This window comes from Rhinolophus sinicus, linkage group LG09, assembly GCF_036562045.2.
Source record: "Rhinolophus sinicus isolate RSC01 linkage group LG09, ASM3656204v1, whole genome shotgun sequence".
In the NCBI taxonomy this organism is placed as follows: domain Eukaryota; kingdom Metazoa; phylum Chordata; class Mammalia; order Chiroptera; family Rhinolophidae; genus Rhinolophus; species Rhinolophus sinicus.
This window is the reverse complement of record NC_133758.1, coordinates 42,967,995-43,256,352: the sequence shown is the minus strand read 5'-3', so window position 1 is coordinate 43,256,352 and position 288,358 is coordinate 42,967,995. Positions and strand designations below refer to the sequence as shown.

The window sequence follows — 288,358 nt, the reverse complement described above, 5'->3', positions numbered from 1 at the left end:
AAAAACTAAACCCAAACATATGCTGTCTCCCAGAGACAGATCTCAACTACAAGGACAAGCATAGATTCAAAGTGAAAGGGTGGAAAATGACTTTCCAAGCGCAAATGGTACCCAGAGAAAATCAGGAGTAGCCATAATGATATCAGATGAAACAGACTTCAGGGTGAAAAAGATAACAAGAGACAAAGACGGACACTTCATAATGGTAAAGGGGACTATACAACAAGAAGACATAACAGTCATCAATATTTATGCCCCCAATCAGGGAGCACAGAAATACACCAAGCAACTACTAAGAGAACTAAAGGGAGAAATTGACCAAAACACAATTATACTAGGGGACTTAAATAAATCATTGACAGCCATGGATAGATTATCCAAACAGAAAACAAATAATGAAATAGCAGCCCTGAATGACACATTACATGAAATGGACATAATTGACATATATAGAGCACTTCATTCTAAAACATCAGACTATACATTCGTTTTTAGTATGTGGAAACTCAAGGATAGACCATATATTGGGACATAAAATCAGCCTCAGCAAATTTAAGAAGATTGAAATCATTCCAAGCATATTCTCTGATATCAAGGCTTTGAAATTGGATATCAACTGCAAAAGGAAAGCAGGAAAAACACAAATACATGAAGATTAAACAACAGACTTTTAAAGAACAACCAGGTCAAAGAAGAAATTAGAGGAGAGATCAAAAGATACATAGAAACAAATGACAATGAAAATATATCCTACCAAAATTTTGGGATGCAGCGAAAGCAGTTTTAAGAGGGAAATTTATATCATTACAGGCCTCTCTCAAGAAACAAGAAAAATCCCAAATAAATAAACTCATGTTACACGTTAAAGAACTAGAAAAAGAAGAACGAGTGAAACCAAGGTCAGCAGAAGGAAGGAAATAACAGAAATCGGAGCAGAACTAAATGAAATACAGAACAAAAAGACAATAGAAAAAATTAATGAGACAAGAGCTGGTTCTTTGAAAAGATTAACAAAATTGACAAACCCTTGGCTAGACTCACTAAGATAAAAAGAGAGAAGACATTAATTACAAAACCAGAAATGAAAAAGGGGAAGTTATCACGGACACCACAAAAATACAAAGGATCGTCCAAGAATACTATCAAGGACTATACACCACCAAATTCAAAAACCTACAAGAAATGGACAAGTTCTTAGAAACATATAGCCTTCCAAGGCTGAACCATGAAGAACTGGAAAATCTAAACAGATTGATCACGAGTAAGGAAATTGAATCAGTCATCCAAAACCTTCCCAAAAGCAAAAGTCTGGGACCAGATGGCTTCACTAGTGAATTCTACCAAACCTTCAAAGAGGATCTAATACCAATCCTGCTCAAACTCTTCCAAAAAATTGAAGAAGAGACAGTACTCCCTAACGCATTTTATGAAGCCAACATTACCCTGATACCAAAACCTGGTAAGGATAACACAAAAAAAGAAAACTACAGACCAATATCTCTGATGAGTACAGATGCAAAAATCCTAAACAAAATTCTAGCAAATCGAATACAACAATGCATTAAAAAGATTATTCATCACGACCAAGTGGGGTTCATCCCCGGGGCACAAGGATGGTTCAACATTGGCAAATCCATCAATGTGATACACCACATAAACAAAATAAAGGACAAAAATCCTATGATTATATCCATTGATGCATAAAAAGCATTTGACAAGATACAACATCCATTTATGATAAAAACACTTAATAAAAAAGATATAGAAGGAAAACACCCTAGCATAATGAAGGCTGTATATGACAAGCCCTCAGCTAATCTCATAATTAATGGTGAAAAACTGAAGCCCTTTGCTCTACCTTCAGGAACACGACAAGGCTGTCCTCTATCACCTCTGCTTTTCAATAGTGTTGGAAGTCCTTGCCAGAGCAATCAGGCAAGAAAAAGAAATAAAAGGCATCCAAATTGGGAATGAAGACGTTAAATTATCACTCTTTGCAGATGACATGATGCTATATATATATAAAACCCTAAAGATTCCACCAAAAAGCTATTAGAAACAAACAACGAATACAGTAAAGTTGCTGGCTACAAAATCAACGTAAAAAAGTCCATTGCATTCCTATATACAACAATGAAATCTCAGAAAAAGAAATACAAAAAACAATTCCTTTTGCAATAGCAGCAAAAAGAATAAAATACCTAGAAATAAACTTAACCAAGGATGTGAAGGACTTATATGCTGAAATCTATAAGACAATTTTAAAAGAAATTGAAGAAGACACAAAGAAATGGAAAGACATTCCATGCTCATGGATTGGAAGAATCAACATAGTTAAAATGGCCATATTACCCAAAGCAATATACAGATTTAGTGCAATCCCCATCAAAATCCCAATGGCATTTTTTAAAGAAGTAGAACAAAACATCATCAGATTTGTTTGGAGCCACAAAAGACCCCTAATAGCAAAAGCAATCTTAAGAAAAAAGAACAATACTGGAGGTATCACACTCCCTGACTTTAGCTTGTACTACAGGGCTACAATAATCAAAACAGCATGGTATTGGCAGAAAAACAGACACATAGACCAATGGAATAGAATTGAGAACCCAGAAATAAAACCACATAAATATGGACAGATAACTTTTGACAAGAAGCAGAAAACATACCATGGAGAAAAGACAGCCTCTTCAATAAATGGTGCTGGGAGAATTGGATAGCCACGTGCAAAAGAATGAAACTGGACTGCTATCTGTCACCATGTACCAAAATTAATTCAAAATGGATCAAAGACTTAAGCATAAGACCTGACACAATAAACTGCATAGAAGAAAACATAGGTACTAAACTTATGGACCTTGGGTTCAAAGAGCATTTTATGAATTTGACTCCAAAGGCAATGGAAGTAAAAGCTAAAATAAACAAATGGGACTATATGAAACTTAAAAGCTTCTGCACAGCAAAAGAAACCATCAACAAAATAAAGAGGCAACCAACTGAATGGGAGAAGATTTTTGCAAACAGTGCCTCCGATAAGGGGCTAATATCCAAAATATACAAGGAACTCATGAAACTCAACAACAGAAAAACAAACAACCCAATTGAAAAATGGGCAGAGGACCTGAAGAGACATTTCTCCAAAGAGGACATACAAATGGCAAATAGACATATGAAAAATGCTCAACATCACTAATCATCAGAGAAATGCAAATAAAAACCACAATGAGATATCACCTCACCCCAGTCAGAATGGCTATCATCAACAAGACAAATAGTAACAAGTGTTGGAGAGGCTGTGGAGAAAAAGGAACCCTCATACACTGTTGGTGGGAATGCAGACTGGTGCAGCCATTATGGAAGGCAGTGTGGAGGTTCCTCAAACAATTACGAATAGAATTACCATATGATCCAGCAATCCCTCTCTTGGGTATCTACCCAAAAAATCTGAAAACATTTATCCATAAAGACACGTGTGCTCCAATGTTCATTGCAGCTTTGTTTATGGTGGCCAAGACATGGAAACAACCAAAATCTCCTTCGATAGATGAATGGATAAAGAAGTTGTGGATATATACACAATGGAATACTATTCGGCAGTAAGAAAAGATGATATAGGAACATTTGTGACAACATGGATGGATCTTGAGAGTATAATGCTAAGTGAAATAAGTCAGATAGAAAAAGCAGAGAACCATATGATTTCACTGATATGTGGTATATAAACCAAAAACAACAAAAGAACAAGACAAACAAATGAGAGACAAAACCTCATAGACACAGACAATAGTTTAGTGGTTACCAGAAGGTAAGGGGGGTGGGGGATGGGAGATGAGGGTGAGGGGGATCAAATATATAGTGATGGAAGGAGAACTGACTCTGGGTGGTGAACACACAGTGGGATTTATAGATGATGTAATACAGAATTGTACACCTGAAATCTATGTAATTTTACTAACAACTGTCACCCCAATAAATTTAATAAAAAAAATAAATAAAAATAAATAAATAAAAATAAAAAGAGGAAAAAACGGGAGGAAATCTAGAATACCAGCAAACAAATAACAGACAGAAACACAAAGGAGACACCAAGTTACCAGAAAACAAAAGATAAAATGGCTATAGGAAATCCTCATATATCAATGATCACCCTAAATGTAAATGAACTAAACTGACCAATAAAAAGGTATAGTAGCAGATTGGATCAAACAACAAAACCCGATGATATGCTGCTTTCAAGAGAGATATCTCAGCTACAAGGACAAATATAGACTCAAAGTGAAAGGTTGGAAAACAATACTCCAAGTAAATGGCATCCAGAGAAAAGCAGGTATAGGCATACTTATATCTGATGAAACAGACTTCAGGATAAAAAAATGTAACAAGCAACAAAGATAAATATTTCTTAATGATAAAAGGGACAATACAAAAAAAGACAAAACACTTATCAACATATATGCCTCAATCAGATAGCATCAAAATATATAAAGCAACTACTAAAAAAACTAAAAAGAGAAAGTGACAAAAACACAATTATAGTAGGGGACCTAAATAAACAGTTATGGATAGATCATTCAAAAAGAAAATATCGGACTTGGATATTTTCCATAAAATGACACCTTAGACCAAATGGACATACAAGGTCTGACAATTACATACACAAACATGTTGCAATGATGTTGCTAAACTTTTTTGATATCAGAGGGATTATTCATTATGAATTTGTACCAACTGGACAATTAACCAAGTTTACTATTTGGAAGTGCTGAAAAGGTTGCATGAAAAAGTTAAACGACCTGAACTTTTTGCCAACAATTCATGGCTCTTGCATCATGACAATGCACCAGCTCACACGGCACTGTCTGTGAGGGAGTTTCTAGCCAGTCAATAAATAACTGTATTGGAATATCCTGCCTACTCACATGCTCTGATCCACAATGACTTCTTTCTTTACCGAAGAAAAAGGAAATATTGAAAGGAAGACACTTTTCATGACATTCAGGACATCAATATGATGACAGCTCTGATGGCCATTCCAAAAAAAGAGTTCCAAGATTGCTTTGAATGGTGGACTAGGCACTTGCATTGGTGCATAGCTTCCCAATGAGAGTCCTTTGAATGTGACCACAGTGATATTGAGCAATGAGGTATGTAGCACTTTTTCTAGGGTGAGTTCATGAATTTCATTGTTATACTTCATAATTGACATTTACAGAGCCCTTTATCCTAGATCATCAGAGTATACATTATTTTCTAGTGCACATGGAACATTCTCAAGGATAGATCATATGTTGGGACATAAGACTAGCCTCAGCAAATTTAAGAAGATTGAAATAAATGAAGCTTATTCTCCAACCACAATGCTTTGATATTGGAGGTCAACTACAAAAAGAAAGCAGGAAAAAACACAAATACATGGAGATTAAACAACATGCCACTAAAAAACAATTAGATCAAAGAAGAAATAAAAAGAGAGATCAAAATATGCATAGAAACAAATGAGAATGAAAATACATCATATTAAAATAATTGTGATGCAATGAAAGCAGTATTAAGAGGGCAATTTATATCATTACAGGCCTATCTCAAGAAACAAGAAATATCCCAATAAAGAAATCTAACACTACATCTTAAAGAACTAGAAAAAGAAGAGCAAATGAAACCCAAAGTCAGCAGAAGGAAGGAAATAATAAAAATTAGAGCAGAATTAAATGAAATAGAGAATAAAAAGACAATAGAAAACATTATTGCAACAAAGAGCTGGTTCTTTGAAAATACTAATAAAATTGACAACCACCTGGCTAGACTCACTAAGGAAAAAAGAGAAAAAACACAAATAAACAAAATCAGAAATGAAAGACAAGTTACAATGGGTACCACAGGAATAAAAAGAATCACACAAAAACACTATGAAGTCAACTATAACAGAAAAAAAAAAAAAAAAAAAAACCTAGAAAAAATACCCTAGGAAAAAAAAATACCCTAGAAAAAGTGCTACATACCTCATTGCTCATATATATATATATATGGTCACGGTAGGTGGAGTATAGCATAACGAAGATAGTCAATGGTATTATAACAGTTATATAAGATACCAGAGGGGTAGTAGCTTGGGGGAGGTTGGTAATCACTTTGTGAGGGGTGTAAATATCTAACTATTATGTTGCTTTCCACACCTAAAACTAATTTTTAAGAAAACCACTATGAAGGACTATATGCCACTAAATTCAATAATGTAGAAGAAATTAACAAGTTCTTAGATGTATAACCTTCCTAGACTGAAACACGCAGAACTGGAAAATCTAAATAGACTGAATAACAGTAAGGAAATTGAAACAACGGCCCAAAATCTCTCCAAAGCAAAAATCTAGGACTAGATGGCTTCACTAGTGAATTCTACCAAACCTTCAAAGAGAATCTAATACCAATCCTGCTCAAACTCTTCCAAAAAATTGAAGAAGAGGTAATACTTCCTAACTCATTTTATGAGGTCAACATTACCCTGATACCAAAACCTGGTAAGGATAACACACACAAAAAGAAAACTATAGACCAACATCTCTGATGAATACAGAAGCAAAAAAATCATAAAATGCTATCAAATCAAACATAACAATACATTAAAAAGAATACATAATGATCAAGTGGGATTCATTCGAGGGGAACAAGGATGGTTCAACATACGCAAATCAATCAATGCAATAAACCACATTAACATACTAAAGGATAAAAATCATATGATTATATCAATAGATGTAGAAAAAGTATTTGATAAGATACAAGATCCATTTATGATTAAAACACTTAATAAAATTGGTATAGAAGGAAAGTACTTCAACATAATAAAGGCCATATATGACAAACCCTTAGCTAATATCATAACTAATGGTGAAAAACTGAAAGCTTTTCCTCTAAGATCAGGAACAAGACAAACATGTCCCCCCAGCACCCCCCACCCCTATCACCACTGTTATTCAACACAGTATGGAAGTCCTAAACAGAGCAATCAAGCAAGAGAAAGAAATAAAAGTCATCCAAATTGGGCATGAAGAAGTTAAATTGTCACTCTTTACAGATGACATGATTCTTTATATAAAAAACCCTAAAGTCTCCACCAAAAACAATTAGAAACAATAAACAAATACAGTAAAGTTGCCAGCTACAAAACCAATGTACAAGATTCCATTGCATTCCTATACACTAACAATGAAATTTCAGAAAAAGAAATGGAAAAATAAATTCCTTCCTTTTGCAATTGCAAGTTAAAGAGTAAAATACCTAGTAATAAACTTAACAAAGGATGTGAAGGACCTATACACTGAGAACTATAAGACATTAAAAGAAACTGAAGAAGACACAAAGAAATGGAAAGATATTCCGTGTTCATGGATTGGAAGAATCAGTTAGTTAAAATGGCCATATTACCCAAAGCACTACACAGATTTAATGCAATCCCATCAAAATCCCAATAGCATTTTTTAAGAAAATAGAACAAAAAATCATCAGATTAGTATGGAATCACAAAAGACCCTGAATAGCCAAAGGAATTCCTAGAAAAAAGAACGAGGCTGGAGGTATCACACTCCCTGACTTCAATTTACACTACAAAGTGACAATGATTAAAACAGCATGGCATTGGCAGAAAAATAGACACACAGACCAATAGAACAGAATTGAGAACCCAGATATAAACCCGTGTATATATATATGGGCAGATACTATGTGACAAAGGAACCAAAAACATATAATTGAGAAGAGAGCCTCTTCAATAAATGATGCTGGGAAAACTGGAAAGCCATATATGTGCGAAAGAATGAAACTAGGCTGCTATCTGTCTCCTTATACCAAAATTAACTCAAGATGGATCAAAGACCTAAACATAAAACCTGAAACAATAAACTACAGAAAGAAAACATGGATACTAAACTCATGGACCTTGGGTTTAAAGAGGATTTTATGAATTTGACCTACCTCAAAAGCAAGAGAAGTAAAAGCAAAAAGAAATGAATGGGACTATATCAAACTACACAGCTTCTGTACAGCAAAAGAAAACATCAACAAAACAAAGAGGGAGCCAACCAAATGGGAAAAGATATTTGCAAACAACACCTCTGATAAAGAACTAATATCCAAAAAATGTAAATAACTTATACAACTCAACAACAAAAAAATAAACAGTCCAATTTAAAAATGTGCAGAGGACCTATACAGACACTTCTCCCAAGAAGACATACAAATAACCAACAGATATATGAAAAGATGCTCAACTTCACTAGCTATCAGGGAAATGCAAATCAAAACCACAATGAGATACCACCTCACACCTGTTAGAATGGCTATTATCAACATGACAAGTAATAACAAGTGTTGTAGAGGCTGCTGGTGGGAATGTAAATTGGTACTGCCACTATAGAAAACAGTATGGAGGTTCCTCAAAAAATTAAGAATAGAATTACTATACGACCCAGCAACCTCTCCTGGGTATCTACTTAAAAATCTGAAAGCATTTATCCGTAAAGACATATGTACCCCTGTTTATTGAAGCATTATTCACCGTGGCCAAGACATGGAAACAACCAAAGTGTTCTTCGATAGATGATTGGATAAAGATATGGTACTTATATACAATGGAATACTATTCAGCCATAAGAAAAGATGAAATACTGCTATTTGTGACAACATGGATTAATCTTAAGATTATCATGCTAAGCAAAATAAACCAGACAGAAAAAGTTGAGAACTATATGACTTCACTCATATGTGGCATATAAAACTGAAAGCAGCAATTGAACAAGACAAACAAGTAAAGAAACAAAAACTCATAGATACAGACAACAGTTTAGTGGTTACTAGAGGGTAAGGAGCGTGGCAGAAAAGGTTAAAGGGGGTCAAATATATGGTGATGGAAGGAGAACTGATTCTGGATGGTGAACACACAATGCAATATGTAGATGATGTATTATAGAAATGTATACTTGAAACCTATATAATTTTACTAAACAATGTCACCTCAATAAATTTAATAAAAATTAATTTTAAAAAAGAACAAAGATAAGGTCTCGGGTAGGCTCTGGCCAAGCTTGCTATACTCAGCACTCTTAGCTCTAGAACCAGGGCCAGCTTCACGGTTATACAACCTGTATAATCAAATCAAACCCCAAGCTCAGAACAGGCCTGCACTTGGTTTAATACTTCACTGCTATTGTCTAGAAATTCTTAATAATTTTTTAAAAGGCCTTCAATTTTCAATTTGCACTAGGCTCCACAAATTATGTAACTAGTCCTCTTTGTGTCTAGTCACAGACTGGTCATCCTTACATAGTTCATTCTTTCTGACTGCAAAGTGGTGGTGTCCAATTCTTATATAATCTGTGCACAATTGGGCAAAAGTTGTAAAATAAGAAAATATATCAGCATGTTAGACACAGATAGCCTTCTAACAGCACTTATTGTAACCATGTGAAGTAGATAGGTTGGCAGTTGGGGCATTTTAGTTTGAAATAAAAGAGATTTGGAAGTTTCTTAATTTAGTCTTCCCTCTACCCAATAGGACCTACCACTGGGCAGGCAAATTACCATTGCTATCCTCCCAAGTGAATCTACCCCCAGGAACTGGGGAAACCTGGAAAGCTATGATCATCAAACCTCCGTAAGCCTGATATCTTCTGATATAGTTTGCTAAAAAAAATCGTTTGTGCTTATGACAATAATGGAAACTTCTAGAATATGTAGACGTTTCCTTAAACCTGATATCTTCTGATATACTTTGCTAAAAAACATCGTTTGTGTTTATAACAATAATGGAAACTTCTACAATATGTACTTGTCCAAGAGCTCATTTTCCCCAACCCTCCAGCTCGGTTCTCTAAAGGATTTCTTGATGGTCATCTAAAGGAACCAAAAATAAATAAATTAATTAAATTAAATTAAAATTATATATACTCACCCACACACACATATACATACATATATATATATGTAACTTTCAGAGACTTGAGTTGAGTATCCTTTCAGCAGCGACAAGATGATCAACTTGCCTATAGTTTTTAGATAACATAAATGAAAAATGAAATTAAGCCTAATGTCTGAATGACTTTAGTCTACCTAGAGATAATTTATTAAAAATAACTAAAAATTAGTTATTTCAAGATTTAATCAGACAAACACTCCATAAATTTTGTTGATTTTTTTTTTCCCTCCTGTGGTACAATGCCTTTCATAATAATGTCAGGGACATAAGCTACTCATTAAGATAAACTAATTGTTAACTTTAAACTGTTAAAAAAACAAACAGAAGTTCTCCCATACTACATCTCAAACCAATATCCAAATAAGAACAGACAGGATATTCTCTCTATTACTGATAATAATAGAGGGAAGCATGCACTGATTAGATTTATGGGAAATCCAGAGGCCTTGCTTTGGCAGTTTCAATATCCTTTTTCACCAGCCTTTCCACCAGCATGCCTAGCAATCAGCAAATTGAACTGGTTCACATTTTTGTTCCTTCTCTTTCCCTCTTTCTTTGAAGCACAATAAATAATTTTGTGATCAGAAGACAGAATCTGCAAATGGGATCATCAGCTCCTTACATAATTACAAAAGTTATGTTAGCAAGATGTGCCCCCTGTAACATCAGAATCCCAAGATAGCTTCCATCTAATTAATACTAAGATCATCATTTATTTTCACAGTTCACTGTCAAACTGAGCATCTGGTTTCCATGGGTAAAAGAGTATATGACAGTAAGAAGTCAGACTTCCTTTCTCTGATGATCCCCATTTAAGCTCAAAGTGAAATAACCAGAAGAGATCGTAGCAGGGAATCATCCAAGAATACCTGCATCTACAAGTGAGACTGAAAATTCTGAACGACTCAAGAAAGTCTTGTGTCCATTGTTCAAATGCCGTACTTTTTTTCATTTCTCATCAAAGTTTTAAAAACACACAAGTCAATGCACAAGTTCAAATATACCTGGGGCCTTTGAGCAACTCCAAGGAATTTGTGCTCTAAATTGGTGGTCTATGTTTACTTAGAAAACAAATTCAAGAGATGTCATCAATATGGCAGCGTGAGGTGAGCCTCTGTAAATTTCCCATGGAATTTACAACTAATCGAACAACTACAACTCCACAAAGGACTCCCTGTACAGCACACAGGCAAGACGAAGAGGTCCACTACTGAATTCACCTAAAGGTGGGCGAATCGGAGAGTGGAGCAGGAGGGAAAGGAGAAGTCCGTAGACAGAGCCGCGCGAATGCAGGATGCAGACCTAGCTCAGTGCTCCGAGCTCGCTGGATCCTGGAACTACCACAGCTGCAGGAGAGGGAAAAACTCGGACTGGTGGGCCTCTGTTTATGGCCCACAGGACTGAGGGGGCAGCATATAACACGGCTGAACCCAACGCTCACGGCAGAGACCTCAGAGAAAAGACTGAGGGAAAAAGGCTGAAAACGGTAGTTTAAGCCCTCACTGCCGAGCAGAGAACAGAAGCCTTAGGCACTGAGATTAGCCGCCGCCTCTGTACCCTCCCAGAGCTCGCCCCGCCCCCACCTGCCCGGTGCTAGAAGCGAAACAGTAGAAGTGTCAGATCAAAAGAACAGAATATTTGCTGTTCTGAGAACTGCGGACCTCAGACACAGATTCGCAGCCCAACTAGTTCCGGCAAAGGGGAGGGAGCTGTGGAAGCAGGAGCAGCTGTGGTGGTGGTCGCCAGCATTGCTCTGGGCCACCTCTCACAACTCACCCAGCCCCTGGCCCCACCTATGTGGATGGGTCCCTGCAATAGTAAACAGAACTGCTGAAACAAACGGGCTCTGAATCTGGTGGAGGGAGAACTTTGGAACTTCAAAAGCTCTCCAAATACCCACATGGACACTGCGCCCCGTGACCCAGGTGAACTATTAACTGAGGAAAAGCCCGTCTCCCAGGGAATCCCCCCATTGGGTGAGAAGCTGGAATAGTGCAGAGAAAACATGGCACTACCGTGTGAGAAAAACAGGCTGCAGTCGGGGATAAAATAAAACATTCTACCAACAAGTACTGGAAAATGAAAGACTTCTTCCTATCAACCTGTTGCAGAAGCCACTCTTGCAGATGTCTAGGAAGAGAAATAATAAATCAGTAATTGCGATCAATAACCAAGGCAACAAGGCAGCTCAGGAAGAAAGTGAAAAGTCTCCAGAAAAGGAACTTAAAGACATGAAAATATGTGACTTAAATGACAGAGAATTCAAGATTGCAGTTCTGAAAAAACTCAACCAGATGCAAGAAAACAGAGAAAGGCAGTTTAATGAACTCAGAAACACAATGAAAGAACAACATGAGCATTTTACGAAAGAGATTGAAATTTTAAAAAAGAACCAAATAGAATTTCTGGAGATGAAGAACTCAATAGAAGAAATTAAGAATGAAATAACCAGCTTAGGTTGTAGAGTGGGCTGGATGGAGGAAAGAATCAGTGACATCGAAGATAGAAACCTGGAAATGACACAGACAGAAGAACAAAGAGACTTGAGACATAAAAGAAATGAAAGAACTCTACAAGAACTTTCTGACTCCATCAGAAAGAGAAATATAAGAATAATGGGCATGCTAGAAGGAGAAGAAAGAGAGAAGGGAACACAGAATATATTCAAACATATTGTTGATGAGAACTTCCCAACTTGTGGAAGAACTGGATCCTCGAAACCAAGAAGCAAATAGAACACCTAATCACCTCAATCCCAACAGGCCTCCTCGAAGGCACATTGTATTGAAGCTGTCTAAAATCAAAGAAAAAAAAAGAATCCTCAAGACAGCCAGGAAAAAGGGGATGGTAACCTACAAAGGAAAATCCATTAGATTATCATCAGATTTTTCAGCAGAAACTCTACAAGCCAGGAGTGAGTGGAACCAAATATTCAAACTATTGAAAGAGAGAAACTATGAGCCAAGAATAATATATCCAGCAAAGATATCCTTAGATATGAAGGAGGAATAAAGACCTTTCCAGACATACAGAAGCTGAGGGAATTTTCTAATACACGACCTGCACTACAAGAAATACTAAAGGAGGCTATTCGACCAACATCAACAGGGACAATTTGTGGCAACCAAAACATACAAAGGGGCAGAGTAAAGGCCTGAACCGGAATACGGGAATGGAGAAAGTAAGCATGCTGAAGAAAATGGAATACTCTAAATATCAAAATATATCTTTTACATAAATTAAGGGTAACCACTCAAAAAAAATCCAGAACTGAACTATATACTACAATAAAAGAAGAAACAGAGGGAAACATCATAGAATACCACCACACAGAACTAATAGACAACAACAAAAAGGGAAAGAAACAATGGAGACACAGCCTTACCAGAAAACTAAAGATAGAATGACAGGAAATCCTCACATATCAATAATCACCCTAAATGAAAATGGACTGAACTCACCAATAAAAAGGCACAGAGTAGCAGATTGAATCAAAAAACTAAACCCAACCATATGCTTTCTCCAAGAGACACATCTCAGCTACAAGGACAAGCATAGACTCAAAGTGAAAGGGTGGAAATTGACACTCCAAGCAAATGGTACCCAGAGAAAATCGGGTGTAGCCATAATGATATCAGATGAAACAGACTTCAGGGTGAAAAAGATAACAAGAGACAAAGATGGACATTTCATAATAGTAAAGGGGACTATACAACAAGAAGACATAACAGTCATCAATATTTATGCCCCCAAATAGAGAGCACCGAAATATACCAAACCACTACTAACAGAACTAAAGGGAGAAATTGACCAAAACACAATTATACTAGGGGACTTAAACACATCATTGACAGCTATGGATAGATCATCCAAACAGAAAATAAATAATGAGATAGCAACCCTAAATGACACATTAAATGAAAGGACATAATTGACATATATCAAGCACTTCATACTAAAACATCAGACTATACATTTTTTTGTAGAGTACATGGAACATTCTCAAGGATACACCACATATTGGGACATAAAATCAGCCTCAGCAAATTTAAGAAGATTGAAATCATTCCAAGCATATTCTCTGATATGAAGGCTTTGAAATTGGATATCAACTACAAAAAAAAAAGCAGGAAAAAAACACAAATACATGAAGATTAAACAACATACTTTTAAAGAACGACCAAGTCAAAGAAGAAATTAGAGGAGAGATCAAAAGATACATAGAAACAAATGACAATGAAAATACATCTTACCAAAATTTTGGGATGCAGCGAAAGCAGTTTTAAGAGGGAAATTTATATCATTACAGGCCTATCTCAAGAAACAAGAAAAATCCCAAATAAATAACCTCATGTTACACATTAAAGAACTAGAAAAAGAAGAACGAGTGAAACCCAAGGTCAGCAGAAGAAAGGAAATAATCAAAATCAGAGCAGAACTAAATGAAATAGAGAACAAAAAGACAATAGAAAAAATTAATGTGACAAAAAGCTGGTTCTTTGAAAAGATTAACAAAATTGACAAACCCTTGGCTAGACTCACTAAGATAAAAAGAGAGAAGACACTAATTAACAAAACCAGAAATGAAAAAGGGGAAGTTATCACGGACACCACAGAAATACAAAGGATCATCCAAGAATACTATGAAGGACTATATGCCACCAAATTCAATAACCTAGAAGAAATGGACAAGTTCTTAGAAACATATAGCCTTCCAAGGCTGAACCATGAAGAACTGGAAAATCTAAACAGACCAATCACCAGTAACGAAATTGAATCAGTCATCCAAAACCTTCCCAAAAGCAAAAGTCCAGGACCAGATGGCTTCACTAGTGCATTCTACCAAACTTTCAAAGAGGATCTAATACCAATCCTGTTCAAACTCTTCCAAAAAATTGAAGAAGACAGAGTACTCCCTAACTCATTTTATGAGGCCATCATTACTCTGATACCAAAACCTGGTAAGGATAACGCAAAAAAAGAAAACTACAGACCAATATCTCTGATGAGTACAGATGCAAAAATCCTAAACAAAATTCTAGCAAATCGAATACAATGCGTTAAAAAGATTATTCATCACGACCAAGTGGTGTTCATCCCCGGGGCACAAGGATGGTACAACATCTGCAAATACATCAATGTGATACACCACATAAACAAAATAGAGGACAAAAATCATGTGATTATATCAATTGATGCAGAAAAAGCATTTGAAAAGATACAACATCCATTTATGACTAACACACTTAATAAAAAAGATATAGAAGGAAAATACCTTAACATAATAAAGGCCATATATGATAAACCCCCAGTTAATCTCATAATTAATGGTGAAACACTGAAGCCCTTTGCTCTATGTTCAGGAACACGACAGGGCTGTCCCTTATCACCTCTGCTTTTCAGTATAGTGTTGGAAGTCCTTGCCAGAGCAATCAGGCAAGAGAAAGAAATAAAAGGCATCCAAATTGGGAATGAAGACATTAAATTGTCACTTTTGCAGATGGCATGATGCTATACATAGAAAACCCTAAAGACTCAACCAAAAAGCTATTAGAAACAATCAACGAATACAGTAAACTTGCCGGCTACAAAATCAACGTACAAAAGTCCATTGCATTCCTATATACTAACAATGAAATCTCAGAAAAAGAAATACAAAAAACAATTCCTTTTGCAATAGCAGCAAAAAGAATAAAATACCTAGAAATAAACTTAACCAAGGATGTGAAGGACCTATGAAATGGAAAGACATTCCATGCTCATGGATTGGAAGAATCAACATAGTTAAAATGGCCATATTACCCAAAGCAATATACAGATTTAGTGCAATCCCCATCAAAATCCCAATGGCATTTTTTAAAGAAGTAGAACAAAACATCATCAGATTTGTTTGGAGCCACAAAAGACCCCTAATAGCAAAAGCAATCTTAAGAAAAAAGAACAATACTGGAGGTATCACACTCCCTGACTTTAGCTTGTACTACAGGGCTACAATAATCAAAACAGCATGGTATTGGCAGAAAAACAGACACATAGACCAATGGAATAGAATTGAGAACCCAGAAATAAAACCACATAAATATGGACAGATAACTTTTGACAAGAAGCAGAAAACATACCATGGAGAAAAGACAGCCTCTTCAATAAATGGTGCTGGGAGAATTGGATAGCCACGTGCAAAAGAATGAAACTGGACTGCTGTCACCATGTACCAAAATTAATTCAAAATGGATCAAAGAATTAAGCATAAGACCTGACACAATAAACTGCATAGAAGAAAACATAGGTACTAAACTTACGGACCTTGGGTTCAAAGAGCATTTTATGAATTTGACTCCAAAGGCAATGGAAGTAAAAGCTGAAATAAATGAATTGGACTATAAGAAACTTAAAAGCTTCTGCACAGCAAAAGAAACCATCGACAAAATAAAGAGGCAACTAACCGAATGGGAGAAAATCTTTGCAAACAACACCTCTGATAAGGGGCTAATATCCAAATATATAGGGAACTCATACAACTCAACAACAACAACAAAATCCAATTTAAAAATGGGCAGAGGACCTGAATAGACATTTCTCCAAAGAGGGCATACAAATGGCCAACAGACATATGAAAAAATGCTCAACATTACTAATTATCAGAGAAATGCAAATAAAAACCACAATGAGATATCACCTCACCCCAGTTAGAATAGCTATCATCAACAAGACAAACAGTATCAAATGTTGGAGAGGCTGTGGAGAAAAAGGAACTCTCATACACTGTTGGTGGGAATGCAGATTGGTGTAGCCACTATGGAAGGCCGTGTGGAGTTTCCTCAAAAAATTAAGCATAGAATTACCATATGATCCAACAATCCCTCTCCTGGGTATCTACCCAAAAAATCTAAAAACATTTATCCATAAAGACATATGTGCTCCAATGTTCATTGCAGCTTTATTTACAATGGCCAAGAGATGGAAACAACCAAAATGTCCTTTGATAGATGAATGGATAAATAAGTTGTGGTATATATACACAATGGAATAGTATTCGGCGGTGAGGAAAGATGATATAGGAACATTTGTGACAACATGGATGGATCTTGAGATTATAATGCTAAGCGAAATTAAGTCAGACAGAAAAAGTCAAGAACCATATCATTTCATTGACATGTCGTATATAAAACTGAAAACAACAAAAGAACAAGACCAACAAATAAACAAAAACTCACAGATATAGATAATAGTTTAGTGGTTACCAGAGGGGAAGGGGGAAGAGGGGTTCTAGAAGAGGGTAAATGCGGTCAAATATATGGTGATGGAAGGAGAACTGACTCTGGGTGGTGAACACATAATGTGAGATATAGATGATGTATTACAGAATTGTACACCTGAAATATATGTAGCTTTACTAACAATTGTCACCCCAATAATCTTTAATTTTAAAAAAAAATCAAATCCAAGATTTTTCCAATAGTCCTCAGTAACCAGGAGAAAACACATAGTTGGTTTGATACAAGTTTGAGAAGTGTTCAGGTGAGTTTGGCAAAAATAGTCAGGGAATTAAAGCATTTGGGGGCCTGGAGAACACCATTAAACTGAGCCAACATGGGTTAGAAAATAGTGAAGGAAGAAAGTGGCAAGTAGACTGGGAAAATGGAGGACAGGGAATCAGAAGACTGGTATGAGTCTTCATTGAGTTTTATCTTTTTTTAAGACTTTCTTTTTTAGACCAGTTTTAGGTTTACAACACAATTGAGAGAAAGGTACAGAGATTTCCCATATACCTCCTACCCCACACATTCATAGCCTCCCCCATTATCAACATCATTCACCAGAATGGTACAAGGATGAACCTACATTGACACATCATAATCTCCCAAAGTCCATAGTTTACCTTAGGGTTCAGTCTTGGGTACAAGGACACAAGTTGACCCTTGAACACCATGGTGTGGTGGAGGAAGTGGGGGGCAGAGGGAGTGGTGTTAGTGGCATCAGCCAAAAAATCTGAATATAATTTTTGACTCTACAGTCAAACCTTGGCATCTGCAGATTCACCAACCGCAAATCGAAAACAGTACTTTCCATCCTCAGATGGGAATCCACAGTTGTGAAACTGCAGTGGGGAATGCAAAAATATTGTTTGCAGTCCAGGTTGGTTGACTCTGCAAATGCAATTCCTGCCTATGTGAAGGACCAACTGTATTGAAAAAAAAATCCACATATAAGTGGACCCATGCAGTTCAAATCTGTGTTATTCAAGGGTCAACTGTAGATGGGCTTGGACAAAAGTATATTATTATAAAATACAGAGTATTTTCACTGTCCTAAAAATCCCATGCTCTGCTTATTCAGCTCTCTCCTTCTCTCTCTTCCCTTTCTACCCAACAACCACTGATCTTTTCACTATGTCCATAGTTTTGCTTTTTCCACTATATCATATAATTATAATAATATAGTATATAGTGTTTTCAGATTGGCTCCCTTCACTTAGTAATATGCATTTAAGTGTTCTCCATGTCTTTTCGTGGCTTAATAACTCATTTCCTTTTAATGCTAAATAACATTCCATTGTCTGATGTCTCAGTTTATTTACCCATTCACCTATTGAAGGACATCTTGTTTGCTCCCAAGTTTTGGCAGTTGTGAATAAAGCTGCTCTAAATATCGGTGTGCAGGATTTTTGTGTGAACATATGTTTTCAACTCCTTTGGATAAATTCCAAGGAGCCTGATTGCTGGATCGTATGGTAAGAGTATGTTTAGTTGTATAAGCAACCACCAAACTGTCTTCCAGAGTGGCTCTCTATTGAGTTTTACCACAAGTTCCATAGGGGTAGAGAAGGGCAAAATTTCAACAACAACAAAAAATTTCAGAGCAGAGCAGTTCCAGCCACTAGTGGTTCAAACAATAGCATAGTTGATGGCAAAAGATGGTCAGGGCTCCTCAAAGGCTATTTCTTACTACAGTTGAAAGCAGTTACAAGGGTTCACTTCTAGATGTTTTGTAATATTTAAATATTAAAACGTTAAAGTAAAATTTTAGTAGGAAATGTGAAGTCTTTGTAACACTGGGGCACTGGAACTTGTAACACTCCCTGTTCACTGGAACCTCTGCAGATCAGTCTTAATACTGTCTTCTGTGTTCTAAAGAAAAGATACCTACCCTGTTTCCCCAAAAATAAGACCTAGCTGGACAATCAGCTCTAATGCATCTTTTGGAGCAAAAGGTAATATAAGACCCAATATTATATTATATTATATAAGACCCAGTCTTATATTATAGTAAAATAAGACCGGGTCTTATATTAATTTTTGCTCCAAAACATGCATTACAGCTGATTGTCCGGCTAGGTCTTATTTATGGGGAAACACGGTAACCAGTTTGAATTAGGTTTTCCATTACTCACAACACAGGTCTTAACCAATATTACAAACAACAAACACAAAAACTGGCTTAAGCAATGAAGGGAATTTATTGACTTATTTAACAAAAAATTCCAAAAGTTCAGGCTTCAGGATTCCTTTGATTCAGGGTTCAATGATGTTCTTAAGGACATGTTTCTTCCTGTTGATCCTGTCTGCCTTTTATAATATCAGTTCCACCGTGAGGCTGGCTTTTTATATAGTGTGTTACATTATACATCGCCATTCAGAAGGAAAGAAAGAACTTCTTCCCTTCTGACACTTCCAGAAAAAGAAAAAAAATCTTCTCTAATCCCGCTATCTTAAAATGGACCACATGTCAAGCCTAAACTGTGGTCAGGCAGTGCAATTATTATTCTGATTATTATCTAGAAGTGGAGTTAACATCCTATAAAAGCCATGTCCTGCATGAGGGACATGTTGTCAAGAGAGCAAAACTCAGGATATTTAACAAGGGGAAAATGCACAAATTAACATCATACTATTTTCTTTTTGGTTTATAGATAATATCCCTCCTTGAATTAGGTTTCTATAATACATAGCAAAGATACAGCTAAGAAGAAAATAAACTTAGACCAGATGACATCACCTACTATAATGTTCCACTGTTGTTAAAAAATATTTTCATTCTGTCCTTTTTCCTGTCTTATGAACTCGTGTTTCAAATTACATTTCTGTTGATGGGAGAAGTTTCTTTGGCAGCTGCAGATAACTGCTCTGTAAATGATCACTTTGAGGGCAATCCAGCTCCCAGTCTACATATCAAGAAATCCTTTTTCCTTTATTCTAGAAAAAGGTATTAGTGTCTTGAGGCATAAGGTGAATTCTCTTTAGTTTGAAAATACAATCCTTTACCAGAATGAAAAACTAAAGGCCTAGTGGCTTGAATCTGTTGCAGCCTTTTGCCTACATGTGAATTTAAAGTTCATTTTATCTTATGGCAGAAACCCACCTAATTAATTTGGCATTCTTTTCTATGTAGCTTTTCCTGGAGGAAGATCTAGTTTGATTTATGATGCACACCTAATTAATAAGTTAATTTCACTTCCTATATATGCTTTGTAGCTGTCCTGTAAGGGAGAAATGTCATAGTGAATTCTGCAAGTCCTCTGGTTATTTCAATCATTCAAGAGAGATATTCATTATGTTCCCAGAAGTGTGTTGGGCATTAAAGTGCAATGTATCAGCTATGCCCTTCACAAGGTCATATAGCTGGGGAGACAGGCCCTGCACTTTCAAAACAGTTAAGGACAGGGCAGAGCAGAGTGAAATTAAAGATCACACGACACAGTGCTACAGAGAGTAAGGGTCACAGCAAAGGAGTACGAGGACGGTGGTGGGGGAATGAAGATGTGGTTACTCTGAGAGACTGAGGAAAGTGAGCTTGACTTGGACTTTATAGAATATTTCAATTAGGTAGGTAGAGAAAGGATATTCTGGGCATGGAGGGATTGGTGAGAGTCAAAAGATGAAAAGAAGCATTTGAGTTTGAAAGACTGATAAGTACCTCTCCTAAAGAAGGAGGATCCATGTTGGGTAACATTTGGCAGGAAAGACTAGCTACAAAAAGAGTCCAAAGTATGAAGAACTTTGAACCCTGTGACAGTTGAGGCTACCCTGGAACATCTGCTAAGAGGGATATCATAAGGAATTAAAACTACCTGGTTGAAGGAAGAGTGACCAATAGCAGGCTGACCAGTTACACACCAATGTAGGAAGCCAGTGGTGAGGCCAAGGACAACAGCAAGAGGCATCTCCCTTCTTCAAAGAAGGGTTACAGTGAAATGGAAGGACTCAGACTTAACCTTGTTTCCCAATCTTGTAACAGTGTCAACAGTAGGGTCGAGTTTGAAGTCATAGCAGGGCACCAAGAGAAATCATCTTGTAAAAAGTTGGGGGACACGCTCAATCCAAATTTTAATTGGAAGTGGACTTCTGGATCTGCAGAATTACTGCCAACTGTATATTTTATATATATATATATATATATATATATATATATATATATATATATATACACACACACACATATATATGTATATATGTGTGTGTGTGTGTGTGTGTGTGTATATATATATATATATATATATATATATATATATATATATGGTGTGTGGTAAATGGAAAAATTCAAGATAAATTTTTTTGGTTGGGCTAATGACTTATCCAGAAAGTAGAGATAAGCCCCAGACTAGGCTGACTTTACGTGAAATTCATGTATATAGCAACATGCTGTTCTGTTATGAAGGATAACTCAAAAGAGTGCGTGTGTGTGCGTGCGTGCGTGTGTGTGTCCATGGAGATGGTGTTTAAAGATGAAGAAGAAAACTTCATATCTAATAAGATCCAATGTAAATATGAATTATACTGTATTTTTTTTAATTTACTACAAATGGGATCTCTAGATCCAAAGCTCCTCCCTATACAATTCTGGGCCTTAAATACTGAGCTCAGTTCTGAAGTTTTTTACTCTTTGCTAATGTTTTTATCTTTGCTGGTCCTTTAGTACTATTGTGACATATTTATTGATTTATTAATTGACTGCAGTAATTTTAAGATGAAAATCTGGTGATTTAAATTAAATGGTATGTGATTTATTATAAGTGACTTTCAATACATTTTTTTAACCCAGAAATCATCAAGGGTTTCAAAAATAAACACCACTGAAAATTTTATGGAAGTTTCACATGAAGGCTTTGCTTTAAAGTTTGTTAATATGAATTAATAAAACAAATAATTCATAAATAACTTCCCACATTTTGTCTTAGGCTTCAAAGTACATGTTCTTTTAAAGGTATTTAATTAACTCTGTGCTCACTCATGTTCTTTTTTCTTTTACCCAAAGCACTTTAATCAGAAATAGTTGTCTGTTTACCTCTAAACATATTTTAAAACCTCCAAAACTGATTATTTAAATCATTTTTATACAGAATTTTATCAAGACCAGTTTAGTCTGCAGAGTTTCTTGTAAAAAGAAAACAATGTTAGATTGATATTTTAGAAATGTAACTAATACCCAGCTACTGTGTCCCACCTCTGGATAGTAATTCTGAATACTGAGCAATGTATATACACAGTAGGGGATAGAGATTCATCTAAATTGTGCATCCTATAAATGTTCAAACATCAGTGCCTATTTTATGAGCTGAATATCTTCTTAGGCATCTCCGTCTGAGTAGCTACTTTAAATTTTAGTTGACTCCAGTATCCCATCAAGCAGATATTAAAGTACATTTATAAAAATACAAGGATGCTTAGATAGATATATATTCCAGACATAAAAATTATTATGGTTGCTAAAGAAAATATAATAGTTTAAGAGATTTTAAGGTAGTTATTTCCTCATGTCTTTTTTTCTCCAAACATTAGACGAAGGTGCATTGTTTACAAAAATTTATTCATACAAATTTTACACACTTTAATAACAGTTATCAAAGTCCTAGTTATAGATATCATGTGTGTAATAATACTTGGTTAAGATGTTTTTATAATCAGTTGCACACAAAATAAGAGCTTCAAGACTATCATCTACCTAAATTATCACTACATCATAAATCTGCTCCAGGTTAGTAAGGCTCTTGGCATTTCTAAAAAGTATACAAAAGATTAAACTGGGTGATCACTGTAAATGCTTGCAACTAGCCACGGGAACACTAAATTAGACTTCATAAATAAAGGTTAACTAGAGCCCTATTTCACCACTAACAGCTGACACAAATACAGAAAACTCTGCCCATTATCCAAGAAACAAATAATTAAGACTAAAATGCAAGCCGATGTGTTGCAGCATTGTAGGGCCACTAAATAGCCATCTGTGATTCGTGGCGATTTAAAAGGCGAAGAAAGGCACTAAAGCTGCAAACTGTGTCCCATGTCACATTGCCTGAGGAGACTGCAGAATTAAAGAAAGATTGATCCCGTACACAGGACTCAGGCATAGATCGAATGCCTCTGTGCTTTCACTGTTTGCAATGTGATCTCCTGGCAGCATCCATCCCGCCTGGGAATGCAAATCCAATTCTGTTTTCTTTGATTTATGACTTCATACCGATCAAATCCGTAAAGGAAAAGGAAAGGTCGTTTAAACTTACAAGCCAATGTTTAATCTTTTCTTGTTCTTGATCTTCTTCTTCTTCTTCTTCTTTTTTTTTTCAAAATAATTTGTGCCTGAAATTTGGGAGTTTGGCTGGTTTGCCTGTTGTTGCTTGATCTGATTGCTGGGTGAAGGTTCTTTTGTTTATAGAGATTACTCAATATATTCAAGGAATTAATAGGAAACAGACATGCTTTCTGTAGCCAAGAAAGGATACAAAGGGAGGTTCTCAGTGTCGGTTGGAGCTTGCTTACCTTATTCTTGACCACAAATATAAGAATAGTACTCATACATATGAAGACGAGGTTTAAACGATTTATCAGTTAGTAAAACTGAGCAACATGTGAACACTACACATTCTAATATGACAAAGGTTGGTTTTATGAAATAAATTTTACTAAGCAATAAGCCATAATGTAGAAAAATACATTTTACCTACAAACTCAATAAACAAGAAACAAAAGGTTCATATTTACTGCAGAATTACTTAGTGGTAACTACACAGGGTTCCTAAACTTTACAATAAGTGCTTGCATCAAACAACAACAACAAAAGGTAACCGCATTCACAAGTTTAAGAGAGTGAATGAAAAATGGTAAACAGTACTTAAACAGTGCAAGAGGGTTGAAAGGAGGGGTTTTCAGAAAAACCACAAAAGAAAAGGGTGGCTCCTACAGAGCAGGGTTCAAAGGGAAGGATCCTGGCCATTTCACAAAATAAGAAGCATGGACAGCACTGGAGAAAAACACATTGTACTTTGCATCTATTTCCAATACCCAGCGCCCAAAGTCAGTCAGGCTGGGGACCTAAGGTGGGGACTCGGCTTACCCTCAGTGTTCCAGACCTAGGGCAGCCCCAAATTAGTCCCTCTCTAGGGTCCTCCTCCTACTGCCCTATGCTCTGCCTCTTCCAATAAACCTACACTTCTTTCACTTTGTTCCAATAGCCCTAAACCTTGAGATATTGGGTTTCCTGAAAGTACAGAAAAGGGAGCTTCCTAACCTTCCAAACCTCCCTTCTCTGACAATCCCCCAATTCTTCCCCAGGGAGTGGTGTGAATTCTGGGGAGAAGCACAATTTAAATCGAGCTGTTGTTTTATCAGGAGAATGTCCTTCTGGGCTGAGAGTCTGAAGAGACACCAATACACATAAAAGTAGGATTAAAGAAAGCAGAAGTATTAGAATTGTCACCCAGCAAGGGGGACAGTGCCTAGTTGAGTTGGGCTGGGATTGAAGCAGCCTGCCCTAGAGACTCACTGGAAAAGAATGCCATACAGCAATTATCCCAAATCATTACCTCAAAATCTCCCTGGAGCAGGGCATCATTGTTTATGTACAGTAGCAAATGGTCGGTATTAATATCTTCAGGTCTGTCGTGGATAAAAATACTATCCTTTTAATTCTGGTTTACAAAAATAGGAGTAATATTCAAAACAATGATTGTCTATTTTTCTATTTATTTTATATAAAAACATAAACAGCTCAGGCAAATTTTCAATCCTTGTGCACATTTTATATGAACTGCTCTCTATTATACTTATATATATATTCCTAAATATATATATTTATAATATATATCAATAATTGGTCCACAAAGTATATCTGTGCATTCTCTAGTGCTTTGTAAAAAGAAAAACTATTATTATCAAAATATTCATTTAATGGCTTTACTTCATACATAAATACATGTTTGAATGGAACACATGAGCGATGACTGTTCAGTTAGTTGGGAAAATGACTGACTTTTCATTGTGTCAGGGTTGTATACACAGGGTAGCCGGTAACTCATCGCTACAAATACGCTATTCGACGTCCTTTGTTTTTAACCCTTTGTTTATACCTTTTCCCTAGGACGGCCGCCAAGTATTTCTTGACAGCCATTTGTTTCCGATAGCGGCTGTAGCTGTCCGTGAAGATTCCGTCCGAGTGGCGCTTGGAGAGCGGCTCTGAGTCATCCTCCCCGCCGTCGCCTAGGTTCCCACTGCAAGGAAAGGGGTCGGGAAGAGGGTTGCAGGGCGGGAGACACAGATTCAATAGCTGCGGGGAGCAGGCGGGCCCCACCCCACTCGGGAGCCTGCAGAGAGCGCAGGGGCTCTCACTGCGTACCGCGCCGCCTTCCTCTGTGGGTAAGAGCCGGAGGGAGGGCTGCGACGGAAACTCCTCACCCCTCTCCCCACCGAGGATTTCTTGGTCCTTACAGAGGGACCCAGGATGAGGTCCGGGCCAAGGGCACACGATTTAAGCCTAACCTGGCCCCATGGGACATGACCATCCCTTCTGCGCGTTTGCCCTGAATTGTCCTAACTGTTCTTCTCCCCCTCACGTACAGAGAAAATAACTAAAGAGCCCTAAACGCCACTCTGGCTGCTGCTGTGGAGTTTACAACGACCCCGTAATTCCTAGTCAGACGCGAGCACTCCTCTCCTTCCGCACGCTAAGTTGAAAAACGTGATAATAATACAAGTCGACAGGCTGTAGGCAATATTTTTCATCGCATGAATAATTCATGGCAAAAAAATGTAATCTGTTTTCCCGTGGGCTTTATTAAAATGTTGCCTTCTGCTGAGAGATTTTCCACACAAGCTCTGTGCTCTGGGTTCGTCTGGCACGAGCAAAACCTGTTTCCCTAAGGGTCCAAATTTGAGGATTTGTTGGTTTCAATTAGTAAAAGAAACGTTGAAAAAAGATCAAACTTGGAGGAAATTATAGCAAATCGTCATGCGAAGTTTGAAGGTTTAGAATGACTGAGAGATTTGTTTGGTTTCTCTTTTTTCTTATTCAAAACGGATCAAACTCCCCAGTTTTCCTGCGCTCTCCTTTCTGTCCCCGGATCTCCAGCTCTCTTCGCCAAACTGCAGGGGCCGCCTGGGAATCTTCACGCGAGGCCGGGGGCTGGCCTCGCAAACCCCGCAGCGCAGCCGCACCCTCGGCCCCACGTGCACGCAAGGACGTAGAAGCCGCACCACCCGCCCCGCGCGCGCTCCGCAATGACATCCACCCCAGCGGGCGGGCGCCGTCACGCACCAGTTAACTCTTTCGCAAACTCTTACCCCACGCCCTTGGCCACGAGCGTTTGCAGGTATTTCCTGGCGGACAGCTGGTCGAGCACTTTGCGGTAGGCCTTGTTAAGGATCCCGTGGGCGACATCTCTAACGGGGAAGCAAAGCGCACCTAGTGTCACTGACTCTGTCCCCAAGGAGCCACCACAGCCCCCACCCCACCCCACGCTGGGCACTCAGAGAGGCTGATAGGAAAGACCCAGAAGCCCAGGACTCGGGGATAACTCTCTTGAGATGTTCCCGTGAGTGACTGCCAGGAACGGAAGTTCCTCCTGCAACTCTGGTGGTAGGTGTGGAGTCTGGGCGCTCCATCGGCGCGGCGCGCGCCCACTAGTACCACTCCTTGACCGCTGACCTTTAGGTCACCACGCGGCCCTCCTGTCCACACAGACATACCCGCTACTAACTTTCTGTCGCTGTCGTGGGAACCAGCCAAAGGAGAAAATAGCCTTGAGGGCGTTTATGAAAAAGAACCTGCTGGGCGGGCCACTATCCTGCCCCTCCCACCACCTCAGTCCCGGGGCCGCGCAGAAACCGCGCGGTTTGTACCTCGTCTCCGTGGGGTAATATAGCGCGTAGGCGTCGCGCAGCGCGGAGGCGGGGCTCCCTACGCCTGGCGGGTCAGAGTCGTACAAGTCCTGCAGCGGGTTTCCGTCCTCGTCGTAAACTTCGTCCTCTGGCCTGCAATGGTAGCCGGGACAGAAGGAGTGGTCAGTACAAGTCCCTCCCTAGCTCTGCCAGGACCCAAAGAAATGGGCTCGCACTGATTTTCCTCCTTTCTAAAGGTCCCCTACGGAGACCTGCCTCTTCTTCCCGGGCAGGGGTAGGGATAGAGGTAACGAGGAGGAAACTACATCCAAATGAAATCCTACCCCGCGAGGCGGCTCTCCCAGCCCTCCTCTCGCGGGTGACCCAGCAGGGCCGCGGCCTCAACAAGTACTGGGAAGCCGAAGTGTCCCCGCCGAACACACACACCTGGCCACCAAAAAGGCCCGCCCCGCTCCCGGCTTGACGCCCGAGTCTCCCCGCGCAAGAAGCAACGGGCGGGGACGAGAAAGACTGAGTCGAGGCGCTGGCCGACACGAAGACCTGGTGGGGGAGACCAGGAGCGAAACAGAGATGGTGGATGGATGGGGTGTGCGGCGGCCAACTTCGGCAGCCAATCCCCCCACCCCCGCACGGAGCCTCTGAGCCCAGGGGAGCCCTTCCCAGCACAGATGTAGGTCACGGAGAACCACCGGCTTCTATTTTGGGCGGGAGAGGATCTGGCAGGAACATGAATAATAGATGCCCCTAAACTTAGTGGGTTTGGCAGCGGTTCATTCTGTGGCGTGTCCGCGCACTCCGTTGCCTCTCGCCTGGGGAAAAGGCCAGGCACACGGGACTTTAAAAAATAGCTAGGGATGAAATAGGGTTTTTAAGTCTGCTACATAACTCCCGCTAATCTGTTAGCGATGGCGAGGCTAGGAGACTGCATCTCAACCCCGGGGATCAGGAAAAGAGTCAGCGGAGCCAGCAGGAGCGCAGCGGCCTCGCAGTCGCCCTAGCCTACTGCCTCTGTCCTAGATATAAGACGGGGAGAGGAGGGTTAAAACACAAAAACTCCTCGCTTTAGCCCGCCGGAGAGACTCGGAAAGTGGCCAGGACAAGTCGCGCTCTCCAGGAGGGATTAGCGAGACATTTCGTTACTCCGCTCGCCTTTTCTCCATCCCTGGAGAGAGTTAAAGACTAGCACATCCTTTCGCCGGCCCCAAAGGCAGCCTTTCCCAGGCGACGCGCCTCTGCCCGGCTGACCGGCGTCCCCGGGTCTCTCTGGCCACTTCCACACCTGCCCTGTACCCAGATGCTGGCGTCCTAATGCTGAAGCTAGAACCCGTCTCTCGAGCCATATCAATGGTCAGCGGCCCCTAAGGCGCGTTCTTGGGTGCGGCTCGGAGAAGCAGCTTTGCAGGCGGAACTCCCGCTCCTCGTTGTCTGGAGCCGGGTGCGCTGCGGTTGAGGGGGCAGTGCTGCAAAGCTAGCTCCCACTCTGCGTCTGACCCGCCAGGGACTCAGGCTGAGGCAAGAAACCCGACCGATTAGAAACTAGATTAAGAAAAATCCCAGGGTAACTCCGCCTGGGGCGGACAGGGCTGTCCTGGTCCTTCCTGCCTGCTTGCTTTCTCTTTCTCCTTCCTTTCATCCATTTCTCCTCCTCCCTGTCAGACTCATTCTTGTTTTTCTTCTGTCAGATAGCTTTTCCTCAACCGTACCCAACCTACACTCCTCCCCAGGACAGCCTGAGACTCAAAATACAGTTGGAAAACGTTATCACTGGAGAGAAAGGTCTTCCAGGGAAAAGAATTTGAATTGAGGTGAGGGAGACCCCTCCGCGACAATCCAGAACAAGCTGTAACAAAGCAAAGTCCCTGGGAGCATAACGCTCAACCCCCCAACCTGGCTCTGGGAGCCAAAGTTCTAACTCCTGCTGAGAACAGGGAAAAGAAGTCAAGCTCCAGGCCCTGCCCTGCCCCCCTCCTGCGGGCGGGGCTGGAGGAGGGTAGGTTTCTCCAGCCCGCTGAAGCGCACTCGCTCCACCCGGGCCCCTAGGCAGCCGCTGGCTCAGAGAACGACACCGAGGCGAAGTGGAGCCTGCCCGGCCCTCGGACTGAGCCGGGGCCAGGGTCCCGCGGCCCGACCCAAGCTGGTGGCGGCGCTCTGGGGAGCATGGGGAGATTGTCGTAGTCGGAACTGAGGAACTGCAAGAGGACGACCTGGGGAAGGGAAGCCCCAGCCTCAGTTCAGCCCGCGTGGCCAACACCTACCTGATCCCAGGGAACCGGAGCCCAGCCGCGGCAGGTGAGCAGTAGACGCTGCTGTGCATTATTATCCCGTAGACCAACAGGGCTAGCCTTGCTCCGCTACACATGGTCATTCTGCGCAGGACGGGAAAGAGGGCACACAGCCGTCAGAACGCCCCTGGCCTTCCGCGCGCCAACCCCAAGAAACTCCCGGAGCTGGAGGAGGGACAGAACAAAGCTCCTGCTCCCCGTGTTGAATACCGTTTAGTGACAGACCTCGCACACCCAGCCACGTCCCTCTCGCTATACGTAGTTAGAATATATATATATATATATATATATATATATATATATATATATATATATATATATATATATACCGAGTGCCCAATAACTCGCCAGACCTGGTACGAAGGAAAGCTAACTCGTACCCTCATGCTGGCGAAAGAATCAGCAGTCAGGTGAGCCGTTTGCTTTGGTAAGAATTTTCCCCCTTACCATTCAACTCTTACCGCCGCTAGGAGAGGATTTGTTGCCAAGTAGGACGGCGGGCAAAGGGCTCCTCCAAGTTTCTGCGCTGGAGTCAAAACGCAAAAGGCATCACCGTCTGGTATTAGTGCCTGAGGAGAAGCCGCAGGAACGAGCAGGAGCAGCAGGAGGAGCTGGAGGACTTGTTTGCTGAGGCCAGTATTCTGTTCAAAAGTTTGTAGACGCACAGACTAGGAGAGAGCGTGACACCCGAGAGAAGGGGGCGAAGAGAGAGATGTAGAAGGAAGAAAGAGTAGGCAATGTGCTAAAGTGGGGGGTGGAGGACAAAGTGTCCTAAGTCCACCGGGAGAAAGTAGTAAGTGATTAAGGAAAAGAGGAAAAGTCAAAGCAGGAGAGGAAGGAAGGAGAGAGGGCCGAGGTTCAGCTGGCGTCTGTGGGAACCGCCCGGTCAGACAGCTGTGCAAGTCGGCAGCGCCTTCTCTGTGCTGAGGTCCTTCTGGCTGCGTCTGAAGCTTCGGCTTCTTCTGCTGCTGCCTATGGGTACAGAGGTGACCGGCCCTCTGCTCCTATTTATATGTGCAGTTAGCAGAAACCTATCCGAACATGGTTTTAAAAGAGCCTTCTTTGTCAACATCTGTCTGCCTATGGCCTTTAAGTACAGAATATTTTGTTGCACTGTTGCGCTCCGATTTTTATTCATGAAATGACTTCCTTTTTTTTTTTTTCCTCAGTCACGTAATGATCGGGTATCAGAAAAAGACGTCAGCATCCTAGTCCCTCAAGGAACATATTAACTATTCTGTGCTGTCCTCTTGGATGATAAGATCCGGAGTCATCCACTTCTCATAAACACCTTTCACTCATACAATCCAATTTGTAAGAAGTCCAATTATTTTGATGGTTTTCAATTTTACCCATTTCTCAAAGACCGGTAAAGAAGTCAGAGAATTTTGAGCATGGTAAAAGTCATGTTTCTAACTATATCCGTATTATTTCTCTTTACTTTTCACCAACCCCAGCAATGAGAGCTCTAGTCTCTGGAATTACACACCATCAAGCTCTCCTATTAATAAATTTCATTTAGATCACCTAATTTCTTACGTATGTTCTTTCAGATAGACAATTAAATGTGGAAGTCATTTTGTTTTTAAAGGGAAGTCTTGGAGGATTATCAATAAATTGCTAATGAGTCTGGCTGCCATTGACAGTCTGGCTATGAGTAGATTGATTTAGAGTTAAAACGTAAGTCCAGAGCATGGCCTGTGGAGCTCTCCAGACTCTGAGTGCTGAACCTGTTTGGTCGCAGATGCTACAAACATTGAAAATTGCCCGATTCAATTTTTCACCAGAGCCTCTAAATCTCAGGATTTGGCAGTGGTGCCATTAATGGGGCAATTTATTGCACAAGTCACCCCACTGTTCAGATATGTTCCCCCTTGCAGTATTCATGAATGCTCTTAAAGCTGAAAAGCGTCCAGCCCATCTAGATTTCAATAAAGAGCATTCTATGTCTCCTATTAGTCCTGGATTTTGGAACTCTAGATGACCTATTTGGACACCTTCACACTTTCTGTGGATTTTACTGATTTGAAAAATTGAAACAAATTGTGCTTTCCACAAAAATTTAAATTTTAAGAACTTTGGAGTGAGAAATGTGTTTCCCCCTTTATTTCCAATTTGAGCTTTACTTAGGAAAATACAGACAGACTGGGAAAGCATGAGGATTCCCAGTACAAGTTCACTTGCTGAGGGTTTCTAACAGGAATCCCTCTATTGGGAACAGTTAATTTTTTTTTTAACTGAAAATGATGTGGGAAGAGGAAAGCTATAAGGGAAGACCACATCCACCCAGAGGCTTCCAAGTCCCCGGGGGAATTTAAGATTTGTAAATCTCTACTCCGGTAAAAGAACTCACTCGGGTCTATTTCTTTCAAAAAGGAAATAGAGTCATCGATAACCATTAGTGTGTGCATGTTAATTATTTGGATTAGACCTTAAACAAAAATTAGAGGAAATGACAATTTAGTGGGAGTGCTTCCTGTTACTATGATTTGGATCTAACATTTAAGTAAGCTATATTGGTTCTGCATGCTTTTTCTAAGATAAAATTATAATGCTTCTCATTTCAATGCCTTTCCCACGCTCCTATTTGAGATTTAATACGTCCTCCAAGAAGACCAAGTTTCACTTATTCCTGGCCATGAATAGCCAGAAACTCTTTCTCTGATCTTATTCCTGGGGATGCTCCAGGTAGCTTGCCTGCAATAAAGCTTCAGATCACATCTACATGGGGATGTACCTCTTTGTCTCCACTGCATATGTTCGCTGCTTTATATTGGAGTGTTTACATGCGTGTGTTCATGTTCAGCTCTGCCTCTAGAGTAAGCTCGCACACAAAGAGCCCGGGGTGAACACGACCAGATAATCAAGCAGAGACGTCTTTCTAAAGCGCCCAAAGCTATTACCGACTCAGGTTTTCCTGTCTTCCGCCATGCTTCACGTCAAAGGTGAACCCGATTAAAATCCTTACTCTTTCCTCCCACGAGTATTTTGAAATGAGTTCAATCTGTAGAAATACTTGAAAATTTCCACGACTCGTGTACGAATTCCCTATTCAACTTTAGTAAAGGGAGCCACCATGTGGGGAGTTTGTTGACTTCATGGCCTATTAAAGGGGGAAAACCACAAACACCATTAACTTCGTGGGGAAGATGATGGAACCGCTGGCTCTACAGGCCTGCAAGACTGAACTGTGCCTCTGGTTAGTAAGGGTCTTCCACTTCCCCTCTACTCCGCGAAAGCACTTTCAACGCGGAACTCAGGAGCCCGCCCTCCAAAATTATCAGCCTCGAGGCGTGAACCCCTTCAGAGAAGTGAAAGACTAAGCAGATAATTTATTTCGAGATTCTTGGTCACTGAACTCCAGAAAATCTACCTTTGGAGAACCATTCATTGCTCCGCACAATCTAAAGACCGGTCCCGCCCCAGCACACAGCTACTTGGGGGAATCTAACCACTGACAGGATCTTCCTGCAGATCTTTAGTGCCATTGACTGTCTCCGATTAGGCGAGTTCGGTGTCCAGTGGGCAAGGAAGCTTTCCTATTCTCGAAAGTTATAGCCCTGGGCCCTGTGCCCCGGGCTGGGGGGAGTCGGGAACTGCAGGCATCAGGGGCCGCACCCCTGCCTCGCCAAATCTTCAGGCTTGAGCGCAGGCCCTTTCTGCTTTCTATTCAGTGGAGGGGAATATGGGGCAATCGAAGTCTCAGAAACCAAAACGACCCCCAAGTGCCCCTTGAAAGTAAGAATTTGCTTCTACTCTCCCTGAGCGTTCTAACTCGAACATTAACGCTGTTTTCAGTGGGACTTTCATATGGGAGCGGCGGGGAAGAGGATGCATCCGGCCGAAATGCCAGGCTGAAGAGGCCCGGCATGCACTGAAGAGGTGTCCAGAGGCAGGGCCGGTATGCACTTGTTCATTACAAATGCAGGCGCCAACCTGGCTTAATGTGAGGGAGGGGGCCTGGGCCTCGGACCCCAAGGACCTCAACTAATGCACCCTTTGTGGGAGGAGAAGGGAGAAGCAGAGGAAGAGTGAGAGGATAATTGGGAGGGGCAGGACAAGGGGGAAGAACTTTCCAGTTCTATCCTGTTCTTAGCCGGCTTCTTTCCCAAAGGGATTTTTACATCTTCCTGAAGATATGAAAACAGAACTTTTGGTTATGAAATAGTGAATGTTAGCTTAAACTCTGGCATTGTTTTGTTTTATCTGGTCACGGATACATTTGTCTTCCCTGAAGTTTCAAACGTTGAACTTTCAATCAACATTCGATTTTAAAAACTCTTCAGCCCTTGAAAAAGTGGATTTTTGAATTCAAACAAGAAGAACGTGTCTAGTATATTCACTGAGAGTTTAAATTTATGAATGCCTTCCCAGCATTAACAAATAACTGGCATAAACAAGACTCAGCTCCCTAGGGTAAGGAGATTTCCTTCTCACCTTGCTACCCAGCCTACACATAGTTTCCATGTGTTCACTTTTCCTTGTTTGGCTATGTAGCTCTCCCCATTGCCTGTAGCACCACCACTCCAATCACCTACCACCATCAGTTTTTTGTTTTGTTTTTCACCATATGAAAGAACATCCTGTATGAATATGCACTCACATACTCATACATTCCTAGTACAAATAATACTAAATCAGATTGGGAAAGTCTTATATTCTCATTCTATTCATTTCTAGTCAGTGTGTAGCATAAGACCCAGGCTATAGTAAGCTTTTTCAAGCTTGATGCAAAATATCATCCTCTCATATGAGTGACAAAAGTAAATTACAACACTGTTTTCAATTTCACTCTAAACTTTTTCTCTTCTGACTCTTCCAGAAAATGTGATGACTAATGACTCACTTCATACAGATTGCACCTGTAGGGAAACCCAAATGTTCTGCAGCAGAACATCATGACCATCACTTACTGGACTGCATCACACCCTTCTAACTCACTATGAAGTAAGGAGCTGATGAGCTTACACATAATGTGTCATGACTTACTTCTCTGACCTTCAGAATGTAGTGTTTCACACACTCTAAAAACAACCTGCAAAGAAAGCCTTTCTAAACCACATGAGCCAAAGCATCTCTCTAATTCAAGCACAGAATTGTATGTTCACAGGGCCAAGAGATTTTGTCCATTATTTTAAGACAAAGCAGATAACCAAGAAGCAAAAACTAGGATCTAATATTTACTGCAGGTTTGGGTGATTCAAACTATCTTACCTATATGACTCTTCCAAGGCTATGTTTTCTGAAATATTTGGGGTATCAAAAATATATACCCCAGACTTCACTCCACAGCATCTGTAAAATTCTCCTGAGATTTCCAGAACATGTTCTCTGAAAAGCCAAGGAGAAGAAAGTCCTCTCTCTAATTCAGTCTAAATCCTCCGCTCATATAAGGGCTTAAATGCAGGAAGAAAAGTTTGGAGAGGATTCAGGAAATCCAATATACTAAATGAGTTTTTGTGAAGGCTTCTGAAAATATTGGGAGGAAGATCTCTGTGCACAATAAAACAAGGTTTCAATGTGTAAGTCAAAAAAGAATATTGCTCTACATAACATTCCAAACCTCTGTCCTCTGGGTTCAGACCCAGCCTTATTATCTGTGAATATAGGTCTATTAGTAATAATTTTGGAGACTTACCATTTTGTTATACTTATTGCTAGCACTTTTTGGAAATAACAACTCTGCAAATACTTTATAACCTTTCTCTGCACCCAAATATACATAGGTATTATATACATATACATAAAAAAGCTATCGTCTACTTGGAATACAATTATATTTGGCATGAGTTTACTATTTGAAAACTTCAATTATTATTTATTTAAATTCTCTTAAGTACTTCTTTCCAATGGGGCTGCATGACTTTGCTACTCTCTAGTTAATAACACCAACATCAGTAATAACTAGGAATAATATTAATTAGTGAACATTTACTGTGTTAAATACTTGACTAGAGTCATTTCCTTTACCCTCAGACAATCTTCTTTCTAGACACTGTTATTATTCCATTTTCCAGATGAGAAGTTGAGACTCAAAGTCATTAGGCATCTTACCCAAAGTAATATAGCTATTATTAATACATTGTAATGTAGAGATTCAAATTCAAGTCCCAATGACTCCAGGCAGTCTTAACGACCGTAGTATATTATACTGCTTTACAAATTTATTTTCTCTAGAGTTGTTATAAATACAAATTACTAATTTAATATATGCTTTAATCTGTGACTTGACTCAACTGAGAAGAAAATAGGTTTCTTTTTTATTAATTTTCAAATTAAAAATTATGTTTAATAGGAATCAAATGCTATTACTACTGTAAAAATTGGTTAAGTTAGACTACAAACATATCACATATTATGGACTTTGTTTTATAGACTAGATATGCTTCTAAAAATATGTGATTGATAGTGCACATATTCTTATTTACATATATCAAATTGTTGAAAAGGTAAAAAATATTGCCATCCTGTCTTTTTTAAAAAATGATTTTATACCTGAGAATGTAGCAAAAGTTTCAGTGATGTGTTTAGGAAAAAAAGCATTATTTTCTAAGATCACTATTTAATAGCCATTATGTCATCATCATATCTTATTAAATCATCATGTAATTCAATACCACAGAAACCATATGATTGCCAGTGAGTCAAGACTTTTGTGAGTCAAAGAGATGATGTATATAAAAATGTTTTATAAGCAATAGATTCTAGAACAGTGTAAGGAAAGGGAAATTAACATTTACTGAGCTCCTTTTTTAATAGCAGTGACATACTCTGTGTTAGCAAAAAATGTCTCATTTAATCCTCTTATTCTGGAAGGTAGATATGGTACTATTATTCCTATTTTTACTGATGGATAAACTGAGACTCTTAAAAGTGAATTAACTTGCCCAAGACACACAGCTAACAAATGATAAAGTCAGGTTTCAAACCCAGGACTGGATGTTTCCAAAGTTACTGCGCTTTCTCCTACCATTTGGCCTCCTTGTTATTTCTGTATAATGGCAATTATTAAAGGGAAAAGAAAGATGAGCTTTCATAAAAGCTGATTATTTAACAAAACAGTTTTATTGAGACATAGTTGACATATAGCACTATATAAGTTTAAGGTGTACAACATAATGATCTGACTTACATATATTATCAAATGATTACCACAAGTTTAGTTAATACCCATCATCTCAAACATTAAATATATATATGTATATATATATATGAATATATATATATACATATATATATATATATATGTATATATATATATATATATATATATATATATATATGTATGTATGTATATATATATATATATATATATATATATATATTCCCTAGTGATGAGCACTCTTAGGATCTACTCTCTTAACAACTTTCATATATACCATACGGTAGTGTTACTAGTCATCATGTTCTACATTCCATCTCTAGTACTTACTTATCTTATAACTGGAAGTTTGTACCTTTTGACCACCTTCATCCAGTTTCCCCTGTCCCCACCTCACCTAGGGTAACCACAAACCGGATCTATTTTTCTATGAGTTTGAAAACATAAGTTCAAGGCAATAGTATGAACAATTCTTCTTGCTTTTCCTTGACATTTTAAAATAAGTGAGGAGGTTGTGTGTAAGTATCATTTTTAAGAATATTTTAAAAGAGATAAGTAATAAATGAGGTTGCACTTGCAGATTAAAAACATGATAAAGTTGCAGCAATTAAAACAATGTGGTGGTAGTGAAATAATAAATCAGAGGAATAAATATTAAGTATATAAATATAAAGAAATAAACACTATTATGTAACTTCCAATGAAAAGAGTAGAATAATGCAACAACTGACTATCCATTTGGAAAGAAAAAAATTAGATCACTACTTCATATCCTAGACCAACATCAAACATATTCAAGTGGGTTAAAAATTTTAATGTAAAAGAAAATCACAAAAATACTGAAAAATATATATAAATAATTTGAAGGTTGTAAAGGAAAATTTAAGACTCATGATTTTTAAAAAACACAAAAAGAGATTGATAAATTCACTAAAACATTTTTTAAATTTCTCTGTATTAGAAAATCCATAAAGTTAAATGGCATACGAAAACTTGGGGGAAATGTTGACATTGTTAATGAAAAATAAAGAAGTCACATCTACAAAATACAAACACTTACAAATCCATAAAGAACAATCACACCTAAATTCAAAGTTGGTAAAGGACATAAACAGGCAATTCACAAAATTAGAAACATGAATGGCCAATAAATTTGCACAAAACTTTTTTCCCAAATGGATAGTCAGTTGTCCCAGTATCCAATTCTTTCCACTGGAAATTACATAATAGTTTTCATTACCTTATGTTTATGTTTCTTATATTCATTTCTTTGATCTATACTATATAGCATAAATAATCATACAAATGCAAATTAAAATGTTGTAGTTTTTAATTTACCAAATTGGAATTATTTTTATATTCTATGTTGTACTGTCAAGCATGACAGGAAATGTGTACTCTCAAGCACTGCTGGCATGAGTGTAAATTGATCCAACTTTTTGAGAGATCAGTGTGTGTCAATTATGGATTAATTTCACCCACTGATTTTACTTCTATGAATTTATGCTAAGGAAATAAATATGGCTCTATCCAAAGATTAACTACAACCCGTATTCATAGTACCACTGATTATTATAAAGAACATTTGAAAATCAGTATGGGACTAGAGAAATGGCTAAATTTCTTTTAGTGCATCCCTCCAATGAAACATCATTTCTAGTGTAGAATGATGAAATGAAATGATGCTGTAAAAAAATCTTTAATGACACAAAAGATGTGTACAATATGTTGCTAAAAAGTAGAGAACAGATTATAAACACTCGTGTACAATACAATACCAATTTTGTAAAAATAAAACATTTATACATGTGCATCTGGAAAAACATACCAAAACATTGGCAATGTTCATAGCCAGTGTTGGCATTATGGAGGCTATCATAGATTCTATTTAGTGTCTTTTTATGCTTAGCCATTTTACCTTAAAGTTTTTTTTTAATGACTATATATTTTTTTATAATAAGAAAAATAAGTATGAGATTTATTTTTAAATATAATGCATGGCTTTTCTTTATCACATTTCCAATAAATATGTACTTATTCTTTGTTAAAATTTATTTTGTCTTATACTGAGCTAAGCATCTATTTGATTTTTTTCATCATTCTAATCCATGACCTTCACTTGGAAGGAAAGCTAAAGACAAACTGGGACAGAAGAAAGAATAGAACCAAGGCAACACATCCAGGAAGCAAGTTTAGCAAAGGCAGGTGTGAGAATAAACACAGCAGAAGGGAGAGCCAAGCAGTGCAGCCATCAAGAGTGGTCATTTCCTATGTATATGTTGAATCCTCTTGTGTATAAATCATTACTGATAAGATTAATTGAATGTTAAATCAAATCTGTGCTGAATGAGGTTGAGCTATATCTTGGAAGTATACATTATCCTACATTATTCAGGGTGGATCATCTAGCTGTAGTTTATGTAGAATTTTGCTCCTTTATGATCCAAGTCTGTTGTCACATTTTGTGGGACTAAGGAGGTCCAGACATCTGATTAGTCTCCTGACCCCCACCTCTCCTCCATGAAGTATATATTCTTTTCATGCCAGGCTTCAGGGCTAGTAGTTGTTATCAGGGCCAAACAACATCTAGCAAGCAGTCTTGGTTAGATGCCATGTTTAAGGCCATTAGATAGAATTTGCAAGAGGTGGTGTTATGGATTGAATTGTGTCCTCCAAAATACATATGTTAAAGTCTTAACCCCCCAGTAGCTCAGAATGTGACCTTTTTGAAAATAGGGTCTTTACAGGTATAGTCAAGTTAACATGAAGTAATTAGGGTGGACCCTAATCTAGTATAAGTGGTGTCCTTGTAAACTGAGGAAACTGGGGCACAAATATGCATAAAGGAAAGATTATGTGAAGAGACATAGGGAGAATGCCATGTAAAGATTAGAATGATACTGTCACAAGCCAAGAAATGTCTGTGGCTTCCAGAAGCTGGAAGAGGCAAGCAAGGCTCCTTCCCCTACAAGTTTCAGTGAGAAGATGGCCCTGCCAACACCTTGACTTGACCTCCTAACCTCTAGAACTGAGGCAATAAATTTCTGTTTATCTGAGTTACCCAGCTTGTCATATTTTCTTACAGCAGCCCTAGGAAACTCATACAGGTGGTATAATCACCCCCTCCCCCCCCCCAAAAAAAAGTGAAGGTAATTCACAAGGGATGCTTCGAAATACTGAAGAGCCTTCTAATGCACTGCTGTAAAGCTAGTTATAAAGAATTGAGGATCTGCTTCTGCCTGCATGTCCAGGCAAAACCTTTGCCTCTTTTATACATACGTACACCCTTACCCTCAACTTTCATTTTGCCATCATTTTTCGTCTTTAAACAGGGATCAAAATCTTGTCTCCCTCACAGGATTATTGCACAGAATTAATACTTAAAGCATATTGGGAAACATTTTGAAAAGGAAGGGAATACATAAATAAAACAGAAACAGGTAAAGCAACAACCACAATAAACATGCTGAACAGAAGGGGCGTCAGGGCCTAATAGATTAAGGCAATTGTTAACTTCATCCAGTGCTTTTTAAATGGCTTGCAATCTTATGACGCTTCACTGCTCTGTTAAAATAACAAGCTACTGTAACAGCTCATGGCATGGTGTGCAGACAAAGTGATCTGTATAGAGCTGTCTGTATGTTTTACACACACTAGGGCAGCAATGTGTGACAGCCCTAGCGGTTCACACAACAGACACCTTGTAAATAAGGCTGTCCCAGGAAGGCAAATTTTTGCTAAATAAATAAAATCTCTTTAGGAAAATTGCATTATTCAGAGGAATAGGCAGAGAACAAAAGAAGGAAGCCATGGGACCTTTCAAATGGAGCACCAGAGTACCTTGAGATGCATAGGCTCTGGATTCAGTGAAAGACAGTACTCTCTATAAAGTCAGCCTCACTCTTTCATCCCAAATGCCTCTGCTATATGGATAAACACATTTTTAGAGTGGGAAATGTTTTTACCTGTTCTCTTTTACTGTAGACTAAAGCTGAGAAATCTTTACATTTAGGAGTAAGCTTCCCACCCCAAAATATAAAGCAAACATCCCAACTCTTCAGCTAAAGAAACTCAGATATATAAAAATCTAAACACAGTAATACTACATATTGCTGCACATAAAGCAACAGGAGATTTGAAGTCACAGTTTTGCACTATATGACTGATACAGATTTTGGTACCAAGAGTGGTTCTACACCTGAAACTAATATTAAAAAATTTAATTTAATTTTTAAAAAAGAGCAAAATAATTTTTTTTTAAAAAAGAGTGGTTCTAGAGGTTCTAATATATATATTATATATTTTAGGTTGGTGCAAAAGTAATTGCAGTTTTTGCAATTATTTTTAACCTTTTAAACTGCAATTACTTTTGCACCAACCTAATAATATCTATTATAATATATATTATATGTAATAATATAACATGATATATTATTACATATAATATATATTATAAAATATTATATAGAATATAGACTATTATATTATTATGTAATATAATATATTATTGTATAATATATATGACAGAGAGACAGGAAGACAGAAATTTCAAGGAATGGGTTTACAGCACTGTGGGGGCTGGCAATCTGTAGGGAGGCTGGTAGGCTGGAAACTCTCAGGCAGGAACTGATGCTACAGTCTTGAGACAATTTCTTTTTTTCAGGGAAACCTGCTTTATTCTTAAGGCCCACCAACTAATTGAATGAAACCCACCTACATTACCAGCATAATCTCCTTTAAAGTCAACTAATTATAAATGTTAACCACATTTACAAAATGCCTTCACAGCAAGACTTAGTGTTTGATTGAATAACTAGGTAGCATAGCCTAGCCAAGTTGATACATAAAACTGACCATCACAATCTCTAATAGTGATTTCTGCTTGCATTATAATTAACACATAACATAATCCCTTTGGTCATCCGATCACAACAAAACATAACAAGCTTTGTCTAAATTATGTTCTTTGTTCCAAGTCCTTCCAAAATCATAAAGAAATTATCATTTAAATTTAACTTACATTAGTAGTATTTATTCATGGTTAAACACTACTTACAGAGTCAATAATTTTATATATAACAGCCCTACCACTAGGAAAAAAACCCTTCATGTTTTGTGGATTATGTTTTGAAACTACTTAGCCAAGAATTGCCAGAAATAACAGCCAAATTAATAATTAAATAGAAAGCTTTTATTGCAAAATGAACAAAGCTAAAATAAATACAAACTATCTGAAATTTTTCAATATACAAATTCATACAGTTTTTATTTAACTGAACAGTTATTACAATAATAACTAACAACCTGACGTCTTCCAAGTCCCCTGGAGCTCCTGTCCTCTAAATCTGAAAAAGCTGACAGGGATAGCCTAGCAATTCAGCCTATGTGGGAGGAAATAGGAGAGAAATCAATGGAAAAACATGGGGGCAGATGGGAAATATTCTGATTTGTTTTGTATTATTACATAAAGGGGAATGGATTTTTAGTCATAAACTCAAATATGCAAAATTGTATTTTATTTTTCTATAACTGAATTTAATTTCTGCCCTAAGTTTCCATTACTGCATAACAGCAGAAAGTGTAACCTAATAATTTCTAGCTAAACTCAGTCGAATCAATGATTGCTCAATCACTCCATGTTTTTAGTCCATTCAAGAACTTTTTTTACCAGTAAAACCCAGGGACCCCCGTTCCATTTTTACCCAGGGACATAAGTGACAGAGAACTTATGGAAATGCCTGTGCTGGAGTAGGTGAGGTGTCTAGTTCTTGATGATTCTCTGTCTTCCATGGGTAATCCACAAAGATAAAACTCATCTCGCTGGGTCTTTAGTGGTGGGCATCTTTTCCCATCTCTTCAGATAGTCCATGTAGCATCTGCTGATTGTTTCCCTTCATCATGACTTCCCTTCATTCATGACTGGAGGCCATTTATAACCCATCAGACTTCTCTCAGCCAATCCTACCCCTCTTGTCAGAGCATAGAAACTTTCTAATGCCCTCTGCACTCCTCTGGGTCCACAGGTGACTCATAGGCAGCCTCAGCTATCACTGAAAAACTTATTTTCCCACTAGCTCATCCTCTTGGATGGGGGAGTAGTATGTGCACAGCCCTTTGCTTCCGTACTCAGACTTTTCTTGCCTGAGTGAATCTATTTTCACTGTAACAGAAACCCCAAGGATATTTTTTATAAAGATTATTTTTATTTTGGCTATGCCACCCTTTGCCAAAAGTAACAAAATTCCACTGATATGAAAGATTTGAGAATCTTGGCAAAAAATGAAAGTGGAGGGAAACTTGATTTAGGCTTTCATGCTACTATAGTTACAATATTCTAACAGAGAAACCATTATTGCTCCACATTGACCATGGTATATATGGTAGTGAAGATTCTTTGTGTTTTAGGATGTCTGACAGGTTTATATTTGAATCCCAGGTCCATTAAATTTTATCTTATTGGTCTTGGACAAGTTACCTAACCTTTCTGAAACTCATTTCCTCATTCCCCATACCTATCTCATGGAGTTATGTGAGAGCTAAATGGGATAACAAGGGATAATTTTGGTGCCCTAATCCAATTAGGCAAAATTTGAAAGTCCCAGTTGGCACAATCTCAACACAACTTATGGTATAAAAGCTAAATTTCTTTGTAGATTAAATAGTGGTAAGATTGTCATGTTAAAATAATCACCTTTCCAGGGTGTTTTAAAGATACTTCAATATCTAAATATTCAGGACTGATTAACCTCTTAGGCTAATCGCTCACTACTCCCTGCCCTTTCCCACGCAAACACATGTTCATTATATCTGTTCTATAATTCCATTTCAAGTCCAGTAGAGCAAAATTTGCCAAGAATGGTAAGTTTCTACATAGCAACAGTGTTTAAGTGTTGGTTTGACCATGCCCTGGAAAAGGGAAACACTGGATCCCGTTGCATCTAGGATTATATTAGAAGTTTTCTGTAGTTTGGAGGTTCCTTGATCTACAGATATTGTGCTTGCTTCTGACGTGGTACTTGCTTTTCACCTCTAAGATGAGGTTATCACTTGATCTATTCTTAAGCTAAGCCTGACTCACCTCTGCTATTTCAGTCTTGCTTTGAACCTTGTTTCCAGGATCCACTGCTACCACAATCTCCTTCCCATGGGAAATGACCCATGAAAGCTGTATTCCTGAACTTAAAACCAAAAACAAGAGGAATTTGAAAGGTGTAAGAAAAAAAAAGATTATCAAACTAGAAAAAAAAGATGATATATGGTAAGCATAGTGACTCTTGAAGAGGATGTGATTAATAACACAAGCAGAATTATGGGATTTTTTTTTTTAAGAAATGGATTTCACTGGAGGAGGAGTCCTTTGTATTGTATTGTATTGTATTGTATTGTATTGTATTGTATTGTATTGTATTGTATTGTATTGTATTTTTCTTTCTTCTCGCAAAGAAGTGAATCACATTCAATGCATTCAAGATTATCAGAAAGTGGGGTTCTAGATGGGAATATTAGAGCCAGAAGAGCTTTAGAAATCAGTCATCTATTCTGAGCTCCTTTTGTTATCCATAAAGATACCGACCCAGGAGGGTTAAATAACTGGACCAAGTTCATAGAGCTGCCCCATGGCAAAGGTGAGACTAGAACCAGCCCAGGCTTTCCCCACTGTGTCTCATTATCTCCTGAACTGACTTGACCTGCTTTTCCATTTCTAGAACTTTGACTAAGACCATTTTCCTCTAGATGGATGAGGCAGTCAGACAGTTATGTGTATATTTTTCTCCAGCTATTCTTTCACACAGTTATGTCTAAGCCCTAAAATTAGAGTTTTATAAAGTAATTCTATCTGACAAGGCAGCTTTTCACCTCTTCTTCCAGAGCACTTCCAAGACCCTACAGCCAAACACAAACCCACTTTCTGATAATAACCCCACACCCCAACCTCCAGGCTTTACCCCCTACTTGATTTCTACCCCTTCAACTCACTGACTTTGGCTGAGAGATTTTTCTTTTTTAATTTATTGGGGTGACAATTGTTAGTAAAATTACATAGATTTCAGGTGCACAATTCTGTATTACATCATCTATAAATCCCATTGTGTGTTCACCACCCAGAGTCAATTCTCCTACCATCACCATATATTTGATCCCCTTTATCCTCATCTCCCACCCTCCACCCCCCTTACCCTCTGATAACCACTAAACTATTGTCTGTGTCTATGACTTTTTGTTTCTCATTTGTTTGTCTTGTTCTTTTGTTGATTTTGGTTTATATACCACATATCAGTGAAATCATGTGGTTCTCTGCTTTTTCTGTCTGACTTATTTCGCTTAGCGTTATACTCTCAAGATCCATCCATGTTGTCACAAATGTTCCTACATCATCTTTTCTTACCGCCGAATAGTATTCCATTGTGTATATATCCACAACTTCTTTATCCATTCATCTATCGAAGGATATTTTGGTTGTTTCCATGTCTTGGCCACCGTAAACAAAGCTGCAATGAACATTGGAGCACACATGTCTTTACGTATAAATGTTTTCAGATTTTTTGTACCCAGGAGAGGGATTGCTGGGTCATATGGTAATTCTATTCGAATTTTTCAGGAACCTCCACACTGCCTTCCACAACGGCTGCACCAGTCTGCATTCCCACCAACAGTGTATGAGGGTTACCTTTTTCTCCACAGCCTCTCCCACACTTGTTACTATTTGTCTTGCTGCTGACAGCCATTCTAAATGGGGTGAAGTGATATCTCATTGTGGTTTTTATTTGCATTTCTCTGATGATTAGAGTGATGTTGAGCATTTTTTCATATGTCTATTTGCCATTTGTATGTCCTCTTTGGAGAATTGTCTCTTCAAGTCCTCTGCCCATGTTTCAATTGGGTTGTTTGTTTTTCTGTTGTTGAGTTTCATGAGTTCCTTGTATATTTTGGATATTAGCCCCTTATCAGAGGCACTGTTTGCAAAAATCTTCCCCATTCAGTTGGTTGCCTCTTTATTTTGTCGATGGTTTCTTTTGCCGTGCACAAGTTTTTAACTTCCATATAGTCCCATTTGTTTATTTCACCTTTTACTTCCTTTGCCTTTGGAGTCAAATTCATGAAATGCTCTTTGAACCCAAGGTCCATAAGTTTAGTACCTATGTTAACTTCTATGCAGATTATTGTGTCAGGTCTTATGCTTAATTCTTTGATCCATTTTGAATTAATTTTGGTACATGGTGACAGATAGCAGTCCAGTTTCATTCTTTTGTACATGGCTATCCAATTCTCCCAGCACCATTTATTGAAGAGGCTGTCGTTTCCCCCATGGTATATTTTTTTGCTTCTTTGTCAAAAGTCATCTGTCCATATTTATGTGGTTTTATTTCTGGGTTCTCAGTTCTATTTCATTGGTCTATGTGTCTGTTTTTCTGCCGATACCATGCTGTTTTGATTATTGTAGCCCTGTAGTACAAGCTAAAGTCAGGATTGTGATACCTCCAGTATGGTTCTTTTTTCTTAAGATTGCTTTGGCTATTTGGGGTCTTTTGTGGTTCCCAACAAATTTGATGATTTTTTGTTCTATTTCTTTAAAAAATGCCATTGGGATTTTGATGGGGATTGCGTTAAATCTGTATATTGCTTTGGGTAATATGGCCATTTTAACTATGTTGATTCTTCCAATCCATGAGCACGGAATGTCTTTCCACTTCTTTGTGTCTTCTTCAATTTCTTTCAAAAATCTCTTATAGTTTTCAGCAAATAGGTCCTTCACATCCTTGGTTAAGTTCATTACTAGGTATTTTATTCTTTTTGCTGCAATTGCAAAAGGAATTGCTTTCTGTATTTCTTTTTCTGAGATTTCATTGTTAGTATATATGAATGCAATAGACTTTTTTTTTTAATTTTATTTTATTAAATTTATTGGGGTGACAATTGTTAGTAAAATTACATAGATTTCAGGTGTACAATTCTGTATTACATCATCTATAAATCCCATTGTGTGTTCATCACCCAGAATCAGTTCTCCTTCCATCACCATATATTCGATCCCCCTTACCCTCATCTCCCACCCCCCACCCCCCGCCCCCGTTACCCTCTGGCAACCACTAAACTATTGTCTGTGTCTATGAGTTTCTGTTTCTCATTTGTTTGTCTTGTTCTTTTGTTGTTTTTGGTTTATATACCACATATCAGTGAAATCACATGGTTCTCTGCTTTTTCTGTCTGACTTGTTTCGCTCAGCATTACTCTCTCAAGATCCATCCATGTTGTCACAAATGTTCCTATATCATCTTTTCTTACCGCCGAATAGTATTCCGCAATAGACTTTTGTACATTGATTTTGTAGCCAGCAACTTTACTGTATTCGTTGATTGTTTCTAATAGGTTTTTGGTAGATTCGTTGATTGTTTCTAATATCTTTTTGGTTTTTTATATATAGCATCATGTCATCTGCAAAGAGTGATAATTTAACTTCTTCATTCCCTATTTGGATGCCTTTTATTTCTTTCTCTTGCCCTATTGCTCTGGCAAGGACTTCCAACACTATGTTGAAAAGCAGAGGTGATAGGGGACAGCCCTGTTGTGTTCCTGAACGTAGAGCAAAGGGCTTCAGTTTTTCACCATTAATTGTGAGATTAGCTGAGGGCTTGTCATATATGGCCTTTATTATGTTAAGGTACTTTCCTTCTATACCTATTTTCTTAAGTGTTTTAATCATAAGTGGATGTTGTATCTTGTCAAATGCTTTTTCTGCATCAATTGATATAATCATATGATTTTTGTCCTCTATTTTGTTTATGTGATGTATCATATCACATTGATGGATTTGCAGATGCTGAACCATCCTTGTGCCCCAGGGATGAACCCCAGTTGGTCGTGATGAATAATCTTTTTAATGCATTGTTGTATTCGATTTGCTAGAATTTTGTTTAGGATTTTTGCATCTGTATTCATCAGAGATATTGGTCTGTAGTTTTCTTTTTATGTGTTGTCCTTACCAGGTTTTGGTATCAGAGTAATGTTGGTCTCATAAAATGAGTTAGGGAGTACTCTGTCTTCTTCAATTTTTTGGAAGAGTTTGAGCAGGATTGGTATTAGATCCTCTTTGAAGGTTTGGTAGAATCCACGAGTGAAGCCATCTGGTCCCAGAATTTTGCTTTTGGGAAGGATATGGATGACTGATTCAATTTCGTTACTGGAGATTGGTCTGTTTAGATTTTCCAGTTCTTCATGGTTCAGCCTTGGAAGGCTATATGTTTCTAAGAACTTGTCCATTTCTTCTAGGTTATTGAATTCGGTGGCATATAGTCCTTCATAGTATTCTTGGATGATCCTTTGTATTTCTGTGGTGTCCGTGATAACTTCCCCTTTTTCATTTGATTTTGTTAATTAGTGTCTTCTCTCTTTTTATCTTAGTGAGTCTAGCCAAGGGTTTGTCAATTTGTTAATCTTTTCAAAGAATCAGCTCTTTGTCACATTTTTTCTATTGTCTTTTTGTTCTCTATTTCATTTAGTTCTGCTCTAATTTTTATTTCCTTCCTTCTGCTGACCTTGGGTTTCACTCGTTCTTCTTTTTCTAGTTATTTAAGGTGTAACATGAGGTTATTTATTTGGGATTTTTCTTGTTTCTTGAGATAGGCCTGTAGTAATATAAGTTTCCCTCTTAAAACTGCTTTCGCTGCATCCCAAAATTTTGGTAGGATGTATTTTCATTGTCATTTGTTTCTATGTATCTTTTGATCTCTTCTCTAATTTCTTCTTTGACCTGGTCGTTCTTTAAAAGTATGTTGCTTAATCTCCATGTATTTGTGTTTTTTCCTGCTTTCTTTTCCTGTTGATATCCAATTTCAAAGCCTTGATATCAGAGAATATGCTTGGAATGATTTCAATCTTCTTAAATTTGCTGAGGCTGATTTTATGTCCCAATATATGGTCTATCCTTGAGTTTCCACATACTAAAAAAGAATGTATAGTCTGATGTTTTAGAATGAAGTGCTCTATATATGTCAATTATGTCCATTTCATCTAACGTGTCATTTAGGGCTGCTATTTCGTTATTTATTTTCTGTTTGGATGATCTATCCATAGCTGTCAATGATGTATTTAAGTCCCCTAGTATAATTGTGTTTTGGTCAATTTCTCCCTTTAGTTCTGTTAGTAGTTGCTTGGTATATTTCGGTGCTCCCTGATTGGGGGCATAAATATTGATGACTGTTATGTCTTCTTGTTGTATAGTCCCCTTTACCATTATGAAATGTCCATCTTTGTCTCTTGTTATCTTTTTCACCCTGAAGTCTGTTTCATCTGATATCATTATGGCTACACCTGATTTTCTCTGGGTACCATTTGCTTGGAGTGTCAATTTCCACCCTTTCACTTTGAGTCTATGCTTGTCCTTGTAGCTGAGATGTGTCTCTTGGAGACAGCATATGGTTGGGTTTAGTTTTTTGATCCAATCTGCTACTCTGTGCCTTTTTATTGGTGAGTTCAGTCCATTTACATTTAGGGTGATTATTGATATGTGAGGATTTCCTGTCATTCTATCTTTAGTTTTCTGGGAAGGCTGTGTCTCCGTTGTTTTTTGCCTTTTTGTTGTTGTCTATTAGTTCTGTGTGGTGGTATTCTATGACGTTTCCCTCTGTTTCTTCTTTTATTACAGCATATATTTCAGTTCTGGATTTTTTTGAGTGGTTACCCTTAAGTTTATGTAAAAGAAAGTTTGATATTTAGAGTATTCCATTTTCTTCAGCACGCTTACTTTCTTCATTCCATATTCAGGTTCAGGCCTTTACTCTCCCCCTTTTTATGTTTTGGTTGCCACAAATTGTCCCCGTTGATGGTGGTCGAATAGCCTCCTTTAGTATTTCTTGTACTGCAGGTTGTGCACTAGAATATTCCCTCAGCATCTGTGTGTCTGGAAAGGTCTTTGTTCCTCCTTCATATCTAAAGGATATCTTTGTTGGATATATTATTCTTGGCTCATAATTTCTCTCTTTCAATAGTTTGAATATGTGGTTCCACTCCCTCCTGGCTTGTAGAGTTTCTGCTGAAAAGTCTGATGATAATGTAATGGGCTTTCCTTTGTAGGTTACCGTCTTCTTTTTCCTGGCTGCCTTGAGGATTCTTTCTTTGTCTTTGATTTTAGACAGCTTCAATACAATGTGCCTTGGAGAAGGCCTGTTGGGATTGAGGTAATTAGGTGTTCTATTTGCTTTTTGGATTCAAGGATCCAGTTCTGTCCACAAGTTTGGGAAGTTCTCATCGACAATTTGTTTGAATATAGTCTCTGTTCCTTTCTCTCTTTCTTCTCCTTCTGGTATGCCCATTATTCTTATATTGCTCTTTCTGATGGAGTCAGAAAGTTCTTGTAGAGTTCTTTCATTTCTTTTAAGTCTCAAGTCTCTTTCTTCTTCCATCTGTGTCATTTCCAGGTTTCTATCTTCGATGTCACGGATTCTTTCCTCCATCTGGTCAACTCTACTACCTAAACTCGTTATTTCATTCTTAATTTCTTCTATTGAGTTCTTCATCTCCAGAAATTCTATTTGGTTCTTTTTTAAAATTTCAATCTCTTTCGTAAAATGCTCATGTTGTTCTTTGATTGTGTTTCTGAGTTCATTAAACTGCCTTTCTGTGTTTTCTTGCATCTGGTTGAGTTTTTTCAGAACTGCAATCTTGAATTCTCTGTGATTGAAGTCACATATTTCCATATCTTTAAGTTCCTTTTCTGGAGACTTTTCACTTTCTTTTTACCTGTCTTGTTGCCTTGGTTATTCATGACAATTACTGATTTATTATTTCTCTTCCTAGACATCTACAGGAGTGGCTTCTGCAACACGTTGATAGGAAGAGCTCTTTCTTTTGTTTTCCGGTACTTGTTGGTAGAAAGTTTTATTTTCTCTCCGACTGCAGCCTTTTTTTCCCTTCTTACATAGTAGTGCTATGTTTTTCTGCACTATTCCAGCTTCTCACACAATGGGGGGATTCCCTGGGAGACGGGCTTCTCCTCTGTTAACAGTTCGCCTGGGTCACATGGCGCAGTGTCCATGTGGGTATGCAGAGAGCTTTTGAAGTTCCAAAGCTCTTCTGCACCAGATTCAGAGCCGTATGTTTCAGCAGCTCTGTTTACTCCTGCAGGTATCCACCCAGATAGGTGGTGCCAGGGGCGGGGTGAGGTGTGAGAGGTGGCCCAGCGCAATGGTGGTGACCACCACCACAGCTGCTCCTGCTTCCACCGCTCCCTCCCCTTTGCTGGAACTAGTTGGGCTGCGAATCTGTGTCTGAGGTCCACAGTTCTCAGAACAGCAAATATTCTGTTCTTTTGATCTGACACTGCTACTGTTCCGCTTCTAGCACCAGGCAGGTGGCGGCGGGGCAAGCTCTGGGAGGGTAGGGAGGAGGCGGCTATTCTCAGTGCCTAAGGCTTCCATTCTCTATGGCAGTGAGGGCTTAAACCACCGTTTTCAGCCGTCTTTCCTCAGTTTTTTTTTCTCCGAGGTCTCTGCCATGAGCATTGCGTTCAGCCGTGTTATATGCTGCCCCCATCAGCCCTGTGGGCCATAAGCAGAGCCCTAGCACTCGGAATTCTTCCCTCTCCCGCAGCTGCGGTAGTTCTTGGATGCAGCGAGCTCGGAGCACTGAGCTAGGTCTGCGTCCTGCGCCCACGTGGCTCTGTCTCCACACTTCTCCCTTCCCTCCTTCCCCACCTGCGTGATTCGCCCATCTGTAGGTGAATTCAGTAGTGGGCCTCTTCGTGTTGTCAGTCTGCTGTGTAGGGAGTCCTTTGTGGAGTTATTGTTGTTCAACTAGTTGTAAATTCCAGGGGAGCTTTACAGAGGCCCACCTCATGCCGCCATTTTGATGATGTCAATCAAGGGTTTTTTTTAAAGTATATTTTAATAGAGGTCAATTAGAGACCAAAAAACGTCAAAATCCCAGGAAATAGATTAACAGTGGGGTTGAGAAAGTATATCAGGTGGTGAAAAAGGAAACATTTCCTTTCATAGCTCAACTTAACCATACAAGAGACTGGGAAAACACTTTTATGGAGGAATAACATTTTACACTTATCAGTGAGTAACAGCTGAGAAAGTATAACTTTATCAAACCTTCTTGATGTGATAACTAAGAACATACTTAATGGGAGAAGTGGAGAGAGTGTTCTGGAGTTGGGAAGACAGTCTGAGAGGCTGTGTAGGGAAAATAGGGCCAGTCAGGCTTTCCTCCCCTGGTCAGCTACTGACCCTGACTAGCCTGCGGGTCTGATAAGATAGAGTGTTACGCAGGTGCAGTCCATCCTGAAAATGTTATTGTAAACACTCCAATGTCAGCACCTTGGCTGTGAGCTGCTTTTGTCTCTGTATGATATAAAAGGGTCTGGCCATTTTACGGGATGCGGGAAGGCTGCTGCTGCTGTGGGCTGATGAGTTATGAGACTGCTGGTGGCTGCGGGTGGTAACCTGAGAATGTCCAGTTGTGTGCAGCAGTGAGAAACCCCTGGCTGTGTCCCAGGAAGCCTGGAAATAAAACATGCCTACTTTGCCTTCAGCTCCCCGCATCTTCTTCTAGCTCCCTGAGTCACAGACACCTTACCCCTGGGACACCACCCACTCAGACAGGCTGTTTTGTTTTGTGGCAAATTATGCTCAGAGACTGAGACTGTCTTGGCCAATAGTTTATTTAACACAGGTTCTCTGTGGGAATTATAATTTCACAAGCCAATAGCACAAGGATAATGCTTCTTAATAAGCCAATAAAGAAATAACATATTCTAAGGCAATGATAGATTAATTACACTATTGTTCCAGGCAAGGGGAGATGATAGGAATAAAGTCCAAATTTAGTTGAGGTGAAACTTTATATGAGTTGGTGCTCTGGAGAGATAGCTTAGCCAATGAGACCTGATATCCAGCTAACGGAGCAAAAGTCCCTTGTTGCTAGAGCACATTGCCAGGGAATGACAGTGTTGACAGGAAAAATGTTCTTTGCAGGACTGCTGATGGTAAAATAGCCGCCTTTACCACCGCAGGAGTTAATGCCCAAAAGTCTTCAGAGGGGTATTTAGATCAAAGGGTAGCCTTGCCCAGACAAAACACTCTCAGTGAGTCCTCACAAACTTGCTGTATTTATTCTCTAACTGTCCTCTCACCATAGTTACTTCTCCACATGTTTTATTTGATGAGCCCCTTCAGCAGCTGAGCTAAGGAGTGTTTATTATCCACGACAACTGATGAGATGATGACGTCCAGACTCAGCTTACTTCACTCTTACATCAAAAAACCTTACTCTTGAAAACAACTTCATTTTTGTCATAAGCAAATGGATTTGAAATCATTTCAAACCAATACCCAACAGAAGTTCTGGTCTACCTGGATAGTATGATAGTACTGGGAAACTGAAAAGGGGTAGAAAGGTGGTGTGACAGAAGACTGGATCCTGAAATGGCACTGAAGACAAATTTAATTTCATATTTGTCTAGAGCTAGCTTAGCATTCATGGCAATCTCTAGAGATTCTTTTTGCTCCATGACTCCTCAGTTTTTTGGGGGAGGAGGGGATCTAAAATAACTGGATATTTGTTTTCCTGTTTGAATGCCCAAATACTCAAATCCTAAGATTTCTTTAAATTTTTGTTTTTGTTAGAGGATAGATATGTTTAAAGGGTAACTTTTTCATTATAATAACTACTGACAAATACCAAGAAAATGGTATGTAAATAGTAGAAGATCTGTGACAACCTTGTATTTAAGATTAGGAACCCCATCGCTATACCACACAGTATTTTTTAATAAGTGTTTCATCAATCCTGCTGGTCCTTTCAAAATTACTGTAGAGACATTTTTCTATTGTAGAGACCTTCACGGGTTCATTTGACATAATTATATAACTTTATTACCAATTTTAGATACTGAATCTTTATAAAAATCTTTAATTAAAAACAAAAAATGGTACATCCTTAAATATGCTAGCCAAAAAAAAATCTCAGAACCAGTCAGGTAAAATTTCATTATAGTCTAATAGTCCATGTCTCTCAGATCTAACTAAGACACACTTTGAACAAGACAGGTGATCACCTATTTAGTGTATAGCACGTTCCAATGACTTATTACCTAACTAAAGGAAGACTGCTTATATCCACCTGAATTCTTTCTGCAACGCAATTTAGATGTTAACTACCCATAGTTAGCACAGACTTCACAGGTTGAGAGGGCAATCCTCCACAAGCACCCCTTCACTTTACACATTAGCCACAAGCTCTAGAGTTCCAAGGCCATCCACACTTCTGTCCAACTGACTAAAATTCTGGAGGTTCTTACTACTCCCTTCAGGTTTGAAAATGTAATAGAAAGACTTGTAGGACTCAGGAAATTGCTGTATTTATGATTATGGTTTTATTATAAAAGATGCAAAACCAGACCAGAGAAAAGAAGAAACCTGTAGGGTAAGCTCTAGGAAGTTCACAAACATGGAACTTCCACGTCCTCGCCCTTGTGCAATCAGGATATGTTACTAACTGGGAAGATTACCTAAGCTTGGTGTTAGGAGTGTTTATTGGGGGTTCATGGGGTTTCATGACTGATTGAGTCATCGGCCATGTGATTAGATTCAATCTCCAGCACCTCTCCCCTCCTCAGAAGTTGGGCTGATATCATCTGGCTCAAAACTGCAACCGTCTAATCACATGGTTGATCTTTCCAGCATGGCCAGCCCCTATCCTGAAACCATCTAGGAACTGGCCAGGAGTCACCTCACTAGTATAAACTTAGATGTGGTCTGAGGGGCTGTCCATGAATAATAGTCCCTTCTATCACTGTGAAAATACAAAGTGATTAAAATCTCCATCCCAGGAACCTAGGGCAAAGACCAGACAAATTATTTATTACACAACACCTTCTTACTGCAACTTAAAATAGATAAGTAGATAGAGACTCTTGAAATGTATCTTATGAAACTCTTAGAGATAGCCTTGTTTTATTTCCTTTAGGTATCATTTTACCAGTGGAATTACTTCTAATTCGTGGTCCCCAGGCAGGTATTAGCCAGCAGTAAGTTATCAAATTACCTCTCATTAAAATTTTTTTTTTAATGTCATTATTCCATTATGTGATTTTTATTTCTCCTTTGAACTAATCAAAAAACTTTTCAATAATTTAAAGGTAAAAAAATCTCCTTTTTGATAAGAATATTTCTTCACTTCTACTCTGAACCACAAAGAACTAGGTTTTCTGATGTGATCCATATTCTTAGATAGCAACAGGGGTATAAAAAAAGAGTTCTTAACTTGACTGGTTGTAGAGAGAAAACATAGTGTTAGTAATAGGTACTAGAAAACCATCCTCGCATTTATGATAAAAATCCTACCTATAATCATTATAAATAAACCTGATTTTACACCACATTATAAGTAAGGATGCAAACAGTAGAGATGATTAAAGAAAAAGTAGTTCTCTCAATTAACATGTGAGGTTATCAAAGATTCATAATTGGACCAAGTGTGTCATGGCCAATTCAAGGAGAGCACGTAGTGTTCATTTCTTTTACTATGACTTCCAAGGCAGAGATATCTCACCCAAGGTTCATGGACCAGCATCTGTAGATGTGCTCTAGGACTTCTGTTAAGCTTCTGAAGTAATATATAAATTGTACATTTTATGGAGAGAGAATACATAGTTTCATCAGATTCCTAAAATCCGTGACCATAAAACTTAAAAGCCCTAAGAATGCCTTTTGTACAAGAGCCCTTTTCTAGGAACAGACCAGCCCTCAAACCACTCCCTAAAGACTCCAGAATTATAATTCCTACCATTATAATCCAAGGGCCTGCCATTGGGTCCTTCCATCTCCTCCAGCCTTCTTGAAGCATTTATTTTCCAAATAAGATGACTTGAGCCTCTATCCCACATGAGCCTCAGTATTTCTGAGAATTCTTGGTGGGGAGAGCTTATATTTCTCCTGGTCACCTCTCACTCTGATTTCTTACTCTATTCACTTCCTGTACCAACATTCGCAACATGGAAAATAGCCTCGTTTCCTTTATTCCCCAAAGTACTATTAACATAAAACAGCTGCATATAACAGAACTTTACTGAAGGTTTAGAAAAACTGAGAAGGATCATATATTAATAACCATGGTTTAGCTCCTGTAAACTTAATGCTTTATCTGCCTTACATGCATATGCTGGCCTTGCCTTGTTCTGGACAACCCGATAATATGCTTGAGTCACCTTGCCTGGACCTCCTGCCTCCCTCATTGCCCCTGCCCCCTCAAGAGGAATCCTCCTCTTGGGGGAATGCTTTTCAAATACAAACAAGACAATATAAAGTCCACACTCCCAACCACCTCTTTATAGGGCTTTCATACTCTTGGCCATTATCCACCTGCCCTAATCACCACAGACAACTAGGGACAGCCCCTATGTTCCAGAGCCTGCTAAAATTATTCAAACTAGCAATCTAAGCCTGCTTACCCTGCCTTGACTGTTGCTTCCCAGAAACACACACACACACACACACACACACACACACACACACACACACTAAACTCTTGCCCACATTTCCTTCCCTTTCCTCTGCGCCATGACCAACCTGCTTCCTCATGTGGTTCCAGGTGGCATAACATGCCCAATTCTCTTGGGAACTGTAACAATCTTTTCAATGGCAATCAGTTGCTGATCTGTTGGCCTCACTATACCTCACATTTTCTATTAATACAATATATTCTAGAATAAATCATAACAGAGCACACAGAACAGGAAGCGTCTTACAATTTATTATTAAACATCACTGTTTCTTAGCTGTCCCCTTACAAGGAATTTTTTAGCAGCTATATTTTCATAGGACTCCTCTCCCCACTGAGGCCATTACTGCACATGGTTTCTTTTCTTCTCATCCTTGAGTTCCCCCCACATTTCCTATTTAGATGGCAGAGGAATTTAGGAATGCTCCTATTATTTTACCAGGTAGAACAGTTTCATTTTCCTTTTTTCAACCTTTACCAATTTATATCTCCATGATCAAAATATCCACTAAGATTTTTTTCCTAAAGAAAAGATCTGTCTGCCTTTAAGACAAATGCTGCTATTCCCTATAATATGAATGTGCAGCAACAATTTCATCTTTTACAGCAAAATTTCTTCCCGTTAACAATGTAATAGCCCTATTTCTCCGCAAATAAGACCTAGCCGGATAATCAGCTCTAATGCGTCTTTTGGAGCAAAAATTAATATAAAACCTGGTATTGTATTGTATTGTATTGTATTGTATTGTATTGTATTGTATTGTATTGTATTGTATTGTATTGTATTGTATTGTATTGTATTGTATTGTATTGTATTAAAGACCTGGTCTTATATTGTAGTAAAATAAGACCGGGTCTTATATTAATTTTTGCTCCAAAAGACTCATTAGAGCTCATTGTCCAGTTAAGTTTTATTTTTGGGGAAACACGGTAACTACAAAAGCAATAATGGAGACAGGAGTCCAACCACACTATCAATTTAAAATATTAACTAACAGTTTAAAGTTTATCATATACAGATTATTCAAGTTTGCACTTCGTAAGAGACATTAATATAGAAAAAATAATAGCTTTCCTATGTGCCAATAATAAGCAATAGAAAATAAAATGGAAACTATCCTACTAAAAATAACCATAAAGGGCCAGCCCAGTGGCTCAGGTGGTTAGAGCTCCATGCTCGTAACTCTGAAGGCTACCGGTTCGATTCCCACATGGGCCAGTGGGCTCTCAACCACAAGGTTCCGGTTCAACTCCCGCAAGGGATGGTGGGCTGCGCCCCCTGCAACTAGCAATGGCAACTGGACCTGGAGCTGAGCTGCACCCTCCACAACAAAGATTGAAAGGACAACAACTTGACTTGGGGGAAAAAAAAGTCCTGGAAGTACACACTGTTCCCCAATAAAGTCCTGTTCCCCTTCCCCAATAAAATCTTTAAAAAAAAAAAAAAAAACATCATTATCAAAGTCAAAATACAAATAATAAACTCAGAAAATGTTCTTTCTATATAAAGAGACCTTAATAAAAAGTAAAGCTAAATACCTCAATAGAAAATTGGCCAAAGGATATAGACAGGCAATTCACAAAACAAGAAAAACAATTAGTCAATAATATATAAAAAGAAGTTTTCAATGTTAAACAAAATGTTTACTGGTATTGTTTAGTGTTATTAAGGCAGGGAATCAGTGAGAGACACATATCTCATGCTTTGTTGTTGGTATTATACTCGTAAATTGATATACCTTGTGAAATACAACAGTTTGGCAGCATACATGTATAGCAAAATTCTTTAATACAGCAATTCCACTTCTAGAAATCTATCAGAAAGAAATTGATGGACAAGTGCACAAAGGTAAACATGCAAGAATTTTCATTGCAGCAAAGTTGATGAGAATAAAGAAATTCTAAACTGTACCTAACAAAAGATATTAATTAAATAAATTATGGCACATTCTTACAATGGACACCCTACAGCCACTGAAACTATTATTAAGAACTGTATTAATTGAACTTAAAATGCTTGTGATATAGTGTTAAGAGGGAAAAGGGCCACGAAAATGTTTATAGAGTATGATTTCGTTTTCATAAAAAAATAAATAAATAGTTGCATGTATTTGCAAGGAAATGCATCTGGAAAGATGTCACCAAAACAGAAAAAAAACTTAGGTTGCACAATGACAAATTTGCAATGACAATAGTGGAAACAAAGAAAACAGCACTAACTTAGGGTTTCACTATTTTGTCAAAACAAAATTATTCCATTTTCTGTATTCTCTTTGTCTTGTAAGCAAACAAAATTTGCAGAGTCATCATAACCAGTGACAAAACCTTTCTAACAATTCAATTGTGTCCAAAACAGGGCAAAACCACCAAGAGAAATGGATGAAAGGATGGATAGATGGATGGATGAATGGATGGACAGACACACGGACAAACATTCAGTCATAGATAGGCAAGCAGTCTTAACTTTTTAGGATCATAGCTCATAATAGAGAGAAGTCACTGTCAATGTCACAATCAATTTCCATGGAGTTTACCAAGACTCAGAAGTGTGGTTGGGAGAAAGCAAAGCAAGCTGTTCACCCTCTTGAGCACAGTTTCACAAAGCAAATACTTTTCTGCAATTTTTTTCAAGAAAAAAATATGTTGACACAGTTATTGTTAAAACTATGACAGAAAAATCACTAGAGAAAGCCATGTGAAAGCAAGACCATGAGGTTCCAGAAAAATTAGTCAAAGGTGGCACCTTGTCCATCTGTTCTCATCCTACCAACTGGTCCAGCTTCTCCCCCAAACTGGCTCTCCAAGAGGTTGACAATTAGTTAGCTAAGCCTCTGCAAGGACCACATTCCTGGAAAACTGTTCTGCTCTGCTTTTACATCATCATGTGATACACAACCCTCGTCAGTGTAATTTTACATGTTTTGTGTGATTGTTTAATGCCTATCTCTGCAGCTAAACCATAAACAACTTAAGGTTGGAATCCACCTATGTTTGCACACCTTTGTATCCTCAGCACAGTGCCTGACACAGATAGCCTCTCAATAGATATTTTTTAATCAGTAAGTGAGACGAATGAGTAAGAGTGAAAAGCCAGCAAACTGAGATTTGGACTGCTATCCTTTACTTTCCTAGCCTTAAGGACTAAAATTAAGTAAGGCTTAATTCCACGGCTATTACAGTAAATTCTTCATACATATAAATTCCTTCATACTTTCTCCTCTTCTCTGAGTTCTAGTTGGAGCTCCACCACCTATCATATATGTAGTTAAACTCAAGATTTAATCTTCCATCTGTAAAATAAGGGGTTAGATGGTCTTTAAAGTCATGTCCACCCCTAACAGTCTCTGATTCAATATAAACACCCTGAAAATTGTCCCTGGGAGAAAGGGTTATGATACATTCTGGTTGCTAGAATTGTATGTGGAGCCCAAGTTGTGGGAGCAGTACCGAAAACATTAATAAAGAATAATATCAAACTTCAAACATTCTATTTGGGAGGTGGAAAGGGGAATTAGTTGTCAGAATATATGTATCTCAAACAAAGGATCATCCTTAAAATCAGATTACTCATCAACAATGACTAGGGTTTTATACATTTAATGTTTCAATTGCATCAAAACTGGCCTTGTAAAAAAAAAACCTTTCTTCCTCCTCCATTCAGCTATGAGTGTAGCTGTGTCATCCCATGCACTGTGGCATTTGTTCATTGAACCACTGTCCTCCTCAAAAGATAGTTTTTCACCCATACAAAATGACTATGAATCACTGGTTCTATGAGTATTTTCTCTTTGTTTTGTTCACAGCATAAATGACAGATTTCAGAGTATTTATTTCTTGCATAAGCAAAAGTTGCCATTAACCTGAAATATCCCATATTGCGAATGCAGATTGTTGCATCTTAATTTCAAACATTGGGTAACTATGCAGTTCTAATTAGGGGTTCATAATTCTGCTAAAGGCAGGATATGAGCAACAGGAGGGGAAAAAAAAGTTTCACAGAGAATAGAAAAGACTACTGATATTTAAAGTATTTTTTCCCAGATAAAACTGTTTATGTGACTTGAAAACTAAAAGAAAAATATTCCTTTAGTAATTATTTCTATAGCTTTTATATAGTGTCTATAAGCAAAGTATTTAATAATTTTACATGTTTTCATTTTATTTTCATAAATAAATATTTAATACAGACCTACAATGTTTTTTTGTTTCCTCAGTTAAAGGATTAATTTTTCTATAAACATCCCTGTATAATCTACTCTAATATTCATTTTTTTCCTTGTGAAATTGCTACAGACCGTAATTTTCATCTCTGTTGCTATGTTCCCTCAGAAATTCTCTCTCTCCACTCAGATCACTTACCACATGTTCTTATAATTCCTTGTCCAATTAATTGACCAGTAAAATATAATCTCCTTGAACGTAGAGCCTATTGAGATTCCCTCAATAAATGAATAAATTATTTAAAAGAAAATTAGTGAATACATTAATTCAAAGGAAATATATATAACATATGCAAAATATATCATATTCCTAAGAGAAAAATTTATATAATTCTTTAATGTTAGATTTGTGATTCAAAAATAGTAATTTTTGTTTTTCAGCTTTATTGAGATATTAATGACATATAACATATGTAAGTTTAAGGCGTACAAGATGATGATTTGATACATGTATATATTTTGAAATAATTACCTCAATAATGTTAGTTAACACTTCCATCCCATTATATAATTACCTTTATTGTGTGTGTGTGGTGATTTTTTTTTTTTTTTACTTAGACGTTTATCATTTATATCCCTCACACTGTGTGAATCCCCCTCCCCCCATCCACTATCCCTCTGACATCGCACAGAGCCATTACGTTTCCACTGTCTCCCAAACGGGACACATGTCCATCAGCTACCCTACAAAATCTTTACAACATTATTGATTACATTCCCCAAATTAATTTTCAAAACCCCGTGGCCATCTTGTGGTTACCGAATGTTTTCTAATCCCCTCACCTTCCCCCTTATCCCCACCCCCCGGCCCATCTAGCAACCCTCAGTTTTTCTTCTATGTCTCCAAAACTGTTTCTGATTAGTTCATTCACTTATTCTGTTCTTTAGATTCCGCATATAAGTGAGATCATATGGTATTTGTCTTTCTCTGTCTGACTTATTTCACTTAACATAATGTTCTCTAGGTCCATCCATGTTGTTGCAAATGGTAAGATTTCTTTCTTCTTTATGGCTGCGTAATACTCCATTGTATAAACGTACCACAGTTTCTTGATCCAGTCATCTACCGATGGGCATTTCGGTTGTTTCCATGTCTTGCCTATTGTCTATAGTGCTGCAATAAACGTAGGAGTGCATAAAGATTTTTGAATTGGAGTTTTGGATTTCTCCAGATAGATACCTAGGAGTGGAATTGCTGGATCATAAGGAAGTTCCATTTTCAGATTTTTGAGATATCTCCCTACTGTTTTCCATAGTGGCTGCACCAATCTGCAATCCCACCAACAGTGCACAAGCGTTCCCTTTTCTCCACATCCGCGCCAGCACTTGTTGTTTGTTGACTTATTGATGATAGCCATTTTGACTGGGATGAGGTGGTATCTCATTGTGGTTTTTATTTGCATTTCTCTGATGGTTAGTGAGGTTGAACATTTCTTCATATGTCTGTTTGCCATCTGTATGTCCTTTTTAGAAAAATGTCTCTTCATGTCCTCTGCCCATTTTTTAATTGGGTTGTTTGTTTTTTTGGAATTGAGTTGAGTTTTTTATAAATTTGTGATATTAACCCCTTATCAGATATATCATTGGCAAATATCTTTTCCCATTCAGTAGGATCCCTTTTTGTTTTATTGATGGTTTCATTTGCTGTGAATAAACTTTTTAGTTTGATATAATCCCACATGTTTATTTTTTCTCTTACTTCCCTCACATGAGGGGATATATCAGTAAAAATCTTACTCTGGGTAATGTCTGTGAAGTTTCTTCCTATATTTTCTTCTAGGAATTTTATGGTTTCAGATCTTACATTTAAGTCTTTAAGCCATTTTGAATTTCTTTTTTGTATATGGTGTAAGGAGGTGGTCCAGGTTCATTTTTTTGCATGTGTCTGTCCAGGTTTCCCAGCACCATTTATTGAATAGACTGTCTTTACCCCACCGTACATTCTTGCTTCTGTTGTCATAGATTAAATGGCCATATAGGCATGGATTTATTTCTGGACTCTCTATTCTGTTCCATTGATCTATGTGTCTGTTTTTATGCCAGTACCATGCTGTTTTGATTACTGTAGCCTTGTAGTATAATTTGATGTCAGGTATTGTTATACCTCCCACTTTGTTCTTATTTCTCAAGACTGCTGAAGCTATCAGGGGTATTTTATGGTTCCATATAAACTTTAGGATTATATGTTCTATTTCTGTGAAAAACGTCGTTGGTAGTTTGATAGGAATTGTGTTGAATATGTATATTGCCTTAAGCAGTATGGACATTTTAACTATATTAATTCTTCCTATCCATGAACATGGAATGTGTTTCCATCTATTTGTATCTTCTTTCATTTCTTTCTTCAGTGTCTTATAATTTTCTGAGTACAGATCTTTTACTTCTTTGGTTAAATTTATTCCCAGGTATTTTATAGTCTTTGGAGCAATTGTAAATGGGATTGCTTTTTAATTTCTCCTTCTGATGTTTTATTATTGGTATATACAAATGCAACTGATTTCTGAATATTAATTTTGTATCCTGCTACTTTACTAAATTCATCTATCAGCTCTTATAGTTTCTTGGTGGAGTCTTTAGGGTTCTCTATATATAGTATCATGTTATCTGCATATAATGACAATTTTACTTCCTCCTTACCGATTTGGATGCCATTTGTTTCTTTATCTTGTCTGATTGCTGTGGCTAGAACTTCCAGCACTATGTTGACTAGAAGTGGAGAAAGTGGGAAACCTTGCCTTTTTCCTGATCTTAATGGGAATGGTTTTAGCTTTTCCCCATTGAGTACGATGTTAGCTGTGGGTTTATCATGTATGGCCTTTATTATGTTGAGATATGATCCCTCTATTCTCACTTTCTTAAGGGTTTTTATCATAAATGGCTGCTGGATTTTATCTAATGCTTTTTCTGCACCTATTGATATGATCATGTGATTTTTATTTTATTAATGTGGTGTATCACATTAATTGATTTGCGGATGTTGAACCACTCTTGCATACCAGGGATGAATCCCACTTGATCATGGTGTATGATCTTTTTATTGTATTGCTGAATTCTGTTCGCTAATATTTTGTTGAGGATTTTTACATCTATGTTCATTAGCAATATCGGCCTGTAGTTTTCTTTTTTTGTGGTGTCTTTGTCTGATTTTGGGATCAGGGTGATAGTGGCTTCGTAAAAAGTGTTTGGGAGTCTTCCCTCCTTCTGGATTTTTTGGAAGAGCTTGAGGAGAATAGGTGATAATTCTTTTTTGAACGTTTTGTAAAATTCACCCGTAAAGCCATCTGGTCCAGGGCTTTTGTTTGTTGGGAGATTGTTGATTACTGATTCAATTTCCCCGGTGGTAATCAGTCTATTCAAGTTTTCTGTTTCTTCTTGAGTTAGCCTTGGAAGGTTGTACACCTCTAGAAAATTGCCCATTTCTTCCAGATTGTCAAATTTGTTGGCATATAGTTGTTCATAGTAATTTCTTAAAAATTTTTGTATTTCTGCAGTGTCTGTTGTCACTTATCCTCTTTCATTTCTGATTTTATTAATTTGGGTCCTCTCTCTCTTTTTTTTTAATGAGTCTGGCTAAAGGTTTGTCAATTGCGTTTATCTTCTCTAAGAACCAACTCTTGGATTCATTGATCTTTTGTATTGTTTTTCTGGTTCCTATTTCATTTATTTCCGCTCTGATCTTTATTATCTCCTTCCTTGTACTCCCTTTGGGCTTATTTTGCTGTTCTTTCTCCAGATCCCTTAAGTGTGAAGATAAACTGTTGATTAGTGATGTTTCTTGTTTCTTTAGGTAGGCCGGTAATGCTATGAATTTCCCACTTAGGACTGCTTTCGTGGCATCCCATAGATTTTGGGTCGTCATGTTTTCATTTTCGTTTGTCTCGAGATATCTTTTGATTTCTTCCTTGATCTCCTGCTTGACCTATTCATTGTTTAGTAACATGTTATTCAGCCTCCATGAATTTGTGTGTCTTCCAGTTTTTTTTCTGTAGTTCATTTCTAATTTCATAATGGCACTGTGGTCAGAGAAGACAATTGGTATGATTTCAATTTTCTTAAACTTATCAAGACTTGTTAAGTGACCTAACATATGGTCTATCTTGGAAAATGTTCCATGTGCGCTTGAGAAGAATGTGTATTCTGCAGCATTGGAGTGAAATGCTCTGAAAATATCAATTAAATCCAAGTGGTCCAATGTATCATTTAAGGCTGCTGTTTTCATATTGATTTTCTGTCTGGAAGACCTGTCGCTTGTTGTCAGAGGTGTGTTGAAGTCCCCTACTATGATAGTGTCACTGTTGATCTCTGTCTTTATGTCAGTCAATATCTGTTTTATATATTTAGGTGCTCCTATGTTGGGTGCATAGATGTTTACTAGGGTTATGTCCTCTTGTCGGATCGATCCCTTTATTATTATATAGTGCCCATCTTTGTCTTTTAATATGTTCTTCATTTTAAAGTCTATTTTGTCACATGTAAGTATTGCAACTCCAGCTTTTTTCTCATTTCCATTTGCATGAAATATCTTACTCCAACCCTTCACTTTCAGCCTGTGTGTGTCTTTTGATCTGAGGTGAGTCTCTTGTATACAGCATATACAAGGGTCTTGCTTTCTTATCCACTCAGCCACCCTATGTCTCTTGATTGGAGCATTTAATCCATTTACATTTAAAGTGATTATTGATAGGTACATAGTTATTGCCATTTTTAAATTTGTAGTTAGATTGTTTTCATCTTTCTTCTATTTACAGAAGTCCTTTTAGTATTTCTTGCAATGCTGGCTTGGTGGTAATAAATTCCTTTAGCTTATTCTTTTCTGGGAAGCTCTTTATCTCTCCATCAACTTTAAATGATAGCCTTGCTGGATAAAGCAATCTAGGTTGTAGGCCTTTGTTTTCCATCACTTTGAGTATCTCCTGCCACTCCCTCCTGGACTTCAATGTTTCTGTAGAAAAGTCATTTGATAGTCTTACGGGAGTACCCTTGTATGTAACCCTCTGTCTTTCTCTTGCTGCTTTTAGGATTCTCTCTTTGTCTTTAGCCTTTGCCATTTTAACTATAATGTGTCTTGGTGTGGACCTGTTTGGGTTTATCCTGGTTGGAACTCTCTGCACTTCCTGGGCTTGTATGTTGGTTTCCTTCATCAGGTTAGGGAAGTTTTCGGGAATTATTACTTCAAATATGTTCTCAATCCCTTGCTTCCTCTCTTCACTTTCTGGTATTCCTATGATGCACATGTTGTTGTGCTTGATGTTATCCCAGAGGTCTCTTAAACCATCTTTATTGTTTTTTATTCTTTTTTCTTTCTGTTGTTCTGTTTGGGTGATCTCTGCTAACTTGTCTTCTAAGTCCCTGTTTGATCCTCTGCTTCATATAACCTGCTGTTAATTCCTTCAAGTGAGCTCTTTATTTCGGTAATTGTGTTCTTTAGTTCTAACTGGTTGTTCATTATGATTTCTACATCCTTCTTTATGTTGTCTCTAAGCTCCTTAAACATTCTTATCATCAGTGTTCTGAACTCTGTCTCTGATAGGTTGGTTACCTCTGTTTCATTTGGTTCCATTTCTGGAGGTTTCTTCTGTTCTTTTATTTGGGACATGTTTCTTTGTTTCCCCATTCTGGCTGACTCTCTGTGTTTGCTTTGATGTATTAGGTAGATCCCCTAGAGTTCTTAGTTCTTGCTGGGTTATCTTATGTAGTATGTGTCCTTTATATTTGACTTGCACTACTTCGTTCTTCTCCTCTGTGTGTGCTCCAAAGGTGACTCTTGTGTTGTGTATATTGTCCTGTTAAAGAAGGTCTTTAATTGCTTTTTGCTTGTGAGTAGGTGGGGTTAACTTCTAGACTGGCTAGTTGTGAGACTTGGCTCTGCCCACTGCAGGGTGTTCTGCTGTGTGAGGGTTGACCGCTTAAATGTGGTTTGGCCTCTATGGGCTCTTGTGCCTGTAGAGAATTCCCTCTGGTTGTGTCACTTGTAGGTCAAACCCGGTAGTACTCTGGTTTGATCTGGAGTTGGCCTCTGGATATGTTGAATCTTGTGCCTCTTAAGCTGGGCCCTGGTAGGGCAATTTCAGAACAAAGCAAATCACCAAGCACAACAACAAAGGAAAAATCAAATACATTCACATGTAAAAACAACCGACAACCCCCACTCAACACAGGCAAAGATATCAAAGATATAAAGACAAAACAAAACAAAAAGCAACGCCAGTCTTGGCTTAAGCCCTCTAAGTAATCTCCAGGTTGTCCTCTGCTGTACCAAAGAGTCCCCTGCATATTGTGCAGGCAGAGCCGGTCTCCTGGTGCCCAGAGTGACCTTGGGACTGCAGATTTAGATGTGTGGGGCTGAGGGGTCTGGATGGTAGTTTTTACAAAGTCAGTGCAGTTTCTGCCCTTACCTGCACATATGCGCACTGAGAGTAGCACCACCAGCCCTGTGTCCAGTTCTCCTGAGTCTTAGGGCACTTCTTACTTGTGTGTGTGTGTGTGTGTGTGTGTGTGTGTGTGTGTGTGTGTGTGGCGGCCAGGACATTTCTGAGCTGCTGAAAGCAGGGAGCTGCGTCAGCCGCTTACTGCTGATCCCTAGGAGTGCCTCCTCTGATGTAATTGCCCCGCCCTAGGCAGGCCAGAAAGGGTGGGGGCTGGGGATGGAGGGGTCTTCTCTCTCCCAGCCCAGCTGTGTCGCACTCCTCCCACAGGCCAGAAAAGGTGGTGGCTGGGGGTGGAGGAGTCTCTCCTCTCCTAGCTCAGCTAAAATCACACTCTTCCCAGCCTCTTCCCTGGGTCAGAGCTGCCTGCCAGTCTTCCCAGAGCCTGAGCACTAAGGCTCCTCTGTAATCTGACACTACTCCTCAGTTCAGGGGCCAGTTTAAGTCTCTGGAAGTCTGGGAGGGTGGGGGTAGGATTGGAAGAGTGGGGGGGGGGGCAGGTATGGAGTTTGTGTCCTTTGTCCGGCCTAGGGCCCAACTGGAGGTATCAGCTGAGGTTATTGCCTCAAATGCTGGATATGCTGACCCCTCGACGGGAGAGATTAACTGTGGGACACAGGGAAAGAGCCCACCTCCTGGCTTTTGTGTTCTCTGTACCATCCTGGGATCCCCTGCATCTCTGCAGCTGCGGATGCCGGCTGCGTTTCCACAGCCGCAGACGTGGGCCGCGTCTCCACAGCCGAAGGTGTGGGCGGTGTCCCCACAGCCACAGGTGCGGACCGTGTTTTCACTCCATTCCCTTCCCTCTTCCCCTGCTCGCCCAATTTGCCCACCTGCAAGTAATCCTTGCAGGAGTCTCTTAGCTGTTCTGCGTGATGAGCAGAGTCCTTTGATGGGTTATATGTCCCGTTTGTGATAGGATCCGGAGGAGAACTCAAAAAGTGCACCCCGCTGCCGCCATTCCTATGACATCCAAATGCTGTGGTGATAATTTTTAAAATCTACTCTCTTAACAACTTTCAAGTGTATTAAAAACAGCATTATTATTTCTATAGTCACCATGCTATACATTAGATCCCCAGAACTTATTTTGTTATAAATGGAAGTTTATACCTTTCTAGCTGCATCTTCCCACTTCCCCCAAACCCTTGAAACCATCATTCTACTCTCTATTTCGAGTTCGGCTTTTTCAGATTCCACATATGGTGAGAGCCTACAGTATTTGTCTTTCTCTGTCTGACTTTCTAATGTGATTTTAAATGTAGCAAATAGGCCAGTGGTTTTGAAGACATAGCAAAGATAAAGCACTAAGATAACATCATAATAGAAAACTCCATTATCTCTTTAACTAAAACTTCAAAATTTTCATTCTGTATCTTGGAATTCCAAGCATAGACATTACTTCTGACATTAAACAAGAGCATTATTCATATATATACAATATTATGAACATTCATATGCCTTAACAGTAAACTGGAATCAAGTTAAACGGCTTTCAGGAGCTCCTACACTTGGTAATTGCTTATAATCAGCTAATCATTGACTGTTAGAATTAGAACGGACCTCAGCAGTCACCAATCCAAATGTCTCATATTGGAGCTGAGAACAGGCCCAGCAAATAGGTGTTTCCCACAGTGACGGTCCTGCTCCTTATTCAGAACCCATGGCTCTTGCCACCTGATGCCACTCTGGCCACCAGTTCTTGACTTTTCCATTCAGTCTTCAAAACTCTTCAGTCTCAGAAAAATTTTAATCATCCAGCAGAAAACATAAATTAATGAAAAAAGAAATTTTACCAATTATCTCGACAAATTCTAAATTTTGCCTTCAAGCTCCTTTTCAAATTTTTTTAAAGCCTTGATGGCCTTTAGACAGACAATGGTTTGTTGACTTAATGATTCACAGCCTCAACAAAAGCTTAACAGAAAATTCGGTTATCAATATATATTATATAAAAAGCACATCTGCTTGGACCACTCTAATTGCTCCTGGGCACAAACATCAGTGATCAGAATTCTCTCCACAGAAATATTTTCAGCCCTTGAAGTGTAGAGGGCAGGTGGCGTCCCAGCACTTGCGGTGCAGCACCGCCACCTACTGGCCCTTTTGAAGTACTCTTTCTCGCCGCGGAAACCACAGCCCTCGGTCTTTCTGGGTTGGCGATCCTGAAATTACTTCTACCTTATTACAGGAAATCGTTTGATTCACAGATTACAATCTATCTAGCGAATAGGAACCATCTGTCATAAAGCCAACTGAAGTCAGAAATCGGTGAGCAGGAATCTCAGTCTTCATATCTTTCACTTTAAGTAATTATTTCAATTATTTAAATTACACTTTCTTTTCCAGCCGCTACCGTCGTAAAAGGAGGCAAAAACTGACATTGACAGCAGCAATCTGAAGTGCACCACTTCACAGAAATTCTCAATGAAACAGAAAAGAGAACACAAAAATGAAATGGGAATATATATTACATTTATGTATTTACCAAAGTTATTATGTTGAGCCACAAGGAGGCACTTGATTATCCCTAAATGTAATTAGGAAAGAGAGAAAATCAGATTTTTTTTTTCCAGATTGACTTGGCTATTAAGGACATGCTGACATTGAACTTGAGCACTTGCTCTTGTGCTGTGTGTTTACTTAGGCTCATGTTCTTTTGATGTGAAGCAAAATAACATTTAAGAAGTTGAATCCCCTCGCCTTTAAGGGCTGATTGGTGAGGGATGCAGCCTGAAGGAGCCTTCATTGGATGGTGATAGCAAGTCCACAGCTAAGATTCTTTGCTTTACACACTTTATCTTCTGGGTAGTGTATGCATTCTATTCTAAATAAAAGAAGTTTGGAGCCAGCCCGGTGGCTCAGGCGGTTGCAGCTCCGTGCTCCTAACTCCGAAGGCTGCCGGTTCGATACCCACATGGGCCAGTGGGCTCTCAACCACAAGGTTTCCGGTTGGACTCCCTTAAGGAATGGTGGGCTGCGCCCCCTGCAACTAGCAACCTCAACTAAACCTGGAGCTGAAGCTGAACTGTGCCCTCCACAACTAAGACTGAAAGGACAACAACTTGATTTGGAAAAAAGTCCTGGAAGTACACACTGTTCCGCAATAAAGTCCTGTTCCCCTTCCCCAATAAAAAAATAAATGAATGATAAATAAATAAATAAATAAATAAATAAATAAATAAATAAAGTTTGCCATTCTCTAAGGGGTAATTTCCACAGGAGAAAAACCATAAAGGAAACTTGTAACAGCCTTTACTTTGTTAATGTAAGACTGAATGTGTTCATTTCAGACAGAAAAACAATAGAACTGCCTGAGTTAGTACCTTAAGGGGAACTCATTAATAAGAAAGAAATCCAACAAATCATGTCTAGGTTTAAAAACCAAAACCGTGGGTGCAAACAACACTGCCATCAGCCTTGTTCAGAATGAGATTCCCAATCTGCTCGACCTTTTTCCATCTAGAAAGTGGCTGGACAAAAAACATTACCTGAATTGTAAATTTCATCAGTCAGCCAAAAACGCTGAAAAAAATCTTGTCAGCGCCGGTTTCTAAGGTAAGTACGAACGACAGATTCTAGGAAACATTTCTGTAGTTAAACAGGAGCTAAAGAGAACCCAAACAGAGGTGGAAAATGGCTACGGAAATATGAGGGCCAAAGAAGGAGGGGTTTTGGTTGTTTATCATTGTTTATCTCCCACTTTTCTCATTTACAAAATTACTAGGTAACTCTGACCTGTCGGGAATTGATTAGTGTGAAAGTTGCCCATAGTTAGGAAGACCATTTATTTTGTTTGGGCCTCAAATTGAGGCATTTGCTTCAGTTTTCTTCAGTAGAAAAGGGGAAGGACATTTAGTATCTCAAATTAATTTTGAAAATAATAGCCTCTTTCTGAAATTTTTCCAACCTAATTTTTGAAAAAAGAACTACCATAGGAGCAGGGGAACTGCCTTTGATTGAAGAAATCACCAATTTCTGAATAAAACTTAGAAACCCTCCATGTATTTCTTCTCAAGCATGCCCAAATGTGACCATCCTTGGGGTTCATCATTTTTTTCTCATTATCATTCTTTCTTCAATAATGACAATTTGTAAGAATATATATTTTGCTTTCAAGTGGAACTCCATATGACTATTTTCATTTTTATTTTTAAAATGCTTTGTGAGCATTTTATTTTCCCTTAGTTTTCCCTGGTGCCATAATGAAATACCAGATAGCCTTTTGTGGGTCAGCCTTGCTAGAAGTGAATCTGTTGAAAGACCAGGAGAGAATGCAGAGAAGGGGAGACCACTGGGCACATGGCCCAAAGCACATCCCACTTTTTATTCAAAGGCTGTAGCCTGTGTGCTCTTGCTGTCAGTTCTTACCATCTGTGTGCTTATTCTCACTGGGAAGGAAAAGCAAACCCAGTGTCAAGCAGTTGAGTCTTTGGATGTTAGAAGATGGGGTTGGGGTCTCTTTTATATAACAAGCCAGTGATCTTGGTTGCTAAGGATACCTTTTCACAACAAATATGTAAAGGGACCTTGACAAAAGGTTAGGGATGCTGATTAGAATTTTACAATGAGGTTGCCTCTTTCATATTTTTTCTCTTACAGCTGAGTGTCGTTTTTTAAATGGTATAATGCTTTTAGATGGCATAACAAACCCTGATTATTAAAAAAATTATTCCAGGAATCTGAAAAATCAATCTTAATAAAAATCAAGTTTTGGAGCCTAACTCACAAAACTGGAATTACTACAGCTAATGCTAGAATTTTTACAATGTGTACACTGTTAACAGTGATGTAGAAACTGAAACTGAATTAACCAGACTGTCTGAAAAGCAAAAATTCACTAACCATCTGCTAACTTCAGCTTAATTTTCTGATACCTATCATGGCCCAAGAAGTAATTCCACACAAAATGAAAAGGAAAGGAGGAGGAGAAAAAATCATTGTGATGCTAATTCTCTTTATTTATATTATACAGACTTTATTTATTGGACTATAAATTAAGAAATTAATCCCTAAAAAGCTTAAAAGATCAAAACAAAAGAGTAATAAGATACAACTGTTCCAGAGCATGCTACTGCTATGAGAACATCATGTGAAAGATAATGAGCATAAGAAAAATAAATGAGAAATCAAGTAACTCATGAATTTTATGTGTTAAATAGAAGATTCATCAAGAAACATACTCAACAACATGTCGTGGGTACAAAATAGACAAAGCAATTCTTGAAGAGTTTTAAAGGAGGGTCCTTTAGACATCACGTTATCTGGTTCCCTTTTTTTTCTGCAGTTTTACGGTACAATTGAAATACGAGGTCTGACAACCAAGTTTGCGAACTCATCCTAGAAAAAGGGCTACATACCTCATTGCTGAATATCACTACTGTCACCTTCGAAGTACTTCACTTGGGAAGCTATGTACTGACTGACACTGGCGCCTAGTCTACTCTTCAAAGCAATTTTGGAACTCTTTTTCTGGAATGGCCATTAGCGATGTCGTTAAACCACAATTACTTTTGCACCAACCTAATATTATCCTTGATGTCCTGAATGTCATCAAAATGTCTTCCTTTCAATATTTCCTTTATCTTTGGGTAAAGAAAGAAGTCATTGGGGACCAGATCAGGTGAGTAGGGAGCGTGTTCCAATACAGTTACTCGTTTACTGGCTAAAAATCCCTCACAGACAGTGCTGTGTGAGCTGGTGCATTGTTGTGATGCAAGAGCCATGAATTGTTAGCAAAGAGTTCATGTCATCTACCTTTTTGATGCAGCCTTTTCAGCACTTCCAAATAGTAAACTTGGTTAACTGTCTGTCCAGTTGGTACGAATTCATACTGAATAATCCCTCTGATATGAAAAAAGGTTAGCAATATTGGGTTTTTGTTTGTTTGTTTTTTGCGCCTACTGGTTCTTATACACTGTGCCCTGCTCTGAGCCCCTCACCCACTCCAAACTCTTGATCCCACCTCTCTAGCTGCTCCACCCATCCTCTCTCTGCTTCACTATATGGCAAAACTGCACACCCATCCAACCCCACCCAATCTGGGTTCTCTCCAGTGGCCTCATTGTCTGCACCTGGCTGCCAGGATCCCTCACTTCCTAGTTTCCCTCCAACTCCCAGCCTCCCCTGGTGATGGGGGAGATTTTTGAGTAAGTGCCCGGATCATGTCTTGTGAGACAGAAGAATGGAAGCATGGACCAAAGAGAGGCGAGGAGTTTTTTTGTTTTTTTTTAAAGAGGATACTTTATTTAAAGCAAAGGGTCAGAGCTCCCGAGCAGGAGGGGGTCCCAAATGAGGTGCCCAGCAACATCGTTTTGACTCTTGATTTGGACTGACAGAACTTTTTTGATTGTGGAGAATTGGCTGACTTTCATTGTGCACTTTAATGCTTTGTTTCAGGCTCGTACTGGTACACCCATGTTTCAGCACCAGTGATAACATGGACCAAAACATCATGTTGCCTATCCAAAAAGGTCTTGGCAAACTTCGACTCTCCTTTGCTTTTCTTCATCAGTGACATCCTTCAGGACCATTTTTGCACACGTTTCTCATGCCAAGATTTTCAGTTTCTTTGTCAATGTTTACTTGGTCTGCTATGCTTCTCACAATAAGCTGATGATTTTGACCCACAATTTGATGAATTTTTGCAATGTTTTTGTCAGTTCTGCTCATTACTGGCCACCCTGACCTCTCTTCATCAGTGAAACGTTCTCTCCCCTCAGAAAAACATTTAATCCACTTGTACACTCCATTTTCTTCATGGTAATATCCCTATAAACTTGGACTAACATGTCCCTGGTTTCACTTCCAAGTTTAACAAGAATTTTAATGTTTGTTCGTTGCTCTAATTCAAGCTCAGATATTCTTGTGATGGCACACAAAAACAAACAACAATAATGAATGCCACTCAGCAAGATACCACCACACATCAACACTAACACAGCTATGAGACACTGATATACTAAGGTTATGAAACCTTACCAGCTGTTTGTACAATGCTACTAATGTAAGCACACAATGGCAAGTTTGCAAACTTAATTGTCAGATGTTCGTCAATCACTACATAAGTTTAAGGTGTACAGCATAATTGTTTGACTTACATATATTGTGAAATTATCACAGTAAATTTAGTTAACATACATTATTTATATAGGTACAAAAAAATGTAAAAGATAAAAAAGGTTTTGTTCCGGGACCGGCCCAGTGGCTCAGGTGGTTAGAGCTCCATGCTCGTAACTCCGAAAGCTGCCGGTTCGATTCCCATATGGGCCTGTGGGCTCTCAACCACAAGGTTGCCGGTTCGACTCCCACAGGGGATGGTGGGCTGCGCCCCCTGCAACTAGCAATGGCAACTGGACCTGGAGCTGAGCTGCACCCTCCATAACTAAGACTGAAAGGACAGCAACTTGACTTGGGGAAAAAAAAGTCCTGGAAGTACACACTGTTCCCCAATAAAGTCCTGTTCCCCTTCCCCAATAAAGTAAAATAAAAATAATAAAATAAAGATTTTGTTCCTTGTGATGAGAACTTTTAGGATCTATTTTCTTAACAACTTTCAAATATACCATACAGCAGTGTTGTACATTATATCCTAGCTCTTATTTATCTTACAACTGCAAGTTTGTACCTTTTCACCACTTTCATTCAATTTGACCCCCATCTTAACCCTCTGCTTCTGGGAACTGCAAATCTGCTGATCCCCTCTTTGAAAATAATACCCTCTTTCTGAAAATTTGTTCTAGGTTGCTACTTTCAGCCAAACACAAAATGTTTCCTCTTTAACAAACCATCCTGATAAGCTCTCTGGGCAAATACAGGAAGCATTGGATTTAGTTCAATCTCTCTATAAATGGGATAATGCTCTAAGTTATGAAAATGAAGGTGTTCTCACTTAACCCAGGATCAATAGGCCTGCCTGATTCTTGCTACCACTGAATTCATTACTCACTATCAAACCTCACTTTGAAAAATTGTATTCATTACAATGAAAATGAATCACAAAAAAGTTAATCTAATGCATAATTTATGGTATTACAAATAAATTGAACACTCTCCATACCTTAGGTATGCAAATCTCAAATATAAAAATCGGCAAATCTTTCTTCTTTTAACTCAGGTTCATATTTGAAGTAATAATCATGGGAATGCTGCATAACTCATGATCAAAAGTACTTCCCCAAAAGAATACTGAAATTACTTTTCCTATTAAAAATTCTATAGTAATTTCTCTTCCTTCTTCCTGTCATCATTTAAAAAAAATAATCTAAATTTTTATAAAGTCACTCAGAAACCTAATTTTCCAAAGATCCTAAAGAGATTAGAAACATATTCGACTTTGAATGAGAACACCTAATGAAAAGCTATTCATCTGTGCAATTAATAGAGCAGCCACGGTCTGACTGTGTCATTGGCTCTGGCTGTCAGTCCCACACTGAACACAAGGCACAGAGCTCCTTGTCTTAATCTTGATCTTCCTCACCTTACTGTGGGGTCCTTTCCAAATATTCTTACTCCATTCTGTTCAATACTGCCCTTTCCCTTTCCCAGAGGATAACATTTAAAGTCTGGTATGAAATTCCTCAAGTTCTAAATACAAATGTGCTTATGGAATAGACAGAAAAGCCAGTGAGAAGAAATGCTATCACATAGCATCAGATAGGGTGCTATGATAGGGAGAATTCTAAGATGTCCCCCAAGATTTCTGTCCCCTGTGATATGCACTCTGTATAATCCCTTCCCCTTAAGTGTGGGTGTGACTTGAGACTCTGGTGGGATAGTTATTCCCGTGATTATATTACATCACATGGAGAAGAGATTTTTGTATATGTAATTAAGGTCCCTAATCAGTTGACTTTGAGTTCATCAAAAGGGAAATGTCCTGGGTGGGCCTGACCTAATTAGATGAGCTCATAAAATCACTGGGTGGTCCTGAAGGAAGAGATTCAGAGGATGAGAGAGATTCTCCTGCTGGCCTCACAGGGACATACTGCCATGCTAGAGAGAGGACCACATGCCAGGAAAGGAGGGCAGCATCTAGGGTATGAGAAGGGTCCCCACTTGGCCAACAGCAAGAAAGTGAGAACCTCTGCCTATAACTGAAAGGAACTAAATTTTGCCAACAACCAGTGAGCATAGAAGATCCCAATCTCCAGTAGACATTGAAACCCTAGCCAAAACTTTGATTTCAGCCTTGTGAGGCCTTAAGCACAGCATCCAGTAAAAACTCGACCCAGTGATCATAGAAAATATGTGTGTTGGTCTCTGTCCCTGGTTCCTGGCAGACAGCTCCTAAACCCCTTTGTGATTTCCTAAGTGATAAGAGCACTAGGAGCATATTTTGTACTAGTATTTGGTTTTTGACCTCAGTTCCTGACACAGAGTTCCTTAAGCCTGTTTTGTCCCTTTTAAACAACCTGTTTTTATCTGAGTGGGCTTTTGCAGTATTTCTCCCCTAGTCACGTTGAAAGGGTAAAATTGCTGTGAACCAATGGCCATGATATGGTTCTGTGTCTCTGTTAGGTAGAGTACACAGGTCTTGGAACCAAAGAATGGAAGCAGTTCCTGTGTCTGCAATTTTAGGCTTTCCTTATCCATAGGTTCTGGTTCCCTGAGAGGGTACACTTCTATTAAGGGACTAAGCAAGAGTTTCACTGAATATAAAGCTATGACTGCCATTTAGGCATTCTTGTGCTAAGGGATTAGAAAACAGAGTCGAGACACTACTGGTGTAAGAAATTGACCTAGGTACTATGAGGAAACAAAATTACTGCTACATAATGGGTGCAGGGAAGAATATGTCTGGAACTTAGGGATTCATTGGGTTACCATTTTCATAACAGTAACCATGCCTGGCAAGAGCACAGAAGTTTTTTTCCAGTCAAGATAGTGGAGTAGGTAAATGCTGTGCTCACCTCCTCTCAGGACCACATAATTACAACTAAACCACTGGACAACCATTATTGAGGATAGCCTGAAGTCTAGCTGAACTAAAGCCCTACAACTATGGAAATACAGAAGAAGAGCCATCTCGAGACTGGTAGGAGGGGCAGATGAATGGAACAAGCTGGTCCCACACATGCATATGACCATTAAAAATTGGAAGGAATATCTCGGCTGCAGAGGTCCACCCCTGAGGAGCAAGGGGTCCCAGCCCAGGGTTTCAGTGCCAGGGATAGAAGTCCCCATAATTTCTGGCTGTGAAAATCAGCAGAGATTGTTGCTGAGTGAGACAGAGGTGGCTGCACTCTCAGCCATTCCTCTTAAAGGGACCATGCACAGACTCACTGATGGACTCACTGGCTCTGAGCTCCAGCACTGCAGCAGCAGCTCAAAAGGCACCAGGGACATAAAGGGAGGAACTGAGTTGTCTGGCTTGAGGTTGAGGGCTGGAGAAGCAGCTTTCTCCTGGATGGAGGAGCTGATGGAAGACATTATTTCTTTGTGGAGTCCTACCCTTCCCAGCATGCAGACACAGGCAGATGCTATATCTGAGTCTCCATGAAACTGGCTATCACCTTTTGCCTGCCCCACCCTAGTGATTCCCTGAGAACACGGTGCTCCATTCGACTTTCAGGCACACCCACGCAGCTTCCAATGGCTTTTCTGTATAAAAAGCCTGCCTTGGCTCATGCTGTGAATATTTCTAAAATCTCTCAAAGGTTCACAAAACCCAAACAAGCAGCATCTGGCTTCAGTGTGTCCCATACCTCTGGCTGAACATCCCTAAGGTTGGCACTAGTGACAGCTGACCTTGATTCATGGCTTGGCCTCTCAAGGCACTTCCAATCACAGTACCAGTGGCAGCCATCTCTGGATTGCTTTGTGGCTTATGCCAGGTATCCCTGGGCAGGGTACAAAGTGAAACTGATCTTAGCCTGCAGAGGATCCCCTCCCAGGAGGCCCCAGGATGTCCAGGCCCAGTGGCCAGATTCAGACTGGGCTGGAGCATCACCTGGCCACTTCCAAGGGCAACACACCCCAAAGAAAGACTGAGCAGGCACAAGTCCCATTAGAGCAAACCCTGCTCTGTAGGGACAGCCCCTGCAAAACAGTTCCTCCACTGTGGTCACAGCCAGTACTCACAACAAATCAGCCTGAGATTCAATCCCTCCCATTGACATTCCAACAGTAATCAAGTCTCAGCTACAATGGGAGGGAACACACAACTCACACAAGGGACACACTGGGCTCTGGTGACCAGAGAGACTGCACCACTGGATCCCACAAGACACCTACTACATAAGGCCACTCTACTAAGACCTAGAGATACAGCAGCTATACATAGAAACAAACAAAGGAGGCAGCCAAAATAGGGAGACGAAGAAACATTTGCCAAATAAAAGAGCAGAACAAAGCTCCAGAAAAAGAACAAAACAAAATGGAGACAAGCAATCTATCAGACACAGAGTTCCAAACACTGGTGACAAGGATGTTCAATGATCTCAGGAAGAACTTCAACAAAGAGGTAGGAAACATAAAAATAGAGATAGAAAACACAAAAAAAGAACGAGTCAAAAATAAAGACTACAGATGGCAAACAGACATATGAAGAAATGTTCAACCTCACTAACCATTAGAGAAATGCAAATAAAAACCACAATGAGATACCACCTCACCCCAGTCAGGATGGCTATCATCAATAAATCAACAAACAACAAGTGCTGGCGTGGATGCGGAGAAAAGGGAACGCTGGTGCACTGTTGGTGGGAATGCAGATTGGTGCAGCCACTATGGAAAACAGTTTGGAGGTATCTCAAAAATCTGAAAATGGAACTACCTTATGATCCAGCAATCCCACTCCTAGGTATCTATCCGGAGAAATCCAAAACTCCAATTCAAAAATCTTTATGCACTCCTATGTTTATTGCAGCACTATACACAATAGCCAAGACATGGAAACAACCGAAATGCCCATCAGTAGATGACTGGATTAAGAAACTGTGGTACATTTATACAATGGAGTATTATGCAGCCATAAAGAAGAAAGAAATCTTACCATTTGCAACAACATGGATGGACCTAGAGAACATTATGTTAAGTGAAATAAGTCAGAAAGAGAAAGACAAATACCATATGATCTCACTTATATGCGGAATCTAAAGAAAATAATAAGTGAATGAACTAATCAGAGACAGTTTTGGAAACATGGAGGAAAAACAGAGGGTTGCTAGAGGGGCCGGGGGTTGGGGACAAGGGGAAGGTGAGAGGTTTTGGGAACGTACGGGGGGATGGTGGATGGGGGGAGGGCGGTTCACACAGTGTGAGGGATGTAAATGATAAACGTCTAAGTTTTGCTCTGTCTTGTGCACCTGAAACTAATTAAAAAATAAATAAATAAATAAAATAAGAAAAAAAAAAAAATTTTCCTGAAGCACTGCATTAGTTGTATTCTACAAATTTTGAAATGCTGAACAGTAGTAGTCACACATTATTTGTGATTTTGCTTTTCATGCTTTCAGTTACCTGTAGTCAACCCAGTCCGAAAATATTAAATGGAAAATTCCAGAAATAAACAATTCATAAGTTTAAAAAATAATAATAAAATAAAATAAAGACTACAATAACTAAAATGAAGAATACATTAAAGGTAATCAACAGTAGGTTAGATGAAGTGAGGATAGAATTAGCAATTTAGAAGATAAGTTAGCAGAAAACACCCAAACAGAACAGCAAAAAGAAAAAAGAATACAAAAAAATGAGGACAGTTTAAGGGGTCTCTGGAACAATATCAAGCGTACCAACAGTCACATTGTAAGGGCACCAGGAGAAGAGAGAGAGCAAGGGATTGAAAAACCAATCTGAAGAAATAATGACAGAAAACTTCCCTAATGGTGGAGGAAATGGATATTCAAGCCCAGGATGCACAGAGTCCCAAACCAGATGAAACCAAACAGGCTCACACCAAGACAATTAAAATGCCAAAGGTTAAAGACAAAGAGAGAATCTTAAAAGCAGCAAGAGCAAAGCAGTTAGTTACCTACAAGGGAGCTCCCATAAGACTGTCAGCTGATTTCTCAACAGAAACTTTGCAGGCCAGAAGAGATTGGCAGGAAATACTCAAAGTGATAAAAAGCAAGGACCTACAATCAAGATTACCCTCCCCAGACAATCTAAAATTTAGAATTAAGGACAAAGAACTTCCCAGATAAGAAAAAGCTAAAGAAGGTCCTCCCCACTAAACCAGTACTATAAGAAATGTTAGCTTTTTCCCAACTTGCAAGATGGCGGGTGAAAAACCTGAGAAGCTGGACACTAAGGAGAAGAAACCTGAAGCCAAGAAGTCTGATGCTGGTGGCAAAGTTAAGAAGGCTAATCTCAAGACCAAAACGCCTAAAAAGGGGAAGCTCCGCTGCAGCCAAAACCCTGTCCTGATCAGAGGAATCGGCAGATGTTCCCGATCAGCTATATATTCCCAAAAGGCCATGTACAAGAGGAAGTATTCAGCAGCTAAATCCAGGATTGAAAAGAAAAGGAAGTGGAAGGTTCTTGCTACTGTCAAAACACCAGTTGGTGGCGACAACAATGGTGGCACCCGAGTGGTTAAAGTTCGTAAAATGCCTAGATACTATCCTACTGAAGATGTGCCTAGAAAGCTGTTGAGCCATGGCAAGAAAGCACGTGAGAAAACTTCAGGCCAGCATCACTCCCAGGACCATTCTGATCATCCTCACTGGGCAACATAGAGGCAAGAGGGTGGTTTTCCTGAAGCAGCTGAGCAGTGGCTTGCTGCTTGTGACTGGACTTCTGTCCCTCAATCGAGTTCCTCTGTGTAGAACACACCAGAAATTTGTCATCGTCACTTCCACCAAAATTGATATCAGTGGTGTGAAGATCCCCAAACGTCTCACTGATACTTACTTCAAGAAGAAGAAGCTGTGTAAGCCCAGACACCAGGAGGGCGAGATCTTCAACACAGAGAAAGAGAAATACAAGATTACAGAGCAGCGCAAAATTTATCAGAAAGCCGTGGACTCGCAAATTCTGCCAAAAATCAAAGCTGTTCCTCAGCTCCAGGGCTACCTCCGCTCTGTGTTTGCTCTCACAAATGGGGTTTATCCTCACAAACTGGTGTTCTAAATTAATTATGAAAAATCTAATTAAATGCCTGAACTGTTAAAAAAAAAAAAAAGAAAGAAATGTTACAGGGACTCTATTAAGACAAATTATATATACATAATATGGCAATATACATATGGCAATAACTACATAGCTATCAACAGTTACTTTAAATGTCAACGGATTAAATGCTCCAATCAAAAGATAGGGCGGCTGAATAGATAAGAAAATAAGACCCTTACATATGCTGTCTACAATAACCTTACTTCAGATAAAAAGACACACACAGACTGAGATTAAAGGGAAGGGGAAAAGATATTTCATGAAAATTGAAACAAACTTATACTTAAACTTGAAGCAATACTTATACCAGACAAAATCGACTTTAAAACAAAGGCTATAACAAGAGACAATAAGGACCCAGTAATCCCACTTGTGGGTAATTATCTGAAGAAATCCAAAATGCTACTTGGAGGGGATGTGTACATCCATATGTTAATTACAGCATTGTTTACAATGGCCAAGATGTGGAGGCATCCTTGGTGTCCGTTGATGGATGAATGAATGAATAAAGAGTCGGTGGTATGTATATACAATGGAATATTGCTCAGCCATCTGAGGCGGCATGGATGAACCTGAAGGGTATCAGACAGCAAAAGACAGATGCAATGTGATTTCGCTGATGTGTGGAATCCAAAGAACAAAATAAACAAATGAACAAGATAGAAACAAACTCATAAATACAGAGAATACTTTGATGGTTGCCAGAAGGGAGGAGGGTTGTGATTGGGTGAAAAAGGAAAAGGGATTAAGAAGTACAAAGGGATTGTTACAAAGTAGTCAGTCATGGGATGTAGGATATAGCATAAGGAATATGAAGTTCAGACAATTAAGTTCATGAACTCATCCTAGAAAAAGTGTTACCAAAAAAAAAAAGAAAAGAAAGAAAAAGAAAAAGTGCTACATACCTCATTGCTAAATATCACTATGGTCACCTTCAAAGTATTCTCCTTGGGAAGCTATGAACCGATGCCAGGGCCTAGTCTACCCTTCAAAGCAATTTTGGAACTCTTTTTCTGGGATGGCCATCAGAGCTGTCATCATATTACTGTTGATGTCCTGAATGTCATCAAAATGTCTTCCTTTCAATATTTCCTTCATCTTTGTGTAAAGAAAGTTGATGGGGGTCAGATCAGGTGAGTAGGGAGGAAGTTTCAATACAGTTCTTTGTTTACTGGCTAAAAACTCCTTCACAGACAGTGCCGTGTGAGCTGGTGCATTGCCATGATGCAAGAGCCATGAATTGTTGGCGAAAAGTTCAGGTTGTCTAACTTTTTCACACAGTTGTTTCAGCACTTCCAAATAGTAAACTTGGTTAACTGCCTGGTTGGTACAAATTCATAATGAATAATCCCTCTGATATAAAAAAAGTTTAGCAACATCATTGCAACAAATTCACGAACTTCATTGTCAGACCTCATATACTCAATAATATTGTAATAACTATGTATGGTCTGAGATGGTACTAGGTTTATTGGGATGATAGATGGGAGGGGGTTGGGGTGTGGGTGATAAAGGGGGAAGGGATTAAAAAGTACAAATTGATAGCTACAAACTAGTCATGGGGATATAAACTAAAGCATAGGGAATATAGTCAATAATATGGTAATAACTATGCATAGTGCCAGTTGGGTACTAGACTAGCCAGGGGGATCACTTCCTAAATTATATAGACGTCTAACCACTATGTTGTACACCTGAAATTAACATAAAATAATATTGAATGTCAACTGTAATTAAAAATTTTTTAAAGGGGGGGAAAGGTGAAGGGGAATAAGAGGTTCAAATTTCCAGGTATAAACAAAATAAGTCATGGGGATATAATGGACAGCATGGAGAATATAGTCAATAATATTGTGATAGCATTGTACAATGTCAGATAGTTGCTGGACTTACGGTGATCACTTCTTTAGGTATATAAATGGTGAATAACTATGATGTACACCTGAAACTAATATAATATTGTATGTCAGGTATATTTTTTTTAATCTTAAAAAAAAAAAAAAAATACAGGAATTAAGGGCTCAGACCCCTCCAGTAAATGGTCTGGGTTTTCCAATCTAGAGCAGCAGAAAGATGAGCCAAGGATGATAAGAGTCTAGAATGAGTGGCTGATGAGGGAGACAGTGAATATCAGTTACAGTTTGGAGACCAACTGCAGCAGAGAAACCTGTATCATGAGCTTCCAACCACCAAGTTGTAAGTCTATTTTTAGAAATTTTGGAAGAATTGGTGACGAGATGCCATGAACCTAGGGCAGGGCATGAATGGATCAGAGTGGTGCGAGTGGTGAAAGGTAGCGATGCCCTTGATACAGTGCCCATGTCTTCCCTTTCTTAATAAGTCAATGCACCCAGTCCCACTTCCAACTGCTAGCACCCTCTTTGCCCCAACACAAGGCAGAAGTGCCCCAGAAAAAATGCCCCTGGGAGCAAGCCTCAACCCATGACTGACAGGATATTGTGTAGATAACTATACCACAGTCTCCTTGCCCTTCACATGAGATAACTCTGAACTTCGTGTTCTAGACTATTTCCCAGTTCCCTGGGTAGGAGTAAACACATTCACTGACTTATTTTCTTCCCCGTCTTACATTCCCATCTCCTACCAGTACTTCCTGAAATTATTTCCCGTATCAACCACTGACACTCAAATTCTCATCCCGGTTCCTCTTCGGGGGAAATCCGAAAGGAGACACTTGAGCAGATTTACCACAAAGCTAATTGAAGCATCAGCATCAGAGCCCCTAACTTACGTGGGGCCCTGGGAAGGGCCCTAGAAATGTATTCACACATCCTTTTTGTGAAACTCATCCAGAAAGCATAATTTTGTTTCTATTTTTTTAATGAATGCTCCAAATTTGTATAAGCTCCAGGCCTCATAAACTTTGATCCACTCCTGATTATCTGATAATCCATACATACTATAGATAATTGTTTATTTACTATTGTCTTTGTGCACTAGAATATAAACTCTGAGTAGGCAGGACTTTCAGCCAATTTGTTCACTACTGAATCCCCATTACCTTTATCAGGGCTGAGCACATAGCAGATGCTAATTTCTGTTGAATAAATAAATAAGTAAGCCCCAAATGAACCAAACCCTGTCCTGCTTCTATCTCTCTGCATCTGCTCTTTCCTCTGATTAGAATCCGTTCTGCTTCTCTCTCAGTGACTACTCACTCAACACCTATCTCAAATATCCAAGAATGTCATGGGTGGAAGTACAGACGTAAATTTAGGGAAGGAAATATAACTACCTCAAGCATGTATTTTCCTTTCTAGGCATTATTTCTCCTATGTGCCTATTTTAACTTTTCATTTAAAAATTTTCAAGCACACCAAATATAGAAATAGCACTATAAATAGTTATATACTTACCATATAAATACAATTATTAACCTTTTGTCATATCACATCACCAATATATATTTTTATTTAACTATATATAGATTTTAGTAGCATAAAACAACAATTTATTATGTCTCATGATTTTGTGGATCGGCTGGGTGTTTCTTCTGCTTGTCTCGCCTGGGCTATCTCCTGTGGTGGCAGTCATGTAGAAGGTCAATTGGGCTGGAAGACTCAAGATGGACTTGCTCAAGTTGCAGTGGTTGATGCTGGATGTTGGCTGGATGTCTCAGTTTTCCTCCTCAACAGTCTCAGGCAGGATTCAGTAGGCGCAAGGTGAAAGCTGCAAGGCCTCTTAAGGTCTAGGTTAATGTATCACTTCTGCCACATTCTTTTTGAAATCAGTTTTACTGAGGTATAATTTACATACTATAAAATTCAATTATTTTAGTGTACAATTCAATGATTTTTAGTAAAATTACAAAACTGTACAACTATCACCATAATCCAGGTTTAATATTTTTTTCACCCCCAAAAGACCCCCCCATGATATTTGTAGTAAATCTCCATCTCTACCTTCAGCCCCTTACAACTGGAATTTACTTACTATCTCTGTAGATTTGCCTTTTCTGGACATTTCATATCAATGGAATACATACAATATGTGGTCTTATGCATCTGGCTTCTTTTACTTAGCATATTTTTTTAAATTAAAGTTTATTGGGGTAACAATGGTTAGTAAAGTTACATAGGTTTCAGGTGTACAATTCTGTATTACATCATCTATATATCATATTGTGTGTTCCCCACCTAGAACTCATAATGTTTTTGATGTTCATCCATGTTGTAACATGTATCAGTAGTTTGTTCCTTTTTATGGCTGAGTAATATTCCATTGATGGATAGATCATATTTTGTTTATCCATCCACCATGTGGTGGACATTTTGATTGTTTCCAGTTTGGAGCCATTGTAAAAACTGCTGCTATGAACATTCATATACAAGTCCTTGTGTGGACATAGATCTTCTCTTGGGTAGATACCTAGCAATAGAATTGCTGAATCATGTAGTAAATTTGCATTTAACTTGTTAGCTGTTTTCCAAAATGGCTGGACTATTTTACATGCCCACTGGTAATGACTATTGATCTAGTTTCTGAAACTCCTCCCATCTGTTTTAATCTAGAACAGACTTCACCTCCTCAGTTATTTTCATGAAATTTAGTTTTTTAAGACACCTAGCAGGTAGTATTATACAATCTCCCACATTCTAAATTTGACTTTGATGTTGTTTAACTTGTTTCTCTATATTTACAGGAAGTAAGGCCTAAAGATTTAATTACATTCAGGTTAACATTTTGGAAAGTGGTAACATGTGCATCACATTGCATATATCAGGAGGGACATAATGTGTGATTGTCTTATTATTAATAATTTTAAAATTAAGCACTGTGTTGGTGTGGTGAAAGTCAGATCTATCCTTTTTTTTTTCCCTGCTTCAGCATCCTTTTTTTTTTTAATTTATTTTTTAAATTTATTGGGACATTTGTGACAACATGGATGGATCTTGAGAGTGTAATGCTGAGCGAAATAAGTCAGACAGAAAAAGCAGAGAACCATGTGATTTCACTGATATGTGGTATATAAACCAAAAACAACAAAAGAACAAGACAAACAAATGAGAAACAGAAATTCATAGACACAGACAATAGTTTAGTGGTTACCAGAGGGTAAGGGGGGTGGGGGTGGGAGATGAGGGTAAGGGGGATCAAATATATGGTGATGGAAGATCTATCCTTTTTTTAAAGGTACTTTTGCCCTTGACAGTTAGCAAGTAAACATGGGATAATTCTATGCATAAAAATTATAAAGTAAGAGGGTGTGTTTTAGATACCTTACAAAATATGAAAACACAAGGTGATAAATTTTTAATTATAATATTTTGAAGAACAATATGGAATGTTGTTAGCATCTTAACATCTGGAATGAATTAAGCAGTGCAAGTAAGCACTTATTTGGCCATTAGTTTTCTGGTAACCAAAACAATAAAGCAAAAATACTTAGTAAGAGATCTCACTTCCAAATAGAAAAGGGCACACAAATTCTCCCATAAAGGTGAACTAGCTTCTGCAGGGATTTCTCACAGGGATGCTTATATAAATACATTGAATAATATAGTGGGTAATTATTCTAATGAGTATGAAAGACCAGACATTGTTATACCTCGACTGAAGAACCAGCCTTCTGTACCTGAAAAGAAAGGCCATCAAACATCCAGTTTTATGAAACAGACCCTAAACTGTGAGAAAAACAAGTCACACCTGTCATTCTTTCAAGTTTAATTAAAGCAGCCCTAGAAATTTGTGAAATGACAGATTAGCCTGATAGTATTGTTTTGTTACTCTTATAAAGATATTTCTAAGGGAACTATAAACACACACACACTCAAGAACATTATTTTCTAATCACCTAATATAATATAATCAAATAACTTAGAGACCCTAGGAGAACAAATAAACATAATTCTCACAAGTCTTTTTTCACATTCCTTCTTTCTCTGTCTCTCTTATCAGACGTCACAAAAAAACTTCTGACAAGTGCTGAATTGTAATCAATTCATAGTGACAAATGGCTAAAATGCCAGTCTTCTGTGTTATTGAGGGGAAGAAAGGACATATGCTTTGATCTCAGACATGCAGATGGCACAGTTGAAAGTGTTGGGAAAATTTAGGAACTTGATTTATATTCTTGCCAGAGACAAAGCATATCCTGCTTTCACAGGGAAGCTACCAGAACCACATGATTTTTCCTCAGAAAACAGCTTTGGATCTACTCATAAACTAAAAAAAAAAAAAGTGTTTTGTTGATAAATTTGTACCACAAAAGATGAAAGACATTGCTTTGTCTTTTAAAGTGTTTATAGTATAATCTTTGGAGTCCAGAAAACTGTTTTAATTCCAACTTTAATATCTACTAATTAAGTAGCCATGGACAAGTTACTAATGTCTCAAAGCTTCTGCTTCCACTTCAGGGATACCTTCTCTTAGAGTTGTTTTGAATAAAGAAAATAATGTAAATAAAGTGCTCAGCACAGTGTAAGCGCTGTGCTTACACTGGCAGCTAATGCTGCTACTGAATGTGCTCAAGGTTCAGCCCCCCTCCATCCTCCAGAACCCCTTCCTCCAGACCCTTCTCTCCAGCTCCCCCTCACTCCAGGCCCCCCTTTTCTGCAGAACCCTCCTCCCTCCAGCCCCCCTCCCTCCAGTTCCTTTGGGCAGGCTGACTGACAGAACATGCACAGTGGGAAGGAACACAGAAGGAAAAACCGTGGCTCTTTGTTGATTAATAAGCTGAACAAGCTCTTAACATAGATTCTGTTAAAAGTGGGACTGGAGAAAGGCTTAGGCCTGAGAGTAGAGTAGCACTTCCAACTACTTTACCCACCTACAAATCCAAGAGTAGATATTGCCTCACAAGAAAAGATGAATCCAAAATACATTCATTCCCTAAAGCCAGAGCAAACGACAAAACAGCCTACAAGCGTCATTGCCTTCCTTTGGCCTAGGCCCTGCTCCTAAAGGACCTCTGCCTTAGCCTGTGGCTGGGGCGGGAACTCCTACAGTAGGAAGTAAGGGCAAAAGTATGAATTCAGGCACGATAACCCCACCCACTAGTAAAACCTGCCTCAGTGAATATCAGAGGCTCACAATCAGACTAGTCACACCTCTTCCCAGAAGAGAGAGGGAGAGACTACTTGCCTCTCATCTGTGAGCCGCAGTGGAATTCCAGGTAGCAGGAAAAGGACTTTATCCTGATAGTCCCTCTGCCCATTGAAGGATTTCTGATTGTTTCAAAGCCCCTGGGATTTCAGTATATCTGTGCCCTTGTGGGTTTATCAAAATGATTTAGTAGCTAAATGTGTTAAATCTTTGGGGTGGAAATAATTAGTATTTTTCGCTTCAAGGTTGAAACATGTCTTATAAATACAAAAATCGTGGCAAGCTCTCTGTTGCTCAAGGAAAGCACCAGTGGCATTTGGAGAAGGATGATATTTGGTTGTGCTGTGATCCCATACTTAACAGAACATTTAACATCCCAGGTCCCAAGACACTAAATGCCAATTGTACCTCCCATTCATTGTGACTACAAAAAGTGCCCCTATATGGTTTCAAGTGTCCTTTGGGTGGTACCTCACAGCTGGCTAAGAATCATTGGCTGATGGTTAGATGGTGTTGCTGACAATAGTTAATCAACTGTTATTATCCCTCCTTTGAAGCTGTTAGTTCATGATAAACAAGTCAAATGCTTTCACAACATTTGTCTTTTGAGGAAAGAGTGAAGAAACAGAATGGAGTCATCATAGCCAAGCTAACAAAATTACTTAAGTCAGAATGGACTGAAACATGAGGAATAGATGTTATTTTACTTCAACTAGCCCGTGGACTTAAACTTTTGGGTTGTGCATCAATACCTCTCTCTATGTGCAAGTTCTATAAATAACCCTCTGAAAAACTTAGGAAAGAATGTTCACATGTCCAGACTATCTGGATCCATTATCCAGACCACCTGACATTCATTATCCAGACTATCTATCTCTAGAAGATCACCATCTCGAAAAAATCTAAAGGCTAAGAATGCAAGGCTGATTCTTCTCAAGAATGTGCTTTTTAATATAAGAACTCTGAACTTTTCTCTTTTCTTTGGAACACTGTGGGGGTTACCTGGTAGTGTTTTCTGTTTTGCAAATCTTAAGCTCCTCGAATAAAACTTTGTCATTTCATTCCAGTGAAGCCTCCTGATTCATTTACACTCTTCAGACATTTTTTACTTGTTATGGTCAGAGAGAATAAATTCATTTACATAATAGTTTTACACATTGCGGTAAGGTAAAGCAATTAGTATAGTGCCCAGCAAATTGTGAGCACTCAATAAATAGCTACAATTTTCTTTATTACTGTTATTATCAGATTTATTTGATTATTAAATATTAGTTAAAAAGACAATCAAAAGCAACCATATCTTATACCGTTTTGAAATTAAATTTCAGCAGAATGGAATTATTTTTATCTTTTCCAATTCCTACATTAGTACTCTGATCTCCCCAGGACTCAATTTCCTTACCTGCAGAGTGGGGGTGATTATATTGACACTATGGAATTGTTATGAGGCTTAAATGAAATTGTGTTTGTGGAATATTGGTGAGTGATAGCAACTAAACAGATATTTTTCCTAGGTAATTTTAACATATTAGAGGGAAAACACAGGGTAGGAGGACATAAAACCTCAGATAACTTCCAAAATCTATGTAATCTAATTCCAAACATTAACATGTATACTAATCATCTGGGAATCTTGTTAAAATGCAATTCTGATTCAGCAGGTTCAAGTAGGGGAAGGGGCCCTGAGATTCTGCATCTTACAAGTTTCCAAGAAGAGGCTTTAGAATCTGACAGATCTGGATTTGCATCTGATTCCATCAATAATTATGTAATATTATCTTTGAGACTCAGTTTCCATATCTATAAAATGGTCATAATGATACACACCTTATATAATCAGTATAATAATTATATTGTACAGCATATAGAAAGCAATTACCATGCTGTAAGCATTTAGTGTAAGTTCTGATTTCCTACCCAAAAGAAAAGAGTTTTGAAAAGATTTATCAAACTAACAAAATTTCATTTCAGTGATATAGATTAACCTTTCTGTGAAAGAAGTTGTGGTATACTGTATAGTCTGTTCAAAATACTTGCTGCCCCTCTCTGTAGGAGGATTATATCTCCCCACCTCAGTGATGTTAGACTTGGGCACAGAACTTATGTGAGCCAAGGATACGTGAATAGAAGTAAATTACTCCATTTGCAAGCTGAAGCTTCAAGAGTCAACACAAGGCTCCACCATCATTTTTCCCCTTCCTCATTGTCGCAGAAATGGGCTGCTCCCTCAGCCTCAATCCTAGACTGAAGATGTGCTATAATAAAGAATTTGTCTGGGTTTTGTCCAGGGTTTCTGGTACAGGTTTTCTGATACCCTCTGAATTTCCTGGATGACTGGCGTATCTTTGTTATGCTAATGATGTGACTGTGGTGGTCTCCTAGTAGGCTTCAGGATGGTGCCTAGTTGCCAGAAAGATCAACTATGTGATTAGAGGGTTGGAACTTTGGGGAGCCCCACCTTTAGGAAATGGAGGGAGCCCAACCTCTCGGAAATTGAGTTGAATCATGTGGCCATTGATTTCATCAGTCATGACTACACAACGAAATTCCAACAAAAATTCAAGACAATGAAGCTCAGTGGAGCTTCCTGGTTGGTGAACACAGTGAAGTACCAGGAGAGGACAAGAACTGACTCCACAAGGAGAAGGCAGGAAAGTCTGTACCCACTCCCAGACCTTGTCTTATGTGTACCCTTTATAGTAGAACTGTAATCATAAATGTATAGTGTTTCCCTGAAAATAAGACCTAGCCAGACAATCAGCCTTAATGCATCTTTTAAAGCAAAAATTAATATAAGACCCAGTTTTATTTTACTACAATATAAGACTGGGTCTTATAATATAATATAGGATACCAGGTCTTATATTAATTTTTGCTCCAAAAGACGCATTAGAACTGACTGTCAGGCTGGGTCTTATTTTCAGGGAAACAGGGTAGCACTTTCTTGAGCTCTGTGAGTCATTCTAACAAATTTTCGTAGCTGAGAGTTGTGGAAACCCCTGAATTTATAGCTAGTTGGTCAGAAGTGTGGGTGGGCTTGGGACCCCAGAAATGCGTCCAGTGTCTGAAATAATGACTGTCTTATGGAGAAATGATCCACTAACTTGTGGAGTATGACCCTAACTCTTGGTGGTAACCATCAGAAATGTATGACAATATACCCAGTTGTGGGTGAATCTCAATAGAAGGCAACATAGAGCTGAGCCTCATCAACATATGATGTGAGGAAGAAATAAATTTTTGATGTCATGAGCCACCAAGAGCTTAGAGTTATTTATTTTGAAACATCATGTAATCTAATCTAACTGGTACAAAGTTACTTAGATTCCATTCTGAAAAAAATGCGGGAGACTGTGCCTGCTTGTTCCATGAACAAATTAAAATACAACTAAATTATAGGGCAATCAACCTAGAGAACCCTCTGAAGTCTGACTGAACAGAAGTTTTATAACTAAGGCTATAAAGAAGCCATATCAAGATTGGTAGGAGGGGCAGAGACATGGAACTGGCTAACCCCAAACCTCCATGTGGCAGGTGATGACTGGGAGGGATATCTTGGCCCCAGAGGTTCCTCACAGAGGAGCAAGGAACCCCAGCTCCACACCAGCCTCCCCATCCCAGAGTATTGGTGCCAGGAAGAGAAGCCCCTACAGCCTCTGGCTGTGAAAAACAGTGGGGATTCTGACCATCCAGTGGGATGGAAGGCAGTGGGAAACCCAGGTGTTCTTGAACAGACTCTCTTGATCCCAGGCACTCACCTTGGGCTGCAGCAGAGGGACAGTAATTCAGGGGTGTCAGAGACATATGGAGGGCAGACTGAGTTATGTTGCTTTGGGTTGAGGGCTGGAGGACAGTTGGCATTTCCCTGTGAGGAGGTCCTCCTCCTGTGCAGCCAGCGAGCAAGTGCCACCTTTCCTGTGTTGAGCCCTCCCCCACATGGCCAAATCTGAATACGACTGGTCTGAGAGCTCCACAGCTCCGCCCTGCTGCCTCACTGGGAGCCCAACCCATCCAACTCCCCCAATGCTGGAGGCATTTTCTCCTAGAGCAGCCAGCCCCACACACACTGCACTCTTTCTTGGAAAACTATCAGAGTCTGACAGACCCTAGATGGGCAGCAACTGGCTTTGGTGTGCTCAGAGACTTTTGCTGAGTAGTTTCAGGATCAGCACTAGCACCAACCCAGAATTTGCATTAACCTGGTGACCACACTCTTCCCACTCTAATGACTCCCTGAGACTTTGTCTCAACCAACTTGTGTACAGCATGAGGCATAATCAGTGACTGAACCTTAAGGGAGCCAGCAGGTGGTAGCAGGCCACAGGGTGTCCTAGTTTGCAGAGCTACCCTAGACTTGGTTCTGGTGCCAGCTGTCTTCAGTTCAAAGCATGACCTCTCAAGGTGATGAACAACCATGGATCACTTTGTAGCTTCTACTAAGTAGTCCCCAGCTGGTCACAAGCAGTGAGTGATCTGGGCCTGCACCAGAGCCCACCACAAGAGGCCCCCACACCGACATATCTGGAGGTTGGCTTCAGACCACAGCAGAGCACTGCCCAATTAGCGCTACAAGTGAAACATCCAAAGGGCAGTCTCAACAGGCACCAGAGCCTGCTGGAGCAAATACCACTCAGTGGGGAAAGCCCCTTGCACAGCAGCCTATAAGCTGTGGAAATGGCAAAAACCCACAGCCAATCAGCCTGAGGATCAATCTCATTCACTGATGTGCCAATAGCAACCAAGGCTCAACTATAACAGGAGGGCACACAGAACCCACACAAGGGACATTCCTGGAGCACCAGGTACAGGTGACCAGGGAGACTGTGCCATTGTGCCCCATAGGTCATCTACTACATAAGGACACCAGGCCAAGACTGGGGTTTATAGCAGATCTAGAAACAGAGAGATAGCCAAAATGAAGAAACAAAGAAATACATCCTAAATGAAAGAACGGGAGAAAAATACAGACAAAGAACTAAATGAAATGGAGGCCAGAAACCTACCAGACACAGTTCAAAACAATGGTTATAAGGATGCTTGAGAAACTTAGTGAGAACTTCAACAAAGAGATAGCAAGCATTAAAAAGGACATAGAAACCATTAAAAAAAAAACACTCAGAAGTGAAAAATACAATAACTGAAATGAAGAATGAAGGAATTGTGAGCAAACTAGATGAATCAGAGGACTAAATCAGCAATTTGGAAGACAAGGTAAGCAGAATACACCCAACCAGAACAGCAGAAAAGTAAAAGAATCCAAAAAATGAGGATAGTTTAAGAGACCTCTGGGACAACATGAAGCATAACAACATTTGCATCATAGGGGTACCAGAAGAAGAAGAGAGAGAGCAAGAGATTGAGAACATATTTAGAAAATAATGACTGAAAACTTTCCTAAGGAAATAGACATAAAAGTTCAGAAAGCACAGAGAGTCCCAAACGAGATGAACCCAAATAGGTCCACACCAAAACACATTATAATTAGGATGGCAAAGTTTAAAGACAAAGAGAGAATCCTAAAAGCAGAAAGAGAAAGGCAGCTAGTAACTTCTAAGTGAGGTCCCGTAAGATAGTCAGCTAATTTCTCAACAGAAACTTTGCAGGCCAGAAGGGATTGGCATGAAATATTCAATGTGATTTAAAGCAAGGACCTACCAAGCAAAGCTATCATTTAGAATTGAAGGACAGATAAATAGCTTTCCAGACAAGAAAAAACTAGAGTTAATCATCATGACCAAACCAGTATTATAAGGAATCTTAGAGGGACTTTTTAAAGATGAAATTCTAAAAAGATAAAAAATTATGAATACTAAAATGGCAATAGCTACGTATCTATCAAAAATTACTTTCAATGTAAATGGATTAAATGCTCCACTCAAAAGACATAGGAGGTAATGAATGGATAAGAAAACAAGACCCCTACATATGCTGGCTACAATAGACTTGCTTTAGATTGAAAGGCACACACAGACAGAAAGTAAAAGAATGGAAAAAGATATTTTATGAAAATGGAAATTAAAAAAATGACAACAAAAAAAAGCTGGGGAAGCAATAATTATATCAGACAAAACAACTTTAAAACAAAGGCTATATTGGGCAGCAGGTTGGCTCAGTTGGTTAGAAGGCAGTGCTCATAACACGAAGGTCACCAGTTCAATTCCCACATGGGCCAGGGAGCTGCACCCTCCACAACTAGATTGAAAACAACGACTTGACCTGGAGCTGATGGGTCCTGGACATACACACTGTTCCCCAATATTCCCCAATAAAATTTTTTTTTAATAAATAAATAAAATAAAATAAAACAAAGGCTGTGACAAAAGACAAAGAAGGTCCCAGGAATCCCACTTTAGGGTATTTATCTAAAGAAACCCAAATGCTACATTGAGGGGATGAGTGTATCCATATATTCATTGCAGCATTGTTTTCAATGACCAAGATGTGGAGGCAGCCTAGGTATCCATCAATAGATGAATGGATAAAGAGGAGATGGTACATATATACAATGGAATATTGCTCAGCCAGGAAAGGGAATGGGTTCTTGTCTTCTGAGGCAGCATGGATGGAACTGGGGGTTATTGTGCTGAGTGGAGTGTCAGACAGAGAAAGACAGATGCAATGTGATTTTGCTTATACATGGAATCTAAAGAACAAAATAAACAAACAAAACAGAAACAGACTCATAGATACAGAAAACATATTGATGGTTGCTAGATGAGAGCGGTGAGTGAAAGGGGAAAGGATTAAGAAGTACAAATTGGTTGTTACAAAGTAGTCATGGGAATGTAGGGTGTAGCATAAAGAATATAGTCAATAATATAGTAATAACTATGTATAATGCCAGATGAGTACTAGACTAGTCGGGGGGATCATTTCTTAAATTACGCAAATGTCTAACCACTATGCTGTATACCTGAAATTAACATAAAATAATATTTAATGTCAACTGTAATTGAAAAATTAAAAAGGAGAAAAGGTGAAGGTGAACAAGAGGTCCAAATTTCCAGGTATAAAACAAATAAGTCATGGGGATGTAATGTACAGCATAGGGAATATAATCAATAATATTATGATAACGTGGTACAGGGTCAGATAGTTGCTGGACTTATGGTGATCACTTCTTTAGGTATATAAATATTGAATAACTCTGGTATACACATGAAGCTAATATAATACTGTATGTGAGCTATATTTTAATAAAAATATTTTAAAGAAAATGAAAATGCAATCCATAGACTGGGAAAAAAATATTTGTTCCACGTGTATTTGATAAAGGATCTATAGCTGGAATATACAAAGATCTCCTACATATCAATAATAAAAAGAATATCCAATTTAAAAATGGGTAAATACTTGAATATATACTTCACAAAAGTGTATAAATAAATGGCTAATAAGCACATGAAAAGATAATCAAAAGTCTTCTGGGAAATACAAATTAAAACTGCCATGAGATACCACTTCACACACACAAACTTAAAAAGACTAATGATACCAAATGTTGGCCAAAAGTGAACCAACAAGAAGTTGGTTGCGAATAGGAATATAAAATGGTATAACAATTTTGAAAACCTATTTAACTGTTTCTTAGATTTAAACATACACCTGCCCTATGACTTAACAATTCCACTTACAGTTATTTACTCAAGAAAAAATGAGAACATATGTCCACAAAAAGACTTATATAGCAGTATTCAGAGCTGTTTTATTTGTAATAGCTAAAAACTGGAAATAACATAAATGTCCATCAACAGACGAATGGATAAGTTTTTTGTATATCTACACAATGGAATACCACTCATCAATAAAGTAATGAACTACTAATACAGAAACAACAGGGATGAATATCAAAAGCATTAAATTGAATGAAAGAAGCCAGTCATAGTACATGATTCTATTTACATGAAATTCTAAAACAAACAAAACTAAGTTATAGTGATAGAAATCAGAGTGTCAGGGATTCACTGAAAGTCCAAGAGAACTTCTGGGGGTGATGGAAATATTCTATAGCTTGATTTTTCAAAAATCATTGATCTTCATACTGAAATTCTGTATTAATTATGATGATCTCTGCTCTGGGTATATATTTTTAATTTCCATAATAAAATTTTTAATACAAATATGATTTGAAAAAAAAGATTCCATTCTGAAGGAATTACATCTGATTAGCTAAATTATTAGGTTGGTGCAAAAGTAATTGCGCTTTTTGCAATTACTTAAACTTTTAAACTGCAATTACCTTTGCACCAACCTAATAATTAGTCTAGTGAGGAACATGGTGCACCTCACAGGGCATACAATGGGCTGTGGTTGCTTTTGCTTTCTGTTGCTCAGCACATTTTGCCCCATTGTTCTTTGTCAGGTAACTGCATGATCCCATTCCTGGACCCAGGGGCAGAAGCCTGGCCAATCTCAGCACCTGCACACAATAATGGAAGGAGATTCCCAAGAGGCAAATCAACATCTTTCCCAAAACTGGGAGGGTAGCTGAGGCTTCCCGTGATCCCCTTTTTCATCTTGTGGAGAGCGCCTATCTGCAGAAGGAAACCGAGTAGAGATGGCAGACATGAAAGCTAGACATCCGTGCAGAGAGACCTCGTGGCACTGAGCCCCAGTTCCAGGACCCAAAGCCCACGTTCCTGCTGCACTACCTTTCAGTCCAGAATCCTTGCCAGCTGCATGAGCCTGAAAATTAACATTTTTCTTTCTACTTATTTGAATTGGGTATCTGTCATGATAACCGAAGAGTTCAGACTACTATAAACTACAACTGAAACAATTTTGGCTATAAGGGAACTCCTTCAGAGGCTTTTGTATCTTATTTTGTTTTAATTGATTGGTATTTTTCAGTTGATGGATTTTCTGAATTCCAGCTGGAAAAAAAAAACACCAAACCCTGGACTCTACCAAATACAGAGAGATAGCCAAAGGAATAGAAGGACTCTACACTGAACAAAAAGACCTGTGTTTCCAAAATATTTATTGGATAGGCCTGGACCTGAGTAACAGTTGCCTAAATATGCACAGAGTATTATCCTTGACAACTAAGCTCAAATCATCTCATTATAAATCAAATTTTCCAGAATAATAAGTTGTTTTTAAAAGGATTAGAATTCTGAAAGTTTGTTATTGACTTTACCTAAGTACCATTTGATGAATGATTTCACAATTTAGGGTTTAAGTCCCTGGAAATTTTGAGTCAAGAAATAAAATAAACACAGTTACCTATACTGTATGTAGCTTGCTGACTATGTATTTGGCATTGGACAGATCTGAGGTCAGGTCCCAATTTGCTGCTTAACACCTGTCATGCCTTGGGCAAGTTATTTAGTTCCTCTGGGTTTTAGTTTCTTTACCTGTAAAATAAAAGTAATAATTACACTATTTATAATTTAAAGATTTAATGAGATAATATCACATGTAAAGTGCTTAGCATATACACTTAGCAGGGCTTAGGGCTTCCAGGAAGGAATTCCCACCTATTCTCAGGAATTTTTTTTTTTTTTTTTTTGCTTTCCCATTCCCGAATCCTGAGAAAAGTTGGTCGGGAAATTGGGAAAATCGGCTCCTTGAACCCAGATGGTTGGTAGTATCGGCCATCGCTTTGCGGAAACGATTCATCCTAGAAAACAGAAAACAGTTTATATCTCGGGATTCGGGAATGGGAAAGCAAAAAAAAAATTCCTGAGAACGAACCAGAATTCCCTCCTGGAAGCGCTGCAGGGCATATGTTCTGTGCTTCTTAACTGATAGTTAGTACATCAAGTAATCTAGGCTGTTTCCAGACTGTCTAAAATGTGTTACTATATAAAGTGAAATTTTCTGCCAAAATCACTTTGGGTTGAAAATTTCTCATGAGAAGGGAAAGATACTTACTTTTTCTTAACATTTGTATAACCATTATCTTACTATTTGAATTAAGGATGGTCAGATGCACTTTTAAAAAGTAACAGTAGTCTGTCTCTCTCTGACCTTCAAGCTCCCTGGTCCTCGAGCTCTCTCCCACTTTCTCCACCCTCTCCCCCACCTTGGCTAGGCCCATTCTCTTCCCTGAGAATGTAGTACTAATAAACCCTGCTTGCATATTAAAAAAAATAAAATTAAATAAAAATTAAAAGCAACAATATTGAGGGGCAGAATGCATTTAAAAAGGAAAGTGATCACTTTTAATTTGATCTAAAATATCTACTTCAAACTGAAATAAGAATAGCCGATTATTAAGGCTGATTATTTTTTTTCCAAAAATCTAGCCCTTTAAATCTTTATATAAATATACAGTGTTATTAGCTCATAACAATAAATTCAGTTGGCTATATGGTTTCCATTTGGCTCAGATAAGTACTCCCAGAGAAATGACCCCTAGGAAAGCATTTCTCTACACCAGTCTTCCTATGGTTGAAGCTTGGAGTACTCCAGTGCCCAAGTTTCCTAAAATTATTAAGCAAGCTAATGAGGGTTTAGGAGATCATCACATTTGTTCCAGAGATCTGAGGTTTCTAAATGCACAGCAGTAAGAGCATGTGCATGTTAAAGCAGTCCAAATTGGGCTAACCAGAAATATGGTCTTGGAGAAATCACATATTCTTGATGTTGACGATGGTCGTTTTGGCCATCCCCACCACCATCAGCACTTTTCCAGATGAGTGAATAAGGAAAAATCTAACTTTGGCCCTGGGATTTTGTTTAGCTTGGTTTGGTGTTCTAAAATAGTTCCTTTGTAAACACATCTTATTAAAGCCCAAGAGGGACTTTAGAGGTCAGGCTCTTTGCCTTTGTTTCCCTGCCTCTCAAATCACAAAGGGGAAGTTGAGACATTAGGAAATGAATTCTCAATCGTCCTCATAACCAGAAAGAAAACTCATTTGCCCAGGGAGCTTGAAGGGAAATGATTCCATAGTTACTGTGTTACGATTACCACCAGGATCAGAGGTCTCCCCTGGACGGTTGGCCACCACTTGTGAAAATGGAGAAGGGAAAGGACTCAGTAAGAAGTCAGCCAGAAGCACATGGTTATATGACCAGTGAAATGGGATTAGGTGAGCGTGAAAATCTAGTAGAAGAGCTGGGTCATTCACAAAGAGAGAGTTAAGGCAAAAACCTAAGGAGGGATTACTTTAAGGGACAAAGTGACTTGAGATAGTTATCCAAGAATATGTCAAAGGAATTTCAGAATTGGTACAGAATTCCCTCTTAAATGGGTATTCAAATAAAAAATTACAAGGAAATATTCTTGGGGAAATTTGGGCTCACATGAGCTGAGGCAACTGATGTTACTAGGCAGTGTTTTGCTGAAGAGCGTCATCAAAAGCCATCCTATGGTAGGGGGGCAAATGCAAGTGTTCAAGGCATTTTCTATTGAGTCTCGAAATGGAAACTATCCCTTCATGTAAGTTGAAACACAGCAAGAAACAGCATTCCTTGTGTTTTTTGGGGGGTTCTGGGCTTGTAATCAGAGTTTGATTATCAAAATATATCTGGGGAGGGGAGTTGTCTTTTGTGAAGTGGGTAAGAGCTATCACAATTTATCATAGCCATCAGGGGGGAGGGTGGTATGAAATGAGGCTGCAGATATAGGCTGGAGGCAGGGCATGCCCAACCCAAAGGGCCATGTAATGAATTTTCATTTTACTCTGCGTGTAATGGAACCCATCAGAAGACTTTTAAATGTTAAGAACTCATTGGTTATTTATTAGTATAAGCCTGTCCTGCAGCTACATAACTCCCTTCCATTCATTCAATAAATATTTTATGAGAATCCAATATATATCAGTCACTGAAAAATAAACTGTTGAACAAGACAGACCACATCATGTCCACCCCCAGCCTGGATGATATCTTGGGACAATTTTGTTTAATACAGTTCTTCTGGTGGGTAAGTAGAGGCAGACCAAATTTTAGCCCACTCACTCACCTCTGCTAGGCACCCATGTACAGTGCACAATCTGTACTAATGTTCATGGTGGCTCTGGACAAGTGAATTGACTTCAAGGGGTTTATGTTTTAGTGGGAGCAGACAGACAATAACCAAGCAAACACAAGATAATTATAGAGGATGATGTGATCAAGAAAAACTTCAGAGAGAAAGACTTCTATAGATAAGATGGTCAGGATAATTTCTCTGAGGAGATGACAATGAAGGTGAGACGTGAAGTATAAGAAAGGCCAACTGTGAAATAAGCCACTGTAAGAGCATGGCAGTAAAGGAGAATAGCATGTACAATGGCCTTGAAGCAGAAATGAGTCTGGCATATGTGAAGAACAGAAAGTAGGTGGGTGTGGCTGGAGTGCCGTGAGGGAGTAGAAGGGCAGGATGTAATGAGGTTGGGAGTGGTAAGGTCCCCACCTATAGGACTCTGTGGGCTTTGATAAGACTTTGACTATAGTCAACAATAACATATTTACACTTAAATTGTTTTATTACTGATTCATGCATGTATTCAGTTATCTACTCAATAAATATTTATTGACTATCTACTGTGTGCCAGGCACTGTGGTAGGTGCCAGAAAAAAAAAAATATATATATATACATATATATGTATGTGTGTATATATATATATACACACACACACACACACACATATACATACATATATATGGAATTTCTCTTTTCCCCCCCAGTTTTATTGAGATATACTTGACATATAACATAAAATTAAAATTTTGTTGAGGGTAAATCTCATATTAAGTGTTCTTTCAACGATTAAAAGACTGAACAAGTTGAGACCGAGGGGCCTGTGGGACATGGATTTAGGTATGCCCAGGAAGCAGTGATTTATGTGGAATGACAATGCACAAAGTGACTTCACATGTATTAGCATAAAATAGTCATTGAATCCCAGCTGGAAATGATACTCCCTGGGAAAAATAAGAGAACTGTGGACAGTGCCCTCAGGTATGTTAAACTTTAAGACTGGATGAAGTTGTGTAACATCAGTGGTAACAGCTTGACCTCTGAAGATGGATAACCCTGGCTGTGAATCTGTTACTCGGAGAGTTATTAAACCTCTCTGAGTTTTGGGTTCCTCATATAAAATGGGGATTAAAAATACCTACCTCATAAAGTTGTTTCAGGATTAAATGAGAAAATGTGTGTGAATTATTATGGTGCCTGGCGCTTGGTAGAGACTCAATAAATTTCAAACGTGTGCACACACAGGCCTAAAGATGGAACTGAGAAGGAATTTCTAAAGAGGAAAGAGCAGAGTCTGGAGAATGGTGTCACCAAAGCCAGTTGAGGTGAAAGTTAAAAGATGAAGGTAGTCAGTGGTGTTAAATGCCACAGAGAGGTATTTGTGGGGTTGTTCTTTTTTTAAGCTAAATTCTACATTTTGACATCTAGCCCAGTAATTAACGTTTGACCCTCTGGCCTTCACTAATGAGATATCATTAGAGATATCAGATCACTCCTCTGAGACATGTAATTACTAAAGAAAATGATCTCAGAGTCCTCAGGAGAGAAAATCACAACATGAGGATCTGGTTGCTCTGACATCATTACATTCAAGTACGTAAAAGGGGTCCAAAGAGCATCCATTGCATCTGGCAGCAGTAACTTTAGAGGCGTAGTTTCAGTAGCATGGTTGAGTTGGAAGCCTTATTACTATCATTTGAGGAATTATTATGAGATGTGGGAATGGAAAAACAGAATATACTGCTCTGTTAGAGGCTCAGACTGGATGAGGAGATCCAAAACAGTAACTGAAGTGGAGAATGAGATCAAGTTTGCATCTCTGTTTAAAGATGTGAATCACTTCACATGATTATATGTTCAGGAGGAAAAGTCGAAAATACAGAAGAGGATGATAGTTGGTGTACAAGGCAGAACTTAAGAAGTCGTAGGATTCGGAATATGACTAGAGGGTGCAAACCTTTTGTTAATAAATGAGAAGGAAATACGAATGAGTATAAATATCATCAACTTTTAAGGATGGAAGTAGAGAGTTTAAATTTCTCATGCCATACTGTGCTATACTGCTCTGAGAAGTTTGATGAGTGATTGAGGGGCAAGGAGTTCAAGGGTAGGATTATAGGATTGCCCTATAGAATTATAAAAGTGGGTGATTGGTTTAATATCAGCCTATAACAAATTTTAGATAATACAGTTTTTAATCCACAAATTTCTTCATAGAGTAAATAAAATGACCCTAAATATAAAGAAACAGAAGCTCTTCCAAGCATTTTTTTTTAAGATGGGAGAACTGCTTTGTTTGTTTGTTTGTTTGTTTGTTTAACTGGGGAACAGTGTGATTCTCCAGGGCCCATCAGTTCCAAGTCGTTGTCCTTTAATCTAGTTGTGGAGGGCGCAGCTCAGCTCCAAGTCCAATCGCCCTTTTCAATCTTTAGTTGAAGAGAACGCAGCCCACCATCTCATGCAGGAATTGAACCGGCAACTTCGCGATAGCTCGCACTCTAACCAACTGAGCAAGTAATTTTTGGATCTAGATCTTTGGAGGGTAAAATTTTAGTCTGAAGTTTCGCTGAAAAAAGAAAAGGGGTTAAACCCAGGGAGTAGGTATGTGCAATTAAAAATTGGAGTCATGTATCTCCTTCTTCAAGGGTTCCAGGATTAGCACAATGACAGAAAAACTCCCTCTGGCTTCTGCTCTATTATCATTTTATTGTATTTGTTTCCCGACAGCCTTTGTTGCAGACACGCTCTCTGCCCATGGGTAGGAAATTTCATACCAAGCCATTCCCAGAGATTTTTTTTCCAATAACCTTCTGAATCATACACCTAGCTCTCCAGTATTACTAATCAGTCATTTCAAAACTCCTTTAGAGACAAACAAAGGAGGCTATTGTGGGTCATTGTAGAGTGACCGTGACATAAAAACACACACAGAGAGCAATTTTACAACTATACTGGGAAACTCGTGAGATAGGCCTGAATATGAACATGGAGTCATTTTCAAGGTCACTGTTTCAATAAAGAAAAATCGAACTGAAGTAAGCCTATTCCAACTAAGTTTTGGCTAATGTTACCGGCCTTCTCTCTGGAACAGGCTGAGCTTGTCATAAATTATTCACGTGTGTTGATGAGTTATTCTGGTTGCCATGATGAGATTCTGGCTACTGTGCCATGTCCAGCTCATCCTCAATTTATTCTCACAAAAGAGCACTCTTATCCTGGATAGGGCCCCCTGTCCCTGGAGAGATTTTTCTTTATATAAATAAAAGCCCACCTAAAAAGGTGCCTGGGTCCCTGGGTCTTCAGTCTCGCCGAGTCTGGTGACAGCACTATCCGTTCCTACCACAAGGTGGCGCCTGCAAAACCCCAAAGGCGTTACGCGACTGCACTGTTGAATCCCAGTCCTCAGCGAGCCCGGAGGGCAGTGTTAAAGCAGAAAAGGATAATCTAGTGCAACCCACTCGTTTTACAAGTGAGAAAACTGAGACCCAAAGAAGGTAAGCGAGCTAGCCCAAACCTGCTTTGATGAAGGCAGGATCAAAGTCCACACTGTCAATCCTCAATCCATTCCATCACTGGGCTGTGGTTTTCAAACCAAAACAAACAAGCAAGCAAACAGAAACACCTTTTAGTCCAACGAAATTTTACAAAGAATACATACTTCTTCCACCCCATCCACACCTTTTCCCCCATCCTCCTCCTTGTCTAGACAAATAAAAATGGAGTCTCCCTAATTGAAATAATTGTCCCTGAGGCATCTTTGTAGAACCACTGGTCTCAGATGAGTTTGAAAACTATTGATGTGGAATACACTTTGAAGTAGGAGCCCTAACACATGATTGTTTGATTGACATTCTCTCCTGAACCATAACTTTCTCTCCTGCTTCATTTCCACTTCCTTCACAGTGACTAAACCTCTTGGACCTTCATCAGAGTTCAGACATCCTAAGGCCTCCTATTCTCTAGCCTGAGCCAGAGTCGAACCACTTCTCCACAGTCATAACCACACTTGCAACTCTGGGCCCCTGGCCTTCCACTCTGTCACTTGCTGATGGCCTACCTTTGTCTCTTCTAGCTGCTGAATTCCACCAAGGAAATCAAAGAATAACTGATCCGCAACCTCTTTTCAGCTCCAGTTGGCATCTTTTTCTATTCCCCTCAGAGGCAGCCCAGCCATCAAGCCCAATCTCCATGGCTGTTAAACCTGAGACCCCAGGGGCTGCCCTAAGAATATTATATGTACTAACTCATTTTAACTGTCACAACAGCCCTACAGAGCAGAAAAAGTATTTAAAGCACTGACAGATGAGAAATCTGTGGCACAAAGTTCACAGATCAGGGAAATGGCAGAGCCAGAATTTGAGCCCCAGCAGTCTGGCTCTAAAGCTTGTGCTCTTCATCCCCAGTGCTGTGGTCTCCCATGAATGTGCCAGCATCTTCGCTTAGAAAATTGGAACTAGTAGGCACACAGTCTCTTCATTTCCATCCCTTCTATCTCATCATTTATCTGCATCTCCACTCATCCTTGAATTCTTCCCCTTTCTACCCATAATTTTGATCCCAATTTCCCCAGTGTCCCAGAGGACTTGTTCTGCCAATTATTCTTCCTTATCCCCCTACTGAAACTTCTGATAAAACCTTGTTTGCCAAACCGGGTGGCTATTCCAAAGTCCTATCCCTTTCCAAACCTCTCCCGAGGTACTTTTTCCCTGTTAGCGAGTGATTCCCCTCACCCTCTACCTGCCTCCTTTAGCTTACACGAGGCTCTCCTTTGGTCTTCTCCTTCCACAGAAGATGTTCTCACTTAGTTTTTTTCAGTGCAGAAGTTTGACCCCTACCTCAGTTCACATCACTCAGAACCTCTCGTTCTGGGTCCCAGACATTGGTAGTTTTTCAGAGCTCCTCAGGTGATTTGGCTGCACAGCCAGAGTAAGAACCACCAGTTTATTGTATGATTCCCCCTCTATGAGGTACCTAGAGTAATCAAATTCACAGAGACAAGAAGTAGGATGATGGTTGTCAGGGACTGGGGGGGAGGGTGAATGGGAGTTAGTGTTTAATATGTAGAGTTTTAGCTCCAGAACATAAAAAAGTTCCAGAGATGGATAATGGTGATGATTGTAAGACAATGCGAATGTATTTAATGCCACTGAACTGTACACTTAAGAATGGTTAAAGTGGTAAATTTTATGTTATGTATGTTTTACCACAATAAAAAAGTCAAAATAAGAGCCATTAATCTCAATAATTATTGGATAACTATAAAGTTTCCTTAAATATATATTTCCCTACTAATAGATATAATTTGCAAAATTTCATAAGTTAATATACCATACTTCTCCAGGATGGAATATCAGTAAGAACAGTTTGGGGAACAGCTTTCAACTATACCCAAATTAAAGCTGGAAAGAAATAATTAAAAATTAAATTAAAAGTTACATCTAAGGAACACACACAGGAGGAAGAGGATAGTTCTTTTAAAGAATAGAGAAATAAATGGCACTTCATTTTATACAAGTCAATCAGAGTAGAAATTCTAATATAAATATCTGTCCCCACATTTCTGCCATTATACAAATGGGCTATTTAATTTTGAATGTCATACCAAAGAATGAAGAATTGTGAATATTAAAATTGCTACTGTGGGCCGGCCCGGTGGCTCAGGTGGTTGGAGCGCCATGCTCCTAACACCAAGGTTGCCGGTTCTATTCCCACATAGGCCAGTGAGCTGCTCCCTCTATAGCTAAGACTGTGAACAACAGTTCTCCCTGGAGCTGGCTGTCCTGAGCAGCTAAAAGTTGGTGTGAGCTGTCGTGGGCTGCTGTGTGCTGCGGTGGGCTACCGTGTACTGCCAGGAGCAGCTGGTCGCCAGCGTGAGTGGCTGGCAGCCAGCGAGAGCTGCCATGAGCTGCTGTGAGCGAATGACCCATGACTGGTGACCAACTGCCTCAAGCCTGGGGGAGCGCAAGGCTCATAATACCACCAGCATGGACCAGGGAGCTGTGTCCTACACAACTAGACTGAGAAACAGCGGCTTGAACTGGAGTGGGGCGGGGGGGGGGGGGGGGGAGGTGGAAGAAGGGAAAAAAAATTGCTACTGTATTCTCTTTTTGATTGAATAACCTCCTACTGGAAAACTTTAAATCAAAAATATTAAAGCTATCATGTCCAATATATTCATTCCCACTTGCTCTTGTAGAAGCATTGGCAGAGGCAGTTAGCATCCCCAGAACATCCCTGTGCTTCTACACATCCTCCAGGCTCCCTTGCTACTGGGTTGGGGCCATGTGACTAGTTCTGGCCAGTAGAAAGTAACAGGGTGATATGTGTCACTTCTGGGCTGAAGCAGTTAAAAGCCAATGTGCCTTCTCCATCTCTTTATTTCTCTGTCCTGGTGACTTTGGCAGGTGAGTAGGTGATAAAGATCACAAAATTCAGGAAGTCTGGATCCCCAAGTTGCTGCTTACAGACAGACCCAGCCAGCCTGCACAGGACCTTCTGAAAAATAAACTTTTGTTTTTTAAGCCACTGAGATTTGGGGGTTTATTGGTTACTATAACACAGCAACACTTATACTAATATAGTGGGTAGCCTACAGGTGATAAAGTAGGAAGCATTATTAGTTTCCCTATTCATTGGGAGAGTCAGTTCCACCGAAGACCACTTTTTAACTCTAAAATAGCCTTCATTAAATACTAAGCACGCTAGAGGGCACAATTGTGTTGTGGAAAACTTAGCCAGCTTTGTAAATGAAACAAGGTATGGAATCTCTGTAAATCTCTTAGCTCCATTTCACCACTTGAGATCACTGAATTCAAAGAAAGTACAACTTTGATTTTAATACAAAACGAATAAATTCAAGAAACACGTGAAGCATTTGTATACATTTACAAATATGAATAGTTACATCGGAAAACTAGTCGGAGTATTCTCAATGTAAGAGTTTGTTTCCCATTTGTACTTTTTTTCTTCCTTCAGATATGCCTGCCTGTTTACTAGCAATTACTGTTAAGCCATGGAATCCAAACCTATTGTAACCTGATCACTTGAGAAAGTTGAAGTTTCGAAGGTCTCATTATAAAAGGTGACCAGATGTTCCAAACATCAAGCTGTGACAGGAAGCTCCCCACCCACTCCAAATGTCACTCTGAGTTCTGAGCAGACTTCCCTTTCCCGTTTCCTTTTTCCCCTCTCTCTAATTTTTTTCTTCAAAGACTATTCAAAACCTGCTGCCAAAACTGTCTTCCTCTATTGTTGTTCTGATGACATCATTCCCTTCCCTAACTCGCCCTTGTCTCATGGTCAGAATTTGCCTTCATTTCCTTTGTACTGCCTCTGTGCCTGCCTCTACTGTGTTTTCCCACTCATATCCTGCTTCTTCTCTGCCAGTTGCTACACAACATTGTTATTGATGTCCCAGTGTTGAAGTACCTATTCATCTGTACTTCGAGCTAAGAGAGTATTCCCATTCCTCTATCCCAGACTTTCCCAGTTCTCTTCGAAGCCAACTTCATGTATATATTCCTTGCTCTAGAACATATTAAGCAGCTTTTCTCCAAGCATGGCATTGTTCTGGGTACTGTAAGAGGGGGTGTAAAAGAAGTGACAGACATGCTCCTTACACTCAAAATTACCAGGAAGCCATTTAAGTTGGGGCTTTGGGAAACCAACTGGAATTTACTCTTCTTTCAAGACTGAGGGGATGAAATAGCAGGAGAAAATTATTCAATGATACCAAATAACTAACATCAGAGTGGCAAACTTGGGTAATTCTAATCCTTTCCTCATCTTGTCAAGATTGTAACATCAATATAAAAAGGTTTGAGGGCCCGCCCGGTGGCTCAGGCGGTTAGAGCTCCATGCTCCTAACTCCGAAGGCTGCCGGTTCAATTCCCACATGGGCCAGTGGGCTCTCAGCCACAAGGTTGCCAGTTCAATTCCTTGCGTCCCGCACAGGATGGTGGGCTCCGCCCCCTGCAACTAAGATAGAACATGGCACCTTGAGCTGAGCTGCCTCCCGGATGGCTCAGTTGTTGGTTGGAGCACAGACTCTCAACCACAAGGTTGCCGGTTCGACTCCCGCAAGGGATGGTGGGCTGTGCCCCCTGCAACTAGCAACGGCAACTGGACCTGGAGCTGAGCTGCACCCTCCACAACTAAGATTGAAAGGACAACAAGTTGACTTGGAAAAAAGTCCTGGAAGTACACACTGTTCCCCAATAAAGTCCTGTTCCCCTTTCCCAATTAAAAAAAAAAATCTTTAAAAAAGAAGATTTGAACCTTAAATTGGTGTTAAGGATATGGATCCTACACCAATTTACAAAAACTGTTCTTATTTCTACTACATACCACACTCCTACTAAAAAAAGAAAGAAAGAAAAAGAAAAAAAACCTTTTTGAGTGAGTTTAAGACAATAAGGTAAAGAGTATCATATCAACAGGGGGAATTTGTTATAGTAACATAGAAAAAGACAGCTGTGTCAAATCCAAGATTCGAACTTTAATATGAGAAAAGCTATCATCTAATGTATACGATATTATTCAAACTGAAGAGTATAAAATTAGTTACTGTGATTATAATCTCCTAGTATTGATGTGATTTATACAAGGTCCATTTTGCATTCCTATTAATGTAAAACTTGGAGACTTTAACATGGGATAAATACTGCCTAATAATCAGGTATATTGAAGGACAATCACTTATTAATTGAAGACCTTGCTAATATTTATACTTTGGATTTTGGAATTTCGTCTAGTGAGATTTTGTGTATTAGAAAGCATACTAAGTTCAAAGTTTCTAGCTCAGTTACTAATTTGATGCTTGTGTTTGGCATACTACTTTAAATCTCTCATTCCTCAGTTACCTCACCTGTAAAATGGGGATAGATTGCTATAAGAACCAAATGTGACAGTGTATTCAAATAATTTGAAAAGTATAAAGTAGTCAATGTAGGGCATTATCATTATATTTATACCACTGAGATTTAAAGATGTTGTGATGCAAACAAATTACATACTTTATTGATCGAATCAACTAAAAGTTCATGTCATCTTTAGTTGTTTATGGAAACTTTCATTTTTTAAAATAATTTTTTATTTTTCAATTACAGTTGACATACAATATTATATTAGTTATAGAACTTGTTTTAGACTTACAGGATTACATAGCAACATAATTAACAGATAGTAAGTAAATAAAAAGATCTGCCTCTGCTTTTATAACTCCTGTAAATGTTTCATTTCAAATCAAGTTTTTGTGCATAAGAAAAAAGGAGTTATTCCCAAAATTTGTATATTTTTAGAGTTACAAGATTCAAATACCCTAAATTAATTTTTTTCTGACACAGCAATATTAAGTATTCTTACATTTTGTATCATGTGCTTACTATGTATCAAGCATTATACTAGGAATTAAAAGGTAGAAATATAAATAAAACGAAAGATACCTGCCATGGAAGAGTAGTATTATTTTACTTGAGTGTTTAAAGTTAAAAACATAACTTGATATTTTAAATGAGTATGTGATAGAATCAAAGAAATAGGCATATGCCACATTCATTACATTTTTATTAATATTTCTTATGAAATATGATAACCTAAAATTACCTCAACTGAGAGGCAACAGGCATTTATTTAATTAAAAAAAAGAAAAGGCTAGCTATTCAGGAAGCACTGATTCAGGTAGAAACCCAAATTGTGTTCTAATTAAGAGACAAAGGCAAGGGCTATTTATGCGAAAGGGAAGGGGAACAATTACATCAATAGAAGGAAGGCATTTCTATTGGTGTAGATAAAGTTACATAGTGATGCTAATTCTAAACAATGTTTTTAATTTTCAGTCCTGTAGTCATCAGTCCAGTAGTCATAATATCTGCTTTCTTGTGAACCTTACAAACAGTTCTTTGTGACACAATGTTGCTTTAGGCCCAATCCAAAAGGTTATTTGGCCCCATTTTGACATTCCAAAGATTTGAGGCATAAGATGTGTAAGGCAGTTCTTCTGGGATGGCAGTTCTGCCTCCATTTTAAAGTGGCTCCGTTTATATTATTTTTTACAAATAGTAGCAAATTATTATTCCCAATTCATAGATAAAGAAACTGACACTAAAAGGAATAACTTGTCAGGTTCACATATCTGATAATTGGAATTTGAACCCGAGCAGAGGTGTTGTTCATCACTATGCTGCACAACCTCAACAAAAGGCACTTGTGTAAATACACATTTAGAACCTATACAGTATGATGTCTTAAAGGAATAGATTTGGTCACATTACTTGTTAATGGTAAAGCTTTGTGATGGTTAATTTTATGTGTCAACCCGCCTAGGTCATGGGATACCAAAACATTTAGTCAAACATTATTATGGGTGAGTCTGTGAGGGTGTTTCTGAATAAGATTAACATTTAAATGAGTAGACTGAGTAAAGCAGATTGCCCTCCCTAATGTGGCTGGGCCTCATCCAATCAGTTGATGGCCTGAATAGAACACAGAAGCTGACCCTTCCCCAAGTGAGGGAGAATTCCTCCTGCCGGACTGCCTTCAAACTGGGACATTGGCTTTCTTCTGTCTTTGAGCTAGAACTGAAACATCAGCTCTTCCTGCTTCTCAGGCCTTCAGACTCAGACTAGAACTACATCATTGGTGCTTCTGAGTCTCTAGTTTGCTGACTCACCCTGCAGATCTTGGGACTTGTCAGCCTCCATAGTTGCATGAGCCAATTCCTTATAATCGATCTCTCTCTCTCTCTCTCTCTCTCTCTCTCTCTCTCTCTCTCCACACACATACACACACACACACACCCTATTGATTCTGTTTCTCTGGAGAACCCTGACTAATACAAGCTTCTTAAGGTCCACCCAAGAAATTTTCCAAAGGCTAAGGAGAATGGAGAAATAATGATTCTGTAATATTTTATAGTTCTCTTTCATATATATATATATGTTCATCTGAATAGGGTAAAAACAAATGGTTCGTTCCAGTCATATACCACTTACTAGTTGTTTGATCTTGAGTAATTCACTTAATCCGTCTAAGACTCATTCATTCATTCATGAAGTCATTCAACAAATACTTACAGAATGCCTTTGCTGTGCCAGGCTCTGAAAGTACTGTGTGAAGCACTGAAAAATATCAGGGTAGATAAGATAAAGTTCCCACCCTTAAAAGTTCAGTAGAGTGACAGCTGGAGGCATTTGATAGAAAAATTCACATTCTCAAGAGTTGTAAATGTTGGATTACCAGGCATCTTTATTTCCTACTCTACCCCAGCACAAACCCTCTACTTCTAGCATCATTTAGCATTCGATCTTCAGGGATATTTTGGGCTCTGAAACTCAGCCTAAGCCATGACCTTCCCTTTGAGAATCTCTTTATGAATTTGTCTTTCCCAATTGTGTCCCACTACATTTTCAAAGCTCTTTTCAACTGCCTCAGCCTACTAAGATCTCCCTCTAATCTAAATTCCCAAAGATTTTATGTTCTATGCTTTTTATTAGCATGTACCAAATATGAGCTGTTATTTATCCTTGTATATAATATTCTAGTTCTTAAGCTTCTAAAAGTAGGATATATTCTTAGATTTCTTTGTTTCACTCAGTACAGTAAGCATTTCTTGAGAAACAATATAATTTTCTACGGTTGGCTCAGAGGAGAAACTGGGAAATCACTTCATTTTGTGACCAAGCATAAATGAATCAGGAGGCTTCCCTAGAATTAAATGACAAACATTTATTCGAGGGTCTTAAGATTTGAAATATGCCAACACTGCCAGGAAATACCCAGAGTGTTCTTAAGAAAAGAGAAAAGTTGATCGTTCTTGTAGTAAAAAGTACATTCTTGAGAAGAATCAATTCTGCATTCTTAGCTTCTGGATTGGTCTGAGATGGTGATATTCCAGATGTCAGGAGCTCTGCATATGTGAACATTCTTTCCTAAGTCTTCAGAGGGTTATCTGTAGAATTTATAAATATCTCCAGGCAATGATGCACAACTGAAAAGTTCAAAAGTTTAAGTATTCAGGCTAATGTAAAATATAATCTATTCCTCATGTTTCAGCCCATTCTAATTTAAGTAATTTTGTAGCTCAGCTATAGAGACTACATTCTGTTTCTTCATTCTTTCCTAGGTTTCAATGTTCTGATTTTCATAAGCTACACAATAAAGAAAATACTTGATAATGGAAACTCCGTGTAAAATATTCTCGGTTTCTGAATGGTGAAATAAAACAAGTTACAAATATAATAATTCATTTATAATGTCATTATGAGAGAGAGGTTGACATTATTTGTTTATAATGTCATTATAAGGAAATTAATCAATATCTATTACTGAGATTAAATATTTTCTGTTCATGACAAGTATCCAAAAGTACTGCATCATGTAATGTGGGTGAAAAAGGGGCCACATACTAAACCTGACAAGCTCTAAGGAAGCCTGCATGGTGGGTCTTACAAACTCAGAGATTCAAAGTAACCACATAGGATAGTCTGAACATAAATATTCCTAATGAAAAGCGAGTCTTGTCTTAGGCCTATAGCTTCCATGACAAAGGTCAGTCTTTGCTTTAAGTGAGCCTGTCTACTGTCTTTTTGCATCTAAGATAACCTACCTTTGAAATCTCAGAGTAATCTCCTGTTCTAGACCCTTCAGGGCACAATTGCCTGCACAGAACAGGAAACCACAGAACTCATTATTATCTTATTCCCCACATACCATTTCTATGTGCTGTAAATGTTAATTATTAACTACCCTATACCCACCAATGTAAAAAAAGTATATGTCTCTCCATTTTACTTTTTATCCAATCCCAGAGATTTTCCCACTTTGCTTTTTCCAACCTTACTCTACCACTGATGGATTTCATGCAACCCTCCTAACTTCTCCTCCTTTTATTCTAATATATAAAATAAGCTGCAAAACTGCCATTCTCCAGAGCATTTTCTCAATTTATTGAGATTTTGTTTCCTGGCAATTGTCATCAGTTTGGCTCAAATAAACTCATAAAAATTCTCTACATTTTTGGATGTTTCTTACATCAACAGTAAGGATTGTAATCTATAATCAATAATTAAATTTTAACTTTTGAAAAATGCCTAAGCCATATACAATTTGCAGTTGAAACTTGTTGATATATGGTTAAAGAACTGAGCTCTCTAAGAAAAAGGACAGGGCTCAGAGTACCTTTTTAATTTATGGAGGCAGAGGAGGAAAGTGATTATGAATCAGAATCAGGTAAAAATTGTGATGCCGCCTGTTATAACTGCATAAACTTGGACACATTAGCCTTGCCAGGTCATCATTTCCTCGTTTTAAAAATTCATAAATTAGAATTTTATTCTCTATCTTTTTATTTGGTATAAATTGAAAAAGATATTCATCACAAAAGAATATTTCTGACTCAGGAGATTTTAACATCATTTATACCTAAATTTATAGGATTGTTGTGAAGGATTAAACTAGTAATTTGCCTGGAACTGAGTAATTGTGAAATAAATGGTACCTGCCTTAGAAAATGGTCGGAAAGCTTGTATGTAGCTAATCACATTAGTAAGTTCTTTTTTTTTTTTTTTTAATTGTCCTTTTCAGGTTAGGATTCTCTCTTTTTTTGTTTTAACAGGACTTTATTGGGGAACAGTGTGTTCTTCCAGGACTTTTTTTTTTCCAAGTCAAGTTGTTGTCGTTTCAATCCAGGTCCAGTTGCCCGTTGCTAGTTGCAGAGGGAACAGACCACCATCCCTTGCGAGAGTCGAACCAGTAACCTTGTGGCTGAGAGGATGCACTCCAACCAACTGAGCCATCTGGGAGCTCAGCGGCTGCTCAGCTCAAGGTGCCGTGTTCAATCTTAGTTGCAGGGGGCGCTGCCCACCATCCTTTGTGGGACTCGAGGAATTGAACTGGCAACCTTGTGGTTGAGAGCCCACTGGCCCATGTGGGAATCGAACCAGCAGTCTTTGAAGTTAGGAGCACGGAGCTCGCCTGAGCCACCGGGCCGGCCCCTTCCAGGACTTTTTTCCTAGTCAAGTTGTTGTCCTTTCAGTCTCAGCTGTGGAGGGCGCAGCTCAGCTCCAGGTCCAGTTACCGTTGCTAGTTGCAGGGGGTACAGCCCACTATCCCCCACATTAGTAAGTTCTTCACACTGGTTCCTCATTAATTCCTACTTGGCTAAAATCTATTAAATGTGTTCTTCCTATGCCTTTAAGAAGTTTATCATCTGATTTTTCCAAGATAGGTTTTATAGATTAGAAGTTCATCTCTCGTTTTATGCTTTCTACAAATGCTTTTATCTTGACATCATTTACATTCTTTGTGGAGATCATTATCTCAAGCACTGTTTCAAGGATAGGATTATAGTTTTAGGGAAAAAAAAAACCTCACTCAACCAGGGGTCTCTATTCCTTTTTAAATTCCACGATGAATTTGCAAAATTCTATCTAAATTGCTACATTGTTCTTGACCCATTAGGCATTACCAGCAGGATTTAAATTTAACAATTCATAGTGAAGCATTCAAAAGGAAATGTGAAACATTTATACGTGACTGTTAAATGTAAAGGAAATACTCAAGATTTGAGCTGAATCAAAGGAAAAGAACAAAAGTCCTTGTGGTTAAACTAAATCTTCTAAATGTTCTGTAATAGTAAAATATAGATTCCAGGACAGATGGAAGTTAAAGAATGGAAATACCTGGGTAGATATATTCCATTTATTTCAAATAATTACAACACTAGAAAACATGCTAAGTACATGTTTCCTGCGTATGGGGTGCATTTGGGGACAAAGCAACACTTCAGAGCCATGCAGTGGGAAAAACTTCCAGGCTTGGCTCAGAGAAACTGGGGCTTATCTCAAACTGGATTTCTCGATACCAAATTATTTTAACTGAGTTTCAGTGTACTCAGATTAAAAAAAAAAAAAAGGGTAGGGTGAGGGTGGAGGAGTGGATAACCTCACAGATTGTGGTGAAGACTAATTTAAATTCATTATTATAGCATATAAACCAGGGCAAGTGCCTGGTAAAGAACAAGCACTCAACAAATTATAGCTCAGAATTTTTACTGCCAAGAGATTAGAAGCTCCTTGAGAAGCAGGGACCATGTCAAAATAATTTTTCTGCTTGTTGAATTAGTGTATGTGCCACAGAATACAGCTATCATCAAAAAGAAAAAGAAAAAAAGATAGAGAGGCAGAGATTTGGGCATTTTTTTGTTGTTGTTTATTTTTAATTGCATTGACTTTAGCCATTCATCTAAATTGTTTCTCATCTCTCGTGTATATTATTATTATTTGTCTTCCTTGGAAGCTAATTAGAACAATTATGATCTGAGGACAAACACTAGACATTTCTGTGGCCAAATTCAAGTGAACTAAAGTTGAAGAAATCTTTACATTAATAGAATGGAGCAAAGGAATTATAGGAGTTTTATTTTTTCTTAAGGGAAGATTCTTTATTGCAGAGAGATCTCTTTCTTTTCTTTTTAAATTAAAAGTTTCTGCCACTCAGCCAAAACCTTGAGACTACAGAGGGCACTGGGAAGAGAGCTGATGATCTAAACTGATATGCTTTACTTTCCCTCACCTACCCCTTTTAATCCTTTCTCAAATATGGTTTATTTCATAACAAGATAATTCTTTTTTTTTTTTTTTAACTAATTGTCACCACCAAATACATGATTTTATAACATCATTAAGTGAAGAAGGGCTATGAGATTGTAGGTTGGTTTAAAACTTTAAAAATTTTATTGGCAGAATTCCAGAGAATAAAATAGTGGTAAAGAGTGATGGCTCTAAAATTAAACTATTTATGTTCAATTTCCAGCTCTACCACTTCTAGCTTTATGTTTTTGTCTCAGTTATTAACCTCTCTTTTCCTTATTTTCTTTGCCTATAAAATGAGAAGGACTGACATAGTTGTACTGCTTCATAGTTTATGGAATAAGTCAATATATAAAGAATTCAGAACAGCCTCTGACAAACGTAAGTGTTCAAAGAATGTTACCTGCAACTATTACAAGATCAAATGGAGATTTTGCTACTACCAAATTAAATAGTGTAAACTGACAGAATTTTATAAAAGAAGGAACATTACAAATCAGGTAATACCGTAGGGTTTCAAACTTTTTATTGTAGCACACAATGAAAAAAATATATTTTACATCATGACTCAGATGTACACATATATAAGGGAAACAAGAGTTTGGCAAAATAATACTTATTATATGCAATACACTCTAATATTTCTTTGTTTCATTTTTTAAAAAGATGATGGTTGCCATTCACTAAATTGATTTTGCCACACCGTAAGGAATTGCAATCCACAGTTTAAAAAACATTGATATAACAAAATCACTTTACAGTAGAGAAAACTAACATCTAAGAAATGGGAAACTTACTTAAAATTACATTGCTAGAAAATGTGGTGTACCACATTAATAGAATGAAGGGTAAAATTATACAATCCTCTCCATGAGTGCAGAGAAGCACTTGACAAAGTTCAACACTCTTAAATGATAAAAGTGCTCAACAAATTAAGTATAGAAGGAATAATAAAGGCTATGTATGACCTACCCACAGCTAACATCATACTTAATTGTGAAGAGCTGAAAGCTTTTCCTTTAAAATCAAGGACAAGACAAGAGTGCCTACTCACAACTCATATTCAGCACAGTACTAAAAGTCCTAGTCAGAGCAATTTGGCAAGAAAATGAAATAAAAGCCATCCAAATCAGAAAGGAAGAAGTAAAATTGTCTTCCTTTGTAGATGACATGATCTTATACATAGAAAACCCTAAAGACACCACCAAAAAACTGTTAGAAATAATAAATGAATTCCGTTAAGTTGCAGGATTTAAAAAAATAATCAACATAGACATTAGTTGCATTTCTACATACTAAGAACAAAATATCTGAAAGAGAAATAAAGAAAACAATCCCATTTAAAAAGCATAAATAAACAATTAAATATTTAGGAATAAATTTAACCAAGGAGATGAAACATCTGTACACTGAAAACTATAAGGCATTGATGAAAGAAATTAAAGAAGATACAAATAAATGGAAAAATATTTTATGTTCATAGATCAGAAGAATTAATATAATTACAGCGTCCACAGTATCAACTACAATGCCCTCTGTAGAGTCAATGAAATCACTATCAACATTTCAATGGCATTTTTCACAGAAATAGAAAAAACAGTTGTAAAATTTGTATGGAACCACATAGCCAAAACAATCTTGAGAAAAAAGAACAAAGCTGGAGGTATTATACTTCTTTATTTCAAACTATACCACAAAATTATAGTGATCAAAACAGTATGGTACTGGCATAAAAACAGACACACAGACCAATGGAATAGAATAAATAGCCCAAAAATAAACTCATGCATATACAGTCAACTAATATTTGAGCCAAGAATATTCAATAAAGAGAAGACAATTTTTTAAATAAATACTCTTGAGAAAACTGGATATTCACATGCAAAAGAATGAAATTGGACTCCTATCTTATACCACTTGCAAAAGATAACTTGAAGTGGAATAAAGACTTAAATATTAGACCTGAAAGCATAAAACTCCTAGAAAAAGCTCCTTGACATTTGCAATCATATCTGAATATGACACCAAAGCAAAGGCAACAAAAGTAAAAATAAACAAGTGGGACTAAATCAAACTAAAAAGTTTCTGCACAGCAATAGAAACAATTAATCAAACGAAGAGACAGCCTATGGAATAAGAGAAAATATTTGCAAACTGTATATCATATAAGTTAATATCCAAAATATATAAAGATCTCAAACAACTCAATAGCAAAATAATAATAATAAAAATTTGACTAAAAATGGGCCAAGGAAAAGATTAGACATGTTTCCAAAGAAGACATACAGATGACCAACAGATACCTGAAAAGATGCTCAATATCACTAATCATCACGGGAAAGAAAATCGAAACCACAATGACATAGTACCTCACACCTATTAGAATGGCTATCATCAAGAAGACAGGAGATAAATGTTGGCAAGGATGTGGAGAAAAGGGAATTCTTGTGCACTGTTAGTGGGAATGTAAAATTGGTACAGTCATTATGGAAAGCAGTATAGAGGTTCCCCAGAAAATTAAAAATAGGGCTACCATATAATCCAGCAATCCCACTGGGTATACATTGGAAGGAAATGAAATTATTCTCTCAAAGAGTTATCTGTACCTTTATATTCATTACATTGTTATTCCCAACAGCCAAAACATGGAAACAACCCAAGTGTCCATTGACAGATGAATGGATAAAGGAAATGTGGACAACCAAGATGGTGCCATAGGTAAACACTGTGCTTACTATCTCTCACCACCACATCAAAATTACAACTAATCTACAAAACACCATTATCGAGAATGGCCTAAAATCAAGCTGAATTGAAGCCTTTCAACTAAGGATGCACAGGAGAAGCCACCTCCAGACTGGTAGGAAGGTCAGAGATGCAGAATGGGCTGGTCTCACACCCACATGTGACCATTAAAGATCAGGAGGGCTATTTCAGCTGTGGGGGTCCCCCCAACCCCAGAGAAGCAAGAGATCCCAGCCCCAGTCCAGGGTTCCAGTGCTGGGGAGAGAAGTTCCCATAATTCCCGGTTGTGAAAACCAGCAAAGATTGTGACTGAGTGAGACTGAATATGGCTACACTCAGGCGCTCCTCTTAAAGGGACTGTGCACAGACTTCTCCACCAATGGAATCACTTGCTCTGAGCTCTGCACTGGGGCAGCAGCTGGCAAGGCGCAGGGACAAACAGTGGGGAATTGAGTTGTCTGGCTTGGGACAGGCCATGGAGAGGGGGCTTTCTCCTGGACGGGGTAGCTGGTGAAGGCCATTGTTTCTTTGTTGAGCCCTCCCCCTTCCTGGCATGCGGATGCAGGCAGCTGCCATATTTGAGTCTCCACTGTTGGTACGCCCTGGCGATTGGAGACCGGCCCCGCCCAACTTTTGGGCACACCCAGGCCACTTTCAGTGGCTTTTTCATGCAGACCACTTGCCTTGGCTCAAGCTGCACTTTCTTAGGGTCTCTCAAAAGTTCACAGAACCCAGACAAGCAGCATTCTGGCTTGAACATGTCCTCTACGTCTGACTGAGCAGCCCTAAGCCAACACTAGTGGCAGCCGGCCTTGGTTTGCGGTTTGGCCTCTCAAGGTGCTTCCAAGCACAGCATGGGCAACAGTCATCTGCGGATTTCTTTGTGGCTACTGCTGGGTGGTCCCAGGTGGGGCACAGGCTGTGGCTGAACTTGACCTACAGCAGATCCCCTCCAAGGAGGTCCTGGGGCTGGTGCCCCCAGTGGCCAGCTTCAAAATGAGCTGGAGCATCACCTAGCCACCTCCAAGTACAATACACCCACGGGGCGGATTGGGCAGACACCAGAGTCCTGCTGAGGCAGTTCCTGCTCTGTAGGATCAGCCCCTGCACAACAGCTCTTCCACTGTAGTTGAGGCCAGTCCTCACAACAAGTGAGCCCAAGGGTGAGTCCCTCACAGTGATGTATAATTATCAACCAAGGCTCAACTACAAGAGGAGGGCACACACAACACACACAAGGGACACACTTGAAGTGCATGGTTCAGGTGACCAGGAAGACTGTGCCACTGAGCTTCACAGCACACCTACTACATAAGGCTACTCTACTAAGACTGGAAGACATAGCACCCCTACGTAATACATAGAAACAAACACAGGGAGGCAGCCAAAATGGGGAGACAAAGAAACCTGTCCCAAGTAAAAGAACAGAACAAACCTCCAGAAAAAGAACTAAGTGAAATGGAGATAAGCAATCTATCAGATGCAAGTTCCAAACACTGGTTATAAGAATGCTCAATGATCTCAGGGAGAACTTCAACAGAGAGACAGGAAGCATAAAAATGGAGATGGAAACCATGAAAAAAAAAAAAAAACAGTCAGAAATAAAGGACACAATAACAAAAATTAAGAATGTATTACAGGGAATCAACAAATTAGATGAAGCAGAGGATCAAACCAGTGATGTAGAAGAAAAGGTAGCAGAAAACACCCAACCAAAACAGCAAAAAGGAAAAAGAATCCAAAAATTGAGGAGAGTTTAAGGGGCTTCAGGGACAATATCAAGTGTAACAACATTTGCATTAGAGGGGTACCAGAAGGAGAAGAGAGAGAGCAAGGAATTGAAAACCTATTTGAAGAAATAATGACAGAAAACTTCCCTAACCTAGTGAAGGAAATAGACATACAAGTTCAGAAAGCACAGAGAGTCCCAAAACAAGATAAACCCAAAGAGGCCAGCACCAAGACACATCATAATGAAAATGCCAAAGGTTAAAAATAAAGAGAAACTTAAAAGCAGCAAGAAAAAAGCAGTTAGTTACCTTCAAGGGAGCCTCCATAAGACTGGCAGCTGATTTCTCAGCAGAAACTTTGCAGGCAAGAAGGGGGTGGCAGGAAATATTCCAAGTGATGAAAAGCAATGACATATAACCAATATTGCTCTACCCAGCAAGGCTGTCATTTAGAATTGAAGGAGAGATAAGGAGCTTCCCAGACAAGAAAAAGCTGAAGGAGTTCATCACCACCAAACAAATATTAGAAGGAACTTCTTTAAGATGGGAGGGGCGTTAAGGATGGGTGAAAGGGGAAGGGATTATGAAGTATAAATTGGTTGTTACACAGCAGTCATGGGGATGTAGGGTATAGCATAAGAAATATAGTCAACAATATTGTAATAACTAGGTATGGTGCCAGATAGGTACTAGATCTATCAGGGTGATAGATGGGAATGGGCTTGGGGTCAGGGTGAAAAAGGTGAAGGCATTAAGAATTACAAATTTGTAGTTAATACAATATGGGGAATATAATCAACAATGTTGTAAAGGTCTTGTAAGATACCAGATGGGCATGGGATTTATCAGGGGGATCACTACATAGACTGTGTAGATGCCCAACCAATGCGCTATACACCTGAAGCTGAAGTATAATAATATTGAATGTCAACTATAATTAAATATATAGGTATATATAGTCACGGGATGTGGATTACAACATAGGGAAGATAATCAATGGTATAGTAACAGCTATATAAGATGTCAGAGGGGTAGTAACTTGGAGGGCGTTATCACTTTATGAGGGGTTTAAATGTCTAACTATTACATTGCTTTGTACACCTGAAACTAATAAAAACATTTTTTGTAAATGTGGTGTATATATACAATGGAATATTGTACCTCCACAAAAAGGACTGAAATCTTGCTATTTGCCACAACATGGATGGACCATGAGGGTATTATACTAAGTGAAATAAGTCAGGCAGAGAAAGACAAATACTGTATGATGTCACTTATATGTGGAATCTAAAAAAAGAAGTCCAACTCATAGAAATAGAGAATAGAATGGTGATTGCCAGGGGCTGGAAGGTAGGACAAATGAGATGCTGGTCAAAAGGTATTAAGTTCCAATCATAAGATGAATACATATGTTCTGAGGATCTAATATTAAGCGTAGTTTATGATGTTGTATTATATACTTGAAAATTGCTAAGAGAGTAGATCTTAAATGTTCTCATCACACACAAAATAATTGTAATTATGTGAGGTGATGGATATGCTAACTAACCCTATTGTGGTAATCATTTCACAATATATACATGTATCAAATCATCAGCTTTAACTTACACAATTTTATATGTCAATTATATCTCAATGAAGCTGGAAAGAAAAAGATTACATAGCTACATAAGGGAATAAAATCGTGGGACCAGAATTTTCTTTTAATCGTGATATAGTTTACATACCATAAAATTCACCCTTCAAAGTGTACAATTCAGTGGTTTTTAGTATACTCACAAAGTGGCGCAACCATCACCGCTATCTAATTCCAGAATACTTTCATCACCCCAAAAAGAAACCCCATACCCACTAGCAGTAGGGTCAGAGTTAATATTTACTCCCAATCCAAAGATCTCTCCACTGTCATAGTTTTACATGGATTTTCAATCTGTTTATCTTAAGTAAAGTGTACTAAGTGTTTATATGTCTAAATAATCAATTATCAAACACTTGCTAGTACTTTGCATAACTTTGTGCTGTTAACCATCTCAAGATTTTTTACAAATTTCTGTATACTTTGTTTTTTTAAGTATCTACCAGATTCTTGAGGGTACATGGCAAACACTTAGGAACAGATCTTATGTACTCTAAACAGACTCAGGAAAACTTTGTTCTTTTGTTCTTTGGATGTGTAGCTCATCATCTCCATGGAAATGAGACTAGTAATTTTCACAGAGACTGTGAGACTTTAGAAAAAAAATAAAAGAAAACATATATATATATATATATAATTTCAAATATTTTATTGGGGAAGGGAAACAGGACTTTATTGGGTAACAGTGTGTTTTTCCCAGGACCCATCAGCTCCAAGTCAAATTGTTGTCCTTTCAATCTTAGTTGTGGAGGGCACAGCTCAGCTCCAAGTCCAGTCGCTGTTGTTCAACTCCGGGAGCAACGTTGAGGTTGAGAGCACGCGTTCTAACCAACTGAGTCACCTGTCCGCCCCAGAAAAAAAATCTTAAAGAAGTTATTTATTCTGAAGCCTTTTACAAAAGGAAAACTTTTTTTTTTTTAATTTCAAGGCTTTCAAAGAAAATCCACAACTAGACAATAGGTCCTTAAGATGTCTAAGGAGAACCTAAATATTTTCGTGAACAGGAGTTCAAATTAATTTTAAAAGTTTGTCACCATAACATAAACCAAAATTTCCAGTCTATGGTTTTCAAAATATCCATTCCTTGGTCTCTAGCTTTGTCTCTATTTTAACTTGTTGGAATTAATTTTACATAAAATAAACATAAGTGCCAATTTTTTTAAATTTTATGCCAAAATTACCAGGTCTCCAAAAGGAAAATCTCTTCTTTAAAGTTAGTCACATTTGGATTACTTAACTAGCATCCTCTAAAGTGTGAGTCATTGTATACACCTTGATTCTTCAGTGCATGGTTGTTGATTCTTTAGTAAACATGGTTTCGAGTATTTATAAGGGAATAGGCCCATGCTAATCAATGACCAGAACTCAGGACTCAAATCACTTGAAATGGTTATAGACTAGTTAACCAATGAAAGAAATGAAAATGATGATAATGACAATTAAGCTAAAAGATAATTAAAAAAAATAGTAGATAGCTTTTTTAAGTAAAAACAAAAAGAAAAAAAATTAAGTATAAACTGTAATAATTGATTGTATTAGTTTCTAATTTAAATTTCCAGAAGAAAAACTATATATTTATATTCTAACATTAATTTGGTAAGATATGAATTCCTTTTCTCTGAAAATAAAATCCCAATAAAATCTTTGAAAATGTATTTTACATTCCTTGTATTTTAAAACAAAGAAAGTGTCCTGCCATTAATTTTGTTTTCCAGTTAATAAAGTCATATCCCTTTCAATACAATAAAAACTAAAATATACATAATCAGGTGATATTTTGTTTTATGAATGAATAAATAAGCTGATTTAAAAAATATAAATAACCTTACCTAGTGTTAGGTTATTATTAACTGTTTAATGAATCTAATCACTGATTAATGTTACCATGGAAGGCTTGATTACAGTTACCTGGCCATGGCAGGTTAAAATATAAACCTTAACATTGACTTAATCTAGATATGTTGTATTTGGCAAGGTAAGTATTTATGCTGCACATATAATTATTTCTCAGATATTTGGTTCTTTAAAGACCATGGTTTAGGGAAGGTGGTATCATTGGAAGACTGACTTGATAGATGTCAAGTTTTATATTTAATACCTGCTGTTTTTTCTGAATTGAATTCATTCTTTTTAGTCTAGTCTCATGCATCTTTTTAAGTTTGCTGCAACCCTTTCTTAGGGAATATAAATTATAAAATAAAGAATTTTCTATACATTTGTAGAATTCCACATTTCTTGTTTATATATTGCTGATGATACAATTTATCAATTGCAATTATTCCAGAATTTGGACAAATAAATGCTATTTTACATGGCCACTAAAATAATATTTAAAAATAATTTTTTTTCTGCCATCACAATGACTTTCAGTACTTAACCTCTCCAAGCCCTGAGGAATCCAATCTGTAAATGCGGATAATCTCACCAATCCCAGGGTAATTATGAGGATTCGATGAATGATGTAGGTAAAGCATTTGGGACATAGTGAGGACTCAAGAAGGGGCAGCCATTGTTGTTATCAATCGTAGTATCTATACTGCCAGTCTCATTAATTCATTCAGACAACCTAAAACGTTTTGTCAAAGCATGGATCTTATGTTAGATATCTGTTGGATATGCTATTCCCTTATAAAGAAGAAAAATTAGGTAGCTACTTCAAGCAATCAAAAGATCTGTTTATATACAAGTCAAAGAAGCATAGATATACTTTGCTAAAGGATTAAATGCATTATGGTTTACATCACATAATAAGATCTGGTCAGATTTTAATTTGTTCAGACACAAATGTGAAAAATAATGGATCTATACTACCGAAAATATAAAAAGAAGGTTTAGCTTTAAAAAAGAGAATAAAACAGGTTTTCAAAAGCATACATTTATTCTAAACACATTTCTTTAATCCCCAGCCACAATGTTAGCTTGCAAAATATCTACTAATAAAAAGTTCTTTAATACCAACTGTTTGTTTCACGATCTGATGTCAGTTCTAAACCTTTGATGTAGGTAAACATTCTAACTTTAACTTTTTGCCTTCAAGCAAAGTTATGTTCTACTTTTCATAACCCAGTTGTAAAGATTTCCAGGAAGTAGCAATCTGGTAGCAATTTTAGTGGTGCTTAAACTCAATGTCAGAGATGCTGACATATTATGACCGCATATCAGTTTAATATATCAGAAAAGTAAAGGCCAAACACTTGGTAATGGCTACAGGAATTGCAAATATATGTTTTGGGTGAAAACTACAAGGTTATAGGGCTGAGGTACCAAGTGGGTTTCAACATCTAACACCAATTTTAGATGGCTGTTGCCTGAATCATTGTTAAGAATTTTAAGGATTAAGTTAGTGCTCTGGGAGAAAGTGTGCTACGCTGTGGTCTAAAAACAATGACTTCCCTGAGAAGGCATGAGGGACTGATTGGCCAGCTCTGTTCTAGGTTCAGGGTCTTACCTATGGCTCAAGGCAACTGGAGTTCCAGTATTGGGGTCCTACCATCTTGTATCACCGCTTCTTGCTGTGCATTGTTTCATCCTCTCTCTGAAAAATGCTCCCCCGCCCCCCGATCCCATACCCACCCCCACTCTGTGCACGAGGCAGGAGTTGCTGCCTTCACATCACCTGCGTTTACTGTAAGCAGTGCAGGTAAGTAGTAGAGACTAAGTAGGGTTCTCATTGTAAACAACAGAGTCTCTACTCAATTCAATCTGAAATAGAATTTAATGGACGAAGTTCAGAGAATGGACAGGAAGATTGGTGGAGCAGGCTCAGGCAAGAACCAAGGAAGGCTAGGCAAAGTCTGGGTTCTGCCACAGGGATGGTAGGCTTAGATGCAGGCACCATCAACATGGAACTGTTGTTGCCTACTCCTACTGGACTGCCTTACTCTGGACACTCACTTTCTGCCATTGGCCTTTCAACTCTACCACAGCCACCATGAATAATCTCCAAGTCACCTTTGTGTCACTCCCTCAAAATTCAAAATTCCTGGGCGTGTCAGTACTCAGACCATAGGGCTACAATCGAGCAATTGGTCGAGGATCGATTCTCAGAGAAGAAGAACTTGGGTTAAACAGACATCCTCAAAAGGTGTCCACTGCATGCTATATTCTGCTAGGTGAAGGGCATGCAAGAAGATGCCCAGTACCATCCAGCTTAGGAACTGCTGTCCCAGAAGAGTGAGGAACCAAGTTGAGAGCATGAAAGTTTGAAGTTATGGGTAAGGCCACCCAGGGGTAGGTAAATAGGCACCAGGAAGAACTGAAACCAGGGACTTTACTAGATATAACAGGCATGGGACCAAATTGTGGGGAAATCAGCAAGAACTGAAGTCAGAAGTGAACCAAGAGATGACCCAAAAGTAGATTCCAATAGCAAAAACTAGACATCCAAAAACTAGCCCTGGAGCTAGGGAGGCACACCAGGCACAGGTGGACTTCTAAGATTGTAGACCAGGTAGCCATGTAGGAGCTAGAAGCTAGAAGCTAGAGAGTGTAACAAAACAGCAAAAACATGGGTAGGAATTGCTCAAGTTCATGTAAGATTGACATTTGTTACATCTATTCATTGTAGGATGTGTCCTTATACATCCAATGAATTAGATGTCTTAGACAGTCCTTGCTGGGTTGAGGGGAGTAAAATCTGTAATACACAATGACCAGCCCTTGAAGCAATGAAGGCATCAGGAAAATTCAGAAATTGATGGGTTGCTGCACCTCTCCACTAACCTGAGCACAATGAGCCTAATGGTCAAGGATGAATACTTTCCTTTTGCCTGATCCTCCAAATCTTTGCTTAGAGGGGCCCTCATATTCTTCTCATATTTTTCCTAAGTGGGCCTATGAGCAGTTTAGCCTGGTGGAGGAGGCAAGGCTATGGTGGTGCAGATAACGTTAGGCACTGAGTGGAGTGAAAAGATCCAAGCTTTGAGCCATTAGCACAAGTCCAATGGAAGGCATGTTGGGGGTGGGGTGGGGTGGGGCAGTGGGATGGTTATTAGAGAGCAGAAACCAGTGCATGCACCCTATGTAAGACTGCAGGCTTTCTGCTTTTCAGGAAGAGAAAACCATCATCACAGCCTTAGTGAGAGAAGCAGCAGCAGCAGATTACTGACAGTAGGTAGTTTATCCCAAACACAATAATTTCCTGGCAAAATCACATGTTCCAGGGTGAGAGCAAGTATGCCCCCAATTTTTTAAACTTTCAAGAAATTGTAACCATTAATAAACTTAAATACATGATGATGGATTTCACTTTTGTAGGGACTTAACGTATTTCATTCATTGTTTGTTTCAAGCTTTCCTCTAGCTTTTTCATCCAGAAGAATCTCCCATGGATCCAAGACTTAGGTCCCTTATCACTCTTTAACACATAAAATCCCAAACCTCTATGCTGTGTGCGAGGGAAAAGGATGTGCTTTTTTTATATGGTTCATTAATGAACAGATTTTTACTTAAAAGCAATTTCTATTCTACCAAATTCAGTGAGACTTTAAAGATTCTCTCCCTCTCTCTTGCTCTCGCTCTCACTCTCTGCTTTATGGTCTTTTAAATATTCCTGGAAATAAGTGAGCCATTGAGTCTAAGATTGAAAAGTCTCCAGGTTATTTACAGACTTAAGCTTGGGATTGTATGATGAATATTCCAAAAAAGAAAACAGACAACGAGGTAATAAAAAGAATCAAAATGAGGGTGGAGAGAAGAAAACTCAGTAAGTTAATACAACCTATAACATGTATGACAGATTTTGACACCCTCTCCCATCTTTAAAAACTACATACAGAACATCTTCAAAGCCACTTTACCCTTTAAACTGGGTAAACTAACATTTGAGAGTTGATTTTTTGAGGTTGAGAGTTTAGAACAACAAAAATATTAATTTAGAAGTTTAGAAACAGCCCAAGGAACTTATTTTCTAGTTTAAAAAAAGCTGAACACAAATCTACATGAAAATTTTAATGCCTACAATAAAGTCAATGGCAAATGAAGTTTCAGTAGCTCAATCAAATAAAGCACTGTTCCCTGTCACGGGTACCTTTCTGTTAACGTGAATGCCTATGCCAACCTTCCGTTCATTTGGTGAGCTGAAGAAAAACATTGTTTAAACCCTTATATGCATTTCCTGAGTTCCTAGAATACCAGAATACTGACACGATTGTACTATTTCATATCTGTGGAAGATGATTGAATTTCGCTAAAAACCACAAAGAAAACCAACAGTCCCACACTAATAGTTGATAGCCACACCAAAGAGGAAATACAGAGGAAGTTAATCTAAGAGTGTGACAGGGCAGAAGTGATTTCAGCAGAAAAGCCTCAATATTCAGCCCGTTTGACTAACACTCATCTTTATCCCAGTCCCCTCTGGACCTGCTCTCTTCTGCAGCGACTGGCTACAAGGCAAATAGGAACGGTGCTTGGGTTCAGATCAGCAGGATTCTAGTTGTGGCTGCGCCACTTTCAGGGTCGCAGCCTCAGTTTCCATAGCTGTCAAATAGAATAATACTTGTCTCAGGTCCCTCCCTGGGATGTTGCCAGGGTCGTGTAAAAATACTCTGTCCCAAGATAAGCCAAAGCCACCATCATTGGGAGAGTCGCCAACAAAACTCGGCTTCCCTCTACAGACAAGGCTGGTTCGACCTACAGTCAACAGGAAGCTCCTGGGCTGGGACAGACTCGGAAGGAGGCCAGACGCGAGCGTTTTTGGACGGCTATCAGGCTTGTGATGAGGGTGTTAGTAACGCACCCCTGGCTCATGCAGCTGGGCTGAGGTTTTACTATCAACGACAATGGGTGAGGAAGCATAGTACTGAGAAGCAGCCAACCAAAATAACTCAACCCTGTCCTCCCCCACAAAAACAAACAAAGCCACAAAGCCCTCCGCACTACAGAGAGCCGGTGGAAGGGAAAGGATAAAGGCGTAGGGGGCGGAATCTGCGCCCCCAGCTTCATCTCCTGCCGCAGCCGGGTCGGCGGCTGCAGGGTCCGCAGGGTGAGGAGGGGCGCTGTGGGCCGGCTCTCCGCGTGCAGTAGAGCCTTCTCTTCACGCCCCCTCAGCCTACGCCGCCTCGGGAATCCGCCCCGGACCCCGCCGCCATGTTGGGTCGGGATAAGTGCCTCGAACTTGCGAGCTAGGGGGACCGCGACAGGGGTGGTCCGCAGCCCCGGGCGGCGCGCGCCGGCGCAGGAAAGCTGGGGGCTCTCGAGCCCGGGTGGGCGCGGCGCTGGTTCCGGTGAGCCGGCTGGCAGCGCGCGCAGGTAGCCGCAGCCCCCGCCCCCGCCCCCGCCCCCGCGTGGAGGGGCGGAGCCACGAGTGAGGGCGGGCGCGAAGCGGTGGGGAGGTGCGGAGTGAGGCCGAGGGGTGGGGGAGCCCGGGAATTCCCTCCTCCTGAAGTAACGAGTTAGGGGCCGGCTGTACAGTCGTCGCTGGCGCGGGGCTCCCGGGACGAGGAGGTGGAAGGAGGGAGAGGGCCCTGAGGGCCTCGCCTCCGCCCCCCACCACCCCGAGCCGCAGCAGCAGCGACCCATGTGAGCGCGACTCGAGGGCAGGTACGGACCCCGCGGCACACCGCGAGCGGAGGCGGCCGACCCCGGCGGGGCAGCGCTAGGCCCAGGCGCCCGCCCGCCCCTGGAGGCGCCGCCGCTCCCCGCCCCCGCCGGCTCCGAGTCGGGAAGTTGGGGAAAAAGTTCTCCCATCCCCCGGCCCGGCTTGTCGGGCGGGCGTGTCTTCTTCCCGGCGCTACCTGCTCGCCCCCTGACTCGGTCTCCGCCCCGTCGAGTCCTTCCCGGTCCCGCCCAAGTCCGACTTAAGGTACTAGGATCGTTGGGACACCCCCCCACCCCACCCGCGCCCGTAAGGTCTTGTGGGCCACCTGGCGAGGCGGGGACGAGGTTTATTTTGGCTCGTTCCCCGAAGTAAAAGGCGAGGGCAGCGTTCCCTTTCTGTCCCATAGATTGGGGGTCAGTGTGTTGACTTGCGGCGGTTGTCTGCTGTGCGGGGAGAGCGACCGGGGTGTGTGTGTGGGACGAGTGGGTGAGCCTCACGCTTCACTTGGTTTGATTGAAAACCACAACATGTTCAAGTTTTCCTTTGTTTTGTGTTGGGGGTTGGGAAATATGCATTCACCATCCACTTTTACAGTATTATGCCACTGCCTCCCAATGGGTTCGGTTCTCTGTCCACTTGTATTACAGAAAATTTTGTTTTAAAATGTGTTTTTATACTTGATAATTGCTTCCAGCTTTGCTTTATGGGACAGCGTTGTTTTAAGAAGCTCTTCGAAAATCAAGTCCGATGTAGGAACTACTTTGATTTTGTATTGTAGTGAGTGGGATTGGTTCGGATTTGGTTGAATTATTTTCTGCGTAATTAATTGAAAAAGGCATGGAATAACACTCTAACAATTTATAAATTATTAAGGTAGAGAAATGAGAAGTCTCTAGTGGAATCACAACTTTATGTCCACGCCAGTTATGTATATATGTTACATTGGTGTGTGTTTTCACATTGATGATTTCACATGTGCTGCATATGATTGTAGTATATTCGTGTATTATAATTGTAGGATTACAGTGTCAAAGGTAGCTTGGTAGTTCTCAGTATATTTAAACCATCTTGTTAAATTGCTGAAGTTAAGTTACACATTGAGGAAAATATTACTAAACGTGTACATGTGACTGCATTTAAGGCCAAGTATGTGGTAAATCTAATGTTTTAACTAGTGCAGTGTTTGGGACACAGTGGACAGGAAACATTTTGAATGGACAGGTAATGAAGGAGTGTCTTGTCTTAGAGGCCAAGGATCTTGTATACCTCAAATATGATTTTCATACATTTCATATATATGATTTTCGTATCTATAAAAAATTTGTATTTCATTAAGCCATACATTTGTTTTACTAATATATAGGACCCATGCCATCGTTTGACATTTAGAAAAGGAAGTTTAATTATATTTTAATTTTTGGACCTTAGCTAAACCTCAGTGGAGATTTTGAATACTGGTTGACAATTCATAGGGTCCTAAATTTGAAAGAAAAAAAAAGTTGCCTTTGATCTGAATCTGAACACAAAACAGTTCATATCCATGTTTCCAGAATAAAAGATAAAAGGGCTCTTAAAATATGTCTCTGCTATAACCACCATAATGTTATAATAGCTTTAATTTTACAGTATGTTTTTGCTGACTTCATAAACCACAAACTTGACTCCTTTTTGTTCAACCGAAAGTGAAATTACGGCTTTGACTTAATCTTCCTGGGATAGATGGAATTTGTCTTATGGCTGAAGTATATTATTAATACATGGTTTGAGTAGTTTTTTAATTCAGGAAATTCTCAAGCTGCAAAATCAGTGTCCTTGCAAATCTTCAAGGTATGTAATGTTTAAGGAAAAAATATTTTAAAAGAGTAACAGTGACTCACTATAAGTGAAATATTACCAACCCATGGTGTAAGATTTCTTTATACAAAGTTCAGCTTTGCACCTTTTTAGACAGTAAATAGTTTATTAATGTGATTTTTCTTTATAAATATATTTAATCTCAATCTAGTGTTCAGTATAGGCATCATTTATTAGTTCCTATTAGCATTATACTAAAAAGCCTAATATCAAAACATTTAAAAGAGCAATACTAAGTTCTGGTGTGTAGGGACTTGGGTGATAAAACTATATTTAAAAAAAACCAAACCTGCAAGGAAGTGCTTTCTATAAAAATAAAGAGATGGGAGGAGGGAGGAAGTTGTGATAGGGATCTATCTGGCTTCTGAAGTGGTGGCAAAGTTCTTTTAACCTGATGGTGGTTGCAAGGGTGTTGGCCTTAGTATAAATCATTAAGCCATACATTTGTTCTGTGTGCTTTTGTGTATCTGTGTTTTAGTTTACATAAAACTTTTTTTTTCTTTTTTAAAGAAGCTTGTGTTTAATGTACTATGTAAGGTGCTTGGATAAAGAACTTAATATTTGGTGACTGACTTTAGAACACTGCCTGGGCTGTCCTTTGCAAACAGGATTAGTATTACTATATCATAATTATCATATAACAGCTAGTGTATGTAACTATTTTGACATATAAATAACATTGTTAATGTTAATATTTTGAGGGAAGACAGCAGGTTTTACTAACTTTAATTCCTCTTTAGCTTCTATATGGTAAGTGACAAAAAGGTAATCAAAAGGTTTATTAAAGTAATGGATATTGTTCTGTCATCAAGTATAAAATATACCCTATTTTTTTGAGAAAATTATGTAACATGACAGTTAAAACTCAAAATTAACTATGTCACCAGAGTAGTAAGTCTTGACTTTTATCCATTTTCAATTTTCTGGACCAGTAATTCTTTAGATCAGTAATTTCAGCCTTACTTTTGATATTATTAAGGAGGTAATGAAATTCTCCGCATAAAATAAGTTTTTGTTTACTTAAGTTTTATGAAGATGTGTCGTAAAATGAGAGTGTTTTGTTTCAAAAAAGAGCAAATGACAATATGGCATAGGAGTTTAGAAAATGCTGAGAATCATTGCATTATGCTACTTAACTTGCTTTATGTAATGGCTTGCTGTTTTAGTTGCTTTGCATTTTTGTAATGTAGAGTTGAAGAGATCACATCTTTGCTAAATTCTTATATCACAGGAACTTTCAATCATGTTATAAAGGTGATGTTTGTGGTACTGGCTTTATAATGTGAATATTTACAGGAAGTTTTAGTTAAGATCTTCCATTGTTCAGAACCCAACATGGCTTAGGTCACCTTCAGTTCAGATTCAAACAGGTCTGTAATACAAAGACAAGTTCCTCTAGTGAAGTAAAACTGCCTTTCTTTAAAGGAAATAATCTGTTCCTATTAAAGTATCTTGGTATCTTATTGGTAGTGTGTACGGCAGTTTGTGTGTGGCTGTGGCAGGGTATGTATCATCGCTTTTCTCCTCTCAGCTGCTCCAGTGCCACAATTAGGCTGAGTATTGCTCAGCTGCAGCTGCTGGGTGATTATGAACCATCCAGCTCCTGTCTAAACTCAGAGGCAGATTTAGCAAAAGGAGCTATAGTAACAGCAGAGGGTGAGAGGGAAGAGCCGGCCCTGCTGCCAGTATCATTTTAACATGTCTGTATGCCGAGGAATCCTTGGCTGCAGCAGCACTACTGTTGTCTTGGAATTAGCAGGTTTGATAGCAACATAGCCCAGTTTGGATTGGCTTTACCTGGTGTTACGCTTTCGGACCTTGAATCTCACTCCAGGAAACAGAGTACAAGATAAGGCACCAATGAGGTACTTTGGGACTGAGTCATAAGCCTCTGTGCACTGGATAGCAATGCCCTTTGGTTTTCCTTGTTTGAGTGTATCTCGTACGAGTATGTTACTGCAGGTTCCCTGAAGCATATAGCATCTACTCCATGCTGCTTTAAGCTATGTCTTTTAGAAATGCTGCTGCTCTTACTGTTGTTTGGGGGTGGCAGGAGAGCTTATAAGCAAGCAAGTTGTTTGGAATCCCTACTTTATCTCAGGAAATGGGAGACCTTCAAGAGGGATCATTTCTAGAACTGCTGCATATGGCACGTCCTCTGTGGCTGTCTGAATTTTGCAAGTAAGAACGCTAGATTCTTTTTCCTGTTCTTCCTTTATTCCTGGGGTGTGAGAAAAGATGTACATCAATAAACATAGATACAGTATCATCTAAATATGGCAAGCCCCAGACTGGAAGATGCCACAAGCAATTTTTGCTGCTGCTGAAATGTTGCTGTTTATAAACATGCCGAGCAAAGAGCACAGCATCTTGTCCTCTCTTTTACCACTACTGTTGGAAAATCTACAGAGACAATTCCTTTTACTAATCCTGGCTTTGAAACTTGGTGGTTCAGGGTTTGCCTAATTGTGGATGGGGTATAGAGCATATTGGGAGAAGGAGCACTCAAACTTGTATGATGAGAAGGAAGGGAGACGTATGGAAGACTGTACTCTTGAACATTAACGGGTACACAGTCATTATAGCACATACTTAGCAAGACATTGGTGTATTGACTCCCTCTTTCTGCTCCCACAGAACTCTAATTAAGAGCACATTTCTCCTTGCATTATAATTATGTCTTTCAATGACTATGATATACTTGATCTAGTGTTCACAGTGGCAAGGAACTCTTTTACATGAATCTTTGCGAACAGTCCCTAGTAGAATAAATGCCTCATAACTTTTGAATTGTATATAAGCACATGGCTCTGCATATATATGATTTTATGGATAACAGACTTCTTCCAAACACAACACCTCTACCAAAATTTTCTAAAACTAGCTTAGTGCTTTTTCATAAGCTAATGTTAAAACAAATTTTTTAGACTTTTTGTTTTACTCTCAAAGTTTTGTTCTAGAAAATGATTTTATAAAACTGTTTAAACACCTGCAACTGTGAATTTGAAGGTAATTTTGATATTTCTAACGTGAACAGGAAACTCTCTGTAGTTGAGGTTACACTAGTCTTTAATAGTTTATTTTTTTTAACGTTTTTACTATTTTAGTGAATATAGAAAGCCCATGCTTTCTATATTCTAAAATACATTTGGTATCCTCTCATGTTACTACTGACAGTATTATAATTATGACTCATGTTCATATATTCCAAAGAAAAAGAAGTCCTGATTTTCTTGACGTAATGTGTGTAAAAGAATGCATAGTTCATAGGATATGTCTGCTGGTTATTGGGGGTGGGGGTTGGAGACAGGAAGTACTGAGGAAAGGCCTGGCCGCTGAAACTTAAAGATTGTCTGGTTTCATTCAGCCTCTGTTCCTAGCAATATGTAAACTCTAGGTTTCCTAAAATTAATTACAGAGGCTAGTCACTTACTTAATTTTTAAACATAATTTTCAGTTTTTTAGCATTAAGTAGAAATTGAGGTGGGGTGGAGAAAGTTGGTGGCTTTTGCTGCGTATTGATACTTATAATTGTTCCATAGCAAGTTTATTGATTTCTAACTTTTAGTCTGATGCAATTAGTATTTTACAGATAAGGCTACTTTTAAAATAATAACAGGCATTTGAAAAGAAGCAGAGAAGGCAATGTGGTGTAATAAGGAAAAGACTAAATGGTAGAAGACCATCTATATTTTAATTTCACTTCTGACACAGAAGAACTATGTGGCCTTAGTCAATTCAGTAAAATCCCTAGGCCTCAGTTTCACCGTTTGAAACAAGAGGTAGTTAGGCCAATTGGTTTCTAATACTCTTTTATCCTTATATAAATAAATGTGTGGTTCTACTATAGTTGAAGGGTTTTTTTTGTTTGTTTTTAATTTTTGTTGGGGAATATTGGGGAACAGTGTGTTTTTCCAGGAACCATTAGCTCCATGTCAAGTTGTTTTCAATCTAGTTGTAGAGGGCGCAGCTCACTGGCCCATGTGGGAATCGAACCGGTGACGTTGGTGTTATGAGCACTGTGCTCCAACCACTGAGTCAACCGGTCGCCCCAGTTGAAGTTTTTATACTGATAAAAATTTAAGAAAATATTTCAGAATCTGGAATTTGAAATAAAATAGATATCAGATAAGTAAAAGCTACAGTGAAAAAGTGACCCATAAACTTGGCATTGAATTTTCTCAAGCAAATGCAGTGTTATTCCATTCATTAAGTGGACATGTGGTGTGAAAAATACTATGCTAGTTTTGATATTATGAAAATGATTGCAGCATGACTGCTCCCTTTTAGGAATGCACATTGGGTGGAACTGGCTATGATTATGAGGCTGTTATAAATTTTGTAGATTGGTAGATCTTTTTAGTGTGATAATACATTACAATACTTCTCTGGTTTTTGATGATTTTAGTTTGTGATGCCTGTGAAAATTTAATAAATCCCTTTGTACCAGATAGATTTAGCCTCAAGTAAACTGATTCAATTCATTTGATGTTTTTCTAGACGTTAGTTCATTACAGGTATTTGTGACTGATATACACAGGCTCCACAACACCTACATAGAAGTTTTACTATAAGAAGGCAAATTTGAAAGCAAGGCTTTAAAAAAAAAATCAGATTTATTTCGCGGTAAAAATTAGAAAAATAAGAATGTATTCATTGAAGCAGATAGTTGTGATGTTGGTTAACAGTAATCATGACTATTTGGATGACACCTTTGCCACATTGTATCAGGAAAATAGCCACTAACATGAAAACATTTCACTTTTTTAATTTACAAAAGTGCAGAGGAATTGTTCTGGGTATTTTCCTTTAACATATGTAGTTAATATTTAGAATAGAATAAGCATGGGAATTGGAAAATAGTTTGCTTTATAAGCTTTGCAAAATAGATTTGATAAAAACAAATAAACAAAAATTGTAAGTAGATTGTGTTCCCAAAGTTTGCCAATCATTTGTTTGAAAATCAAAATCTTTTTCCAGAAAAAGTCTTTCCTGTAAGGTTAGCCTTTTTGGTTATATTTATAGGCAGCCCATTAGAGTTTATGTGTAAAAATCTAACAGGTTTAAAAGTATTTCAATGTAAATGTATTCTAATTGATTTTCAGGTTTTGTTTGCTTTTTTAAATCTGCTGAGTTCTTGAACAGATAAAATATTCAGCTTACTAGATGCTGTGATTATAGTGAATGAACCCATAGTCTTGCTAATCACCCTCTCTCCCCACCTTCCCAGCTCCTCACTACTTAAAACTCACTCTGTTGTGAGTTCATATTCAGATGCTAGGACTCATCCAGCGAGGCGTTGCTGTTAAGCTGAATTTTAAGCACAGAAGCCTCCCTAGGTTTTCCCACTCTGAAGCCTGCCTCGCACCCTAACCCTATAGAACAGTGTGAGGAGTGGGAAAGCTTCAAAAGATTGGGAGTGAGAAACAAAAATGAGGAAAGTAGAAAAGGGCTTGGGAAAATGAGGAGTGGATGTAATATGGAATTTGTAATTTTCCCTTTTGTGTCCTTTTTTCTGTTTCCCACTAATTTACTCCTTTTAGGCATTGGGTAAGGAAGGAAGAAAGCCTGTTCTCTGACAAGTGTTATGCCACACATTTATATGCATTATCAAGTTAACTTAAATCTTTGAAATGCCTTTCCAAAATATACAGAAAAACCGTGGATGAGATAGGTATTTATTATACACGAAGAAACAGGATTAGAAAGTATATATAATTTGCTAGGTCACATGACTAGTGATTTGGGTAGAACTGAATTTGAATTTGAGGCTAACTGACAGCATACCTGCTCCCTGTAAGGCAACTTCTTTAGGAATAAGAAGTATTGATGGAAAGAGGATTTCTTGTCTTTTTTTTCTCCCCCTTAAATTGTACATCTGTATTGGGGCTAGAAATTTTCAGTCACTTACACTTTTTTTTTTTGTAGAAGTAGCTTTCTGGTGCATATTTCTTAATAGATGTCAAGGTCAGATATTATATGAGCTGAAGAAGGTTATTACACTAACTAAACTGTATCAAATGCTTTCCTTTTGTAGGTTTGGGTTTGTAATGGAAAATTGATATACTAATTTCAAAACATTCCTTATCTCTTTATAAAGTAAGATGTTAGCCCCAGGTTAACAGAGACAGTGTTCGGGTGTTTTTCCAATCAGGTTTCTTGTTTCCTGTCTAAATTTAATTCATCAAAAGAACAAGAAAGCATGCAAAAGATGGGTTATTACACTAAACTGTAGTAAATGCTGGCCTTTTGTAAGTTTGGGTTTGTAAAGTACATACGTAGTCTGTATTTATGTAGTCAACCCCTCTCTCTCCCTCCTCCTCCCTCACTTCCTGCCTCTCTCTCTCTCTCTCTCTCTCTCTCTCCCTCTCTCTCCCTCTCTCTCCCTCTCCCCCTCTCCCCCTCCTCCCCCCCCCCACGCACACATCTAGTCTTCTGACTCAAAGGCTGGCTCAAACTTCTGTACAATATTGTCTTCATATCTACTAATTATATCATTTGTTCCTAGATGAGTTAGTAGAAATAGAGGGAAGGTCTGCATTGTCTAAATGACTCTCCATTACATTTTAGACAAATGCTGAAGAAAGAGAGCACACTTACTAATTTTACCTGTCAGTAGGATGGAATTTCGTACCCCTTGGTACAGCTTCATCAACCATTCAAAACTTCACTTCCTTCTCGAGGAAACAGTGGTATTCTTCCATACTGGCTTGTTCCTATAAATCTTATTGTTACATGAATTTTTCTCTCTCAGGATGAAGAGTCTCATCTAAAGCTCCAAATGGAAATTTTGTTTGCTGCTCTTGCCACTATGTCACATTCCATTGACAATGATTTCCTTCACCACCTTAGAAGCCTTTTTTTCTTTGGCTTCCTTTTATTTTTTCAGTTGTATGTAAGAGTGCACCCTTTGTCCTTTCTAATAAGCTGGAGCATTATTTTCTGGTGGGAACACTAACTTGATGTTGTAGCATTATTATTTCCTATGCAATATCTACAGTATAACTCCTTCACACATCACTCCAACAGTTCCATCATTGCCCATGTGTATTAAGTCTGCATAAGGGTTGGCAGATAGGTGTTAAGCTCTTGTGCCAAGTCTAAATGATAGGAGTGGCTGCCACTAGAATGTAAGTTCCATGAGAGTAAGGATCTTTGTTTTGGTTACAGAAGTTATTCCAAGCATCTAGAACAATAGCACATAGTAGACAATTATTAAATATTTTTAAGTATAGGAAAGTGCACCAGTCTGTCTGCTGGCAGTTTTTGCCTACCATGGGCATAGGAGAAAGGAATGGCAGCAAATAGCTAGCTCCTCACTAAAAACTCATGCATTAGCTGCTGATGCTTGTTCCTCAAGGCTTCTTGGAGCGGCGGGCCTATTGCTGAACTAGTGGCATTAACACTCAGAGTGAATTCAAATAAACTTTCTACTTCAATCTGATGGAGATACTGAGGTTTGACTTGGCAGTGACTTGTAAATGTTAAAGAGCAGTAACAAAAATATGTACTTACAGTAAGTGGGTTCCTTTCCTTTATATCTTATTTTCTAAATATATCCAGCAACCATGCTTCTTAAAAACTCTGACACATGTTAATAGTCCTTACATTACATTGATGTAAGCAAGTCACATGCATATGTCTGGTTGTAAGTAGAGCCGGAAAAAGTAGTCCTTGGCAGGGCAGCTACCTACCAGTGACAACCATAAGAGGGGAAGATGAATTTTTGTGGGAAGGTAGCAGCTGTTTCTGCCACATAAGGGGAAAGGAAGTAAACCAATAGTTAAACAAGTTAGACATCTATATAGAAATACACTATTTGGTTGTATAAACATGTTTAGAATATTTATTTGAAAGGTGTGGACATAGATGGTATCTTCTTAATTTAAGGCAAGAATACTAGTACATAAGTAAACTAGTTATGATGGAAAATGTAAAAAATTGCAACCCCTTTTGGAAGTGTGTTTTTTTTTTTTAAATATAAGCAGAGAATCTGGAAAAATTTAATTTCATGTTTTAGGTGCCGTGTTTCCCTGAAAATAAGACCGGGTCTTATGTTAAGTTTTACTCCAAAAGACGCATTAGGGCTTATGTTCAGGGGATGTCATCCTGAAAAATCATGCTAGGGCTTATTTTCTGGTTAAGTCTTATTTTTGGGGAAACATGGTAGTGAAGGAAGCTATAAGGATATGTGCTATTTTACATGCGTATATATTTCTCTAAAGAAGATATAACTGGCCAATGGACTCATAAAAAGAAGTTCAACATCATTAATCATCAGGGAAATGCAAATCAAAACCACAGTGAGATATCACCTCACACCTGTCAGAATGACTATTAGCAAAAAGACACAAAATAAATATTGGTGAGAATGTGGAATAAAGGGAACCTTCATACACTTGGTGCAATTATAAATTGGTGCGGCCACTATCAAAAACAGTACGGATATTCCTCAAAAAATTCAAAATAGAACAGGCGTATGACCCAGCAATTCCACTTCTAGGTATTTAACCAAAGAAATAAAAAACACGAATTCAGAAAGACATATGCATGGCAGTGTTCATTGCAGCATTATTTACAATAGCCAAGGTATGAAAGCAACCTAGGTGTCTATTGACAGGTGAATGGATAAAGATGTGGTATATGTATATACAATGGAATATTACTCAGGCATAAAAAGAATGAAACTTTGCAATTTGTGAAAAATCGATGGATCTAGAGGGTTTTATGCCAAGTGAAATAAATCAGATAGAGAAAGACGATCATATGGTTTCACTTACATGTGGAATCTGAAGGACAAAGCAAATGAGCAAGCAAAACAAAACAAGGCTCAACTGAACAAACTGATGGTTTACATAGCACTTTTGGTGATTAAGAGAAGGCAGTAATTTAGCCAGAGAGGAGGAGTTTGAGGGGATGGGCAAAAAAGGTGAAGGGGATTAAGAGGTACAAATTTCCAGTTATAAAACAAGTCACAGGGATGTAATGTACAGCATAGGGAATATAGCTACTAATACCATAATAACTGTACGGTGGCAGAAGGGTTACTAGACTTGTGGTGATCACTTTGTAAGGTATATGTATGTGGAAGCATTGTGTTGTGTACCTGAAACTAGTATGATATTGTATCTCAACTATAATAAAAAACAGAAAACCAACAACAACAAAGTATTTGCTATTTTGAACTAAATTAGGACCCATAGGAAAAAGTTAGTGATATGTAAATTCTAGAAAGAACCTTTGGAGATAGGCACCATGTTATTGTGGGTTTATATTAAAAGTAACAGGAAAGGTAATTCTGGACTTTAAGGAGTTGTATGTCCTAGAGCAGGGGTGTCCAAACTGCGGCCTGCCATCCATTGTTAATTGGCCCACAGCAAATTCCAAAAATATATTTTGTTTACTTAAATAAACCAGGTGAGGCAATACGTACTTTACCTCGAGTGAGTGGCCCGGCTGTTTGTGTATTTTACCGTATATGGCCCTTGGTGAAAACCGTTGAAAAAAGTTTGGACACCCCTGTCATAGAGTTTAGGAAACATTAGAAAACCAGAGTTTATGATTTAAGATTCTAATGGGCAGTATACCACCTAAAGGAATAAAAAGTCTAAAAATACCCCAAACTTATTATATGAAAAGCTTAGGAAGCACTTTGGTGGCGGAGCACATCAGAGTAGAATGGGGATTGTAGTAACTGCATTTACATAGCACTTTTAGTGATTAAGAAAAGGCAGTAAATAGCCATGTGAAACAATTTGGTGGGGATAGTGGCGTGTGGAAATTATGATGGAGCTAAGGCCCCCCAATCTCACCTCACACCTCTGCTTCCCCCCCACTCCCTTAGCCATTCCAACTGGGGCTTAGTTTTTATTTTTGAATTAAAAATGAGTAGAAATTAAGTCAAAAGGAGGACCTTGCAATAAAGATCAAAGTAGAAGAGAGGGTCAAGAACCTCTTAGGATATTGTCAGAGCATGAATAGGATTTTTAGAATGATTGATGCTTAGAAGGAGAAACTAATGACAACATAGATGATTCTTAGAGATAAAGTCACATCTAGAAGTAAGATGGCAGCCCCAGATCCACAACTTAGGAAAGTTGAAATAATAGATAACAGGGAACACCTAGCATGTCTTCTTTTTTTATCTCCTAATTTCTGTACGAGAGGATGCTCTTTAAGTTAGCAAAGCTAGAAAAAAAGAATAAGAAATTAGATAGTAGCTAGTAAGAGGGCATCTAGCTTTAATTGATTTTAAGCGTCTGGGTCTAGAAGAATTCTATCTGAAGGTTCTGAAAAACATTTCTGATATTCTCAGAGCCCCACCAGTAACAGGGAAATCATGGGGACAGGTAGACCTCTTGAAGAAAGAAAACTGATTAAATGATTTCTTAGAAGATGGATTTTAATAAATGCAGACACTGAAAGTTGCCTTTAATTCCTGACAAAATTCAATATCAGTTTATTAATCAATTATCATTTATAAACAATTGGAGGGTTATAAAGGTAATTTTTAACAGTCCAGCCGTGCTTTCTTGAATCAATGAACCCACCTGTGTGGTTCCTGCGGGTGAGTAGTCGAATCCCATAAGCTTAGTTTTCTTTTTTAAGAGTAGGGATCAGTGATTCCTTTTCTACTTTTTTAAGTCTTTCATTTTCCTCTTTGTAATTAAGTCATCTAATAACGTGATAGACTTTTTTTTTTAAATCTTATTATATTCAGAGGCAGGGATATTAACAGGTTCTAAACTCTTTTTATGTATTTTCAGATTTTTAAAAAAGGAGATTGAACTGGAATATATAAGCATGCCTATTTATCCCATAATCTCAGTGAACATTGTTTTATTTTTGTTATATATATGAATAAAGATGCCTTAAAGTTATTTCAGTTTGCTTTTTTTAAAAAAAATTTTTTCTTGGGGTGACAGTTGTTAGTAAAGTTACATAGATTTCAGTACAATTCTGCATTACATCATCTGTATATCACATTGTGTGTTTTCCACCTAGAGTCAGTTCTCCTTCCATCACCATGTGTTTGATTCTGTTTAGCCTCATTTATTCCCCCACCCCCTACCCCCCTTACCCTCTGGTCAGTTTGCTTTTTCATTGAAGGCTACTTTTCTATGTGATGAACTGCTTGTTCATAACCTTTGCCATTATTGCTATTAGGTTATTTGTCTTTTTCTTAAAGATTTTTAGGGAATCTTCATATACTATGGATATTAATTGTCTTCATATCTCTGCTTGTCTTTGTTTTATCTAATATTTTTTTTGTTAGTTACAGGTATAGAAAACAATGTAATAGTTAGACACACCCCTCACAAAGTGATTGTCTAATATTTTTATCTTAAAAATAATTTTCCTTTTATAATTTCTGGATTTTGTGTTTTAAGAATACTTTTCATAGTTGATGGTCATTTGAAAATTCTTTGTACAGGTTTTTGTCTTACATTGCAAATAATTTAGCTTTTGTGGAATTTGTGTTTATATATCTTGTGGCATGAGCATCCAATTTTGTCTTCACTAATTATTAAATCTATCCTTTTCCCATTTATAACATTTACAGATTCTTCTATTGTAAGGCATGTTTCTGGGCTCTCTTTTCCATACATTTACTTGTTTATTCCTATGCCAGTATCACATAGGTTCTGTGTGATGAGGAGGATCTTGACCATGATAGAATAGAAAGAGCAGCAGCTAATGTGTATTAAATATTACCTGCTGCCAGTCACAGTGATAAATACTGTAGCATATTGTAACTAACTCATCTCTCAAAAACCTTATGTGTTAGGTATTCTTTTTCCTTTGAAAATCTGGCTTAAGTGTTCTGACATGTAGCCATTTTATTTAATGAAAAGATTTTCTATAAAAATAAACCTGGAACACTTCATGAATTTGGGTGTCGTGTCATCCTTGTGCAGGGGCCATACTGACCTTCCTTGTATCATTCCAGCTTTAGTACATGTGCTACGTGCCAAAACTAGCACTGAGTTAGGTATTCTTAATATCTTTATTTTTACAGGCTTTGAGAAGTTACATTTATTCAAGTTACAGGCTAAGACTGTAATCAGCTCCCTGACTCCAGAGCCTATACTCTTAACCTTGAGGTTGTGATTACTAATAGGACAAATCTCATTTTTCTTTTTCAAAACTTACTTAACTATTTCTATGCATTTACTTTTCCATATGAACTTTATTGTGATTTTGATTTAAATAATATTTAAATTTATTTAGGAAGAGTGGACATCTTCATAATAATGGATCTTAACGTTTAAAATTAAGTGGTATGTTTCCATTTCTTGAGGTTCTTTATAGCCTGCAGAGTTCTATTTTCTTAATATAGACTTGGAATATTTTTTTCTTCAGCTTATTCATAGATATTATTTCCTGTGTGGTTTTAAAAAACGTATTTAGAAATAATTTCAAAGTTACAGAAGGTTGCAAGAGTAGTACAAAGAATGCCTAGATCTCCCTTCACCCAGATTTACCAATTGTTAATATTTTGCCACATTTGATATTTTTCATTCCCTCCTGAGCGTATGTGAATCAGTGTTCCTTTCCTCCCACCGCCACTTGAAAGTTAGTTGCAACACGGTTTTTCTGTACCCTGAAGTACTTTAGTGTGTATTTCCTAAAAACAAGGACATTTTTCTTAAACTACCAAAGAATAGTTATCAAATTCAGGAAGTTTAACATTGCTGTAATACAGTTATCAAATATACAGTTGTTGTGTATTGTGTTCCCCCAAAATGGTTTACGTTCTAACCCCCAGTACCTGTGAATGTGACCTTATTTGGAAATAGGGTCTAAATCAAGTTAAGAGGAAGTCATATTGAGTTAGGTGGACCCTAATTCAATATGACTGGTCTTTATGAGAGGAGAATGCTGTGTGACAACAGGCAGAGATTGGACTGATGTCCCTGCAAGCCAAGGAACCTCAAGAGTTGCCAGCCCAAGTCAGAAGCCAGGAAGAGGCAGGAAGGATTCTGTCCAGAGCTTCAGAGGAGCACCGCCTTGCTCACACCTTGTTCCTTAACTTCTTGGCTCCTTAGATGCCCCAAACCAACTCTGTCAGGTTTTGGCTCTCAGTAAAAAAATAAGAAACTTTTTCCTCTATGCCTTTGAAGAGATTAATGAGCACAGGATTAATTTATTTTTTGTGTTGGATAATTTACCTGTGAAATATATAACATTAGTGTTTTTTTGATGGCTGTTTTGATACGATTTAAACTGTTTTCATGCTCATTGATTTATCTAGGTCTCCTATCTTTTAACTAAGTTAATTTTATTTGTGTTTACCTAAATAGTCATCCTTTCCATCTAGTTTAAACTTTATTATCAGAGAGTTATACAAAGTTTCCATTTATAGTCTTTTTCACATTCTCAATGGTTCCAGCACTCTTCTCACACCTAATAGTGTGTATCCTCCCTTTTGTTTCTCAAGAGTAAATGTTGTGATTTATGTATTTCATTGAGTTTTGTTTTTAAATCATATTGGAATTTTTTAATTATAATGAAATAAAAGAAAAATTAATGAATTAGAAATAGCAGGAAAAAAACTCAAAATGATTTATAAGTAAAAACTTTTTGGGTTTCTTTGGTTTTTGTTTTTCCCTTGTATTGTTTCCTTTTTAGTAATAGGTGTATAAAGCTATGGATTTTGCTCTCAATACAGCCTTTTCTGTAGCTCATTGATGTGGTAGAAAGTTGTTTTACAATTTCGTGTTTCCTTTTTGACACGAGAGTATTGATTGTACCATGAAATCTTTATGTACTCATGAGTCATAAACATTATCAAATCTTCATATCTTAAAGGAGATATAGATAACTAGTAAATTATTCTGATGTATGTTAATTTACTATGGATTAAATTTATTTTTACTTAGTCTTTTTGTCTCCACTCCATTTAGTTAAAGAAGCCAGATGCATATGTCAATTTGTTGACTAATATTTATCTTTTGGGTCAAATTCTAAACACTGATGAGGAAAAGGATCTGTTATTCAAATTCTTTAATTCAACTTCTTAAAAAAAAATTTACATCTACTCTCAACAAGGCACAATATTAATTGAGCTTTTTTAGGAGATAAAAAGGAAATTCTGTTCTCTCCTGCTTATCAATTAGGTATACTAGCTCTTTAGATAACTGGAGAGAAATATTGTACTGGAGGTTTAAAGTTCAATGGCAGATCAAGAGAGAAATGCACATCCAGGAAAGGGTTGGTGGAGGTGGGATTTGAGTAGTAGGGTTTGAAAGATAAATAAAATGGACATTATATAAGGAGCTGATAATATGAACAAAGATAGAAGATGGAGAAGGCAAGATGCTTTCTGGTTATATCTAGTCAGGAGCTGTGCTTTGAGCATAGGAATAAGGGGTCATATACTTAAAAGTGGTGGCTCTCAAACTTCACTTTGGCTGCTTATCTATCACCTAGGATGTCTATTAAAATGTAGGTTCCTAAGTTCTACCTCCAGAAATTCTAATTCAGTAAAGTTGGACTGAGAGTCAGGAATCTTCATTTTTAATAGATACCTCAGGCTATTACACATTTCTACAACTTGAAACTTTAAAGATGGTCAGTTTGACACAGTGGTTAACCCCTGGAGCTCTGTGGAGTCTTTAAGTGCCTCACTTGTATAACTTTGGACATGTTACTTAACCCTCTGTGTAGCAGGTTCTACATTTGTAAATGAGGAAAAGTAACAGTAATTGCTTTTTAGGATATTTTAAGAATTGAATGAGATAATTTTGCGTAAGGGCTAAACACGGTGGCTGTATCATTATAATTATTCAGTAAATGTTAGCTGCTGTTTTTGTAGTTATCACCTAATTAAAGAAATATATTTTTATTACCAGATTTTAATTCAGTTCATTCGTTATTTTACCCTACTTGCTTAATCAGACTACTTCCTGGTATATTACTTTGTGTTTAGTTACTTCCTTTACTCATTTATTTATCAAAAGCATTTTGAAATGTAGTGAATGTGTACAATATTAGATATATAAAATATAAATGTCATAACTACATGTTCTCAGTTTGTTCATATTATTGATTATTGTTTTGGTAATTGATAACTAAATATCTGGTTAGCAAATTCAATACTTTTCTATTTGGGGCAAGATAATATAACAATTCATTTGAGTAAATTTTAATTCACTTAGAAAGCAAAAGTGATATAGAAATAATCGGGCTTTATTCATTTAAGGATATAATTTTAAAATAAAAGTTACACTTAAAAACATTTAAAAAGTATAACAGTTTAGATTTTTTTCTTTAAAATTCATTATTAGGGAAATTTGAGAGTATCATAATTTTTAAAAAGCAAACTTTTCACTTATAGAAATCTGTCGTTATTGAAATATTCATATATCGTCGATTCTGATTATTTGTGATAGTCGTATTCTGGAAAGTCACTGTGAACTCTGAGTTAGTGAATACTGAACCATTGCACCTAGAGAAAATGCAAGGTCAGATTCCCACGAATCTCTGGTTACATTTTCATCAACTGACTAGTACATAATCTTGTTTTGTATGTGCTTCTGTTTAAAGACACCTTACTTAATATATATTGTTGCTTCATTAACACTGAACTCACAAACAACACTATAACACATGTCTGAATGAAACTTATTTAACATGGATTTTCTCGGAAAGGCACATCACAACCTTCTTGAACTAGGAACACTAGACAGCATTTCAGCACTAACACCTGGGGACCATTTTAAACAGTGACATCACCAACAAAAAGCACAAAAATGCAAACAAAAAGTGGCACTAGATAGATTGCAGGAAGGAATCCTTACTTGTTTACAGTATCAGAGACTTGTTTGACCTGAGCTGGGGATGTGTGGATCTGGCAACTCAAATTTTTCACAGCTCTATGCATGTCTGCAAGTGATCACAAAAGTACCTGAAACTAATATAAAATAATACTGAATGTCAACTATACTTGAAAAATAGTCATGGAGATGTAAAATACAGCATAGGGAATATAGTCAATAATGTAATAACTATGTACGATGTCAGATGGGTAATAGATTTATTGGGGTTATCACTTTTTGAGGTATATAAATGTCTAATCACTACGTTGTTTTGTACACACCTGAAACTAATACAATATAGAATATTGTATGTTAATAGTAATTGAAAAATAAATTTTTAAAAATTAAAAAAGTGCCATGAGCATTGATTTAGGTTACAAATAAATCTTAGCAGGCAGGCTAATTTGCAAATACGAAATCATGATAATGACGATTTATTAATGACATTCTTATAGTAGTGAATATTACAGAATGTCTTCTAGGCTAACTATGAAAAGAACATGGTGCATTTGAGGATCTAAAAGAAATTCATTATGCAGGGGGGCATAGAATGCAAGATGAATGGAAAGTGATGATCCAAGAGAGGGAAATAAAGCAAATCATGCGGGGCTTTCTATTTCATATTGAAGAGTTGAACTTCATATTGGGAGCAAGAAGGCCGGGCCATTGAAGACTCTTAAAACAGATTATCTTTTTAGAAAACTCATTCTTCACAGTACAGCAAGAAAAGACAGGAGAAACTAACAACAGAGGCATAGAGGTCAGTTAAAACTTTTTCAGTAATCCAGACAATAAATGAATAGTAGCCAAAGGAAGTAGTAATTCGTTGAGGGAGAAGTGGAAGAGTTTTGGAGATTACAGGGTAGTCTAATCAGGTCTTGGTGACTGATTGAATGTATGGGGCATGGGAGGGGTATGAGTTAAAAATGACTCAGATTTCTGACTAAGGCAGCAAAGCCAGGTAGATGGAGAGCATTGTACTTTTCACTGAGGCACGGGTGACAGAGAAGGAAGGGTAGGTTTTGATGGGAAAGATGACATGTTCCCTTTTGGATGTGGTTAAATTTGAGATCCCTAGATTCCAGTGGATGCCTGGTGGATAGCTGCACCAGCTAAAAGAATCTCCCATAGTGAGTGGATATTTTGAAAATATGAGAACTAATCTTTTATCTTCACCCATTATGTTTCTGGAAGAGAATGCCTGTAAATGTCTATTAAATTGATATTTTAGAAAATCTAATCTGCGAGACTTTTTCCGTTAATGTAAAAAGTAAAATCATGTTCTCTTCCAACATATTGCTAGAAAGTATTTCTTGTCTTTGCCATTCTATTGTGTAATTACCATTATTCTGTAGACTTCTATTTTTAGAAGGAAAAAACAGGCCTATTTAAAGGCAAAATTGGTATTTAATACATCTTTTTACATAGTAAATATCCAGAGAATTATATTGGCATTGATTTTAAATGAAACAAAAGCTAAGATAATTGAATAATAAACATTTAAGTACCTAATGAATGGCAAAACCATAGCTTTTTGCTTTTTTTTTTTAATTATTGATGACAGGACAGAATTTTCCTAACATTAAAAATTAAAAATACTTTAAAAATGTATTTGGCAATTAAAATTTTGAAACAAGCATTTAAAAACTATTAAATTCTAACAAAACCAAAATAAACTATTTCATGTAGTAATACAACATTTTGCTTGAGAAAGGATATTAGGTAGCAACATAAGCTAAAAAGAACAGTGTTTTAAAAGAAAGTGGTTGTAACTCTTGTATATCTAAAATTATTTCATAATTAAGTTTTTTATAACGGAAAAAGAAAGTGATTTTGAACATACATAATATGCACAAGTTACAATTCTTGGATACTAATCTGAACTTATTTTTAAAAACTTGTTTATTATTCCTATTACTAGAAATAGTAGCTTGAGTATGAGAGGTGAGGATACAGCTTCTGTAATTCCTGAGAAGAGGCTAGTGGTTTAACAATGCAGTACTTGCTTCAAAAGGTATCAGAAATCAAAAAGGTTCCTAACCTCTGAGAGCTGTAACGGATTAAACTGATTTAGTTCTTGCCTTGCTTCCCTAAAGTCATCTCCAGCCATGCTCCCCATCATGTGACTCATTTTGGTTTTTCCAATACACCGGATTATTGCTTGCTTGTTGCTCCTATTGCCAAAAACTCCCTCTCTCCAGATATTCTGCACTAATTTAATTTTCAGAGTTGTGTATTTGACTATATACGAATTAAACTTTTTAAGTTCAATATCTATTGACTAAGACGTATATTGAAACTCAGGATATTGTTACAGCAAAAGCATGGTGGAAATAAATACCCCAGGAATTTGGGGAAAGTCAAAGAGTTGTGTGTCAATTTTATAAACTGATGTTTCTAAAAATGTGTATATATATTATTTCTTCTGTTTAGTGTTAAAGAGATAAAAACAGAAGGGACATATATGTACATTATTATAGAAATAATTGCCTGTATATTTTTAAGGTTTAAAACTACAACTAAAGAAGAATCCATACAGTGTCAGAGGAGCGTTTAGTTGACCTAAGGACTTGAAAGTATCTAATTGTTTACTGTGATTTGCTGGTCAAAAATCTTGATAAAGGACAATAGGTAAATTGTGAAAGTCTGAGAGGATAAAATTTTTTTAAATAGGTATAAAATCAGTTTATTTTTTTCAAGAGTTGATTGAATTTGTAGAGGGATTGATGCCTAATAACTATTTTATAAGTGCCTTTCTACCAACAAACTTTAATAACTGCCTAAAGTGGCCAAAATTAACTTTTACCTGGGATCTTCATAATTCAGCTGTTCTATGTTAATTTCTTTTTTTTAATCTTGGGGTTTGTAAGTGATTATTTTTTATGATAACTTCTAACAATACATTTTAAGTATTCTTTACATATTCTTTATATTAGATCCTTTTTCATATGGCTGATTCTATGCCAGATTTCACCGAAGAAACCATGAGACCATGAGGAACCACCAGGAATTCAGAATGAGTTGGCTTACTTTTTCTTTAAGGTCAATTGCTTGTATATCTAAAATGCAAAAAAAAAAAAAGAAAGAAAGAAAAAGAAAGAGAGAGAGAGAGAGAGAGAGAAAGAAAGAAAGAAAGAAAGAAAGAGATGGTAGAAAATTACAATCAGTGAGCCCTGAAAGCTCAGTTTTCCATTGCTCACATTTTCTATTCTTCTTTGACTCTTGGAAAATTAAGTTCTTTGTTTGCTTTTACAAGACAAAGTGCACGCCCTTTAGTAGTCTGCTGTTTCCTCCTCTCTGCTCTGTTTTCTATTCTTTCTTGATCCTGCCTATCCTTTGTGCTCTATGCGAAAGGGAGGGGACTTAAAAATGAAAGTTAGAGAAAAACCATTGGCTAAGTTTATGGCCTATAGAGCACCATGACCTATGTAGATTGATCGTTTTGTATTTTATGAAATGAAGTCTATAAATTTACTTCTCCAGAATTTCTGAAAGATTTAAAACTTGTAGTTATAAATTGGAACCATCTGGGCAAAATTCCAAATTAGGGCCTTTGTTCCCCTGTTGGATACAACAAATAGTGGTACAATTAGTTAGCTTGCTAGAGTTGGTTTATAGAAATAATGTACATTTAAATGTTTTTTTTTAAGAGTTCAAAAGTATGTTAAATCATGAGAATTTTGAATCACAAACGACTGATTAGGCAACATGGTCAGCATGGAAAGGAACAGGATCCACATTTTCAGTTGGATTTATGTTCTAGGTGGAACAGTGAAGCCAAGTGCCAGTAATGTAACATACTCTGAAGGGCTAATATTTAATGACTTATCAAAGAACAGGAAATCTTATACAGGGCTTCTCTAGAGGCTGTGTAGGGTGATGGGAATGATGCAGCATAGACCTCAGAAGACTCAGTTCCCTAGTTGTGCTCATTTTTAACTTCATCTCCTTGAGCAAGTGACTTAACCTCCCCAGGCTTCAGGTTCTTTAAATATGTATAATATGTAGAGATTATCCCTACTCTTTTCCTGCTAGCATACTAGGATTATTATGGGATCAAATCAAATAATAAATATGTTGGAAACAAAGCACCATCAAAGTGTAAAATATTTTTTAAAACAAAAGACCTTTAACACACAATACAGTGTCAAGTGTTATCTGTTAATGATTGAGCCCAGTGCTCTTAAAAAATTATTTCAGATTTGTTCCAGCTCTTCTAAATGTACTATTAGAAGCAGGTTATGATACACTATAGGGTAATTCTGAAATGGCCATGTGATGTAAAGTTGAAAAACTTTTATTTGATTTAAGGAATCGATAATTTAGGAAATGGTTGGAAAACCTACAAGTATTTCTAGAACTCTTTGATATGCTCGGCCCTTTGGGGACAAATATTAAGCAGGTTGTTGGAAAGAATTAGTCAGAATCAAGTTACAATTCAGTGAGTTATTCTTCCAACAAAAATTAAATGGATGCCCATATATCTAAAGCAATTTGTGTTAAGTAGAGGAGATACCGTGTTTCCCCGAAAATAAGACCTAACCGGAAAATAAGCCATAGTATGCTTTTTCAGGATGGCATCCCCTGAATAATAAGCCCTAATGCGTCTTTTGGAGCAAAACATAAGACCCGGTCTTATTTTGGGGGAAACACGGTATAAGATTCTTTCCCTGTTGCTATCTATTATGGCGTCATCTTTCCCCTTCTTATTCTTTCATGTTATACTTCAACACTGAACTACCATGTTTCCCCAAAAATAAGACCTAGTTGCACAATCATCTCTAATGTGTCTTTTGGAGCAAAAATCAATATAAGACCGGTCTGATTTTACTATAAGACTGGATCTTATATAACATAATATATGCCTATACGTTATACTTAATAAAGTTGGAAAATATAATTTGCCCATTCTTACATTCTGGAAAAGAGAGACAGCATTATCAAAGTCATCACCATCAGAGCAGACATTAGTGTATGTCAGACACTGTAGATGCGTTACATATATTCTCATTTAATCCTCACAAAAATTCTTTAGCCTTACTTTCATTATTAGCATTTTACAGGTGAGGAAACAGCCACAAAGAAGAGGTTGAGTAAGTTGACAAAGCTCACCTAGTTACTAAGTGGTAGACTCAGACTTTGAACCCAGATGTTGTCTCTAACGTCTGTGTTCTTAACCACTATGCTGTACATCCAGTAAACAAATCACAAAACAGTCTGTGCTCTCAACCCTCATGTTTTGCATAGTGAAAAAATGTATGAAGAAAAATACAGCAGATTAAAGGGGAATAGGCAGTGCTCTAGGAATGCTGTCCTGCTGCTTTGCGTAGGGTGGTCACGGAAGGTCTCCTTGAGAAGGTGCTATAGTAGCACAAAGACTTAAAGAAGCTGAGGGGATGAGCCGTTCAGGTATCTGACAGAAGAACTTTACAGGCAGAGAGAGGAAGACTCAGTGGCCAGAGATGGGCATATGCTTGGCCTGTCTGAAGGATAATAAGGCCATGTTCCAGAATAGGGGCAAGTAAGGGCAGAGTAGTAGGAGATGAGGTTAGAGAAGTAATGGGGGCTACATAGTAGGATCCTAAAGGGAATTGTGAGAACTTTGGTTTTTTACTGTAAGTGTAATATGAAGTCTTTGGGAAAATTCTAGCAGAGGAGTGATGTGAAATGATTTATGTTTTAAAAGGATAACTCTGATACTTTGAGAAAAGCCTGTAAAGGGTGTAAATGCAGGAACAAGGGAGACCATTCAGGCTATTGCAGTAATTTACTGCTTTTAGACATCCATGTGGGAATATTGAGTAGATATTAAAAAACTAATCTGAAGGATTTCTGGTCAAGATAATGGAGTAGGTAAATACTTCGCTTACCTCCTCTCACGACCACGTCAAAATTACAATGAAACTACAGAACAACCATCACTGAGAACCACCTGAACTCTAGCTGAACTGAAGCCCTACAACTAAGGACATACAGAAGAAGCCACCTCGAGACTGGTAGGAGTGGAGAAGACGCGGAATGGGCTGGTCCCACACCCTTATGTGACCATTAAAAATTGGGAGGAATATCTTAACTGCAGATAAGTGAGGGATCCCAGCCCCACACCAGGCTTTCCAGCCCAGGGTTCCAGTGCCAGGGAGAGAAGTCCCTATAACTTCTGGCTGTGGAAATTAGTGGAGATTGCAGCTGAGTGAGATGAGGGCAGCTGGAGTTGCAGGTGCTCCTCTTAAGGGGCCCTCACATGAACTCACTGACAGACTCACTCACTCTGAGCTCTAGCGCTGGGGCAGCAGCTCAAAAGGCACCAGAGACATAATGGAGAAGAATTGAGTTGTCTGTCTTCAGGGTGACAGCTGGAGGGTCAGCTTTTTCCAGATGGAGGAGCTGGCGGAAGCCATTGTTTCTTTGTTGAGCCCTCCCCCACCCAGCATGCAAATGCAGGCCACCACATCTGAGTCTCCATCAACCTGGCTAACACTTCATTTGCCCTGCCTGAGGTGATTGCCAGAGATCCTGCCCCTAGAACTTTTGGCACACCCAACTCACTTCCAGTGGCTTTTCCATACAAACAGCCTGTCCTGGCTCATGCTGCAGACTTTCCTAAAAATCTCTCAAAGGTTCGCAAAACCCAGACAAGCATTATCTGGCTTTGGCGTGTTCCATAACTCTTACTCAGCAGCCCTAAGTTCGGCAGTAATCAAAGCCGATGTTGGTTTGTGGCTGGGCCTTTTGAGGCACCTCCAAGCCCAGCACAGTGGTGTCCAATCTGTGGGTTGCTTTATGGCTCATGCCATGTGGCCTCAGGCAGAGCACAGGCTGTGGCTCAACTAGGCCTGTGGTAGGGCCCCTCCTAGGAGGCCCTGGGAACTGGCATGCCTAGAATCTCGCTTCAAATCAAGCTGGAGCATCACCTGGCCACCTCCAAGGGCAACACACTGAAAGGGCAGATTAGGCAGGCACCAGGACCCTGCTAAAGCAAATTCTGACCAGTAGGGTCAGCCCCCTGCACAGCAGCTCCTCCACTGTAGTCAGGGCCAGTCCTCACAACCAATCAGCTTGAGGGTGAATCCCTCACATTGACGTGCAAACAGCAACCAAGGCTCAACTACAGTAGGAGGGCACACACCCACACAATGGACAAACACACCTGGAGCACCCGGCTCTGGTGACCAGGGGGACTGCAGCACTGGGCCCCATAGAACACCTACTATAGAAGACCACTCTACTAAGACCAGGAGGCATAGCAGTCCTACTTAATACATAGAAATAAACACAGGGAGGAAGCCAAAATGGGGAGACAAAATAAACACGTCCCAAAGTACCAGAATGTGGGACGGCAGAAAAATAACTGAACATAATGGAGGCAAACAATTTACCAGACACAGAGTTCAGCACACTAGTTACAAGGATGCTCAGTGATCTCAGGGAGAACTGCAGTAAAGTGATAGGAAACATAAGAAGAGATAGAAAACAGAAAGGAACCAGTCAGAAAGAATACAATAACTGAAATGAATACATTAGAGAGAATCAACAGTAGATTAGATGAAGCAGAGGATCAAATCAACAATTCAGAAGATAAGGTAGCAGAAAACACCCAAACAGAACACCAAGAAGAAAAAAGAATCCAAAAAAATTGGGTAATTTAAGGGCTCTCTGGGACAACCCCATGCATACCAACATTTGCATCATAGTGATACCAGAAGGAGAAGAGAGAGAGCAAGGAATTGAAAACCTATTTGAAGAAACAATGATAGAAAACTTCCCTAACCTAGAGAAGGAAATAGATGCACAAGCCCTGGAATCATAGAGAGTTGCAAAAAGATGAACCCAAATAGGCCCACACCAAGATACATCATAGTTAAAATGCCAAAGGTTAAAGACAAAGAAAGAATCTTAAAAGCAGCAGGAGAAAGCAGTTACTGACAACAAAGCTTTCATAAGACTGGCAGATGATTTCTCAACAGAAACTTCGCATGCGAGAAGGGATTGGCAGGAAATCTTCAAAGTGATGAAAATCAAGGACCTATAACCAAGATTACTCTGCTCAGCAAAGCTGTCATTTAGAATCGAAGGACAGATAAAACCCTTGCCAGACAAGAAAAAGCTAAGGGAGTTCATCACCACCAAACCAGTATTACAAGAAATGTTAGAGAGACTTAAGATAGAAGAAAAAAAAGAAAAGAAAAAATATGAATAGTAAACGACAATAAGTACTTATCTATCAACAATTACTTTGTTTTGTTGCTGTTGATTTTTTTTTTTTTTCAGTTTCAGGTGTACAAACAATGTAATAGTTAGACCTTTACAGCCTTCACAAAGTGATAACTCCACTCCCCCAGTCTACTACTTCTCTGATACTGTATATATCAGCAATTACTGTAAATGTCAATGGATTAAATGCTCCAATCAAAAGACAGAGTGGCTGAATGGATAAGAAAACAAGACCCTTACATATACTATCTACAGGATCTGCCTCACTTCTGATCAAATGACACACAGACTGAAAGTAAAGGGAAAAAAGATATTTCAGGAAAATTGCAACAAACTTAAACTTGAAGCAATACTTATACCAGACAAAATAGACTTTAAAACAAAGGATATAACAAGAGACAGAGAAGGACCCAGTAATCCCACTTCTGGGTATTTATCTGAAAAAAAAACAAAATGATACTTATAGGGGACATATGTTCATTGCAGCATTGTTTACAATGGCCAAAATGTGAAGGCAACCTAGGTGTCCCTCAGTGGATGAAAGAATAAAGAGTAGGTGGTACATATATACAATGGAATATTGCTCAGCCGTGAAGGGAATGAGTTCTTGCCATCTGCTGCGGCATGGATGGATCTGGAAGGAATTGTGCTGAGTGGAGTATGGCAGACAGACTAAGACAGATGCAAATTGATTTATATGTGGAGTCTAAAGAACAAAATGAGCAAACAGAATGGAAACAAGCTCTTAGATACAGAGAATATTTTTATGGTTGCCAGATGGGAGGGGGGTTAGGAGGGTGGGTGAAAAAGAAGAAGGGGTTAAAATATATAATGATGTATTATACAAATGGACACTTGTAACCTATATAATTTTACTAACCATTGTCATTCCAATAAATTTAATTTAAAAAGTACAAATTGATTGTTACAAAGTAGTCATGGGGATGTAGGGTATAGCATAAGGAATATAGTCAATAACATGGTAGCAACTATGGTGTCAGATGGGTACTAGATTTATCAGGTGATAGATGGGAGGGGGTTGGGAGCAGGGTGAAAAAGGTGAAGGGATTAAGAAGTACAAATTGGTAGTTACAAAATAGTCATGGGGATGTAAAGTAGAGCATAGGGAATATAGTTAATAATATGGTAATAACTATGTATAGTGTTAGATGGGTACTAGACTAGCTGGGAGGATCACTTTTAAACTGTATAGATGTCTGGCCACTCTTCTATACACCTAAAATTAATATAAAATAATATTGAATGTCAACAGTAATTGAAAAATTTAAAAGGTCAAGGGAATAAGGTTCTAATTTCCAGGTATAAAATAAATAAGTCATGGGGATGTAATGTACAGCATAGGGAATATAGTCAATAATATTGTGATAGCATGGTATGGTGTCAGATGGTTGCTGGACTTATGGTGATCACTTCTTGAGGTATATAAATGTTGAATAACGATGGTGTACACCCGAAACTAATAGAATATTGTATGTTAGCTGTATTTTAATAAATATTAGAAAAAATCTGAAATTCAAGTAAGATAACCAGAAACCCATAAAGATGTAAATTTGATAATCATCGATGTATAAATGGTATTTAAAGATATAAGACTGGCGATACCACCAAAGGAATGAAGTGTAGATAGAAAAGTTCTTTCTATAGCACTCTGTTCTTAGATGTCAGGGAGGCAAAGGAGACTGGGAAGAAGCAGTCGTCAGTAAGACAGGGAAAAGTAAAAGTGTGTGTCCTGGAAACCAGGTGGAGAGAGCATTTTAAGGAAAAGGGATTGGTCCCTGTGTTGAACGCGGTTGATAGGTCAAGTGAGATAAAGGCTGAAAATTGACTTGGATTTAGCAATTTGGGGATCATAATGGGCAGTTTTAATGTAGTGGAAGCAGGAAGCAAGGTGAAAAATCAAGAAAATTCAGATTATATTTTAAGCAAGTATGAGAAACAGGAAAGTTGGGATAAATTTTTCTAAAATAAGTGTGATGTGTGGAAAGGAGAAAAGTGGGAAACTTGAAATGGATAGGATTATGAAAGCCCAGAAGTTGGAAAAGAATGTGTGACTATCTTAAATACCTGGTAGCATTTCTTCTTATTGTCACTACCCTGTTAATCTTTCATTTTCTACAGGATTTTGAAAGAAAAGTAAATGTAATTGTCCAGGTTTTCGAGTACAATAATTTACATCTTTGGGGGGGCATGACAAGACAGCCGTGTTAGAAATAGTAAAGGGGCCATTTGATTTCTCTGCTCCTGAAAATTTACCCCATCAGCAAAGCTCTTGATATTTTTAGTTTCATTCTTCCTTCTCTTGCTCATTATCCAGGAAAGATGAGAAAGTAGTTCTGGTGTGATGAGGGATCAAGGTAAAACTTTGCGTGTATTAACCTGACTCTACCTTTTGGTAATGGCAGGTGACTTAGTTGGGCTAGATCAGCATTAAACTAATCTTCCAGACCTCTGAGTTCATCTCCATTGAAGAAAACAAAAATCTAACGCAGAAATTTGTTTCAGTTAGAAAGATTTTCACTTTTAGTACATTTTGCTAAAATGTGTATCTACACTAGCTATTAATGCAAGAGCTTATGCTAAACATACCAGTCACCATGGTGCCTTCTAGGCCCACAGTCTCCTAAGGAGACCGTAGTGTGAATACCTGATAGCCAAACCATAACTGGTCAGGTTAGGGCAGTTATATGGCAGTTTGTGTTCTTTTGCTTTTACTCTTGTTCATGCCAGTGCAAACTCAGAAATAGGCGAATCAGGCAGGACTGTGGGAGATTAAGGGAACCTGGAATAGACCATAAATAAATCAAAATTATAAGTAAGCAGAAGTCACGAAGTTAAGAACAGCTATCCCAGTAGAGAGTGAAGTAGTTGGTTAAAGGATCAGGCATACAGAAATAGAGATACTGAATTTATATTGTGATAGGAAGGCAATAAGCTCCTAACAAAGCAACGATTACCTACTATTAAGACCTACATTTACATTGCAACACCAGCCTTTTGGAATTAATGTGTATGATCCGATTGTTCTGTAGTTTCTGAGTTTTATGATGTTCTTGCCGCTTCGCTATTACCACTTTTATCTTTAGAATAAACCCCATCTGGAGTCCAAGAGAGCCTAACTAACATTAAGCTGAGTATAAATTTAAGACTTACCAAGCGGGTACATAAGGAAATGATACTTTATTTTTTATTTACTTTTATTCCCATCCCTTCCAGTTTCTCCCCTCTGTCAAACATCAGCTTGTTCTCTATATCTATGGGTCTATTTTTGTTTTGTTTTATTTGTTTTGTTTTTTAAATTCCACTTATAATTGAAATCACACGGTATTTGTCTTTCTCTGTCTAACTTGTTTCACTTAGCAGAATACTCTCTAAGTCCACCCATGTTGTCTTAGATAGCAAGATTTCATTCTTTTTTATTGCTGCATGATATTCCTGTGTCTCTCTCTGTGTGCATATGTACACATCACATCTTTATCCATTCATCTGTTGATAGACATTTAGGTTGCTTCCATATCTTGGCTATTACTAGTAATGGTGCAGTGAACATAGGGGTGTATGTATCTTTTCAAATTAGTGTTTTTGTTTTCTTTGGATGAATACCCTGAAGTGGAATTGCTAGATCATATGGCAGCTCTATTTTCAATTTTGGGGAGACTCTCCATACTGTTTTCCATAGTGACAGTACTAATTTACAATCCCACCTAACAATGTATGAGGGTTCCCTTTATTCCACATCCTCGCTAGCACTTGTTATTTGTTAATTTATTGATGATAAATTACAGGTGTGAGGTGATACCTCATTGTGGTTTTAATTTTCATTTTCCTGATGATTAGTGGTATTGAGCATCTTTTCATATGACTGTTGGCCATTCATATGTCCTCCTTGGAGATATGTCTGTTCAGGTCTTCTGCCCATTTTTAAATTAGATTTTTTTTTTGGTGTTAAGTTGTATTAATTTTTTATATATTTTTTATATTAACTCCTTATTAGATGTATCATTGATGAATATCTTCTCCCATTCAGTATAAAATACCATCAACAAAAAAAAAGACAAGGTGGTATTTTTTTGCTGTACAAAAAGTTTTTAGTTTGATACAGTCCCATTTGTTTATTTTTGCTTTTGTTTCCCTTGCCCAAGGAGACATAGTCAATAAAATATTACTAAGAGCAATGTCAAAGAGTTTATTGCCTATGTTTTCTTCTAGGAGTTTTATGGTTTCAGGTCTTAAAGTTTTTAATCCATTTTGAGTTTACTTTTGTATATGGTGTAAGAAAGTGGTCTAGTTTTGTGTTTGTTTGTTTGTTTGTTTTTTGTTTTTTTGCATGTATCTGTCCAGTTTTCCCAACACCTCTTATTGATAAGACTGTCTTTACCTAGTTGTGTACCCTTGCTTCTTTTGTCATTGATTAATTGACCATATAAGTAAGGACTTATTTCTGGGCTCTCTGTTTTATTCCACTGATCTGACATTTAAGTTCATGAACTTGCCACTGTGCACTTATATTGGCAGCACTATACAAACAGTTCGGTAAGGTTTCATAACCTTGGTATATCAGTGTCTCACAACTGTGTTCGTATTGACATGTGGCAGTGTCTTGCTGAGTGGCGTTCATTGTTGTTGGTGTTTTTGTGTGCCCTTGCAAGAATTTTGGAGCTTGAATTAGAGCAACAAGCAAACATTAAATTTCTTGTTAAACTTGGCAAGAGTGGAAGTGAAATCAGGGACATGTTAGTCCAAGTTTATGGGGATAATGCCATGAAGAAAACAGCAGTGTACAAATGGATTAAAAGTTTTTTTCTGAGAGGAGAGAACATGTGCGTCACTGATGAATAGAGGTCAGGATGGCCAGTAGCAAGCAGAACTGAAGAAAACATTGCAAAAATTTGTCGTATTGTGCATCAGAATCGTCAGCTGTCTGTGAGAAGCATAGCAGACAAGTAAACATCGATAGAGAAACAGTTAGGAAAATCTTAACTGAAAATCTTGGCATCAGAAAGGCGTGTGCAGAAATGGTCCCAAAGGAGCTCACTGATGAACAAAAGCAAAGGAGAGTCAAAGTTTACCAAGACCTTTTGGATAGGCAACATGATGTTTTGGGCCATGTTATCACTGATGATGAAACAGGGGTGTACTAGTTCGACTCTGAAACAAAGCATCAAAGTGCACAGTGGAAGTCAGCCAATTGTCCATGACCAAAAAAGTTTCATCAGTCCAAATCAAGAGTCAAAACTATATTGCTAACCTTTTTTTTTTAATATCAGAGGGATTATTCATTATGAATTTGTACCAAGTTCACAAACAGTTAACTATTTGGGCAAAATAGTGTACTATTTGGAAGTGCTGAAAAGTCTGCGTGAAAAAGTTAGATGAAAATGACCTGAACTTTTCACCAACAATTCATGGATCTTGCATCACAACAATGCACCAGCTCACACAGCACTGTCCGTGAGGGAGTTTTTAGCCAGTAAACGAATAACTGTATTGAAACAACCTTCCTACTCACCTGATATGGCCCCCAATGGTTCCTTTCTTTATCCGAAGAGAAAGGAAATATTGAAAGCAAGGTATTTTGATGACATTCAGGACATCAAGGGTAGTACGATGAGAGTTCTAATGGCCATTCCAGAAAAAGAGTTCCAAAATTGCTTTGAAAGGTAGACTAGGCACTGGCATCGGTGCATAGCTTCCCAAGGGGAGTACTTCGAAGGTGACTGTAGTGATAGTCAGCAATGAGGTATGCAGCACTTTTTCTAGGATGAGTTCATGAACCTAATTGTCTGACCTGGTATATCTGTTTTTATGCCAGTACCATACTGTTTTGATTATTGTAGCTCTATAATATAGTCTGATATCAGGGAGTATGATACCTCCCACTTTGTTCTTTCTCAAATTTTCTTTGGCTGTTTGGGGTCTTTTGTGCTTCCATATAAATTGTAGGATTAGTTGTTCTAATTCTGAGAAGAATGCCATTGATGTTTTAATAGGGTTTGCATTGAATCTGAATATTGCTTTAGGTAGTAAGGACACTTTAAAATATTAATCCTTCCAATTCATGAACAAGGTATTCAATTTATTTGTATCTTCTTCAGCATCTTTTTCAATGTCTTATAGTTTTTAGAGTACAGGTCTTTCACCTCTTTGATTAAATTTATTCCTAGGTATTTTATGCTTTTTGATGCAATTGAAAATGAAATTGGTTTCTTAGTTTCTCCTCTGATAATTTGTTATTGGTATATAGAAACGCAACAGATTTCTGCATATTGATTGTATCCTGCAACTTTACTGAATTCGTTTATTCTAGTTTTTTGATGGAGTCTTTAGGGTTTTTCTATGTATAGTGTTTTGTCATCTGCAAATAATGAGAATTAACTGCTTCCTTTCTGTATTGGTGCCTTTTATTTTATTTTACTTTATTTATTTTTGTATGATTTTGCTGTGGCGAGGATTACCAATACATACTATATTGAGTAGAAGTGATATTTGGCAACCTTGTTCCTGATCTTAGAGGAAAAGCTTTCAGCTGTTCCTCCTTGAGTATGATATTAGCTATGGGTTTGTCATATATAATCTTTGTTATATTGAGATATGTTCTTTCTATACCCACTTTGATGAGTTTTTATCGTAAAAGGATGTTGAATTTTGTCAAATGTTTTTCCTGCATCTATTGAGATGATTGTATGTTTTTATCCTTTATTTTGTTAATATGATGTATCACCCTGATTGATTTAGGGATGTTGAACCTTCCTTCTATCCCTGGGATAAATCACATTTGGTCATGGTGTCTAATACTTTCGATGTATTGTTGAATTAGGTTTGCTAGTATGTTGTTGAGAATTTTTGCATGTATGTTCATCAAGGATATTGGCTTGTAATTTTCTTTCTTGTAATGTCTTTGTCTGATTTTGGCATCATGGTAATTCTAAGAATGAGTTTGGTAGCGTTCCTTCCTCTTCAATTTTTTTTTTTTTTTTGAAATAGTTTAAGAAGGATACATATTAATTCTTTGAATTTTTGATAAAATTCACCTGTGCAGCCGTCTGATTCTGGACTTTTTATTTGTTGGGAGTTTTTTTCATTGCTAGTAATTGTTTAGATTTTGTATTTCTTGGTTCAGTCTTGGATGGTTATATACTTCTAGAAATGTATCAATTTGTTTTAAATTGTCAGGGTTGTTGGCATCTAATTGTTTGTAGTATTCTTTAATGTTTGTGTTTATGTGGTGTTGGTTGTAATTTCTCTTTCATTTGTGATTTTATTTATTTGGGCTCTCTTTTTTGCTTGATGAGTTCGGCTAAAGGTTTGTCAGTTTTCTTTATCTTTTCCAAGAACCAGCCCTTAGTTTTAGTGATATTTTCTGTTCTTTTCTTATCTGTTTTGTTAATTTTCACTCTTATCTTGACTATTTCATTTCTTCTGTTTACTTTGGGTTTTGTTCGTTCTTTTTCTAGTTCCTTTAGGTGTAAAGTTAGATGGTTTATTTGGGATTATTCTTATTTCTTGAGGTCGGCTGATACAGCTATGAATTTCTCTTTAGAACTGCTTTTGCTGCATCCCATACTTTGAAAAGTTGTGTTTTCATTTGTTTCAAGATTGTTTTTGATTTTCTGTTTGATTTACTCTTTGATCCATTGATTGTTCAGTAACATGTTGTTTAATCTCCATTTATTAGTGCTTTTTCCTATAGTTGATTTTTAGTTTCAGGATACTGTGGCCGCAAAAGATGTTAGATATGATTTGAGTCTTCTTGAATTTATTGAGGCTTGTTTTGTGACCTAATATGTGTGATCTATCCTGGATGTTCCATGTGCACTTGAAAAAAGAAATGTATTCTGCAGTTTCTGGCCTGTAAAGTTGCTGCTGAGATATCAACTGGTAGCTTTATGGAATTCTTTTGTATGTAGTTCATTATTTTCCCCTTGCTTCCTTCAAGATTGTTTTTTCTTATCTTTTGTCACTTTTTTTTTAATGAAACGCTTCGTGAATTTGCTTGTCATCCTTGTGCAGGGACCATGCTGATCTTCTCTGTGTCATTCCAATTTTAGTATATGTGCTGCCAACGCGAGCACAACTTTTGCCATTTTAATTACAATATATCTTGGTGTATGTCTTTGGTTTCGTCTTGTTAGGGACTCTCTGTGCTTCCTGGACCTGGATGTCTGTTTCCTTTTCCAGGTTAGGAAAGTTTTCAGCCATTATTTCTGTAAATGAAGTTTCTGTTCCTTTCTTTTCTTTCTGGGAATGTGAATATTTACAGAGGGTGCCAAAAAAGATGCATACACATTTTGAGAAAGGAAAAAACTGTATTAAAATTATGCTGATGGTAACCACTTTGAGCACCTCTTGTAATTGTAGAAGCCAAATGAGACTTGTATTCGTCTTTTGTTTTTGGTATATATTGAGTATTACAATTTTATCACAGTGATTTCCTTTCTTAAAGTGTGTATACATTTTTTTGGCACCCTTTATTATACGAGGTCTGACAATTAATTTCGCGAACTTGCCACCATGAGCTCACATTGGCAGCACTGTACAAACAGCTCGGTAAGATTTCATAACCTTGGTATATAAGTGTCTTACAGCTGTGTTGGTGTTGATGTGTGGCGGTGTCTTGCTGAGTGGTGTTCATTATTGTTGTTAATGTTTTTGTGTGCCGTCACCAGAATGCCTGCGCTTGAATTAGAGCAACGAACAAACATTAAATTTCTTGTTAAACTTGGCAAGAGTAGAAGTGAAATCAGAGACATGTTACTCTAAGTTTATGGGGATAATGCCATGAAGAAAACAACGTGAATAAATGAAATAAATGTTTTTCTGAGGGGAGAGAACGAGTCACTGATGAAGAGGTCAGGGTGGCCAGTAAGAGCAGAATTGACAAAAACATTGCAAAAATTCATCTAATTGTGTGTCAAAATCGTCAGCTAACTGTGAGAAACATAGCAGATCAAGTAAACATCGATAGAGAAACAGGAAACTCTTAACTGAAAATCTTGGCATGAGAAAGGTGTATGCAAAAATGGTGCTGAAGGAGTTCTTGCATCATGACAAAGCACCAGCTTACCCGGCATTGTCTGTGAGGGAGCTTTTAGCCAGTAAACAAATAACTGTATTGGAACACCCTCCCTACTCACCTGATCTGGCCCCTAATGACTTCTTTCTTTACCCAAAGGTAAAGGAAATATTGAAAGGAGGCCATTTTGATGACATTCAGGACATCAAGGTTAATATGACGACAGCTGTGATGGCCATTCCAGAAAGAGTTCCAAAATTGCTTTGAATGGTGGACTAGGCCCTGACATCAGTGCATAGCTTCCCAGCGGGAGTACTTCAAAGGTGACCATGGTGATATTCAGCAATGAAGTAGGTAGCACTTTTTCAAGGATAAGTTTTCAAATTAATTGGTAGACCTCATATAACTACAGTTTGTTCATAACCAGAAAGCAATATATATTAAACTCTTAATGCCACTGCCACCTCCCGGAAATGATACTTTAAAAATTATTTTTATTTCTTTTTTAATTAAAATTTATTGGGGTGACAATGATTAATAAAATCACGTAGGTTTCAAGTGTACAATTCTGTAATATATCATCTATATGTCACATTGTGTGTTCATCACCCAGAGTTTTGAAATTAAAAGAAAAATGCCACAGAGTACTTTAACAGATGAAGTAAAACTCTTAAAATGTTAATTTGTTTAAAAATGGTCATTATTAAGGAATAAATCCTTTAGCTGTTATATAAACTGAATTATAAATTTATGTAGAAATTAATACCCTCTGGACGTAATGATATTAAAACCAAGGAAAGAAATGTTTTTCTAGGGATTAACTTTTAAGAACATTTCAAGTGGCCATGATGGATTTACCATCTCTGCCTCCCCCTGCCCCCCCGAAAAACCCCAAAACACTGCAAATCTGGACAAAATATATGAAATAATTCTTTTTAGATACTGAACAACAGCAATGCGAGACAGTGACTCCTGGAAGATGGGAAACAAACAAGGTGAGCTGGATGGTCACCTAATGACTCCAGCTTTCTGCCTAGAGGCGCAATCTGAATCGCAGAGCAGGGACAGGGATCTTGGGCAAAGGACAGTGGTCTCAACAAGTGGAGGAAACCGAGGTCAGCATTCATGGAGGCTGAGACAGCTGGACGTTGCAGGGTGAAATTTCAGCAGAAGGAAACCATGTACAAAAGTAGTGCTGAAAGTCTGAGTCGGAGTTGCTGATTTTTTTTGCTAAATTTCACAATGTACATGCATAGAGGGAAACTAAAAGCCAGGGAAAGAGCAACCAGGTGGATGTTAGTTGGCCCTGAGAGGTCACAGAGAACTGGGAGGAATTTGAGTTTTTTCTCGCTAGAAGAAAATTCCTTGTTGATCACTCAGGACTTTAATACAAACTCCCAAAGGGTCATGGTGTTAAACTAGGTTAATAATAACTTTATCATAATATAAATTTAACAATTTGGATGAATAAGATAAATCTTGAAAGATACATGTTACCAAAAGAAACAAAAAATGAGAATTATGAGTAGCCCTGATGTTAAAGATGTTAAATTTGTAATTGACAACTCCAGGCCCTGATAGCTTCACTGGTGAATTCTTTCGAACATTTAAAGAAGAAGTAATACCAATCTTAGACTCTTTAAAACAATAAAGGTGGAATGGAACATTTCCCAACTTATTTAGATTTCCTAGCATTACCCTGATACCAAAGCAGACAAAGAAATTACAAGAAGATTAAAGAGCAATATGCCTATTTAGACATAACTATATTGAACAAAATATTAGTTTTCAGGAATAAAAAGGGTAATATACCATGACCAAATTGATTTTATTCCAAGAAAGCAAAGGTGCCAAAGGAGGGTTAATATTTAGAAAAGCAATTAATGTAGTTCACCATGTCAATTGAATGAAGGAAAGAAAAATCCATGTAATTAAATAAGTAGATACAGAAAACTATTTAACAAAATTTAATACCCATTCATGATAAAAACTCTCAACAGAATTAGAAGAGATGTTCTTCAGCCTGATGAAGGACAGATACAGAAACCCCACTAATATACTTAATGGTGATAGACTGAATGTGTTCCCCCTTAAGATAAGGAACAAGGCAAAGATATTCCCTTTCAGCACTTTTATTCATCATTGTACTAGAGATGCTAGCCAGTGCAGTAAAGCAAGGGGAAGAAAGGCATTCATCTTGGAAAGGAAAGAATGAAAGTCTTTAATTGTATACATGATGTTGAATGTAGACAATCCTGCAGAACTTACAAAAAAGCTACTAGAACTAATGAGTTTAGCAGGGTAACAAGATACAAGGCATAAATAAGTATCAGGTTGTATATATATTATTAATATCTATTTGTATGTGATTAACAATCAGAAATAAAGTAATAATACCACTTGCAATAGCTTCAAAAACCATGAAATGTCTAGAAATAAATTTAACAAAAATTGGGCAAGACATATACACTGAAAACAACAAAACATTGTTGAGAGAAAATTTTAAAGTCCTAATAAACAAATGGACTACTAAATTCGTGAATCAGGAGATCAATATTTTTTAAAACTTCAGTTCTCCCAAAATTGATCTATAGATAGAATATCATCCCAGTCAAAATCCCAGCAGGCTTTTTTGTGTAGAGATTGGCAAACGGATTGTACAATTTGTGTGGCAAACTGATTCTAAAATTTGTGTGGAAATGCAAAGACCATAGTGCATGGTTTGGCAAACTGCAACTTGCAGGCCACATCTGGCCCACTGCATGTTTTTGGAAATAGTTTTATTGCAATACTGCCACACTTACGCATTTATGTATTGTCTGTGGCCGCTTTCACACTAAAATGACAGAGTTGAGTTCTTGTGACAGAGACCATTTGTTCTGCAAAACTTAAAATGTTTACTCTCTGGCCCTTTCCAGAAAAAAAATTGTTGACCTCCTGCCCCAGAATATTGAAAGCAATTTTGAAATAGATGAAAAGACTGGAGGACTTAAACTATCTAATTTCAAGATGTACTGTAAAACTTTAGAATGAAGACATTGTGATAATTGACATAAGCATAGACATATAAAACAATGGACTAATAGTGTCGAATAGACCCAATTAATATATGATTAATTGACTTTTGACAGGTACTACATATAATTCAGTGGGAAATAGACTGTCTTTTTAGCAGCTGGTAGTTGAAGAACTATACATCCAGTTTTAAAATATTGAACCTCAGACTTTACAGCATGTACAAAAATTCCCATAAAATAGCTCAGTAGGCTTGATGTAAAGAGCTAAAACTTCTAGATGAAAGCATAGGAGAAACTTTTTTGGTGAAGAATTCTCAAGTAGGGCACATAGAGCACAAACCATCAAATAAAAAATTTTATTGAACTTCATTACATGTCCAAGGATACTATTATAAAAATGCAAAGGCAACCTATAGACTGGGAGAAAATATTACAATACATATATCTGACAAATAACTTGAGTTTAGAATATGTAGAGTATAATAGTATTATAGTAGTAAATATTCTTGTTTACAGAGTATAATAGAAGACAACCCAATTAGAAAACTGATTTGAACAGATACTGGACCAAAGTAGATATGGGTAGCAAATATGCACATGAAAAGAAGCCTAATATTAGATGCATAGTCATTGGGGAAATGCAAACTAAACCCACAACAATAGAACTACTACACACCTAGAAAAACGGACAGTGACAGTGTTAATAAGGATGTGGAGTCACTGGACTTCTCATTTTGATGGTGAAAATGCAAAATGTTAACGCTCTTTGGAAAAGTTTTGCAGTTTCCTATAAAGTTAATATATACACTTCCTATACAACCCAGACATTTCACCCCTAAGTATTTACTCAAGTGAAACGAAAACTTATGTTCACATAAAAAACTATATGTATGAGTTCATAGTGGCTGTATTTGTGATTTTCAAAAACTGGAAACCACTCATCTGGGGAATGAATAAATGAACGACAGCATATGCATGCAGTGGAATATTCCTCAGTAGTCAAAAGGAATGAACTGGTACCTGCAAAGACATGGGTGGATCTCAGATGCATTATGCGTAGTGAAGAAAAAAAAAAGCCCAAATCAAAAAACTACATACTGTGTGGTATCTGGTAAAACTATAACAGAAGGTAGGTAAGTGGTTGCCTAGGGTTGGGGGCAGAGGTTGACTACAAAAAAGTGCATGGAAGCATCACGAGGGGTGATGGAACTGATCTTTATCTTCATTGAGGTGGTGGTTGCACAACTATATGCATTTGTCAGAACTCATACCTGGACACCAATAAGGGTGAATCTTGTGTATTTATGCCTTAAATTTTAAAATGGGATTTAAAAAGAGTGAAATACTGACTCATTGAAACATTACAGATATGAAAGAATTATCATGGTGTCTTAGTAACTTTGCAGTCTTAGATTGCCATTGACTCTAATCTAAGTGTAGAAATAATTTTGGGCTTTAGAGGACAGACTTGTTGAAATGCTCTTGATAGCTTTTGGCAAATTAAATGGATCAAGATGTTTTGTTTGGTAGTTACCTAGGTCCCGACCATCATTTCTGTTAGTGAACTAGAAATCAGTGGTTGTTTGCAATTGTAATGATTTGGATTATACTTGTGTTATAAATGTGTGTAACATTAACTCAGCCATATGCATTTTGTATTGTGAGCTACCTGTTGGTGTAGATTGCAACTGTCAAAGCTTTTTTATAAACTAGGATAAAATGTAAAAGAGTTGTACATAATATTTGGGTCATATCTAAACCCAAGTAAACATATGATGGGTTTCTGAGAAGGAAAAGAAAGACTTAGAAAGTATTATAGAGAATGTGGAGCAACAATAATTAACATTCATGGCTTGTACAGATGGAATATGGTGCAGCCACCATAGAATACAGTTTAGCAGCTTCTTATGATACGGGTATACTTATCTTTGTATGACCAAGCAGTTCCATTCCTAGGTATTGGAGGGGAGAGGGAGACATATGAGGTCTGACAATTAAGTTCATGAACTTGTCGCTAACGTTTTTTGATATCAGAGGGATTATTCATTATGCATTTGTACCAACTAGACAAACAGTTAACCAAGTTTACTATTTGGAAGTGCTGAAAAGGCTGCATGAAAAAGTTAGACGACCTGAACTTTTTGCCAACAATTCATGGCTCCTGCATCACGACAATGCACCAGCTCACACTGCGCTGTCTGTGAGGGAGTTTTTAACCGGTAAATGAGTAACTATTGGAACACCCTCCCTACTCACCTGATCTGGCCCCCAATGACTTCTTTCTTTACCCGAAGATAAGGGAAATATTGAAAGGAAGACATTTTGATGACATTCAGGACATCAAGGATAATACGACGAGAGCTCTGATGGCCATTCCAGAAAAAGAGTTCCAAAATTGCTTTGAAGGGTGGACTAGGCGCTGGCGTCAGTGCATAGCTTCCCAAGGGGAGTACTTTGAAGATGAGCATAGTGATATTCAGCAATGAGTTATGCACCATAGCACTTTTTCTAGGATTAGTTCACAAACTTAATTGTCAGACCTGGTACATCTACCCATCCAAAGACTTGTGCAGGAATGTTTATAGCCACTTTATTTATAATAGCCCAAAACTGGAATAACCCAAATACCCATCAACATGTAAATAGATAAACAAATAATGGTATATCCATTTGATGGAATTTTACTTAGCGATAAAAACTAATGAACTACCTATATATGCAACAACGTGGAAGTATCTCAAATACACAATGCTCATCAAAAAAAAAAAAAGTCAGACACAAAAAAGACTACATATACTATGATTCTATTTATATGAAACTCTAGAAAAGAGACATCTTTAGTTAGAGAAAACAAATCAATGATTGCCTAGGTCTGGGGTTAGGGATTGATTGGGAAAAGGGTACAACAGAACCTTTTGGGTGTGATTAAAATATTCTGTATTGTGATTGTAGATACACAGTTATAGGTATTTGCCAAAACTCATTGAACTGTACACTTTAAATGGATGCATTTTTGTTGTTGTATGTAAATTACACCTCAAAGTTGATTTTAAAAAAGAACATTTTAGGAAAGTATTTCTGATAGTGTCTAAGAGAAGAAGCTTTCTTAATTTTAAATAAGTAGTATTCAAATTAAAGCCTTGTTTTTCAGCAAATATTCATGCACACTATACTCCACTAAATATCAGTATGAAATAGTTTGCTGAAAATTTTAATTCTGCCTTTATAGGATGAATTTTACAGTCTTAAGGATATCTCAGATTTACGTAAATAAGGTAAGTTTGGGATATACAGTCAGGCACCACTTAACGGCAGGGATACGTTCTGGGAAAATCATCATTATGTGATTTCATAGCTGTGTGAACATCATAGAGCAACTTACACAGAGCTAGATGGTACAGCCTACCACACACCTAGACTATCTGATACAGCCCACTGCTCCTAGGCTACAAGCTTGTACAGCATGTTACTGTACAAAATAACACAAGATTAAATCAAGCACGAGAAAATGATGCGATCGAGAGATGCTGTGAACACAAGACGTATGAGGCTGCTGCTGGTATCGCACGGCATACTGTTTTACAGCAAACTTTTTAATAAGTAGAGAGTATTCACTAAAATAATGATAAAAAGTATAATTTAGTAAGTACATAAGCTGGTCACATGTCCTTTAGTATCTATCAGTATTATGCACTGTATATATTGTATGTGCTATACTTTTAGACGGCTGGTGGCGCCAGCATTACCACAAACACATGAGTAATGCATTGTGCTATGACATTATGACATCACTAGGTGGTTGGAATTTTTCAGCTCCATTGTAATCTTATGGGACCGTTGTCTTAGATGCGGTTCATCATTGACCAAAACGTTATGCAATGCATGACTGTATTTTTGTTAAGCTATTGAATCCTTATATGTTGAAAGCCATTTAATATATTAACCATTGTCATATGATTTAAATAGTTTATTATTTAAAATCCTTTCAGCTGCAAGTAACAGAAAACCAAACTAGAATTGGCTTATGTACAGTAGACATTTGTTATTTCACATAATAAGCTTTCTGGAGCAAAGTGTGTTCTGGCGTTATTGTAGAGTTACATAATTTAATACCTGAGCAACATCATCAAGGACTGAAGTTCCTTTCATCTTTCTGCCCTACCATTTTCAATATGTTGGTGTTCTCTTTTCAGATAGGTGCTTTGTAGCTTCTCTGGATGGCTGCCTCAAATTTAGGCATCATAGATAACATCTAGGGAAGGAAAGGAACATTCCTGTCTTGTATTCCTTTTCACAAATGAGGAAAACTTCCCAGAAGCCCATGCCCATGGCTGACACAGTTAATTGGCAAAAGGAATAAGAACACATGAGTGACTTAAAGAAGTTATTATGTACTACCTAGGGCTGGGCAGGTGAAGGATTTGGCAAATGGGAGGAGGGTAAACAAAATCAGCGTTCGTTTTTCAAAGCAGGGGGAGAATGGTGGCTCTGCTGTATTAGATTACACAAAGACTGAAGGAGAGGATCAGTAAACTAGAAAATAAATCACAGAAAACCTTTAGATGAGTTATATGTTCCCAATTTACAAAGATGTTGCATTCCAAAAATTCCCCATATTTTCATGGCCTATTCATTAATTTATTATTCAACTTAATGCGATTTAGCTTTTATTTTCAGGATGCTTAAGAAATGCTCGTGCCAAAGTCACTAGTGAGCTCCTAATTACTGATCCAATGGCCGTGTAAATCAGTTTAAATACCACTTGATTTTGTTTTGGTATTTAGCATTATTAGCCATTTTCTTCCTGAAAGTCTGTATTTATTCCCATTATACTAATTCTTATTAAATATATATTATAAAATACTTCAAACAAAAATAATTATATCATTACCCACATTTAACACATTAATATTTTTCTCTGTTTGCTTCATGTTTCTTTTAAGGAAACAAAAGATGCCACAGATATCATTGGAATTCTTCCCCAATCCATTCCATTATCTTTAAATTGATGATTATCTTTTCTAACCATGTTTTCTATTTATGGAAGTACTCCCAACTGGAATTGCTGCTTCCTAATTTTTTTGCTTGCTACCCGTTATATATAGGTGTCCTACAACATTGTATTAATTCTTCATACCCCTCCTAAGCTGTACCTTGGGTGAGTTTTATTATCTCCAAAAGGTGTGGTTAAACTGAAAATATTTTTGTTTTAATCTTTCTTTGGTTTCTGCCTCTTTCTGAGCTTCAGACTTATTTTATCAGTTCTCTATTGGACTGAACAAGATGCCCCACAGGCACCTAAACCTAACATCTGAAACTGAACTCATTCATCCAGAAAAACCTGTTTCTTCTCTTCTTCAGTTATGGCGTTCCACTCAGTTCAGACTAGAAATTTTGGGGTTATCCAGCCCTTAACACACAGAGTAACTACTTTTAAACTATTCAATAAAATACAGGGGAGTGAATGAATAACTCCTTTTTCTTCATATCTGCTCTACTCATATTCAACTGATCATTTCAACTTGATTATTATACTTTGTATGTACTTCTCATTTCCCCCTCATCTTTTGCCCCACATTTGTCCCTTCTCACATAGGTTATTGCAGTAGTTTTACAACTTGATTAACTGCCACCATTATTTCTTTTTTTTCCAGTGTATAATTCCTGCTAACTGCCATAGTTAGTTACTCTAAAATTCCTATCTTCTGCTATTCACCTTTTAAAAAATCTTAAATAGCTTCCCAGTTCAGTGTTCCCTGGATAAGGCCTACAAGTTATTGCGTAGCAAATAATCCTCTTTATGTGTAAATTGTCCTCTACATCTAGCCATCTGTCTCATCCTCAGAAAACATCCTCTTATACTACTGCCACAGAGTTTTCTGTTCCCCAAATACACCATGCCTTTTGAAGCATCTGAGCAGTTCTGCATACTTTCATTCTTCCTGGAATATCTTATTTCCTTTTCCTTAAATCTCCATCTCTTCAAGATCTAGCTCAGATGCCAGTGTCTTTGCAAAATTTTCTTTCCCATGCACTCAAGGCAGAGCCGATAACTTCTGTTGTAGTCTCATGGTGTTTTGTACATGCCTCCACTCTAACATGTTTTTTTGCCCACTTTTAACATTTTCCACATTTTACAATGCTGTATTTGTTTTCCACCCTCATTTGTAACCTTATTTAAAGAAAAGGGACCATTTCTTACTATCCCCAGCTCCTTTATAGTGTCTAATAAATATGTGTTGTTAATAAATATATATCTGTACGTTAGTAGCTTGGAACTTAAAAGAGATTTTCCCGTATAAATGTTTTTAATGATGTTTCTAAGACAACCCATAAAAATCTGTTTAAGTCATTGCACCTCAAGTTTACTTTAAATTGTAAATCATGCCCTACGTTTATATTAATGTTTGTAAAGGAGGTGGCAGCAGTGATGGCTTCTGTGTATTGATACTGGGGTGCTAGTGGAACTAGACTGCAAATGATGGTCTGTCTTGGAGCTGCTAGAAAAAGGGTAAGTGGGTGGATGTGAAAAGTTGGACTGAAGATTTTGGGTTAAGAAAAAGAGGCTGGAGGACAGGTTAAGAGTAATAATGGAAAACTGGTAGGGTGAGGGAAAAAGGTGTGACTTTTGAAGAAAGAGAAATTAAGAGTAATGTCTTGCTGGGAGAAAAGACCTAAGCAAGGTCTTTTGCTTAGGTCTTCTCCTGGATGGAGAAGAAGGTTAAAATAAGGAAGCTGGGAATGGAAATGGAGAGTGGGTGAATAATTATAGTAACCCCTGTTAAGATTTGATGTATTTCAACCAGTCTGTTGTTAAATTTAAAATAAATTAGCAGTTATACTGGCTTTCATAATTTTTTTCTCCTTCATACAACTGCTGTTCTTTCAAAGTCTAATTTATGTAATTGTTAATGTTTTATTAATATTTAGATTTTGGATACAGGTAATTTTGAAGATTCTTTGTATGGATTTTTAAACATTTCTGTACTTACCTTATTTTGGGGATATATATTGATTATTGGTTAAAAGTCAACCTTGAGTATTGAGTCAGAATTTGCCAATCTGGTAAATAGAAAAGGTATCTTTTAAAATTTGCATTTATTAGAAGACTGGGAAGGTTGGACATATCTTCATATGCTAATTTGCCTTTCATATTTCATTTGTGAATTGCCTCTTGATAGGCTTTTCTATTTTTCTGAGAGGCTATCTTTTTTTTCACATGTATGTATTTCACATGTAAGAGTTGTCTATATTAAGAATGTCAACCAATTTTCATATGTGTACATTTTTGTGTGTGTTGAGAGCAAGTAAGGGCATGAGCAAATACAAGATACTTTCCCTATTTCTCATATCTTTAACTTCACTTAAGAGTTATTGTTTCCACTCCTACTCCCCACATGTAAGTTAGATAATTATATGTCTAAGAGTCTTTTCCTTTAAGGTTCCTACTTTTACATTATGTTTTAAGACTTTTGCAACACTAGATTATGAAACGACTTACCTTTTGTTTCTTCTGACACTTTTAGAAGCAGTTCTCTTGTATACATTTAGCTTATAATTCTCAAGTGTTTTAAGTAGATATTTAGATTTCTAGTCCCAGTCAAGTTTCAATGCTGTGCTTAACTGTAACATCTTCAGAATATACCCATTTAAGGTAATGATTTGAAAACCTTCCAACTCCGAAATTCTGAGACTGTTTCTATGTTAATATTTATAGCTACATTTTAAATTAATCTTATATAGCCAAGGTTGTGAATGTTCAGTCTTTCAGAATTTATGAGGCAGTCATCACTTACTTCCTTTTGAATGTCATATAAGAAGGGAAAAACTGTAAAATAAGAATGACCTTTAAAAGCAAGTGAATTAATGAAATCTTCATTAGTACTTCTTCAGGAAGTGAATAGAAGAATGTAGATTTTATGATATTAGTAAACTGACTATGTGTATATCACACTAGTAGGCTGTATAGTGTGTAAGCTATAAGTAACTCTTGCTTTTAAAAATGTATTGCCAGTAATTTGGGGTAGAGTGGAATTAGGGCAGTAAGCAAAAACAAAACAAACAATAAAAAACACGAAATACAAAATAGAATAAGGTGAGAGTCTCATACAAAAACCTTCCCAAAAGTGCATTGGAAGTTTTAAAGAAAAATGTGTTTTACCAATTACAGGAAAGCCTAAATGGAAACGTTTGTGATGCTCATGAATGAATGGATAAATTTTACAGATAGCGAGAGATGTGGGGAGAGTATTAGGGTCTTTCAGGAGGGAAAAAACACACAGAAATAGGAAAACACAGGGCATAGGTATTGGGGAAATAGGATTTTTTTTTTTCTTGCATGCATAGGGTAAGTATGAGGAAAAAATAGGAGATGAGGTTGGAAAGCTAGATTGGGGTCATATTTGGTAAACATTGGAGGTGTGTCTATCAATAGGGAAGGGACAGGATGTGGAACTACACTGTCCTAAGTGGCAGCCACTAGCCACATACAGCTACTGAACACTTGAAATGTGTCTGGTCCAAATTGAGATGTAAGTTTGCCAGATTTTGAAGACTTAGTACAAAAAAAGTATAAAACATCTCACTGAAAACTTTTATATGTTATGTTGAAATAATTATATTTTAGCTATATTGGGTTAAATAAAATATATTATTAAAATTAATTTTACCTGTGTTTTTTTTTAATGTGGCTACTAGAAAATTTTAAATTGTATTGTGGCTTGGGTTATATTTCTATTACACAGTGCTGGTACAGATAGAAGGAATGTAACCAGTATTTGCTAGTACCTGCTCTGTGCCAGGTATTGTCTAGAACTTGTCATAAACTTATAAACTTAAGTTAATCCTCATAGAAAACCTTATGAAGTAGGTGATATTATCGTCTCTCTTTTTCAAGTAACTGAGGTGCAGAGAGGTCAATCAGCATACCTGAATCACTCCACTAATAAGTAGAAAGCCAAGATTCAAACTTAGGTCCCTCTGGCTTCAGAGCCCATGATTTTCCCTGCACACTGTGGCATGTTATCATTGGACCATTAAAGGTAGTAGAGCTGGAGAATGACATGATTGGACTGATGCTTTAGCAGAATTGTAATAAAGATAAATGGGGGGAAGAGATTTCATTTTTAGCTGTCTGGTTTTTAATTCTGTTGGTTTTGTTAATTTCTTTTTTGCAGGTGAAAAATGCCTTGTTTAATGTCAACTTTTTAATTGCATCTTTTTTGAAATAACCTTTATGTTAACTGCTTCTGAAGGTATTTGCTTTATTACTTTTTTAGATTTGATAATGGGCTGCATTAAAAGTAAAGAGAACAAAAGTCCAGCCATTAAATATACATCAGAAAACACTCCAGAACCTGTCAATACAAGTGTCAGCCATTATGGAGCAGAGCACACTGCAGCGACACCATCGTCTTCAGCAAAGGGAACATCTGTTAATTTTAGCAGTCTTTCCATGACACCATTTGGAGGATCCTCAGGGGTGACACCTTTCGGAGGAGCATCTTCCTCATTCTCAGTGGTGCCAAGTTCATATCCTGCTGGTTTAACAGGTGAGATTGAAATGGACAATTCCGTTGTCAGTTTGAGAACGTGACCTTGGGCAATACATACATAAGGTTTGCCTGCTGTAAGAAAAATAACTTAATGGGGGACTTTTTAAATAAGTTCATGTGAAAATTAGTCTCTGACATAAAAATTAAAGCCTTATTATATACATGAATATTGTTCTGGGAAATTTGATAATGTGATGGTGATTATGTACTGAGTTACACCATTAATATTTCATTAATTCATTTTTCAAATAATTATTGAGTGCCTACTGTGTGGCTGGCACTGGGGATATAAAGATTTGAAACAGTGTAAAGTACAGCATAGAAAATACAGTCATTAATTATGTACTGTGTCACTTATCGGGGTGATCACTTCGTGAGATATATGTCTAATCACTATGTAGTACACCTGAAACTAACATAATATTGTATATCAACTGTAATTAAAAAATAAATTAAAAAAATATATACCCCTCCCTCAAGAAATGTTACGATTTCTCAGGATTATAAAGTATTATTCACTATTAAGAAATATAGTAATTACTTCATAAATGTTAATTAAATGGCAATATGATGATAATACAGTTTTTCTATTAGGTACTACTGGTTTTTAAAAAAATCCTGAGGCTCAGAGTTTAAATGATTTTTTTTTTCAGTCACAGATAATAAGCTGTAGAGCCCAGATTTAATGACCTATTCCAGAACTCTATTTATTATTTATGTCATAATATCCTTTCAGAGAACAAGAAGTGACAGCTGACAACCTTTAATGGAGCCAGAAATACTCTAAAAAAGTAGTCAGAAACTTTAAAAAGAGAGAGAGTTCTTTTATGAAAGGTCCCATGTCAGGATGCTTTTCTCTTGAGTAACAAAACACAACTGGTTTAAAAAGGTAGGATGAGCTCCAGGATTCCTTGATTCAGCAGTTCCTTGATGTCGTCAACAACTCAAGTTTCTTTGATCTCTTTCCTGCAGCCCTTGGTGTGTCCACGTTATCTTTAGACCTGACAAAACAGCTGCCAGCATCAAATTGAGCAACGTGTCCGTACTAACAACCAATGGGGACAAGAGAGAAATCTCTTCTACAAGCAGGGACTATAAATTTGTCCCTTTAGTCTGCTCACTTCTGGACCAGTAATAGTGGCCAGAGGAATGTCATATACTAATTCTATTATACTGTGCATTTGGGGAGTTACGGACTTCAAAGAGTAAATTACAGTCTTCACTCCAACCCCCTAACTCTAAATACTTCAGTGATAGATGCCCTTGATGGTATTTCTCAGTCATCAGCAAAAGTTTAAATTTTCAGGAATCTATATTTGGGAAAGATATTAATCCAAAATGATTAAAGTAAATATTATGCTTTAAGACACACTTTAGTTACCTGAAGCAGTTTATGTGAAATAGTCTGTTCAGGAGTATTCATTTATAATATATAGTGAGTGTCTGCCTGGTATCAGCAAGAGAAACAGGGTTTCTGCTCTAATGGAGTTTACATTAGAGTGAGGGTTGGACAATAGTGATATAAACAATTAAACAGTATGATTAATGGTTCTTAAGTGCTATAAAGGAACTAACCAGTAGATTGGTGAAGGCTCTTTAGATGATCAAGGAAAGGCAACTTGAGAAGAAATCACTTGAGCCTCTGAGTTTTTGGTTAATGAGAAGGACTTAAACATAGGCAAAACTGGGAAAAGAGCTTTTTGGGGACCGAGAATAACAAATACAAAGTTAGGAAGTACAGATGGACTGGGCAGTTTTTGAGTACTAGTAAGGAAGGATGTCAGTATGGGCAGGGGATAGAATTGTATGATGTGGGGTTGAAAAGTCAGGATTACTCAGGACCTCATAGACTCTGGTAAGCAGTTTAGGTTTTATTCAAAGCCATAAAGATGCCATTGAAGAGATTTCAGTAAAGGATTTGCATGATTGAATTTCCTTAAAAAAAAAACCACACAAAAAAAAACTCATTCTGGCAGCTGTGTGGAGAATGGATGTAGGGAGCAGATATAGAAATAGGTTAAGAGGCTGCCGTGTTTCCTGGAAAAGAAGACCTAGCCGGACCATCAGCTCTAATATGTCTTTTGGAGCAAAAATTAATATAAGACCTGATCTTATTTTCCTATAAGACTGGATCTATAATATAATTAATATAATATAATATAATATAATATAATATAATATAATATAATATAATATAATATAATAAATACCAGGTCTTATATTAATTTTTGCTCCAAAGGACACATTAGAGCTGATGGTCCAGCTCGGTCTTATTTTCGGGGAAACACGGTACTACTCCCAATAGACCCAGCCGTCCCAGTGAGAGATAATAAGGACTAGGATTAGGGTGGCAGCAGTAGACATGGAAAAGAAAGTAGATAATTTAGAGGTAGTAGAACTGACAGTGGTGGTCATGGGCTTGGCTTAAATACTTGATTGATTTAGTAGAGCCATTGGCTTAGGTAGGTGAAACTTAGATAGCAGGTTAGAGGAGAAAAATCAACACCTTTGTTTTGTAGTGTCTAATATGTTTTAAATGCTTGTTAGACATTGAAGTAGAGATGTCAGATAGGTAGTTAATATATGACTGGAACTCGGCAGAAGCCAGATAAATGAGATAATCTGTTTTATTCTTTCTTTTGTTTGCAGATAATAGTTTGGCTGTTTAAGTGTGCTAATCTCTTAAGCCTCTACACACAATGCTATCTATGACACAGTTATTTTTGGAATTTGTAATTCCTAGCAGCCATACCATTTAATTGCTAAGAAAATCATGTTTTTATATATGAATGTTAAACATAATAAATTGTCTTATTAAAACCCTAGTTATTATTGTTAATGATTAGTCTTAAGGATCAAAATATTCACTCATTGTTTATAAGAAGTTTAGACCATCAATATCAGTAGTTTATAGTACTTGTTAATGCTTTTTCTGTGAAAGAATTGATTTGAATATTGACTGGCTTTCAAGCCAGAGACGTTACTACTGTGAATCAAAATTAAATTTGTTTCTCTGGGTCTGTAGAATTTTAGAATTTATAGAGTACTGTACTTTCACAGAAGTCTTAAGAGAGCATCTTGTTAACTTGAAAATGCCAACTGCCCAAATCTCCAACTTTTAAAAATAGACTCTGGAGACTAGAAAAAAAAACTATGCTTAAGCTTTTTTTGCTGGCAGTGGTTTTTTAATTTCTCTTTGGTTAATTTATCTATATAATTTACCTTGGTGTTTTTTCCTCCAATAGGTGGTGTTACTATATTTGTGGCCTTATATGATTATGAAGCTAGAACTACAGAAGACCTTTCATTTAAAAAGGGTGAAAGATTTCAAATAATTAACAATACGTAAGTGTTGTGAATGAGAAATACTGACAGTAACCTACTCTGTACACTAAAACCATTGAGCTGGTGGATGATTCAGAGATGAGAGTGGTGGGGCATTGATCTCTGCCTACTGGGTTGGATGATGCCTGTGGTTTCTTTAGACACGTGGCAGAATACTACTGATGTAGCTAGAAGTTACTTCTACAAATTGTGTTGCCGTGGTTCTGCCATAAACAGTAAAGATTTAAGAACGAAGATTGAGGGAGTATAAGTAAGTAACTACTTTCAAAAAACATTACTTAAAAAAAAATTTTTTATAAAGAAAATTCTATATTCCTATTTATCAGTGATTCCTATTACTGATGATTTAAAGACCTTATCTCTTTTTCTTAAAACACACACACACACAAAGGAAAAAGGCTAAAGAACCCCTGGTAACCCCAAATTGACCAAATTAAGTTGCTTTTTCCTTATGTGACTCTTAGACTTTTTTGTCATTTAGTGACCCACCATAGAAAATTCATTGCTCATTATGGAATATAGATCCCATATTTCATTAGCAGGCATAGCAGCCACTTTGTATCTTCTCAAAATGTGTATTTATAGTCTGTTTGCTTCCAGTCATGTTTCCTTGCATTCTTATTCCCATTTGCTACCAGTTATTGTTCCAAAACATAAAGTATGTTCATGTCTCTGTTTTAAAACCCTTCAATAGCTACCAGTTGCCATCAAGATAAAGAAAAACGATAGTTGGCATCATTCATTGAGCTTCTTCCCCTTTCTCCACTGTTCAACCATGTTGAATTACTTGCAGATTTTTGAACACACTGGTTTTTCACCTCCATGCCTTCACACATACAACTTCTTTTTTCTGGAATGTGACTTCTTGTCTCCATTTTTTTCCCCTTTATCTGGCCAACCAAACTCATCTTTCAAAACATATATTCCTATGTCCTTTCTCAAGGAAGCCTTCTTGACTTTCTTCCTCTCTCACTTGGCCCAGTCCCCACCTCCTGCCAGATTAAGTATGTTTCTTACCTGTTCATAGCAACCTGTGCAAACCTCAATCATAGCTGCCATAGCAATTTTGAATTATAATTTATCACGAGCTTATCATTCTTTTAGATAAGTGCTTCTCAGCCTGAGGCAAAATTTCCCAGGGTTATATGGCAATGTCTGGAGACATTTTTGGTTGTTCCAGTGAGGGTGCTGCTGCTGTCATCTAGTGGGTAGAGTCCAGGGATACTGCTCAGCATCCTGCAATGCACAGGACAGCCCCTCTCCTCCACCCCCAACAGAGAATTATCTAGCCCAAGGTGTCACTAATGCCGAGGTTGAGAAATTCTGCTCTAAACTGTGAGTTTCTTGAGAGTAAGGACTGTCTTTTTACCCTGTTTCCAGCACACCTGTCACAAAATCTGTCACTTAAAAGGTATTCAGTAAATATTTGAATGGTTAGTAGGATCAGTGAATGGTTAGTAGGATCAAATGCAAAGTTTTCAGTTTGTATACCTGAAAGTACTTAATGTATACTAGGAAACTACAAACCAAGTGTATGAGTTTGTAAATACTTGAATTACAAAAGGATTTTCATTTCATTTTCTAGAAAGCAAATGTATCTCAAGCATTTAATTAGATAAAATATTTTTAATACTTCTCTCTGGTAAAGCAAAACATAGTAGCGGAACTTATATGTGTATCTTCCTCATTAGAGACTGATAATATTCGCTCCTTTCACATTAATTTTAGAAAAGTCAAGCCTTATGTATTACAAACTACATATAGTTCTAAATTGCTTTTAGTCTTATTTGGATATTTAGGATAACATTTTTGTATATACTTTATTCCAAGAATTAATTTTTTTATTGTTATTGCCCGTTGATAATATTTTGGCCAATGTAACAGAAGCTCTAGGGCATCCTCTTTTCTTCCTAAAACAACTAAAGAGGAACATTGTAATTTTATGCACTGTTAAAAAGAAAAGCATTTGGCAATTTAAAAACAATGAACTACTAAAACATGGAGCAACATAAATGAACCTTGAAAATATTATGCTAAGTGAAAGAAGCCAGTCAAAAAGGCCATGTATTATATGATTCCATTTATATGAAATGTCCACAAGAGGTATATCCATTGAAACAGAAAGCAGATTAATGGTTGGCAGTGTTGGGGGTTGGAGAGGAGTGGGAAGTAGCTGTTAATCGATATGGGGTTTCTTTTGAGGGTGATGAAAATGTTCTAAAATGGATTGTGGTAGTGGTTGCACAACTCTCTGAATATATTAAAACCCACTAAATTGTACATCTTAAATGGGGGGATTCTATGGTATGCAAATTATACCCCAATAAAGCTTTTGAAAAAGAAAACAGTCAAAACTAAGTAATTTGAAAGATTTACCTCCTGAATTGTTTTATTCAGTATAGTTTATTGTCCTAGGTTGAAAAAGTTATGTAAAAAGTGATCTTATAACTAAGAAAGTGTAATTTTTAAAATTTGGTCTAGAGTAGAAATGCAGTTGTGCTTTTGCTTAGCCTTATTCCCTTAATTCATAAAATTTATTTTTTAGTATTCTTTTGAGTTTGATTCTTGATCAAATTAATGCATGAATAAAAAAATGGAAGAAATATCTTCTGTCTGCTTCAGATACAAGACCAAGCTGCAATCTGTGGCGCCGGAGCAGAAGTCTCCCTGTGGTGATTGTTGTTTTATGTGTTGCAGGGAAGGAGACTGGTGGGAAGCAAGATCGATTGCTACAGGAAAGAATGGCTACATCCCTAGCAATTATGTAGCCCCTGCAGATTCCATTCAGGCAGAAGAGTATGGCGCTACTTCATATTTTATTTATTGTTTTCATTTTTAAAATGTTTTAATGCACATTCTACTTAGCCACAACTTTACACACACAATTACATATCAGTCTTAATAAAACTAATGTATCATATTAATAGGGGATGTTACTTGAAAATTAATAATTAATGCCATAGTATGCACTTAACAGTAGGATCATAAATGAATCTGCATTAATACTACTGTTATGCCTTTACCTTTCCACCTTAAAAAAATTAGATTAGCCCTTTTTGTATTTTGCATACTCACTTCAAAAATTTACCATCTGATAGTATTTATATCACTGTTCATTTCTTGACTTAGGTGCTTGCCCCTCTGTGGGAGAGTATCCTTGTCTTTTAGGAAGTACCTACTGAAGTATTTAGGGGTAATGATTCAGTCTGTTTGCAACTTACTCTTAATCAGTTCAGAAAACAATATATACTCACACCTACACATATACAGGGAAAGAGAGACTGTGACAAAGCAAAATGTTAACAGTTGGGAAATCTGGGTGGAGGGTATCTGGGAGTTTCTATCTGCTAGTCTTGCAACTTTTAAAAAGTTGAAGTTCACCTTCAAGGACATACTACTTTTGGGTCAAACCAAGTTTATCTGGGACCCATAAATGCTACTTTATTTTCACATATTTAACACAGTGCCTTGGATATAATACCGTGTTTCCCCAAAAATAAGACCTAGCAGGACAATCAGCTTTAATGCGTCTTTTGGAGCAAAAATTTTACCATAAGACTGGATCTGATATAATATAGTATAAGATTGGGTCTTACATTAATTTTTGCTCCAAAAGACGCATTAGAGCTGATTGTCCGGCTAGGTCTTATTTTGGGGGAAACACGGTAGGTATTCTGTCAGTGATTGTTTGCTTTTATTGAGGATATGTAATTTGTCTTCATAGCTCTGTTCTGCTTTGGCACTTGTTACTTTCTGTTTTGTCGTTTTGTCTTTTTTCTCTGCTATTCTGTCAGCTCCTCCACAGCAGAAACTCATTTTTATTCACAAAACTGTATTAAACTAATTTAGAGTTCCTAATAATTTGGATATGGTTTACTTGCATCCTGCTGAATACACGTGATCACACTGTTGCCAGAGAACCACTTTTATTTTTCCTACTATAGTGTTAGCATTTCCTACTATAGTGTTAGATTGAAAGGCTCTGTCATTGTTGCTTTTCCTTCTCCATTGAGTACCAGTCCTGTGACTGTCAGGTGGAGTTTAAGAGACATGTTGAGTAAGCAATACGTAGAAATACTATGGCATAGTATATTCTAACAGTAATATTTATTTATAACATTCCTATTTAATAAAGAGCCTTCATTGTGTCTTACTGTATTTTTACGCTATGTTCTCTATAGCTGTGCTTTGTCATCCTCCCTAACCCGCTCCATTCTTACTAATACTTACATACAATTTTTCTTACCTTTACACCTCTCTAACTCAGAACACTTTTCATTTTTTCCAGATGGTATTTTGGCAAAATGGGGAGAAAAGATGCTGAAAGATTACTTCTGAATCCTGGGAATCAACGAGGTATCTTTTTAGTAAGAGAGAGTGAAACTACTAAAGGTATAAAAATTATGTTAATATAAGTATAAAAATTTTCTTAGGCAGTATTTTGAGAAAGATAAAGTAAAAAGTTTCATTCTCCTGCCCCTCCAGGTGCTTATTCCCTCTCTATTCGTGACTGGGATGAAGTGAAGGGCGACAATGTGAAACACTACAAAATTAGGAAGCTCGACAATGGTGGATACTATATCACAACTAGAGCACAATTTGAGACTCTGCAGAAATTGGTAAAGCACTACACAGGTATGTGACTATTTCAAAGGTAAAAATTATTTCCTTATGTTTTATTTTATAATGACAGAATCCAAGTTTCATGCCTGTTAAGGTTTAGCACGCTACTTCATATACGGCATGTTCTCACTAGATGTCTGTTGTATTCTAGTGTTTAAATGACGAATAGGTAACACTTATTACCTGGCTTAGATTCTTGGATGATGTGTTAAAACCACGTTATCATCATTTCAGTTCTTATTTAGGGACACTTATTAAGTAGGTAAAGCTGTTAAAGGGCTGGGCTATATAAAACTTCCTAAAGAATAAATCCAAATAAGATTTATTTATTAAATAAAATAAGTCCAATGAAGATGCATTTTTCTTTTCCTGGAAAATTAACCTGTAGCAATTATACATTCTTCAGACGTCAAGGGCCTTTGAAAGGTATTTAATACTAGAGTCTTCTGTCTCAAAATTTGTCATTGCCAATTGGATAAATGAATGCAACTGCAATTCTTTAAATGATTAATAATACTAGGGGAGAGGAAGTTTACATGGCAGTGTCTTCTTCAGTGACAGCTAGCTGCAAACTGAGTCTGTCAAGTCAACCACCAATGTTGACAATTGATCAAACATGTTGCCAAGCAGTGGCATCAGTGGTAATTGTATTTGTTAGAATGTGGGTTTGTGTGGTTACTTGTTGAAAATGGGAGAGAACTTGTCTTATTCACAATAAGAAAGATTGTATAAGCAGGATTCACAAGTCAAGCCATTATAAATTTGGGATTCCCTGTTTTTGTGTCTCCCTTATTTAAAAGTCAGTTCCCTTAAATGAAGTTTTTCCTTGATTTTTGGTATACCTCTTAACATTAGTGGTTATTAGAAATAACAATTAATGGTAACATTCTCTTTGTGAAGAAATAAAACACAGTAGTCAAAGGCAAAACTTTGTAGGCAGCCAGACCTAGAGTTTGAATCCCATCTCCATCACTTAGTAACTAGCTGACCTTGAGGAAAGTTGTTTAATTTTCCAAGACTCATATGAGCTATTTGTAAAGTGCTGAATTAGTGCAATGGCTGGGACATAATAACTGTTCAATAAATAATAACTTTTAAAATGTAATTAGCAAAATGTTTCATTTCTTTTTATGTTTTGCTTTATATATACAACTCCCCCCCTTTTTTTAAATTTAAGTTTATTGGGGTGATAATTGTTAGTAAAGTTACATGGGTTTCAGGTGTACAATTCTGTAATACATTATCATCTATGTCTCACATTGTGTGTTCACCACCCAGAGTCAGTTCTCTTTCCATCACCATATATTAGAGCCCGTTTACCCTCTTCTAGAGCCCTCCTCCCCCTTTACCCTCTGGCAACCTCTAAACTATTGTCTATGTCTGAGTTTTTGTTTCTTCATTTGTTTGTCTTGTTCTTTTGTTTTCAGTTTTATATACCAGATATCAGTGAAGTCATATGGTTCTCTACTTTTTCTGTCTGACTTACTTCGCTTAGCATTATACTCTCAAGATCCATCATGTTGTCACAAATGGTCTTATTTCATCTTTTCTTACTGCCGAATAGTATTCCATTGTATATATATACCACAACTTCTTCATCCATTCATCTATCGAAGGACATTTTGGTTGTTTCCATGTCTTGGCCACTGTAAATAAAGCTGCAATGAACATTGGAGCACATATGTCTTTATGGATAAATGGTTTCAGATTTTTGGGGTATATACCCAGGAGAGGGATTGCTGGGTCATGTGGTAATTCTATTCATAATTTTTTGAGGTAGCTCCACACTGCCTTCCATAGCGCCTGCACCAGTCTGCGTTCCCACCAACAGTGTATGAGGGTTTTTTTTTCTCTACAGCCGCTCCAACACTTGCTACTATTTGTCTTGTTGATGATAGCCATTCTAACTGGGATGAGGTGATATCTCATTTTGGTTTTTATTTGCATTTCTCTGATGATTAGTGATGTTGAGCATTTTTTCATATGTCTATTTGCCATTTGTATGTCCTCTTTGGAGAAATGTCTCTTCAGGTCCTCTGCCCATTTTTCAGTTGGGTTGTTTGTTTTTGTTGTTGTTGAGTTTCATGAGTTCCTTGTATATTTTTGATATTAGCCCCTTATCGGAGGCACTGTTGCAAAAATCTTCTCCCATTCAGTTGGTTTTCTATTTTGTCAGTGTTGTTTCTTTTGCTGTACAGAAAGAAGCTTTTAAGTTTGATATAGTCCCATTCATTTATTTTAGCTTTTACTTCCCATGTCTTTGGAGTCAAATTTATAAAATGCTCTTTGTCCGTAAGTTTAGTACCTATGTTTTCTTCTGTGCAGTTTATTGTTTCAGGTCTGATGCTTAAGTCTTTGATCCATTTTGAATTAATTTTGGTACATGGTGACAGATAGCAGTCGTTTCATTCTTTTGCACGTGGCTTTCCAATTCTCCCAGCACCATTTATTGAAGAGGCTATGCAACTCCCTTTTTGCATTTGTGCTTTTATATGAAAAAACTGATAGAACATTATGTTTTTGTTTTGATTGTCTATAATTTAAACTTTTTAAAACATTGATACTATATGTACCTTAATTTTTATAACCAATGCATTTTACAGTGTAGTTTATTCATTTATCTAGAACACGCCGATGGGTTATGCCATAAGTTAACAACTGTATGTCCAACTGTGAAACCCCAGACTCAAGGTCTAGCAAAAGATGCTTGGGAAATCCCTCGAGAATCTTTGCGACTAGAAGTTAAACTAGGACAAGGATGTTTTGGTGAAGTATGGATGGGTAAGAAGGCTGAACTTTTTTTTTTTTGTCGTCGTTTAGCCATAGATTAAAAAGTCACAATTTATGGTAAACTATGTTGAAATATTTAAGGTAACTACTGCTCATTGAAGTTTGGTTTAAATTCTCTTTAAGTGTTCATTAAAATGGTAAAAGTGTTGTTTCTCTAGGAACATGGAATGGAACCACAAAAGTAGCAATCAAAACACTAAAACCAGGTACAATGATGCCAGAAGCTTTTCTTCAAGAGGCTCAGATAATGAAAAAATTAAGACACGATAAACTTGTTCCACTATATGCTGTTGTTTCTGAAGAGCCAATTTACATTGTCACTGAATTTATGTCAAAAGGTATGTGTATATTGGTATCTCTTAGGGTATCCATGTTAATAAATTTTTTTAAAAACAAGTTTTCGTTTCTATTTTTATGCATACAGGTTTTTATTGTATAGTGTTTTCTTTTATTTATTTTTTATTATTGGGGAATATTGGGGAACAGTGTGTGTTTCCAGGGCCCATCATCTCCAAGTCGTTGTCCTTCAATCTAGTTGTGGAGGGCGCAGCTCAGCTCTAACTCCGGTTGACCGTTTTCAATCTTAGTTGCAGGGGGCACAGCCCACCATCCCATGCGGGAATTGAACCGGCAACCTTGTTGTTGAGAGCTCACTCTCTTACCACCTGAGCCATCCGGCCGCCCCTCCAGAAGCTCAGCGGCATCTCGTTGTCTTCAGTCTGGTTGTGGAGGGTGCAGCTCACTGGCCCATGTGGGAATCGAACCAGCAACCCTGTTGTTCAGAGCGCACACTCTAACCGACTGAGCCATTCAGCTGCCCCTATTTTATAGTGTTTTCTAATTTAAGATTTTAATATAGACATTTGAAAAGAGAAAATAATGACATTTTGTTTAACAGAAGTGATTTGCTGCTGTTATTATTCCAAGGGATAGTACAAAGTTTAAAAAGGAAATAAAGCAGAATGAATTTATTTTGAAAGTAGTCCCTCATTCCATTTAACACTTTGTAAGCGGGCATTTTCCCGCCAAATCGCGTCGTAACGCGGGGCTTTTTTGACATTTTCTCGCCAAAATTAGATTTTCCGTAAAATATTCATATCTTTCGATCTATTTGATATTTTTCTATGAAACTTTCAGTGTTTTAGTTTAAAAAGAGGTCTCTATTTATTTACTTTGCAAAACTTTTGCCGGTTCCAACTAGAGGCGATATGACGAGTTTACTCGTTTTCCACAAACAATGTGTTAACTATAAAGGAAGGGGAGTAGCTAGGAAAATGAAAAAAAATAAGTACTTGTACAAACTGAATTAAAATATTGCAATCCGAAAGATTTACATCATTAGTACTAAAGCAAAGAAATCAGGTAAATTAATTTTATCTCATTTTAATATAAACATAATCATCATAGGACAGCTAAAACTTTCTTTTTCTAGATTTCTACTATCAACTGAAATGTCTCGCATTCCACAAAACCCCAGACTCCAAGGTGGGATCTTTAGTAACAGGGTTGGTTAGGGCCAGGATAAAGAGAAGGGAAGGTTTCTCTTCCCTCTTTTTTCCTTTGCAAGTGATGCTTTAGACATGGAACCAGTAAGTCATAAAATATGCTGATAGATTCGCTTTTTACCCTTTTGAATTTTATCTACATTTTTTTTACTCTTAACAAGTCACTGATCCATAGTTAACACTGAGTATGTCATCCCTCTTCAGTAGTTCATCTCAGCCAATGATTCAGTTCCATCTAGTGGTGACAGGGCCAACTACAAGCTACATGTTCGCTATAGGAAACCAACAGAAAAACTAAAAGGTTAACAACTGACATAGCCTACTAATTGATAACCAAAACATACCTAACGCCCAAAAGCACATGGCAATTTGGGAAAGGAACCTGTACTACAAACCACTGCCAAATACTCCATTTCAGAATACATTGGATGAACTAGAAAGGGAAGAAAGAAAAGGGACAACAAAGAGGAGGTTTAAAATCACAATATTGATAGCATAACAATATAATGGAGGTAAAGCTAATGGTCCATAATATTGATTTCAAGAATTGTTTAATTGAGGGAGCATGGTAGAAGTCTGTGTTGTCAGGTTGCTGGGTTGGGATTATTTCTAGATGGGAAATACAGAATGCAAGATCACAAATGTCCCTTCTAGTTTTAAAACTCTGTAATTCCCAGTTTTGCTATTTAGGTACTTAGCAGTTAGCCCTATGTAATCCATCCAAGCTCATTGCCTCAAGTGCTTCCACATAAACCCAGTTTTCTGGCCAAATGGGTCTTCTTGTTCCTTGTTTCCATGAGTTTTTTCATGTTAATTTCCTTACCTGGAATTTGGTTTCCCTGTCTCTTGACCAGTCTGTCAATTATACTTCTTTCAGATTGGACTTAAGTCAGGTGTTAGAGGGCTTCCATTAATATCCCAATCTGCTGTTATCATGACATGCTTTAAAGTCTTTATTAGATTTCTGGAGTCAACTACTCTAGAAATCATTAACAGCCAAAATGTATTGAATGCCTCTAATGTACAAGGTACTGCTAGTCATTATAAGGTATCAAAGACATAAAGCTGCTCAAGTAACTTACATTAAATTTGGAGAGAAAAGACCAAAACTTCTGAAGAGTTAATTTTCAGTATAAAAGTAAACAACAGTTCACTGTAAACAAACAAAATTACAGGCCAAAGCATAATGAATTTCCAGGTGTTTGACAGTAAGTGTAATAGGAATTGAGGAAGAGATCACACAGACTGGAATAGAGAAAAATTAGAAAAGATAAGTCTTGAACTGCCCTTCAAGGTTATAAAGGATGAGGGTGGGTAAAGGGAAGGGTGGGTAAAGGTATTTCTGCAAAGCTAGGAGGATTGAGGAAATGGGTAACAAAGCCATGGCTAGTGGGAAGTACAGAAGTAGTAGAAGAAACTAGTTGGAAATGAGACTAGAGAGGTACGTGAGACAAACTTAAGGATTGCTTTGAATCGATTTCACTGTTATTTATTGACTATCTACTCTCTGCCAGGGTCATGAATGAGCTTCAGAGGGTCCATGATCTTCCTCTGAAGTTAATGTATCAGCTTTTGCATACTTAACGTATGTTTTCTGGAAAGAGAGTTCATAGCTTTAATCAGATTCTCAAAATAACACATGAACCAAAAAAAGATTAAAGATCACTTAATAAGATCTAAAACATTCTATGATAAATTTGAAACATTTGAAGTGGGATGGGATTTGTTGTGATTGGTTAAAAATCAGAGAAGAGGAATTGTGAAAATGATACAAATTGTAATTAATCCTGAATTTCTATGCTTTGCAGCTTTTGCACTATTTTAGCACTTATCTGTTGTTACAGTGAATGCTGTTCTACTTAGTGTATTGATCAAAGAACTGTATCTTCTGCTTTCTATATATTCTGCATTGTCATGTATGAGGTGTGATAAAACATATGAATGTTTAAATAAAATTTATTACAGTAAAAGACACATTGCCATTAATCCCCCTCAAAATACTCTCCCTCGCTTCAAACACACTTATCCCATTGGTCTTGCCACTTTCTGAAGCAGTTCTGGAAGTCCTCTTTTGTGAGTGTCTTTAGTTGCGCTGTCATGGCTGCCTCTATGTCCTGAATCATTTTGACTTTGGGAAAGAGCAGAAGTTGCACGGTGCCGTATTCAGTGAATGAGGTGGATGAGGACACACTGTAATGTTTTATTTGACAGAAATTTCCGTACCAGAAGCAATGTGTCACACTGAGCATTTCCATTGGGATAAAAAAATACGGTGAATGCTGCTTCCGAGTGCGATCCAATGGAAAGGCAGGGCTCTTCAGTACGGGAAGTGGTGAGTCGAACCTTAGTAATGTTGTGTGACAAGTTTCAACTTGTTCAGTGCAGTCGGATGTGAGCTCCGGTTGAGAGAAGGTGTGTTTTAAAGTGTGCCATAAACCATCCTCCATCATGACAGCTCTCCATGTTACACGTCACTTCTAGTATGGCAATTTCTGTCAAGTAAAAACATTACTGTATGTCCTCATTCATCTTATTCACCGGATCTGGCACCGAGCGACTTCTATCTCTTCCCCAAAGTCAAAATGATTCAGGACATCAAGGTAGCTATCACAGCACAACTAAAGACTCTCACGAAAGAGGACTTCCAGAATTGCTTCAGAAAGTAGCCAGAACAATGGGATAAGTGTGTTTGAAGCGAGGGAGAGTATTTTGAGGGGGGATTAATGGCAATGTGTCTTTCACTGTAATAATTTTTTTTTAATTTAAACATTCACCGTATTATTTGATCATACCTCAGTACTTGCCTCGTTTTGCACATGTGCAAGAGTTTGTAGTGCATTGGCTGACAACAGCATTAGCATTACATGGAAACTTGTTAGAAGTGCAAACTTGGGATGAGGCCCAGTAATCTTCACTTCCCCACCCCCTTATGTAATAGTCCATTGACGCTGTCAATCCCATTTATTAAATCTCTCTGGAAAATTTCCCCTTCTCGCTGTTCCAACTATCATTGCTAGATTTTAACATAATAGTCTCTCTTTCCTAGACTACTGCACGGAATTTAAACTTACTCCTTTTATGCAGTTTGGCCCAGTTTCATTCTTCATGTTACCATTGGAGATACTGCTTTTTTAACCTAAATCCTATCGTATTACTTCTCAGCATAAAACTTCATATAAAAAGGATAAAGCCCATTTATGCATTACCTTCTGTGTTCCGACTCTTTCCTTCTGCAGCTTCATTCTCATTAGTTTCCATCTTTGGGCCCTGTGTTCTTACATAACAGGGACTGTTTTCAGTTCCCCGAACTTACTGTGCTATTTCATGGATTACAGCCTTTGTGCTTGTTACTTCTTCTTCCTGTAATTCCCTGTTTGCCCTCATTCTGCCTTTAAAATGCATTCCCTCTTTGAAGCCTTATCTGACTTGTCCATAGAATTAACTATATCCATTATGTCTCCACTGTCGTTTCTACAATTACTTTTATTACACCCACTGTACAATATTTGTTTGCATATATTTTATTGTTTCTAGGTCTATACTTGCATACTAGACCAAGATCTTTCCAAGGGCAGAGGCCATGACTTACTTATCTTTGTATCTTCTATGCCTTTTACAGTGTCTGCCATGACCCTGAATAAATATTTGAATGGGCAGATAAATGGACAAACAATAATGTGCTATCCCTACAGTAGACAGACCAGAAGAAATATAGATGTTCTCTGACTTTGAAATTGTATAAGTGAAACTAAGTCATGATTTTTCCTGTTTCATAATCCTGTCAACATAGAAGGAGCTTTCTTTGTCTTGTTTTATTATACTTCTTTTTTGAACTTTGAAATTTACAGAAAAGTTGCAAAAATAATACAAATAATTTCCATATGTATTTCAGCCAGATTTGCCAATTGTTAACTAGATATATCTATCAGTATATAAAATATAACGGTTTTCTCCTGAACCATTTAAGAGTACATTGCGAACATTATGTTCCCTTTACCTCTGAATAACTTCAGTGTTTGTCTCCTAAAGACAGAAACACTGTCTTAGATAACCGCAATGTAATGATCAAATTCAGGAAATGTAACATGGATATAATTCTGTTATCTACTACCAGTCCATATTCATATTTCAACAGTCATCCCAATGATGTCCTTAATTATAGCAGTTTTTCACTGATCTAGTATCCAATCCATGGTCATGGGTTTCTTTTAGTTGTAATTTCTATTTGGTCTTCTTTAATTTGGAGCAGCCCCTCAGCCTTTCTGGTCTTTCATAGCATTGTTATTTTTGAAGAAAACAGTACCATTTTATAAAACGTGTCTTAATTTGGGTTTGTTTGATATTTTCTCCTTATTAAATTCAGGTATATGGTAAATTTTTAACCAGTAATAGAGGTTTAGCAGCTAGACTTTTCTAGCCTTCCTCTCATGGTACTTTGCTATTCTATATCTTCTGCTAAAATTGAGAAACATTAGTTGGATTAACACTTCCATGTCAACTCAGCCACTTAGATTTCGTTTTAAGTACCCAAAATACTCCCAGTTGTCTGAGCTCTTGATTCAGATTGACTTAAAAATATATAAGTATCGAATACTACTTTTTGAATCAAAATTGGGACTGTTGATGTTGATCAGAGCGTGGAATGCCTATAATCTGATGAGGTTATTGCACTTTCCCTTTTTTCAGACGTTATTGGGAGAAATTTATAAAATTTCAGATTAAGGACCTCTTCTAGAATCTTAAAGATAGTTATTTAGAAATGCCAAAGCTGCAAAAAAATATTAAAGAATGAAAAGCTGAAGTGTGTTGTGTTGTGATGTGGTGATTTGTTTAGAGGTGGGGGAATGTTTTCAATCCTAATTTAAGATTTGCTTATTTTCCATGAATGTCTTGCTGTCTCTTCTAGGGAGCTTATTAGATTTCCTGAAGGAGGGAGATGGAAAGTATTTGAAGCTCCCACAACTGGTCGATATGGCTGCTCAGGTATTTGTGTATCCGTGTATCTATTTGAATTGAAAGTTTACATTAAAAATGTAAAATAATTTTAGTAGAATACTGTTGTTTATATAATGAAATCATGGATTTGTCGAGCTGGAGAGGATATTAGAGGTAATTCAGTCTGATCTCCTTATATTAGAGATAGAATAGTTTCCAAGACCAAGAGGTATCTAAAATTCATATAACGTTAGTATTAGAACCAGGCATGTAACTCCTGTTACAATTCTGTCTTGATCATACAGATTTTCAGAAACATATGTATCCACAAATATAAAATCTGTATGTATGCGTATTTATGTTTCAAAAGATAAATTTTAAGACAATGAATGATTGCTATTCCAAAGAAAATAGTACTATTGGAAATCTAAAGTATAGGCTGAAATTTAGAGAAACTTTATCTTAAGAAAATGTACATGTAAGACTTTAGCATATGCCAACTCTAATCCACATTCCTGAATTCAAGGCTCATAAACACTCCATAGTAGGGGTCGGCAAACTATTTTTGTAAAGTCCAGATAAATGTTTTGGGCTTTGTAGGCCACATACATCACTGTTGTTTCTCCTTCTCTTCCTCCTCCTCTCCTCTTTCCCTCCTTTCCTTCTCTTTCCTTCCTCTCTGCCCCCCTCCCTCTCATTCTCCCTGCCTCTCCTCATCTTCTCCCTTTTCCCTTTATGTCATACTTTTTTTTTTTTCTTTCCAAGATTGCTGATGGTATGGCATATATTGAAAGAATGAACTATATTCACCGAGATCTTCGAGCTGCTAATATTCTTGTAGGAGAAAATCTTGTGTGCAAAATAGCAGACTTTGGTTTAGCAAGGTTAATTGAAGACAACGAATATACAGCAAGACAAGGTAAAACTAGTTTTTAATAAATGCTTCTAACCTAAGGTTCAACAGGTTTTCTTATTTATCATTCTTTTGAATCTACACCGTTTTACAGAATAAGAATAGCTCTAGATCCTCAGAAGAGAAAGAAATACTGATTTTATTCATAAACTTATATGCAATACATGATACTATCACTTTCTGATAATTATTTCCTCGAGGAAGAACTTGACAGGATGTTCTTTGCATTTAAATAGAGCTCCCTTTATACTCCCTTTACACTTCTCTTTACACTTCTTGTGGCATGCCAACAAATAAACAGTTTTAAATTCCTTTTGTAATGAACTTCAGAACCATTGAGATTTTACTACACTAAGGAGCAGAAAAGGTATTTCGAAGCTATATTAAGAAATAGCATACAATTTTATAAAGGTTTTGAAAACCATTTCTATGCCAGATTTATAGTAATTCTTTATTATATATAAAATTGTGATAAATAAAAACATTTGGAAGATTGACTCTGCAAAGAGGGAAGGGGCCTTGTAGAAATTAACATAGGCTCATTCTTCTATTTTGGCATCTGTCTCTAAACACATTTAGTACACACTTAATGAACACACATAATATATGCATATGGAAAGAGTATGGGTTTTTTAATCCCAGTTCCATCTCTTATTAGTCCAGAAATTTCAACCAAGTTATCAAAGCTCTTTGACTGAGCCTCGGTCTCCTCACTTACAAAGACTACATGGTAATTTTTACTTTTCAAGATTCTTGTGAAACTTTAATGAAGTAATAGACGTGTAGCACCTGACATTACCTAACATAGTAGATGCTCAGTAAATATCAGAGCTTACATTTTAACGGGAAAAGTAGACCTATATGTAAATTGTTGTGGAGAAATGACAAGGACCGAGAGACTCAAGCAGCATGCAGAGATCAGGGAGAACATAGCTTTATTATGCCGACGGGCTCAGCGGGATTGTTCCCAAAAAACTGAGCACTTACCGGAGTCGGGCGCTTTGTTTTATAGGATTAGGCTTCCGGGTTTGGGGGGATTCGCGCTATTGCTATTGTGACGCTAGGGATTGGTTAAATCTCGCCAGGGTGCCGGGAAGTCCGTCCCTAACAGCTGTGATCGTTCAACATTGTTTTGACGGGGAGGCTTCTAACTATAGAGCCCGCCAGAGACAGCTCTGATAAGGGGGGTTTACGCTCTTAGCAGGGGGCCTGCCGGAGACAGCTCCTATAAGAGGGGGATGGAGCTCTTAGCGGAGCCTGCCAGAAAAAAACGTCCTGACAAAATAACTATAAAGCAAGCTATAGTTACTAATGTCATTAATAACTATAGTTATTAAGTTTAATTAATGTCAAAAGTGGGAAGCACTGTGGGAAAGCAGAGAGAGCAGGAAAGACTTCACACAGGTGATGGCTTGAGAGCAGGACCTTGAAGAGAGTGTAGCTGACAGGCAGAGATGGAGTAAGGTCCAATACACACCACTACATAGGTGGTTCATCCTGCATGAAACCTTCAGTGATCCTCCACACCTACAAAAATTATGGCTTATCCTTTACCACCATCTCCTACTCTCTAGTTCCACTTTTCCTGTAACAGATATTTGAGTCCCTCCATGTGCTAAGCGCAGGGCACAGCTGTAAGAGGGCATGGTTTCTGTGATCCAGGAGCTCACTGACTAACGCCTGAGAACGAATTGTAAACAGACTAGTAAACCCAGTATAAAGGTTAGTGAAGGTTTATTTAGTAAACACAGCAAAAAACAAATGTTTTTCATCTATCTGTTACCATCTCCTATTACCGTTTCATAAAAGCATTTTAGCACTACATAAGTAGGAAGGACGTAATCTCAGAATAAAGGACATACATATAAATTAATGATTTCAACTTTCTGAATTGATATGTAATCCTTTTTCTCTCTCTTTTTTTAATCAGACTGTGATTTTTTTTTTTATCAGACAGTGACTACATTGGTACACAAACCATTAGGAACTGTTGTCTTAAACACCAGGTTCCAATCGGGGGGATTTTGTCTCCTAAGGGACATTTGGTAATATTAATATCAGTGTCTTGAGACTTTTTGGTGGTTACAAGTGGGAGGCTGCTCCTGGCATCTGGTGGGTAGAGACCAGATGTACTGCTGAACATCCTACGATGTGGAAACTAATCCCCCACCAAACAAAGAATAATCATGCCCCAAATGCCAGTAGTGCCAGGTTGAGAGACCCTGCCTTCAGCAGTGCTTTCTTTTCAACCTCCGTACCTTTGTGCAGTTCCCTCCAGCTAGAATATCTTTCTATTCTTCTACTATAATCTTTACCTTTAAAAAGTCTAACCATTTTTTAAGGCTTAGCTTAACTTAGCCCCTTTTCTAATGAAACCTTTTGTGATTGTACTAGTGAAAATTGATTTTCTGTTAGAATATCTAAGGAACTATTTTACAGCACTGTATACATACACATAGAAATAACTTGAAGTATGTGAGACACCTGTAATCGCCACTTTAAGTATATAAGCTTCACAAAGGCTGTCTTCTGCCATAACAATGAGCATAATGTCTTGTACATAAAAAGCATATACTAAATATTTGAGTAAATAATATAGGCTTTTAAAAATAGTACAATAAAATTTTCCAGAGATATGAAAAAAAAGAGATTATGGTTAAAAAACAGTGGACATTAGAACCTAACAGAATATGCCCTCTTCACCCAAAGTTTAGTTATAGCTACTAGGTGATAGACTTACTTAAAAGCTAAAGGTTCTATAATCCATGTTTTTGGTTGCTTGTTATTAGAGTTTCTATTTCTGTTTTTCTCTTTTAATGGTTAATGGTTCTGTCCCCACCAACAATACTTTTTTTTATGTCACTGAATATCTTATCAGGAATAAATGTGATTTATTTTAATACAAATTTTAAATAATAAAATATTTTTCCGTATATCTTATACTTTTGAAAAATGTAACACTGATGACACATACAATAAAGATATTGACCAAAAAAAATTAGCCCTCCTTATGCCATATTTACACAGATTTTTAAAAACAATTTACTTAAGCAAGATTGTCAATAATGTTTTAGGTGCAAAATTTCCAATCAAATGGACAGCTCCTGAGGCTGCATTATATGGTCGATTTACAATAAAATCCGATGTATGGTCATTTGGAATTCTACTGACAGAGCTGGTAACAAAGGGCAGAGTGCCATATCCAGGTAAGCTTGCATTTCATTAGCTCTTGGTTATCCCATCAGTGACTAACTTGAGTTTGTTAGGAGCAGAAATGCAAGGGGGGGAGAGAAAGGCCTTCATTTCTTGTTTCTGTCTGTCTTTTCTGCCCTTCCTTTCTTTTTTTATTTTGGCATTGGGTGGACAGCAGCCTTTGAGAGTCACAATCCTTGAGTTAGGGCAAGCACATGAGGTGTGCCCCACATTCATCTCAGCTTTTTCCCTTAGGGCACTTTCCAAAAGGGCCATTTACCTCTGCTATTCTCTCAGATAATAAACCCCACCCTGTGATAACTAACAACTAACACAGGGTGACCTTCAGATGGGGGTAGGGGGATTACAAAGAAATACCAGAAAGGAACTGTGTAATAACTTGAAGAAAATCAAACAGGTGATATTAGATAAGGAAACTGTTTCAGGAGAGTGATTTGATAGAATGTTACATAGTAGGTATATTTGGCAAAACCAGGACTAGAACTCTTTCTTCTGAATTCTGTTTTAAAGTCACTTTAGACACTATCTTGTCACTGTTCCTCAGTAGCCTAAGTTTGGTCATTAATAACTGCTACTATCAGAAAGTATCAGTACCTCAAAGTAGCGTCCTAAATTTTCATTAATCAAATGGAGTTGGCTTTTGAAGGCATTAGTGTTAAAAGAAAGGGTTTAGGTGGAATGAAAAAGTTAGACATGTTGAAACAGGCTAGCATTTTCTAAGCTCTTCTTGATACACTTTGACATAGAAAATTTACTTTATTTCTTCATTAAAATAACCTTTTACTAAGTAAACTTACTGTACTTTGAATCAGTTCATGGCTAGGGGATTTGTTCTGTTCTTTTCCAGTTTTGAGAAATGATTGACATACATACATCACTGTATAAGTAAGGTGTATAGCATGATGGTTTGATTTACATATATGTTGTGAAATTTACCACAGTAAGTTCATTGTATGCTAGTGGTGTTTGGCATCGTTATTGTTTAATGTTTGAATCTTGTGTGTTAGGTATGGTAAACCGTGAAGTGCTGGAACAGGTGGAACGAGGATATAGGATGCCTTGCCCTCAGGGCTGTCCAGAATCCCTACATGAATTAATGAATCTTTGTTGGAAGAAGGACCCTGATGAAAGACCAACATTTGAATATATCCAGTCCTTCTTGGAAGACTACTTCACTGCTACAGAGCCACAGTACCAGCCAGGGGAAAATTTATAATCCAAGTCACCTATTTTATATGCACAAACCTGCCAAAATGTAAAAACTTACGTAGACTTCACTTACGTACAAGAATCGAAAGAAGAAAATCTTCACTCTGCATGTTTTTAATGGTAAACTGGAATTCCAGATCTGGTTGCACAAAACCACTTTTTTTTTCCTAAGTGTTAAACTGTAAAGTACCAATGATGAATTTTCAACTTATTTCAGGGTCCAAAGAAAAATATAGCTAAGATATTGATGATAGTTCGATATAGCATGACAATGAAGAGTAACAAGGCTACTGTTTATAAATCACTTCCTTTCTTTTGTTCCCCAAACTCAAAATTGTTAACAAAATTATTTACCATTATAGAAAAAATTGGGGAGATCAAAACAATACCATAATAAAATCTAAAATCAAGGAACTTCATGGGACCAAACAATTCCATTCCATTTCTAAAATTTTCTTCAATTCATTATTCTCAAAAGTTTTTTTTATATGTTGAACATTTAATATGCAATCTTAATATATGCCTCCCTTGCATGGAAATCAGCAAGGTTTTAGCAGCAGAAAGGAATACAAACAACATCTAAAACTTGATTAAATGTTAATGACAGTGGGATTTGAAAGTATAATGCACTATGTTAACACTCAAACTCATGGAACTGGAAAATAGAAGAAACTTTTCATTTTAGTCATTTCTGAAAAGCTCAGTTTCGAATAATGAAGGTAACTAGAAAGTGATTTAATCTTTTATAAGGTTGCATTGATTTTTTATTTAAAGGCAGTATGTAATTGAATTTGTACTATCCAATCCAAGGGGGTAAAGTCCCAGTGTTTAAGTAGTCCTTTTTTAAAAAATAGACTGGTGGTGTGGATATTGCTAAGTACGAACTTATGGTGATAGTTGCCACAAATGTAAAATATCACTAGATCAGGGACTTGAATGCACTTTTGCTCTTATTGCAGATACCCTAACAGAGAGGAAAATGTATTTAAAAGAAATATGAGAAAAGAAAATGTGAAAGTTTTACAGATAGAGGGATGGAATGTTGTTTAATGTTGGTGTTACGGAGTGACAAAGTGGCTTTGCTGGCAGTCAGAAGTTCCTCACTTAACCTATTTTGTGAAATTTTAAGAGTTATAAGGTATGACTATAAGACAAATCTTACAATAAACACTAAATGAATGTTATAGCCTTAAAATAAGTTAAGGTTTTCCGCTAATTCCAGTGATACAGCTTTTATGCAAAACATTTTTTAAATCCCCGTTTTCAAATCTGTGTTGAATCTACATTTATTTTTTAAATATACTTAATGGTGACAATTTTTTTCCCTTATAGAATTTAGTTGATATGGAGTGTAAAACTTATTCAGAATGATAACGGGGTGAAAAGAGGGGACAGTTTTTTCCCTTTTAAAGTACAGAAGTGAAACATATACAAAATAAGACTGATTTTTATGACTCAGAAATTCTAAAATGTGAATTTGAATAGCATTACTGGCTTAAGGATTTAGCAAAGGAACTGAATCTGACAAAGTAAGTCTGGTATTTATGTTTTAAAATACTCTTTTATAGTCACACTTTAACTAAAGCAATACATCAGGTCCCCATATTTTAGGAATATAATTTTTACCTACCATCACTTACCTGATTTAATCATTAAGTTTAAAATTCTGTGCCATTTTATCTATGTTGGAACTCAAACCATTTTAAAATGTGACAGATAAACTTCATGTAAGTTGGCAACAGTTCTGGTACTAAAAATTATTGTGGTTTCTTATGTTTACATAACCTGCTTAGTATTGAATCCCTCTTCAAAGAGGATCTTCCTACGAAGACTGCCATCATCATTTACCCTTAACGTCTGCAACCTGTGACATCAGATTTTTAAAGGGCTTCATGTGAACTATGATAACAATTTTTCTAGCATTTAAAAAAGGATAATAAAATTATATGTTTATGTACTAATTTTGTTCCAAAAACATAAGCCAGGAAAAGTTGATGGTATTTATTAGGTTTTAACTGAATGGAGCTGTTCCTTATAATATCAGTTGTATAGTAAGGGAGTAACACTAACTCAATGTGTATTCAGTTCAAATGGTTATTTTTAAATTTCCAAGAAAAATAAACAACTTTGTACATTTGAAGATTCTTTTCCAACAGCTTTTCATCTTCAATATCTTAATGTGGACCTTACCCAAAAAAAAGTTGGCAAAAATGATCTTCTAGCACACTTTTCAAATAAGTAATGGTAGCCTAAAACTTAATATTTTTATAAAGTATTATATTGTTTTGTGGATAAATGAAATAAAAATTCTCATTGAATGTACCCATTTATCTTTTTAGCTACTATTCATACTTTCGCATCCATTTTTTTGAATTGGTATTTAAAGTAAAGTATGTTCTGAATTTGTTCTTTTATTGGGGGAAAAAAAAGTGTTCACTTATAACTCTTAATAAAGAATTGATTTAATTCTGCTCAAGTCCAAAACATTGAACTCATTCTATGTGGTTAATTTTCCTTGTCAGGTGAGTGACATTATTTTTACAAGTTTTTTTGTTTTGTTTTTTTAAATTATACTAGCAACTACAGATAATGATTGTACAGAGAAACATAAGTGATTTGAGTTAAGCTATTCATAGAGAATCTGTGTTGAAGAATATAAAATAGAATAACTTTTGATCATGAGGGATTTAATTTTATAAAAATGAAAAATACATGAGCCTTATTTCTGTGTGTTCTAACTTCTATAAGTATAATGAAAATAAAGTTATACTAAATTATGAATGGCCAATCAAAAGCATTTGTTATTTTCAATAAGATATTAATATTAATTATCTTTTACTATATTATCTAAAATTATTAGCTTTGTTGTTCCCTAGTGATTGCAGAGTAACATTTAATCAAACACATAATTTAGTAAACATTTATTAAATATTTTTATACAGTATAGTAATAGTTCCTCAATATTTTCCTAGTTTGCTAGTTGCTCTTAATTTTGCATGTAATTTTTGACATTTAAGTTTGTACATTTGTATATTGTCAAATCTCCTTTTTAATGTTGAAAAAGTCCTTTGCATCCCAAGATTAAATATTTGTCTCATCTGTTATATTTTATACTTTTCATTTTTCACATTTCTCTTTAATTCATTTGGAAGTTTTTTGGGTATAAAATGTGATTTATGGGTCTAGCCTGATTTTTGTTCCCATATAGTTAATTTTCCCAGCACCATTTATTGGTTAATTCATTCCCGTTCACTGGTTTGGGTTCTTTATTTATGCATATATCTACACACATCTGTTTGTCCATTCTTCCGTCAACATAACAGTCAATTACTAATCACTTGATAATGCATTTTAATAATTAAGCAAATTATCTTTGATACATATATTTTTAAATCTTGTTATTCCTGCAAATTCTTCATGAAGTTTAGACTTTATTTTTCATATTCCCAAAAAATTCAAGTGAGATTTTGGTTAGGATTACATTATGCTTATAAATTAATTTGGTAAGAATTAACATCTTTCAAATGTCTTCCCACCCCATTTATGCAAATCTTCATTTACATCTCTTCATAAAGTTCTTCTCCAAGACTTTTGTCTATAGCGTTGGAAGATGAATCTCATCTCTTGTCTACTGATACTGCTGTAAAGATGCCATCCCAGCTGCTGGAGAGCAGGTCTCCACTTTGTTACAAAAGAAACCAACGTGCAGAGATGAAAACAGTGGGCTTCAATAGCATTTATTTCCTTAAAACCAACACTTCCCCTACCCTTCTCCAGTTTCTCCTTTTTTTGTTTGACATCAAGTTGAGTTTCTGTCACCAACAACCAGAGTCCTGATTAACATTCAAACTGCCAATAGAGAAAGGAATACTTCTGATTAAATAAGCAGCAAGTGCTGGGCATCATCCAGTTGCCACTCCACATCCATACTGCTGGAAGGCTGACCTGCACTTACCTGTGAGTGCCCTCTCTGGTTTCATGTTGGGTTAAGCCAATGAGAAACTCTTTTAACAGAAGATCAGAGGAAACCTGAAAAAGAGATCAAAGTATCCATCCGCTGGTTCCGTTCTTGTGAGGTTGGGCTGGCTGTCCTTCAATCAGATTCCTTTCAATATGGCCTCTCTCTTTCTTGGGACTGATAACAGCTCCCATCCCTTATCTCTTCTGCCTAGGGGTACTTCTAACTGGTTACTGTATTTTTGTGGTTCCCCTGTCTTGCTGGTCCCTTTTAAAGTATCCTTGATGTATCGTAATTTGAATGTGCCACCTGTTTCTAGTTGGGACCCTGATATTTGTCATACTACCAATAGTTGTATCAGTAGAAAATAGGAAATTTACATCATTACATCAAAGTGACAGTTGATACAAAATAGTGAAAGTTTATAATAGCAACATACAATATTGTATTAAATGTAAAATTACCATAAGATCTTATTAATTGGAGAGAAGAGCAAATTTTAAGCATATTTAATACTCCCAATTTCAAAACTGGAATCTTTTAAGAGTTTTTCAATTAAATTTATATTTTTCAAAAATTGGTAAACCATATGTGGTAAAACTCCATTAAACAGAATGATTGCTCGTTAACATCCCAATTCAAAAACTGAATCATTCAATTCATGAATTGGATAAAAAATGAATAGGAATGAGGGGGTGGGAGTGTTCAGCGAAGAAAAAGAGAAAATGGAAGAAACAGGAAGTATGCAGAAAATTAGTAAAACAATGGGAGCTAAGTTAGACAATGTAAAAATTCCTTAGTAGCAAGAATGACCCACAGATCTTTAAGAAACATACTTAATACTGTAAAATGCTTGCTCAGCTCTCCTGTGACCACAAACCTTTCAAACCTGCTTTACACAGCTTTGTGTCAATGGCATTTAGGGAAGTAAAATAAAAATTAACATTTGCATTTCAGACTTCTCTTGGAAAATGAGAAGATGCAGCAACCGAGGGCTCTAATTTCCACAGGACCACAATCATGTAGCTAACTGGCTACCCCTTTCAAAGAGCAACGGCCCTTACCCAGTCACAGCTGCCTATTGTCTCAGTCCTTTGCTTCCTGGTGCTTGCTTAGCCTCTGTAGCCATTTGAGTTGACCATGTCAGCCTTAAGCCAAAATAATTCATTCAACAGGGTTATATGCATCCTGGAGCAGCAGAGGTGACTTGGGTGTCCCTGAAAATATCCCTGCCATACCCACAGGAACACGTTAATAGGATAGTATGTAGCATTGCTTCCCAAACATTTAATCTTCAAACCATTTCCCAGAGGTAGGAACTGAAAGGTGCTCAGTGAACCCTCCAAAACGGTATTAAAAACTAAACGCCTGTGCAAACTTTGGGGGTTGGGGGCGGGGGGGGGGGGAGAGTGTCCATAGCTTTCACCATGTTCTCAGAGGGAGCCTATAGCTCCGAAAATAAATCCTTGCAATCCGGAAGATAGAGCCCAGGATTTACAGGAAGACACTGCCACTTGGCTGTGTGGCCTCGGGCAAGTCATTTAAGTCACTTGATCTCTTTGAATCCCCATTTTTTTCACTAATAAAATGAAAATGACTTTCAGGGTTGGTCAAATAAGAGTTAATGTATTTAAAGCACTTTGCATTAGCAGGGGTGTATTAAGTGGTGACTTGCCTCTTAATTTATCAGGTGGCAAACTGAGGCTTAAGTCACTTAAACACACCTAGCATGTTCAAGCCCACGGCTATCCTGGCTGCGCCGGCCTCGATCTGCGGGCTCAGCAGCGGAGCCTGTGGCCCGAATCTGCTTCTAGGAGATCGCACTCTGGTCAGAAACCGGCTTCTTCCTCCTGGACGCAGCTCCCTGGAAGGTCACTTGGTGAGTTTCCAGTCCCGGGCAGAGCAGGGTCCTGCGGGGGCGCTGACAAGGCCTCCTTGTACCGGGGGTCCGCCGCGACCCTGAGCGGTTCGCGCGGGGAAACGCCGGCCAGTGCCGGGCGGAAATGAGGCAGGAATGCTGGTGGCTCCCGGGGAGCTGGGAGCTGGACCTGCAGCTGGGGTCCCGCCATATTCTCGTATGCGGCCACGCCCCCGGACCGCGCGGCCAATCAGAGCCCGCTGTGCCGGGCTCGGCCCCCTCCCGTCTCTCCTGTTTGGAGCGCAGGGTCCTGACCCGAGTTGGCAGCTAGGGCGGCTCCAGGAAGCGCTGCGACATGGTGTGGCAGGATCTCCTGGCTCTTGGTCGGCGACGTGCGCTTCTCCACGTCGCTCGGGGTGGGGGCCACAGGTCGGACGCCCTGGAAAGCGCTGACGTCCGGGTGCCCTCCGGCCTCGTGGGTGCCAAAACCCGCTTAGCCGTGAGGAGCCTGGCATGTCCCGGGGTGCTTCCCAACTTTGCGAGAGTTTTGTGGAGGAGGCTGGGAAGGGGACTAAAAGTATCCAGAAACTTTCCACCCTCCTGGGGCTTTTTCTTTTCTTTCTTTCTGCCTTTCTTTCTTTTTTTAAATACATTTTATTGGGGAATATTGGGGAACAGTGTGTTTCTCCAGGGCTCATCAACTGGAAGTCCTTGTCTTTCAATCTAGTTGTGGAGGGCGCAGCTCAGCTCCAAGTCCAGTCACCATTTTCAATCTTTAGTTGTAGGGGGCACAGCCCACCATCCCACGCGGAAATTGAACTGACAGTCTTGATGTGGAGAGCTCGCACTCTAACCAACTGAGCCATCTGGCCGCCCCTCTTTTTTCTTTTCTTTTTTCTGTCTTTGTTTTGTTTTTGCTGGCATTTAATATTTCCTGTTTTTTACATTTATGATCCGCACTTTGCTGGAAATGGTAGGATGTATAATCCGTAACAACAGCAAAATGGTTTTGTTGGGACCCCACCAACTAAACCCTGGAACACAACACTGGCTTACTGTATTGAGAAGTTGATGTAGTTCTGGATGATGGAGACCAGGAAGCCCCCGCTGGGCGGCGTTTTGGGAGGTGATCTCGCCTATGCCACAACTTGCTGTGTGACCTTGAGAAGACCCTACCTAACTTCTCTGGATCTCTTGGGCCCACCTATGAAATGAAGGAGTCATAGTCTGGCAGGGAAACCAGACAAACAGGCTCGTAGTACCTCTGGGTCATGTGAGAGGAGGCTCTCATGAAATTACCTGAAAATGTAGTTAGAGAAGACTTGTCACTGTGAAGAGTTATGCAATTATCAGTCTTTGGAGATGCAGTAAAGTAAAGGCTCGGACTTGGACTCCTACCTATATACTGAAAGGCATTTTGCTTACAGAGAATGTTAGAGGAACACCCCACCACCTCCACCATCTAGTTCAATGGTTCCCAAGTACATGAGTTCTGTGCAGGGTCTCCTTGAGACCTGTCACCCACTGGATCCTCACTGCCCTGCTCAGTCCACCCACAAGGTGGCCACATGAGAAAAACAGAATTGTATGGGTATGCCATGAGTGTATGAGCAGGTGCTGGGAAGTGAGAAACATCTATGTTAGAATAATGGTGACTTGTCACCTATGTGGAGGGAGGAGAATGGGTCCCCGAGGGCTCTAATTCACATTGTAATGTGATTCTTAAGTGGGTAGAGGCCACACTGATGTTCATTACCTTACCTATGCTCTTTGTGTACCTGAAATATTTTATAAAAATAGGCCTCTTGTTAAAAAATGCTAACTAAACAAAGTTATTACATTTAAAAGAATGTCCTTTATTCTGAGATTAGTTCTTCCTGCTTTTTAAAATCCTTATGTGTTTTTTCTTATATAATATCATGGCAAATGACATAAAAAAAAAAACCCAGCTGGCAATCCTTTGTGGATTTCCAAATAAATGTTTGAAATTGTCCTGGTTTGTAAAATCCAAGCACCTGATCTAGTACAACTGCCTTTGCCCCTCTGAGAGGCTGCAGCTGTGGAGAAACCACTCCAATCTCTCCAACCCTAGGTTTTCTCATCTGTAAAATGGGTATAATGCTATCCACTTTATACATGTAGATGAGATGCCTGTGAAGAGCCTGACACAGAGAAGGCCATCAATAAGTGTTGGCTATAATCACTATTTATGTATGAGGAAACTGAAGCAGAGGGGCTCTGACCTAGACTTTCCTCCATTTTTAATCTGTGAAGTGTTAAAATAGCCTGGATTACTGTAGAACAAAGAATGGAATTTGTCTCTGGGCTCAATGGTTTATGACCTCTGACACCTGTATTACAAGCTTGTAAATACTTCAGTATTTATCTCCCAGAGATATGGTGTGTGTTGTGTGCTGATTCTCAAGTGTCTTCATAATAGAATGTGCTACTTTGCAGTTTTTGGTGGCACAGCCATAACTCTCATGATTGCTTCCCAAGCCATCACGACATGCTGGACCTGGCAGTTCAGATATATTCAGCACTTAGCAGCAGAGTGAGCCTTCCTGATCACAAGTAGGATATGTTTATGAAGGAGCCCTGAAACTGTCCCCCAAATCTATCCAAGCAAAGAGTTACTCTTATGATTTCTTATCCTCTCCTTTCCTCATTGTCTGCTGAGCAGTAGCTGTTCCAGACCATTCTCTCCCTCCTCCTGTCCCCACTCCTGCACCTCCTGCAGCTAGAAGACATTGCCTGCTGCATCCCCGAGAAGACTGAAGACAAGTGCCCCATCTCCATATATCCGTTTCCACACCAACCCTCTCTTTTATTCTGTAAGTCGTGTCCTCCCAAACTAAAGTATTCTCCTGTGTCCCCATTTCTATCCTTCTTGACCTTCCGGCCCCCATTCTTATCCCCTCCATCTCTAGCATTTTCATCTTCAGTCTTTCCTTTTCCAATGGTTCCTTCTCCATCCTATTTGGACAGGGCTTCCCACTTGTGGAGTAATCTTTACTTGACCTTAACACCTCTCTACTCCCTTTTGTTTCTCCCCTTTCCCCACCAAACACTAAATTACTGATCTATATCTGTTGCCTCTGTCCTGTACATCTACTTCCTCCTTAATCTGAAGTTGCCTTCTGTCTTCTTCCTTCTCTTGGAATCCCCTTGTTATTTCTGCTTCCAGTGTCCTTCATTCACCCTCTCTGCTGCCCCTCTTTCTGCCATCTCTCTGCCCGCTGGCCACCTGCCTTTCTGGCTGCGCTTTCTTCCTGTACTGACTCCCTCTGCCCTCCCCAAGGCTCGGACCTCAAGCCTTTCCCATTAAGACCTCCTCCATGTTCATGGTTTCAGTGTCACTTTTATGCCAAAGATGCCCAGATCCCATTTCTGGATCTTCACCTTAAGTCCTTCACCTCTCACCTCAAGTCCAGCAGCCATCTGGGCACTTCCCATTGGGTTTTTCACCTTCACACCATCCATCAAAATCTGAACTCATCATCTTCCATTCTCTGTCCCACTCTCCATCCTGATCCTTCTGGAATCATTCTGTCAGTCACAAGGACTCAAAAGCTTCAAGTCACTCTCCACTCATCTCCTTTTTTGACCCTCACAGAAGGTGTCAGTGAAAGCTTTTCTTTTTCCATTGCTTCTTCTCCACATAGCCCAGAAAAGTCCATGGGTCTTTAATTCCTGGACTCTCCCTCTGAGTCTTACGTCCCAACTTCCCCCTCAGAAACCCAATGGTTAGGCCAAACCAGGATGGCCACCAACCCTTAAATACACTCCATTCTTTCCCTTTTCTGTCCCTTCACTGCCTTCACCTGACCTGAGAAATTCTTTCCTCCCAGATCCCCCATGCCCCTTCCCCGCTGCTGCAGAGCTCCCCATCCTCAACCGACCAGCTCAGACTCTACTTTCATCATAAAGCTCCCCCAGCTTTGAGTGCATTCAGCTAATAGTGCTCTCTGCCTGGCTTTCATCACTTGCATTTCTCCCAGAGACTTACCATGTTCTCCTCATAGTATTAAGAGTTTCTGTAACCGTGGCTTCTAAACTGGAACTTTCTCAAGGACAGACATGTCTGTGCCCCTCAGCAACCTGCAGTCCCTGAGGTGCAGCTGGTACTCAGCAATGCATCACACCAAATGCCCTCCCCTGGGCCTTGACACCTCCTGTCCATCATGTGCACCTCCTCCCTCACGCTGAACACGGGGATTTAAATTCTGCCTCTTTAAACTCAGTTTCCTCATCTGTAAGATAGGGATGATAGCACTTTATAATATTGTCATGAGGATTAAATTAAATCATGTAAAGCTCTTAGAATACTGTGCTCAGAACAATAAATATTATATAACAACAAAAATAGTAATAAATTGTCATAGCCCTATGCAAAATTCTTCAATAGTTGTGTCCTATATTCCTTATTAATGCATTCAGATCTTCTGCCTGGTTTTTTGGAGTCTCCACTATCTGCCCCCACACCACCCATCCAATCTTATCTTCATTCACTTGCAAACCAGTACCCTCATGGGCCTCTTGCTTCTTTGTCTCACAGGAACTCCGAGTTTCATGTCACTCTCTTACCTGCATGCCTTCACCTGTACTTTTGCCCATTCCAATGTCCTGATCCCCTACTTCTTCTTTGCTCTGCTTCCTTGAACTTCTATGGCACTTCTAACCAATCACACATCAGAACATGACTTTGTACTGTCCTAGTGGTTCTCACCTGGTTCTTGTGTGTTGGCTTTTTCTCCCAACTGTAGGAGAAATTTCTAGACATAGATTTGTTTTTTTAGTTCTGCATCCCCCATATTGACAAGTAGTGCCGAGTTTCATAGTAGTCAGTCAGGAAATACTTATTATTACAATATTGTTTAATAGTAGAAAGTTATTAAAAATAATTTTAAAATGGCTTAATTTGTCTTGAAGTTTTAATTTTTCATTTTCTCTCAGTGATCTCCTCTGAATTTATGCCATTGTCTTTTCAGCCCTGATCTAAATGGCTACAATGAAGATAAATCCAATTTTATGTGAGAAGTTTCTGAAACCTTGGCTTATGCAATTTGAAGCTGCTTGTGAATGTAACTCTGTTCAAAGACAGAGATTGAGCTGAACGTCAAAGGAGATATAATTGCAAACTGGCATTAAAAATGTACCCATTGTACTTGTCAAATAATTTGATTCCTTTGGGAGGATGTCCCTTTTGTCCATTTGGAGTGCCTACATTTTCTTTGGGGTGAATCCAGGATTCCATCAGATTGGAGCTTTTCTTGCATATCTCCTGTTGCATTTTCTATTCTTAGTGATGTCATCGTCAGATTTATTTTGGATTTCTCATGTGTCTTGTTTGGGTGGGGGAAACTTTCCCTGCAGCACACAGACCTGACTACTCAGCTGTCTATGCTGTCATAGAGACTGATGTGGAAGATGGACTCAAGGGGTATGGAATTACCTTCACTCTGGGAAAAGGCACTGAAGTTGGTGAGTTGGACATTCTCAAGGTTCCAAAATGCTTAAATTTCACTTATGTTCTAGCTATGACCTTATTTTTCTCTGTATTTACTACTTGAGTGAGTAAAAACAATCTTTCATGGTTTATTTATTTCATTGGGAGACACTAAAAAGTGGCAGAATTTAGACTGTCCCCTTGCAGTCATCAGTAGACTGCAGGAAAATCCTTTAATCTCAGTCCATTTCCCTGCAGAACTTTGAGGACCTGAACTGGGCGAGACCAAGGGACATGAGGGGCACACATGCACTCACATAGCAAGGCTATTGTGATGCGCACAGTGAGTCACTCACTTTTCTAAATGCTTCACACCGACCGAGTTGGTTTCCAGTTCACTTCTCTCCATGCAGAAAAGGCCTTTGGCCTTGCCCAATTTCAGAGCCTTCATCTGGGAAAGGCAGATTGTGTAGGATGCACATGGAGCCATGAGTTAGTCGTTCTTCTCTCAGAGCTGGACCAGAGCTCAATGCCCTCATTTTTCAGAGGTAAGGAATCTGAGGCCCAGACAGCTGCTCAGCTAGTCATGCAGAACCCCCTGACTATCCAAAGCAATTTCTCTCGAGAACATTTAAATACAAATTATTTGGGGTGTTTTTCAATGTATAATCCATGTACAGCATATGAAATTCAAGAAGTACAAAAAGATGACCTTTGCCAGATCAGTTTTAATGGACCATTAGGGGCCAAAGCCAAATTATGATATGTCAAAGAGTGAGGGTCTGGGAAAAGAGGACACAGATTCTCTAACTTTGGATTTGCACTCTGAGCCCTCTTTTAGTTATAGAATCAAAGCTTGCCCTACTGAAAGATTTTAATATTGTGAAGCAGATAAAAGGAGTGTGTGTGTGTGTGTGTGTGTGTGTGTGTGTGTGTGTGTGTTTGTAAGCCAAGGGAAACTTTCTTGAACTTTAAGTGGAAACCACCAAGGTGGCTGTTCTAGCTCTCCACAGGGCTGATGTTTAGTCATGCCATCAGTTAGTCCTTCTACAAACTTCTCTTGAGTACTCCTGTGTATCAAGCACTGTGTCAGGCGCTGGAGATAATAATTTTTAGAAGAGAGAGAAAAGAGGCAGGGTTCTATGTACAAGGAGAAAGGATGCACAAACTTCTCAGGAAGATAGACATAAAAGAAATAATAGTGCAGTGTGAAGACTATTTTTTAAAAGGGTATACAAGTTACAGGAAGAGAAGCTTAGTTCATTGTCCAGGAGGGTCTGGGATGGCTTCAGAGCAGAGATGAGGCTTTGAGATGAGTCTTGAAGAGTAACCAGGAATTTGCCAGGCAGAAGGAGGGGACGTGGCAGTGATTCCATGTCCCCTCTTTGTTAAGTCAACTGTTTACTGTTAACATTTTCACCAAGGCAGTGACCGCTGACCATGATAGATTTGTAAGCTGTTTTTCAGTTTCTCCTGTGACTTTCCTTGTCTCTAGTCTAAGTTGAGTACTTTATGAATCTGCTTTCTCCATACTGCAAACCATACAGGCGGCCCCCAAAGGTTATATAAAACCCAGCAAGAGTTACAAAATATGTTATGGGACAGGCCATTGGAACCACTCTCTGCTAATGGCCAAGACTTTGAACTTTCCTGACTCGCACACGGTGGAGCGACCCTGTGCTCCTCGCACGCTCCCAAGACGGCCAGGAGGCTCTTCAGGGCTGGTTGCTGTGTTCAGTGCTTCAGGGCCTTCACAAGCCCTCCCCTTCTCCATTCCTAACCCCCAGCCCCTGATGGACAGCTCAGGCAGGAGGAAGTCAATTTCCATCTCTTTATGACTTTAATAAGTGTCTTTTTTGTGGTGATGTTGTTGGTTTCTGCCTTTTTCAGACCACAACACAACAGAATCCATTTTAATTTTAATCTTGTTACATATATCAAGTGACTCACTGAACGTGTTACATGGTATTTGCATTAAAGATGAAAAAAATCCATTAGCTCATTGCTGTTCTCCTGCAGCTTTTATCAGATTACTTACCTAACCATTCTTTTATGATCCAAAAAAAGAAGGAAAATAGTCTTTCCTCATTACCATGAAGAGAGTGCTTTTGTGGTGTGTGTGTGTGTGTGTGTGTGTGTGTGTGTGTGAGAGAGAGAGAGAGAGAGAGAGAGAGAGAGAGAGAGAGAGAGAGAGAGAGAGATACGGTTGTTTTTTTAATGTATAGAATAGACCAACATAGTTTGGTTGTTTTTTTGTTTGTTTGTTTTTAAATAGGAAAAGAAAAAGAAATGAAAAAAAAGAATTTTTAAAGACACCCAAAACAGCCTGGACCCTGGGACTCAGACACCCATCGTCATCCATAGGCTTTACTGACTTATCCTTCGCACGCTGGAGGGTCCCAGAATTGAGTCCTGGGTCCCAGAATTGATGTAGAACAAGAGAGAACTTTTGGATTTAGTCAGCAAGAAGCTGCCTTCAAGGGCGAGTGTTTTCCAGATGAATTTTCCACCTATTGCATCAAACATGCACACCTGAAGTGGATGTTTCTCCACAATGGAGTAGACCATCACAACCCAAATTTCTATCAAATGTACCAAATTTAGTTAACTTCTTGCAGTGGCCTAAGTTTAAGCAAGGAAAATCCACATACTATAAGCGAATATCTTGTGGCTTGGGCATCTCTGAAAGCTGTACAAGACAAGATCATTCTTAACTTTTGTTAAATGCGTTTGCCCTTGTGACACAAACCAGAGGTGTGCTTCAGCCAATGATTTCTAGCAACCATGTGATCAATGAGATGGAGGTTTGATGCAGGTAATGTTAAAGCTCTCTGTGAGTCTCTGACTTATTCTTCATGGTTTTAATCCAAGAGCGCTGACCATCGAAAAGTGAGGATTCTGTCTTCTCACAAATCTAGGATATGAATATCTGAACTGGAATGATTCTATAGCCCATTAACAAAAGCTCTAGAGAACACAGTATGGTTGGTTTAGCCCTAAATGCTCAGTATGAGAGCAAGTGCATAATTGTCTGGGAACTGTTTCACCCAGAGGCAGGCATATTGTAAGAGCACGTTTCAAATACTTTCAAAGGTCTTTCTCCTGGGATATGATGGATAGTAAAACTGTACCTCTACAACTACCCTGTTAAGTAACTGAGAATTTTAATATTAAAATTAAGTGGCAATATTAAACAAGTTTATCAAGATTTTTTCTAATAAATTAATTGCTTTGGGGCTAAGTTGATGATTTGATTATTTCAGCTATTTACATATAGACTAAGTGTTTTATAGTAACTGAGCAAAGGATAGAAGAAATAGAAATTCACATTCGATTTGTTACTTGTTCTTCATCTGAAATAATACAATAGTATTATTTACTTTTTAAGTAAAACACCACAAATAAATAATCAGTGGTAATGCTTACCCAAATTAATTTTAACCTTCAAATTACTTACGAAAAATGTAGTATAAGTCAATATTAAGCAACTTAATGTTTATGACTACTATTTTCATGTACTTTAACATTTTACATGTATTAAGCTAATTGCAAATCATTTCATTTCATCTTTAATAGTGAATTCAAGTTATTTTCCATACTTAACAATAGTGAAAAGACATTTCTCTTTTTTAATTCTATAAGTTAGTCTTCTTATTCCTTTGGAACAAGGTTTGGTTTTGAATCTGAGTGTCTAGACACTTTACAAAGTAAACAAGAAAGTAATTTGGGAACATGATTTAAGGTTGCAGATCTATAGTCCCTGGCAACCAATCCAAATGTGTTTGTTCGACTCAGAAATTAAGCTCAGTGTCCGGATTAACAGCGGTTCTACTTGGATGCTATTACTATGACAACCACAGAAGATATATGTGGGAAGAGTTTTAAAAGCATATACCTTTTGTATTTAAAATTATAAAATGCCAGCATTAGTTTGTTTGTGGTGCTTGCATGTCTTCTTTTATAGACTTCATACCAAAACATACGTAAGAATTAAATCCTCTTTTAACAGTTGTCTGTGCTGTGAATGCCTTGGGCCACCACGTGCTGAACAAGGACCTCAGGGACATTGTCGGCAGCTTCAGAGGCTTCTATAGGCAGCTCATGAACAACAGGCAGCTCAGATGGGTAAGGGATCTATTTTGTAAAATGCTTCTATAAATAATGTTTCTAAGGTCTAAGATGTCCTTTGATTGCAACACATATGAAAATAGACACAGGTTTACAATTTTGAGGTAAAATATTTTATTCACATAAATTAGGACTTGAACCATTTAGACAATCAGTGTTTTATTGATTCCTTTCTGTAAGATTTGAATCTGGACATATTTAGATCCTGAGAGCTGTCTCCGTCTTTCTGGACCTCATCTCTACTCCTTGAATGGGAAGAAGTGGTCTAGACTTTCCAGACGATTAAGTGCTGAATGGGCAACGCTTCTGGGGGAGAGATAATGTGAGTAGTTTTGAATATAGGACAGAAACAGAAGGTAAGAGCAAAATTAAGAAGATAGAGACTAGAGCACCTTTTATGTGCATAGAGCTTATCTGAACCTTAAATTCAAGCCATGAAAAAAAAAAAAAAAAGAGTTCCTAGAGAAAGGAGTCTATCAAGTAAGATCAGTCCAGTAACCAGTACCTTGCCTTTGCTCCCTGACACCAGCTCTGTCTTTTCCTAACTCTGCTCAGTCTCCCATCCATGCTCGGAGAAAGGCACAAGAGAATGCCCTTTCCACACGGCCTCAGATTTCATTCTTAACTTCTGCAAAGCAAGTTAAATTTGCTTTTAAAAGCATCTTCTTGAAGAAGCTCCCAGCAGCCAGATCTGGGACAAATCAAGCAGCAAAATAATAAATATGGTAGTATTGGCTTATAACTCATTGACTAACATCAGCATCCATGAGTCCATTCAGAGAGTGAACAAATCAACAAGGGAAAGATTGTCATTACAATGATAACATTAGACAATAAACATATTGTAATCATTATAGCAATAATTGTTTGAGGCAAGAATTATCAATGGATGCTAAAATGTGGGGGCAATATTAATCTCCCTACTTAGAAAGAAGAAATGGTAACCTCACAGAGCAGCAGCCTAATGTGCACTAACTTACCCAAGTGCTGAAAGTTAAAAGCCTTAGTAAAAAAACAAGTGATAAGGGCCGGCCTGGTGGCTCAGGCGGTTAGAGCTCCATGCTCCTAACTCCGAAGGCTGCCGGTTCGATTCCCACATGGGCCAGTGGGCTCTCAAACATAAGGTTGCCAGTTCAATGCCTCGAATCCCGCAAGGGATGGTGGGCAGCGCCCCCTGCAACTAAGATTGAACGCAGCACCTTGAGCTGAGCTGCCTCTGAGCTGCTGGATGGCTCAGTTTGTTGGAGCGTGTCCTCTCAACCACAAGGTTGCCGGTTCAACTCCCGCAAGGGATGGTGGGCTGTGCCCCCTGCAACTGGCAACGGCAACTGGACCTGGAGCTGAGCTGCGCCCTCCACAACTAAGACTGAAAGGACAACAGCTTGACTTGGAAAAAAATAACTTCCTGGAAGAACACACTGTTCCCCAATAAAGTCCTGTTCCCCTTCCCCAATAAAATCTTAAAAAAAAACAACAACAACAGAAAACAAGTGATAATATCACTTATGTAGAATTTGTGCAAAAATATATAACCTGAATCTAATCATGAAGAAACTGCAGCTCAACCCAAATTGAGGGACACTGTGCAGGTCACCTGGCCTGTACACTTTAAAAATGTGTATTTTTCAAAAAAGAAGAAAGTTTTTCCAGATAAAAAGAGACAAAAATGACATGACAACTAAATGCAACATGTGAATAAAGTATGTTATTGGGACAGTGGGTGAAATTTGATTATGGACTGCCGTTTAGCTAATAGAACTCTATCAGTGTTCTAGTGCCTAAATTTGAGCCTCATACTATGATAACGTAAGAGAAACGTTCTTGTTTTTAGGAACTACACATTGAAGTATTTAGGGAAGGGACATGGCATCTGCAACTTACTCTCAAATGATTCAGTAAAATAAATTTTATTTATATTATTTTTATAAATTATTATTTATATTGACTTTTTCCTTCCTTAGAAATACTGGCAGTAGATAGGAAATTGTAGGAGTAGGGTTAGAAAGGGATGAGAAGAGGGGGGAGCAAAGGTGAGGGGTTAGGAGGCAGCGTTAGACGTGTATGGGCAGGTGTTTGATAGCAGGAGCTTACATTTATTTTCATATATATATTAGAGAGAGAGAGAGTAAGAGAGAGAGAGATAGAGACACAGAAAGGAAGTATATATACAGCAATTTTTTTTGTATTATTCATGCAACTCTTCTGTAGATTAGAAACTATTAAAAAAAAAACTTAGGCTTTAAGTGAATTTCCATTGCTGCCTTTTAATTCTTGAAATGTGACCCTGGCTAGGAGACCTAAATATCTTTTTCATTTCTAGGAAGTGGTGTGTTCTGCTTCCTAACAGATAGGTCCCCAGAAAGGTGGTGTGCTTCTGGCCGCGGTGGCCATCCTCAATGCTGTGTGTGACCTATGGCCACGCAGTAGGGAAAGGTAATGGACTCAGGAGCACTTCTGTGAACCAACACAACATGTGCAGAGGAAGAAACACTTCCCTGCCAGCAGCCTGAAACACAAATACACAGCAGGCTCCCCGAAGGAAATACAGGCAATTGTTTGATTTTTTCTCTCTCTTAGAGATACTGGCCGTAGTTAGGAAATTGTAGTAGGTTAGAAAGGGCTGAGAAAGGGGATGGGCAGTAAAGGTGAGGGGTTAGGAGGCAGCGTTAGAGATGGGTGGGCAGGTGGGCCAGTGGGCTGGTGGGCCAATGTTTGATAGAGGGAGTTTGCATTTAGTTTCATAATTTGCACATAATGTTTCTTAAAATATTTTGTGTTTTTTTTTTTTAAATCTCTGTGTAAGTTACTTGTTGACATGGTAAATAAATTCTTTAACACAATAATTGTTTCTGTAATTGAAATAGATTTCATGAATTGCCTGTTGTTTGATAAGTAAATATACTCAGCCTATGGATCACTGTAGTGATGATAAAGCTTAACACCAGTGAAATGTTTTTGATATTTGTCTGATATGTTTTTGATATTTGTCAGATTTGCCTTGTCTGATATTTGAAGTAACAACAGCTGTGCTACCACAGGCAGGGCCGGCGCGCCTCCCCCACTGGAGCTTTCACATGTAATGCAAATTTTTGGAGCCTCCAGTTTCCTAACTATGTAAAATGGATGATCAAAACTTCTCTAGGAACCTCAACGAATTGGTTTAAAGATCAAATGAGAAAAGAAAACTCTGAAGAGCAAGATGTTATTATTAAGATATTATATGGTCACTTTGACCCCCAAAGCACGTGATGAATCAGTCTGTACGATTCCATAAGGGAAGGAGCCAAACCCAGAAGTCTAAAGATACCCACCTTTCTGTCTCCTTTCTCCTTGACCTGTTTACAGCCAGGATGAACACCTGGCAGCTGAGGAGGAAGAAACTCTGGGCAAGTTAAGGGCAGTGAACTTCAGACCTAGGCAGACCTGGCTTTGAATCTGGGCTCCATCACTTACTGGCTGGTGTCCTTGGACATGTCACTTAAGTTCTCTGAGTGTCAGCTGCCTCAGGGTGATGCCCTGAATGGTTGTTAAAATTCTGATGGTCAACAAATGAAGGCCCTTGTTATTATTTGGCATCACAACTAAGGAAAAACAAAGAACACCATGACCTTGAAGACTGTTGGGCCAGTAGACATTGGCCCTTCTCTGGAGCAAAGTGAAGACAGGTGGATATCACACCATCTCTCTGACATGGTTGCAGGTGGCATGGGGACACCATCTGAAAGGGAAGGACGTGGACCTCTTGAGCCACCTTCAGGCTCAAGGTTAGTCTTTCAGAAGGGGGCAGGAGGTGCCCCCCCCCCAACTTGGATGATCTGAGGGCCACTATGAAGGTGCCTGAAATCCCATCTGTGTACTTTTTATTCTTTTGGATCCTGTTTCCTGTTTCAATGCCAGGATCCTTAAAAGAAGCAGAATCTCAGCATTGAAAGAGCTCTTACAGTTTTTAACAGTTATAGTGGAGTATATAGTAAAACCTGAGTGGGAATGGAATCACAGTAAAACCTGAGTGGGAATGGAGCTACCAGTTTCCAGTTTCTTCCCAAGTGCCTGTTAGATTGGGGTGGGGAGAGGTCTCAGCCAGAGGACTGAGCACTGAGCATGGGTGGGAAGAGGTGGGGAGAGTACAGCCAGTGATGATCCCGAGTTGGCACGCGGGGCACGCTCACGTTTAATCCACTCTGTTCCTGTCAGTGAAGTCAATTGTGCCTATTTGACAGGACAGGAAATTGCCCAAGGTTATGCTGCTAATAAACAGTGGGCACAAGGTTGACCCTCAGTGTCCGGGTTCTGAGACCAGCCTTCCTTCCTCCTCTGCTACGTTGCTTCAGTATCCCAGTCAGCCCTGAAGTGTAGAGCAGTGAGCTATAGGGTGAAACCAGGTGCTCATCTATCCATTTAATTTGTGCTGAGTGCTTGCCTCACACCAGGTCCTCTTTCCAGAAGCCTGGAATGAGGAGCCTAGATTTCCAGGGAGGGAAGTGATGGGGAGGGATTGAGGGGTCGGAGCATGAGGGATGGGCTGAGGACTTCAGCAGGAGGCCACCATGATGCTCTGATGAAGGACTCTACACCGAAGAACGCTGGAATCACACAACGTAACACAAATCCCAAAGGTCCTTTCCCAGAAAGGATAAGCGCCATGTATCAGTGTAAGCAGATACTTAGAAACATAATCTGCTTGTGAATTGATTCGGGCCTTTCCCTCCTCCTGTCACCCTGCCAGGCCGCCAGGATGCTGTTATCCTGCGTAGATTTCAGGTACATCACTGATGTCCTGACTGAGGAGGAAGCCTATGGTGAGTCATGTAAGTGATGGAACTGGAAGCTTTCTGGTACATGCTGATGTGTCAACAATGTGGTGGTGTACTTTGTTGTCTAAAAGAGTGATGCTTTTATTTTTCCAGAAATACTGCAGAAAGGTCAAGTTGGTAAAAAAGAGAGAGGTGGTTGTGAGGAAACTTCCTTCACTATTTTTGCCATCATCAGCCACTTTTATTTTGAATTTTTTTTAGATTTTATTGGGGAAGTGGAACAGGACTTTATTGGGGAACAGTGTGTACTTCCAGGTCTTTTTCCAAGTCAAGTTGTTGTCCTTTCAATCTTAGTTGTGGAGGGCACAGCTCAGCTCCAGGTCCAGTTGCCATTGTTAGTTGCAAGGGGTGCAGCCCACCATCCCTTGCAGGAGTTGAACCGACAACCTTGTGGCTGAGAGGACGCACTCCAACCGAGCCATCCGGGAGTTCAGTGGCTGCTCAGCTCAAGGTGCCATGTTCAATCTTAGTTGCAGGGAGTAGAGCCCATCATCCCTTTTGGGAATCAAGGAATCGAACCGCAACCTTGTGGTTGAGAGCCCACTGGCCCATGTGGGAATTGAACCAGGAGCCTTCAGCGTTAGGAGCACAGAGCTCCAACCTCCTGAGCCACCGGGTGGGCCCCCATCATCCACTTTTGAGTGGTCCTGCACTTTGGGGGTTCACAGCCTGTTGAGTCTGGATAAAGAAGTCTCCTGGGTGTGACTATGCAGGAAGGCTAGTGGGCCAGTCCTAGAGGGTGTCCTGACCACCTCCCCATCCCCATTTGACATTCTCAGAATTTGCACGATCCTAGGGGCTCCCGGGTGCATGTGAAGGGTGGGTCAGAAGGAGATTCTCTGTGGGGCAGCAGCTTAACTTACAGGCAATTCTAATTCTGAAGGTCCGTGAAAAGCGCAGTGTTGACAAGAGTTGTGTTTCCACAGAAGGGCAAATACTGGCGCATGGCTACCCTGCCTACACGATGTCGTGTGCCTGGCTGGTGTACTCGGATGACACCCTGAAGCAGGTGGGCATTTGAACCTGGTTTGGTAGACAGGTTTTATGTTCCTGGCTTTCTGGAAGAGATTTAATATTTTTTGTTAAGCTTTCTAGGTCATTCTGGCTCCAAGGCCTCATTCTGGAAGTACTTATATTCAAGCAAAAGTAAAGGCATTCACATTGTGGACACAGGGCTCTGGGCCCAGTGATCCCCACATTGGGTTCTGGAAGGATTTGATTCCTAGGCAGAGGCAGCAGCGCAACCTTGTACAATGTTACAGGTTACCGTGCTGATCCTCAGTTTCCTCACTGTGAAATGGGGAAATAATCTCTATCTTGTGGGTGGTTTTGAGGATCCAGATAAATGCAGTGAAGTTGTGCAATGCTCGCAGTACAGTGGCTGCCACATGGCATGTAATCAGAGTATGGCTGACATATGACGCTTTCCCATCATACTGTACTCACCCACAGCTGAGAGAAAGAGAGCCTAGTTTCTGTTTGTTTCTTACAACCATTAGTCCTGTGGGTGCCCCAGAATATCCTAGCTTTGAAAAGAAGGATATAAATGCTCCATTCCCCCTCCAGGAGTATTGTGACAATTAAAGAATTGGTTCCCATAGAGACGAGGGAAGACAGTCACCCGACAAGTACAAAGAGTTATGTTTGTTGGCTAAGCTGTTTCTGCTCTGAATTTCAACAACACATGGCTGTTCTTCTGGTTCCTGCTACCGCCATGGCATTTGTGAAACCAAATCAGAAATGACTGAAGTGTTCATTAGATGAAGGAGAGCTTTTCATGTATGGTCATGACTGTGCCGCTCTCCCCGCAGCTGTGCATGGAGGCACTGAAAGACAGCTGGACCAGGTAACTTCTTTGTATGGTAATGAACTTGACTCTCCCAGTCAGCAGATGAGAGGCTCAGCAGTGGAGATGAGCCAGGATCCAAAATTCCCCAGGGGTGCCAGGATTCATCCAGGAGCAGTCTGGTGTGTAGGGACACCTAAGAGAAGTTTCAGCCTAGGCCAGGCTTTTTCAAAAAATGAGATGTGAGTCCTCACTAGAATCTTAGAACATCAGAGTTGAAAGAGACCGTGGAAATCATCAATTTCAAGCATGAATCTGGACTAGAAATCCACTCTACCATCAGTAACAAGCACTGATTCAGCTTCTTGAAAACTTCCTGAGGAAACGAGCTTAACTTTGTAAGGCACTTTTGCGTTGTTGGGGGGCTGCAGGTGTTAAAAAGAGCTTCAGTGTTGTGAACCCTTTGTTACCCTATAACTTCCAGCCATTGGTCCCAGCTTTTCTCTGTAGAGTTCCCAAGAGCCAGGCTCCTCTTCCGCTTGAGTAACAGCCCTTCTCTTCCCTTGGGCCCTCTCCTCTCCAGTCTAACCATCTTCATGTCTCCCTCCTGTGTGGTTATGAAACCCTGGGCTTCCTAGGGTCTTCCTCTGGATAAACTGGTTCTCAGTGGCCCTGAATCCTGATGCAGTGCAGGACAGAGAGGGGCCTTCATCTCTTGATCTGGTCACTGTGAGTTCACCAGTGCAGTTCAAGGTGGCACATTTGCTCAGTATATGTCACCCTGCTTTCTATTTGACTCTTACTTATTCTGGCCACCCAACCTCCTGCTGCTCAAAGTGTGGTCCCTGGAGCGAAGCAGAATCTCGGGCGTCTCCCCAGAACTGCTGCATTGGAATTTGCATTTTAACAAGACCCTTGGGTGATGGGTGTGGCCACTCACATCTGAGTGGGCTGAATTCTTGTGAATTCCTCAGCTAAATAAAGGGTGGAGGACTGAGACCTTGAAGGAGGCAGCATGAAATGGTGGAAAGAGGCTGAGGGATGTGATGGGTTTGGAATCAAATCTTCCTCGTTTCCCTGCAAGTACTTGTTGTGTCAGCATGATCACAATGCTCAACCTCTCCGAACTTCATTTTCTCTGTCTATAAAATGGGAATAATATTAACTCCTGATTCTCTTCAAAGTTGCCATATCTAAAAAGGACCAGCATAGTCAGGATTTATAGCAGCTGCTCAGTAAATGCTGGCACCTTCCCTCTCTGAATACCCAGGAAAGGCTGGAGCAGTCCTAACTGGTGAGTCAGAGAAGGCTGAGGGCAGACTGCATAGGCCTTCCAGCACAGGAAGCCCGGCATCCAGAAGCTGAAACTCTCATCCGGGATAGAAATGTCGTCTTTAGTGTGTTTGGTACTGAGCGGAGGGAAGAGAACAGCAGTGGGTACCTGAATGTGTGTTGTATTCTGCAACAGGGCTTTTTGTTGGCATAGATGCTGAGCATTGTGGAAAGCAGAGGAAGGACCTCAGGCTCTGTCTGAAGCAACAGCTTCAATGTCAAGTGTGCATGGTGGAGAGGCTGGTGAGCAAGGGAGAGTATGCCAGCCTCGCCCGCGATGGTGTGGTGTCGCCTCCTCCACATGGCAGTGTCACACTCAGGCCAACCAGGCTTCTCCTGACAAACAAAAGAACAGTTTCAGCAGAGTCCTGGGGAATAGTGTAGAGACCTGGGCCTGGAGAATAGTTGGGTGCCACAACGGATTAAGGGAGCTCCTGCAAGTGACCAGCTGTGATGCAAAGGAGACCTCTGCTGCTCCTGAGTTATGTGCCCAAGTCGTTTTAATCCCCAAACCTCAGATCCCTCCAGGGTCCCTGTGGCTTACCCCTCACTGAGTTGATTTAGGATGAAGCCCTCTTGTAAAGGATCGTGGAGATGAAGGTATTTTATCAACTGTACTCTTTTCATTCAGGATATAATATAGGATGGCCCCCTTCCCAGCCACACTCTCTTCTTCAAGTCTGTGACTTTTTCATTCTTGACTCCTTTTCATAGCACAGCAGAAACTCAGCTAATGTTATTAAAGATGTAATTGCTCTCTCCAGTTCCTAACTTCAGGTCAGCAGAAAATTTACAGTCATTGCCTGGTAGTGAGTAAAGAGATACTGTTTGCAAGGTTATTTTCAAGTGACTTGTCTGAAGATTGATTGGGAAAGAGCATGAAGTTACTAGAAAATGTGATCTGTGAATTATAGACACAGATTATCACTTCTGCAGAGAATCAAGGTATCTTTGCCAAGTCAGGGGACAGATCTAAACTCTCAAAACAAATTGATTTTATAGGTTTAAGGTAAAAGTCGGTGCTGATCTCCAGGATGACATCCGTAGATGCCGACTCCTCAGAAACATAATTGGACCTGAGAAGACCTTGGTAAATATCCTGTGCTCCCAATGAGACATAAGCAGCTTTGCAGGAAGCCTTTGTCCAGGGCCAAACTACAAGTCATTTCAAGCAAGGATTAAAGAACATTGGGAATTTAAAACCTGAATGTCAGAGGAAGTACAGCTTCGTGGTCTTGTAGTAGGCAAACTCTTAAAAAAAACCACCACAAACAAACAACAACTGAGGGGGCTTAATTTTTTGTATTCTGCAGAAATAGTTAAGATCAGAATTAGGGATAGTTCTTTCTTGCTAATATGGATATACCTGAGCAAACATGTCTCCCATTGGTACCCTTGTGTGTCAATCATTTAATCTCCTTTCTTAACAAGTCCTCCCCTCCACCTCCTAGTAGCTCAGCTCCCCTTCCCAGCTCCACTCTTCAAGTCTGTGACTTTTTCATCCTTGACTCTTTTTTATGACACAGCAACAACTCAGTTAATGTTATTAAAGATCTAACTGCTCTCTTTAGTTCCTTAACTTCAGTCAGCACACAATTTACAGTCATTGCCCTGATGTGAGTAAAGAGATACCGTTTACAGGGTTATTTTCAAGTGACTTGTAGCTCATCAGGAAGGTGGCTCTCAGGGAGCCATTGGTGAAGAAATGATGGAACTTTGAGATAAATGAAAATCAGTCATTCCTGACTGTGTAATTTTGAAAACATTTCTTGTCATGTCTAAAATATTTTCATAAAAGGAAGACACAATAGATGCTTTTATGAAGTTTTAGAGATTTGTTTCTTAAGTTAAAATATAAGTTTTGAGTCCTTGACCTAGGATCAGATGTCTCATTATTTATACATGAGTTAATGCTACTTTTGTCTTATGAGGTCATCCTCATCCAAATTATTTATGATAATAATTGATTGGGGGCGTACTGTCCTCTGGTTCTCATAGCATCCCACGAGGGCTCTCTTACCACTTAGCACATTCTACTAGAGATAGCCATCTCTGTGTCTGTCTTCTCGAAGCGTGATAATGTCAGGATAAAAGGGCCCTTTGTTAATTTCTGCACACCCGGCACCTGGCTTCCGGGCAGGATCACTGCATGCAGAGAACCAGGGCCTTGGAGTGAGGCCTAGATTTGAACTCACCATTTACTTGACTTATTATTTATAGGTAAGTTACTTAATTTCTCTGTGTGTCAGTTTTCTTATCTGTAAAGTGGGTTGATATGATCTGCCTCATAGAGTTATTCTAAATATTAAATGGGACAGAATGCTTGAAATGCCTAGTGGTGTAGGTGCTTAGTTAATGGTGGAGTTTGGGTTATTCATTATTGTGCTAGACACATAGTAGGCAGTAGCAATAAACGACCATTGAACAAACTCAATCTTGGCTGTGCATGATTCAGAATGTGACAAAAGGGTTCCTACAAACAATGAACACTGCAACACAAATATATTTGGGTGGCATCTAAATACAGATTGGGCTAGAACTCCTGGGGTAGTGAGCACTTGTCACGGGCTGAGCCCAGGGCACTTCTAGACATGACAGCAGCTCCTTGAGTGACTGCCATCTCCACCAAAGACAGTACAGTAAGTCCTCACTTAACACCGTAGATAGGTGCTGTGGCTTTAAGCAAAATGATGTATAATGAAACCAGTTTTACCACAGGCTAAGTGATATAAACAAGAGTTAAGTTCCTACGGCATCAGATCATCAGTGTTCTAATGAAATGACGTTATTTGAAGACCTGCTGTATCTGGAGCCTAAGTTCTGGTCTCAGTGGCTGCTCTTTGGCTCCCTTTGTTATGGCTGTATGGCTGTGTGCTGGGCTGCCAAAGAAGAAATGGGAGTCTTGCTCAGCAGTCGGTGGCACTGAGTGACAGCATTTCCACCCTGGGAGCCACAGCCCTGCAGCATGGTCAACACCAGGCAGACCTCACCACAAAGGGTCTCTCCTTACAGATGATGGATGCCAACCAGTGCTGGGATGTGCCTGAGGCAGTGGAGTGGATGTCAAACCTGGCTGAGTTCAAGCCGCTGTGGATTGAGGAGCCAACCTCCCCGATGACATTTTGGGACATGCCACCATCTCCAAGGTAGAAAAACTGCTGCTGCTGCTGCCACTACCATATGTTTTTTGTTTGATTTTACAGAGTGGTCATGACAGATTCTAAAATTCCTTTGCTTATTCCTCTTTATGTTTCCTGATGAAGTAGCTGAAATAATTGTAACTTGTAACAAGTATTAGAATTGCAGACCTGACACCTTTTTTTTTCACTTCAGCTTATCTATTGCTCTTATTTCTATTTATTTTAGAGACAGTAAATGACTAAAAACTGAAAGGCTACCAATCATCCAAAAGTTAATAGACATGTCATGCGGGAGACCCCGCTCACTCAGCCATTTGTCGTGCAGAGTGTTCTGCGGGGTCTCTGCTCCCGCTCCCCACATAAGAACACAGGACATGGTGAGGCCAAAAAGGAACACCCACGGAGCCATAGATAGGGGAGTAATACACTGTAGTCTCACTGGAGGCACTATAGTCTCATTAGAAGCTGGATCCACATGTCCTGCAACCTGCTGCCACTTCTCTGCCTGCCAACCAACCAACTAACCAACCAACACAGCCACGGCAGTTACATCAGTGGCTAATTGGCTAACTGGTTACAGCTGACAGCCAACTGCTAACCGAGCCAGCACCTCTCCACGTGAGGTCGAAAGCCTGGAAACTGCTCTCTAGGACTCTGTCCCCACAACATGGTTCTCATACTTTGTAAATACAGAAATTTGACTGATATTAAAATATTTTACTCACCCTGAATGAAACAAAAAGTGTTGATTCCTCTGGATGACCTGAAAGAAAAAGCTTGCTTAGCTACTGTCAAGGTCAGGCCTCCCCAAGAGAAGGCTGCCTGTCTCTTTCCCTAGAGGCCTTGCACCAGGGCTCTTCTTCAAATCCATCTGAACTGGGGGCCAGTCTCTCTCCCTTTCAGGTTTAGGAAGAACTGATTTGTCAGAACATCTGAAAAACATTCTGTTTCTCAGGGAGAGTTTCCCATTAGCCCAGCTTACAACACTGATATGTAAAACCAGAATGCCAGCTGGTTAGGTTAGAAGGAGAACTGTAACTTGTGAGAGTGCTAGATTTTTGTATCCTTTGACCAGAGCAGCCTCCATGAGTAGCCATATTAAAGCAAAGGCTGCTGGATGAGTGAGAATCAGAGCAGAAACTGCTTATAGCATTTGAACATGTGATGGCATCAGACCAAGATGACCCAATGCACCCATCTCCTCAGCGCAGATATACCTGCCTCTGGCCCCAGCTATATCGAGTCTTAAGCCTTATCCCTCCTTGGTCAGTGCTTGTACAGGCCCAGCCAATAGACACCTCTCACCCCCATTTTATGTTTTCATCTGATAACTCTTTCCCATCGCACTGTGCCATTGGGTTAGTCCATTCATTTGGCTTAGAGGCAGGTCCTGCCTGCCTAGGAGCCTAGGAACTCTTTTTTTCTCCTTGAGGTGACTTGGCATTGCTCTACTACCTCCCCCCCCCACACTGCTCGCTCCCTCCCTCCCCATTGTGTGTTGCTCTTAAAATTTTTCCTGTGAGGACATTCTTAGTCCCAAGTTCTAGGAGGTACACCTCCATGTGTCCTACATGAAGTCAAAGGTCCTACTATGGTGTGAGGTCCATTTCTCTCAATCACCATGTAATCTCTTTATGTCGGACACTCTACAAAAGCCCATGTTTAGGGAATGCCCTTCACTCTCCGCACTTTACAGCCTTGCTAAAGAAACTAAGATATGTGAAACATACATAGGTAGAATGTGGGGCTGGGGCCCTGAGTGCTGAGGGCAGTAGACAGGAGGTCACTGAAGGGAGAGATGATGTGGGGACAGAGTCCCAGAGAACAGTTTCCAGGCTCTCGGCCTCACATGGAAAGGCGCTGGCTCTGGTAGTAGGTGGCCATCAGCTATTACCGGTTAGCCATTAGCCACTAATATAACTGCCATGGCTACGTTGGGTGGTGGGTTGATTGGCAGAGATGCAGATGCTGGATTGCGCATCATGTAGAGCCTGCTTCCTGTATCTCCAACCCAGCCGCCAGCGAGAATATAGTGGTATGAACCCCCTATCCATGGCTCGATGAGCGTTGCTTTTTGGCCTCACCATATCCTGCGTTCTTGTGCAGGGAGCTGGACCAGAGACCCTGCATGACAGCTGGCTGTGAACTTGGACAGAGCTGACTCTATAAGGAAAGCTGAACTGTAGGTGAGGGAGACATGAGCAGGAGCCATGGAGTAACCACAGCCTTTGATTTAAACATAACGGAAACCTTTTGAGTAATCATTGCAAATGAGAACCTGGTGAGGGGCCATGGTTAAACAAGACTTTTTGTCTTGGGGTTCTTGTGGTGTAGCCATGCTATAATGGCTGCCAACTTGTCCAAACAGGGACCTGGAGAATCTCCTCAGAAGCTCCTCTGGGCTTCAGTCCTCCAAGGTTTTGTTTACATGGGGGAGGCCATCCACTTAGGAGGCATCTGAGGGAGGGGACAGAGGAACCAAGGCAGGGGGAAGCTGAGAGAGCCAGCACAGCGGGGCTGTGGAGGTGCCAGACAGAATGCCATGCATGGTGGAGCTTGTGGGCAAGTCAGGCACCTGGGGCCAAGTTTTGGGGTCCACCTACTCAGAAGATGCAGCTGAACTCAGTGAACCAATGTAGGATCTTGAATGAGCGAATGGGAATAAAAATGATTTGACTGGTAGCAACATGTAGGATGGGTTGGCATGTGGACATAGAGGTGTCAGGAATGGGCAGAAAGAAAGTGGAAGCTAGGATGGGAGTTAGGAGGCTTTCACAGTAATGGGGGGCGTTGAGGGTGTGAAGGTAGAGGGTAGCGAGAATAGGGCAGAGCAGATTCAGGAAATTTTTAAAAGGAGAAAATAAAATTAGGTACCTGTTAAGTGCCAGAAATTTATATGCTTTAATAGTAGAATGAGTAAATCAAATGGCTGTATCCCTCCACCATTCCTCCTTCCCCAACTCATTTTCTTTTGAGATAAAGAACGAAGCATACTTAAATTAGAAGTTTCAGGAAACACAAGCTGTTAGCATTAGATGGCTCCTCAGCCACCATCCGGCCACCCATTCTAACTCCTGATTGTCTGCAGGCGAGGAGGCGGGGCTTTGGGTGGGCCAGTCCATGCATCCTGTTAGAAGCTGGACAAGTAGTGGAACTGAGGACACCTGGCTCCTAAATTAAAGCGTTTTTTTCGGGGAAGTTGTTGTAGTGATTCAGATGCCTCTTCTGGCTCTGGAGTCGGCCTAGAGCTCAAGCCCGGGCTCCACTCCCTTCTAGCGTTGTGATGCAGGACAATTATTCACCTTGTGCGTCTTTTCTCATCTGTGAAATGGGGATAATGATGGCTCCTATCCCAGTGAGTTGTGATGAGGGGCAGTTCACTCAGTGTATTGAACAGGCCAGACAGGTATTAAGAGCCCAGAAAGTGGTAGCTATTAGTGTAATTGATACTGTTCCCTAAACAATGGAAAGGCAAGAGGGGAGAAACAAAACATGCCTGAAGGGTGTGTGTGGCACTGCAGTCCAGGGAGGGAGAGGTGCTGGAGTGTGAGGGTTGGAGGGGCGAGGCCTAGCGCCCACGTGGGAGGGGAGTGAAGTAGCTTCAGGTGGGAGGACAGAGAGCAGCAGAACTGTGTTAAGAAGATTCTAGCACCTCACCAGCTAGCCCGACCTGTAAAGTAGGATTTAAGGCCATCCACTGAGCTTGAGGGGAGGATTCTAGAGTAACCACTGAAGGGGGCTCATCAGGGAGACAACAAGATGGGAATAAAGGGAGTGATGACCTGTGTAGGACGGTGGCAGCTGGAGGCTGGACCTTGCAAGTCTGATGAACCACTGTTGAGTGGCTATGTCTTCTCCCAGTCCCACAACCCTGCTCGGGCTCCAGGCAGAGTCTGCAGCCATAGCCAGGAAGGACGCTAATGGCAGCAGCGAGAACAAACGCTGGCTTTCTCCTCTGCAGACACGAGCACACAGATCCCCTGACCGCCCACCTTCTGCCACTCCTGAAACTTTACAGGGCTCCACAGCAGGGATGTGTCTTTCTTCAGCTCTAAAGAGTTAAACATTAAAGAGTTAAGCAGCTCTGAATTATTAAACACTGGAGTTTCAGTTCAAAAACTTAGGAAAATAACACCAGGTTGCCTTATATTTTATAGGCATTGGTCCTATTAGGAATTGGTGTTGCCACGGGAGAACAGGTAAGTGACAGCTCCCTGGGGTCAGTATACACTGGCCACACTGACTGAGAACATCAGCGTATGTTAGGCTACATCACCTGTTGTATTTTGAGTTATGAGGTTTTCATAGTCTTAGGAATTGGGCCATTTTACAGCACTTCATTAGGGTCTGCAGTCAGATATGGTCAAAAGTTTGTCTTTTTCTACAATTCATATGACTAAAGTCATTAATTGTTTTCAAAGTGGCTAATGGAAATTTATAAGGCAGCAACTTAAAGTTGCTTTTGCAAGGGCATAAAATGCACTGTGTGGTTTTAAGAAAGCTTCCAAATTGAGTAAACACTACCGCGTTCACTTTTTGTGCTTACAAACGCAGCACAAGTGCCTGCCAAAGCCTGCAGCAGTCAGCCCACGAGCAGAACAGTGAGAAGGAACAGATTATCGGCTTCCCCAGCAAAAGGAGCAGCGCTGCTCGGCTGTGGCTCTGTTTTGTTGTCCATGCCATCTGCTCATCGCCAGCACCGCATTTCATCCTGATGCTGTGCTTCACTATGACAGTTACTTCTGAATAGATGGCGAGAGGTGTGACTCTACATGACTCACACACTATTCTGCCCGCAGATTTGTAAAGAAGTGAGTGGAACGTCCTTGCCTGGACTATCAGGACTTGCCTTATGCCAAGTGACAATGAAGAATAAAATAGAATCCAGGATTCGTGAGGGCCACTGATGAGTGACTTGGAATTCGCACATGGACAGGTTTAGAGATCCTGAAGGCCAAAGCTGATTCTTCTGTTGGTTTTAATTCTATTTCTAGTGCCACAATTGAGGGATAGTGAAGCAGCTCCTACAGGTGAAAGCCCTGCAGTTGCTCCAGATTGACAGCTGCCGGCTGGGAAGTGTCAGTGAGAATCTCAGTGTTGCTGATGGCCAAACAGTTTGAAAGTAAGGTGTGGGGACAGAGCCCCAGAAAGTAGTTTACAGGCTCTCGGCCTCACGTGGAGGAGTGCTGGCTCGGGTAGTAGATGGCCGTCAGCTGTGGCTGATTGGCCGTCAGCTGTAGCCAGTTAGCCAATTAGCCGCTAATATAACTGCTGCGGCTACAGAGGAGAGTGGAGGAGAGTGAAAGAGAGTCGTCGGTGGGTTGCAGACAAAACGGACAGCAGGTAGCACGTCCAGCGAACCCAGCCTCCAGTGAGACCGTAGTGGTATGACTCCCCTACTTATGGCTCTGTGGGTGTTCCTTTTTGGCCTCACCATATCCTGCGTTCTTGTATGGGGAGCGGGAGCAGAGACCCCGCAGGCCTCCCTGCATGACAAATGGCGCAGCGAGCAGGGTATGGTGCCGGCCAAAGCTCTCCGAAAGGCAGTGGAGCAGTTTGTGCGTGTGAACACCCAGTCTGAGGAAGACCAGGAGGAGCAGCTGCCGGAGAGCTGGACCCCCGTGGAGGGGTGGGAGGACGTGGACGGTTCTCCCACCAGCACAGGAAAAGCCATGCAGCTGCTGGAGAGATGGAGCCCCGTGGAGAGGTGGAAAGATGTGGACGGTTCCCCAACCAACACAGGCCGGAGAAAGCGAAGGTCGTTGCAGCCCTGTGGGCCGGGGAAGTTCCTGCTCAGGCAGCCCGGATGCAGGACTTATAGTCCCAGGAGGTAATGCTTGCTGAGTCCTCCATGGGAGATGAGGGTGAGGTCAAGGTCGTCCCTCACCCCCAGGACAGCCCTGGCGAATGACTATGGACTATAGGGAATTGCTTTCCATCCCTAATTTAATGGACCGCTTGACTGTTTGTTTGGGAACTGTTGTTAGTGGAACTGGGGGATATTTGCTTTTGTCTCTTGACTGGCCGCCATCGAGAATATGTAAGCACCTTGATTGTGAGTCGCTGTTGTTCCAGCAGAGTGCCCTGAGAGGCCCTGGCTGTGTCCAGGAAGTGTGGCTGTGCCCACAGAGAGTGGCAGTGCCCTGAGAGCCCTGGCTGTGTCCAGGAAGTGTGGCTGTGCCCACAGAGAGTGGCAGTGCCCTGAGAGCCCTGGCTGTGTCCAGGAAGTGTGGCTGTGCCCACAGAGAGTGGCAGTGCCCTGAGAAACCCTGGCTGTGTCTGGGAAGACAGGTGGTACCCTAAGAAGTTCAGGAAGTCTGGCCGTGCCCAGAAGTACTGATGGTGCCCTGAGAAACCCTGGCTGTGCCCGGGAAAACTAGTGGTACCCTAAGAAGTCCAGGAAGTCTGGCTGTGCCCAGAAGTACTGGTGGTGCCCTGAGAAACCCTGGCTGTGTCCGGGAAGACTAGTGGTACCCTAAGAAGTCCAGGAAGTCTGGCTGTGCCTAGAAGTACTGGTGGTGCCCTGAGAAACCCTGACTGTGCCCAGAGAGCCTGGCTATGTCCAGGATATTGCATTCACCCCCAGGCTCCTCGTACAGGTCCCCTCGCGGAAGACGCTTGTCACGTAGATTGTGAGGCGAGAGCCTGTAGGGGTGGAGTGTGGGGACAGAGCCCCAGAAAGTAGTTTACAGGCTCTCGGCCTCACGTGGAGGGGTGCTGGCTCGGGTAGTAGATGGCCGTCAGCTGTGGCTGATTGGCCGTCAGCTGTAGCCAGTTAGCCGATTAGCCACTAATATAACTGCTGCGGCTACAGAGGAGAGTGGAGGAGAGTGAAAGAGAGTCGTCGGTGGGTTGCAGACAAAACGGACAGCAGGTCGCACGTCCAGCGAACCCAGCCTCCAGTGAGACCGTAGTGGTATGACTCCCCTACTTATGGCTCCGTGGGTGTTCCTTTTTGGCCTCACCATATCCTGCGTTCTGGTATGGGGAGTGGGAGCAGAGACCCCGCAGGCCTCCCTGCATGACAAATGGCGCAGCGGGCAGGGTCTCCCGCATGACATAAGGGCACAGCAACATGCAGACCAAACCTCTACTTCCCCCCCCGACCGTCAGACACCTGGGGTTCCCTCTGTCGTTTGCCATTTTTATTTTTTTCTGACTTTTAGGATTAATCAGGGAGTTTTTGACGATTTTCATCCTGGAATCTCATCCCATTAATGCATAATTTAATCACCTGTGGGTAATAAGAAAAGCCACACGTTCTCTCACCTCTCCCTCTCTGCCCTCCTCTGGGCAATCAATGGAAGTCTGTCTTCATTCTTAGTTCCTGTTTGCCCCCAGACTGGTGGGGTTGGCCTCTGTGAATTGGTATAGCACCCGATTATATTTGACTTCGTATCAATCTCTGCAAGCCTTGAAAACAGTTGAGTAATGTGGCATTAACTTTAAGTGTCCCTCATTTCAGGCCAGGCCTTTTAATTTGGCTCTTATGACCAGAGGCACGAAGAACCCTGCACATTGGCACATCCTGTAACTCAAAGGCCCGCTTCGTTTTGCTTCCACTTCTCCATATGGGGCAGTAACAAGGAGACCCAGGAGTGAATAACAGTCCTTTTTCTTTTGGAGGGCTAGGTTCTTGGTCTCTGACTCACTTTGTTTTGTAAGTACGTGGGGGTGTGTGGCAGGGGGATGTGTGTGTTACTTTTCAACCAGATGGAAAGCAGAACTCCTTCCTCAACCAGCATCTGTTTCTGACTTTCTAAAGCCCTGCTTCCATCACAGGTATATTTTCTGCTTTGTCCAACCTCCTCTTCCTAACACTGGAGTCTATCCTCATCTGGCCATATCATTACTATTTAGTTCCATCTTATTTCTCAAAAAGCCCCAAGTAAGCTTTAAATTACAACAATCTCCTTCTAGTTGTCTGCACATACACGGCTTTATTATGCTTTCTATCCTGCTGGAATTAAATGTGGTATCACAGAAAGATCACTAGAAGTATATAATGAAAGAATAAAAACATGCATGGGAAGGGTAAACAACACATCAGGACTATGAGAGAGATGGGACCTGTAAGGGTACATAGGGGCCTTCAATTATAAAGTACTGGTTTCTTTCCCAAGCTGGGTAGTGAGTAGACACATACTGCCTTTTAATACGCCTGAAATATTTTAAACTATAAAAAATGAACATGGCTAGGTTTTTCTGCTTTTGCCCCTCATTTCAGTTCCTGAAGGCAGCACCAAAGGAGGGTTCCAAACCATCTTGAAAGGTCCTGCAGGTCTTGGGGGATGAGAAAAAGGTCAGCCCTAATCCACTGTGCACTATGACCACCCAGGGGTGGGTGAAAGTGCCTCATGCCACCCTCCTGAAAGCAGACCTCACTGCTCAGGAATGCCATTCTGCAAGTGAAACCACCAGACCCTGTGCTGTCACACCACAGAGCCTCTGCTTTTTAATTGTCTGCATGGAATGCCTGTTCTCTGTTCATTCTGAAGCCTAACTGCCCTCTCCAATGGGCCTGGTACTTCATCTGTTCTTTATAGATTATACACAGCACCACATTATAAGCGATGACTTAGAATCTATGTCCACTGAAACCACAAGGCCCTCTCCTGCCAGTTCCTTTGTGTACCCCCAGCAGGGGGCACAGGGCCTGCCCCTCACAGCAGTAGTTCATTAGCTGATGATTTAAGTAAGGTAGTAGTTGGGTACTTGCCACAAGTCACAAAACTAGAAAGTGGCTGACATCCGATTTAAACACAGGTTGGTCTGATTCTAAAATCTGTGCTCTTCTCAATCATGCACGTGGCTGCAAGGGAACTCATTTGATGATTTTAATTTATCCATCTAACTTGGCTCAAGGCACCCAAATAATCCCAGATACTAAATTAATGCCTTTCGGGGTCATAAAACCTTTAGCTAAGAGACTTCAAGGTTCATTTCATCCAAGCCCCCACATTGATTTATTTTATAGGTGAGAAGAACCCAAAGCACAGAGATTGAGGGATTTGCAAACAAGTGGTATCAGCCAAGGCTTGACCAAGACTACCCTTTCTTCAGTGGCACCCCTTCTGCTTCAATAGCACCACATGAATGATCTGACTTAAGGCACTCTTGTCCCACCTAATTCCTTCCTCCTAGGATGTGTGAATATGTCGACACCTGCATGAACATGTCAAGTACACCGTGATCATCAGGAATGCTTCCTACATGCGGCCTCAGGTGACCCTGACCAGGGAGGCCTCCCCGAGCAAGCGCTGCCCGCCCTCGCTGCACCTGTTCTCTTGAGCTGGAACCAAGCACAGAGCTTTGACTCCTTAGAGTTTGTTTTCTTATCTAGAAACAAATGGCTCTTTAGTTTGTACACCTCAAATTCCCAAGACCTGAAGGTCAGGGTGTTGGGATGAAATTGCCTGACAAGTCTCAAATGCCAGCATTTTCTCACCAGCTGCAACCCTAAAATGTGCACTCCTTGTGCAAAACAAAAAACAAAAACCAACAAAAAAAACCTGGGACCATCTAGCAGGTTAGTCAACTGACAAGTTTTGACTACAGTGGTGTTATGTGGGCTATTTATCCTCATCATGGTCAAGAGATCGGGCTCATCTTCACAGAGGTCAAACTATCAGAGGAAGTTTGATTAGTTAACTAATCCTGGGAAATAGCCACTAAGGTGTCCCCCTTCTCCATTTCAACAATCTGAAAACTTACTTAATAAATACTTAGTTGCCTCTGACTTAGCTTTCAAAGCATTTCTAGGAGCAACAGAAATACATTAAATAAATGTTTTTGTTGTTGTTCCAGGAGTTAACACTGCTTTTTTTTTTTTTTTTTTTGTCTCTGAAAGGATGCTGGTTATTCCACAGACATGAAGGAGGAATCTGTAAAGAAACACCAATATCCAGATGGTGAAGTGTGGAAGAAACTCCTTGCTGCTCAAGGGAATTAAGTGTTCAGTCCTAACACCCTTTTCTTTTTTAAGTGAACAGGCTTAAAATTTGGAGAGGACGGCTTTACAAAAATAGGGGAAAAAATCACCCTACCAATCAAAACAAATTCAGTTGTAAGTCATTAACCTTAGCAATCAGCTCAGTAATCATTATTACTTGATTCTTTTAGCAAATAAACATTCTCCTACTTAATCCTTAAATTTAGATTGAACTAATTCCAAATCCAGGAAGATGTTAAAATTTCTATCAAGTGCTGGTACCTAGTCATTAAACTCTACTTTGAAAATAAGCAGCATGTTGCATAATTTGTTGGAACAATTCCTTATTCTATTTAACTTGTCATAAATTAGCAGAATAAAAATAGTTTTGCAGCACCATGGGGTATCTGGTATGCAACAAAGATAAAAAGATTCCACCGGTTAGCCCTGAAGTGGTTTAGCATCTCTTTTCCTGCTCAATCTAAGTACATTATTACAGAATTCATACCATACTGAAACTAACAAGGGCAAAATGCTACTTCAGACTATTTTTTATAACCCTTTAAAAAAACCATTTTTCCTAAATAATTATATTTTAATGATAAAATGCAGCTAGAATTAGATGAATCAAAAGCAGGGAAAAATTTAATTTGGTCAGAGGCTGAGGCAGTATCCAAACAAGAATATAGTACGTTTATTTAGGAGAGTTCAGTTAATCTATTGTAGGCAGGAACTGTGCAGAATGGCAATAGAGAATTAAAAACAAAAACCAGATGAATGCTGAACACGTCTTTATTATAGCAAATATATAAAATATAACTTTAAATGTTCACAACCACATCAGCTACACATTATCATTATGACTGATGTTATTCAGCTTATTCAAATTTGCAGAATAGCTTACATACGTCTTGAAATTCACTAACCTTCATAAAAACATGGGATTGAAATACCATGTCATGTTTTTGTTAAGAGTATATAAATTCTTAATCTCCTGACTTCATAATCTCAGCATTTTCATACATTTTTAGTGTGTTAACAAAACTCAAGGCCTTTTATTACTAAGAGAACCAACAGTTATACTTGCCAATGATAACAACAGTGTTAAGAGTTAATAATTGATAAGTCACCAAGAGTTTTGACCTAGTTTCTTCTTCCTTTAGAGCAAAGAATTTTTACCTGAGCATCCAGTCCCACCCCCTCAGGACTGACAGTATCCTTCAAACAACTCCTTTAAAAGCACTCTAAAGGGCCATTTCCATTTTAATAGTCGGGTGAGGATTGTACCCTTCAATCTGAAAGTCTTCAGCCTTGAAGTCATCGATTGTCTCAACTTTGCGAAGGATTTTGAGCTTTGGAAAAGGCTTTGGTTTTCGCTGAAGCTAAAAACAATGTGAGACCATTATATTGCCATATCTGTACAACCTACTTTAATTCTGCTCCCCCTGTCCCTTCATGAAACAAGTACACAGTATTTTATCAACGAAGTATTTTACAGGGGTGTAGTACTGTAGCTACCTTGTTGCTCGTTATGCAATACTGTTGGAGCATAACTGACTGATTCTGTCACACATGTGACAGAGAAGAAAGGGTATTTTGTGGAATCAGTGTCAGGAGCCTGGTGGTTCACCAAGCTGTTAAGTTTTCATAACTGATTGCTCTTGGTAAATTAGTTAAGGACATGGCACAGTCTTTTTACTTTTGTATCTGTAACTCACAGTAGGCACTCAGAATGGTTATGTGAGCCCCACAATCCTTATCCCAACTGTTCCTGACAGAAAGCGCAATTAACAGAAAGGGATGCAAGACAGGATTCCTGGGATGAACGGCCAGTAACAATGAGGACGGCCTCAAATTATTCTGTCCAGCATGACTGGAGCAGATAGCCAGAGAGAAGCATCTGTATAAGCCCTGACATCACTCTAGTAAAGCAGACAGACTCCATCAAGACAGAAACTTTCCAAACCTGGGTCTAATCTTGAAGTATTGGTTCAAAATTTTTATTCTTGTGACACAGAAACTCTTATTTTCTGGGAAGTTCCCATAAGCCCTGTTCTAAATGTGGCTGTCCCTCAGTGGTACTGCTACTTAGTACCCCACAGCACCTGTCATACTGGGTGCCTATGGTTGTTGAAGCACGTGACTCCTTGCCCCTACCCACCAGCCGTCCCTAAAGTGAAGCCCTGCAGTTGGAATAGTTCATCTTCTGTCAAGAATGCTATTACAGGAGGGATGTCCTATAAATCAACATTTTATCAAGAGAAGGGACCAAACTTCAAAGTGTAACAGAATTCTCACCTGCATTTTCAGCGGCTCAATGTGATTCAGGTAAATGTGTGCATCTCCCAAAGTGTGTACAAAGTCACCTGGCTAAATCACAAGGGAAGAAGCAAACCACTTTTAGTTTCAATCCCTTTAAAAAAACACATCATTTAAAAACATTATATAAAGTATGTAGACATCTCAGAGCTTTTCAGAAAATAAATTTAAACTAGCATTGGTTTTAAATGTTAACTCATAAAAGTTAGCTTGTATTATAAACAACCTATATAAACCTATTTATGTAGACCACAAGGATCAGAATTCTCTGCAATTAGCTTTTTCATGTTAAAGAACCTAAGAGTTCAGAGCTTTCAGGTGGCAACAACTGTCTCTTCCCGAGAGCAGCCCACCTTCAGGCCAGTGATGTGCGCGATCATGTAGGTGAGCAGGGAGTAGCTGGCGATGTTGAAGGGCACCCCCAGGCCCATGTCTGCTGACCTCTGATACAGCTGGCAGGACAGCTCACCGTTCACCACGTAGAACTGGCAAAGGGCATGGCACGGAGGTAGAGCCATGAGAGGCAGATCTGAGGAGCCAGCACAGAAGAAAATGAGGGATGGTGGTTTTAAAGAACACAGCTGTATAGGCAAAGTACAACAGAGAGACACAGAAGCCAAGTCATTGGGTGGAGATCATGAGAATGAGCCACTGGGCCTCAGTTACCTCTATGACCCACACCTTCCCCTCACAGCAAAAGCAGACCATTCCAGTCCCAGGGGTGGCACGAAGCCGACGGGGAGCTGTCCCCAACAGGAGGCTTCTGTGATACACATTTACAACTGAAGCAGCGCTCTCCAACCTGAGCTGAAATTAGTTACCGCTGCTACCTTCATGGCACCAAACTACAAGTACAGGAAGAATTCATTTGCAGGGGCCACAGGAAACACGTCTCAGGCACACGTTCCTGGACTCAAAGTCTCTCTTACAGATGCACATATTCCTCTCTGGGTGTTTACTACACCTTGGTAAGTTTAATTTTTACAATAGTTGTTATAAATGTTAACATCGAGGTAGAAGTGATCTGAAACTTTATCGACCCCAATTTAAAATGTTAAAATCTTGTATGTATTTTTACAAGCAACTTAAAGCCCTTTTTGGAGTAAGAATAAGTATAAACACACAAATTAAGATCATCTGGGTCCAATCCCATCCTCTGAAGGTGAAAATGTGGCCAAGTGTGACCTGCCCAGGGTCACCCAACCAGCCACGAGGCTGGGGACAGTTCCCAGGGCCTGCCCCACACTGGAGGCCCTCCACAAAGGGACGATGCTTCCATTTGTGCTACAGTTAGGACACGACAGGATGACTGGGATGCTTTCAACCTTTTGGATTCCACGAGCACAGGATAATTCTTCTGTCATCAGCGTTAGTTTTGATGGTGTCAATCACCTTTTGCAGTTGGTCTACTCCTTGACCTGAATAATCTGTGGAATTATCAAAAAGAGAGAACACATGAACACATGTAATTCCAGAGGCCTTAGAGCCTATCTATCACACTGTTTGCCACAACCCCCTCTGGCCCATGGTTACAAGATATCCAAGGCGCTTCTCAGATCTTGTTAAGTTACGTTGAGATCAACGCCTGGTCTAGGCTCCTAGGTCTGTCCTCTGGCGCCACAACAATGTCTATTTTATTTTCTACGTAAGAGTCCTTTAAATAGTCTGTCAGTCACGGTGTCACCTCCTCCCCCGCCCCAATCTCAACCTGTTTCTTTCAGTGGTCCCCAAAGACATAGTCTCTATACCCATCAACCATTCTTGTCATACTTCACTGACATGATCTAGTTTACCCAGGTCCCACAGAAGGTACTAGGTCTTACATAGAAGATACCATTCCATACATGTTTACGACTAACAGGATTGTGGATTCCTTTCTAGGACCTTGACACTATCTTTCCAACACTCCCACCTAAAATGACAATGTAGCAGGTAAATGCCTATTGATTTGTAAATCTCAGGCAACTTCTGAGATTATTACACCACTTGAACTTTTCTCCCATTTCTGGTCTCTGGACTTTAATTCTTTGCTTTCCTTCTGAAATGGAACTGGAAGCGGAGACGTGTGGAGCTTCATCTTCTCCTCTGGTTAAACTTCCACTTGTTGGTGTCAGACTGCGTCCTAGTCCAGTACTTCTTAATTTTTTTGGAGGGAAGCCTTGTCACAATCAGTTCCCAAAAAAGGTAATATTAAAAAAATTTTTAAAAATAAACTGTGGTGGAGCCGTTCTGTATCCTGATTGTGGTGGTTATACAGCTCTTATACACATGCTCTGAAACTGCGTACACACGCATGCTAATGAATACATGTAAAACGGGAGAAATCTGAGTAAGCTCTGTGGATTTTGCCAATGTCAATTTATACAAGTTGTTATCTTTGGGAAAAACTGAGTGAAGGGTAGGGGACCTCTCTAATTTTTTTTTTTTTTTTTTTTGCATTTTCCTGTAAACCTATAATTATCTAAAAATTAAAATTTAAAAATGAACAAAAAAACCTCTCCTACTGAAGTCCAACAGCTGAGCAGTCATACAACATTAAATTAAGGATATGATTTAATTAATTAGGCACCTTAGGGAGAACAAATAATTGAACTGTAGGCAGGATTTAAGGCACAGTCAAGGCAGGGAGTAACCTCACATTCTGAGGACGTCCTAGGACAGGCTGAATACGAACAACCAACAGAACATTTACGTGCAGAAATAGTTTGGACTACACAGTATTTTTTTTTTAAGATTACAGTAAAGTTTACATAACATAAAATTTACCATTTTAACCATTTTTAAATGTGTGTGCAGTCAGTGGCATTAAGTACATTCCCAGTGTTGTGCAACCATCACCACCATTCATCTCCAGATCTTTTTCATCTTCCTAAACTGGAACTCTGTCTGTAGCCATTAAACAACTCCCCATTTCCCCTCCCAGTGCCTCATCCACCATTCTACTTTCTGTCTGTATGAATTTGTGCCGATTCCGGGTCTGCACAGCATTTTAAAACTTAATGAAGTTACCAACACTCAAAAGATCTCAAGATTGCACATAACACGCAGATTTTTAGGCTTTTATTTAAGAATTCTGACATTAGCCCCACATCCATCTAGCTGGCTGGAGGTAAGATGTGACTGTCCCCTTCAGAGGACACTCATGCTCTCCTGGTCGCTAGTCTCTGCCCAGCCATCAAACTGTTACTTCCTGTGTGTGTGTGTGTGTGTGTGTGTATGCGCGCGCGCACACACACACACACACACACACACACAAAACCAAGGTACAAATTTGCTTTTATAATCCGTGACCTACAGACAGATGGGACAGGAAGGGTCAAAGGACCAGGGCCGGGCTCTGTGACATTCAGCAAGTGGTGCCACCGAGTGACAGAGGAAGGTGGATATCCAGGAACGAGATGAGATGTTTCATCTTCCTCCATCCAGCAGGGTGGGAGAGGGGAGGATGAACTAAGAACTGCTATCACAGCAGCACCACCTACAGTGTGCTGGGTGGCTGGGTCTTAAAAAGGAAAGGGAGAGCAAAGCCTTTGCAGGGCAATCCCTGGGTGTCTCATCTCCTAGATGAGGTTCCCACCTTATTGCCCAACATAACGACCAGCTGTGTCAGTATATGCTAATAAAACAAGGCATGGAAAGCACCAAGCACCCAATAATGCCAAGCACAAAGAGTGTGATCTGACCTCCATGAGGTGTAGTTGGGGCTGCTGAATCTGAAACAGCCTCTCACAAGGTCAGTTATACATCAGCTCCTCAGACGCTGCCTTTTTATCCTCCACACTTTGCTTGAAACCATGGAGCAAACTCACTAAGACAGGTGCTAAGGAGCGTGAGGCAACACTGTTTCCGCACCTGAATCCATATCTTTGTATTCTGCCCCAAAATGCCTCCACTGAAAGCCATAAACTGGGCCTAAATCCCCTTCTTCTCTGTTGGAGAATCCCAGGCTGTCCAGGAAGTCACGGGACCCGTTGGCATCCCAGATTCTCACTCCCTTGGATGACAGGTCTTTAGCATTTGTGGATCCCTGGAAGACATGGGAGAGCAGAGCAGGTGAATTCACTCATCCAGGAGACTTCTGAGTCATTGGGGCTCATCCCCCCAGAGCCTCCCACCAAGCCAGCCTCTGGACTGTGCTGACACATTGGTGACAGGCACTTAACACGTCCTATCTTTAAGCAGGCTTGTCCCAGCCCAAACTTTGGAGGTCCTCCAGGACAATCTGATCCCTTCTGTGGAACTACCCTCTCCAATCTTTTTTTCTGTTCCCCTCAACTAAATTTTCTAGATTAACACCTCCAAGCCCTTTAACTATTCCCACACAATCTAGTGGTTTTGTGATTCTTAACCAAATGTGTTCTGTGTCCGAGTGTGATACACAGCGTGAATGTGCCTCACGTGTGATGTTTGGTGTTACTTAGATCTGGTATATAGGATGTTTCTGATTGGCCAAATCAGCAGTAGCTCTCTGGCAAATGGATCAGTCACATTATCTTTTATGTGCCACTATTAAGTGATGTTTACCCCAACCTATACTGGCACAGGTAAGGCGTTGTTGGTTTGTTGTTGGTTTGTAAGGCCACATACAAGCCTTACGTTTATTTCTCATATTTCAACTTATTAGATTTGGCCCTTGTCATTGTAACCTGTATCCTGACTCTGCATCCAGGTCAAGGACAGACCCCATCGGCCTCTAGCGCCTTCAGGTCTGATGTGCTGTAACGGTAACAAGCCAGGCGGTGGTGCCACACACCCTGGGCTTTGTGCCTGTCCTCTAACCTCCCTTTTTTACCTTGATAAACCACAGCAACTCCTCCAAAACACCCTTCCAGAATACACGTTTGGTTGTCAACAGAGGAAATTCATCTGAAAAATAGTTTGCCATATAATTTTAAGATGGGAAAATAGAACATGCCATCCAACTTTCTCTGTGGAAGAAAACGTCCCAGGATGTTAGGTCCTGGAGTGACCACAGGGACAACCGGAAACTCCTGCCAAGTGGGCAACCTGGATGAAGAAGGAAACCCCAAGCCGCAGGATAAGTCAGGGACACAATTCAGACTGAAACTACCCTCTTGAGCCCCTCACCCACGGGACACAGGAATTCCACACAGTGGAGGGGGCAGGGGCCAGGCAGGGATGCCCATGGGGTCAGGGAAAGAGAGACCATTGACTACCCTGTTAGTGAACTACACCTCCTTTGCAGAGGTGTGAAGATAACACACAAAGTGTACCCTGCGACAAAGCCTGAAAGCTCGCAGGGCTATTCCACAATTATCCTGACAGGTAAAACTTGCTCAGGACCTGGGGGTAGATATCACATTAACAAAACTGAAGAATAGTTTTTAAAGGTTTGCAAAGCAAATTAACCTCTGTGTTTTAAGTGTACCAAAAATAGTAACTGTTTCAACACTTTATATGCATGATCCTATTTAATGCTCAAAACAACCCTCCTTGAGGCACCTTTACAATCTCCTTTATAGATACCATGAAGGAATACAGAAGTTTGCTTCAAGCAATAGAGAAATATAAACGAAAAAACTTATCTCTAAATTCGGTACCTATTCAGTTGAATAGTTGATATTCATGTAACAAGGATAGATTTTTCAAGCACCTACTTGTACCAGTATTGCCTGAACATTATTTCCTCCATTTTGAGCACATGGGGAAGCTGAAGACTAGAGAGATTAAGTAACAGGGTCTAAGCAGAAGGGCTGGAGTAAAAACTAGGCCTGTGGCTCATTGGAGCCCTCAGCACTTGGAGCTGCAGGAAGCTGGATTCCTTTGCTCAACAAAATTTGCCAGGCTGTCCCAGGCCGTTTACCTGCTGCAGGCGGGTAGTTTCCAGTCTCCAGAAAGGGTGGAGGGTGGAGGCTTTCTCCCCTGACCACACTTCATCTGCTTCACCAATAGTGGTTCTGCCCACTCAAAACCACTCTCCAAACCTGTGTCAAGGATATACGGGGCGGGGGACCAAAAAAATGTGTACTAGTGCACACTTTGGCCAATGTTGCTCAAGCAATAGTTGGCCATAATCAGAAGTGTCTGGATGTTGATGGTAACCACTTTGAGCACCTCTTGTAATTACAGAAGTCAAATGTGACTTGTATTCATCTTTCGTTAGCAGTATATTTTGAGTATTACAATTTTAATAGTTTTTTCTTTTCTTAAAATGTGCATACATTTTCTTGGCACCCTCTGCATGTCTTGTGCCCACCCCTACCCTGCCCCTTTGTCTTCTGAAAGCCTGACGGGAACAAGCCCTAAGAGACACTTCTTCCCAGGAGCCATCTATTTTAAAGTAAAAGCCGAGAACTTCAACTCGGACTCTCCAGCTCCTGTTTCAAGGTTTAAGAGGAAAGCTGGTTCACGACATCTGCTGTCATGAACCACAGGTTCCCGCCGCTCCCTCCCCGTTCTTTCTCTTCCCGCCGGCGTTGCCCCGCCCACATAATATTGCCTCCAATTTTGCAAATAACTGCGAAGCAGAACGCGCCAACACGGGGAGGGAGGGGCGACAACCGGACCTCTGCCCAAATGCTCGGTCCAGCCCAGGCAGATCCTCTCCCACTCCAGTACGAGGCAAACACTATTGGGGCATGCCCGCTTTGGGCAAGACAGCATCATGGGGTGATTAAGAGCAGTCCTCAGAGCCAGAAGGACCTGAGTGATTTTACCTCCCAGTTCTGTCACTCTTGTCCGTGTGGCCCGAGGCAAATCAGCTCTCTAATCTGAGTCTCAGTTTCGGCGTCAGTTATGTGAGACCAAGGATACTTCCTCCACTCTGGGGATTATTGAGGTTAGGGCTAAACGCTAACCGCAGGTCCGCCCTCTCTCCAGCGGCAGCTCGGAGCCCACCTGGGCGCGCGCCCTCCCTTGCCCCTGGCCCCGCCGCGCTCACCTCTCAGGCTGTAGCGCGCCTGCATGCCGAACACCGACAGGGTGCCGGTGCCGGTGCGGTCATCCTTCCTGAACCCGCAACGGAGGATGTGCTCGATCTGCCCCAGGTACTGCAGCTCCCCGTGGGGCCGCGGCTCGACGCCACACTCCTGCGCTGCGGGCGGCGACGGCAAGCTGGATAACTCGGAACCGGCGGCAGGCATGGTGCCACCGCGGCAGCAGGAACCAGGACAACGGCGGGAAGACGGTTAAGGACTTTCTCAGCTTGTCTTTTCCCGCCGCCCTTCGGCGACTCCGCCTCTTCCTGCTCGGAGATGTCGGGTACGCGGGGAGCCCGCGGGCTCTCGCGCCCCCTCGCGTCCTGGAAACGCACAGAGCCGCGAGGGTAGCCGCTCTGTTCTGGGAAGCGCGCTGGTCTCCTGAGTCCGGTCCCAATTACCCCATTTAAAAAGTTAAGAACCTTTGTTTTAAAAAGCGGTCCTAAAGCCTGTATCTTGGTGCATTGGTTAAGAAAGGCCGCTCTAGTTGGAAAGTTTCGGGATCGACTGCGCCATTCGCTCATCAAGCAAGCGGAGCCTGGAGCAGTCGCCACATGTTCGTAAAATCTAAAAACAAACAAAACCCTGTTATTTGAGCTACGTTTTCCTGCAGCTGAGGGGTGCTTTCTAACTAGTGATTTGCATTTCCATTTTCTCTCCGTCCTCACTGAAGGCCGGCAGCTGGAGCAGGTGGAATAAGGCAGCTTTTTAAAATGATTGACAAACAGACGTTTTCAAGTTTTTAAAAGCAAAAATTTCTATTTTAATGAAATGTTTATAATATAAACACTGGTGGGTGGAACTATTTGATAATGAATTTAAAATGTACTAATGTATAGACAACAAGCAGTCTTTTGAATCAACAACTATTTATTGCACATAGTAGATGCTCAATAAATATTTTGTTGCTACATCTGGGGTTATGAAGAATAAGATGTGGGCTCTGTCTGAAACATATTAAACATTTCTTGCCATTCAATAAAGTCAGTTTATTTTCCTTGTTATCTCATTTTTATTCTCTGTTCAAGTTTCTGAACTCAGTCTGCTAAAGTGTACCTCTCAAACTCAAGGTAAACATTTTTGTAACAAAAACTGATTCTGGGAGGAGGTAATATCTTTCATCTGCAGCTCTGCCTAATCTGCCCAGCAAAAACAATGTTGCATGCCTTTATATGGCACAAAGCCTATACAATATAAATAGAATCAAAGACAATTTACAAAATAACTGGCCATTTGGGTTAATTGAAGGGGGGAAAACCCTAAGAACAGCCTAAGGAAGTGTTTCAGGGAACATGTCACAAACCTCATAGTTGGAAAGTCCATGTTCTTGCTGTTTGGTTGTATGAGTGCTCGCAAATGCCACAGTACACTGAAGTACATTGGGCTACAGGATAGCAGATATTTTAGATTTAACCCATCACAATACTAGGCTGGTCTTTCCCAGGTCAATGTAGATTCACTCTTCCCCACTCCCATGCTAGTGTAATAATAAATTTTAAAAGTCACCTGTATCTCCTTTGGGAATGATGGCCCTCCTGTATTGTGTTGTACTGTTTGGATAAGGTGGGCTGTCTCCAGACGCTGAGTCAGAAAACCTGAACTCAAAAAGCAGGCTTTAGACAGGAATGGGGAATTGTGTTTGCACTAGTTTGAGAGTGCCCCTGGGTGTAAGAAACAAAAATGTCACCTGGAGGGGCAGTTCTGAGTGGGCCAGGAACTGCATAGTTCTTTACTGGGGTGGGGGGCAGGGGTGGGAAGGGGTGGGAATTGTCCTGCATATTATTTTAATGTTTTAGCATGCCTGCAGGAAAACCAACTAAATGCAGGTATTCCCCCAACTCCATACCTACCAAAAAGTGTCTCCACACATTTCCAACCATGGGAGGATCCCAGGATGAAAATATCCCATATTATCCATTTACAAGTTACCTTCTGTGTTTATTTTCCTTTTGTTATTTTGAGCTCAATTAAACTGAACAAGGGTGCTGGAGTCCCAGGTGCTCCTCTTAAAGGAACTACACAGACTTACTCACTGACAGACTCACTTGCTCTCAGTTCCAGCACTGAGGCAGCAGCTTGAAAGGCACCAGGGACATATGGGAAGGAACAAATTGTCTGTCTTCAGGACGTGGGATAGAGGGGCAGCTTTCTCTCAGATGGAGTAGCTGGTGGAAGCCATTGTTTCTTGGTTGAGCCATCTCTGCTCCCAGTGTGCAAACACAGGCGGTCTCCATCAACCTGACGAACACTGTTTGTTTGTGCCACCCTGGTGATTCCCTGAGACACCGCCCCCTCAGCTTTTGCACACACCCAAGCTGCTTCCGATGGCTTTTCCATTCAAATAGCCAGCCTTGGTTCATGCTGCAGACTTTCCTAAAATCTCTCAAAGGTTCACAAAATGAAAACAAGCAGCATCTGGCTTTGGCATGTCCTGTACTTCTGGCTGAGCAGCCCTAAGCCCAGCACTAGCAGGAGCCACCCTTGGTTCCCAGCTTAGCCTCTTAAGGCACCTACAAGCCCAGTGTGAGTGACAGCCACCTGTAGATTGCTTTGTGACTCATGCCAGGTGGTACTAGGCAGAGCACAGGCTGCAGGTGAACTTGGCCTGTCGCAGGACCCCTAGCAGGTGTCATCAGGGCTGGCACACCCAGTGGCCAGCTTCAGACTGAGCTGGAGCATCACCCAGCCACCTCCAAGAATGACACACCCAAAGGGCAGAATGGGCAGGCACTAGAACCTTGCTAAAGTGAATTCTGCTCCATCGGGTCAGCCTCTGCACCACAACTCCTTTACTACAGTCACAGCGTCTTCACAACCAATCAGCCTGAGAGTGAATCCCTCCCATTGACTAGCAAACAGCAACCAAGGCCTAACTACAACAAGAGGGCACACACAACTCACAGAATGAACACACCCAGAGCGCTAGCTCAAGTGACCAGGGAGACTGTGCTACTGGGCCCCACAGGACACATACTACATAAGGCCGCTCTAAGACTGGGAGCCGTAGCAGCCCTATTTAATACATAGAAACAAACATAAAGGAGGCACCAACATGTGGAGACAGGAAACATTTCCCAAATAAAAGAACAGAACAAAGCTCTAGAAAAAGAAATATACAATATAGAGGCAAGCAATCTACCAGATACAGAGTCCAAAACACTGGTTATAAGGATGCTCAGTGATCTCAGGGAGAACTTCAACAAAGAGATAGGAACCATAAAAATGGAGACAGAAAACATAAAGAACCAGTCAGAAATAAAGAGTACAATAACTGAAATGAAGAATACATTAGAGGGAATCAATAGTAGCTTAGATGAAGCAGAGAATCAAAATCAGCAATTTAGAAGATAAGGTATCAAAAAATACCCAATCAGAACAGAAAAAAAAACAAACTCCATAAACTATGGGGAGAGTTTAAAGGGCTTCTGAGACAACATCAAGCATAGCAACATTTGCACCATAGGGGAGAGAGAGAGAGAGAGAGAGAGAGAGAGAGAGAGAGAGGAATTGAAAACCTATTTGAAGAAATAATGATGGAAAACTTCCCTAACCTAGAGAAGAAAATAGATGCACAAGCCCTGGAAGCATAGAGAGTTGCAAAAAGATGAACCCAAACAGACCCACACCAAGACACATCATAGTTAAAATGCCAAAGGTTAAAGACAAAGAAAGAATCTTAGAAGCAGCAAGAGAAAAGCAGTTAGTTACCTACAAGAGAGCTCCCATAAGATTGTCAGCTGATTTCTCAACAGAAACTTTGCAGGCCAGAAGGGGTTGGTAGGAAATATTCCAAGTGATCAAAAGCAAGGACCTACAATTAAGATTACTCTGCTCAGCAAAGCTATCATTTAGAATTGAAAGACAGATAAGAGCTTCCCAGATGAAAAAAAAAAGCTAAAGGAATTCCTCACCACCAAACCAGTATTACCAGGATTCTTAGAGGGACATTAAGACAAAAAAAAATTAAAAAAAGAAAAACAAGGTAAAAAATATGAATAACAAAATGGCAATAACTACATATCTATTAATAATTACTTTAAATGTGAATGGATTAAATGCTCCATTTAAAAGATAGGATTGCTGAATGGCTGAGAAAACAAGACCCATACACATGCTGCCAACAAGAGACTCACTTCAGATTAAAAGACACACACAGACTGAAAGTATAGGGGATGGAAAAGGATATTCCATGAAAATGGTAACAAACAATAAAAAAAGTTACAGTAGCAATACGTACACCAGACAAAATACACTTTAAAACAAAGGCTATAAAAAGAGACAAAGAAGGACCCAGTAATCTCACTTTTGGGTATTTATCCAAAGAAACCCAAAATGCTACTTCGGGGGGATGTGTTCATCCACTGTAGAATTGTTTACAATGGCCAAGATGTGGAGGCAGCCTGGGTGTCCATCAGTGGGTGAATGGATAGAGTATGTAGTGCACATATGAAGGTAGGACAATTAAGTTCGTGAACTTGTTGCAACGATGTTGCTAACCTTTTTTTGATATCAGATGGATCATTTATTATGAATTTGTACCAACTGGACAAACAGTTAACCAAGTTTACTACTTGGAAATGCTGAAAAGGTTGCGTGAAAAAGTTAAACAACCTGAACTTTTCGCCAACAATTCATGGCTCTTGCATCACAACAATGTATTATGTGCTGGTGTCGGTACATAGCTTCCCAAGGGAAGTACTTCAAAGGTGACTGTAGTGATATTCAGCAATGACATATGTAGCATTTTTTCTAGGACGAGTTTGTGAACTTAATTGTCTGACCTCGTATGCCATGAAGTATTGCTCAGCCATGGAAGGGAATGGGTTCTTGCCATCTGCAGAGGCATGGATGGATCTGAAGTGTATTGTATGGAGTGGAGAACATTAGCCAGAGGAAGACAGATGCAGTGTGGTTTCACTTATATGTGGAACCTAAAGAACAAAATAAACAGAGCAGAGACAGACTCGTGGATACCAGGAATATTTTGATGGTTGCTGGATAGGAGAGGGTTAAAAAAGTGGGTAAAGGGGGAAAAGGGATTAAGAAGTACAAATTGGTTGTTACAAAGTAGTCATGGGGATGTGGGATGTAGTATGGGTTATGTAGTCAATAGTATTGTAATAACTATGTATGGTGTCAGATGGGTGCTAGATTTATCAGGGTGATAGATGGGGGACAGGGTGAAAAACTGAAGAGTTAAGAAGACAAATTGGTAGTTACAAATAGTCATGAGGATGTAAAGTAAAGCATAGGGAATATAGTCAGTAATATGCACTATGTATAGTGTCAGGTGGGTACTAAACTAGCTGGGGGATCACTTCCTAAATTATATAGCTGTCTCGACACTATCCTATACACCTGAAATTAATATAAAATAATATTGAATGTCAACTGTAATTGAAAAATTTTAAAAGAGGGGGTCAAAACGGTGAAGGGAAATAAGAGATTCAAATTCCCAGGTATAAAACAAATAAGTCATGGGGATGTAATGTACAGCATAGGGAATGTAGTCAATAATATTATGATAGCGTGGTACGGTGTCAGATGGTTGCTGGACTTGTCGTAGTGATCACTCTTTAGGTATATAAATGTTGAATAACTATGGTGTACACCTGAAACTAATATAATATTCTATGTTAGCTATACTTCAATAAAAATCTTTTAAAAAAAATGTTCGTACAAGTAAGTAAAGGAAAGCAGAAAACTAACATTTTTTGAGAGCCAACTATGAGTCAGGGGCTTGATTATAATATTCTTTATATAATCAAAGCTATCGTTTATTGATGCTTATTATGAGTTATTAACTGTAGTTCTCAAAACTACTCTAGAAAACGAAAACCATGACTTTTATCACTTTATAGATAAAGACTCTGAAGTTTAGAGAGATTAAGGATCTTGTCTAAAGTCACACACATAGAAACCATAGCAGCCAGGATTAAAACCCAGGTCAGCTTGTATGTAAAGGTTTTTCACTGCACAGCTGCTTTAAGTCTGGTCTCTCCCTTTCCTCTCTTCAGTCTACAAGTTTCTGACAGTTCATTGACTATAAGATAGTCAGTTTCCTTTCCCAACTTATTTTTTAGCACCTCCTCTGACAAATATATCAAGTGTATTTTTGACGAGGCTCTATTTATTTGAGATTTACTGTACATTAAATCCAGGATTCTGTCAATAGTATCCTAGTTTTTTTTATAGCCTTCAGTTATGATAGTAAAGGCCTTATCTTCATTTGGAGTTGATTATATTCAATGGGTTGCCTCTGAACTCTAACTTTTTCTGACAAGCCTTTCTATCAAACACCTCAAGACCGGGTGAAAAATGTTTTGAGTCCACTCTTTAATTATATTCCTTTTTATAATGTGAAAGACTAACCATAAATATCTCCCCAATGTAATCCTTAGTGACAAATATTGGCAAATGACTCTCCTATTGTTGTATTGCACCAAGGTCCAAATTATGAGGTTACATAAGTGTCAGCCAAAAACATCTGTGTTTTCCATAAAATACGTATGGCCTTGTAAAAAGAGAGTGCTATTCTATTAATTTTAAAAAGAAACTATTCAATATACCCATGTTCAAAGCAGCATTATTCACAATGGCCAAAATGTGGAAGCAACCGAAGTATCCATTGACAGGTGAATGAATAAACAAAACATGATACATTCAGCCTTTTAAAAAACAGGAATTCTGAAATATATGACCACACGGATGAACCTTGAGGAGATTATGCTAAGTGAAATAAGCCAGTCACAAAAGGACAAATACTGTATGATTCCACTTACCTAAGGTACAAACAGTAGTCAAATTTATAGAGACAGAAAATAGAATGGTGGTTGCAAAGGGCTGGGAGAAGAGAGGAATGGGGAGTTAGAGTTTAATGGGTACAGTGTTTCAGTTTGGGAAAATGAAATAGCTCTCGAGATGGATGGTGGTGACGGCTGTACAACACTGTGAGTATACTTAATGCCACGGAACTGTACATTTAAAAATGGTTAAAATAGTAAATTTTGTTATGTAAAAAAAATATTCTATGCAGGAAGGTGTAAGTCTTTACTAAACAAAGGAATGAATTACAGATATTTTTCAAAAGTCAATTATTATATACTAAATTTAAAAAGCAAATTGAAAGAAGAATCCTTTATTAATTAGAAAGTGGCATATTTATAATAGAAGTGATAGAACAGACACCTTGGTGATTTAATATTTATTTAATTTATAAATACATAAAGAACTATTAATGTCCTATAGAATATCGTAATATGTACACTTGATTTTTTTTAAAAAGGAATTTTCATTGTAACTCAATTTGAATAGTTATTCAACTGCCACTCAACATAAGAAAATTAATAGTACTCTATAATATATAACTGACATATATTCCTGCAGCTATGTTTATTGTATTATCCTATGTATTTCAGGATTTTTGGGTCTCAGCTGAAGAGGTAATTCTACCTGCTGGGTATAGGATGTATTGTATCTTCTTACCTTTTTTTTAAAAAAGCAGCAATAATAAAAATATTAATAAGTTACTTATAGGCTGAGTATATTTTTTATTGGAATAAAAGTCCAGAATGAGTAATAGAATAAATACTCTTGGCTTTTGAAAAATTAACACATAGTAAAATAATAGAAAACCCATATTTATGGATATTTTTAATAACACTATTTGAAGGGATCTTCACAGTTTCCCTGGTTAGATGAACTTCTATGATAGACCCTGCCTCTGATGGGAAACCAAAGCATTTATTCTGTGCTTTACATATACACAGTGTTTGCTCAATAAACTTTTGTTAAAATGATGGGATTATGGATATTTTTTGTCTTCTAAATTTTTGGAATTTGTGACTTTGTTACTTTTAGAATTTAAAAACTTTAATTAAGAAGAAACAATACTGCCTTTGTGAAAGATCGCTTTATGAGCCTTATTAGTAAATAATCTGCTCAATATCTTAATTTCTCATCTCATTTTCCATTGTCAGTGCACCTCATCATTTCAAAATCTGTGAACAGATAATTTTATTGAAAATATTTTTATTCAGATATAAATACATAGTCATTGCCTATTTGAGCACTAGCACATTTTTTCCCTCTCAAAAACCTATTGTGTCTCACTGTGTCAAGCCTGTAGAGTTTGAGCCCCAGGCATGGTTGTCTGGCTTCCCCCTTTGATTCTGTGAGTCAGACAGTATCCTTTCATTTCTTTTAGCTGAGTTCGTCTTGGTTGCTGCAACTAAAGAAAGGACTCAGACTCACACAGGTGGGAGGTACCCAGACAGAGGGAAGAAGGGCAAAGGCCCCTGCTGGGAGAGGTGAGATTAACAGGTCTTCTCAACATCCCCACTACCCGGACACTCCACTCCTTGCCCCATCTGCTCACACTTTCTCCTTTTCCAGAATCTTTTCCGGAACATTCTCCCCTCCTACCTCCACATTTTGATTTTAGATAGATAGATTGATATATGATAGATAGATACGAGGTCTGACAATTAAGTTTGAGAACTTGTTGCAACGATGTTGCCAACCTTTTTTTGATATCAGAGGGATTATTCATTATGAATTTGTACCAACTGGACAAAACAGTTAACTAAGTTTACTATTTGGAAGTGATGAAAAGGCAGCCTGAAAAAGTTAGACGACCTGAACTTTTTCGCCAACAATTCATGGCTCTTGTATCACGACAATTCACCAGCTCACACTGCACTGTCTGTGAGGGAGTTTTTAGCCAGTAGACAAATAACTGTATTGGAAGACCCACTGTACTCACCTGATCTGGCCCCCAATGACTTATTTATTTACCTGAAGATAAAGGAACTATTGAAAGGAAGACATTTTGATGACATTCAGGAACATCAAGGGTAATATGACGACAGCTCTGATGTCCATTCCAGAAAAAGAGTTCCAAAATTGCTTTGAAGGGTGGACTAGCCACTGGCATCACTGCATAGCTTCCCAAGGGGAGTACTTCGAAGGTGACCATAGTGATATTCAGCAGTGGGGTATGTAGCACTTTTTCTAGGATGAGTTCACAAACTCAATTGACCTTGTATGCATATATAATTTTTTTTTTTTTTTTAAGAAAAGTAGGGAGAAGATAGGGTGGGAAAGTGGGAGGCAAGGGAAAGATCAAAGGAGAGGAGATAGAAAACCAGTGGCAAAAGCAAAGAAAAGGGGAAATATATCCAGCTGAGAAGTTTCTCTCCTTCAGCAAAATGAAAGACTCTCCCCTCAGCTTCCAAAGGCCTCCACCCTTGAGTACTCACTAAATTCCTCTTGGCGTTGCTATTCTTTGTGTATGCCTTTTACACCCCTTCCATCTCCCACTTGATAGAAAGCTCATTTGGGAAAGGATCTTGTTGAATTCATTATTTTCTCCTTCACAGTGCCTGGGGTCCTGTGTCTTCCCTTAGGAGGTGCCAAAAACATATTGGTTGTTTGATACAAGTTGAAAAAAGTTCTCCAAAACTCAGAGGTAAAGAGGGAGCCAGCAAATCAAGTAATATCTAGCTTAATTATACATTGATGGTGACCCACTAACAAGGTCCCTTATGAATAGTGTGTTTCTCCGAAAATAAGACCTAGTCAGACCATCAGCTCAAATGAGTTTTTTGGAGCAAAAATTAATGTAAGACCAGTATTATATTATATTGTATTGTATTATATTATATTATATTATATTATATTATATTATATTATATTATATTATATTATATCGGGTCTTGTAGTAAAATAAGACCAGCTCTTATATTAACTTTTTGCTCCAAAAGACGCATTAGAGTTGATGGTCCAGCTAGGTCTTATTTTCAGGGAAACATGGTAATAACTGAGAATTAAAATGTAATTATTCTTTAGCATTGACCATATTACCAAAGGAGAATATATATAGTTTTAATTGTACCACTAATTAAGAAGATATTTAGCCATAATCCACTTAGCCATTCTCTTGTTTTTAGACATTAAGATTGTTTTTTGATATTTTACTATCTTAAATCTTTTTGCAAATAAACTTGTAGATTTTGGGACAGAGGGGGATTTTTAATCAAATTTAGATTTATTCCTTAAGATTTGTTCCATGAATTATTTTATCAACAAGAAATTTTATGGCTCTTGACACACATAATCAAGTAGATTTTCAAAAAGACAAAAACAGTTTATATTCCCACCAATAATATACAAGAATTCCCATTTCATCACACTCCTATCAGTACTTTATATTTTTTCTGATTTGCAAATTTGATTGGCAAAAATGCTATGTTGTCTTAGCTTCCATGTCTTTGATTATTAATGAGGTTGAACATATTTTCCAGATATTTTAAAACTAGTTTTTGTTGCTCTTTCCTTTTATGAATCATCTACATCTGTCAACAAAGTATTCCTAACCAGGCACTCTGCTTACCAACTTTTAAAATGCTCTTTAAAATACTGTACAGCTTTTGCCAGCATGTAGCTAACGAAGTTAGAACTCTCAGAATTTTCTTCAGGAGGGATCTTGAGTGTGAAATTGGGGGAAGGCAGGATGTTGAAGTCTATTATCATTCCATCTTGTTTGGGAAAATTTCCGTCAAGAACACCTGGGAATACCTAGAAAGAATCATACAGTAAAATATTACTAAACCCCAGTGCACACTAAGGATTAATTTAATACCACATTAGTCAAGATAGGTTAGGTTGTACTGCGGTAACTAATTTGCTGCAATATTCCAGTGGTTTCCTACAACAAAAATTTATTTCTTACTCATGTTACATGTCCTTTATGGGCTCCATACCACCTAGACCCTCAGGATCCTTGCTGACAGAGGGACATCATCTCATGGCTGTAGCTTATAGAACACATGGCTTTCTTTGTGCCCTCAGCAGAGAAAGAGCATGGATAACCAGATTCTTCACTATCTCAGTCTAGAAATGACCCTTGTTGTTTTTGTTTACATTTTATTGGCCAGAACTTGCCACATGGCACCACTTAACTGCAAGAGGAGCTGGAAGGTATGAGTGAGCAGATGGAATACTTGGTGAGTGCTACTGCTTATGCCAGACACACTAATGCGACGCACCAAGTTTTACACCGAGTTTTCCTACGCAAGTTACAATTTATGATTGTGTGTGTGATTTTTTTTGTAAAGAAAGAGACAGTTATCTGACAGGCATGTTACTCTTAATGAATTCTCAAGTGCAAATACTTTGATTTTTAATACTTTAAATGAAACTACTGATGTGAAACTTGATGTAACCTTAAGATAACTCTTTTGAAAATGTTTCAAATAAATTCCCTTATCAAAAAAACTAAAGCAAAATATTAGCACAAATAAAAACTGGTGATTTCTCACTTCCTATTTATAAAAGAATAGCTAACATTACTTATCCCCCTTTCATTTTGGTGAATATAACACATATAAAACTGCCTAAAGCATTTATGTCTAGTTTAATAAACAATTATATAGCTAACACCTGTGTAACTACAACCCAAGGAGCATAACTTTTACCACCTGCTGGAATTTGTATATTTTTTTACACAAGTTTCCTCTTTAGTACTTGCTGTCATATAGCTTTACATTTTTCTTTACATGATGAAATAAGAGTTGTTTTGAGAAAAATAACTTTTATAGCCAGTTCAGCAAAATGGGTAAGCCATTGGTTATGGAGAAATACTGCTTGGGTTGGAATCCCAGTTCTACCATTTAGTAGCTGTGTGACCTCAGACACGTTGTTTAACTTCTCTGTGCCTCATCTGAAAATTTTGGAAAACAATAATACTTACTTTATAGGATCATGGAGGGTATTAAATGATCTGATATATGGAAAAGTTCTTAGAACATTGCCTGATACATGGTAAGTGCTCTTTAGTATTGATTATTATAAAAATGTATCATTGAAAACCATAATTTTATTTTATATGGAGGTTTTTATACCGAAGTGACTTTGTTATTAATATAAAGAATTTGAGATAAATATGTTAGTGTTACTCAGAGGCTATGGGGACAGAGCCCCAGAAAGTGGTTCACAGGCTCTCGGCCTCATGTGGAAGGGTGCTGGCTCAGGTGGTGGTTGGCCGTCAGCTGTGGCCGGTTAGCCAATTGGCCGCTAGTATAACTGCTGCGGCTACCGAGGAGAGCCGAGGATTGCCGAGGAGCCGAGGAGAGCTGAGGAGAGTGGAAGAGAGTAGAGGAACAGAGTCGAGGAGAGTGGGAGAGAGTAGTCGGTCGGTCGGGGAAAGGCGGACGGCAGGTCGCGCGTCCGGTGGGCCCAGCCTCCAGTGAGACCATAGTGGTATGACTCCCCTACCTATGGCTCTGTGGGTGTTCCTTTTTGGCCTCACCATATCCTGCGTTCTTATGTGGGGAGCAGGACCAGAGACCCCGCAGGCCGCCCTGCACGACAAATGGCGCAGCGAGCAGGGTCCCCTGCACGACAGAGGCACTACAATGAAAGCAAATTGAAGTATAGAATGGAAAATACTGACTATGATAAAAACAATTAGATATTAGCTATATCTTTCTAAAGATTAAAAGCATGCTAAAATTTTTCTTAAAATATTATTCTTCAAGATAACAACTTTTCCTCATTAAACTAAAAGTCTGTAATTGTGAGGATGATAAATTATATTGAATTATTTTGCCCTTCTAGGGTATAATTTAATAGAGTAATAGACTCAGACAGCACAGATTGGAGAAGTGGTTTTCAAAACCTTTTGACTGTGGCCTATAGTAGCAAATACATTTCACATCAAGACTCAAGACACACATATGTCAATATTTCCTTTACTTTCAGATAAAGAAAGAAATCTTTGGGGGCCAGATAAGGTGAGTAGGGAGGGTCTTCCAATACACCCATATTTATATACACACATATTTATATACACACATAAATGCACACATAATGGAAATGAAAATTCCATGACATATGCATATGATGTTAAATATAATGACCTCTAATATTTTCTCTTGTAGTCTGTCTGTGGGGACAGAGTCCCAGAGAGCAGTTTCCAGGCTCTCGGCCTCATGTGGGAAGGTGCTGGCTCTGGTAATAGATGGCCATCAGCTGTTACTGGTTAGCCATTAGCCACTAATATAACTGTGGTGGCTAGCTAGGGGGTTGGTTGGTTGCTTGCTTGGCAGAGAAGTGGGCGGCGGATTGCTGATTGTGTGCTGCTGTTTCCTGTGTTTTCAGCCCGGCTGCCATCGAGAACATAGTGGTGTGACTCCCATATCTATGGCTCTGCTGTTGTTCTGTTTTTGGCCTCCACATATCCTGCATTCTGGTGTGGGGAGTGGGAGCTGAGACCCTGCATGACACATATTTTGTTTGTTTGTTTGTTTTGTTTTCATGTGCTGGTTCTGACTCTCTAAACATATTTGTCAAACCAGGGGCCACAACTTTGCAGTTTGAAACAGGGTGAAAAACTAGGTTACAGAATGTCAGAGGTCAGATTCCCTAGAAGCAGAGCCTGATTCTGACCCAAGTGATTGATTCGGGGTGCCTTCCAGGGAAACTTTTAGGGCATGAGGCAAGCAAAATAGAGAAGAGGGAGAAGCCAACTGAGGATGTGGCTTCGGGTGACCTCTAGCTCAGCCTAATCTTGCCGGGAGCTCCGGAGCATAAGTGGTCCCAAGGACAACCCTTTGGAAAAGATTGAGGACTGAACAGTTAGCACCAGCACCAGCTGGAGATAGTAATGGGATCCCCAGGGATCGGGGTAGGCTGCCAACATTACATGTTGCCCAAAATATTGCATCTTCAATTGCTCTGCTCAGTGATTTTTGTAGTCAGGTCTTTTTAGGAACCCGCCAATACTAACCTCATCAGGAATCATTAGCCTGGAGTATTTGTAAATCGATGTGACGTGTGTGGCAGGGGAGGAGGTCAGGAAGGAAATTTAGTCACTGTTTCGTGACACAAAAGGAGCTATTGATTGAATATGAGAGACATGGTATAAGTTCAACTTAAGATAGCAATATGTTTTTATTGATTAATATACAAATATGTTTAAATCTGAAGGTAAATCAGCTGATTGTGTCAAAAACTATCAAGAGCTATGGTTTACAGAGCTCTTGCTTTGTATAAGGAACCTACACTAATTGCTTTACAGATGTACTTGCACACTAGAGTAGCTATTATTATTCCCATTTCCCAAGATTAACTGAGGCCTAGAAAGGTTAAGGAATTTTCCCAAGCTTACTCAGCTGGTAAGTTTCAGAGTCAGGTTTTGAACTCAAGTTGCTTTACCTGAAATTGTTCTTTCTTAAAAACTACATTGGCCAGGCTTCTTCAAGGTTATCTGTATCAGTTACAGCCATATAACTAAGCAGAATTAACCATCTCTGGATTAGAAAGTATTTTGTGTTTTAAATTGGTTTTCTTTATAGAGTATTTTGTTTTTTAAAGACCACATAACTATTAGGTTGGTGCAAAAGTTTTATTAACTATTAGGTTGGTGCAAAAATTTTCAACCCTTTAAATTGTGGTTTAAAAGGTTAAAAATTGCAAAACCCTCAATTACTGTTGTACCAACCTAATACATTATAATGAGTCAGCCTGAACACAATCACAATTGGAAATATGAATATCTTCCTACAGCTTGTTTTCAAATTCAGATGTAATTATTAAGTAAATTAACAGAAAAACCAGTGTATGCACATGTAATCTCCTTAACTGCTCTTGAGTCTTTCCGTTACCTTTATGGAATTGAAGATGTTCTCAGTTCCCAGGGTCTGGTTTGCCAGTTCGGTCACCCAGCCAAATTGCTCTCTCATCTTCTCCATCAAATATGTGGTGTCCTCCAAGTGATGCTGGGTGACCTGGAGAATCTGGACGTATTGCTGATTAGATATGTTGACCAATTTAAGGGTTTCATCTACTTTTGTGTGTAGTTCAGGTACATCAGGACAGTCTAGCAAGGAAGAAAGTAATGTGATAAAGGAAAAGATCCATGGAATTTGGAATTGGGTGATGTGGGTTTAAATCCTAGCCGTTAAGCTTTCTATTTCCAGCCTTTTGAACTTGAGTGAGTTTTCAACTAGATAAAATGGATATGAATGAAATAACAGAAAGTGCCTGATCACAGGGTCGGCACACGTTACAGATTTAGCAAGTGTTACTTTTCCTTTTTCTTCATTTTTCTCCTTTCTAGGGTGCCTCTGAAGAGCTACTTACTGATATTCTGATCAGGATACATGGGGGATCACAATTCCCTGCCATCTTGAAATTGAGCATGATCTTTTTCAAAGTGATATGTCTCACTTCTGGAGGAAGCCTTTAAGAACAGTTTGGGATTTATCATTCTCCCTTCCCTCTGAGAGTGGAACTAGTTTTACTCCTTGTGGTGGAAGCTCCATCATCCCAGTGAGGAGATGTGTAGCAGAGTCTTCACTCAAACTGTAACTGACATGTTGTAGAGTAAAAAATAAACCGTTGTGTTTACAAGCCACTAAAATTCTGCAGTTCTTTGTTATTATTGTATAACAGTCCGTCGAACTGAAACAGGGTTACAGGAATTTATAGCTGTGCTGACAAGCAGCTTGATATTGTGTAAAGATTATCTGTACACTATGGAAGTGTCTATGTGTTAGGGCACCCAGGATCATGAGATTGTTGTCGAAAAAGACCACAGACTCTCTAAATTATATATTTTGCTGTTTACTAAAAAAACATGCCTTCAGCAAGATAAGAGTGGGGAAGAATCCACCAAGAGGAGCCAGGTGACTACCTCATCTCAGGTCTTAAACATTATTTATTGGTTCTTTTTATAGAGAGATATAATACAAAGTTCCCTGACACCTCACACTCTTGAAGAAATTGTTTTGGAATCTTCAGGAGAGGGAGACCTTTGTAAACAAATTTGCAATAGTATATGTTTGAAAAGTAGTTCAAGAAAACATTTTGAAAACAAAGGGAGTCACAGTTAACAAGATAGAGCATATATTTGAAAGGAGTTACAGATATTCTTTTAAAATGTCTTCATTTGCAACTTCACAGTTGTCAACTTTTAGAATAATGATATAAAGTTGTTGTTTTTTAATTATGCAGGAAAACAATGGTGATTTCCCTCATGATCTTAGGAAAGCAGAATTCTACAAGGGATACTCATTTACTCTTGAGAGTGCCATCCAGGAAAAAGATTTCCCTAGAACAAAGGTAAAACATCATGCAAAACACAACCATATGGGAAAGGAAAAACTATACTATGTCTATTCACAGATGACATGATATTGTATATAGAAAGTCTTAAGGCGTACATATACACAAAAAAATTATTAAAACAAATAAACAGTTCAGCAGGGTTGCAGAACACATGATTGATATATAAAAATGAATCAAATATAGTATTTCTATATACTAACAATGAACAAACCAAAAATAAAAATAAGAAAACAATTCCATTCACAATAGCCATCAAAAAGAAAAAAATGTGTATGAACAATTTTTAAAAAAAGAAGTGCCAGACTTGTACAGTGAAAACTAAACTTTGAAAGAAACTAATGATGAGTAAAATAAATGGAAAAACACCTACGTTCATGGGTTAGAAGACTTAATATTGTTAAGATGGCAATACTATACAAATTGATCTACAGATTTAATCTCTAATAAAATCTCAAAAGCTTTTTATGCAGAAATCAGCCAGCTGATCCCAAAATTCATGGAGGTGCAGGGGACCCAGAATAGCCTAAACAATATTGAATACAAAGAACAAAGTTGGAGCATTCACACGTCCCAATTTCAAAACTTATTAAAAATTACAACAATCAAGACAGTCTGGTATTGGCACAGGACAGACATATAGATCGATGGAATAGAATTGAGAGTCCAAAAATAAGCCCTTACATTTGCTGTCAATGATTTTCAACATGAGTGGCAAGAAAATTGTATGAGAGAAAAAACTAGTCTTCAATAAGTAGAACTAAAACAACTGGATAGACAATTGCAAAATAAAGACTTTGGACCCCTCCTTCACACCATATACAAAAACTAATGCAAGATGTATCAGAATTAGATGACATAGAAATGGTGGCGTGAGGTGAGCCTCTTGAAATCTCCCCTGGAATTTACAACAGATTGAACAACTATAATTCCACAAAGGACTCCCTGTGCAGCAGACAGGCAAGACTAGGAGACATGCAACTGAAATCATCTAAAGGTGGGCGAATTGGGCAAGTTGGGGAGGAAGGAAGCAGGAAATAAGGAGACGTGGGCTGCGGGGGCACAAGATGCAGACCAGCACTCAGAGCTCTGAGCTCTGAGCTCTCTGCATTCCAACGCTACTGCAGCTGTGAGAGAGGGAAGAATTCAGATTGCTAATGCTCTGTTTATGGCCCACAGTCCCGCCTGAGGGAGCAGCATAAAATACAGCTGAACCCAATGCTCACGGTAGAGAGCTCGGAGTAAAGACTGAGGGAAGAAGGGTGAAAACAGCAGTTTAAGCCCTCACTGCCAAGCAGAGGATGGAAGGCATAGGCATGGAGCCTAGCTGTCCCCTCCCCACCCTCTCAGAGCTCGCCCCACCCCCACCTGCCCAGTGTTAGAAGCGGAAGAGTAGCAGTGTCACATCAAAAGAACAGAATATTTGCAATTCTGAGAGCTGCAGCCCACAGCCACAGACTTGGAGCCCAACTAGTTCTGGCAAAGGGGAGAGAGCCCTGAGTGCAGGACTGGCTGTGGTTGTGGTCACTGCCATTGCTCACAGCAACCTCTCACAACCCACAGGGCCCCTGCCCCTACCCCCACCTATCTGGGTGGATCCCTGCAGGGGTAAACAGAGCCACTGAAACACACAGGCCCTGAATGTGGTGCAGGAAGAGCTTTGGAACTTCAGAAGCTTTCCACATCCCCCAATGGAGGCGGTGCCCTGTGACCCAGGAGACCTGTTCACAGAGGAGAAGCCCGCCTTCCAGGGAATCCAGCCATTGTGTGAGAAGCAAGAACAGTACACAGAAAATATAATATTACAGCGTGAGAGAGAATTAAAGGCTGCAGATGGAAAGAAAATAAAGCATTCTACCAACACCTACTGGAGAGCAAAGGAAAGACCTTTTCTTACCAACCTGCTGCAGAACCCACTCCTGTAGATGCCTAGGAAGAGAAATAACAACTCACTAATTGCCATGAATAATCAAGGTAACAAGGCAGCTCAGAAAGAAAATGAAAAGTCTCCAGAAAATGAACTAAAAGACATGGAGATATGTGACTTAAATGACAGACAACTAAAGATTGCAGTTTTGAAAATACTCAACAAGATGCAAGAAAACGCAGGCAGTTTAATGAACTCAGAAACACAATCAAAGAACAAAACGAACATTTTACCAAAGAGATTGAAATTTTAAAAAAGAACCAAATAGAATTTCTGGAGATTAAGAACACAATAAAAGAAATGAAGAATGAAATAGCCAGCTTAGGTAATAGAGCTGACCAGATGGAGAAAAGAATCAGTGACATCAAAGATAGAAGTGTGGAAATGACACAGATCAAAGAAGAGAGAGACTTGAGAGTTAAAAGAAATAAAAGAACTCTACAAGAACTTTCTGACTCCAGCAGAAAGAGTAATATAAGAATAATGGGCATACCAGAAGGAAAAGAAAGGGAGAAGGGAGCAGAGAGTATATTCAAACAAATAGTCGATGAGAACTTCCCAAACTTGTGGAAAGAACTGGATCCTCGAATCCAAGAAGCAAATAGAACACCTAATTACCTTAACCCAACAGGCCTTCTCCAAAGCACATTGTATTGAAGCTGTCAAAAATTAACAAGAAAGAAGCCAGGGAAAAGAAGACGGTAACCTACAAAGGAAAGCCCATTAGGTTATCATCAGATTTTTCAGCAGAAACTCTACAAGCCAAGAGGGAGTGGAATCAAATAGTCAAACTATTGAAAGAGAAATATTATGAGCCAAGAATAATATAGCCAGCAAAGATATCCTTTACACATGAAGGAAAAATAAAGACCTTTCCAGACATACAGAAGCTGAGGGAATTTTCTAACACAAGACCTGCATTACAAGAAATACTGAAGGAGGCTATTCGACCTGAAACAAAAAAGCAAAAGAATACAAAACCATGCGTAGTATTATGAACAGACAAACAGAAGCAGGAAATGGCAACCCCTACACCAAATAAGACACTATACACTTAAACATAACGTACAGAATAAAGAAGAAGAAAAACACTTAAAGAAAAAGAGGCAAAAGACAACTTGCTACTGCAGCCCAGGAATCAACTCACAGCATAAATAGGGATAATTTGCAACAACAAAAACATAAAAGGCAGAAGAGTAAAGGTCTGAACTGGTATAAGGGAATGGAGAAAGTAAGCGTGCTGAAGAAAATGGAATACTCTAAACATGAAACTTTCTTTTACGTAAACTTAATGGTAACCACTCAAAACAAAAATCCAGAACTGAAATATATAACATAATAAAAGAAGAAATAGAGAGAAAAATCATAGAATACCATCACGCTGAAATAATAGACAGCAACAAAAAGGCAAAGAAACAATGGAGACACAGCCTTACCAGAAAACTAAAGACAGAATGATAGGAAATCCTCACATATCAATAATCACCCTAAATGTAAATGGACTGAACTCACCAATAAACAGGAACAGAGTAGCAGATTGGATTAAAACTAAACCCAACCATATGCTGTCTCCAAGAGACAAATCTCAGCTACAAGGACAAATATAGACTCAAAGTAAAAGGGTAGAAATTGATACTCCAAGCAAATGGTATCCAGAGAAAAACAGGTGTAGCCATAATGATATCAGATGAAACAGACTTCAGGATAAAAAAGGTAACAAGAGACAAAGATGGACATTTCATAATGATAAAGGGGACTATACAACAAGAAGACATAACAGTCATCAATATTTATGCCCCCAATCAGGGAGCACCAAAATATACCAAGCAACTACTAACAGAACTAAAGGGAGAAATTGACCAAAACACAATTATAGTAGGGGACCTAAATACATCATTGACAGCTATGGATAGATCATCCAAACAGAAAATAAATAACGAAATAGCAGCCCTAAATGACACATTAGATGAAATGGACATAATTGACATTTATAGAGCACTTCATCCTAAAACATCAGACTATACATTCTTTTCTAGTGTACATGGAACATTCTCAAGGATAGACCATATATTGGGACATAAAATCAGCCTCAACAAATTTAAGAAGAGTGAAATCATCCCAAGCACATACTCTGATTACAAGGCTTTGAAATCGAATATCAACTGCAAAAAGAAAGCAGGAAAAACCACAAATATGTGGAGATAAACAACATACTTTTAAAGAATGACTGGGTTAAAGAAGAAATAAGAGGAAAGATAAAAAGATACAGAGAAACAATTGAGAATGAAAATACATCCTACCAAAATTTTGGGGATGCAGCAAAAGCAGTTTTAAGAAGGAAATTTATATCATTACAGGTCTATCTCAAGAAACAAGAAAAATCACAGATAAATAACCTCACATTACACCTTAAAAAACTAGAAAAAGAAGAACAAATGAAACCCAAATTCAGCAGAAGAAAGGGAAAATAAAAATCAGAGAAAAACTAAATGAAATAAAAAACGAAAAAACAATAGAAAAAATTAATGTGACAAAGAGCTAGTTCTTTGAAAAGATTTAAAAAATTGACAGACCCTTGGCTAGATTCACTAAGATAAAAAGGGAAAAGACACAAATAAGCAAAATCAGAAATGAAAGAGGGGAAGTTATCACGGATGCCACAGAAATACAAAGGATCATCCAAGAATATAATGAAGGACGATATGCCACCAAATTCAATAACCTAGAAGAAATGGACAAGTTCTTAGAAACATATAGCCTTCCAAGGCTGAACCATGAAGAACTGGAAAATCTAAACAAACCGATCACCAGTAACGAAATTGAATCAGTCATCTGAAACCTTCCCAAAAGCAAAAGTCTGGGACCAGATGGCTTCACTAGTGAATTCTACCAAACATTCAAAGAGGATCTAATACCTGTCCTACTCAAACTCTCCCAAAAAATTGAAGAAGAGACAATACTCCCTAACTCATTTTATGAGGCCAATATTACCCTGATACCAAAACATGGTAAACATAACACAAAAAAAGAAAATTACAGACCAATATCTCTGATGAATACAGATGCAAAAATCCTAAACAAAATTCTAGCAAATAGAATGCAACAATGCAGTAAAAAGATTATACATCACGACCAAGTGGGGTTTATCCCAGGAGCACAAGGATGGTTCAACATGTGCAAATCCATCAATGTGATACACAACATAGAAAAAATAAAGGACAAAAATCATACGAGTATATCAATTGATGCAGAAAAAGCATTTGACAAGATACAACATCCATTAATGATTAAAAGCTTAATAAAATGGGTATAGAAGGAAAATACCTTAACATAATAAAGGCCATATATGACAAACCCTCAGCTAATATCATAATTAATGGTGAAAAAATAAAGCCCTTTCCTCTACGTTCAGGAACACGACAGGGCTGTCCCCTATCACCTCTGCTTTTCAACATGGTATTGGAAGTCCTAGCCAGAGCAATCAGGCAAGAGAAAGAAATAAAAGGCATCTAAATTGTGAATGAAGAAGTCAAATTCCACTTTTTGCAGATGACATGATGCTATATATAGAAAACCCTAAAGACTCTACCAAAAAGCTATTAGAAACAATGAACCAATACAGTAAAGTTGCCGGCTACAAAGTCAACGTATAAATGTCCATTGCATTCCTATATACTAACAATTAAATCTCAGAAAAAGAAATAAAAACACCTAATTCCTTTTGCAATTGCAACAAAAAGAATAAAATACCTAGGGATAAACTTAACCAAGGATGTGAAAGACCTATGTACTGAAAACTATAAGACATTTTAAAAAGAAATTGAAGAAGACACAAAGAAATGGAAAGACATTCCATGCTCATGGATTGGAAGAATCAACATAGTTAAAATGGCCATATTACTCAAAGCAATATACAGATTTAATGCAACCCCCATCAAAATCCCAATGGCACTTTTTAAAGAAATAGAACAAAAAATCATCAGATTTGTATGGAACCGCAAAAGACCCTGAATAGCCAAAGTACTCCTAAGAAAAAACAACAGTGCTGGAGGTATCACACTCCCTGACTTTAGCTTGTACTACAGGGCAACAATATTTAAAACAGTATAGTAGTGGCAGAATAACAGACACAAGACCAATGGAATAGAATTGAGAACCCAGAAATAAAACCACATAAATATGGACAGATAATTTTTGACAAAGAAGCAAAAAACATACCATGGAGAAAAGACAGCCTCTTCAATAAATGGTGCTAGGAGAATTGGAAAGCCATGTGCAAAAGAATGAAACTGGACTGCTATCTGTCACCCTGTCCCCAAATTAACTCAAAATGGATCAAACACCTAAACATAAGACCTGAAAGAATAAACTGCATAGAAGAAAACATAGGTACTAAACTTATGGACCTTGGGTTCAAAGAGCACTTTATGAATTTGATTACAAAGGCAAGGGAAGTAAAAGCTAAAATAAATCAATGGGACTATGTCAAACTAAAAACCTTCTGTACAGCAAAAGAAATCATCGACAAAATAAAGAGGCAACCAACTGAATGGGAGAAGATTTTTGCAAACAGTGCCTCCGATAAGGGGCTAATATCCAAAATATATAAGGAATTCATGCAACTCAACAACAAGAAAACAAATAATCCAATTGAAAAATGGGCATAGGACCTGAAGAGACATTTCTCCAAAGAGGACATACAAATAGCAAACAGACATATGAAAAATGTTCAACATCACTAATCATCAGAGAAATGCAAATAAAAACCACAATGAGATATCACCTTACACCAGTTAGAATGGCTGTCATCAACAAGACAAATAGTAACAAGTGTTGGAGAGGCTGTGGAGAAAAAGGAACCCTCATACACTGTTGGTGGGAATGCAGATTGGTGCAGCCGCTATGGAAGGCAATATGGAGGTTCCTCAAAAAATTAGAAATAGAATTACCATATGCCCCAGCAATCCCTCTCCTGGGTATTTACCTAAAAAATCTGAAAACATTTATCCATAAAGACATATGTGCTCCAATGTTCGATGCAGCTTTATTTACGGTGGCCAAGACATGGAAACAACCAACGTGTCCTTTGATAGATGAATGGATAAAGAAGTAGTGGTACATATACAGAATGGAATACTATTATGCCATAAGAAAAGATGAAATAATACCATGTGCGACAACATGGATGGATCTTGAGGTTATACTGCTAAGTGAAATAAGTCAGAAAAAGTCGAGAAACATGATTTCACTGATATATGGTATATAAAACTGAAAACAACAAAAGAACAAGACAAATGAAGAAACAAAAACTCATAGACACAGACAATTATTTAGTGGTTACCAGAGGGTAAGGGGGGAGGGGGTTAGTAGATGAGGGTAAAGGGGATCAAATATATGGTGATGGAAGAACTGACTCTGGGTGGTGAACACATAATGTGAGACATAGATGATAATGTATTACAGAATTGTACACCTGAAATCTATGTAACTTTACTAACAATTGTCACCCCAATAAACTTTAATTTTTACAAAAAAGGATGTGTCAGACCTAAATGTAAAAACTAAATCTGTAAAACTCTTAGAAGAAAATAGAGGCATAAAGCTGTGTGGTTGCCAGAGGCTGGCTAGGACAAGGGGCTGGGGGGAAGGAATGGTTAGTGATAGCTAATGATTATGGAGTTTCTTTTAGGGTGGAAATATTCTGGAATGTGATGGTTATACAACTTTGTGAAGACATTAAAAATCACTGAATTGTGTACTTTAAAAGGGTTAGCTCTATGGTATATCAAGCCTATCTCAATAAAGCTGTTATTTTTCAAAATACACTCATATGATCAGTGGGACCCACAGCACATTAAGGCATTTTTTAGTCACCACATAGATGTCAGAATGAGTGTGTCAAGAGAAGAAAGAAAACGCACATTTAGCAGGTGTCTCTTATGAAGTATGACAATATGTTTCCATTAGCTGTTGCTGCATAATAAACAAATATTTATTATTTCTCATGTTTCTGTGCATTGGTTGGACTATTTTTATTTCTGAGCCAGCTCCATTCGGGCTGGATGGTCTACGATGGCCTCTTTCAGATTAGGGGGCCTCAGCTGGGATTGCTGAGGCCTCTCATTTTCCAGAAGCCTAGCCTGGGCTTTCTGACAGCAAGAGAGGACAAGCCTTGATTTATAAGCACATTTCAAAGCTCCACTTTGGTCACATTTGCCAATATCTCATTGGCTAAGGCCAGACCCACAGCCAAGCCCAGATTCAGTACAGAAAAAAGAGACTCCACCTCTTGATGGGAGGAGCTCCAAAATATTGTGGTCATTTTGTTTTTAATCTTCTGTGCATATGTCCCCTTCTGCTTGTGTGAGCTACCCATTTATGCCTGTTGTTCTCAAGGAATTATAAATATTGCCTACATCACTTTCATGAGAGATCCAGTTCAATTGATAATTACATGGTCTTATATAACAGAAACTGGGCCAGAGACAGAAATTCCTCAGAATAAATCCCATGTGTTTACCACCTATATTAAAAAATAAAATATTACCCAAACAGATGAAGTCCCCACTTTGCCCCTTCCACATCACAACCCTTTTATCCCCTCAAAAAACCCCTACTATTTTGAATTTGGGTATATATAGCCAGGACGAGTAATTGGTATGGGAAAAGAGGAAAAGAGCCACTTATATTGAATCCACTTAAAACGGGGATCAAATATGTATGGTAAATAATGAAAAAAATTATTTATAATGTTTTGGAAAATATTTCATTTACCTTATGTTTACCAAATATAAGATTATAATTAATAATGTGCTTAGTCTTAAAACAAAAAAGGAATCAGATGTTTATATGAAGAGGCAAAATAATTGCTTGACGAAATGTAGGGGAGTTGTTTGTAATAGCAAAACATTGGAAGCAACACATACTTCAACAGAAGAATGCATAAATAAATTGTAATATGCTTACATAGCTAACATAAGACAGTAAATTAAGGAATTAGAACAACAGGTATTCACATGATTAAATTTCACAAACTGCACTGCATAAAAAAAGCCAAGTTGCAAACAATTCATAAGCACTAACATTTATGTTGCTAAGAAAAACTATCCAAAACTTGGAAATAAGGCAAAAGAATGGCTGTGTGTCCTTGCAATGTCTTATAAAGCATTGGCTAAGAGGTCCACCCCAAAATTACTTAATTCCCTAGGGAAATGATCCTTTTTGGATTCACTATTTACTGTTGATTAGAACCAGACTTTATGCAGTTCGATGTAAATTATAGATTAGAAAGTTGCAAATGAGTTTTGCCCAGTGGAGATGTAAATTATTTTGGTCTGATGGAAAACATAACTGTAAAAGTTACAGTTTTATTACCCTTTAGTACATTAACTAATTTTGCATCTAATTTTGCAATCACACTTCAACATTCTGTCTATCTTTGTCTATAAATACTTTGGTCTCTGCCATAATCCTCTGAAACATCTTGAAAACTTTGCTGGTTCCCTCATTAATTGGATAAATTAATCTTAATATGTGCTCATTTTATATTTGTATGAGTCATATTTTTAAGCTTAAACATTATACTTTGACAATATAAAAATAAAAAGCGTAAAACATTGCTATGTATGGTATGTGCTGTATGTAAACATACATGATAAAAAGATACAGAAATACAAGGAAATAATAAACACCAAGTTCAAAATAGCAGTTTCCTTTTAGAGATAAAGAGAATGTCATGTGGAAGGGACGCAGTGGGGACTCCATCTGTTTTGGTAATATTTTTATTTTTTAATCTAGGCAGTAGGCACATGGTTTTTAAAATTATTTTATTCTTTACATATTCACAAGAAAATGCATTTTATAATAAAAGTTTTAAATTGTATGGGAGCATATTAGGACATATTTTCCTTTATGTTTTACTTTTGCAGCAAACAATTTACATTGCATGAATACTGTGCTATCTGCCATACACTGTATCTGATGCATTATCTGATGTCTATTGATTATACTGTATTATGTGATTTTATTTCTGTATTATCTTTTTCCAGTTTTATTTGGAAATAATTTACATACATCACTGTATAAGTTTAAGGTGTACAGCATGATAGCTTAATTTGCATATATTTTGAAATGATTCCCACAATAAGTGTAGTTAACATTCATCATCTCATATAGATACAATAAAAAGAAAAGAAAAAAATTTTTCTTTGTGATGAGAACTCTTAAGATTTACTCTCTTAACAACTTTCATATATACCATATAGCAATGTGAACTATAATTACCATGCTGTACTAATGTATCATTAGTACTTACTTATCTAATAACTGGAAGTTTGTAACTTTTGACCACCTTTCTCTGATTCCCTCTCCCCTCATCTCCTGTATTATGACGATCAATGAGAGATTATTCATCAAAGCTTCTCACTGGATGAAAGGAAGTTAATGATGAGATGTTTGAATGGGACTATTTTTTAACAATTTTATTATTTTTCAATTACAGTTGACATACACTATATATTAGTTTCAGATATATAACATGGTGATTTAAACATTCATATACCTTACAAAGTAATCACCCTGATATATCTAGTACCCATCTGACACCATTCATTCTTATTACAATATTATTGACTATATTCCCTATGCAGTGCTTAACATCTCATGATTGCTTTGTTTTGTTTGTTCTTTTACTTTGTTTTTTAGATTCTAAGCAGGACTATTTTTACAAGTGGTTGTTACAATAATGTATATTTTTCTCTTATAAAAGCTTCTGTTTTTGTATGCAACCTTACAACGGTGACTTAAAAGACAAATATTTGAATAATGAGAATCAATACTTCAGATATTTCATTTAGTCTTCAGGACACCTATAGAAGTAGATATATTAACTCCATTTTTGAAATAATGAAACTGGTGCAGGGAACCAACTAGTTAACCATTCAGTAGACATAAGACTCCCTTCCACTCTAACAAAAAGGTCCAGTTTATATTGGACCTCCTACTCCAAGCCCTTAGCTACACTTTTTAGAATTTTCTTTCTTTAGGGCAACAAAATCAACAGTTCTTCCTGGCTTTTGTAAGAATATGTGCTTTTAGGCCCTAGAGGGTGGAAGGAATAACTTTAGTTATGGGAAGATGAGGGGAGGGAGCTAGAAAAGGGGTAAGAGATTGGTGGAGAGAAAAGATTTCTCACCTGGGGAAGAACAGAAAGGCAGCTCTTGGTCAGATCTGGGAGGACAAAGTCTGCTTGGAGCTTGCAACAGGAAGCTACTTTTCCTATTTAAATACCAGTTAGTAATTAACCCACCAACTGGAAAGTGTTACTGCCATTAAAAAAAAAGAACAACAACAAAAAAACTCACTTGGCTAAAAATTTGCTTACACAATAGGAAGATTGCCTTCATTGGTGGATTTTCTTTTTCTTTGCAGTAAGAAGTTACCCTAATTTGTTCATGGTTCTCTTTTGCACACGTTAGTGTTTGTTTGGCCTTTAACCATAACAAATTCACAGGAACAAGGAGGGAATTTTAAAGAAAGGGAAAGTGAGTTCACCCGCTTTTAAACAATAAAAGTTTATAAACCTACACTGAGTACCCCCAGATGGAAATAAGCTCGCAAAAAAGTGCTTGAAGGGAAGCAAATGAATCCACAATGCTTGTAATTTTGACCTCTGACCAGAATACTACTGAATCCCTGAAAAACTAATAGTTATTTACCTTCCCACAGGTAATTCTGACAGGCTTGGCATCTTGAATGAAATTGGAAACATTCTGAGAAATTCCAGCCAAGTTCTCCGCTCAGTCCTTTGTCCTGCACAGGCATCATCTTTGAACTCGAGCCTCCAGGATTAGTGTCTACGTAACACAGATTTACATATCAATGCCATTAAGTCTGCACTTGAAAGGAGTAGACACAATGTCATTTCTTTTTCCTTATGCTGCCGTTTCTATTGATTCTTTTTTGCCTCCTTTTTCTACTTTTAAGAAACCTTGTGATTACATTGGGCCCACCTGAATAAAAGCCAGAATAATCTCTCGATTTTAAGGTCAGCTCATTAGCAACCTCAATTCCATCTACAACCTTACTTTCCCCTTGCTGTGTAACCTAACATAGTCACAGGTTCTGGAGATTAGGATGTGAACATCTTTGGGACGCTATCATGCTGCCTACCGCAAGAGGCAAAGCTCAAAATGTCTTCTCATTAGGTGGATTTTCTAGAGGCAGTAGGTTTATTCCTCACCTACCACCTGTACAGAAAAGTAATGGAAACCACATGCAAATATCCTCCAGCCCCTGCCTGCCTATTTTTGATAAATAGTCCTTATCTGCTTATCTGGGAAGAGAAATTCTCCTCTGTTGAGTTTCCTGCATACTTTTTTGTTTGTTGGTTTGTTTTTAATTTTTGCATTTATCGGGGACCATGCATGTCCAAGTCATCACCAAGGTGAAGGTAGTGAGAGGACAGGGAGAGGGGGACCATGATCCAGCTGAGAGCAGGGGCTGGTCCTGGGGTGTGTGAATGGGGAGGAACCTCAGGCATACTGGTGGAAACACGCATTCTGAGTTGGTGGTGTCGGAGGGAGTTGCATTGGTTGAGAAATTGTTTAGATTTCAACTGTCTGAATCACTAATACTCCTGTGCACATTTGAGCGTACACATTGTGAAAGATAGGGTGGGAGGAGGCATAATTTTGTTTTAATGAACATGTTCTGAATATTATTCCAAGACATTGATATCTGTTTAAAGCATCAGGCAAAGATTATTCAACATCATTCCAGCATTGATATATTTAGTCTACTGCCTTGATGTTTTTCCTGAATATTTGGTGAACTTGAAATTTCATAACTGAATACCAGACAAAACACCTGACTTACAAGAAAAGTCCACCGGACCCTGAAATAGAACCTAACAACAATTCCAGTAATGATGATGGCTGTTCTGCTCATGGAACAATGGGACGGGAAGGATGTAATGCATTGTTTCCTGGCTTCATTTTCTGATAGCACAAAGTAAGCCCCTCCTATATAAAGGCCCGTTATGCAATGTTGTGGCAATTTTGAGAATTTTATTCAGATGTTGCCAACTAGAGCTGGTATAATTGGAAAATAGTCAGCTAGAAGGAGTCTTTCTTTTTTCCTACATACAAAAATCTGTATATAATTAGTATATACAACTTCATGAGTCTGGCAATAAGTATACACCCAGGAACTCGTCCTCACAATCTATACCATAAAACTATCCATCACCTCCAAAAATGTCCTACTGCCATTATTATTATTATTGACAAGAACTTTAACATGAGACCTACCCTCTTAGCAAACTTTTAAGTATCTAATATAGTATTGTTAACTCTGAGCACTGTGCTATACAGTAGATTTCTAAGACTTATTCATCTTGTATAACTGAAACTCTGTACCTTTTGACCAATACCTCCCCATTTACCTCTCTCCTCTGTACCTGGCAACCACCATTCCACTCTCTGCTTCTACCAGTCTGACTAGTTTAGATTCCTCATATAAGTGTGGTATTTGTCCTTCTGTGACTGGCTTATTTCAGTTGGCACAACGCCCTCCAGGTTCATCCATGTCACAAATGACAGGATTTTAGAAGGAGCCCATTTTACTTTTCATGTCAGAGGGGAGCAGCCTTTTAGAAATAAGTCCAAGGAAACACAGATCCTAGAGTTGACCCACATGGCCATTCGTTTCTGCGATGCTGTGTCCCAACCACTCCACAGAAGCCTGAAGATTTCTCCACAGGTTTCTCCTTCTGCTTTAAAACATGAAGCAGCATAGGCATGAGTCATATTGGTAGAAGGCAATTCTTATGCTTTACAGAAATTCCTGTTTCTATAGTTTTGTGTTTGCCTATGAGTATTTTCATTGTTTTTGTGCATAAACGTTATAATTTAAGGACTTACAGTGATGCCATGAGAGGAGGCCGTGAAGAGCACTGAATGTGACCTGGTTCTACATGACACTAGGCTTCTTCCCAAACTGGGAGCTGAGGTCTGAAACTTTGATTATCCATAAATTGTCATTCTCAGAAGCATCGTACAATGACTTGGAAATGTTTACCATTCCCAGAGCTAAATAAAACTTGACTTTAGTGTAGACATCTAAGTAAAAATAATCTTTTAATACTTGCCTTTGTCTTGTTTTGGTAAATCCTCCATTGCATTCAGCGTCTCAGTAATTGTTGCACTGACACTTTGATAAATTGAGAGACTGAAATTACAAAACAGCTGGAAGAAGCTGGGAATGTCCCAACTTTGCACAAGATCTACTTTTTTTGTTGGCTCTTTGAATAAAGCTGGAAAAAAATAAGGCTCTAGTAAGTCTGTATCTGACATGAAATATGACTGAAAAGCCTTGTCAAATTCTTGTTGCATCTGTTTGAAGATGTTAAAACTCCTGTTAAAGAGAAATCCCACATCCACAGTCAGCTGTCTGAACACATGCTCTATTTGGGTCAGTCGTGCATCTTCTTCTATGACCTTTTCTCTGACGGGGAGATCTTTTTCATTATCTTCATGGAAAGGAAACAGAAATTGATATATCTTCCTAAAAAACTGTTCAATCTGTGGAGTGGGGGACAGAAATGGAGTAAAAAATTTGTTTTCTGTCTGGACTATTTTATTGTTAATTTTAAAGTCAATTTACGGTAGTCATTCTAAATCAAGAACAATTCTGGGCAAACTAAGAAAGGTGATTCAATTTAAGATAATTTATTAACACTCTTGTACTGGCTTTGACATTGACTATGGAAATAGGACCTGAAATTCCTCCTGGTGTATGTTTGCCTATCAAAGGCCTAAAAAGGCCAAATTTCCAGTATTGTTGACAAGCCACAGCCTGATTTACTGGTGGTAGTTGATATGCCATGGTCTAAAGGGCACTGTGTAGATTGCCTGAAAAGGGTAAGTAAAGCTCTTGTCTTTCACCTCTGTCTTAGTGTCTTAGTTCTTCTCTTGTTTTCCTTCAGTGGAATGTAATTAGTGTCTTTATGCTCTCCTCTTTCTCATCTCATCAACATTTCACACTGAACTATAGATGCCTAATACAGCTAAATAGGCTACTTATTTGCAGTAATCAAAACCCTCCTTGGCTTTAGTGAAAGGAATGAAGCTGTAATTACAGAATTCCCCACTCATTTGGGAGATTTTACAGCACTCACACCATGCTCTATTTCATCTATGTGACACTGAAGTTTGTGCCAGAACATAATTATCGTCATATGATAGGGATATGCCCATGTTGTGTGTTAAGAAACATAACTACTGAACATCGCTGCTGTAGCATCCCACTACTGTTCAAAGAATTCTGTAGGAATTTTTAGAGGACTCATGCCTTTCTCCAACAGTAATCTGGGTGGACTGTCTGCCTTTCCCCATGACAGCTTATGTTTACCTGATTCCATTTACAAAAACAAAACTTTAAAGCCCCAAGATATTTTCATAAGGCCACAGAACTGGCACAGATAGGAGTTGTCTCCAAGTCTCCTGAATTCCAGCCAGTGCTTATTCCACCATATACTTGTGTATTAAAGAGTGACAGTGGCTATAAAAATAGAGCAGATGCAATTAACAGTGGAGGCAAATTAACCTGGCGTACGAATCATCCTAAGGCTGGGTCCCTCTGTAATTGGATATGGCACTGCCAAGCCAGGAGCAGGCTCTAATTAGCGTGTGCTCTAATGTGGAGAGGAAATCTTCACTCCATTTCATACTCAGTTCACTTCTAGAAGTGGAAGGGAAATTCAGGCCAATAGAGTAGGAGATTTTTATAGGGCAGAGCTCATCCTATTCAGGTCACTTCTCTTTGTGAGTCCTTCCACCCAGAAGATAGCCAAAGGGGGCAAAAAAGAAAACATGCTAGTCCTACAGGACATGCATGGGTAGGGCTAAAGGGGACATGAGTGTGTGTGTGTGTGTGTGTGTGTGTGTGTGTGTGTGTGTGCAGTGCATGTGCATGCTGCCATAAGAGGGCAAGCCTGCTGAAGGAGAGATTCAGGAGGCAGAGAATGTCTTCAAATGTTTGGCTTCCAGAGAAAAAAGTTAAAGCATGTTGAAATCAGAGACTATAATACTATTATTCAGAATGCAATTCAGCAAACATTTATTGGATATCTACAACGCTTTAATGAAGATAAATAAGATATGGTCCTTGCCTTCAAAGAGCTTACAATCTAGTGGGAACATGTTCACAAATAACAAATACGAGGCAGAAAGAGTCAGGGTGTTTATAAGAGAGATACATATAGCATCATCAAAAGGAGGGACAAACACTGAATGGCTCTTCTAACTTATAAATTGTATATACACAGATGAATCATACATGAGCATGAACGAATGTTAGATTCTAGATTGCAAAAGGCCAATATCAGACCAGGCACCTCTGTTCTAAATATTAATACAAACTAATTTTTAAAAAGGTAAGCTGAAGTGAGTACCTTAAGAACTCTGAAATCTTGAGCTCTATTTTCCCCTTACCATATTTTTTATAGAGGACTGACTAGGTTGGCAGGTTATATAAAATCTCATGCAGTCACTTTCCAGGCAAGACTTGCGTTCATCCCAGGAATCTGTCAAAGACTCCTGGCATAGCCATTCTTCCTCTTCCAGATGTCCTTGAACTTCATTCATAAGTTTCAAGGCTTCCTAATTTAAAAAGTAGAAAAAAACATCCTATTTCCATTCTATGAGTCTATGTGTACCTTAGTTGATTTCACTCTTTAAAAAATACATATATTCTAAACAACTTCTTCATTGCTTTTTTAGGCCTCTAGCAGCTGACAGAGCTACCCCAAAGCTTTCTCTTTTATTAAGAAAAGGGTACTGATTGATCCCTATTGAAACTATGCAAATCTTCTCCATCCATTCATTTATTCATTCACTAGGTATTTATTGAGTGCTTGCTGTGGGACAGACGTTACACTAGACGTGGGTGAACCAACAATGCAGAGGCAGTCCCTACTCTGGAAACGACTGTAATTAACCTGTTTACTTGTCTGTCCTATTTACATTTAGTCCTGGAGGGATGTGGAAAGTAGTTTTAAGGCTTAGAAAGTTGACACATTTGTTTCTTTTATTTATGGTGACTTTAATTTTTGAATGTTTTTAACATTGCAAGAAAGTGCAGTTCTTGTATATGAAATCAGATCTTCCCATCGGGTTAATTCTAATTACAGAGATGCTGTATTTTTGAGCATCTTCATTATTTGTGTCCATATTCTAAGCACTCCCCCTTGTGGTGCCTTGCTGTACTTGGCCAGGTCCCACTCCCATCTGTGGTAAGGAGCCCCACAGAAGTGACACCCATCCCTAAACCCTGTCACCTGAGCTCCTGGCTGGAACCCCTGCCTAGACCCTTGGCCTCCCTGCAAGTGTGGACTTCTGAAGACAGGCTCCCTCCATGCCTGAGATGTAGTTCGGGGGAACTATGAGGTATAATGGACCCAGGCATAGGATAGCTTCAGAGCTAATGGCCACTCCCTTAAGTGAAAACTACACGAGGGATCAAAGTTTCTCTGAAAACAATTTAGTGTGCATTTCCACCTAGTGAAAAAGAAACATAATTCACCCTTTTTGTCATATTAAGCCCAAAGAAACACCTGGGCACTGACAGTCTTCTGTATTTCCTTTTCTGGGTTTACATTGCTCAGCTGCCCTCATGGCAGGATCCAGGTGGCATTTGCTATGACCCACATGAGAAAACTGGCAGGGCCCAAGCCTACCAAATGCACTTTGTGACCCAGACAGAATGTTCTTGTCTCTTTAGGTTTTGCACAACAATTCTGGAATCCTACAACTTCTCAAGAAAGTTTGCTTCACTTTGGCAGGCAACAATACCACCCAGATTTTCTCAAGTCTCAGTTTTAAATATTCTGCTCATTGTTAACTTAAACCTAAATCCCAATATTTCCAATTCCAAACTACACTCACTGTGTACCCTTGGGCAAATTACTAACATCTTTTTGCCTCGGTCTCCTCCTTAGCAAATAGGAATAACAATAGGATCTACCTTTTAAGGTTTTGTATTAAATAAGGTAAACAAGCAAGGCACCTAACATTATTATTAGTATCTCCGATTTCCTTCCCCTGGCCTCCAGACCATAACAAAAAGCATTACCAAATCAAGCGTCCCAAGTCTGGTAGTGAAATGTTGCCAAGGAGGAAGTAGGTCTCCAGTTTAGGAATGCTTTGTCCATTCCTTCCAGTTCCCCCTAAATGTTCCACCCACTGACATCCGTCCACATCTATTCCTGTAGTTTACATGTTATCAAAGGGCCATATAGACCTGAACTGGGGGCAAATCACTTTAAGCCATTCTTGGGTTTCCCATTTAAGAAAGTTTCAGATGCTTTCACTAAATATTAATAGGGACAGCTCAGGAGGGGGACAATGATGACGCCAGGTCAACTGAGGATGGGAGGTGCTCTGTACTGGGAGATTGGGGATGCCAACCCTGTATTTGCCACTTTATAATTTGTCTAAAGTATCCTTTATTCTAGGTTTAAAGTAATTTTAGGGAGGGAGACTTAGGTTTTTCTTTTTTTTAATTAACTTTTTAATTGAGTGGCCAGACCTTAAGAGTATGATTCAATGAATTTTTATACAATAAGTAGGTTTTTAAGGAAAATAAAAATTTTACAAGTCCTAGGATTCTTCAGGGCCAGAGCTGAAACCAACACTTGCTTACTTGACCCACCCCTAACTGGAGCCTTCTTTTCATAGTACTACACCTGGGGTTTGGTAGGTAGCTGGGGAAAGGGAGGAAAACAGAGTCACTGGGTCCCACAGGCACCACACCAGCTGATTGCCCCCTGGTCATTCGTTACAGAGTTGGTTGGGTTAACATGTTAATTAGCATCTTGAGCCTGTTTTCTTAGCTGTAAATGAAAGCAATGGTTTACCCAGATGTTGGAAGGATTACATGTGATAATGTGTTTTATAAAGGGCCTGTAAATGATATTTGGTGTCATTATTCCCAGTGGCCAGGCTGATAAGCCCATCAGGGAAGAATCCAGTTCAAGGCCTTCCACATTTTCCCCATGAGGCTTATTTTTAATTTCCTGAAATTCTTTCGATTGCTCCCAAAGGGAGGAGGGCTTTCAGCTGCTGGTCAGGCAATCTCGTCTCCTTGCTAGAGACCCTGCATTATGAGGAGCGTAGGTGTGATTGTAACATCAACCAGTCTGGTGACAGGCTGACTACAGCTTTGTGGTGAGCCTGTCACACAGTTCTGCTCCAATTGCTTACTGGACGCCCAGAGGCCACAGGACTCAGAAGCTTTTTGGAACTCAGTGGCCCCCAACTTTATAGGTATAGGGAGGAAATATTAGAACTTCTATTTGTATTTTTTAATTTAAAAATTGACTGTGGGGAGGAGAAATTGGGAGTTGTTTAATGGGTATAGAGTTTCAGTTTTGTAAGATGGAAAGAATTCTGGAGATTGGTTGCCCAATAATGCGAATGTACTTAAAACACTAGTGAACTGTACACATAAAAATGATTAACATGGTAAATTTTAAGTGTATTTTACCACAGCTAAAACATTTTTAAATGACAATAAATTTTTAAAATAATTTACTCTCAATGTTAAAATTTAAAGTATTTTCCAAGTTATTTTTGTTACAGTTTTATTTCCTCTTTAAGGGTAAAACTGGAAAATAATTTTAAAAAATTTTAGTTGTTTGAGTGTTATGTTAATGGTTAATGCTGTTAAACTTTTGTTGTGGAAAATGGCGGGGACCGAGAAACTCAAGAGGCACACAGAGATCAGGGAGAACACAGGTTTACTACACTGGCGGGCTCAGCGGGATTGTTCCCAAAGACTGAACACTTATTGGGGTCGGGTGCTTTGTTTTATAGGGTTAGGCTTCAGGGTTTGGGAGAATTCGCGCCATTGCTATTGCGACACTAAGGGATTGGTTAAGACTGGCCAGGGTGCCGGGGAGGTCCGTTCCTAACAGCTGTGATCTCCCGAAAACTGTTTTGACAGGAAAGCCTCTAACGGCTGTGCTCACAGGGAAAAACCACTCCAACACTGTGAGCCATGAAATGTCTGTAATTTTGAAATGTATTGAGCTTTATAATTGTAACACATAAACATTGACATTTGAATATAATGTGTATTCTCCATTGGTAAGATACATAGTTTGAACTATAGCTATTAAGTAAAGGTATTTGAATTAAAAAAATAAGTGATTAGGCTGATGTCTATTCCCTATACACTGGTGCTCTATTGTGCTTGTGTCAGATCATTGCACATGGCCAATGGCATGTGGGGATCCTGGGGGAGCGGCCCTCCACATTCCACAAGCATTGACACTGGCTGCCTCTCTCTCTCTGTTCACTTACAGCTGATTGCAACGAATTGCCATTTAGAGGACTGGGTTAGGTGATTATCTAGTTTTAACTAAACCAGCCTTCACCAAATAGGAGGATAAAAAGATTCTTGGGAAAAAAACCCCAGCAGATTAGAAAAATATGAATAATTTCAGCTCAGGAAGACAAGAAGCAAACAGCAGAGCTAGCACTTTGTCATTCTGAGCTCTTTATTGGCCAGGTGACAGAGTAAAAATATGATGATCTAATCAGATCTGGCAAGTTGGCTAAAAAAATTTCAAAATACCTAGATGATTTGAAATATAGACTTACATCCACCCTCACTAACCACGAACCTCACCCTAAGTGCATTTTGTGTCTTGCGCTATTAGGGGTAGAATTCAAGTTTCCAGTTTATAAATAAATTAATATGCATACATTTAGGAGTGAATAGTAATAAATATTTTAGTAATAGGATAGGAGATCAAAAAACTTTGGAGACCACTGACCTAGCCCAAAACTCCCCGAACACTTTAAACTCAATATCCTAACTCAGAAAAGACTTTAGTCAGTATTTTTAAGTAAGAAGCACTTCCCAAACAGAGATGAATCCCTGAAATTCCTGGGTTTGGAGTCCTGCAAAGGCCTATTCTACAAGGAATATGTTCTTTGAAGAAATTTTAAATTTCCTTCAAATTTTTCTTCCAATGAGGTCTGCTCTCCAGAAAATCTAGTATTAGGGAAAATAAATAATTCATCAATTGCCTTAACAAGTACAGTACTTATGGATCAGATATGTTTAAGAACAGATATTATTTTCAATTACTGTACCTGCTTTTCTTCTCTGCATTTCTTCAGGGTTTTCATTAGATTCGTATGTTCCTCCTCTCTCCTTCCCATCATGATTTTCATCTGCTTCATACCAATTAAAGCCTTCTTCACCTCTTCATCTATATCTATCTCCCCAGTCTTGGAAAAACCTAAAAGATATGTTGCAGTTTTTGTCTTTGAGGTCTGATCAGATTATAATGTATCTGCATCTGCATCAGAAGACAATGAGTTCACCAATTTTTCATGTCTACTAACTAGAGGCTTAATTGTTCTTTTATAGCATCAAGCTCTGAAACCAGATCATAATGAATTAGCTGTCAGCTGTGACATGGACCCAGCTGCCACAAGGACGATACCTTCTGTTCCTCACTGCTGAGCTCCTAGACAAGTTAGAGTTCATTTGACCTCATTCTTGCCATTTTCCTCAAGGCCTGTTTTCATTTATCTAATTTTAAGTGTGTTTATGTTAGAGAAAATTTGGAATTTTCTTCACAATTTATGTTAAATGCCCAACTGAGAACATTAAACACAGCAAACAATTTTCCTTTCTTTCAGCTTTAATGTCTTCCCAGGAGACATCAAACCTAAAAAGAATCTCATACAACGCAAGATTCTTTAATAACCTACTGGACAGCTCTTCCACACCTTTAATAAGCCCTTAGTGAGTATAAAATGTATTGTCATTCTCTCTTCACAATAGCCAGTGCGGCTTCCTAAGGAGCTTATTCTTGCCTCCAAATTTAATTATAGACCCTCAAAAAGCAACATTTTAACTAACTTATTTTTCTAAGTATTAAGTACCCAAAGTATATACTATCAAGCAAAGGTCAGCAGTTAATGAGCACAGACCAACCAGATTCAATGTCATTATAACCTATTCTTTCACTATCTCAAGAAACTGCACAGATTACTTTAATTGTTTAAATTTTTCAAATGCTAGAAAAGAATTTCACTGTTCATTAAAATTGTGCTTAGAGGACACCAAACATCTGGATGATACCAAGAAATGCAGTGAAAAAGTTGGCAAGTTTTATCTATGTGATAGCAAACATCTGGATATGCGAACATTCTCAGATACTTGATTGGAATTTTCTATTTTTACCCAGATGTTTGGCGTCACATCTACTTGGTTTAAGTGCCTAGAGAATGTCTCACCGTGAAAGAAGAGGGCCATAATGAATGTGGTTATCTCTCAATTGTAAATCACTGTAAATGCCAGCAGGACATGTAAACCTGCAAACAGGACATGGCACAGATAAAGAAACTAAACATACCCTTCAGATTTCTGTGGATAGCAGTTTTGTCTTTCCAAGTAGGTGCACAATGACAATCTTTCAACCATAGCAGATACACGATAAACACCAAGAGTGGCAGCTTCATGTTCCCGCTGTTACTGCAAAGGAAAAATAAACCTGCATCAAATGCCTGCCATTAGGTTAGTTTCTGTTGGCACCAATTGAAAACACATGGTGATCCTAAGCATTTTTCTGTCCATTTTTCTTTATGACTTTCAACAATTCATGCTAATAGGCCTGAGACATAAGGAAACCTGGAAAATAATTTTTTAAAAAAAGACAACCCAAGTCTCTGTTTTGTTTACATTCTTTATGACAGTTAAATAAGGTCATCAGCTGAAGTACTTGAAATCTGAGTTAACAAATAGTGTGGCTCACAATCCCCTAGAATCCAAACTTCATTTTATTTCCTTGTCAACAGTAAAATCCCTCAACACAGAATTAGTTAAAATATATCAAAAGGGATATTTTCCCCTCCAATTCTGAATCCTTAAGTGACTTTTCACCTAGATGGTTAACTACTTATATTTTTACAACTTATTTTTTTATGAGAACAAACAACCTCACACACTTTTCTCCCATCAAGATATGTGAATAATGAACCATTAAATGTTTTCCTCTCAGATAATGAATTTCCTTTTAAATTTAATTTGATATATATTAACTATAAACATTCCAAATGAAAGTGTTTAAAACTTTACTAAGAAAAGTCAAATGAATTAAAACAACTGTATGCTTTAATAAAATTAAATCTATAAAATGTTAGATTATCTTAACTCCTCCCAAAGAGCATATTTATTTACTATATGTAATTTGCTATCTTGGGGGGGGGGGGGAATTCCATTATTTAATCAACATTTGGAATGTCTTGTTAATATAATAAAATAACATTGGCACTAGTAGGTACAAAGTTATCACATTTTACCTACATCTATCATTTGAGCTAACTCCTCTCTTTTTATTAAGATGCTATTTCCCAAATGAAACTTTTAAATATATTTACCACTAACTTTGCAGTATGTCTCCAGTGAGGTAACCAGCAGCTTCTGAAAGGACCTTCACTTTTCTCTGATTTAATTTTCATCCGTGTCAGGGAATTAGCCTTGTTCTGTTAATTTGATGATACAGTTCTTAATCCTATTAACCTCCTAACATTTTGAGATTAAGAGTGTGGTTTAGAATTTGACAAGGTTTCGAAAGAAACACTAGAGGGCGGGCTGTGCACATAATCAGGAACAATGACCTCGAGTTACTTCATTTTATGGAAATATGTTTTGACAGGACTCATTGCAGCCTTAAAATACTTTTTTAATTTGAAATGTATGATATGTATATTCCTATATAGGCAAAAATTTCTTTGATTGGAAACATAAACAACAATATGAAATAGAGTATGTAAACTCTTAGATAAAACATTTTGAAGATTAGATAGTTTGGCATTGTAGTTTTACTATATGCAAACACATTTTCACTAGATAAAGTGATAAAATTTAGCCTATAGAAATGCAATAGGTGAATATTTCAAGCTCACTAAAATTTGATAATTTATTAGTTGAACTGAAAATTGGCCCCCCCAATGAGTCGTTTAAAAACAACTTAGCTGGAAGCTGAATAATATTGTATGTCAACTATAATTTAATATATATATATAGTCACAGGATATGGAGTACAGCATAAGGAGTAGAGTCAATGGAATTGTAATACAGTAATACATATATATGATGCCAGAGGGGTAGTAGATTGGGGGAAGGGCGTTATCACTTTGTGAGGGGTGAAATGTCTAATTATTACATTGTTTTATACACCTGAAACCAATAAAACAAAAACAACAAAAAAGCAACTTAGCTATTAGTCACCATAGCCAGGTATAGCATGTACAATGATGGTTCTCTCTGGCTACTGAAATCTGAAGACCATCTTGGGCCCCCTTTGAAGGTTTTGAAAGACTAGCCAGTCAATACTTAGTATGTGCTCAGTACTTCAGAAGCAAGTCAGATTGACAGTTCTGAACTGGTCCACCTGCTTTTCAAGGGCCCTTAGAAGTTGGTCCTTGTGTTTGAGCAACCAGTAGTCTGGAGTTTATGTCTGCTCCATTTGGGCACTGGGATGGGCAATTACAGGACATGTTCAAAATCTAGCCCACACCCCATTTCAGCTTTCTTGATTACCCACTAATTCTGTTTTAGTTGGAATCCACTTGGTGCTGTTGGAAAACAGATCAGCTCAAAGCAAAACTTGAACTATTATTTTAAGTAGCCTTCTGTCACTTCTGAGCAACTATCATCCACACTTATAAACAGATAAGTCTTATACTGAGAAGTGATGAGATGGCCAATGGAAGAAGCAGCATTTTAGGTATTTTTCTGAGGAAGAGAGAACACTGTTCTGAAAAAGTCAGTCACAGGAAATTGTCCAGCACTTCTCTGATCCTGACAACACTTGCTAAGTAGTTGGCTGTTGTCCAAGTTTGGGCCCGTTTGAGGTCATTCATGGCTGACATCTGCACGCTGTTTTTCAACAAACCCAAATTTCATTGAAAGTGGAACCAGTTGTTTAGGAAGTCCAGTGGTTCATCCTCTAGTGGCAGGATGATTTTTTCTGTACCCCATGTTTACCCTTTAAGTGTAATTTCTGAGAACAGAACTTTATTGCTAACTAGTACTAATTACTTTTAAAATATCTTGAAGCTTCAAAAAGGAATAATTTTTCCCTCTAATTATTTCATCTATTTTCACAGCTGCCATTTTGTTCTTAAGATTAAGCAATACTTCATAAAAATCCAGTTACTTTCATAATTATGACATCATTATGTTCAAGATTTAAGTGGATTATAAAATATCATAAATATCTAGTTGGTAACTAAGGAGACCTAGAAGCAAAGTCATCTTAGTTAAGAAAGGCAGCAAGAAGATTCATTCGGTATCAATTGAGAAATAGAGGAGTCAGGCAAATGGTCTTCAAAATGTCAGGTTAAGTTGCTAAGTTCAGTTTTGACCAGACTTTCTTTGATGTGTGGCATAACGGACTTGCTAATAAGTCACCCCTGATTCCCTTCCACCGCCTACCCCTTCCACCACTGGCCTAGCCAGACAATCTCTGGTCTTCCCATTGGAACACTTGCTTGGCAGAGAGCAGACCAGGACGCTTGTACCATTCATGCTGTTTCCTACATGGAGCCCAACTCCAGGACACAATGTCAGTGGTCCCTGGGAGTTGTACAGCCCAGGAGCCCTGCGTATGTCCTGTAGACAAGTTGGGATTTGCTGTCTTGCACCAGTAAGGTCAGAGAAGGAAGGAAAGAGAGAAAATCCCTAATAAATTCTCCACAACAATTGAGATCCATGGAGTAATGGATTCTCCCAGGAGTCAAATAACTTACTGCTGCTTGGGAGGGTGAGAGACAGGAGTGCTACCCTGACAGAAGTCCTTCCACAGTATAAGGTGGCATCTGCACCCCAAAAAATAAAAAACAAAAATCAAGGAGGGAACAGATAAGAGAAGTAAAATAAAAGACAAAAGCTTAAAGACTCCAATAAATTATTCATGTAGATTATAATACTAATTCATTTCATTAGATCTCCTTCCCTTCCTTCCATCTTTCCTTCCCTCCTTTCTTCCTTTATTCTTTATTTTCATTCATTCAGCCATTCATTTAACAAACTTAAAGGACATGATTCACCTTAAAAAGCAAAATTTTAGAAGTGGAATTGTTAATTATTTTATAAAAATTATCCCCTTTGTAGGCCAAAGTTGGCTAACTCACTGATAGAAAGAGGACCAATGGTGAAATATAAAGATCACTAATTTAAGAGATCAGGTTCCGTAAAATCCCTGCCATGCTGTGCACTCTGGTACTGTGCCCTCATTTAAAAATGAGAAATAATTGGAAGAAATAATCTGAACTGTTACTCCCAGCTCTAAAGTTCTGTGATTATCTTTGCTTATTCTCACCAAGTTTCATCATAGTTTAAGTATAGTAGTAAATGAGTTGAATTGATCTGTAAAACAAAATATTACAGATACCTTATCTCTTTTATAGAGTTGCTGAACAGGTCAGTTTAGTTAATACAAATGAAAATGTTTTATTGAGCCACAGAGCATAATGTAATTGGAAGGTAGACCAACAACCTCTTTAAAAAATTCAGACTAAACTAAAATTATTATTTTAGGCTCATATAACATAGGCAGCAAAAGTAGGCATTGAATTCAGACTTCAGAATTTTTCATGAAAAAGATGTGGCTTGAATACAATATGAGGAAATCATATCCTACTTAACCTCATCATGAAATCAGAATTTATCTGTATAGACCAGCATCACATAAATTTAATTATTGATCAGAATGCATATAAATACCAAATAGATACTAAAATTTTCATTACACCCAAACACTACTTCTCTTGCTTCCAATAGCTTATTCAGTGAATGTATATTGGGCACCTATTATGTTCCACACACAGAGGATGTGGCAGGAACCAAACAGATACTTGCACTCTGCTCTTCGGAAGCTCTTGTTGCATTCCAGTGGGAGGGAGGTAATTTGGAAGGGGAGGGTTTACTTTGGAAGGTTGGGTGGCCAAGGAAGGCCTCTCTGAACAGGGGAACTGTAGCTAACACTACACCTGAAAGCAGATCTGGCTACATAATTTGCAGAGCCCAGTGCAAAAGGAAAAGGCAGAGCCCCTTGTTCAAAAAATTTTAAGGCTTTCAAGATGACGAGCACAGAGCATTAAACCAATCATAAAATCCTTCAAAGCATGGGGCATATGTCACACATGCATGAATCTGGCCCTGCCTGAGAGACAGAATAGCAAGTGCAAGGGTAGGAACAAACTATTCTATTCTAAGGAACAGAATAGAGGCCAATGTGGCAGAGTGCAATGAGAGGAAAGAAAAGTATGATATTAGGTGAAGAGGCAGAAAACTACAGATCATGCACTATGGCAGGGTAAGAAACTAATACTTTTTTAAAAAGCGGATGGGATCATTGTGGAGGATTTTACAAAGGGCAAGAATATGATCTGATTGCTGGCTTTGAAAGACCACTGTGGCTGCTGTGTGAAGAACGGATTATAGGACAGTAAGTTAGGAGGGACAAAATCAGGAAGCTGTTTTCATCCCCAGACAGAGACAATGGTGGATTCTTGGGCAGAGTGAGAAGTGGTCAGATTTGGGGTTTCTTCTGGAGACAAGATTGGATTGTGAAGTAAGGGAAAGAGCAGAATCAGGGATGGCTGC

The 288,358-nt window shown here is 38.7% G+C and overlaps 5 protein-coding genes, 1 long non-coding RNA gene, 1 other non-coding gene and 2 pseudogenes across 14 annotated transcripts; 3 read left to right on the top strand and 6 right to left on the bottom strand.

Annotated features, from left to right (window-relative positions):
• Nucleotides 1-22,752: 22,752 nt before the first annotated feature.
• Nucleotides 22,753-29,958, bottom strand: ADCYAP1 (adenylate cyclase activating polypeptide 1). 3 transcript variants are annotated; one of them, XM_019710359.2, is made up of 5 exons: nt 29,819-29,958; nt 29,331-29,441; nt 27,076-27,207; nt 26,518-26,616; nt 22,753-25,448 (listed from the first exon to the last, which is right to left on the bottom strand). In XM_019710359.2, exons 2-5 carry the CDS (start codon nt 29,438-29,440, stop codon nt 25,259-25,261), a joined length of 531 nt encoding a protein of 176 aa, XP_019565918.1. In that variant the 5' UTR covers nt 29,441; nt 29,819-29,958; the 3' UTR covers nt 22,753-25,258. The 3 variants fall into 3 exon arrangements, with proteins under 3 accessions (XP_019565918.1, XP_019565919.1, XP_074196359.1); XM_019710360.2 differs by having other exon boundaries at nt 29,805-29,937; XM_074340258.1 differs by lacking the exon at nt 29,819-29,958 and having other exon boundaries at nt 29,331-29,576.
• Nucleotides 29,959-79,824: 49,866 nt separating this feature from the next.
• Nucleotides 79,825-80,726, top strand: LOC109452339 (large ribosomal subunit protein eL6; annotated as a pseudogene).
• Nucleotides 80,727-128,362: 47,636 nt separating this feature from the next.
• Nucleotides 128,363-201,739, top strand: YES1 (YES proto-oncogene 1, Src family tyrosine kinase). Of its 5 annotated transcripts, XM_074340256.1 has the most exons (13): nt 128,728-128,939; nt 164,014-164,204; nt 176,150-176,422; nt 179,671-179,770; nt 182,468-182,566; nt 184,059-184,162; nt 184,256-184,405; nt 187,019-187,174; nt 187,342-187,521; nt 193,595-193,671; nt 194,389-194,542; nt 197,611-197,742; nt 198,757-201,739. In XM_074340256.1, the coding sequence occupies exons 3-13, from the start codon at nt 176,158-176,160 to the stop codon at nt 198,963-198,965; spliced, it is 1,626 nt and encodes a 541-aa protein (XP_074196357.1). In that variant the 5' UTR covers nt 128,728-128,939; nt 164,014-164,204; nt 176,150-176,157; the 3' UTR covers nt 198,966-201,739. The 5 variants fall into 5 exon arrangements, with proteins under 5 accessions (XP_074196358.1, XP_019596826.1, XP_019596824.1 ...); XM_074340257.1 differs by lacking the exons at nt 128,728-128,939; nt 164,014-164,204 and adding an exon at nt 128,363-128,382; XM_019741267.2 differs by lacking the exons at nt 128,728-128,939; nt 164,014-164,204 and adding an exon at nt 128,448-128,648.
• On the bottom strand, nt 142,660-142,775 carry LOC141567069 (U6 spliceosomal RNA; annotated as a pseudogene).
• LOC141567050 (U6 spliceosomal RNA) lies at nt 162,807-162,913 on the bottom strand. Its single transcript, XR_012489446.1, has one exon. It is a non-coding gene; the product is annotated as a U6 spliceosomal RNA (small nuclear RNA).
• Nucleotides 201,740-201,854: 115 nt separating the features above from the next.
• LOC109452334 (uncharacterized) lies at nt 201,855-204,975 on the bottom strand. The gene is made up of 3 exons (XR_002138124.2): nt 204,641-204,975; nt 202,914-202,987; nt 201,855-202,807 (listed from the first exon to the last, which is right to left on the bottom strand). It is a non-coding gene; the product is annotated as an uncharacterized LOC109452334 (long non-coding RNA).
• Nucleotides 204,976-210,071: 5,096 nt separating this feature from the next.
• Nucleotides 210,072-235,640, top strand: ENOSF1 (enolase superfamily member 1). The gene is given in 17 exon segments (XM_074339736.1): nt 210,072-210,258; nt 216,699-216,784; nt 217,697-217,751; nt 219,078-219,150; nt 219,259-219,297; nt 220,092-220,174; nt 220,977-221,011; nt 223,286-223,373; nt 225,296-225,389; nt 225,392-225,429; nt 229,581-229,622; nt 230,418-230,512; nt 230,514-230,545; nt 232,748-232,846; nt 234,431-234,447; nt 234,568-234,648; nt 235,274-235,640. Coding segments are annotated over 17 exon segments (1,122 nt in total). The 5' UTR covers nt 210,072-210,195; the 3' UTR covers nt 235,376-235,640.
• Nucleotides 235,641-236,128: 488 nt separating this feature from the next.
• TYMS (thymidylate synthetase) lies at nt 236,129-244,850 on the bottom strand. The gene is made up of 7 exons (XM_019741183.2): nt 244,575-244,850; nt 242,466-242,539; nt 241,526-241,700; nt 238,999-239,100; nt 238,027-238,202; nt 237,653-237,724; nt 236,129-236,736 (listed from the first exon to the last, which is right to left on the bottom strand). The coding sequence occupies exons 1-7, from the start codon at nt 244,774-244,776 to the stop codon at nt 236,599-236,601; spliced, it is 939 nt and encodes a 312-aa protein (XP_019596742.2). The 5' UTR covers nt 244,777-244,850; the 3' UTR covers nt 236,129-236,598.
• Nucleotides 244,851-254,327: 9,477 nt separating this feature from the next.
• Nucleotides 254,328-282,103, bottom strand: CLUL1 (clusterin like 1). Of its 2 annotated transcripts, XM_019741174.2 has the most exons (6): nt 281,827-282,103; nt 277,159-277,326; nt 274,815-275,247; nt 272,383-272,520; nt 259,278-259,492; nt 254,328-255,189 (listed from the first exon to the last, which is right to left on the bottom strand). In XM_019741174.2, exons 1-6 carry the CDS (start codon nt 281,914-281,916, stop codon nt 255,001-255,003), a joined length of 1,233 nt encoding a protein of 410 aa, XP_019596733.2. In that variant the 5' UTR covers nt 281,917-282,103; the 3' UTR covers nt 254,328-255,000. The 2 variants fall into 2 exon arrangements, with proteins under 2 accessions (XP_019596733.2, XP_074196356.1); XM_074340255.1 differs by lacking the exon at nt 277,159-277,326.
• Nucleotides 282,104-288,358: the final 6,255 nt, after the last annotated feature.

What these genes read in the sequence shown, in the direction of transcription:
- ADCYAP1 (XM_019710359.2), bottom strand. Translation starts at nt 29,440, where the DNA reads ATGACCATGTGTAGCGGAGCAAGGCTAGCCCTGTTGGTCTACGGGATA. An exon ending in TATTACCCCACGGAGACGAG is followed by an intron (nt 26,617 to 27,075) that starts GTACAAACCGCG and finishes CTTCCCCGTTAG; the next exon opens with AGATGTCGCCCACGGGATCC. An exon ending in CTCGTGGCCAAGGGCGTGGG is followed by an intron (nt 25,449 to 26,517) that starts GTAAGAGTTTGC and finishes CTTTCCTTGCAG; the next exon opens with TGGGAACCTAGGCGACGGCG.
- YES1 (XM_074340257.1), top strand. Translation starts at nt 176,158, where the DNA reads ATGGGCTGCATTAAAAGTAAAGAGAACAAAAGTCCAGCCATTAAATAT. An exon ending in GATTCCATTCAGGCAGAAGA is followed by an intron (nt 182,567 to 184,058) that starts GTATGGCGCTAC and finishes CATTTTTTCCAG; the next exon opens with ATGGTATTTTGGCAAAATGG. An exon ending in AGAGAGTGAAACTACTAAAG is followed by an intron (nt 184,163 to 184,255) that starts GTATAAAAATTA and finishes CTGCCCCTCCAG; the next exon opens with GTGCTTATTCCCTCTCTATT.
- TYMS (XM_019741183.2), bottom strand. Translation starts at nt 244,776, where the DNA reads ATGCCTGCCGCCGGTTCCGAGTTATCCAGCTTGCCGTCGCCGCCCGCA. An exon ending in GTGCTCGTGGAATCCAAAAG is followed by an intron (nt 238,203 to 238,998) that starts GTTGAAAGCATC and finishes CTGGCTCCTCAG; the next exon opens with ATCTGCCTCTCATGGCTCTA. An exon ending in TTGAGCCGCTGAAAATGCAG is followed by an intron (nt 236,737 to 237,652) that starts GTGAGAATTCTG and finishes CATTGTTTTTAG; the next exon opens with CTTCAGCGAAAACCAAAGCC.
- CLUL1 (XM_019741174.2), bottom strand. Translation starts at nt 281,916, where the DNA reads ATGAAGCAGATGAAAATCATGATGGGAAGGAGAGAGGAGGAACATACG. An exon ending in AGTCCTCTATAAAAAATATG is followed by an intron (nt 275,248 to 277,158) that starts GTAAGGGGAAAA and finishes CCCACTCCACAG; the next exon opens with ATTGAACAGTTTTTTAGGAA. An exon ending in ACATCTTCAATTCCATAAAG is followed by an intron (nt 255,190 to 259,277) that starts GTAACGGAAAGA and finishes GATTCTTTCTAG; the next exon opens with GTATTCCCAGGTGTTCTTGA.